The sequence below is a fragment of the Scyliorhinus torazame genome, chromosome 21 (genome assembly GCF_047496885.1).
Source record: "Scyliorhinus torazame isolate Kashiwa2021f chromosome 21, sScyTor2.1, whole genome shotgun sequence".
NCBI classification, from domain to species: domain Eukaryota; kingdom Metazoa; phylum Chordata; class Chondrichthyes; order Carcharhiniformes; family Scyliorhinidae; genus Scyliorhinus; species Scyliorhinus torazame.
In genome coordinates this window covers 119,915,857-120,155,435 of record NC_092727.1, presented here as the reverse complement: position 1 = coordinate 120,155,435, position 239,579 = coordinate 119,915,857, and the positions used below count along the sequence as shown (strand labels likewise).

General features: G+C 47.6%; 2 protein-coding genes across 4 annotated transcripts; both read right to left on the bottom strand.

Moving 5' to 3' along the window:
- Nucleotides 1-26,558: 26,558 nt before the first annotated feature.
- Nucleotides 26,559-140,766, bottom strand: LOC140398583 (oxysterol-binding protein-related protein 7-like). Of its 2 annotated transcripts, none has more exons than XM_072487405.1 (23): nucleotides 140,282-140,766; nucleotides 105,820-106,050; nucleotides 102,814-102,936; nucleotides 100,276-100,329; nucleotides 100,051-100,164; nucleotides 97,187-97,357; nucleotides 95,374-95,497; nucleotides 92,683-92,786; nucleotides 84,169-84,252; nucleotides 74,824-74,974; nucleotides 69,917-70,053; nucleotides 65,009-65,116; nucleotides 60,370-60,495; nucleotides 56,129-56,225; nucleotides 50,078-50,331; nucleotides 49,552-49,689; nucleotides 45,901-45,964; nucleotides 44,333-44,411; nucleotides 43,297-43,441; nucleotides 41,818-41,962; nucleotides 38,112-38,238; nucleotides 35,579-35,701; nucleotides 26,559-33,982 (listed from the first exon to the last, which is right to left on the bottom strand). In XM_072487405.1, the coding sequence occupies exons 2-23, from the start codon at nucleotides 105,916-105,918 to the stop codon at nucleotides 33,874-33,876; spliced, it is 2,676 nt and encodes an 891-aa protein (XP_072343506.1). In that variant the 5' UTR covers nucleotides 105,919-106,050; nucleotides 140,282-140,766; the 3' UTR covers nucleotides 26,559-33,873. The 2 variants fall into 2 exon arrangements, with proteins under 2 accessions (XP_072343506.1, XP_072343507.1); XM_072487406.1 differs by having other exon boundaries at nucleotides 50,078-50,328.
- A 9,194-nt stretch (nucleotides 140,767-149,960) lies between these two features.
- mrpl10 (mitochondrial ribosomal protein L10) lies at nucleotides 149,961-170,288 on the bottom strand. 2 transcript variants are annotated; one of them, XM_072487403.1, is made up of 5 exons: nucleotides 170,213-170,288; nucleotides 167,048-167,217; nucleotides 163,925-164,089; nucleotides 153,287-153,431; nucleotides 149,961-152,219 (listed from the first exon to the last, which is right to left on the bottom strand). In XM_072487403.1, the coding sequence occupies exons 1-5, from the start codon at nucleotides 170,247-170,249 to the stop codon at nucleotides 151,957-151,959; spliced, it is 780 nt and encodes a 259-aa protein (XP_072343504.1). In that variant the 5' UTR covers nucleotides 170,250-170,288; the 3' UTR covers nucleotides 149,961-151,956. The 2 variants fall into 2 exon arrangements, with proteins under 2 accessions (XP_072343504.1, XP_072343505.1); XM_072487404.1 differs by lacking the exon at nucleotides 170,213-170,288 and adding an exon at nucleotides 169,464-169,592.
- Between the last annotated feature and the right edge of the window lie 69,291 nt (nucleotides 170,289-239,579).

Below are 239,579 nucleotides of genomic sequence, written 5' to 3'. Positions count from 1 at the left end.
ACAGGTTTATTTGGAATCACTAGTTTTTGGAGAGCAGCTCCTTCATCAGGCGAGTGGAGGTCACGAGAGTAACGACATTTTACATCAATTGCTCTTGATCCACGTTCTTCTCTGTCAAAGTTTAACCTACCACTCTAGTTCCCCTCCAACATAGTCCAAAGGATACTCTTCCCTTCTGACAAGAGTTTATGCAGGCACTTCCCCTCATCCTCACCTTCAATACCAAGGCTTCCTTTTTTAAAAATATAAATTTAGAGTACCCAATTCATTTTTTCCAATTAAGGGGCAATTTAGCGTGGCCAATTCACCTCCCCTGCACATCTTTGGGTTGTGGGGGCGAAACCCACGCAGACACGGGGAGAATGTGCAAACTCCACACGGACAGTGACCCAGAGCCGGAATCGAACCTGTGACCTTGGCGCCGTGAGGCTGCAGGGCTAACCCACTGTGCCGCCCTTATACTAAGGCTTCCTGTCCACTCATTCTAATTTCTCCCCCGTCCTCTCAAAGTTCTACCCCCAAGTTTTGTCTTTTTACATTCACAATCCTTCTCTTCATTGCTGTCGATTCCCTTCCATGACATTCCTTTCTCCGATGTGGAGATGCCGGCGGTGGATTGGGGTGGGCACAGTAAGAAGTCTTGCAACACCAAGTCCAACAGGTTTGCTCAAAATCAGTTCTGTTTCGAATCACTAGCTTTCGGAGCATAGCTCCTTCTATACTTAACATGATGAAGGAGCTGCGCTCTGAAAGCTAGTGATTCCAAACAAACTTGTTGGACTTTAACTTGGTGCTGTAAGATTCATTTCTCCATCCTACCTCCTCCTCTCCCCGTCTTGCTTAATGCTGACACTTCTTCCCTCACCATGCATTTTGCTGACTTCCCTCTCCTTGCTGTGCAGTCTGCCCCCATTAGGTCTCGACTTGTATTTTCTCCCCTTCTCACTACCCTAATGCACCAGCCAAGCCCTCTTTGCAATGGCCCACAATACCCCCTTTTAACGACAAGACTTCATGTTAACAGTACATGGAGGTGGCTATGGGAGCCAGCAACATTAGTATTGCAGAATAGGCCTGTCTAGTGTACTGGCAGCTAGGCTCAGGAGGAAAGAGGAATTGTGCTGGAAGGTGGGAACCCCAGTTGCACCACTCTATGGGGTTGGGCATGAGGCAAAAATATTAAGGATATCATCAAAAGACACACTGATAAATAAATGGGTAAAACAAACCATGTTGACAAATAGGTCAATAAAAAACTTTGTTTATTCTGAATATTGGAAACTTCAGTTATCGAGGGACAAAAAGGCAGACAAAATTGTTTCCAACAAATAGTGGTATGATTAGAGTTGAGGTTAGCCAACTCAATACAGACTAAACCTCGAGTCTTACTGGTCTGCCAAGTTTTACATTTTTATTCCACATAATCTGATTACGAGGCACACAGCATGTCATTTAAAAAGCTACTTCTATGATTGAACAAACATGAAAGCCAAACACATGAAATGCGACGTCCAGTGCCACTGTGTCCTTTTAGTTTTAATTTGCTTCATCTTTAGTGCCACCTTATTTTGCCCCAACAGTTTTTTCAGCAGCATGTATCCTACAATACCTAATTTGTGGGGCAGCACAGTGGCGCATGGTTAGCACTGCTGCCTCGCAGCGTCGAGGTCCCAGGTTCGATCCTGGCTCTGGGTTACTGTCTGTGTGGAGTTTGCACATTCTCCCAGTGTTTGCGTGGGTTTCGCCCCCACAACCCAAAGATGTGCAGGGTAGGTGGATTGGACACGCTAAATGCCCCTTAATTGGAAAAAATTAATTGGGTACTCTAAATTTATAATTAAAAAAAGGTTAGAATTTGGATGCGTGTATTAATACTGAAACTTCACGTTAGAAGCAGTTCAGAGGTTTACTACACTAATCCCAGGAATGGTCTTACAAGGAAAGGTTTTGGAGGTTAGATTTGTATCCACTTGAGTTTTGAAGAGTACAATTTGGGTAGCACAGTGGTTAGCACAGTTGCGTCACAGCACCAGGGTCCCAGGTTCGATTCCCGGCTTGGGTCACTGTCTGCGGAGTCTGCACGTTTTCTCCGTGTATGCGTGGGTTTCGTCCGGGTGCTCCGGTTTCCTCCCACAGTCCAAATATGTGCAGATGAGGTGGATTGGCCATGATGAATTGCCCTTAAGTATCCAAAAAAGGTTAGATGGGGTTACGGAGATAGAGGGGAAGCGTGGGCTTGGATAGGGTGCTCTTTCCAAGAGCTGGTGCAGACTCGATGGGCCGAATGGCCTCCTTCTGCATTGTAAATTCTACGATTCTATGATTGATCGAAACCTTTAAGGTCCTGAGGGGTATTGATAGGATGGATGTGGAGAGGCAGTTTCCTCTCAGAGAACCTGGATCTATGGGTCACTTTTTACTAGTCAGGGATTGCTCATTTAAGACTGAGATAAGAAGGAAATGTTTCTGTCAGAGGATCCATAGAATCCCTAAAGTGTAGAAGGAGGCCATTCAGCCCATCAAGTCTATCGCCACCCCCCCCCCCCCCCCCCCCACCAAGAGCATTCTACTCAGACCCAGCCCACTCCCCGTGCATTGACCATAGTCAATCCACCTAACCCATACATCTTTGGAATGTCAGAGGACCTGGAAGAAACCCACGCAGACACAGGGAGAATGTGCAAACTCCACACAGTCGCTCAGGGCTGAAATCAAACTTGGGTCCCTGGCACTGTGAGGCAGTAATGCTAACCACTGTGCCACCTGATGTAAGCCTCTGGAACACTCCCTCAAAAGAGTGGAAACAGTATTTTGAAATTTGTAAGGCAGAGCTAGATAGATTCTTGATTGACAAGGGAGTGAAGGGTTGTCTGAGGTAGGCAGGAATGTGGGATTGAAGTTAGAAGCAGATCAGCCATGGTCTTATTGAATGGCGAAGCAGGCTAGAGGGGCCTATTCCTGCTCCTAATTCGTAAGTTCACGGGTAAAATTTGAACAGAAGCTTTTCTTTAAAAAAATAAATAATTTAGAGTACCCAATTCATTTTTTCCAAATAAGGGGCAATTTAGCGTGGCCAATCCACCTACCCTGCACATCTTTGGGTTGTGGGGGCGAAACCCACGCAAACACGGGGAGAATGTGCAAACTCCACACGGACAGTGACCCAGAGCCGGGATCGAACCTGGGACCTCAGCGCCGTGAGGCAGCTGTGCTAACCACTGCACCACCGTGCTGCCCTCTTTGGAAGCTAATATTGAAGGGTTATCCTCCAGCCTATCAAGACAGTGCACTGCAAATCCTAACCGCTCAACAACTTGTATTTGCACAGCACTGCTACTGAAACGACATCCCAAGGTGCTTCGCAAAAGTGATATAAAGCAGAGGGGATATTAGTACAGGCGGTCACAAACTTGGTCAAAGTGGAAAATTTTGTGGAACATCAAGGAGGAAAGAGGTGGACAGGTTGGGGAAGGTGAGGGCCAAAGCAGCTGATAGCACGTCCACCAAAGGTGAGAGTGATGAAAATCAGGAATGCACAAGAGGGTGGAATGAGAGTACAGATATCTCAGAGGGTTGTAGGGCAGCAGCAGGTGACAGAGATAGGGAGGGGGCGAGTCAATGGAGGGATTTGAAAACAAGATCGGTGAAAACAGGGGTGATGGGTGAATCGGACTTGTTGCGAGTAAGAACACAGGCGGCAGGATTTTGGATGATAATGGGTTCAAGGCGGGGAGAATGCTAGACCAGTTGGGAGTGCACTGGAATGCCAAGGTTTCTAACAGCCTGGTTCAACCTCAGGAAATATCAGGGAGAGGGATGAAATGAAAATCGCTTATTGTCACAAGTAGGCTTCAAATGAAGTGAAACGCCCCTAGTCGCCACATTCCAGCGCCTGTTCGGGGAGGCTGGTACGGAAATTGAACTGTGCTGCTGGCCTGCTTTCAAAGCCAGTGATTTAGCCCAGTGCTAAACCAGCCCCTGGTTTAGTACCTTGATTCAGTAACTAGGCAATGGAGTTTGTAATGGAGACTGAAGTTACTGGCTTTGGTTCTCCCAATATCAGAGATAATTTGGGTTCTTCTAGTAATGGACACCAGACAAGTCATCTAATAATTTAGCTTCAGCTGAGTAATTGAGAGAGCTGGTGGTAAATTAGCGTTGGGTGTCATCAAATCCTTGGCGTGGACCAAAGGCACCAGTGCAGGAAGAGAAGCCATTGTGGGCTACGGTTAGATAAACATGGAACCAGGTGAATGCAGTCCCGCCCAGTCGAACAACAGTGGGGAGGTGTTGGGAGAGATGGGGCGGTAAAGGCTGCAGACTGGTCGGGAAGGGATAGTTTGCCTTCGTTACAGTCACATAAGATGTCATTCATGACTCGATAATAACCGTTTCGGTGCTGTGGCAGGGGCTGAATGCTGATTGGAGGGATTCAAATATGGAGTTCCAAGGATGGTGGGTGTGGATTTAGGAGTTGACTGCGTTTTCGGTGATTTTGGAAAGGAAAGTGAGGACGGAGATGGAGGCTGTAGTTTGAAAAGATGGTGGTGGGCCCAGATTGTTTTGTTTGGAGAAAGTTGATGGTGGCAGATTAGAAGGAGAGAGGGGCAGAATGTGAGGCAAGATTAACATCAATACAAGGAAGGAAAGTTGGGCAGTCAGCAGCTTCGCGAAATAGAGTCAACAGAGCAGCTGGTGGGAGTCAATGACAAGCTGAGCTCGGAGGGGGCAATATTAGGGAAGCCAGGTAATGAGTCCAGGGCTTAGGGCAGGAATTGCTTCAGAGAAAGCTTAGGCTGGTGGACTACGGAAAGGGAGGGAAACAGCAGAGGCAGATGATCAGACGGTCTGAATATTAGCGGCAAAGAAATGCATGAGTTACTGACACATATTGTTGGAAGTGGAGGAGTCAGGGAAAGGTGGAGGGGGTTCAATTAATGAGATGGTTTTCAAAATTTGCAGCAGAGAAAAGAAGCTAGAGGTTAACTTTGCATTCCAGATGATGCAGGAATAGGGAGCGGGACTTAACAGTGATTTTAATGTTCAAGATAGAACTGGCAGTGAATGGCTACATTATTTCCTTACATTCACCCATGGGATGTGAACATCACAGGCAGGGCCAGCATTTATTGAGCATCCATATTTGCCCTTGAGAAGGAGATAGCTGGGGTCCATGTGGTGTAGATACTCACTATGCTGTCTGGGAGGGAATTCCAGATTTTGACCCAACCACAGTGACAGAACGCTTTTGTAGTTTCAAGTGGGGATGATGTGGGCTGGGCGGCCAGTGAGCAGGTGGGTAGCGTTCCTGTGCATTCTCCATTGAGGGTAAAGATGGCCGTGTTCATCAGCTTATTGGGAGCTTGGAAAGGGCAGAAATAGCCATGGGTTGGAATGAATAAAACAGAGACAACGTATTGGATAGAGGGCAGAGATACAAATTGGAACATTCATCAGACAATTTTGATTCTGCCCAGGAGAGCACGACAGGAGGCAAAAGAGCTGTTCCAGATATGGGAGGAAAAAGCTGCGCTTCAAATAAAGAAAATTTCTTTGGGAATATGCAGCCCTGCCCGCTGCTCAGATCATCCTGTCCCACCAAACGTCAGTGGACCTTTAGCTGGGCCGATGAATCGCCCGGGGCAGGTCCTTCCATGACATGGCTGCCCAAAGCATTGCAACCAATGAAATACTTGACATGTCCGGCGGCATTTTGCGTGGACCCCCACCGTGTGTTTCGTGGAGGCGGAGGTGGCTTGCCATTGGCCGATTGTGGGATCTTCCGGTCCTGCCGTTGTTAACAGGGTTTCCCGTTGAATGTACGCCCTGCTACCGGGAAACCCAGGACAAGGGTGCACCATCGGCAGGACTGGAAAATCCTGCCAATGTCAAACCTGGCAGCCAATTGAACGTAATACAATTGAGAACTATTCTCGAGCGAGGGGTGCTTGATGGCCGCACAGACACTATGAGCCGAGGGGACTCTTTCTGTGCTGCAAAACTGTATGACTCTAAGAGGTAGCTTTAGCAATACAATTGCAGAAAGATCAGCGAAGGGCTAATAGTGATAGGTGAAGAATGAAGCTATTAACAGTTGTCACAGAACTGTAGATCCTCCAGCTGACCACAGTTTCAAATCAGTTTAGACCAGCTCTTGCTGTGCGTCGGGGTTTATGTCGTACTTCAAATAGTTTGTTTCCAGCTTTCAAACCAAGCAAAATCTTGGCATACTATGTCCCTCTGCGTGACTGATTTCTCCACTGCGAGTTCCTGTTGTAAATCAACAAATTCTCAATGGATATCCAAATGTTGAGATCGGTTCAATCTCAATCAATACAATACCTTTATTTATTCAGAATTTAGAAAGCAGAAACTATCTTTAAAAAGTCAACTTCACATTATTTCAAAAACGGCTAACATGAAGCACATTGTTCCGCAAAGAATGGCATGTACTTGGTGCTTATTGTTATGGGTGAAATGCAACCTTGCATTGAGCCAGGTGGCTTTTGTATGGATGAATATTCTACTCAACACAACGGTGGTGGAGACAGATTAAGTTGTGCCTTTGAAAGAAAATTGGATCGTCTTCTGAAGAAAAAGAACGTGCAGGGCAATGAGTAAAAGGCAGGGGTGGTAGCACCAAGAACGTTGCTCTGGCACAAACACAATGGGCAACCTTTTTAGGAATCTGAAAAGTAATTGGAAACACTGGAATTCCCTCCATTTCTTCACCTCTCTCTCTTCTCCCCTTTGCCGTCCCTCAATATCTATACTATACTTCTTTGACCGTTGGCTACCTATCAAGAACAAAGGACAAAGAAAAGTACAGCACAGGAACAGGCCCTTCGGCCCTCCAAGCCCGTGCCGACCATACTGCCCGTCTAAACTAAAATCTTTTACACTTCCTGGGTCCGTATCCCTCTATTCCCATCCTATTCGTGTATTTGTCAAGATGCCTCTTAAATGTCACTATCGTCCCTGCTTCCACCATCTCCTCCGGCAGAGTTCCAGGCACCCACTACCCTGTGTGTAAAAAACTTACCTCATACATCTCCTCTAAACCTTGCCCCTCGCACCTTAAACTTATGCCCCCTAGTAATTGACCCCTCTACCCTGGGGAAAAGCCTCTGACTATCCACTCTGTCTATGCCCCTCTAATTTTGTAGACCTCTATCAGGTCGCCCCTCAACCTCCGTCGTTCCAGTGAGAACAAACCGTGTTTATTCAACCGCTCCTTTTATCTAATGCCCTCCATACCAGGCAACATCCTGGTAAATCTCTTCTGCACCCTCTCTAAAGACTCCACATCCTTTTGGTAGTGTGGCGACCAGAATTGAACACTATACTCCAAGTGTGGCCTAACTAAAGTTCTATACAGCTGCAACATGACTTGCCAATTCTTATACTCAATGCCCCGGACAATGAATGCAAGCATGCCGTATGCCTTCTTGACTACCTTCTCCACCTGTGTTACCCCTTTCAGTGACCCGTGGACCTGTACACCTAGATCTCTCTGACTTTCAATACTCTTGAGGGTTCTACCATTCACTGTATATGCCCTACCTACATTAGACCTTCCAAAATGTATTACCTCACATTTGTCCGGATTAAACTCCATCTGCCATCTCTCGGTCCAAGTCTCCAAACAATCCAAATCCTGCTGTATCCTCTGACAGTCCTCATCGTTATCCGCAATTCTGCCAAGACTATCTGCCATGTCTTTACATAGCTATATCAAAATCTGGCTGATCATTACTCTGTTAAAGGCACAATATAAAGTCAAGCTTTTGCTGTTGTGTTACTGCGATCTCATTAAAAGAGGCTCATCGAGGGCGGCATGTAATGCAGTGGTTAGCACTGGGACCGCAGCGCTGAGGACTCGGGTTTGAATCCCGGCCCTGGGTCACTGTCTGTGTGGAGTTTGCATGTTCTCTCCATGTTTGCGTGGGTTTCACCCCCACAACCCAAAGATGTGCTAGTTAGGTGGATTGACCGCGCTAAATTGCCCCATAATTGGAAAAGAAAAATAATTGGGTACTCTAAATTTATATTTTAAAAAAAGTGGCTCATCGCTCATGGGGAGAAGGAAGGCCGATATCGTGGCCTTAACCTCTCTGATTGCATGGTGGCGAATTTTACTAGAGTGGCGGTCGGCATCGCCACCAGGGGTGGCGGCTTGGTTGAGTGACCTGTACGACTTCCTGCAGTTGGAGAAGATAAAGTACCAGTTAAGGGGCTCAACCGAGGGGTTTGAGAAAAGATGGGGGATGTTTGTGACCTTATTTGAGGGGCTGTTCATCGCCAGGGGGTGGGGGGGAGAGAGAGAGAGAGAGAGAGAGAGATCAGGTCCAGGTACTGGCTAGCTCATGCAACTATCGCTGTTTAATTAAACAATAGGTTGGTTAACGATATTAAAGAGAGGGGGGAAAAAAACACAATAAGCATAAATCCTCAAATACAAACCCTCAAATTGCTTTGCGTAAAGTTGCAGCACCATCTACTGTTAAAATATTTAACTGGACCATCCTACAGCCAAGATATGAATGTAGTTAGCAAAATAAGCTGTGATGACGACATAAGGAGCCTGCAATGGGACATGAACAAATAGATTAAGCGAGTGGAAAAATTATTTGGCAGATGTGGGCAGCACGGTGGCCTAGTGGTTAGCACAGCTGACTCACGGCGCTGAGGTCCCAGGTTCGATCCCGGCTCTGGGTCACTGTCCGTGTGGAGTATGCAGTCTCCCCGTGTTTGCGTGGGTTTCACCCCCACAACCCAAAAAATGTGCAGAGTAGGTGGATTGACCATGCTAAATTGCCCCTTAATTGGAAAAAATGAATTGTGCAATCTAAATTTAAAAAAAATATATTTGGCAGATGGAGAATAACATGGGAAAATGTGAACTCAGTGAAGAAGAATAGAAAAGCAATATATTATTTTTTTTAAATAGATTGCAGAACACTCAAGGTACAGAGGAATCTGGGTGTCCTGGTACATGAATCAAAAAAGTTGGTAGACAGTCACAGTAAGTGATGAGGAAGACAAATGGAATGGTTCCAATAATTGCAAGGGAATGGAATATTTTATCTTTTTAAAATTTAGAGTACCTAATTTTTTTCTTTCCCAATTAAGGGGCAATTTAGCTTGGCCAATTCAGCTACCCTACACATCTTTTTGGGTTGTGGGGGAGAGACCCATGCAGACACGGCGAGAATGTGCGAACTTCACACGGACAGTGACCCGGGGCCGGGATCGAACCCGGGTCCTTGGCGGCGTGAGGCAGCAGCGCTAACCACTGCGCCACCTTGGCGCCGAGGGCCCAGGTTCGATCCCGGCTCTGGGTCACTGTCCGTGTGGAGTTTGCACATTCTCCCCGTTTTTGCCTGGGTTTCGCCCCCACAACCCAAAGATGTGCAGGGTAGGTGAATTGGCCACTCTAAATGCCAGAAGCAGTTTAGAGAAGGTTCACCCAGTGGTTATCCGATGAGGAAAGATTGGACAGGCTTGGCCTGTACACATTGGAGTTTAGACGGCCGAGAGGTGATCTGATGTAAACAAAGATTCTGAGAGAACTTAACAGGATAGATACTGAAGGGACGTTTCTCCAATGTGGAGAGACTGGAACGACAAGATGCAATTTAAAGAAAAATGGGTCATCCATTCGGGATGGAGATGAGAAGAAATCTTTTTCCTCACAGAGTTGTGAATATTTGGAACTCCTTCCTCAAGAGAGCTGTGGATGTAGTCAATAATTAGTTTTAAGGCAGAGGGATAGATTCTTGACTAACAAGGGACTCAAAGGTTATTGGGGGTAGGAAGAATGTGATGCTGAGGTCACCACGTGGCGGAGCAAGCTCAATGGGCCGAATGGCTGACTCCAGCTTCTAATTTGTATGTACTTCAGAAAGATATACAAAGGAAACTATTCCACAGAGGATGATGGAGCTGCTTCCAATTGATCAAGACAAATCAATAACTCAAAAAAAAACCCAAGTTCACCACTCCCCCCTCCAACCCAAAGTGTTCCCTTAGTTTAGGAAATCATGAAGGGTCATTCACTTTTTCTGGGCACAACCTAAAAGTTATGCCACAGCCCTCTGGAACTCTCTTTGATTTCCCCCAGTGTTCCAGCTTTCCTCAGAGGTAAGAATCTGTTGGGGGTTGGGGGGGTCCTTTAAAAAAAAAATAAAAAAAATTTTATTGGGGTTTTCACAAAATATCAACAACAGAATAAAAAAGGAACCCAATAGAATTAAATACAGAACCAAGTAAAACAACCCCCGTGCCCCCTCCCCCCATACATAAATAATAAATTAACACCCCGAATTAACACAAAGCAAACGTAGCAAATATATACCCCCTCAGATCTCCCAGGGTAATTAAACAGAAATAAAATAGACCCCCCCCTGGGGTTGCTGCTGCTGACCATTGTCTACCGTTCTGCCAGGAAGCCCAAGAACGGCTGCCACGGCGTAAAGAACCCTTGTACCGATCCCCTTAAGGCGAATTTCACCCTCTCCAATTTAATAAACCCCGCCACATCATTGATCCAGGATTCCACGCTTGGGGGCCTCGCATCCTTCCACTGAAGAAGAATCCTTCGCCGGGCTACCAGGGACGCAAAGGCCAGAATACCGGCCTCTTTCGCCTCTTGCACTCTTGGCTCCCCTGCAACCCCAAATATTGCGAGCCCCCAGCCCAGCTTGACCCTGGATCCTACCACCCCCGACACCGTGCTCGCTACGCCCTTCCAAAATTGCTCCAGCGCTGGGCATGCCCTGAACATTTGGGTGTGATTTGCTGGGCTCCCTGAGCACCTAACACACCTGTCCTCGCACCCAAAGAACAGGCTCATCCTTGTCCCAGTCATGTGTGCCCTGTGCAGCACCTTAAACTGTATGAGGCTGAGCCTCGCGCACGATGAGGAAGAGTTCACCCTCCCTAGGGCATCTGCCCACGCCCCCTCTTCGATCTCCTCTCCCAACTCCTCCTCCCACTTACCTTTCAACTCCACCACCGAGGCCTCCTCCTCCTGCATCACCTGGTAAGTTTCCGAGATCTTCCCCACTCCCACCGCCCCCCCCCCCCCCCCCAACCCCGAGAGCACCTGTCCTGTACTGTGCGTGGTGGCAGCCGTGGGAATTCCACCACCTGCCGTCTGGCAAACGCTCTTACCTGTAAATATCTAAAGGTGTTCCCCGGGGGGAGCCCATACTTCTCCTCCAGTTCACCCATGCTCGCGAACTTCCCATCCACAAACAGGTCCCCCAACCTTCTTATCCCTGCCCTGTGCCACCCCAAAAACCCTCTGTCTATTCTCCCTGGGACAAACTGGTGGTTCCCCCGCATTGGGGTCCACACGGAGGCCCCAACTTCCCCCGTGCCGCCTCCACTGCCCCCAGATTTTGAGGGTAGCCGCCACTACTGGGCTCATGGTATACCTCCTTGGAGGGAGCGGCAGCAGCGCCGTTGCCAGCGTCTCCAGACTCGTACCCTCACAAGACGCCGTCTCCAGCCTCTTCCATGCAGCCCCGTCCCTTCATCACCCACTTGCGCACCATCGCCGCATTGGTGGCCAAGTAGTACCCACAGAGGTTGGGCAGTGCCAGCCCCCCCCCATCCCTACTCCACTCCAGGAACACCCTTCTCACCCTCGGAGTCCCTCGCGCCACACAAACCCGTTATGCTCCTGTTGACCCACCTAAAGAAGGCCTTCGGGATAAACATGGGGAGGCACTGGAACAGGAACAAAAACCTTGGGAGCACCGTCATCTTAACTGACTGCACCCTACCCGCCAGGGACAGCGGCAACACGTCCCACCTCTTGAACTCCTCCTCTATTTGCTCCACCAGCATCGTGAAATTAAGTCTATGTAGGGCCCGCCAGCTCCTGGCCACCTGGACCCCGAAATACCTGAAACTCCTCTCCGCCCTTTTTAGTGGGAGCTCGCCAATCCCCCTCTCCTGGTCCCCTGGGTGAACCACGAACAACTCGCTCTTCCCCATGTTGAGCTTGTACCCTGAGAAATCCCCGAACTCCCTGACGATCCTCATTACTTCCGGCATTCCCCCCACCGGGTCCGCCACATATAGCAGCAAGTCGTCCGCATAGAGCGACACCCAATGCTCCTCCCCACCCCACACCATCCCCCTCCAGTTCCTCGACTCCCTCAGTGCCATAGCCAGGGGTTCAATCGCCAGTGCGGGGGGACACCCCTGCCTCGTCCCTCAATGCAACCAAAAGTACTCAGACCTCCTCTTGTTTGTGGCCACACTCGCCATCGGGACCTCGTACAGCAGCCTAACCCACCTGACAAACCCCTCCCCAAACCCGAACCTCTTCAGCACCTCCCACAGGTACCCCCACTCTACCCTATTGAAGGCTTTCTCAGCGTCCATCGCCACCACTATCTCCGCCTCCCCCTCCCTCGCCAGCATCATAACAACGTTCAGGAGCCTCCGCACATTCGCGTTCAACTGTCTCTCCTTCACGAACCCAGTCTGGTCTTTGTGGATCACCTGCGGCACACAATCCTCAATTCCCGTGGCTAAGACCTTCGCCAGCACATTGGCATCTACATTTAACAACAAAATCGGCCTGTAAGATCCACACTGCAGGGGATCCTTGTCTCACTTCAGGTTCAAGGAGATCAGTGCCCGGGACATCGGCAGGGGCAAAGCCCCCCCCTCCCTTGCCTCACGAGCAACGGGCCCAACAGGCCCACATACTTCTTGTAGAATTCGACCGGGAAACCGTCCGGCCCCGGTGCCTGCATGCTCCCTATCCCTTTGGCCAGCTCCTCCAGCCCAATCGGGGCCCCCAATCCCGCCACCAGTCCCTCCTCCACCTTCGGAAACCTCAATTGGTCCAGAAAGCGGCCCATCCCTCCCTCCTCCAGTGGGGGCTCAGACCGATACAATTCCTCATAAAAGTCCCTGAAGGCCCTATTGATGTCAACCCCACTCCGCACCACACTCCCTCCCCTATCCTTAACTCCCCCGATCTCCCTAGCTGCGTCCCGCTTCCGAAGCTGATGCGCCAGCATCCGACTTGCCTTTTGCCCATACTCATAAATCGTCCCCTGGGCCTTCCTCCACTGCACCTCCGCCTTCCTGGTGGTCAACATGTCGAATTCAGCCTGGAGGCTACGCCTCTTCCTCAACAGTCCCTCCTCCGGCACCTCCTGTCTACCCTCACCATCTCCCCCACCAGCCTCTCCCTCTCCCTCTGCTCTCTCCTCTCCTTGTGGGCCCTAATGGAGGTCAGCTCTCCCCTAACCACCGCCTTCAGCGCCTCCCATACCATCCCCACTCGGACCTCCCCGTTATCGTTGACCTCCAGGTATCTCTCGATGCTTCCTCGGACACAATCACTCACCTCCTCGTCCGCCAAAATCCCCACCTCCAAGCGCCACAACGGGAGCTGGTCCCTCTCCTCCCCCAGCTCTAGGTCTACCCAATGCAGGGCGTGATCTGAAATGGCTATCGCCGAGTACTCGGTATCCTCTACTCTCGCTATCAGCGCCCTACTCATAATAAAAAAGTCGATCCGGGAATAAGCCTTATGAACATGCGAGAAGAATGAAAATTCCCTAGCCCCCGGCCTTGCAAATCTCCAAGGGTCCACTCCTCCCATCTGGTCCATAAACCCCCTCAGCACGTTAGCCGCCACCGGCTTCCTGCCCATCCTAGACCTGGAGCGATCTAGTGACGGATCCAACACCGTGTTAAAGTCCCCCCCCTATTATCAGGCCCCCCACTTCCAAGTCCGGGATCCGACCTAACATGCGCCGCATAAAACCCGCATCGTCCCAGTTCGGGGTGTGCACGTTGACCAGCACCACTCTCTCCCCTTGCAGCTTACCACTTACCATTACATACCTGCCGCCGTTGTCTGTCACAATGCTCGATACCTCGAACGACACCCTCTTTCCCACCAAGATCGCCCCCCCCCCCCCCCCGATTTTTGGCATCCAGCCCCGAATGAAACACCTGACCCACCCACCCCTTCCTCAATCTTACCTGGTCTACCACCTTCAGGTGTGTCTCCTGGAGCATGACCACATCTGCCTTCAGCCCCTTCAGGTGCGCAAACACCCGGGCCCACTTGACCGGCCCGTTCAGTCCCCTTACATTCCAGGTTATCAGCCGGATCAGGGGGCTACCCGCCCCCCTCCCCCGCCGACTAGCCATAACCCCTCCTTGGCCAGCCACGCCCCCAGCCCGTTCCCCACGGCGGCAGACCCCCGTCCCAACCCCCTCTACTCGCTCCAGCTCCCCCTTGACCATAGCAGCAGCAAACCCCCCCCCCCAGCTAGGATCCCTCCTCGCTGCTTTCCTCCCCCCCATTGCACTCCCGCGAGTCAGCTGACTCCTGCTGACCCTGGCTACTCCCGCCTCTCCCTCGACTCCTCCCATTGTGGGACATATCCTCCTCCTCCATTACTGATCCACAGGCTCTCCGCCTCCCCCTTCCATCCCAAGCGCGGGAAACAACCCTCGCTTCCCCGCCCCGCCCCCACCCCCTCCAGCCTGCAGCACGGGGAAAAAGCCCACGCTTTCCATCTGCCCGGCCCCGCCACCTCTGTCGCCGCTCCTTTTACAGGCCCAGTCCCCTCACTCCCGACTCGGGCCTCCCCCTCCTCGCGGGGCCCCATCCCCCCTACCGGCCATCCACCCATACTCCATTTACTTACCCCCCTCCAAGAGCCCACCCGACAGACCCAACCAAAACAGTGCCCAACCCACCCTAACCGAACCAAAAAGAAAAAAGAGCAAAGAACCCCCCCTCAAAGTGTAACACCCCAACAGCAATCCCCGACCACCCATCCCGACCCTCAGTTTGTGTCCAGCTTCTCGGCCTGGACAAAGGCCCACGCCTCCTCCGGGGACTCAAAATAATGGTGCCGGTCCTTGTAGGTGACCCACAGTCACGCCGGCTGCAACATGCCAAACTTCACCCCCTTCCTGTGCAGCACCGCCTTCGTCCGATTGTACCCGGCCCTCTTCTTCACCACCTCCGCACTCCAGTCCTGGTATATTCGAACCTCCGCGTTCTCCCACCTGCTGCTCCTCTCTTTCTTGGCCCACCTGAGCACACTCCCAATCAGCGAACCGATGAAATCGCCCGCGGAGGCTCGTTAGCCTTGGGCCTCCTCACCAGCACTCTATGGGCCCCTTCCAGCTCCAGGGGCCCCTGGAAGGACCCCGCTCCCATCAGCGAGTTTAACATGGTGACCACATAGGCCCCCACGTCCGACCCCTCCAGCTCCTCCGAGAGGCCCAGAATCCGCAAATTCTTCCGCCTCGACCAATTCTCCATCTCCTCGAACTGTTCCTGTCATTTCTTGTGGAGCGCCTCGAGGCCTAAGATCTCGTCCTCGTTGTCGGAGATCTTTTGTCGGACCTCGCAGATTGCCACCCCCTGGGCCGTCTCGGCCTCCAGCAGCTTGTCAATAGAAGCCTTCATCGGCTCCAGCAGGTCCGCTTTAATCTCTAGATAAAACCCGCATCGTCCCAGTTCGGGGTGTGCACGTTGACCAGCACCACTCTCTCCCCTTGCAGCTTACCACTTACCATTACATACCTGCCGCCGTTGTCTGTCACAATGCTCGATACCTCGAACGACACCCTCTTTCCCACCAAGATCTAGAGTGAGCTAGATAACCTCCTGTTGCTCCTGCGCCCACTGCATCCACGCTGCCTGGTCCCCACCCGCCGCTATTTTGCTCTTCTTCCCTCGCACCTTCTTTGGGTTCACCACCACTTTTTTTTAGTCGCCCCGCTCCTACTCCAAGCCATACATTGTCGGGGAACTATTGCAATCGCCTTCCCACACCGCGAAATGTTGCAAAAATGCCGTTGAGGGCCCGGAAAAGAGCCCCCAAAGTCCGTTTTTAGCAGGAGCTGCCGAATGTGCGACTTAGCTCCACACAGCCGCAACCGGAAGTCTTGGGGGGTCCTTTCATTAGCGTATTGGCTACACAACCCTCCACCTTTTCCTTACAGACCTCACGATTGTGGTGCCTCAGCTCTTTTTCAGGTTGCCGGTTGACTTCCCACAGCTTTCCAAGCTCACTGCCTTTTGACACAGGCCTCGGTCAGGAGCACGTAGATTTCTTCCACCAGCTGCAAGCTAGGGCAAATCTTCTAGCTGCTCTTCCATCACAAAATCCAAATTTTTAAATATTTTTTAAAAAAATATGTTTTATTGAAATTCTTTTCCCAAACAACAATTTTTCCCCTCTTACAAAGCAAACGCAACAATAATACAGAAATTTTTAACAATACACAAGTAACAAAACCCCTTTATCTTTGACCTAAACTAAACCTCCCCCCCCCTCCCCCTGGGTTGCTGCTGCTGGTCATCTGTCTTCCCTCTAACGTTCCCCTAGGTAGTCGAGAAATGGCTGCCACCGCCTGGTGAACCCTTGAGCCGATCCTCTCAGGGCAAACTTTATCTGCTCCAGTTTAATGAACCCCGCCATATCATTTACCCAGGCCTCCAGTCCGGGGGGATTCACCTCCTTCCACGAGTAGGATCCTGCGCCGGGCTACTAGGGACGCAAAGGCCACAACGTCGGCCTCTTTCGCCTCCTGCACTCCCGGCTCTTCCGCAACTCCAAATAGAGCTAACCCCCAGCCTGGTTTGACCCGGGCCTTCACCACCCGCGAAATCACTCCCGTCACTCCCTTGCAATACCCTTCCAGTGCCGGGCACGCCCAAAACATATGTGCGTGGTTTGCCGGGCTCCCGCCACATCTCCCACATTTGTCCTCCACTCCAAAGAACCTGCTCAATCTTGCTCCCGTTATGTGTGCTCTATGTAGCACCTTAAATTGAATCAGGCTAAGCCTGGCGCATGTGGAAGAGGAATTTACCCTGCTTAGGGCATCAGCCCACATACCCTCCTCGATCTCCTCCCCGATCTCCTCCCCTAGTTCTTCTTCCCACTTTCCTTTTAGTTCGCCCACCGACTCCTCCCCCTCTTCCCTCATCTCTCGGTAAATCTCTGACACCTTGCCCTCTCCGACCCACACCCCTGAAAGCACCCTGTCCTGTATCCCGTGTCGGGAGCAACGGAAATTCCCTCACCTGTTGTCCAGTAAACGCCCTCACCTGCATATATCTCAAGAAATTTCCCCGGGGCAACTTATACTTTTCCTCCAATGCTCCCAAGCTCGAAAAAGTCCCATCTATAAATAAATCTCCCACCCTCCTAATTCCCAACCGGTGCCAGCTCTGAAATCCTCCATCCATTCTTCCTGGGGCGAACCTATGGTTGTTCCTGATTGGGGACCCCACCACGGCTCCCCGCACCCCTCTCTGTCGCCTCCACTGTCCCCAGATATTCAATGTTGCCGCCACCACCGGGTTCGTGGTAAACTTTTTAGGTGAGATCGGTAGCGGCGCCGTCACCAGCGCCTCTAAACTCGTCCCTTTACAGGACTTTCTCTCCAGTCTTTCCCACGCCGCTCCCTCACCCTCCATCATCCATTTACGTATCATTGCCACATTGGCGGCCCAATAGTAATCGCCCAAGTTCGGTAGTGCCAATCCTCCTCTGTCCCTACTACGCTGAAGGAACCCACTCCTTACTCTCGGAACTTTCCCTGCCCACACGAAGCTCGTGATGCTCCTCTCTATTTTATTAAAAAAGGTCTTGGTGATTAGTATAGGGAGACATTGAAATACAAATAAGAACCTCGGGAGGACCATCATCTTAATTGCTTGCACCCTGCCCGCCAGCGATAGAGGCTGCATGTCCCACCTCTTGAAGTCCTCCTCCATTTGTTCTACCAACCGTGTCAGATTAAGTCTGTGCAAGGTTCCCCAGCTCCTAGCGATCTGAATCCCCAGGTATCGGAAGTTTCTTTCCACTTTCCTTAGAGGCAAGTCTACTATCTCTCTACTCTGGTCCCCTGGATGTATCACAAATAATTCACTCTTCCCCATGTTTAGCCTATACTCCGAGAAATCCCCGAACCCCCTCAAAATTCGCATAACCTCTTTTCATCCCCCCCGCTGGGTCCGACACGTATAATAGGTCATCCGCGTATAACGAGACTCGGTGTTCTTCTCCCCCTCTAATCACCCCTCTCCATTTCCTGGAGTCTCTCAACGCCATGGCCAGAGGTTCAATTGCCAACGCGAACAACAATGGAGACAGCGGGCATCCTTGTCTTGTTCCCCTATATAGTCGGAAATACTCCGATCTATGTCGACCTGTAACTACGCTTGCCGTTGGAGCCCCATAAAGAAGTCTAACCCCGCTAATAAACCCGTTCCCAAACCTAAACCTCCTTAACACTTCCCATAAATACTCCCACTCCACCCTATCAAATGCCTTCTCTGCGTCCATTGCCGCCACTATCTCTGCCTCCCCCTCCACTGGGGGCATCATTATCACCCCTAATAGTCGTCGCACGTTAACATTCAGTTGTCTCCCTTTTACGAACCCTGTCTGGTCTTCGTGCACCACCCCCGGGACACAGTCCTCTATCCTCGATGCCAGTACCTTTGCCAACAATTTGGCGTCCACGTTCAATAATGAAATGGGTCTATAGGACCCGCACTGCAACGGATCTTTATCCCTCTTCAAAATTAGCGATATCGTCGCCTCCGACATCGTCGGGGGTAGAGTCCCCCCTTTCCTGGCCTCATTGAACGTCCTCACCATCAACGGGGCCAACAAGTCCACATATTTTCTGTAATACTCCACCGGGAACCCGTCTGGTCCTGGGGCCTTCCCTGCTTGCATGCTTCCCAGTCCCTTAATAACCTCGTCCACCCCAATCGGTGCCCCCAGGCCTACCACCCCCCGCTCCTCCACTTTCGGGAACCTCAATTGGTCCAGGAACTGCCGCATCCCCTCCTCTCCCTCTGGAGGTTGAGACCTATACAGTTCCTCATAGAAGGTCTTGAACACCTCATTTATCTTTCCTGCCCTTCGCACCGTGTCTCCCCTTTCGTCTCTAATTCCTCCTATCTCCCTCGCTGCTGCCCTCTTTCGCAATTGATGAGCCAACAGGCGACTAGCCTTTTCCCCATATTCATACCTCCTCCCCTGTGCCTTCCTCCACAGTACCTCCGCCTTTCTGGTGGTCAGAAGGTCAAATTCCGTCTGGAGTCGACTCCTCTCCCTGTACAATTCCTCCTCCGGGGTCTCTGCAAATTCCCTATCCACCCTTAAAATCTCCCCCAGTAATCTTTCCCTTTCCTTGGCCTCTGTTTTCCTTTTGTGGGCCCCAATGGAGATCAGCTCTCCTCTGACCACCGCTTTTAGTGCTTCCCATACCACTCCCACAGGGACCTCGCCGTCGTCATTGACCTTCAGGTATCTCTCAATACACCCCCTCACTCTTGCACACACTCCCTCATCCGCCATCAGTCCCACATCTAATCGCCAGAGTGTTCTCTGCTCCCTTTCCTCTCCTAATTCCAGGTCCACCCAATGTGGGGCATAATCCGAAACCGCTATGGCTGAGTACTCAGCTTCTTCCACCCTAGAGATCAACGACCTTCCCAAAACAAAAAAATCTATCCGGGAGTACACTTTATGGACATGGGAGAAGAAGGAAAACTCCCTAGCCCTAGGTCTAAGAAATTGCCATGGATCCACTCCCCCCATTTGGTCCATAAACCCCTTAAGTACCTTGGCCGCTGCCGGCCTTCTTCCGGTCCTTGAGCTGGATCTATCTAGCCCCGGGTCCAGCACCGTATTAAAGTCCCCTCCTAAAATCAAGTTTCCTACCTCCAGGTCCGGTATACGCCCCAGCATCCGTCTCATAAATCCCGCATCGTCCCAGTTTGGGGCATACACATTAACCAACACGACCTCCATTCCCTCCAGCCTGCCACTCACCATTACATATCTACCTCCGCTATCTGCTACGATGTTCTTTGCTTCAAATGCTACCCGTTTCCCCACGAAAATGGCCACCCCTCTATTCTTTGCGTCCAGTCCTGAGTGGAACACCTGTCCCACCCATCCTTTCCTTAGCCTAACTTGGTCCGCCACCTTTAGGTGCGTCTCTTGGAGCATAACCACGTCTGCCCTTAGTCCTTTCAAATGCGCGAGCACTCGGGCCCTTTTTATCGGTCCGTTCAGGCCTCTCACGTTCCACGTGATCAGCTTCACTAGGGGGCTACCTGCCCTCCTCCAGTGTCGACTAGCCATTACCTTCTCTAGGCCAGTCCCATATCCCGCCTCCGTGCTCCCGCTCGCTCCCCCAGCGTCGCACACCATCCCCGCCCACCCACTCTTTAGCCATTTCCTTTTGGATTTCCGCAGCAGCAACCCAGTTGTCTCCCCCCCCCCTCCCCGCTAGATCCCTTTCTAGCATGATTGCTCCCCCCATATTACTTCCGTAAGTCAGCTGACTTCAACTGACCCCGGCTACTCCTGCTCACTCCTCGACCCCCCCGTGTGGGGAACTCCCATCCGCCTTGCGCCTGTCTTCCCGCCTTATTCTTTCTGGCGCGGGAACATCCCTTTACCTGACCCGCCTCTTATGGCGCAGCTCCCTTTCCCCTCCCCCTCCCCATTCTCCAACTATGTCCCGTCTTTCCCCCCTCACCGGCGCCCACATTTCCCCAATGTCTCCCCCCTTCCCAATTTACTTCTCAATTAACTTCAACCATAACATTAACAATAACATTTCCTGCAGCATCAGTCCCTCAGTTCCGATCCAATTTCTCTTCTTTGATGAAGGTCTATGCTTCCTCCGCCGTCTCGAAATAATGGTGTCTCTCCTGATACGTGACCCATAGTCTTGCCGGCTGCAGCATCCCGAACTTCATCTTCCTTTTATGCAACACCTCTTTGGCTCGGTTGAAGCTCGCCCTCCTTCTCGCCACCTCCGCACTCCAATCCTGGTATACCCGTACCACTGCATTCTCCCATCTGCTACTCCGCACCTTTTTAGCCCATCTCAGGACCTCTTCTCTATCCTTAAGGCGGTAAAATCGCACGATTATCGCCCTGGGTGGTTCTCCCGCTTTTGGTCTTCTCGCCGGAATCCGATTTGCCCACTCCACCTCCAAGGGGCCCGTAGGGGCCTCAGCACCCATCAGTGAGCTCAGCATCGTACTTGCATACGCTCCACAGTCCACTCCTTCCACACCCTCAGGGAGACCCAGTATCCGAAGGTTCTTCCTTCGCGCTCCATTTTCTAGGGCTTCGATCCTTTCAGTACACTTTTTATGAAGTGCCTCGTGCGTCTGTGTCTTAACTGCCAGGCCCAGGATCTCGTCCTCAACATCTGTCACCTTCTGCTCCACCACGCGGAGCTCTGTCTCCTGGGTCTTTAATGTCTCCTTGAGCCCCTCAATTGCCTGTAGCAACGGGGTCAGCACCTCCCTCTTCAGCAGCTCCACGCACCGTCTCACAATTTCATCCTGCTCAGGCCCCCATGTCGCCTGCGCTTTCTCCGCCGCCATCTTGTACTTCTCTCTTTCTGACCCTTTGGTCGACGATTCCTCGCGCTGCAGCCGCCGCCGGTTTTTTCCTCCTTCGTTTGGGGGGGGGGAACTCCCTTGTCACACACCCCACACCGGGTTGCGTCGTCGAAAAATTCCCCGTTGGGGCTCTTAAAAGAGCCCGAAGGTCCGTCGGAGCTGGAGCCGCCGAAGTGTGCAGCTAGCTAGGCATCACCGCAACCGGAAGTCCCTTCAGTGGCCTTGATGAGGTCTTTTCACAGTTGTTCCCTCTGCTGCTAGAATTCACCTTTGATACAGGCCCTCAGGTCAGCTTGCAGCTTTAAGCTTGCCCTTCCCCCGCCTGAATGCTGGAAGAGGCCCTGTTTATCCTGCAGTTGCAGCCAAATGTTTTACTGTTTCTGCCGTGTCTGGCAACCCAGAGACATACCCTTCCTGGGGGACACTGTCGGGGGAATGTTGCAGCCTTCTTCCCACACCGGGAAATGTCAAACAAATGCCGTGGGGGCCCTGTAAAAGAGCCCAAAAGTCCGTTCCAAGCAGGAGCTGCCGAACATGCGACCTAGCTCTGCATAGCCGCACCCGGAAGTCCACAAAATCCAAATTGAGACACAGCCCTATCTGCAGCCCATGTCGTGAATGATGAAGTTGGTATTTCCTCTGCTTGAATTGCAAACCTTTCTATAAAGTCAATCTGGTAGGCTGCAGCCTCCACCAAAGCAAAGCTACAACTTCCACTGTCTGTTTCCAAACTGAACTGCTTGTGCCCGTCAGCAAATTCACACAGATAAATCAAACAAAACAACTGTAGGGCAGCACAGTGGTTAGCATGGTGGCTTCACAGCTCCAGGGTCCCAGGTTCGATTCCCGGCTGGGTCACTGTCTGTGTGGAGTCTGCACATCCTCCCCGTGTCTGCGTGGGTTTCCTCCAGGTGCTCCGGTTTCCTCCCACAGTCCAAAGATGTGCAGGTTAGGTGGATTGGCCGTGATAAATTGCCCCTTAGTGTCCAAAAAAAAAAAAGGTGGGGTCACTGGGTTTAGTTGGAAGCGTGGGCTTAAATGGGGTGCTCTTTCCAAGGGCCGGTGCAGACTCGATGGGCCGAATGGCCTCCTCCTGCACTGTAAATTCTATGATTATATGATTCTATGATCCCTCGTCCTGTCTCCATGGCGATGTGGCATGCTTTGGAATGTTTCAGTCAGAAATTCAGACAAATTCACGACGCCCTCTGCTGCTCTTGCTCATGTATTTGCTTTCTTTGGCCCCTTGTTCCGCACGGCAACCAATCACGGTTTGCCGCTGGACCATTTGTCAATGTTCTCTGTTGATTATTCTTTTGTCTACTATGTACGTACATCCCCTCGGCCGCAGAAAAATACTTTTCACTGTACTTCGGTACATGTGACAATAAATCAAATCAAATGGGGCTGGATTCTCCGATTCTGAGGCTATGTCCCCATGCCGGCGTGGGAACGGTGGTGTTTTCCGACAGAAAATGTCATAAAACATGCCACCGATCTTTCGTTTGGCCAGGGGCTAGCGTGCCGATGCGGCCCGGAGCATGCGGGCCTGCAGAACATGGCGCCGGCCACCCACGGACCATGCCGGCAAAATAGTCCCCCCCCCCCGGCCGGCTTGCGTGCCCTGCAGCCCCCCCTCCCCCCCCAGTCCCTAATAAAGTCCCCCCTTGCCCGCGGATCGGCCCTCCCCCGACTGTGGCGGCGCTGGACTGAGACCGCAGCCGCCACGCTGAGTTCCCGACGGATGAGACCACACGTGACCGATGCCGTCGGGAACTCAACCGGTCGGGGGTGGAGCATTGGGGGGCAGGCCTCAGGCAATGTCTTGAGGCGGTCTATAGGTCACGCGGCATACTCGGGAGGAGCATCACGAAAGGGGCACCAGCCCCGATTTGGTCGGGAGCTGTGGATGTCCGGCCAGATCACCGAACAGGCTTCCAGCATCAGCGACTGGAGAATCCAGCCCATTATTATTTTCCCTTCAACATAATTCTTTGATTCTATAACCCATATGAATAATTTATATTTCAAATGACATTTAATGTTTTTCTTTCCTAAAATTGCTAGCTTCTATTCATGGAGATAATGATAGACACTCTTGACACTGTCTAGGCGTCTAGAGATGGATTGTTCACCGTTTACACTTCTTCTGACTGTAAATCTAGCTTAGCTTTTAACTAATTAAATACAAGCTTTATCAGTTTCTCAATCAGAGGAGCCATTTAAAAAAAATGTTTTTTATTATAAATTTAGAGTACCCAAATTGTTTTTTCCAATTAAGGGGCAATTTAATGTTGTTAATCCACCTACCCTGCACATCTGTTGTGAGTGTGAGACCCACGCAGACACGGCAAGATCGTGTAAACTCCACACGGACAGTGACCCAAGGCCGGGATTGAACCAGAGTCCTCAGTGCCATGAGGCAGCAGTGCTAACCACTGCGCTACCGGGCTGACCAATGACACATTTTTTAAAGTTAATCTTTAATTCTGGAAACTAAAAGTTAGGTTCTAAAACATATTCATTTTGACCTAGATAAACACAACACAAAGTTTTTTTTTGTAATTAAAAAAAAATTCTCCTTTTTCACGTTTTCTCCCACATTTACACCCATCAACAATAAACAATAATCAGCAAGATGTGTCAATCCCCATAATAACAACGATCCCATCCGCCCACCAACTCCCAAACCTCAACCCACATGTTTACATAAACAAATGACAAAAAGGAATCAGGGATTACCCGTAGTCACCCTTAATCTACACGGCTCTCCCCCCCCAACCAGCCTCTAAGAGAGTGCCGTACATGATACCCCAAAGTTGGTCGTCCCCCCCACCCCCCAAGTCTCCAGCTCCTCCCGTCCAATGCCTCTTGTAAAACTCCTCCTCCCAACCTCGGTTCCCTCCCCCCAACATTCCACCCCGGCTAGACCACTGTTCTGTCAGGCTCCGATGGCCGCAGCCCCTCCCCCCACCTCACTCCCGTTCACTGGCTGGCTTAAACCGGCCAGCGTGGAGGCCCCCGCCCGGGTCCCTTTCCCCCTTGCCCGGCTCGAGGAAAGCCCAAAGATCCCCTTTTAGCACACAAACCCCGCATATCCACCTACACCCCACAGAGCCCTCCTTTCGAGTGAAAGTCCCGTCCCTTCCCTTGTCCAAATATTGGCTCCTTTAGCCTCTACACCCGCGCGGTGATACAAAAAAAAGAAGAAAATACAGTCATGAGGTTACATCGGCACATGACCATTCCTCAACTTCTCAGTTCTGCCACAGTCCTTCTGCCTTCGCAAACTCCTCCGCTGCTTCCGCTGTTCCAAAATAAAAGTCCTTGAGCTTGTAAGTCACCCTCAGCTTCGCTGGATATACAATGCCGCACTGCACCTTGCCAATGTAGTGCCCTCTTCACCCGGTTGAAGGCAGCCCGCCTCCTCGCCAGCTCCACCGCAAAGTCCTGGTATACACGTATACCAGCTCCAGCCCACTGCACCACCCGCTTCTGCTTGGCCCAGCTCAGGACCTTCTCCTTCACACTGTACCTACGGAAGCACAGAGTCACTGCCCTTGGCGGCTCACTCGCCTTTGGTACAGGCCTCCACGACCGATGAGCCCGATCCAGTTCATATCGGGAGGGGTCCTCCCCCTCCCCCAGTAGTTTTGCCAGCATCGCGGCAAAATACTCAGTCGGCTTCGGTCCTTCAACTCCTTCGGGCAGTCCCACGACCCACAAATTCTGCCGCCTGGATCTGTTTTCCAGATCTTCCATTTTTCCTCGCAGATCCTTGTTCGTGTCCATCACCTTCCGCATCTCCTTCCCCATCGAGGCAAGTTGATCACCGTGCTGCAATACCGTCTCCTCCACTTCCTTCAGCGCCTCCCCTTGCTCTCGCACCTCCGCCACTGCGCTCGCCACCGCCGTCTTCACCGGGGAAACCGCCTCCTCCACCAGCACATTCAAAACCTCCCTCATCTCCTTCCTCATTGTCTCCATACATTTCCCAATCTGCGCCAACTGCTTTTGGAATTCCGCAGCCATCACCTTAGTTAGTTCTTCAGCCGCAAGCACTGCGGCCTCCCCTGGTGCTCCAGCCTCCATTTTCTTTGTTGACCCCGCGGTGACCTTTCCCCTCTCCAACGGACTTTCAGCCACTTTTTTCCCGGCCGTTTTTTGGTGATTTTCGACATCCTTCTTCTCCTTGCGCTATCTCCCGACTTTTACTGCCGTCGCTGGCCCTAGGACCGGGCGTTACTCCCCGAAAATGCCGTTCCCGAACGGGAGCCCTCCAACACGCGGCTGCCTCCCGCCCGCCGTCACCGGAAGTCCCTAAATGCAACACAAAGTTGCACGAGTTTACCAGCCTAACAGTCCAGGGAACTTTTATGTAAAGAATATGCAGAGAAAGGGTCAAGTAATTAGCCGAGAAAGAAGTTTTTGAAGATTCAGAAGGAATGGTTCCAATATCCCCTGTTTTTCTCCAGGGGCACTTCTAGCATGAAGAGCGACCTCAACTTTATAAGCAAAGTGCTCGCTATTGTGCTTCGCAATACAAAACAGCATAGATGCAGCACTACAAGCCAGCACATTTACCAAACTACTTCAGTCACTGGGGCGGATGGCGTCTTGCACAGACATGGATAGATTTTCTTTGTTAAGCAGGTTTGCTAAGGGTTAGGGAACAAAAGTTAAGATACAGATCCGCCATGATCTAACTGCATGGCAGACAAGCTCATGCGGCTCAATAGACCCCGCCTGTTCTGCAAATTGTTTATCAAAGATGAATGTAGTCTAGGTGTACAGTTTAAGTTGGAAAGCTGAATAGCCAAATACGGCTCAAAAAACATGTAAGGACACAATAAAAATCAGCTGTGATGATCAGCTTCCTTAATAATACTCACCTTCTGGACCGACTCATCAAGATTCATAGAATGGTCACAGGAGGCCATTCAGCCTGCCGTGTCTGTACAAAATGGTTACTTCAGCAAGGGATAGAAGCACCCACACATATTCCCCCTACCTCTCTAGGTACAGCCTGGTTTCCTCACAATTGGAGGGAGGTGTGCAGAGGGGTGAGGACCAAAAAAAACACTCAAGGACTCATGAATTTGATACAGAATCATGTGTTTAATAAACGTTGTTTTTGAAGGTGCCAAGTACAAGATTTCAATAATTTATTAAACATCTTGTCAGATTGTGCTCAATTGGATATTTTCTTTTCTTTCAATACAATTTAGGCATTAGCAAAACTCCTGATTACGCAAGGCTCATTTGAATATTGCTTTAATCACCATTTCCCCAAATTATACAAAGAGTTTCCAAAATTCATAATTTAGGCAGAATGATGTTTTTTTTTCTCCAGAAGCTCCAGGTCTGTTGTAATATTTCAAAGTGAGCCTTACTCGTTGTTTCCATGCCTGGATCAGTCCAGTTACCCCACCCCTTAAATCTCAGCATTGTGCACCAGTGAATGTAACAAGAGTGCCAATCCCAAGGTATAATGGTGATTCAACACTTAACGAAGACTAAACTTTCATTTAAGTGGAAGCACTGACAACATAAATTCATACGTTGTTGCAGCAAATAAGTGCCGGACGAATGCGTTTTGGAGACAGCACTGGCGATGGAGTGGAAGGACATTGGAGTCAATGTTTGCGAACGAGTTTTCTTTCTCAGTGCTGGGAGGGAGCAGACAAGAGGCAATCAAGCACATGCCCCCTAAGGATAGGATCCAGATGAGCTCCTCAGTCATGTTTACTGATCCCTGCTTGGAAAGCACGTGTATGTTGGTATATGGTGGGGGAACCTGGTCATCGTGTTCCTCGCATCCCAATATGTGTACGGTTAGATGGATGCTCTGAATATTTGGTTTTACCGCAGGGAATGTAGTGGCTAACTCAGCAGAATTGGCTCTCTCGGTATTAAATTAACTGGCGTACAATTTAGGATTGTAGAATCAATGGGTTTGAAGTGTTGTGATCTTTTCATATTTAATGTTTTCTTGTATATTTAAAAAACCCACAGAAAGTGCTGAAAAGCACTGCTTCTGCGGAGACAAAACCCAATCTGAATACGAGGAGCCCCAATAAAAGAGACCCATTCTCCAATCCACTTTCTTTTAGAATGAGGTCTCCCAAGAGGAACAATCATGCCTAATTGTTTTTTTTTTTATTAAGGGGTGATTTAGCGTGGTCAATCCACCTAACCCTGCACATCTTTGGGTTTTGGGGGTGAGACCCACGCAGACATGGGGAAGAAGGTGCAAACTCCACACGGACAGTGACCCGGGGGCGGGGTCGAACCTGGGTCCTTGGCGGCGTGAGGCAGCAGTGCTAACCACTGTGCCACCTTGCCGCTCTAATCACACTTAATTCACTCCTCCTTGTGACAATGATCATTGAATCCAGTAGCAGGGTAACATTGGTAAATCTCACTCCCAGGGGGAGTAGAGGATAAAGAGATGCTTTGGCCCCATTAACCCCAAGTCATGGTGTGACACATGATCCTTTTATTAAAAGTACTGTATGAGTATGCCTAACATGGATGACTATTCAATGACATGATATCCATGTTCCAAGTCCCGCTAGGACCATAGATGGGTCATCAGTGAAATGTAATTGATTTTCCTTGAAAAATGTAGATCGCAATGTTAGAGAGGCAACCTGGAGGTTTACCTGGTTGCCATTGAGGGGTGTGGCAATGGTCAGTGGGTATGGTTCGGAAGATCTCTGGAAGTTTTGTGCGTAACTATTCATTTGCCTCCAACAATAGTGCAAACTGCGGAGGCTAAACTGGGCAAATGGCACCTAGTGTATCGGAGTGATGAACCAAAGGATTATTTATCATGCATTTTTGAAAGTCACGGACTCTGGCATGGAGCCGAAAGAAAAGGTTCCTAATAACGGGAGTGAGCAAGGCACAGAAACAAGTCACTGAAAAACTTCCACACAGAGACATTATCCTCTCAAGAATGGCATTGAAATGTGTCCAAAATCAAATCTGTTTTTCACATGATTATTCACCACTAAAGAACCGGCTAAGTGTATACTTACCCTCCCTCCTCTATAGCACACACGCTCCGGGTGGAGAGGCAGAACTTTTTTATAAATATAAATTTAGAGTACCCAAATACTTTTTTTCCAATAAAGGGGCAATTTAGCGTGGCCAATCCACCTAACCTGCACATTTTTATGTTGTGGGGGTGAAACCCCCGCAGACACGGGGAGAATGTGCAAACTCCACACGGACAGTGACCCGGGGCCGGGATCGAACCGGGGTCCTCGGCGCTGTAGGCAGCAGTGCTAACCACTGCGCCACCTTGCTGCCCTGGGTGGAGAGGTATAATGGCAGTGACGGTAGGACAGGGGCAGATTACTAACCAGGTTAGTGGAGAAGGGCACCTAGAGTAGGGCCACTTGCAATAAAAGTAGACCTAGAAAGCAGTATTTTTGAAAAAGTATCAGCTTTGACTAGGATATTAAAGGAGCCTAAAGTTTAACTTTACAATATATTGTTCCTTCTTTGGTAATGTGTAGCAGCTTTCAGTCCTGTGGTCAGCAGCCATCAGTCAAAAGCAATAACATGGTCAGAAGCCCTAGTCCCAGCTGAGCTACTGCTGACATCAGTAATGGGATTGGCATTGCTTTGCGAGTCTCAAGCAGTAATGGAGCAAGCGAGCCAAAGTAGTTCAACAAGAATCACCTTTAATTCACTCAAGACTTGTCAAACTATTAAAGAACCACAGTGGTTGTGGCCTTGGTCAGTCATTGTGAGGAGAGGAGATTGGAGGGGTGGTGGGGGGTGTTGGATGGAGTGCAAAGACCACTGCCAATTTGGTACCACCAGTTTTGCACTGTTTTCGCCCAAAAGATTGACACCATGAAACTTGTTTGTCGTGAGAAAGCAAACCTGGATCAATGCTTGCACGTTTGTAGGGGAAGAGCACGTTTAAAAGAGAGGGTTAGGTCATATTTCCTGACAGAGAGAGTGGTCCCCAGTTGGATGATTCATCCAAGTGGGAGAACGATTCAGTTCAGGTAGCTGATACACTTGGCATTCTTGGGAAGGTTAAATCAAATGGATTCCCTGCATTCAAACCTGGTGAATGATGGCCATTCCCAGGCTGAAAGATAATCCTGAATGGGCCAAAATTCCTGAAAGCTGGCAGAAATTCAGAAAAGAAAATTAAACGTTTGCTATTTAGCCAACGTTAAGGGTTTTCCATAAAGCCACATTCATTTAGGGCCTGCAAAATGTATGTTGCTTTTGGGTCTGATATCTCGGGTCATATGCCAGACAGATTTGATTTTGGTGCTTTTAACAAGTCTTGCCCTGGTTTACAAAAATGTTTGCGTCTCATAAAAATTACAGAAGTGCGGTGATCAGAAAATGGATTCCAAGAATTATGTTGCGAATGATTAGTGAACAGACAAATCATCGTACCTCAGTAGATAATGAACGGACGATCACGTTTTCTGATAGGGTTGTCTACTGCCTGCCCGCAGACAACAACATCCCACTTTATGGGTATAAATACCAGATTTATACTGCATTAATATGGCCAGACAGTAATTAGGCCAACAAATGATAAATGTATTAGATGAAATTTTCCACACTCCCAATAACAGTCTCAAAAATACATCCAAGGTGGTCAGACTGGACACTAAAGTACCTACGATATGGACAGACCACCTGTATAAGAGTAAGAACCTTGTAACCATAACCAGAGTGCAATTCAGTGTCAGCCAACATTCATTTAATTTTTTCTTTTCTGCTTTCTTCTCCACCGCTCCTCGCCTACAGAAAGGTCTCTCCCGATTTTTTTTTTCCCATTTTCAGCTCCCGACTAGATAGAAATGCTGCAAATATGCAGCAAAATATTTCTTTATTCATCTTTACATTGCACAGGGTCGACCAGCGAGTGGCAAGTACTGATGAAACGATGAAGAAAAGATGGCTTTCTCTTTACAATTTGGAATGGGATACCCAGGATTATTGCATCGGTCACATTTAAACAGAGATCTTACCAACATATCATTGACAAATCGCCCCCACTCCATGTTTTATCCATTCAGAGATAGGATTAGGCATGCCTGTCAACCCATTCATGTGGACACTCTTCACATGCAAGCCTTAGGCACTGAACATCAGTATGATGAGCTGCCACACGGTGCCATCAGAACGGAATGAGCAAAATGGCCCTGATGCAACAGGCAGGCTGCATGGTCTCTGGGAGGAAACACTGGAGAGGAATCCAGGGCAGGATACCTGGCTAATCCCTTCCCCTACTCAAGTCCCAGGAACACAGAGGATAACTGCAGCCCCTGCCAATTGCCTTGGCTGACGGTCAGCTTTTCTTTTTTGCAATGAACAATCCAACATTAATTTAAGAATGATTAAAACAGATTCAAGCACGCTAACCAAGGGCTTGAAAAAAAAATTAAACTTAAAGAATCAAATGGGTTTAAGGCCAGAGAAAAGCAAAATGCTAACTGTTAAAAAAACAAATTTCTTACTGCTCTACAAATGATTATAGGTATGATCACTAGCTTTCAACAGTTAAACAGGATATTAATATCTTGAAAAGATTTAATATTTAATTGCAAATGAGCACACTTGACATTTCAGTCATGGTGTGTAACACCAAGAGTGTGTTTATGAACAGCCAATTTAACCGAGTGTTTAACAACCACTTGTGCCACTCTCTTGCTATGACCGCCTGGGTCTGTATGGTTAAGAAAAACTCAACAAGGAGTTTTGGCAACCTAGTCAGCAGACGAGCACCAACCTGACCTCGCCTGATGTCCACATATAATCAGGAACGGTGACAGCACGTGGGATCTTTCTTTGCCTAAATCGACGCAACGTCAGCAATGGCCTCAAGGGTGCCGCCAATGTTTAGATTCTGTGCAAGCTGGTGACCTGTTGACAGTGTCTCTCTGCTGGTTCACAGCCTTCTCCGACATCAGGACCAGAAAACTATAGACGTGCACGTTGATCTTGAATAGCTGCGCAGAAGCATATTTGTATCTGGATGGTTATTACCACTGGTGCACCGAACCCCCGTATTTAACGAGAGGGGGTGGAGGAATTCCTGATCATTGGCAGAGTCATGGCAGAATGTTGCAAAACACCACATAAGGTAGCAACAACTTAGCAAGTGCCAGCATATTATCTACACTATTATCTACCCATTTACAGACCTCTAGAAGCACTGCTGTAACGTATGGCAGAGCAGACCCGATGGGCCGAATGGCCTAATTCCACTCCTATATCTTGTGGTCTATAACCTGAATGTACATGTGCTGCTGGACAGAGGAGACATGCTGGCACAGGAGAGAACCACCATTTCTTAAGGGTTACACTCCCTTTCTCAGGAGAGAAAAGCATGATTAATGCTGAAACTCTCAGGCAACATCAGTTGTGGATTTGTTGTTACTTTTCGTTGCAAGGCTGCAGGCCGCTGTGAGTTCCACTCACCTGGACAACTCAGCAATGATATTTTTCAAGATTGCTATTCTGCAAACACGTTGCTGCCATGTAGGTAGGGCAGAGAGCAGGGGCCTGGTACAAACAAGGAGGGGATGAAATTGGTGCCAAATATGAGTGAGAAAAGCCAGACGTCAATGCAGGAATAAGATGGAATAGCACTGTGCACACCCCCAGACACACTTCATTTTAATTATGCTCCTTTTCCCCTCACTCTTGGTCTGACTCTATGCTGCAGAGTGGCTCCACAGTGCTGTCAGGATATTGTGGGCCATCACCAACATGAAGTTGATTTTGTAACTTTTCTACATTCTTTTCTGGTGCATCCGGAGGAATTCTCCCCTGGTGATCCGAAGCTATTGTGTGCTAAACATTCCTGAGGTTAGCACAGAGATCCCATCCTCCGGGCGGTAATTTAAGCCTTGGTCTCTTGAAGTCGATGTGCCACCTAATGTCGTGCACTGTTGCTCAATCTCTACACAATGGTGGTGCTCCCTGGGGCCAGTAAGGATTTACTGCACACCAGAACTCCTGCTTCCAGAACCCTCTTAAAAAGAACCCTCCTGTGTGATTTCACTCTCTTGCTCACTATCCACCTGTCAAACATTGTCCTGCAATGAGATGCTTCGTGATGTCCACAAAGAATAACGCACAAATCTAAATTGTTGGCGTCATAGTTTTTTTTTTTAAAAGAAAGAGTTCAGTGTCTTTTTAAAAGTCCCTTCTCGGTGCTTATCTGCCTTTGAAGAAAATTTCAAGCTAAGTTTTCTGTGCAAGTATTTCAAACGATTGAAAATAATCCTTTGGGGGGGGGGGGGGGGGGGGGGGGGGGGGGGGGGGAAGAGAAAAGCACAAATAATCATCCCTTTAATAAGTGCCATTTAATGATGGAAAACCTGTGCCCTACCCAGTATTTCTGCAGCTATTCTAATTTTCATTGCTCCCTGGGATTCTGTAGATATGTACAAACTGCAGTGCAAGATGCAACCCTCGCTTTGTGCCTTGTGAAGCCTGGACAGTTTGCACAGCGACAAGGTCTCTCCAGTTTTCATTCTTGCAAACAAACGACTTCATCAGAAAACAAAAAGTGATATTTTAAAATCAGTGTTACGGACACTTATAAAGTGCTGGATGCTCACTTAGTGAACCGTGCAACGCCCCACTTCAATCTTGCACAAATCACCAGTCTACTGCGGTGAGGGACGGAAGTGGCTGCACAGCTGCACTATCAGTTCCACAGAGTGGGGAGGATATATTAGGGATTCGTCGCTGCTGTGTAACGTGAAAAGATGCTCCTATGTATCAGACCAAACTTTAACACAATTTTTTAAAAAAAGGTCGCCGGGTGGGAACTGATGCCAACGATCTTACGAAAGGCGCCAGGCAACCCGTCAGATCTTTGCAAGCAGTGAAGTAAATTATAAAATGGAAACTTCTCTTCCAGAGCCGGCAATAAATATACATTAAAAAGGAAAGTTTCGAATTTTTCTTATAAACTAAAACTGGTTATAGAACAAAGAGTTTAGCAACACAACAAGTTATTTTACGTGGGGCACAGAGTGTGGAGCTTTCAAAGAGAAAGATGTCAGTGTAGTACAGACAAGGACAGGTGCGCACACGTCACAACTAAGATGGGCGTTAATGTGTAGCACGTGCAACAACCTTGGTGTATTTCTAAATAATGCACTTTGAGATAACTAGAGACACCCCTATTCTCTTGACCATTTGATTTGCTTTAGAGTGAGGAGAGAATCTTTTTATGCACCGGACACACAGTTTTTTTGCCTCAGTCAGTCGTGTGCTGGTCAGTTGTGCTCCCTTATATAAAACTTAAGGCACCTACTGAGAGGTATTTCAGAGGAGCAGCGTCTGTGGGTTGGGGAGAAGTAAGGGGAGCTGCGAAGGCCTTCGACGCACAGCCTGTAACTGTGTTCTCACCAAAGCACCGGGTTGTCCACCTTTGAGTATCCAGGATCTCTCCTCAGCTCCCAGTAAGTTCCGTTGCTCATCCAGGATTCCTTCCCACTGCCATCAATGGTTTTCCTGGAAAGAAGACATAGCACAGCTTCTGAACAATAGCCTTGCCATCCAACAGCAGCGTGCAAGCTCGCTGCTGAGTCAGTAGGTCATGGGGTCAAGTCCCGTTTTAAAGACGTGAGCGTAACAATCTCGGCTGGGATGCCCAATATAGTACTGAGGGGGTACTGCATTGTTGGAGGAGTCATCTTTTTGGAGAAGGCGTTAAACCGAAGCCCTCTCATTTACTCTCTCGGTTGTAGACAAAGGATGTGTGGATACAGGGGTGAGGCCAGAGTGGAGAAGCTGGTGTGAAGTGGACCAGGGCAGAGTGAAGAATTCCATTTGGACATTCATTTAAATGCTTAACATTCATTGAAAACCAAGGGTGACGCCCAAGGGGAAAAGTTAACATTGTAAAAACCTGACTTTTGTCATTTAGTTCAAACGTTCAGGCTTTTAGACACTTTCCTGCTCACGATTCATACTTTTCTGAATAAAACAAAAATCAAGTTTGAGTTGAGGGAAAGGATTCTACAATTCATGGGCTTTGTTTATTATGCACTTTCAAGAATTGGATGACACCGAACATCAGGGGGGGGGGTGGATTGTGAAGGTTGTTGGTGACTATGGATGGATGGATGGATGGTGGATTCCTGAATCCTTTTCTTTGATGTTTGTATTTAAAATGTTGAGGGTTGTTTGGGGGAAAGAGGGGAATGGTTGGCCAAGGGATTGACATTGTATTTGTTACCGTTGATTGTTTGATGGTGGGTGTAAAATTTGGATGAAAAAGGAGTGTAAAAATATATTTTTTTAAATAAAACATAAACGAATAAATTAAACACAAATGAGGGGAATCCCCTATTGATACATGCCCAAAGACAACTAATACCCATCATCATAAGACCACAAGGCAAAGGAGCAGAAGTAGGCCATTCGGCCCATCACGTCTGCTCTGCCATTCAATTCGATCATGACTGATCTGATGTGATGACTCCACTTTCCCACCTTATTCCCACAATCCTGAATTCCCTAACAGATTAAAAATCCGTCTATCTCAGCCACTTTCTCTTTACCATAACAATGCAGATCATAGAATTTACAGTGCAGAAGGAGGCCATTCGGCCCATCGAGTCTGCACCAGCTCTTGGATAGAGCACACCTCCACCCTATCCCCATAACCCAGGAACCCCACCCAACACCAAGGGCAATTTAGCATGGCCAATCCACCTAACCTGCACATCTTTGGACTGTGGAAGGAAACCGGAGCACCCGGAGGAAACCCACGCACACACGGGGAGAACATGCAGACTCCACACAGACAGTGACCCAGAGCCGGGATCGAACCTGGGGCCTCAGCGCTGAGGGGCAACAGGGCTAACCCACTGCTCCACCGTGCTGCCCCGAATTGACATGACATTGACAAACCTCCACAATGTGGTTGATAAGACATTGGCAATTGACTCCCCGCCTCATTCCCAGTTTCATATTCCGCCCAACCCAGTGCTGGCGGCACAAGGTTTCTGCAGCATTGGAGGTTTGCTTGTGGAGTTGCGTACCGACTGCATGTGAAACGGGAGAAGGTGCCGCCGCTGATCTTCGTTATAACCAGTTACTTACGTAAAGAAGCGCGACAAATAGACCATGTTGTTTTCCTCCATGATCCTCCTTCTGTCTCTCTGGAGCTGCTCAACCCTTTGTTTATGAACTTCTGCTGCCTCAGTATTTCCCTCCTCTAGGTACCTGTGTGGAAATCAAAATATTAAACTGAAAACGCATTCCTGCGCTAATCAATTTGACAGCTCAGAACTTGGAAATTGCCGAAAAGAGAGACATCTTCAACTCATCAGCTCATATGAAAGATCACAGGTTTCAAATGATCAATGAGAGTGAACTTGCCCTTTTGGTCCTGAGGAAGAAATTGTTGCGATTGTCTAAAATTTGGTATTCTTGCATTTGTCGTGACGAAAAACTTCAGCAACACTTCTCTCTTTTCAGCAACACACATGCGGTACCCCGAGCGCACAGTGCTTTAAAGTAACCGGTGGAAAAAAAGAGAGCGCTCAGGGTGATGCGGAAAATAATATTCTTTCCGGTGATGTGGAATGCATTGCCTGAAAGGGTGGGGGAAGGTGATTCAACTGTAACTCTCAAGTAGAAAAATATTGCAGAGCTATGAGCAAAGTAGAACACCTGCAAAGAACGGCACAGGCAAGGTGGACTAAATAGCCTCCCCCTGTGCTGTATCATTCTCCGATTCCATGGGAAATCTGCAACACCACAGCCAACCACCTCGCCCAGTCCAAATTCATGTCTGTGGCAAAGGTGCACAAGACTAGTCTTTCAAAAGCTCAAACCAGTGTAAGAATATAGAGAACCCCCCTCCCAGCCTATTGTCAAAAGACCGTACTGTCTGTGTGGAGTCTGCACGTTCTCCCCGTGTCTGCGTGGGTTTCCTCCGGGCGCTCCGGTTTCCTCCCACAAGTCCCGAAAGACGTGCTTGTTAGGTGAATTGGACATTCTGAATTCTCCCTCTGTGTACCCGAACAGGTGCCGGATGTGGCGACTAGGGGCTTTTCACAGTAAGTTCATTGCAGTGTTAATGTAACCCTGCTTGTGACAATAATAAAGATCAATTATTTATTATCAATGAAATGACTGACAAAAGAATATGACAAAGTGAATCCAAGGTCCACATGTTCATTCTAAAGACCTGGGCTGAATTCTTCACCGCCGGGATGCTCCGTTTTGCCGGCAGCCGGGGGCTGTCCCATAATGGGAAACCTCATTGACGAGCCGGTGAAACGGAGAATCCCAATGGCGTGCTGAACCAGAAATCTGGCGTGGCGGGATAGAAAAACCCACCCCCAATGTCTTGGGTGTTATGGTCTAAATCTTTCAAGGAGGTGTTACTACTGTTTATTTAGAGTGCACAGGTAAATGGATGGAAACCATCACTCAACGTGTGCCAAGTTGGCTTTAGGCCAACACAAGTCCAGCGCTGTCATCGACAAGAGAATTTGCTGTGAAATTGAAAACGTCCAATGTTTATACTGGGCAATGCGTGGTGCAATGGAATTAAAATTTGCTCTTTTGCTTTTTTCACAACCAGGCCTTCCTGCCAGTCACGCTCCGCTACACTGCGTCACTGTTTAAAAGTGAGGAGCGACACGGTGGTAAGAACTGCTGCCTCACGGCACCGAGGACCCGGGTTCGATCCCGGCTCTGGGTCACTCTCCGCGTGGAGTTTGCACATTCTCCGTGTTTGCGTGGGTTTCGCCCCCACAACCCAAAAATGTGCAGAGTAGGTGGATAGGCCACGCTAAATTGCCCCTTAATTGGAAAAAACAATAATTGGGTAATTTGAATTTATATTTTAAAAAAAGGTGTGTAAGTTGGTGGATTGGCCATGTTAAATTTCCCCTTCATTGGAAAAAAAGAATTGGCTACACTAAATTTATAAAGAAATAAAATAAGGGGCTGCCCATTGAAAACAGAGATGAGGCAAAATATTTTTCTCTCAGGAGAGTCAGGAGTCTCTGGAACTCTCTTCCTGAAAATGCGGTGGAAGCAGTCTTTGAATATTTTGAAGGCAGAGGTGAAGAGATTCTTGGTAAGCAAGGGGGTGATAGGTCATTGGGGTGGTAAGCGGGATGCAGGATTGAGGTTACTATCAGCTTAGTCATGACCTGATCAAATGGCGGAGCAGGATCGAGGGGCTGAATGGCCTTCTCCCGCTCCTTGTTCGCATGGAGTCGGAATCTAGTGATGCAAATTATTTCACACAACGGCTCGGTATACAGAGTTAGAGTCCGATCACTGCTCGCTAGATCCACAGGTGGCTCAGAGTTCATTCAACAGTGCCCAGAAATCATGCTGTGTAATGTTTACGTGTGAAACTACGGAGGCATGAATGCTCCTGTTTTATAGACGTTATATTCTCAACTAAAAGAACGGGGAACATACAAACCGGTCAGGTATCCGTGCAAATGCCAGAAATATTCTTGGAGTCATAACACAACTCCGCTGACTACCTTGGGAGCAACTAAAATTGCAATGGAATTGAATTTTATATGATGACTTTAGGAGTAACTGCAACAGCCCCAGTACGGATGGTAGCTTTCTTCCAAACAACTCGGCTACTTCAGCCTACCTCTGGTCAGGCCGGAGGCGCGTGTCAGTCAAGGGTAAGACACGCTTAAGATCAGGAGTCAATTCATTAAGTTCTCGTGCGAATGTGGTGAAACCGTAATAATTTTCATGATCTTTGGGTACAGGATCTGAAAGGCAGAAAAAAATGGTACGTTGTTACAAATGGTATGGTGCGCGTCATTACAAAGGTTATGGTACACGGTACGTGTCATTAGAAACGGTACGTGTCATTACAAAGAGTACTATGCGTGCCATTATAAATTATGTCTGCCATTGTAAATGTAACTGGACTGATTAGTAAGGTTGCAGACGACTCAAAGGTTGGTGGAACTGCGGATAGCGATGAGGACCGTCAGAGGATACAGCAGGATTTAGATCGTTTGGAGACTTGGGCGGAGAGATGGCAGATGGAGTTTAATCCGGACAAATGTGAGGTAATGCATTTTGGAAGGTCTAATGCAGGTAGGGAATATACAGTGAATGGTAGAACCCTCAAGAGTATTGAAAGTCAGAGAGATCTAGGTGCACAGGTCCACAGGTCACTGAAAGGGGCAACACAGGTGGAGAAGGTAGTCAAGAAGGCATACGGCATGCTTGCCTTCATTGGCCGGGGCATTGAGTATAAGAATTGGCAAGTCATGTTGCAGCTGTACAGAACCTTAGTTAGGCCACACTTGGAGTAGTGTTCAATTCTGGTCGCCACACTACCAGAAGGATGTGGAGGCTTTAGAGAGGGTGCAGAAGAGATTTACCAGGATGTTGCTTGGTATGGAGGGCATTAGCTATGAGGAGCAGTTGAATAAACTTGGTTTGTTCTCACTGGAACGACGGAGGTTGAAGGGCTACCTGATAGAGGTCTACAAAATTATGAGGAGCATTGACTGAGTGGATAGTCAGAGGCTTTTCCCCAGGGTAGAGGGGTCAATTACTAGGGGGCATAGGTTTAAGGTACGAGGGGCAAGGTTTAGAGGGGTTGTACGAGGCAAGCTTTTTACACAGAGGGTAGTGGGTGCCTGGAACCCGCTGCCGGAGGAGGTGGTGGAAGCAGGGACGATAGTGACATTTAAGGGGCATCTTAACAAATACATGAATAGGATGGGAATAGAGGGATACGGACCCAGGAAGTGTAGAAGATTTTAGTTTAGACGGGCAGCATGGTTGGCACGGGCTTGGAGGGACGAATGGCCCGTTCCTGTGCTGTACTTTTCTTTGTTCTTTGTATTACAAACGCTACGACATGTGTCATTACAGATGGTACATGTCATTACAAAGAATACTAAGCAGGCCATTATAAATAGTGCCTGCCATTACAAATGCTATGGCACATGTCATTACAAAGAGTACTATGCATACCATTATAAATGGTGCATGCCATTACAAAAGCTATGGCACGTGTCATTACAAGTGGCACTATGGCACGTGTAAGCTGAAGATGTGGCAGTCAACGGTTGGAGCGATCAACATCGATGATGCTCAAGAGGCCCGAGTTGGAGGGTCACAGCAATCTTGGAAGGGTTACGGTGCTGGACATAGAACATAGAATTTACTGTGCAGAAGGAGGCCATTCGGCCCATCAAGTCTGCACCGTCCTTTGGAAAGAGCACCCCACTTAAACCCCACACCTCCACCCTCTCCCCCGAACCCCAACTAATCTTTTTGGACACCCAAGGGCAATTTACCATGGCCAATCCACCTAACCCGCACATCTTTGGACTGTGGGAGGAAACCAGAGCACCCGGAGGAAACCCACGCACACACGGGGAGAACGTGCAGACTCCGCACAGACAGTGACCCAAGCCGGGAATCGAACCTGGGACCCTGGCGCGGTGAGGCCACCGTGCTAACCACTGTGCTACCCGGAGGTGGCTACGGAGACAGAGGGGCGAGGCCATGGGGGGATTCAGAAACAAGGATGAGAATTTTAAAATTGAGGAGTTGCTGGATTGGTAACCAATGTAGGTCAGCAAAACAGAGGGATGTTGGGTGAATGAGTTGGTGGGAGTTTTTTTTTTTTACATTCACTACACGATATTTATTGTCACGCAGGCACATATTCATTATATAAAAGGGAGGATGTCATAATATACACCAGTATATCATGGTGCAGGCACACACACACACACACTGATGGACATGCAGTGGGACCAATCAGCATACACAACACCGCAGCCAATCACCAGTGAGAGCACATGCACTATAAAGACAGGGGACAGGAGAGTTCCCGCTCATTCTAGTAGCAGCCAGCTCGGAGCACAAGAGCTCACAGCCTGCAACACAGACATTCACCATGTGCTGAGTGCATCACCTGGTTAGGACTAGGCAAGGATCAACAGTTAAAGCTGGTATTGCATTTACCCACAGTTCAAGTATGTTAATATAGTTAATATTATAATAAAATAGAGTTGCACCACTTCCAGTGTTGGTGACCTGTTTGTGATCCAGAACACCCAACACATCAGTATATACAATACAACAGTGGTGACTACCACACAGGGCGATCCAGGGGCTGGCGTCGGTTGTTAGGCCTGGTTGGGAGCTCCGAGGTCTGGGTCAGTGCCAAATCGAGGTCGGGGCTTCACTTCCGGTTTGGGCCCGATCCACTTCCAGGTCGTGGAGGTCAGGTCGGGTCGGGTCAGGTCAGGTCAAAAGGTCTCCACGGGCCTCGGAGGATGTACAAGCCTGCCTGCTGCAGATGCATCTGTCATGACAGTATTGGTGCAGTCCCTGTGGTAACCAAGTTCCTTCTTCACATCGAGAACCTCTTCCATTGTGTTGTGTGGCTTTACCACTGTGCTAAATGAGATAGATTTCAAACAGGCCTAGCAGCTCAATACTAGGCATTCGTGAGGGGCTGTGAGCCATCAGAAGCAGAAGTCCCATCAGAAGCAGAAGTCGAGTTGGTGGGAGTTAGGATACAGGTGGCAGGACCGGACATACTTTTGGATAGTGTCGCCTGGGGCCAGCATGCAGTCGTGAAATTAGACAGAGGACCAAGATCCTGAGGCCTGTTGTGGGGTTTCCAGGTTTAGAGTCTCAGTGAGGGCTACTGAAATATTATCAGAACTTAACCGATTTCCTTTACCTCCGTGGTATGCCAAGGCTCCAGCTACCTTAAGCACAGGTCAGATTTCATATCCGAGCCCCTCTGGCTCCACAATGCAGAGTGTTTTACTGATCCATCAGCCTGGGTGCAGTGGTAGCTCTCTCGCCTCAGAGTCAGAAGGATGTGGGGTTCAAGCCCGGCGCCCTGAACACCAACTCCAGCTTGACATCCCGAGGCAGGGCGGTCGGACGTGCTGACTTTCAGCCGACTTCCTGTTGCCCTCTCAGGACGCAAAGGGTCCCGTGACACAAAGTAGAGCTGGGATTTCTCGATTTAGAATGGCCAATATTTCCTCCCCCCCCCCCCCCCTTAGCTAACACCGAAAACAGATTATCTGGACGTTATCGAGTTGCTGTTTGTGGGAGCTTGCTGTGCATAAATTAGCTGCTGCATTTCCTACATTACAGCAGTGACTGCTCCTGAAAACTATTCCACTGGCTGTTGAAGAGCTTCGAAATCTTGAGTTTGCGTAAGGCGCTATACAAATGCAATACTTTCCTCTCATCAGGAATCTCCCTCTCTAGGAACATTGTCAAGAATGAATGTTGTACACATTGCTGAAAACGGAAGTGCCCACAATGGGAGAGAGTGTAAATATCCTTACTTGGTTTCCAAATGCACTTAGCAGATTGTGGCCCGCCACAGAAAATCCCCTCATGCCATTTGCCGAACAGTTGACGGATGACCCTTCCACTCTGATCCATCACGGAGCCGTGCACCTCATTTACATTCGAACTCCAGTATTTCGTCTGAAAAATAGAGAAAGCACCATTGGCAACACCCGGAGTGAGATTCAAACTTTATTTAGCTTTTACACATGGAGATTTGTTAAATATAAACACCTGGACTCGCACAAATCCTGAAAGGGCCATTCGTTGCGTCTCATTCGGCCAGTCACAAACTCCACCACGCACACTCCCCCGTCACCCTGTTTTCCCCCTCATTTGTACCGTCCAAGCCCTGATTCAAAAGGCGACATAAATCACTTGCACCCGGACGGTCTGTTCCACACACTCGGTGCAAAGCAGCTCAATTTAAACTGCGCACCTTACCTCTCCAGAGCTCATGCCTTCACCCTCTGGTCACAGAGCTTGAGGTGAGCAGGAGGATGGCAGAGGCAGTGGACAAGAGTTAAAACAAGGTAGAGCAATGTCTGAATGTCACAGTTCTCTGGTTTAAGGCTGGGAGCTAGAAATACATTCTGACAGCAGGTACTACAACCAGTCATCCAACCCAACCCAATACGGGCATCTTTTCTTCCTTGTCCTTTGGCTATATTAACCGCAAGTGGTCATAGAACATCAGTGGCCATTTGGTCCACCCTGCTGGTGCTGGACTGAGAAAAGCACAATCTAATTAGTCCCACTCCCCTACTTTTTCCCCATGGTGCTGCAAATTTTTCCCCTTCAAGTATTCACCCAATTCCCCTTTGAAAATCATTCTTGAATCTGCTTTCACCATATGCTCAGGTGGTCCCGATCGTAACTCCCGGTGTGAATTAACAAAGAAACATCTCACCTCTGGTTCTTTTTCCTCTGCCCTTCTGCTATTGGAAATAGGGGTTGTTTAGCACAGGGCTAAATCGCTGTCTTTGAAAGCAGAACAAGGCAGGCCAGCAGCACGGTTCAATTCCCGTACCAGCCTCCCCGAACAGGTGCCGGAATGTGGTGACTAGGGGCTTTTCACAGCAACTTCATTTGAAGCCTACTTGTGACAATAAGATATTTTCATTCATTTCATTTTCAGTTTCTCCCAATTTACTCTTCCAAGGGTTTGAACACCTTTATTAAGTCTTCTCCTTAACCTTCTCTTCCCATGGAGAACAGTCCCAGCTTCTCTACATAGCTGAAGTCCCACACCCCTAGTACTATCCTAGTAAATCCTCCAAGGTCTTGACATCCTTCCTGAAGTGCGCTGCCCAGAATTGGATACGACACTCCGTCTCTTTAGCGGATGCCTCCCAGCCTTCAGGGACAGACAAAAGGAAAGGAATTGCATGGGTACACCTTTTAGACATATTGCCGACAGTTCCAACTGGACTGCCCAGCGCCAGATGGGCAAGAACCCTCATGAGCAAACTCGCCTTGCAAAATGTCAGCCTGCAGTGACAGCTACTGCTCTTCAGGTTTGTTATCGTCACTTCCCCGTAATGTTCTATCCAACGCTGTCCACTCAGGATGTTGTGGATGCAGGACGTGATCTTATTCCACTGATAATGTTCGCCAAACCTGGGAATGTCACAGAAAACACGCTTGAAACAAATCGCCACAAATGTGTTGCATATATTTGAACCCTGCTCTCTCACGACCCATGAATAAATGCGTAAGTCACAGAATGATACAACACAGGAGGTCATTTAATCCATTGTATCCATGCTAGCTTTTGCTACAGCCATCCAACGAAGCCCACTTGCCCTGTAATGTTTTCCAGAATAAGCGTTTAACCAAATCCCTAATAGATACTACTATAGAATCTACTTCGACCACCCATTTAGGGACTGCATTCCAGATCATAATCACTCACCGCGTATAAAAACATTTGCTCATTTAGCCTTTGATCATTTTGCCAATCACCTTCAACCTGTGTCTTCTGTTGAATGACCCTGCTGCCACTAAAGTAGTTCCTCCTTATTTACCCCATCAAAACTCAACAATTTTGACACTATCCAGGACAAAGCAACCCGCTTGATTGGCACCCCTTCCACACACATTCACGCCCATCACCGCCACACACAGTGGCAGAAGCGGGTACCATCCACAAGATGCACTGCAGGAACTAATCAAGGTAGCACCGTCCAAACTCACAACCTCTACTGTCTAGAAGGACAAGGACAACAGATAGATGGGAATACCACCACCTGCAAGATCCCCTCCAGGTCACTCACCATTCAGACTTTGAATTATTACTCCATTCCTTCATTGCCGCTGGGTCACAATCCTGGAATTCCCTCCCATCAGCACTGGGGGTGTACCTACACCACTGGGACTGCAGCGGTTCAAGCCGACAGCTCACCACCACCTTCTCAAGGGCAATTAGGGATGGGCAATACATGCTAGCCTGGTCAGCGACACTCCTATCTCACAAATGTATTCAAAACAAATTCTAAATCAGGTACTTACTTTGGTAAACTCACATTCACCATTCCAACAGGCACAATCTCAAGGGACTTCCCCCAAAATTTGTTCTTCCATCTTACATCTGGAAGCAGAAAGAAGAAAGTATTGTGTTTTAAGTCATCATCGCTTTCAGATACAACCCATGGCTTTTCAAATGATGGAATTATTTTAAGAAATTGTGAGCAACAATAGACAGCCACTGGAACGAAGGAACATACAATACTATTGCAACCCATTTAGCCAGTCCCAATCACGAGCGGACTTGTGGTATGAAGCTTTAGTTTTCGGAGCAGGTGAGATGCAGCCTATTCAGTACCGAAATGAATAAAGCTGCCCACCACCTGTTAACTATTCGGGCAGGGAGCGGAGATGCCGGGAGCGGAGATGCAGGGAGCGGAGATGCAGGGAGCGGAGATGCCGGGAGCGGAGATGCCGGGAGCGGAGATGCCGGGAGCGGAGATGCCGGGAGCGGAGATGCCGGGAGCGGAGATGCCGGGAGCGGAGATGCCGGGCTCGTATTGTGCATTGAATTCGACTGACATTCATCAACCCTCAATTGCCAGAATCTATGTATAGTTATTTTTATTTACGTAATATTTTATTTTATGTCAAGTTATTCATATATAAAACTGACATCTTTATACAATTTTATATATTTTTATATATTGAGAAAGCTGGATGAAGCGTTAAGGCTCTTTTGAGGCCATAAAGGCACACGATGATTGAATTATATTGTGTCTGGGGCACTCAATTGCCCATGGTTATTATGGTGGCACTAAATTATTCATTGTTTCATATTTGTTCTGTTCCAGAGCACTTGATGTAACGGCTTCTGTTTATCTAGCGACAGACAGGCAAATCTGTGTCACATCTAAAAAGGCATTTTAAAAGATGCACCAGACTCCCCAGAGTTAAAAGCAGGTCCAGGTCGCTGAAGTGCTTTGCCTGATGCCAAGCTTGGTTGCTGAAAGCCTGCAGCTTGTAGGACAAAGGGAAGAGAACAGGAAGACTATATGGCCTAGGAGCAGAAGAAGGCCTTTCGGCCCATCGAGTCTGCTCCGCCATTCAATGAGAACATGACTGATCTGATACGATACTCCTCAACTCCACTTTCCCACCGAATCCCCATAACCCTCCATTCTCTTACTGATTGAAAATCTGGCTATCTCAGGAAGTAAGAAGCTCCACAGCTTTGAGAATACGAAAAAGAGTGAGCTGAGAGTAGGAGGCTCCCGAGAATATTATTGCCATAATGTGCTTTATTGCACCATAGCAACTGGCCCTGATCAATATTTACATTTAAGTAAAGCTACACATAACTCCACCTGCAATACTCTGATCAGCACTCACATTTTGTACCATGTGGTTTTAGCAGACAGCAAGACCATTTAATGCTGACCCCCACAGCTGTCCCTCCAGTTACATGGAAGGATGCGTGATTGATCATAAATAGTGACCCGGGTAACCACCATGACAGTTTTAGATTCAATTTCCACGATAATGGTTTCAAACTGCTCATTAAGCTGCTCTTTCCCCCCTCCCCTCCCCAAACCACTGCCAAAGAGACTAACCTTGCCAGAAGAGGAAGTTTTCTGATTCAGCATGACAGACAGAGACAGGAGGGTGGTGGCTGACCTGCAATAAACAAAATTAATTAGGAGGGACAGCATTATCTGGTCGCAAATTGGTGATCACAGCATTCCATTCCCTGCAGCCGCCTCCTTTTCCTCCCTTCTTTTTTTAAAAATAATAATCTTTCAATGTCACAAGTAGGCTTACAATAACACTGCAATGAAGTTACTGTGAAAAGCCCCTAGTCGCCGCACTCCGGCGCCTGTTCGTGTACACAGAGGGAGAATTCAGAATTCTCAGCCGGTATGGGAACAGAACCCGCGCTGCTGGCCTTGTTCTGCATCACAAACCAGCTGTCTAGCCCACTCAGCTAAACCAGCCCCTCTGCCTGGTGAGCGACAGATCCAGAGATGCTGGTACCTCATCGGACAGTCTGTGCCTCAGCATAGCTAGCTCGACGGCACCCAGTTCTGTTCTGGTCCAGGATTAGCTTCACGCTTGCATTAAACAGTCACCAGGGGGCGACCAAGGGCTGGACATTCCTCCTCAACACCAACTGTACTCACAACTCCAGCCGATAGCAGCCAAGGGCAGGTGACATGAAATATTGGGTAGGTTTTCCTCTCCCCAGCTGCTGCCTGACCAGCTGGGTGTTTTAACACATTTGTTAAGATGTCTCAAAGCTCTTTGGACATAACGAGTAACTTTTCAAATGCCGTGACTGTTGCCATAAGCAAGCACAATAACCAGGGAGGAATACAGGCCAGACCATCCTGCTCTTTCTCATTTATAAACAAAGCAGATGGGAGCGGGGACTATCAGCTCCACTGAAAGGCTGCACCTCCATGTCGCGCTCCCTCAGTACTGCACAGGAGAGATCCAGGTCATGGGTCTAATCCGCTCACCTGCAGATGATCGAGTTAAACTGACACTGGAGCAGAGAAAGATTAGGCCAACAACTGTAAATATTCAGTCAAGGGCAGCATGGTGGCGCAATGGGTTAGCCCTGCTGCCTCATGGCGCCGAGGTCTTAGGTTCGATCCCGGCTCTGTGTCACTGTCAGTGTGGAGTTTTCACATTCTCCCCGTGTTTGCGTGGGTTTCACCTCCACAACCCAAAGATGTGCAGGGTAGGTGGATTGGCCGCGCTAAATTGCCCCTTAATTGGAAAAAATGAAATGGGTACACCAAATTTATGTAAAACTGCTGGGGACTGGAGAGCTTTGTAGGAACTACAAGGAAAGGCTCAGGTGATAGTGCAGGCTATAGCACCACCAGGTGGTGAACCAGGAGCACAGTTAAAGTTGCAGAGCTAAATTCAGGTTATGAACTATTATTGCTGGCCCAATAAAAAGACTTGCATTGCGCACGTTTTGCAATCTCAGGCCATCTTTACAGGCAATGAAGGACTTCTGAAGGGCAGTCGCCGCTTTTAATGCAGAAAAACAGCCAATTTGCACCCAGCAATGTGATAACGATCAGATACTAATGTGTTTATCTGACAAAGCAGTTCTTGACCATCACAAGGGAAATTAGATAACCATCCCACACTACCACTGATTCCCATTCCTGAAGAATGTCAAGTAGAATATCTCACTGCTCCTGATTGGAACTCATGCCGCTCCCACCCACCCCACACACACTCCTAACAGCAGTGTGGGTGTACCTACACCACACGGACCTCAGCGGATCGAGACAGCAGCTCTTGAGGGCAATTAGGATTACCAATAAACGTTGGCTTTGCCAGTGATGCCCATATCGAGCGAATGAATACATGATTTACAGAATCATAGAATTTATAATGTAGAAGCAGGCCATTCTGCCCATTGAGTCTGCACCGGCTCTTTGAAAGAGCATCTTACCCAAGCCCACACCTCCACCCTATCCCCGTAACCCCACCCTTTTGGACACTAAGGGCAATTTATCATGGCCAATCCACCTAACCTGCACATCTTTGGACTGTGGGACGAAACCGGATCACCCGGAGGAAACCCACGCAGACACAGGGTGAACATGCAGATGGCGACCCAAGCCGGGAATCAAATCTGGGGCCCTGGAGCTGTGAAACAACTGTGCTAACCACTGTGCTACCGTGCTGCCCACACGGCAGATATATATTACAGATACACATTTTAAAACTAGAAATTCATTTCCATCACAGTTCAGGAAATATTTGCATGTTCAGAGGGGGTTCAATGAGGAAGTGGATATCAAAATTCTTGTCGCGAAATTCACTGATGCTCATCAAGGCTTCCCGAACTCACTTTGCATTGTCAATATCCAACACAGAAATGGAAGTTATAGCCACAGACCAAATACCAGTGACATTAACACTGAGCCAAAGTACACACATCCCTTCACTGCACATTGATAACAACATTATCATTTTCAACATGAGGCTGCACCAATTTGTTTCAAACAAATGGACAGAGAGGCTGCACCCATTGAAAACTAGGTTTAATTTGCAAAGAATAAAATTACTTAAAGAAAGCTACATTTGACTGGAATCCAGAGTAAAACTATGTCTTGAAACAATATATCAAATATCCTATTGCCTGTACACATTCCCTTTCAGTGCAACTTGAATTTCTGCTGTTTCGACACCTTTCATATCAATATCGCCCACATCACAAATTCACAGGCTCACATGTCTATTGTTTGTTTCAGATATGAAAATTGTCAACTTGTAATGAAAGTCTCTGAATTTTCCACAAACATGTTCAGGATCCAACTCTGACAGATGGCAACAGTCGGTTCAAAGGAGGTGGGCCTGGTCTCCTGGCGTGGGGCTGCTCATGTTATTTGGGCATAACAACAGCAGCCGTAGTGGAACACGGCAGAGATTATTGTGTGAAACGGAGCCAGGCAGGACCCAGCGGGTCTCTGCTCTGCCAGTGCTCAGTGAGTTCATCCCGGGGGGGGGTGTGCCGGCCACTGGGTAGGGAACGATGTGGCTGTTACTCCGCCCGAGTGAAAGAAGGAACAAAGAGGGGCGGGAAAGAATCAAAGGAGAATCCCCGCTCTTTCCGAGTTGCAAACTCCTTCTGCTGAGAACCAAAAATTTGGATGCAATAATTTGCAAACAGTGATGGCGTCTTCCAAAGTCAAGTAGCTCAAAACGGCTCACAGTCTGGCTTGCACTCCACCCATCACCTAAAACATTCCCTTTCTCCACCACTGGTGCACAGTGGCAGCAGCGTGTACCATTTACAAGATGCACCGCAGGAACTCACCAAGACTCTTCCAACAGCACCTTGCAAACCCATGGCCTTTACCACCTAGAAGAACAAGGGCGGCAGATGCATGGGATAACCACCAGTTGGAAGTTCCCCTCCAAGCCAGACACCACCCTGGCTTGGAAATATATCGCCGTCCCTTCACTGTTGCTGGGTCAAAAGCCTGGAACTCCCTCCCTAACAGCACCGTGGGCCTTCCTACACCACGTGGACTGCAGCAGTTCGCCAGCTCACCACCACCTTCTCAGGACAATTGGGGTGGGAAATAAATGCCTACCTATGCACCAAGAGCAAACAGAAAATACGCACAAAAAATGTGGCCCCTTGGCTGGGGTACCTTCAATTTGTAAACTGGAGCTGTACCTTCAGGAGAGGGGGAGGAAAGTGAGAATACGCCAGTGAAGATAATAAATACCTGTTCTCCAATAAACTGAAAACCCTTATCTTCTCTTATACATTCATACGTTTCGCCAAGGACGGGGTTGAATGGCTTGCTCCTCGCTCTGTAATAAGCGGAAGCATATCCCGACACCGCAAAGGCAGCAATGTAAATCTGCAGGAAAATAAGGAAAGCGGTAACTGTGATTGAGCCAGTGCAGAGAGAGAAACAGAGCAAGCTGGGACAGACATCATTCAGTATTACCACAGAATCCCGCTCATTCGGATCGGTCCCTCACCAAGGGCAGAGTTTTACAGTGTCCCCCCCTTAGTGGGTTTGCAGGTAGGACGCCCCAGGTGACCTTGCCAATTACATGCAAACCTGGCAATAGTTGTTGGCCTTGTCAGCGATGCTCACATCCCACAGATGAACAAAGACATAAAGACACAAATAAAATAAAATTCATATCGGTGGTGAAAGGAAGGAACCAGATTCTCTCGTTTGAAGAGGTGGCAGCACCCACCTAGCTGTTTGATAGCACGGAGCAGATTAGTGAGTTTACCATGCGCTCAAACGGATCGGAGGTCCTGCTTGCCGTGTCCAAAAGTTGACTGAATTCCAGCTCCTCACAGAGTCGCTGCAGCGTGTTCAGCGGTTCGTTCAGCTGAACCGGCATGGAGACCTTAGACAGGTCTTTTCCAATGTTGTTCTTCAGGACGTTCCACAGGCTGACGTTGCTCAGGTTTGGGCCTGCAGCTGGGAGACATGTCCGGCGTTGAATCCCATCAACGGAACTGCAGCTCGGAGGTTCTGCTGCTTTACAATTTAGAGGAGAAAAAAGAAATGGGAGGTTTTAATCTGGTCTCGGGTTCTCTAACTCAGATATCATTAACACACAATAAGAAGTCTTACAACACCAGATTGAAGTCCCAACAGGTTTGTTTCGAATCGCTAGCTTTCAGAGCACAGCTCCTTTATCAGGTATACTCACCTGATGAAGGAGTTGCGCTCCGAAAGCTAGTGAGTTGAAAAAAGCCTGTTGGACTTTAACCTGGTGTTGTAAGACTTCTTATTGTGCCCACCCCAGTCCAACACCGGCATCTCCACATCGTGATTAACGCACAAAACACAGAAGCCCTTGTTGTCGGAGGATTTCCCCTCCCCCAAAATCAGTCCACAGCCTCCCTCTCCGCACATCTGTAACCCCCCCCCCCCCCAGTCCTGCATCTCTTCAAGATCTCAGCATTCCTCCAGCTCGGGCCTCTTGCGTATCACTGAGTTCCTTCATTCCGGCGCATGCATGTGCCTGCAGCTGCCTAGGCCGCAATCTCTGGAATTCCCTACCCAAGTCTCTCCCTTCTCCTTCAAGATACTCCATAAAACCTCCCCTTCTGACAAAGCGACTCGTCCCTCTGTCCTCGCACCTCCATATGGTCCGATGTCAAATCTGATTTGATGGTTACTCGAATGAGGCACTTTTGGAACGTCAAGGGCGCTATATAAATGTCACCTGTTGCTGGCGAAAGCTCTCTCTGCTAAGTTTACAGCCGCAGTTTTCTTAAAGAAGGAGAAATATAATCAACCAGGCTCGGGTAGATTGGCTTTTCTCTTAGCTAATAATCACTGGTTGCTTACCTAGTTCCGAACTGCTGAAAATCTATATGATCTGCATTAATCATCATAAGCGCTTATTGTCACAAGTAAGCTTCAATGAAGTTACTGTGAAGGGCCCCTAGTCGCCACATTCCGGTGCCTGTTCGGGGAGGCCGGTACGGGAATTGAACCCGCGATGCTGGCCTTGTTCTGCATTACAAGCCAGCTGTTTAGCCCACTGTGCTAAAGCAGGTAACGCTTTGGCATGCACCATTCCAACACCCACTCAATCTGTGGGCGACCACCCCAGTTTCTCTGCAGATCGTTCAATTGATGAAACAGAATTAACTCCAAAGAAGTGACAAACTTCAAAGAAGTGTGGAAGAAGCCACACTTCCAAAGTCGATTTCATGAATTTGCATTCCTGGCCCAGAGTTTCACACAACGAAACAGTAAACCAGTTAACTCAGAGATTTTAATGTGCTGACAAAATATAATTTAGAGGAAAATGGCCCCTAGTGGCAAATGCAGCAATAGGTTGCATTGATATAGCGCCGTTAACATAGTTACAGGAAGAGCAGCACGGTGGCCTAGTGGTTAGCACAGATTCCTCACGGCGCCGAGGTGCCAGGTTCGATCCCAGCCCTGGGTCACTGTCCGTGTGGAGTTTGCACATTCTCCCTGTGTCTGCGTGAGTTTCGCCCCCACAACCCAAAGATGTGCTGGCTAGGTGGATTGGCCACACTAAATTGCCCCTTAATTGGAAAAAATAATCGGGTAATCTAAATTTATTTTAAAAAACATAGTTGCAGGAGTGCAGTCAGAAACCTTTTAAACTTCAAACCAAAGGAGGTTAAAACTTGGTCAATGCAATTGGCTTTAGGGAGAGCGATAGATGAGGCGCGAGGGTGTTTAGGAAGGAAATTCCAAAGCTTAGAGCCCTAACAGTGAGGCGAGGGAAGTGAGGTTTGCACCAGGGGCCCGATTTGGAGAGGTGTAGAGTTACTGGTGGGTTGCAGAGCAGTGGAGAGTCTGGTTCGGTTTGAGATAGTGGCCCAAGGACAGGGATGAAATCAATGTTGAAAGAACAGTTTGCGGTTTACAGCAGAGGGCTGAGGGAGATGGCGGTGAGGCGGGCGAAAAATTTGATTACACTGAAGGGAACTGAAGTTTTAGTTTGTGCAAAGAATTAGATCAGCAATCTCCAAGATACACGAGGGTTCAAAATCTCAACCGGACCACTAGGGGGAGATGTCGAACAAAGCAGAGATTCATCCCAGAGGTGATCTGATCGTGAGACCTCCTTCAACCAGAGACCGCATACTACTATTCTGTCGAGGGTTCTCCACCCTCCACCCAACCACCAGAGAGAGAGAGGGAGAACCAAATTAAAGGAATGAGAAAAGAGGTCACTTTCATGCAATATTCAAGGGTCTGCATACTGAGCTTCATTCTTGGAGTTTATCCAAGTATTTTCGGCAAGGGACGTCAGTCCTAAGAAAATGGAATACTTCACATTTTCTCCACTTTTGTATTATTGAACTGTCAGGTTAGCTACCGTAATTAACCTTGGATGTTTCGTCAGATTGCAAGAGGTTGCGTGCATCAACGCGAGGGACTATAGCACGGTGGAATGAGATGGCTTCACAATACAGCTAACCAGGCTCTCAATCGCCTCCTCTTCCCCCTCCCCCAGGGCCAGCATGGGACCTACATCTGCTGCACGGATCCCTTGCACGAAATGAGTTAGAACGGTCTCGCTATGTTTTTTGAATTAGGTTGGATCCACAGCATAAGACTGGTTTGTGTTGTGCAGTTAAACTGATCATCTCACTTGGCAAAAACAGAATTCAGGAAGTCCATTCCCAGGACTGCACCCCTCCCTCCTACATTCTTCAGATGTTTGAAGCCTAGCCAGACTAATACCATCTTATCTTTTATTCCTCCCAATCTTAGCAATATGCCCTTCACCCGACCCCTTGGTTCCTCATTTTGTTTTTGCGACTTACAAGAAACATCTTGCTAAAGGCAGCAGAGCTCAACTCACTGCGCCACCCATTTCCTTCAGCTTGTGGTTTATTTTGTCACCTCAAAAATCCCAGTGTTTACGCCCAGTGAGCTCTCTCTCTCTCTCTCGATATTTTCTTTAGAGCAGAGGAGGGTCACGGGGAGAGGTGATAAAGGCATCGAAAGTTAAGAGTAGACGGGGAGAAACTGCTTTAATGGCAAGTGGGCAGTAACCAAAGGACACAGATTTAAGATGAGTGGCAGCCTTCTGTCCTGTACGGTGATGGTATGTGCCGTGTTGGTCAACTCTAGGTTAAGCATCACCTGGTTTGGCTCAGGAGCCACACTTCGGCGTGGCAGACTCTGTCCCAATTGGCTGCTGAGGATAACAGTGGGCTGGGAAGATACACGATTCCCTGGCCCCCGTTTTCTCTGGGCCGTCTTCTCGGCCAACTGAGCTTTCCCAAACAGTCAGCCTCCAGAGGCCAAGGCCCTCAGCCGCTGTCTCCCAGTTGCCACCGTCAATGTCTGCCATCTCCATATCTTGCTTGCAGATGTCTTTGTAGCGGAGGTATGCAAGCCAATACCCAGTGCACAATGCACCAACCAGAAGGCCTTTGGATGGATGCCAGTATTGGCACCCACCAGGACCTCTAAACTGGTGACCTTGTTCTGCCAAGAGATGCATCTGAGACAGTGAAGGTGGAACATGTTCAGCCTTTCCGCGGGTCTAAAATATGTTGTCCAGGTCTCACCACTGTAGAGGAGTACGCTGAGGATGCAAGCTTGGTGCACTCACAGGTGATGTTTTTGGTCAGGTTCCGGTTGCTCCACACTCTCTTACTCAACTTTGACATAACAGTTGCACCTTTGGTGAACCGGTATTGGTTTCAGCACCAAGTGACAGATTGTTGATAATTGTGGAGCTGAGCTATGTGAGGCTAGGACCCACCTTCAGTGCCACGTCGTCAATTCTGACAGATGGCGGTGTGGAAACATTCTGGACCATGATCGCTCCTCAGTCTTTTGGCCAAGATCAAGCCCAAGATCAGGTGTACTGCCTGTTCCTATCAGCTTGGATCTAATATCTTCTCTTCTGGAGACCAATTTGAATTGCTTTTTGGAGCAAGTAATGAGATGGATTAAGGGCTTGCCCTGCCCACTCTGCACATTTGCTTTGTAACTTCAAGAAAGGAATAAAATAAAATCATCCTGGACCACGACGTTTGTCTTTCTATTGCTGATGATCAAACCAAACTCTACAAGCCTGAGAGATTCTGTCCATTTGCCGCTGAAGGTGTCCCTCAGTATGGAATGCTAGTGCAGCATCATCGTCACACAGCAACGTTCTGATGAGGACTTGGCACACTTTTGTCTTGGATCTCAGTCAAGCAGCGTTGAAATGAAATGAAATGAAAATTGCTTATTGTCACAAGTAGGCTTCAAATGAAGTTACCGTGAAAAGCCCCTAGTCGCCACATTCCGGCACCTGTTCGGGGAGGCTGGTACGGGAACAGATTCCTGTGAGTTTCGTTATGAGTAGACACGCACTGTAGACCTGAGGTGGATCTCAGTCAAGCAACGTTGAACAGATTCCTGTAAGTTTCGGTCTGAGTAGACACGCTCTGTAGACCTGAAGCATATGACAGCAGCAAAGAGAAGAATATGCCAAAGAATGTGGGTGCCAGAACACAACCCGTTTGACTCCATTGTGAATCTCAAAGGTTTCTGATTTTGGCCCCATCACAGGTGATCTTACCCATCATGGAAAGAGGATATCAAATTGAGCAGCTGAGGAGGGTGGAACATTTTCTCCAACAGCGTAAATAGACTGTCTTTACTCACATGGTTGAATGTCTTGATGAGAATGATGCAGGCAGTATATAGCGGTGTCCTTTGTATACGGTATTTCTCTTCCAGTTGCCAGACTGCGAAGGTCATGTCAACTGTAGATCTTCCAACTAAAAACCATGCTGGCTTTCGGGATAGATGCGTCCAGTCAGGATCTACAGTCTGACCAGGGCGACACGGGTAAATACTTTCCGCAGAGTGCTCAGCAGTGGGATGCCTCAATAGGTCTCGCAGTCACTGTGGGTTGCCCTTGTCTTTGTACAGCATCAAACTAGGCCAGGGGAGTAGTAGGGAAGGACAGGAATGGGAAGGACAGATGATGCAGACACCGGGGTGCGAGGTTAAACAGATCGGCGGGAAGACACAGTAGAAGAATCGGAATAAAAAGATCTTTGAAAATCAATGACACCGAGCCGAGGAGATACAATGGCAGTCAATCGGCGAGCAAGAACTTTGTGCAGAGGAATGGGACAGAGAGAGAAAAAGAGAACAAAAAAAAAATTAAATCTAAGAGGGAAAAAGTCTGTTCTCTAGGAAGGTGGAGAGCTCTAAATGAGTTGAAGTGTGTGTAGGCGAGACTTGTAAGGACTGAGATTGAATGTTTTGGAGGAACAATCATAGAATTTACAGTGCAGAAGGAGGCCATTCAGCCCATCGTGTCTGCACCGGCCCCTACAAAGAGCACCCTACCCAAGCCCACGTATCTACCCTATCCCCGTAACCCCCACGTAACATTTTGTGGACACTAAGGGCAATTTATCATGGCCAATCCACCTAACCCGCACATCTTTGGACTGTGGGAGGAAACCGGAGCACCCGGAGGAGACCCACGCAGACACGGGGAGGATGTGCAGACTCCGCACAGACAGTGACCCAAGCCGGGAATCAAACCTGGGACCCTGGAGCTGTGAAGCAACTGTGCTACCCACAATGCTACCGTGCTGCCCCCAAAGACTTTGTGAAGGCCAAGCTAGAGTCAGAATCCAGGAAGGAGGATAGGATGGGGCTCTAGGACATAGCATTTCTGGCACAAGTTGAACGTAACATGCTGCGCTGGATGGAGATCTCAGGATATAATTGCTGCACTAACTTGCAGCTACTTTGCACAGATTTCAAAATGTGCAGATGGTCCCTCATATTATTGATTTTAACACGAACGAACCTGTCAGTTCCTGAATGGATACATCCACAGTGTCTAGATTCTCCTCAGAGTTACTGTTGGTAATTTCGCTGGTGGTGGAGTCGTCATCATCCGACATCTGTGACAAAGGAAAGTGCTTTAAGATTTACAACAGGTTTAAAAATGAATGCCGATGATGTATTTTGCTGAATGAGTTCTAACCATGAAAACAGACAGGGATGTTCCAAACTCAAACATGATGGGCTGAATGGACACTTCCTGTGTTGTGAGCTTCAATGAGTAGTGTCACGTGAGAGTACCTTTAAGAAATGGGTGTTTATAAATGGGTGTGTATATAAATATCTGTAGGGAGAGTACCTTTAAGAAATGGGTGTTTATTACTGCAGTGATGTCAGAGAGTGGGTGGAGCTGGGCTGTCTGTCAGCTTTTTACTTTCGCTTTAGGCTTTTTGCTGCAGGGTGGGTTTGGTTTCATTTTAGTTTTGGAGAAGCTGCAATCACAGCAGGATGTCTGTGAATCTCTGCAAGCTTATGGATGTTCATTTGCTGATTTCAACGTGGTAACTGTTCTTAGTAGTGAAGTTAAGCCTGATGTCTTTCTGTAAAAAGGTGCTTTTAAGTCTTAAGGATGTTAAAAGGAAAGCTTAAAGGATTACTTAGTGTTGTATTCTTTGGGGGTTGTATTTGAATTAATATTTGCTAAGATGTTCACTGTATGTTTTAAAAAGGTTAACTTGAGTTCATAGAATAAACATTGTTTTGCTTTAAAAAATACTTTTCCCTTTCTGCTGTACCACACCTGTAGAGTGGGCCGTGTGCTCCCCATACCACAATCTAGTAAAAGTTGTGGGTCAGGTAAACTCCATGATGCACTTTGGGGTTCTCTAAACCCTGGCCCACAACAGTAGACACACTGCCTCAACGAGTGATTCCTGGTTTTGTTTGCTATTTAAAAAGGTCATGCTTATACCAATTAACTGTCAGAGCCAGGTATCTAGTTTCTGAGCTAACTTAGTGGTAAATATATTTAGAAAAGTGATACTAGGTCATATGGACTCGGGGCTAATTGTTTGGGCCGATTAGCCAGCCATAATTTGGCTGTGTTTGGAGCGTTCCGATTAGCCTTCGGTGATCCTGGGCTGGGGAAAGTTATGGTTAAAGAAGTCAGCCATGATTCCTAGTCTCCTGTTGAGTGGGGGGCTGCACAGGGTGAATTCGACTGCTCGTGTGCAAAGATGTGTTTGATCCAGTTTAAAGCGGATTTTGCTGGAATCGCCGTCGACAATGCCGCCGGGGATGACGGGCTGGCTGGGGGACCTTTTCGACTTCCTCCTGTTGGAGAAGATAAAGTTTGTATTGAGGGGATCTGCGGAGGCCTTTGAGACACGGTGATGACTGTTCACGACCATGTTTGAGGAATTGTTTGTCATGGGGGGGGGGGTTCTGTACGAACTGTAAGCCGTGAGATGTGGAGAATGTTCTCTGACTTATTTATGTTTTTGTGCTTTGAAATATATTTGGAATAAAATACATTTTTAAAAATGGTTCTTCGTCTCCATTGCAGTTCAGTAACTCGCATGGAAAGTGTTCGCTGTGCGAGGGACGGATACGAATTAGCAAGGATGAGCGCAATGGTCAAACAGAATGTTGCCATTCACGCACCAAGTCTGGCCAGTTGGGAAGCAAGGTATCCATGAATCCATATCCCAACAACGGTCGGATACTTCCAGAAGAGTTCCCGCCAACCCCAGGGAATAATTTTCCAGTGTAGTTTTATGTTGTGTCGCCTATAAATGGAAATATTGTGGGGAAACAAAAAAAAAAAAACATAGTCCAATTGGCCAGTGTGGCAATCCCATTCATTATTCCTCACACATCAATTTTTAAATTAAAAAATGAATCAATTTAGTATACCCAATTAATTTTTCTCCAATTAAGGGGCAATTTAGCGTGTTCAATCCACCTACCCTGCACATCTTTGGGTTGTGGGGTCGAAACCCACGCAGACACGCGGAGAATGTGCAAACTCCACACGGACAGTGACCCAGAGCCGGGATCGAACCTGGGACCTCGGCGCCGTGAGGCAGCAGTGCTACCACTGCGTCACCGTGCTGCCCACACATCAATTTATGACCATTCAACACCATGTGCTTCCCACAGGCTCAATAAGAATCAGTGGAATACTTCCAAGGAAATACACAGGGCTGGGAGCTCTCTGGTCCCTCTGTCAGTCTCTGGAGACATACCCGTAACATAACAATAGCGTGTGAACGTAAGACACAAACTTTATTCTTCTTGATCCATCTCTCACAGGCACATGAGCTCCATGTGCAATTTTAAAGTCTGTTGTTTTTATCCATTGCCAGAGCCTACTCAAAAGTCTTCAGAGATTTATACTGACATCATACCGTAAACGATATTCAAACACTGATGTTACTTTGGGTCTCAAAGTATCTTTTTCTAAGAGACATCTATATTCTATTTTGAAGACAGTGACATGAGGTAACTTGGGCATACGAGTCCAAAATGCAGCACCAGGAATGCTCTCAAGACAAGTATTATCCCAAGACAAATGTGAGAATTGCTCCCCGTGTATTTTAGAAAAATTATTTCATGGGATGTGACGGGATAGGGACTTCCTGCCCATCCCGAATTGCCCTCAAGGAGGTGGTGGTGAGGCACCTTCTTGAACCGCTGCAATCCATGTGGTGTAGGTACATGTTGGGGAGGGAGTTCCAGGATTTTGACCAGTAACAGTGAAGTAACGGCCATATAGTCCCAAGTCAGGATGATGAGTGACTTGATATGCAAGGAAAGATCCAAAACCTCTTTAACTGAATTTCTCCAACAATTTCCACACCACCAATACGGACTCCATAAACAATTTCCTCTGCTGGTTTGGCCAGACGTTCACCTTTTGCAACGGGTATTAGGTTGCTCAATGATGAGGCGGAAACACACTTGAGCCGGGCCCTGTAGACACGCAAGCTTTCCAACAACCAGCAGAGAGCAGCAATGAATCTGGCAATTATCCCTTTCCGAACCTAAGGTTGTTGCAGCAACAATGACGTGCTTATCCTTGGGTCATCATTCTCCTCCGTCCAGTCTGCATCAGGTCCCTGGTCGCTTGCGACTACAATTCTCCATCCCACTCTCGATCTGGTCCCTCAGCCCCAGACACTGTCTGAATGAAGCTGAATGCAAGTTCGAGGAACAGCGTTTAATCTTTCGATTATACATTTTACACCCTCTCAGCCTGAACTCTTTATTGTAATATACATTTCGAGTACCCAATTCTTTTTTTCCAATTAAGGGGCAATTTAGCATGGCCAATTCACGTACCCTGCACATTTTGGGCTGTGGGTGAGACTCACGCAGACACGGGGAGAATGTGCAAACTCCACACGGACAGTGACGCAGGACCGGGATCGAACCTGTGCTAACCACTGTGCCACCCTGTGCCACTCAACTCTTTCGGCAACTTTTAAGGTTATAACCACTGACCCATTTTCTAGATCAGCAGGTGCTGGCATTGATTCTGCCATAACCACCTAGGCAGCTTGAATATTCCTCACCAAATGCTTGTGGCTGAGTGTGCATCGGATTTTGGAAATTTTTGGGATTTCGCAATATAATGTGATAATGTGCACGTGTGACGCGTTGGGACCTGTGCATTGCCCGGGATCCTTCCCAGAGCCTTCTCACTCGCAACGTCACATCAGCGCTCGAAGTAGTGCAGACTTTGGAATTTTTTTGTTTTCAGAATTTCGGATGAGTGAGTATTTAGTAAGTAAGTACGTATTTACTTACCTGCACCTCCCTCTGCATCCATCGTTTGTTTCTTTACTTGTCCCATCGCCAACCCCTTTAGTTTGCACCATCTCTTTAGTCATTTAATGACTCTTACCCTGCACTCCATCGCAGACCTTCTTCTTGTTCTTTCCTCTTTCCCCTCCTTACTTGCTTAAAAACTGTTAAAACCATCTAACTCCTTCCGGCTCTGATCTAATAAGTCTATTTAGACGTAGGGCAGCTTTTTGTTCGAAAGATGCTTTCTGGTCTGTATTTTCCGGTTTTACTGCGCTCATCGCTGCTTTGGTTGACATGAGCACGGCCCATGAGTCAATTCCAAAGCGGACTTGGGATGGATGGCTTATGGCTACATCTGTGGAGAAAGCCTCTGCGCAGCCAAAGAATTAGGCCCAAATCTGTTAATTCCTGACATTCATGGAGATTGCGGAAACAAGGACCGGACTCATTTACCTCATTGTCAGAAGAACACGCCGACAGCAACACATCTTCAGCATCGAAGAACTCGACATGTGACTCAGACAGTGACGCGTTGCTGTCTAAGGACAGCTGGTGAGCCAGCGACCGGTGACAAGCCACCTGAAGGCAAGTTTGAAAAATAAAATGTCAGGTCAACAGATCCTAGTATTTAATTCTATCTTGCAAACATTTTTTGTAAAGGACCATTGCTTTATCCACCACCCCTCTATAAATCATAAGAGTACCGTATTCAGCACTGGTCACCATTTTGTATTTTTTAAAAAGTTACAGGGCCACTGGAAGTGGGTGCAGAGAAGATTTAGACGGATGATACCAAAAATGTGAGGGTACACATTTCTTTTTTTATAAATTTAGAGTACCCAATTATTTCTTTTTCAAATTAAGGGGCAATTTAGAGTGGCCAATCCACCCAATCTGCACATCTTTGGGGTGTGGGGGTCAAACCCACGCAGGCACGGGGAGAATGTGCAAAACCCACACGGACAGTGACCCATGGCCGGGATTCGAAGCCGGGTCCTCAGCTCCACAGTCCCAGTGCTAACCACTGCGCCGCATGCCGCCCCATGTGTGGGTATACATAATCAGAAAAGGATTAACAGGGTAGACCCCTTTTCATAGAATAGAATCCCCCTCCAATGCAGAAAGGAGGCCATTCTGCCCATCGAGTCTGCACCGACCCTCCAAAGAAGCACCCTTCCTGAGCCCACTTCCCGCCCTATCCTCGTAACCTCACCTAACCTTTTTGGGGGCAATTTAGCATGGCCAATCCACTTAACCTGCAAATCTTTGGACTGTGGGAGGAATTCGGAGCACCCAGAGGAAATTCATGCAGACACGGGCAGAACGTGCAAACTCCACAGTCACCAGAGGCCGGAATCGAACCCGGGCCCCTGCCGCCCTTTTCTCTTGAAAGAAGGAGGCTGAGGGGTGACTAATTTAAAAAGATGAAAGTGTTCGATAGAGTGGATACAGTGAGAACATAGAACACAGCAGCATAATTAGAGGCCATCAACATAAGGTGGTCACCAGGAAATTCAATATGGAGTTGGGAAGAAACGTTTTCACCCAAAGTGCGGAGATAATGTGGAACTTGATGCCACAGGTAGTGGTTGAGGTGAATGGTATAGATGCATTTAATGGGAAGCTAGATAAGGGAATATGAGGGAGTGGGGAATAGAGGGTTCTGTGGTAGATTTGGATGAGAAAATATGGATGGAGACTCAAGTGGATCATAAACAGCAGCATAGATGGTTCGGTCGAATCGTCTGTTTCTGTGTCTGTGCCGTCTAGCCGGTTATCATAAGTTTTGCTATTGCAAATATTCCAGAACTGAGCCGCAAACATATTTAACAATCACACCAATTCTGCTGCGCCAAAGGAGCAACTCAATATTTATTGTTGCTCGAACAGCATGTTCTGGTTAAGCTCCGATTTCAGTGGTCAGGCGGCACAGAAGAAACCTTTCGTGCTTGTGCTGGATCTGCGAAAGTGCTCAATTAGTTCCACTTCCCTGGCTCTTGCCCCACAGGCCGGCAAATCTTTCCTTTTCAAAAATGTATCCAATTCCCCTGTGAAAATTACTAGGGGGAAAAAAAGGGTGGGCAGGAAGAGGAGGAGAAATGAAATGAAAATCGCTTATTGTCACAAGTAGGCTTCAAATGAAGTTACTGTGAAAAGCCCCTAGTTGCCACATTCCGGCGCCTGTTCAGGGAGGCTGGTGCGGGAATTGAACTGTGCTGCCGGCCTGCTATCAAAGTCAGCGATTTAGCCCTGTGCTAAACCAGCCCCTAGATGTTTTTACCTCCAGCGTGTTACAATGATCTGGGATACGCTGCCTGATAATGTGGCAGTCGCAGATCCAATAGTAACTTTCAGAAGGGAGTTGGATATATGGAGAAATCTGGAAGACAACGGGCAGGCAGGTGGGAAGAATGCGTTACTGTTTCAGAGCTAGCACGGGCAGAACATGGGCTGAATGATCCAATGATTCTAAACTCAGCTCCCACAGAGAGAGATTCATCATGGAATTCCCTTTCTTTGTGCAACGCATAGGCACCCTTTATTTACAGGTTCCAAGCTCATTGAAGCTGAAACCAAGACACAGCTTTTCTTTATTGAGGGAGTTGATTAGGTAGTTCAGTCTCATGGCTTTCCTCCCACTCAACCCAGTGTCCCAGCTATCCCCTATTTATCCTGCTCAAGGGCAATTAATACCCATCAATTGTTTCTCTTAACCTTAACACCGTAATGGTACGAGAGGGAGATATTAGGAAATTGGGTCCCGAAAATGGGATCAAAGATGTAGCAGGCAATTTAGGGGTTAAACAGACGGAGCTAGCAGAGAGTCAGTAGGGTATGCCCACACCTGGCCTGAGTCATATTGTCTAATTCTGACTTAAACTCTTTAGTGGGAATACACAGGATGCCCCTGTTCAGCCAGGGTGATTCACTTGAGATCCATTGTCCTTCGGGACACCCTTATTTGGCCAGCCATTAGCCCATTACAGAGTCTGATGGCCTCTTTAGTCTGTAAATGGAAGGTCAGTTGCATATCAATAGCTTTCTTTTCTATAAACAGGAGTGGGAAACCTTTGTTTGATGGGCTGGTGGCGCTCAGAGAGAGATAAAATCCAAACTGAACAGATGGGCAGAAGGATTGGAAAAGACACTAAAATAGGTCATGGAAAGCTGTCCCAGAGAAAAGCTTTTGAAAAGGGTTCTGAAGGAACTTCACTATGAGCAGAAAATTGCTTCGTAAATGCAAGTATCACCATTGCCGGTTTCTGTTAGTGGAATGAGAGCTCTATGTTCATTTGAACATTAATTGAAACCCGCGAGTTAGGGTTAAGAAACGACATGCAATCTGTTATTGGTAGGGTTGAAGTTTAAAAGTTTCAATATTGTTTTTCTTCTGCTTTTATAAAGTTTGTTTATAAAATAACCAAGCCCCATTTCTTATGTCATCCCTCATGGAACAAATCGATCTCTCCGCACTGCCGTATAACTTCAAAACATTATGGTTCTGGTCTAGTATCTTAGCCACAGTCGTGAGCTGACCAGACGTCTGTAACAGTAATTAACATAACACTGGCACCTTTCATCAGACTACCCTCTATGCTCAGCAAATATGCTGAAGTATTATTTTATGGCTATACGACTCAATTCAAAATGTATCAAAACAGTAGAACCTGGGCAAGCATTTCCAACACAACAGGGCACCTAAGAAGTCTTACTGACCTTTAGTCAGTTCAGTAAACAATGCAAACACAGTTCAATCATAGGCACCAGATAAAAGGCTACACAGTAACTTTCAAAGGCAGCCGCAGCTGAATAACATTCTTCGATAAACATGTGCCGGATTTGAAAGCAAATTCCCCAGATTTCTTTTTTTTCTTATTTTAAAAAAATTTAGAGTACCCAATTCATTTTTTCCAATTAAGGGGCAATTTAACATGGCCAATCCACCTACCCAGCACATCTTTGGGTTGTGGGGGCGAAACCCACGCAAACACGGGGAGAATGTGCAAACTCCACACGGACAGTGATCCAGAGCCGGGATCGAACCTGGGACCTCGGCGCCGTGAGGCAGCAGGGCTAACCCACTGCACCACCGTACTGCCGTGCAAATTTCCCAGATGACGGTCAGCCAACATTGTTCATCGTTTTATAACTCGACAGACTGCTTCAGAATCTCCACAACAATTCGGCGGTTAAATAATTTGTCCAATTATCTATACTAGGTGGCATCAACACAGTTGTAGATGGGAGAATCAGGCGTGTCAGAGAATCACCATTCGGGAAGTATGGAGCGATAACTCAGTTGGCGGTTTAAAGGCGGTTTAAAGGCATCTTTGTATTAAACATGGGACCCCAGGAGATCAGCACTCTTTAGAGAAATCTTTGATTTCAGGGGCTGTTTAGCACAGGGCTAAATCGCTGGCTTTGAAAGCAGACCAAGGCAGGCCAGCAGCACGGTTCAATTCCCGTAACAGCCTCCCCGAACAGGCGCCGGAATGTGGCGACTAGGCGCTTTTCACAGTAACTTCATTTGAAGCCTACTTGTGACAATAAGCGATTTTCATTTCATTTCATTTTCATCTCTGCAGCATCTTCTTGTTCCTATGCAAACAACACCACCCACTACCTTCTTATAAGCTAATAAAAAAAGGCCAACGAGTAGCTTGCAAAGATGATTTGAAATGCCACTGAGCCTACAAATTGCCAGTTTTATATAAAGTATGAAGAATTCAAAACAGCCATTTGGCCCAATAGTTACTGTTGATGTATATACTCCACACAAGCCTCCTCGCACGCCTCTCCATCTAGCCCCATCAATCTATTATTCTGTTCCTTTCTCCCTCAGGTACTTATCTAGCATTGCTTTGAATGTTAGAGGAGCACATGCGAAAGAAAGGAATAGAAAGATAGACTGATGGGGCTGGATGAAAACGGTACGGTTCTGGGAGGTGCACATTTGGTCTCTTTGGACAGGCACTCAAGTTAAAGGTACTTTAAACTATCCATCTCTATTGATTTACAGGTAATCCGCCAGTTCAGGTCAAAAATGAAACACGAAACAATTACAGGTCTCAGTATAAGAATTCTAAATTACCTCTTCAGCTTTGACAGGAGACAGTGGATCAGTCACCACGTCGGTAAAACTGGACAGGCACTGGATTCTGTGCAGGCGATTCCGGAGATCAGCATTCTGAGACATGACCTAGGGACACTCCATAGGTTAACTTGGTTGATTGGCCACAAGGGAGTTTAGCTTAAAGATAGGGTTCACAATAGAGTCAGAATTATCCAAACTGTACGAATCGGGATGCTGTTGGTGTTGGAAGGGTTTCAACCCGGTCAGGCTTAGACAACACAAGTTTCTGAAGATGAAAACAGAATATTCTGGAAATACGCAGCAGGCCGAGCAACGTTTGCGGAGAGCAAAATCAGTTCCTGTTTCACGTCAATGAAAGGTCTTCGATTTGCAGCGTTAAATCTATTTCTCTCTCCACAGACCTTGCGAGACCTGCATTTTGTTCTTATTTCAGATTTCCAACATTCAGAAAATTTTGTTTTTGCCGAAGTGCCTGGTGATACCACATCCCAGACAAATCACCAAACTCATCTCCTCTTCTTAAGGCAGTTGCTTTTTTATACCTCACAACAAATGTTACCCCAGACAGCGAACACCCAACAATCTACCTTCTTTTTAACAATATTTAGAGTACCCAATTGTTTTTTTCCCCCCCAATTAAGGGGCAATTTAGCGTGGCCAATTCACCTAACCTGCACATCTTTGGGTTGTGGGGTGAAACCCACGCAAACACAAGGAGAATGTGCAAACTCCACACGGATCGAAGCCAGGTCCTCTACGCCGTGAGGCAGCAGTGCTAACCCCGCCAATCGTCCATCTGACCATTGTTTGGCACGCAGGTTACGGTGGGGGAAGGTGGTGCTGCTTTCAGGAAATTATCACAACCAAACCTGACAACATGTTCCACAAACTTCTACACAAACACATTTTCCAGCATAGCTTAGAAGAGGGCAAAGAGCAAGAAGCTGGCTCACATGACGCTGCCACCCCAGTAAGTTCGCAGGTCAACTGTCAACACGTCTAATGCTACCTCAATAGTGATCAGCAAGCTCAGCACAGATCTAACTTGGGACACGTGTATCAATTCTTCAATGAACATGGCTATGCTCACCAAGTCATTAATAAAATGTTTAGATGACCAAAAGGAGTTGACAGGATAGATTATCATAGAATTTACAGTGCAGAAGGAGGCCATTTGGCCCATCGAGTCTGTACCAGCTCTTGGAAAGAGCACCCTACCTTGGGTCAACACCTCCACCCTATCCCCATAACCCAGTAACCTCACCCAACACTAAGGGCAATTTTGGACACTAAGGGCAATTTATTATGGCCAATCCACCTAACCTGCACATCTTTGGACTGTGACAGGAAACTGGAGCACCCGGAGGAAACCCACGCACACACGGGGAGGATGTGCAGACTCCGCACAGACAGTGACCCAAGCCGGAATCGAACCTGGGTCCCTGGAATTGTGAAGAAATTGTGCTATCCACAATGCCACTGTGCTGCCCCTGGAAAGAGAGATGGAAAGAAAAATCTTTATTCTGGTGGGAGAGGCCAGAACAATATAACGTTAAAATTAGCGCTATAGGATAATAGGGCGTAGGAACAGATGTGGGCCATTTGGCCCATCGATCTGCTCCATTATTCAATGAGATCATGACTGATCAACAAAGAACAAAGAACAAAGAAATGTACAGCACAGGAACAGGCCCTTCGGCCCTCCAAGCCCGTGCCGACCATACTGCCCGACTAAACTACAATCTTCTACACTTCCTGGGTCCGTATCCTTCTATTCCCATCCTATTCATATATTTGTCAAGATGCCCCTTAAATGTCCCTATCGTCCCTGCCTCCACTACCTCCTCCGGTAGTGAGTTCCAGGCACCCACTACCCTCTGCGTAAAAAACTTGCCTCGTACATCTACTCTAAACTTTGCCCCTCTCACCTTAAACCTATGCCCCCTAGTAATTTACCCCTCTACCCTGGGGAAAAGCCTCTGACTATCCACTCTGTCTATGCCCCTCATAATTTTGTATACCTCTATCAGGTCGCCCCTCAACCTCCTTCGTTCCAGTGAGAACAAACCGAGTTTATTCAATCGCTCCTCATAGCTTATGCCCTCCATACCAGGCAACATTCTGGTAAATCTCTTCTGCACCCTCTCTAAAGCCTCCACATCCTTCTGGTAGTGTGGCGACCAGAATTGAACACTATACTCCAAGTGTGGCCTAACTAAGGTTCTATACAGCTGCAACATGACTTGCCAATTCTTATACTCAATGCCCCGGCCAATGAAGGCAAGCATGCCGTATGCCTTCTTGACTACCTTCTCCACCTGTGTAGCCCCTTTCAGTGATCTGTGGACCTGTACTCCTAGATCTCTTTGACTTTCAATACTCTTGAGGGTTCTACCATTCACTGTATATTCCCTACCTGCATTAGCCCTTCCAAAATGCATTACCTCACATTTGTCCAGGTTAAACTCCATCTGCCATCTCTCCGCCCAAGTCTCCAGACAATCTAAATCCTGCTGTATCCTCAGACAGTCCTCATCGCTATCCGCAATTCCACCAACCTTTGTGTCGTCTGCAAACTTACTAATCAGACCAGTTACATTTTCCTCCAAATCATTTATATATACTACAAAGAGCAAAGGTCCCAGCACTGATCCCTGTGGAACACCACTGGTCACAGCCCTCCAATTAGAAAAGCATCCCTCCATTGCTACCCTCTGCCTTCTATGGCCTAGCCAGTTCTGTATCCACCTTGCCAGTTCACCCCTGATCCCGTGTGACTTCACCTTTTGTACTAGTCTACCATGAGGGACCTTGTCAAAGGCCTTACTGAAGTCCATATAGACAACATCTACTGCCCTACCTGCATCAATCATCTTAGTGACCTCCTCGAAAAACTCTATCAAGTTAGTGAGACACGACCTCCCCTTCACAAAACCGTGCTGCCTCTCACTAATACGTCCATTTGCTTCTCTCATTATCGAAACTCCAATGAGTACAGGCCCAACCTCCTCAACCTCTCCTCATAAGAAAATCCCTCTCTACCTGGGATCAACCTAGTGAACCTTCTCTGGACTGGATTGTCAGTATATTTCTCCTTAGATAAGGGGACAAAACGATTCACAGTATTCCAGATGTGATCTTATTAGTTCCTTGTATAATTTTAGGAAGACTTCTCTATTTTTAGACTATCATTCCCTTTGAAACAGTTTTCCTTTTTTAAAAAAAGGGCAATTTAGCGTGGCCAATCCACCTACCCTGCACATCTTTTGGGGTTGTGGGGGTGTGACCCACGCAGACATGGGCAGAACGGACAGTGACCCGGGGCCGGGATCAAACCCCGGGATCAAACCCCGGGCAGCACGGTAGCATTGTGGATAGCACAATTGCTTCACAGCTCCAGGATCCCAGGTTCAATTCCGGCTTGGGTCACTGTCTGTGCGGAGTCTGCACATCCTCCCAGTGTCTGCGTGGGTTTCCTCCCACAGTCCAAAGATGTGCAGGTTAGGTGGATTGGCCATGATAAATTGCCCTTAGTGTCCAAAATTGCCCTTAGTGTTGGGTGGGGTTACTGGGTTATGGGGATAGGGTGGAGGTGTTGACCTTGGGTAGGGTGCTCTTTCCAAGAGCCAGTGCAGACTCGATGGGCCGAATGTCCTCCTTCTGCACTGTAAATTCTGATACAGCAGGATTTAGATTGTTTGTGACTTGGGCGGAGAGATGGCAGATGGAGTTTAATCCGGACAAATGTGCGGTAATGCATTTTGGAAGGTCTAATGCAGGTAGGAAATATACAGTGAATGGTAGAACCCTCAAGAGTATTGAAAGTCAAAGAGATCTAGGAGTACAGGTCCACAGGTCACTGAAAGGGGCAACACAGGTGGAGAAGGTAGTCAAGAAGGCATACGGCATGCTTGCCTTCATTGGCCGGGGCACTGAGTATAAGAATTGGCAAGTCATGTTGCAGCTATATAGAACCTTAGTTAGGCCACACTTGGAGTATAGTGTTCAATTCTGGTCGCCACACTACCAGAAGGATGTGGAGGCTTTAGAGAGGGTGCAGAAGAGATTTACCAGAATGTTGCCTGGTATGGAGGGCATTAGCTATGAGAAGTGGTTGAATAAACTCGGTTTGTTCTCACTGGAACGACGGAGTTTGAGGGGCGACCTGATAACGGTGGGCGCCTGGAACTCGCTACCGGAGGAGGTGGTGGAAGCAGGGACGATAGTGACATTTAAGGGGCATCTTGACAAATACATGAATAGGATGGGAATAGAGGGATACGGACCCAGGAAGCGTAGAAGATTGTAGTTTAGTCGGGCAGCATGGTCGGCACGGGCTTGGAGGGCCAAAGGGCCTGTTCCTGTGCTGTACATTTCTTTGTTCTTTGTTCCCGGCGGCGTGAGGCAGCAGTACTAACCACTGTGTCATCCTCATTCCCTTTGAAATAAAGGTCAACATTCCATTTGTTAGACCTGGAAGCACTTCTTCACATAAGGGGGTGACGGATATGAGGAACACTCTTCTTCCCCACACCCCACGGAATTGAACCTGGGTCCCTGGTGCTTTGAGGCAGCAGTCCTAACCATTGTGCCGTCATGCCGCAAATCAAGGGCATCACGGGTTAGGGAACCAAGATGAGTGGAAGGAGTTAAGATGCAGATAAGTTATCTAACTTAATGGGTGGAACAGGCATAAGTTTACTCCTGTTCCTAAGCAGTTAAGTAGTGCGATCTATTCTTTTCCAAATGTAACAATTAATAGATGACAAATTATTTAGGCTAATGAAAGAATCCAATAAGAAATGGCAAAAGAAAGATGTTTATACAAGAGACAAGTGTGTATCTCAGGGTGCTGATACAGTGCAACAGGAAGCCAAGTAAAGGACAGACTAAAGATATTCTCACCTCAGATAAGGTGTTCTTTAGGTTAGTGATCTGAATGGCTGGTGCTGCAGGATCCAGTTCTTTCTCCAGCCACAACTGCTTCAGTTTCTCCCTCTCGATCGCGAGGGTGTTGAAGAGGGACTTCAGGCTCGAGTGAACTGAAACAAAAGGAGAAGAAAAGAAAAGTGAAGCAATTCACCTTTTAAGCTGAGCACACCCATTTCACTTATTGCTCTTCTCCAAACCCACCCACCGTCATGCTGATCAGGCACGTTGCCAGGTCCAGAAATGAATGGTAACAGGAGAGTAGGGATGGGCCATTTTTCTGTTGCTTTAAGTGGTTGATCAGATTTCATGAAACGCTCTTCACTCCTCCCACAGCTCTTTGTGTATGTGTGAAACAGAGTGTGTGTGTGTGTGTTTGTGTGGGGGTGGGGGAGGATGAGGAGGAGGAGGAGGAGGAGGAGGAGGAGGAGAAGGAGGCTCAAGGTCGGTCCAGCTCCTTCTTGCTGTTGTGAAACTCAATACAGGCCTTAGAAAATGTGCAAGTTGGCAACTTAGCAGTTTTACCAGTCTACAGCCAATTCGATTCGCTCCACACAATATCAAACAGCTGAAGGCACTGGATACTGCAAAGGAAATGGGCCCTGATAACATTCTGGAAATAGTACTGAAGGCTTGAGCTCCATAACTTGCCCCTAGCCAAGCTGCTCCAGTGCAGAGACAACACTGGTATCTGTGGGAAATTGCCCAGGTTATGTCCTTCACATAAAAAGCAGGACAAACCCAGCCTATTATTGCCCCATCAGTCTACTCGATCAGCAGCAAAGTGATGGTAGGGAGTCGTCAACAGCACTATCAAGCAGCACCTCCTTAGCAATAACCTGCTCGCTGACACTTAGTTTGGGTTCCACCAGCTCTTGCCCTCATTACAGCCTTGGTTCAAACATGGACAAAAGAGCTGCGCTCCAGAGGTCAGGCTATGTGACATCAAGGCACCATTTGACTGTGTATGGCATCGAGGAGCACCAGCAAACAAAATGGGAATCGGGGGGGGGGAACTCTCCGCTGGTTGGAGTCATACCGAACACAAAGGAAAATGGTTGTGGTGGTTGGAGGTCAATCATCTCAACTCCAGGACATCACTGCGGGAGTTCCGCAGGGTAGTGTCCTGGGCCCAACCATCTTCAGCTGCTTCATCAAAGACCTTCCTCCCATCATAGAAGTGCAGATGATCGCTGATGGCTGCACAACGTCCAGCATCATTGGTGGCTCCTTCAAATGCAGCAAGGCCTGGACAATATCCAGGCTTGGACTGACAAGTGGCAAGTTACATTCACGTCACACAAGTGCCGGCCAATGACCATCACTCTTTGACAATCAATGGCATTACTATCGCTGAATCTTCCTCTATGGACATCCTGGGGATTACCATTGATTAGAAACAGAACTGGACTAGCCATATAAATACTGTGGTCCAAGAGCAAGCCAGGGGTTAAGAATCCTGTGGCGATTAACTCACCCCTTGACTCCCCAAAGCCTGTCCACCATCTACAAGGCACAAGCCAGAAGTGATGGAGCACTCTTCACTTGCCTGGATGAATGCAGCTCCAAAAACACTCAAGAAGTATGACAGCATCCAGGACAAATCAGCGTACTAGATTAGCACCCAATCCACAAATATTCATTCCCTTCACCACTGATACACAATGACAGCTGTGTGTACCATCTACAAGATGCACTGCAGCAGCTCACCAAGGTTCCTTAGACAGCACCTTGCAAACCCATGAGGGCAGCAGGCACATGGGACCACCACCAGCTGGGAAATCCCCAGTCACACACCATCCTGACGTGGCGGCCTTCCTTCAATGTCAATGGGTCAAATTACTGGAACTCCCTCCCAAACAGCACTGTGGGTGTATCTACACCCCATGGACTGCAGCGGTTCAACAAGGCAGCTCACCACCACCTTCTCAAGAGCAATTAGGGGTGGCCAATAAACGCTCGTCTAGCCAGCAACATCCACAGCCCATGAATGAATTTTTAAAAGAATTATTTCGCTTATAACGAAGATCAGCGGCGGCACCTTCTCCCGTTTCACATGCAGTCGGTTCGCAACTCCACAAGCAAACCTCCAAAGCTGCAGAAATCTTGGGCGGAATATGAAACTGGGAATGAGGCGGGGAGTCAATTGCCAATGTCATACCAACCACATTGTCGAGGTTTGTCAATGTCATGTCAATTAACTGGCAGCATGGTAGCACAGTGGTTAGCACAATTGCTTCACAGCTCCAGGGTCCCAGATTAGATTCCCGGCTTGGGTCACTGTCAGTGCGGAGTCTGCACATCCTCCCAGTGTGTGCGTGGGTTTCCTCCAGGTGCTCCGGTTTCCCCCCTCAGTCCAAAGATGTGCAGGTTAGGTGGATTGGCCATGCTAAATTGCCCTTGGTGTCCAAAATTGTCCTTAGTGTTGGGTGGGGTTACTGGGTTATGGGGATAGGGTGGAGGTGTGGGTTTGGGTAGGGTGCTCTTTCCAAGAGCTGGTGCAGACTCGATGGGCCGAATGGTCTCCTTCTGCACTGTAAAATTCTATGATCTACTTTGAGGACATAGCCACCTTTCATTGTAGGTTCCTTCATTCACCCCCCCTTCCCTCCCCCCAACACACAGACAGTTGGCTAAGATAAGGAACTCAAAGTAACGAATTACAGGGGTTATCTCAAGCATTATTGCTGTATATGACCTAGTGAGGAGAGCAGGCACTGCATTGCACTGCCAGTTCCATCGAGGATGGAACCCGCACTTCTTATAAGAATTACACCTCATGGGAATGGGCAGAGTTTAATACATTTTGAAATAACCCAGTCCCAATAGAGTAACACAGAATTAGAATTGTTGGAATAGGAAAGGAAAATGACGAGATAGTGCATCTCAGTTGGGCTTGTCTTACAGTTTTGGGTTTGAATCTTTGGAATGGTTCCCAGTTTAACTAATCACAGAATTTACAGTGCAGAAGGAGGCCATTCGGCCCATCGAGTCTGCACCGACCCTTGGAAAGAGCACCCCACCCAAGCCCATGCCTCCACCCCATCCCTGTAACCCAGTACCCCCACCTAATCTTTTTTGGACACTAACGGCAATTTACCGCGGCCAATCCAGCTAACCTAATGTCACAGTCTACAAGGTGATATTAATTTCCTGTGGATGCTTGTGATCAGTATGTTAAATACAAGGTTTTTAAAATTTTTTAAAGACAGGATGGCCAACGATGTGGGACAATATTCAGAAACGCTTTCACAGGGCAGAGCTGCTTTAATCGGCAACTGCCTTGCGACAGCAGCAGGGTGAATTTTATGGAGTAATTAAGGCCGCCCCTCAGTTTGAGAGTGGGTCTCATGCCCCACAGGGACAGGAAGTCCCAGACCCTCGAGAGATGCTGGCCAATCTGATTGGCTGACAGCTCTTTAGCCCCAGAAGTAATGGCCATTGGGGACTATGCTAGTCTGGGCAGGGAGAAAGAACAGGGATACTGGACTTGAAAGTAAATGGGGGCATTTTGGTTGGACAGGGTTTGCGGACCCTAGCAAGAGGGGTGTAGTGGGAAGGGGGCGGGGAGACACAAAGGTGGGGTTCTATCTTGGGGGTGTGATAGTCCCTCGAGCCTGCTTTGTCATTATGTTAAGAGGGGTGGGTGGCCCCCCCATGGACAGAGGCCCCCCCACTCTAAAAAAGGTAACACCCCTTCCTCTCCACCTTTATCCTATTTTGAAACCTACCGGTATGGTCGCCTTCCTTCCACCTTCCCCAGCCGCATATACTATAGCAACAGAGGTGGAATAAGGTGGATTGGTAGTTCTGACATAGTCATTTTTAACCAGGAGGTGCCTGATACTAAAGCCGAGTCAGAATTATGATATCAGGCAGCAAGGCTGGTGGGCAGGAAGTGTGTCTGATACAAGATTGCATGTCATAGATAATATATTGAAGACTTCAACCACAGCACAACTGCCAATTGGCGTCAAGTGTCAACAGTCCTGTGGCTACTCCATTCCCCACTCATTGCATTTAGCATCTGTGAAGGGCTCTTCTTTGCAAACTTATTCAGGCCCCGGAGCCTGTTCTACCATTCAATCATGTCCAACCTGTATCTCACCTCCATTTTTAATTAATTCATGGGATGTGGCCGTCGTTGGCAATGTCATCATTTTATTGCCCATTCCTAACTGCCCTTGATCTGAGTGGCTTGGTAGACCATTTCAGAGAGCAGTTAAAAGTCAACCACATTGTTATAGGCCCCGAGTCACACGAAAGCCAGACCAGGTAAAGACGGCAGATTTCCTTCGCTAGGAGCCATTAGTGAACCAGATGGGGTTTTATGACATTCGGCAATGTTCATCATTCGACTCTTAATTCCAAATATGCTATTGAATTCAAATTTCACTATCTGCCATGACAGGATTTGAACCTAGATTCCCAGGTCATTACCCTGGGTCTCTGGCTTACTAGTCCAGTGACAATACCATTACATCGCCTCCCCATTTACTCTTTTGTTCCAGACCCCTCTTAGCAAAGAAATATCAATGTCAGTCCTGAAAATTTCAATTGACTTTCGGGGATAGAGTTTGAGATTTCCACTACTCTGTGTGAATTTCCTGATTTCTGAATGGTCTATTGCTAAGATAAACCCTAATTTTCTGGTATCCCACACCAAAGGAAATAGTTTCTCCATGCCTATCTTATCAAAACCATCAAATCGTTTTAAATATGGTAATTTGATTATGCCTCAACTCTTTAATTTGAAGGGGACATGAGCCAATTTTATTTCCACCTGGCTTCACAATTTATCCCTTGAAATCTTGGTAACGCACTGGTGAACCTGTGCCATACTCTTCTCGAGGCTAAACCCGTACAAGCACCCTCATCGTTACCTTTCTGCGATGCAGAACAGAAGTCCTGCTGCAGCTGAAAGTAATCTTCTTTTATGGTAAGGGGGACGGAGACACTTTTCCAATCCAGGCTGTCTGGCAAGCTGGGTGTGGATACATGTAACTTCGCAGAACGTATGACATCGGAGGCAGCCTGGCGTGGAAAAAGTAAATTCTTAATACAATAAAAAAATTAATTCATAATATAATACAGTATATATGGTTTCCAATTGCCACTCAGAAAACTTATGAAAACAAAGTTAATTTTAATGGAATTAAATTTGTATTCGTAAACATTAGAAAGGAATCATTTTAAGTGTGTTTAGTTTAATGTTTCTGCGCCTGAAAGGGTAAAAGATAGAGTTAGATTCATGCTGGACAAAGATTTTTTGTATGTGACAGGGTTGGATAAGTTCCAACTGTGCTTCTATTGTGCTTAGAGAAGGATACAGCATGAATAATAAATAACATGCATAAGCATGAGGGCTTAGCAACAGAGGCATTGTAAGGTACAGAAGTTTTTAGGTTTTAGTTTAGCTAATTTGTGGACAGCTGGAGATAGGTAGAGAGAGAGAAAGCAGCTCTTGCAGCTCTGCTAGCAGTGGGTTTAGACGCTAAAGAGGGAACATCTTGCTCAGCTTTGCTAGACGAAAAGCCATACATGGAGTAACGGTTAAAGAAACAAGTGCAGAGATTTGAACAGCAGCTAGTTAAGGCAACTAGAGAAATGCAGAGACATTTCCAAGAAGTCTGTAATTAAAAGGTACTAAAATAGAGCACTCTTCAGTAAAGACAGACAGAACTGAGAAGAAGGCTGAGACATCAGAAAGATATCTGAAGCGATTTTCAGGTTTGAGATTTTACTACAGCCTGTGGAATGGGAGATGAAATAACTATGGAAATCGGTGACTGGATGTCGGTGTTTCTGTAAAAGCAGTTAATAAAAAAGGAACCTAAAAGGGAGTGGTGTAAAGTCCTAAACTGGATTCAATGCTAAAAGTGGAGTGGGAGCTTTGTTTAAATATGTGATTTGGAAAACCTGGTCTGGATTTTGGAATGTAAGCCTCTAAGGGAAAGCATACTTATGGAAGAAAATTTTAAAGCGTGTTTTTGCGAGTGGAATTTGGAAACCCTCATGTGACAATCACCTCGGGAATTCTGAGGAGATATCCACAAACATTCACTTAGGGTTCAGAATGCAGAGTGTATTTCCCCACAGTTGTCTTGTGTGCTTAAAAGGGACTTTGTGCTAATGGGACCATTGTAGCTTAAGATGTAGTTTGTGGGCAGCACGGTGGCGCAGTGGTTAGCATTGCTGCCTCACAGCACCGAGGTCCCAGGTTCGATCCCGGCTCTGGGTCACTGTCCGTGTGGAGTTTGCCCATTCTCCCCGTGTTTGCGTGGGTTTCGCCCTCACAACCCAAAAGATGTGCAGGCTAGGTGGATTGGCCACGCTAAATTGCCCCTTAATTGGACAAAATTAATTGGGCACTCTAAAATTGTAATAAAAAAAACAAATGTTTTGTAATCCGTACTAATCATAAAATCTGTGTGTAATTGTGAAGCTAAGAGAGGGAATAAAGGTGTATCATAATCCAATTTTTTCAATATTTAATAAATGTTTGTTTCTGGTTATTAAAAACTAATTAGCGCTCTTATGACTCTGTTCCTCCATGTTTCATTAAAAAAATGAAAGTTATGGTCTTTTGAACCAAGGTTCCAATCTGGGATCTTCGCGTCCAGTTATAACATCAACTGGGATCATACCAAAACATCGATCAAGTATGTACTTTCGAATGCAATAGTGCAGAAGCTGGATACAAAGAACCGGCATCCACATTAGTCCTCCCACAATTAGTTATTGAGTCTGGTTCTCGCAACATAAAATATTTCGCTGTATAACCTGCAGGCACAGCTTTTATGCCTCTCACTCTATTATTGAGTAATGAAAATTATTGGCAGATTTGTACAAATGTTAAGAATTGGGGAAAATTAAAATTTTAAAAATGACATTTGAGTTAAAAGAAAATAAAACAGCGAGATGCCTGAAGAGATGTTGAGATACGATCAGCCTACCAGTGAGAGGGCGGCATGGTGGTGCAGTGGTTAGCACTGCTGCCTACGGTGCCGAGGACCCGGGTTCGATCCCGGCCCCGGGTCACTGTCTGTGTGGAGTTTGCACATTCCCCCCGTGTTTGCGTGGGCCTCACCCCCACAACCCAAAGATGTGCAGGGCAGGTGGATTGGCCACGCTAAATTGCCCCTTAATTGGAAAAAATGAATTGGGTACTCTAAATTTATTTTATAAAAGCATATCACTGAGAAAAGCAAATGTTTACCTAGGAAAACACTGGGGGTATCGGAAAAAGTAACTTTGAAGTGGCGGGATAAGAAAATTGACACGTACATGCCAAAAGCTGACTCTACAATGAGTTCCTTTTAGAACCTATTCACTGTTGCAGAATAGGTCAACTCAGTGGCAGGTTTTGAATGCAGCAAGATTCTAACACCAGTCACCAGATAATTTTCTCAAATGGTGCAGATTAAGCCATGGTGCTGCTTAGGAAACCAGAAAAAACATCCTCAAAATACTGCCATACCTTTTATGTCCACCTACCCTGGCAGACTGATCGTCAGTTTAGTATCCCATTGGAAAGACAGCACCACCAACAATGTCAGACTCGCTCTGTTAGACTGCATGCACGTGTTAGTCTAGATTATGTGAAGTTCTGGCGTGGGGTTGAACCTGCAACCTTGTGACTCAGAACAGTGTTAGCATTGTACCACATGGTCGACATTATGGCTGAATTCCTCTGTAAAATTGTTCAATGGGTTGTCACTCTGGGGAACTGCACATTACAGCAATGAGCACAAAGAGCCCATTATGTGAGATCATACTGAGATGACCATTCCTTTTCTCAAGTTCTAACATGCAGACTGAAATCAAACCGAGAGCCATTGTCTCAACACAACAATGGGTCTGCACAAAATTTGTTCATTTGTTTTTGAATGAAGGACATTCTGAAAAAACGCATTTAAAATAAGTAGATTAGTTCTAGAAATAGCTGAGGAATCTCATAAGAACATGTCGCATGAGAGTTCTTAATATCACACAGGGCGAATTCAATCCTGCGACATCTTGGAAACAATGCAATGTCATGAACTTGATTTATTCAAAACACAGCAGGACATGACTCAGAACATTTGAAATAGATGAGTCAAGTTGAACTTGCAATGATTTGATACCAAACAAAGAACAATGCAACTTCTCTTCAGCTCTTGCAACTTCCCATTTCAAACTTCACTTCTGTTGTGAACTGCTTATTTTTGAACTTGTAGACTGCATGCAAATGGACATCAGTGGCCAACAAAGTAAACAAGTGTTCCCCCCCCACCACCCAATTTTCTTCCCTCTTCACAAGGCACAGCTTCAAACGGAATATCTCCAGAGACTTGAGCTTAACATCCAAGCTGACACACCAGTGTAGTACTACGGATGCACTGCACAGTCAAGAGGTGCTGTTCTTCGTATGAGAAGTTTAGGTTCAGCTTTGCTGTCACCCATGGAGCTTTGTGCTGGCATATAGTGTTCATTAGGGCGCGATCTTCCCAAAAGAGGACAAAGTCACTGAGCAAACAAAGAACAAAGAAAAGTACAGCACAGGAACAGGCCCTTCGGCCCTCAAAGCCTGCGCCGACCATGCTGTCTGTCTGAACTAAAATCTTCTACACTACCCTCTATTCCCATCCTATTCATGTATTTGTCAAAATGCCCCTTAAACGTCACTATCGTCCCTGCTTCCACCACCTCCTCTGGCAGCGAGTTCCAGGCACCCACTACCCTCTGTGTAAAAACTTTGCCTCGTACATCTCCTCCAAACTTGACCCTCGCACCTTAAACCTATGCCCCTTAGTAATTGACCCCTCTACCCTGGGAAAAAGTCTCTGACTATCCACCCTGTCTATGCCCCTCATAATTTTGTAAACTTCTATCAGGTCGCCCTTCAACCTCCAAGCGCATTTTGCAACATGTTTCCAGGCACCCGCAGTGCCGAGAAACACATGGCTATTCAATGAGACTCGCTTTGAATAAGGGGCCTAAACAAGGAATGCGCAGCCATGGCTGTACATAGCCCCATTTTTTACTATGATGAAATCCGCTCACTGGATTGTATGGTGTCCCGATCTCCGAGGCCCACAAAAAAAATCCCCAAACTCCCCCCAGCCCGAACGAAACATGGGAGGGTACCCCAGCCCCGCACAACACCTACACCAGCCCGATCGCGCACAGAAAATGCCAGCTTGGCACATTGGCAGTGCCAGGCTGGCACCACGTTGGCACTGCCAAGGTGCCTAGGTGGCACCAGCAATAGCAGGAAACCACCCTGCCCAAGGGGAATGGGGTTGGGTGCCTCCGATCCCCTTAGAGGCACCCACGAGTGCCGTTCCGTCTGGTCCCCATTTGTTTTGGGTTTTTTTTCAAAAAATATACTTTATTCATAAAATCTATCATAAATATTACAGAACATTTCGAATTGTCTTGACTGTACATTTCCATCAGAGTTACACATTCCCTTGACTTTCTTCCATTCAATTTTGATAACCTTACACACATCACTCTTTACGTTACAATTCCTTCTTAAACATTTACATTGTCATGTTTCTTTTATACATTGGAGTGTTGATGACCCAGACCAAGGGGGGTTTACACTGTTACTCGCCCCTCAGTGCACATTTGCTGGTAAGACCTTACACAGTGGTCTTTCCACATTGCGCCTTGGCGGCAGCAGCCCCAAGCTTGAGTGCGTCCCTCAGCACGTAGTCCTGGACCTTGGAATGTGCCAGTTTGCAACACTCGGTCGAGGACAGCTCTTTGCACTGGAAGATCAGCAAGTTTCGGGCAGACCAAAGAGCGTCTTTCACCGAGTTGATGACCTTCCAGCAGCAGTTGATGTTCGTCTCGGTGTGTCCCCCTGGAAACAGTCCGTAGAGCAGAGTCCTGCGTCACAGAGCTGCTCGGGATGAACCTTGACAAATACCACTGCATCTCTCTCCAGACCTTCTTTGCAAAGGCACATTCCACAAGGAGGTGGGTGACCGTCTCATTTCCCCCACAGCCACTCAGAGGGCAGCGTGCAACGGTGCAGAGCCTTCGGGTGTACATGAAGAATCTGACGGGGATGGCCCTTCTCACCACCAGCCAAGCTAGGTCTTGGTGCTTGTTTGTAAGTTCTAGTGATGAGACGTTCTGCCAGATGACTCTGACAGTCTGCTCAGGGAACCGTCCAACGTCCTCCACAGTCTGCTTTTCCCTGAGGGCCTCGAGGACATACGTGCTGACCACTGCTTCATTGCCTTGTGGTCAAAGGTGTTTTTCTTCAAAAACGTTTCCACGAGGGACAGGTGGTACGGCACGGTCCAACTACTTGGAGCCTTCCGCGGCAATGAGGCCAGGCCCATCCTTCGTAACACGGGGGACAGGTAGAACCTCAGTATGTAGTGACACTTGGTGTTTGCATACCGGGGGTCCACACACTGCTTGATGCAGCTGCACACAAAGGTGGCCATCAGGATGAGGGAGGCGTTGGGTACGTTTTTCCCTCCCTTATCCAGAGGTTTGTACATGGTGTCCCTCTGGACATGGTCCATCTTGGATCTCCAGAGGAATTTGAAGATGGCCCGGGTGACTGCTACGGCGTAGGGTCGGGTAATGGGCCAGACCCGCGCTATGTGCAGTAACACCGAGTGCCTCACACCTGATGACCAGGGTTTTGCCCGCAATGGAGAGGGAGCGTTGCACCCACCCGCCCAGTTTCTGCCCTACCTTGGCGATGCGCTGCTCCCAGTTTTTGGTGCACGCCCCATCCGCTCCAAACCATATCCCAAGCATCTTCAGGTAATCTGACCTGACAGTGAAGGGGACAAAGGACCGGTCGGCCCAGTTCCCAAAGAACATGGCCTCGCTCTTGCCACGGTTTACCTTGGCTCCAGAGGCCAGTTCAAACTGGTCACAGGTGGTCAAGAGCCTGCGCACAGACGCGGGATCCGAGCAGAAGACGGCAACGTCGTCCATGTACAGGGAGGCCTTGACTTGCACGCCTCCGCTGCCTGGGATCGTCACTCCTCTTATACCCGGATCCTTCCTGATGGACTCGGCAAAAAGTTCTATGCAGCACACAAACAGGGCCGAGGAGAGAGGGCAGCCCTGCCTGACTCCAGATTTGATCTGCAACTTTTCTGATTCCCACCCATTGATTGAGACTGCGCTGTAGATGTTTGTGTAGAGCAGTTTAATCCAATTGCGAATTCCCTCCCCAAACCCCATTTGAGAGCACATCCATCATATAGGTGTGCGATATTCTGTCAAAAGCCTTCTCCTGGTCAAGGCTGATGAGGCAGGTGTCCACCTTCCTGTCCTGGCACGTAGGCGATCGTATCCCTGAGTAGCACGAGGCCATCAATGATCTTCCTGCTGGGTACAGCACAGGTCTGGTCAGGGTGGATCACCGAATCCAGAGAAGACCTGACCCGATTGGCGATGAGCTTGGCTAGAATTTTAAAATCCACATTCAAGAGTGAAATGGGTCGCCAGTTTCGAATTTCTTCCCTTTCCCCCTTCTGCTTGTAGATGAGGGTGATGATGCCTTTCCTCATGGATTCTGGCATGCTGCCGTCCAGAAGCATACTCTTGTACACTTCCAGCAGGTCTGAGCCCAACCAGTCACACAGAGCCGAATACAACTCAGCCGGTAAGCTGTCGCTTCCGGGAGTTTTACTCGTCTCAAAGGACCTGACGGCCTTTGTCAGCTCTTCCAGAGTTAGCGGTTTGTCCAGGTTTTCCCGCTCGCTGTCGCCTAAGACCTCCGTGATAGACGACAGGAAGGTCTGAGAAAGTGTTGTCTGTTGGCTTCAGATCATACAGTCCGGCATAAAAGGATTGGCTGATTCTCAGGATGTCAGACTGCAATGACTTTACAGAGCCGTCTTCTTCCTTCAGGCTGCTGATCACAGCGTGAGCACTTTTCATCCTGCTCCACGGAGCGGACTCTGGAACGGAAGATAACCTTGGAGGCCTCCGAGGTGTAGAGCGAGGCTTGCTGGGGACCAGTACCAAACGGCGCTCGCCCGAGGTCCCCAAGGAGAAGGGATTGAATCCCAAAGCCTCAGGTACCTTGGGAATCAGCACATTAGAGTAAGGCTTACTGCCTCGCTCTAATACGCAGATTTGCCAAAAACTGATCCTGCCCATTGTGGGCGGGATTCCCCTTGCAACGTTTTGCAAGATTGCGTTGAATCTCGTGAGTCGTTGCAAGGCGGATAGATCCCGGGAGCGGGGTCTCCGGCGCAGCTTGGCTGGAAGATCTCAAGGGATATGGCAACCAGACGAGAGAATGGAGTTGATATGCCCATGATCATATTGCAAGGCGGAGCAGGCACGAGGGACCATTTGGTCTAACCCTCCTCCTATTTCTAATGTCATCACTAAAAACGAAACAGATTACTAGCCATTTTCACATTGTTATTTGACCTGCTGTAATTACCTGTGCACAAAATGGTCACTGCACCCCTCACATTGCAACAGCTACTGCACTTCAAAAGTACTTGGAACATCCCGAGGTTGTGAAAGATGCTACATGTATTTTTATAATTCTATCTCCAAATTTTTCATTCTTAGAATCGTAGAACATTTTTAGCACAAGCAAGAGGCTTTTCCGGCCATCATACCCATACGAATGTGGGATCTCAACTGGAGTTGTCTACTCTATGGGCGGGATTCTCCATCCCGCCAGCCCCATTGTCCGACATGCGCGCCCCCGCCGGCTGTGGATCCGACATTCCGGCAGCCGGCCCATGGGGTTTCCCATTGCGATCAGCCCACACCGTCGGGAAACCCGCGTGCGTGGGTGCGCTGCCGGCGAAGTGGAGGATCCCGCTGATGGAGAATTCCACTGTATATCTTTTTAAATTCTCCCATTCAACCATAGAAGGAAAATTGTCCTCACACGAGTCCTCCTATGCATCTTGAATACGCCTGAAAAGAGAAATGTTGTCGAAGCTTCCCACTTTTCCCTCATTGGGATAAATTTAAGAAGATCACAATTCAAACAATCTCAACAATTTATACGACAGGAGAAAAGGATATTGATTGGTTTGCCAGTCGATTCAAATTGGCCAAGACACCTAGTATTAGATGCAAATCCGTGATTGGGCAGCACTTGCGAAACAACCCTGAGTGCGCCAATAGCTACACTAACAACCAATTTAAGATAATCAGTCAAGCTTGAAATGTGGTTCATTCACACGTGCTAGAAGCGACATACGAAGAGAGTTGCTCTCTTGGGCTTCTAACGTATACTGGGACCCGCTCCATATAGACAAAAGCAATACGTTCAAGCCTTACTCTTTCTTTGAATTACCAGGGAGCTTGGGCAGCCTATAGTTCTCTATTGTTTTTCAATGGCAACACCTTAGCCAGAGCCAACTTGTAAACCAATCAGAAGCCTCTTTCTTCCTGTAGTGAAAATTGTGATCATTTGTAATTTTTTTGCATTCTTGTGTTTGTCCTGATGAGTACAAGATAAATAGCTTCAGCAACATGTCTCTCTTTTCAGCAATAACTCAAGTTCTGCACTACCAAGTGATTGTAACTATACGTCTACCAAGTTGGAGTTTTCTGTACTCTACAGTCCTAGGATCCTATCCCAAGGCTAGATCGAATGCCCTATTGATTACCACCAGCTAAGATAGCACAAACCTGGAACACTCCTAAATGTCTATTACAATGGGCAGTTCATTCACACCTAAGTTACTAAGGAAAATGCAGGAAAGGGAATGTTGCCAGACAAAAGACCATCTTGCTCTACTTTCAACACAAATGTGAAGGTCGAGCATAAATTGGGTCCTTCTACACTACCGTACAAAATTTTACATTAAGACTTCGGTGAAAGTGAGAGTAGGGCGGCACAGCAGCACAGTGGTCAGCACTGTTGCTTCACAGCGCCAGGGTCCCAGGTTCGTTTCCCGACTCGGGTCTGTGCGGAGTCTGCACGTTCTCCCCGTGTCTGCGTGGGTTTCCTGCGGGTGCTCCGGTTTCCTCCCTCAAGTCCCGAAAGACGTGCTGCTAGGTGAATTGGACATTCTGAATTCTCCCTCAGTGTACCCAAACAGGCGCCGGAGTGTGGCGACTAGGGGATTTTCACAGTAACTTCATTGCAGTGTTAATGTAAGCCTACTTGTGACAATCATAAAGATTAAAAATAAAAGAACATTGGAATTATAAATTCTATAAGACCTTCAGGGGCACTTCAATCAAAGTAGAATCCATATTTCAGGCAAGTGACCCATTACCTTGGTCTCATCCTTTGCGAAGCTTTGGGTGCACCATATTTTAGAGGAGCGTTTTTCCTTTTTTGGTTTGTCAGCAAGGAAACCCTGGGGGCAATTCAAAAAGCAAAAATATAAAAAGATAAATGTAAAAGATTGACATAACCACAGCTGTGTTTTAAATTCGAAACATACTCAGCTTGGGAACTCCAGTTTTGGGAACGGTGATAGTTTGCGACACAAATTGTTTATTTCAAATGATCACACAATGCTAGACCAATGTTCTTCAACTTTAAAAAAAAAACGTACTAGTAAAACCACATACACATCCTGTCACAGACAGAATTCTCAAAATATATTTGGGGGGGGGGGGGGGGGGAGGGGGGGAGAGAAGGAGAGACAGAGGAGAGAGAGAGCGCGAGAGAATTTCTGTGGATACCAGCCAGCGGCAGGAATCCCAATGACCCGGCAAATCAGGTGCCAGGCAAACAAAACGGGTTTCATGCCAGTTGCGAATCCCGTGGCAAGTTGCCCTGCCAACCTGGACAAAGTTCCTGACAGCCCCGATGAGGTTTCAACCCAGAGCCGGCAGGGATATGCAGTGTGGTCATTGTCCCTACTTTGAATGTCATTTACGTGCAACACGCCCGTTTCACCCGCCTCCTGAGATGCTCCAGTGCCCCTCGGTTAATAGTCCTGCTGGCATGAATTGGGGCAAGTCCTGAGAAACCAGGATCTAGCCGGCTTGCACTTCGAGGGGTGGCAAAGGGGTCTGTGTACCGTCCTGACAATTGCCTCTAGGGTGCCCTGGGGGGCGGCTTCATGATAGGTGGGGGGGCCAGGGGATTTGCGCAGAGCTGGAGGGGCTCAGGTCGGGGGCTGTTTGGCTGGTCTTCCCACCTGCAGCTTTTAAACCCTTTAAACAGTCTGCCACTATCTCAAAATTAAAATTCAACAGGGCAGGTGGTCTGCAAGGCTCAGATCCGGAGGGTTAGAGATCAAGCTTCCCAGTGTTGTGGAAACACCGCCCCTATTACATCATTTCCTTCAGAGGTTGCTGCAACTCCCTTCTGCTGATGAAGCAAAGGGGGTTCCTCTGTCACTATGTACCCCAAGTACATCCCCATTGACTTTACTATGAACTCCCAACCTCGACATTCATCTCCACTTGTTCTACACATTGCAAAAGGTGCAGCCATGATGAACTAATGGCATCCTTCTGTGCTGCCTAATTCTTTAAACCCGTTCGATACAACTCGTGTTTTCCTACACATAAATGGATACTTTCCTTAACTATTAAAAACTGCAAAATTGACGATTTGGAAGAATCTCACATTTTTCTCTTAGAACTGCATTCAAACTCTCCCCTTACTAACAAAATATTCCCCTTTCTCTCTCTTAGAGATAGAGAACCAAGCAAATACATTCCTCAGAATCAAAGGTGCTCCCCCTTGATGATAAATTAATTATAATTGGAGCACAGGATTACAAACAAGCTGCCTGTTTTTAATTTCAACGCAATCAATCCCAATTTTCTCATACAATTACCCATTTAAAATCCCACGTTCCTGGTTTAACTAATTTATAGACAGAACGAACCTGAAGCCAACAGTGAGGCAAGTCGCTGCATCTTCAGATTTAGCGTCAACTGCCTCGTCGTGAGCTCTATCCGTATTTCATGTGACCCTGATTTCCTCAGGCTAGTTTTGTAATGTTGTCACACGATTTCCTCTCAAACGTTGCTTCTCCTTTGCTTGGGTTCCTTTCTATCAACTTTATTTTTTTTTAAATGATATCCTTCTCTTCCCCCATTCCCAATGCCACCGACTCTTGCCGAGGCGCTGATTCACAGTGTGACCATTCCTTTCACCCGGGTTTCAGTAGACTCTCAGGCTGTGGCAGCCATCACAGTTCCAACCAGTCCTGCTCTCGTCCAACGTCTGGACATATACACCTCCCAGAGGGCGATTAGAAGAGGAATCTCGTGGCAACCTTCCTCCCTTGCTTGAAGGCACCAAGGTGAAATTCAACACACTTTTCTAAGATCGTATGAAATGGGAGTAGGAGAGCAGACTTACGGGAGTGTCGTGGGGGGAGCAAAATGGCTAGATGAGGATCTAGCGAGGGGGGGAGGAGGGGGTGGAAATGGGTTGCTGCTGCATTGGACAAAGGGGAGCTGAAAGTAGGAGAGGTAGTCGGGGCGGGAGTCCGCCGCCTGGAGGGTGCGGGAGGCGCGGGCACGTGGCTGTCCTAGAAAAGGAGATGGCTAGTCGGCCGGGGGGGGGGGGGGGAAGAGAGAGAGAGAGTAGCCCCTCGATCCGGCTGATAACTTGGAATGTGAGGGGCCTGAACGGGCCGGTCAAGAGGGCCCGGGTGTTCGTGCACTTAAAGGGACTGAAGGCAGACGTGGTTATGCTCCAGGAGACACATCTGAAGGTGGCAGATCAGGTTAGGCTGAGAAAGGGATGGGATGGGCAGGTCTTTCATTCAGGGCTGGATGCGAAGAACAGAGGGGTTGCAATACTGGTGGGGAAGCGGGTGTCGTTCGAGGCACTGAATATTGTAGTGGATAATGGAGGTCGATCTGTGATGGTGAGTGGTAGGTTGCAGGCGGTGCGGGTGGTACTGGTGAACGTATATGCCCCGAATTGGGATGATGCCGGATTTATGAAACGCATGCTGGGTCGGATTCCGGATCTGGAGGTAGGAAGCTTGATAATGGGGTGGGGGGGGGACTTCAACACGGTGCTGAACCCAGCACTGGACCGTTCTAGGTCCAGGACAGGTAAGAGGCCGGCTGCGGCCAAGGTGCTCAGGGGGTTTATGGATCAGATTGGGGGAGTGGATCCATTGAGGTTTGCCAGGCCACAGGCCAGGGAATTTTCCTTCTTTTCCCACATCCATAGAGCCTACTCCCGGATAGACTTTTTCATTTTGAGTAGGGCGCTAATCCCAAAAGTGGAGGGAATGGAATATTCGGCCATAGCCATCTCGGAGCACGCCCCGCATTGGGTGGAGCTGGAGTTGGGGGAGGAGAGGGACCAGTGCCCACTGTGGCGCCTCGATGTGGGACTGTTGGCGGAAGAGGGGATGTGCGGGCGGGTGCGGGGGTGTATTAAAAGATACTTGGAGGCCAACGACAATGGGGAGGTGCAGGTGGGGGTAGTCTGGGAGGTGTTGAAGGCGGTGGTCAGGGGAGAACTAATCTCCATTAGGGCCCATAGGGAGAAGAGAGAGGGGAGGGAGAGGGAGAGGCTGGTGGGGGAGATTTTAAGGGTGGACAGGAGGTATGCAGAAGCCCACGAGGAGGGGCTACTTAGGGAGCGACGGAATCCCCAGGCGGAATTCGACCTGTTGACCACGGGGAAAGCAGAGGCACAGTGGAGGAAAGCGCAGGGGGCGGCGTATGAGTATGGGGAGAAGGCGAGTCGGATGCTGGCACATCAGCTTCGTAAGAGGGAGGCAGCGAGGCAGATTGATGAATTCAAGGATAGTAGGGGGAATACGGTGCGGAGTGCGGTGAGAATAAACGAGGTATTTAGGGACTTCTATGGGGATCTGTACAGGTCTGAGCCCCCAGCGGGGGAGGAGGGGATGCAACGATTCCTGGATCAGCTGAGGTTCCCGAGGGTGGAGGAGGAGGAGGTGGCTGGCTTGGGGGCACCGAGTGGGTTGGAGGAGCTGGTTAAAGGATTGGGGAGCATGCAGGCGGGGAAGGCCCCGGGGCCAGATGGGTTCCCGGTTGAATTTTACAGGAAATACGTGGACCTACTGGGCCCGTTGCTAGTGAGGACTTTCAATAAGACGAGGGAGGGGGGGACCTTGCCCCCGACAATGTCCAGGGCGCTGATTTCTTTGATCTTGAAGCGGGATAAGGATCCATTGCAATGTGGGTCGTATAGACCGATCTCGCTCCTCAATGTTGATGCTAAGTTGCTGGCGATGGTGCTGGCTACGAGAATTGAGGACTGTGTCCCGGGGGTGATTCATGAGGACCAGACGGGATTTGTGAAGGGTAGGCAGCTAAATACAAATGTGCGGAGGCTCCTCAATGTGATTATGATGCCCTCGGTGGAGGGGGAAGCGGAGGTAGTGGCAGCAATGGACACGGAGAAGGCCTTTGATCGGGTGGAGTGGGAGTATCTTTGGGAAGTGTTGCGGAGGTTTGGGTTCGGGGAGGGGTTCATCAGTTGGGTCAGGCTGCTATATAAAGCCCCGGTGGCGAGTGTGGCTACGAACCGGCGGAGGTCAGAGTACTTTCGGCTGTACCGGGGGACGAGGCAGGGGTGTCCCCTATCCCCCTTGCTGTTTGCACTGGCAATTGAGCGTCTGGCCATGGCACTGAGGGAATCCAGGAAATGGAGGAACACCGGGTGTTGTTGTATGCCGATGACCTGTTGTTGTAAGTTGCGGATCCAGTGGAGGGGATGGTGGAGGTCATGCGGATCCTTAGGGAGTTTGGGGACTTTTCGGGGTATAAACTCAACGTAGGGAAGAGTGAGCTCTTTGTGGTGCATTCAGGGGACCAGGGAAGGGGGATAGACGAGCTACCGCTGAAGAGGGATGAAAGGAGCTTTCGGTACCTAGGGATCCAGGTAGCAAGGAGCTGGGGGCCCTGCACAAGCTCAATTTGACACGGTTGGTGGAGCAGATGGAGGAGGACTTTAAAAGATGGGATATGCTGCCACTCTCACTAGCGGGTAGGGTGCAGTCGGTCAAAATGACGGTACTCCCGAGGTTCCTCTTTGTGTTCCAGTGCCTTCCCATTTTGATCCCCAAGGCCTTTTTCAAACGGGTAAGCAGAAGCATCATGGGATTTGTGTGGGCAAATAAGACCCCGAGGGTGAAGAGTGTGTTTCTGGAGCGTAGCAGGGACAGGGGGGGCTGGCGCTGCTGAATTTGTGTGGCTATTATTGGGCTGCCAATGTGGCGATGATCCGTAAGTGGGTAATGGAGGGAGAGGGGGAGGCATGGAAGAGGCTAGAGATGGCGTCCTGTGTGGGCACGAGCCTGAGGGAGCTGGTGACGGCACCGTTACCGCTCTCGCCGATAAGGTACACCACGAGTCCAATGGTGGCGGCGACGCTGAAGATCTGGGGGCAGTGGAGGCGACACAGGGGCGAGGTGGGAGCCTCGGTTTGGTCACCGATTCGGGAGAATCATCGGTTCGTCCCGGGAAGGATGGATGGGGGGGTTTTGGAGCTGGCATCGGGCAGGGATTAGAAGAATGGGAGACCTGTTCATCGATGGGACGTTTGCGAGCCTAGGGGCGCTGGAGGAGAAGTTTGCGCTACCCCCGGGAAACGCTTTCAGGTACATGCAAGTGAGGGCGTTTGTAAGGCGGCAGGTGAGGGAATTCCCGCTGCTTCCGGCACGTGGGATTCAGGACAGGGCGATTTCGGGTGTATGGGTTGGAAAAGGCAAGGGTTCGATGATTTACCAGGAGCTGAAGGAAGAGGAGGCGGCCTCGGTGGAGGAGTTAAAGGGCAAGTGGGAGAAGGAGCTTGGGGAGGAGATAGATGAGGGTCTGTGGGCTGATGCCCTGAGTAGGGTTAATTCTTCCTCCACTTGCGCCAGGCTCAGCCTAATACAATTCAAAGTTACTCACAGAGCGAATATGACAGGGGCGAGGTTGAGTAGGTTCTTTGGGGTGGAGGACAGATGTGGGAGGTGCTCGGGGAGCCCGGCAAATCACGTACACATGTTCTGGTCGTGCCCCGCGCTGGATGGGTTTTGGAGGGGTGTTGTGAGGACTATGTCCAAGGCGGTGAACGCCTGGGTCAAGCCGAGCTGGGGGTTGGCATTATTTGGGGTAACGGACGAGCCGGGAGTGCAGGAGGCGAAAGAGGCCGGTATTGTGGCCTTTGCGTCCCTGGTAGCCCGGAGGAGGATTTTGCTACTATGGAAAGAGGCGAAGCCCCCTAGTGTGGAAGCTTGGATCAATGACTTGGCAGGGTTCATCAAGCTGGAGAGGATAAAGTTTGCCTTGCGAGGGTCTGTGCAAGGGTTCTCCAGGTGGTGGCAACCATTCCTAGACTATCTCGCAGAGCGTTAGGAGGAGGTCAGCAGCAGCCCAGGGGCTGGGGGGGGTTTCTTTGGGGGTGGCGTTTGGGTGAAGGTGGGGGCTTTTCCCTATTTTGTGCTTTTAAATGTTATATGGGGGGGTTATTGTATATGGGGGAAATCCAATGTATAATTTCTGATTGTTGCGTTTTTGCTTCTTTTTTCTTGTTGGGGGGGTTTTGTTGAAAATTTGAATATATATATATATATTTTTTTAATGAAATAGGAGTAGGAGTGAGCTATCCGGCTCCTCGAACCGGCTCTCCCATTCATAAAGATCTTGATTGACTCCTGCAATTGTTGAATCAGCGACATCAGTGTAGCACCTTATCTTTACAGCCTAGTGCAAGACAGAGCACTTAAAGAAAATCTGTATTATTGTCACAACTTGGCTTACAGTAACACTGCAATGAAGTTACTGTGAAAATCCTCGTCGCCACACTCCCGTGCCTGTTTGGGTACACAGAGGGAGAATTCAGAATGCCCAATTCACCTAACAGCAAGTCTTTCGGGACTTGTGGGAGGAAACCGGAGCACCCGGAGGAAACCGACGCAGACACAGGGAGAACTTGCAGACTCCGCACAGACAGTAACCCAAGCTGGGAATCAAACCCGGGACCTTGGCACTGTGAAGCAACAGCGCTAACCAGAGTGCTACCGGCCGCCCATATAAGAGTTGAATCAGAGAGGAGTCCTGAGCAAGTTAATTTGATATCACGTCTTTAAGCCTCTAACTGCTCGGGCATTTTTCCTGTCTGAAAACACCAAAAGTACAGAAATCGGAGAAATTATTTTCACAAAATCTTTCATGGTATGTGGGTGTCGCTGGCAAGCCAACATTTATTGCCCATTCCTAATTGCCCCTCGAGAAGGTGGTGGTCAGCTGCTGCAGTCCCTGGGGTGTAACTGCACCCATAGTGTTGTTGGGAAGGGAGCGGCAGGATTTTTAAATCATTATCATAGAATTGACAGTGCAGAAGGAGGCCATTCGGCCCATCGAGTCTGCACCGGCTCTTGCAAAGAGCACCCCACCCAAGGTCAACACCTACACCCTATCCCCATAATCCAGTAACCCCACCCAACACTAAGGGCAATTTTGGACACGAAGGGCAATTTATCATGGCCAATCCACCCAGCCTGCACATCTTTGGACTGTGGGAGGAAACCGGAGCACCCGGAGGAAACCCACGCACACACGGGGAGGATGTGCAGACTCCGCACAGACGGTGACCCAAGCCGGAATCGAACCTGGGACCCTGGAGCTGTGAAGCAATTGTGCTATCCACAATGCTACCGTGCTGCCCGGTTTGGACCCAGCGACAGTGAAGAACTGTGATATATTTCCAAGTCAGGATGGTGTGGGGCTGGGAAGGAAACATGCAGGTGGTGGTCTTCCGGGCATCTGCTGCCCTTGTCCTTCTCGGCGGTAGAGGTCGCGGGCTTGGAAGGCGCTGTTGAAGGAGCCTTGGTGAGTTGCTGCTGTGCATCTTGTAGATGGCACACGCTGCTGACGCTGTTCATCAGTGGTGTGGGGGGGGGGGGGGGGGGGGGAGTGGATGTTGGGAGTTGGTGGATGGGGGGGCCAATCAAGTGGGCCGCTTTGTCCTGGATGATGTTGACCACCTCGAGTGTTGTTGGCTTGCATTTTTTCTATAATTACTGTACGTGAACACCAACACCCTTGTGCATTGTTGCTCAGTTATCAGACATCGTCTGGTATTTAACTTCCATTTCTCTGCTTTACTTTTTAAATCCCATTCTTTTTAAAAAATAAATTTAGAGTACCCAATTCTTTTTTTTTCACAATCTTTGGGATGTGGGGATAAGACCCACACAAACACAGGGAGAATGTGCAAAGTCCACACGGACAGTGACCCGGGCCTGGGATCGAACCCAGGTCCTCGGCGCCGTGAGGCAGCAACAGTGCTAATCATTGCACCACCGTGCTGCCCTTTAAATCCCATTCTAATCTTTCATAAACGTCCAACCTTTGGCTCCTTCCTAATCCCACCCATTTGGCACTCTCATGCCTTACTCCTAAGAGTCAAACCCACCTCTCCCTTGTCGTCTCCAAATCCACTGATTGGCAAACTATCCAAAGGGAGGAGGAGCAGGAGGGCGAAGAGACACACACTGTACAGGAACTACGTGCCTACGTTTTGCACCAAGTTTAGCCTGTTCTGGTTCTATGATTCAAGGGAATCCCTGGCTGGTGACCAACCCAAAATGAGGTTAGTGCATTCAGGAAGGCACATCAAAAGACTTTGTCGGGAACACCCAGAGGCAAAAGTTGTGACGTTGGAGGGAGAGCACAAGCCTCCAAGAAACTCATCTACCCGACCCTTCAAGCATCACCTACACCGCACGTGGCAGAGCCTCAGAACCCATCGAACTGGAGTGGAGGCAAGACATCCTCAATCCCGGCAGCTTTCCTAAGTGGAACGTTAGGTTTGCACAACATGGTTTGTCTCATACCTGAACATCGCCAATGACAGGCGCTGAGTGAACCCTGTCCACTACCTCCAGCTTCTGCAGGAGTTTATTGAGCTCTCCCAGGTTCGACTGACACTGACTGAGATCTAAAAGACAGCAGAATACACAAGATTCACAAATAAGTTAAATAAGCCGCAAATTAACAATTTTAACCAAAACTATGTCGAAGCCCAAAGGGGTGAAAGTTTTTTTTCTGGTAGAACAGTGTACCCTCTTAGAGATCAAAATCTGCATTGCAGTTGACAATTTTCCCCCCATTACTTTTCCTTCCGCCTCCATTTTTCGTCTCGCCTCCCGTGAAGAGTCAGAATGACGATGGTCAAGTATGTTTTTATGATTGCTGGCTTCCCATTTCCAAGTGATTTCATCCTAGTTTTCAAATCCCTCCATAGCCTCACACCCCCCTATCACTGTAATCTCTTCCAGCCCAAGAACCCGGTGAGATATCTGCGTGTGTCTAATTCAGATCTCTCGAGCAACACCGATTTTAATTGCTCCACCACTGGCGACTGAATGAAAAAGTGAAAATCGCTTATTGTCACAAGTAGGCTTCAAATGAAGCTACTGTGAAAAGCCCCTAGTCGCCACATTCCGGCGCCTGTTCAGGGAGTCTGGTACAGGAATTGAACCGTGCTGCTGGCCTGCCTTGGCCTGCTTTCAAAGCCAACGATTTAGCCCGGTGCTAAACCAGCCCCTGTGCTAAACCAGCCTTCAGCTTCCAAGGCCCTAAGCTCTGCAAGTGCATCAAAGCAACCGCATTCCGGGTCCTCAACCTGGGTTCACCTTCCAGTAAAGAGTTAGTGGACAGACATCAGGAGGAGGATTCTGTGCCAAGTTCTTCCTCTTCCACAGATGGAGAGGTTAGCTGGGCCACCATTTCCAATGTTATCCAGTGCAGCAGCTAGGGTGGCACAGTTGTAGCCACCTAAAATGGCTGATTCCCTATTAATTTGGCCAAAACCCGATTTAAAATGGCTAACCGAAAAGGCTGATGGGAAAAGCAGCCAACAGGACACAAACGGACAGCTGCAGGCAGAATATCATATTCGGCTCTGGGGAAGTCGGCCCAGATCGATACTCAGGACTATTAGCAGCCCATCAACCCAGACATCTGCAGTTAAATCGGCTATCCCCGGGAACAATTGCAACATATTAGCAATTGAATACTGGGCCAGACCTGTCGGCGCCTGCAGTGGCCGAAACAACGACAGGTGAGCGACCACCCCCCGATCGGGGAATCGCCTCACAATTGGACGTATCGAACCCAGTGATTGGGAATAAGTCCAATCACTTGGGACTCAGGGTCAAGGGCCGCCCCGAGAGGCGGGAAGCCCCTGGGCCCTATAAAGTGAGGGGCCAAGTTCAGATCTCTCTCTCTCTCCCTTCTTCGCCTGCTCGAGACCTTCGCAAGAACATCAACCAGCAACTGTAAGCTTGAATCAGCGATCGCTATCCGATAAAGACTCCTAGCCATCGACGTGTATCAGCCTTTTGAATCCCGCGGGCCAGATCCGATTCGATAAGCCATTCGTTTTCCTGATCTGGTGGGCTCTTCCTAAAGTTAAGTATTGACAGGTTTCTACATAGATAGTAGGATTATTGTATAAACATTACTTGTTGTATATAATAAATGACCGTTGATTTCAATCTTACTAAGCGGTGTGCTGACTTATTAATCATAATTCGAGCTTGAACCACGTTGCGGTATCAGAAAGATACCAGGCGACTCATGAGCAAAGCTGACGTAATCAGAACTAAATAAACTAAGGCTAATAAGAGGAACACGGTGGAGCAGTGGTTAGCACTGCTGCTTCATGGCGTCGAGGACCCAGGTTCAATCACGGCCCCGGGTCACTGTCCGTGTGGAGTTTCCCCACTCTCCTCCTGTCTGCGTGGGTCTCACCCCCACAACCCAAAGGTGTGCAGGGTAGGTGGATTGGACACACTAAATTACCCCTTAATTGAATAATAAAGGAATTGGCTACTCTAAATTTATTTACAAAAAAAATAAAATCCAATGCAGCAGAAACTGAAGCTGGGACTAACTCACCTGTCATAATGTGGTCACTTAGCGCTCAGGGCCCTGTGAAACCGGGCAGCACGGTAGCATTGTGGTTAGCACAATTGCTTCACAGCTCCAGGCTCCCAGGTTCGATTCCGGCTTGGGTCACTGTCTGTGCGGAGTCTGCACATCCTCCCAGTGTGTGCGTGGGTTTCCTCCGGGTGCTCCGGTTTCCTCCCACAGTCCAAAGATGTGCAGGTTAGGTGGATTGGCCATGATAAATTGCCCTTAGTGTCCAAAATTGCCCTTAGTGTTGGGTGGGGTTACTGGGTTATGGGGATAGGGTGGAGGTGTGGACCTTGGGTAGAGTGCTCTTTCCAAGAGCCGGTGCAGACTCGATGGGCCGAATGGCCTCCTTCTGCACTGTAAATTCTATGAAAATCTATAAATTCTATGATAATTCTATGATAAAACCCCGAGAGTCATATAACAAACAGCTTTATGCTGTAATCTAGAGTACCGAGCGATGAGGAGCATTCTCTCTGGACGAATGAACGGATTGTTTCCCGCTTTGGTAATCTAGGTAATCGATTTTGTGAAAAAGGCACAGATTTTATGCGCCTATGAATCTGATGCAAATTAAAGTGTAAATAGTCAACAAGGAGAGTTACCTTTAGCACACTGGTCCCATTCCTCTGATGGCTGCATCCACGGCGCCGTCACTGCCTGTCCACCCGCAGGAAGGTGACCATTTCCTTTAAAGATGTCTCCACTGAAAGCGTCACTCTTCTGTGGCTAAACAATTAGATAGCAGTCAGAGATTGGGCTTGATTCAACCAGATGGGAGCAAAGTCCCATCGCGAGCGCGTTTAGCCGTGTGTTTCCCGGCGCTCGCAGTGCCGGAAAACACATGGCTATACAACGCGGCTTGCGTTGCACAAGGGGCCTCAACGGGGAACGCACGGCCGAGGACGCAAATAGCCCCATTTTGTACAGTGGGGAGCTCGGTTCGCCAAACTCCCCATTGTAGTCAGAGAACGGGACGCCAATTTTAAAGCTGTAAAAACAGGCAAAGCTCTCCGCAATATTAAGATCAGAGGGTTAGATAGGGTGGACAGTGAGAGCCTTCACCCGCGGATGGAAATGGCTAGCACAAGGGGACATAGCCTTAAACTGAGGGGTAATAGATATAGGACAGAGGTCAGAGGTAGGTTCTTTACGCAAAGAGTAGAGAGGCCGTGGAATGCCCTACCTGCTACAGTAGTGATCTCGCCAACATTGAGGGCATTTAAAAGTTTATTGGATAAACATATGGATGATAATGGTATAGTGTAGGTTAGATGGCTTTTGTTTCGGTGCAACATCGTGGGCCGAAGGGCCTGTACTGCGCTGTATTGTTCTATGTTCTATGTTCTATTAAGTGGGAGACAGAAAGAATTCTGAACAGGTGGCTGGGAAGTAAAGATTTAATTGAAGATGTGGGTTTTCAATGGCATGGAGAACACAGCAAAACAAATGGATTTATGAAGTGTGTTTCAGAATATAACATCTGCAGTTCCCTCTGTCAGCAGTGAACTGGTGGGAAAAGGGGGCTGCACAGCTGAAGGAGTAGGAGGCATAAGGCTGGCAAACCTTTCAGAGGGTCAGTAGGTGGGGAGGCCATAGAGCGATTTGTAAAATGAATGAAGAATCAATGCGTTGAGAACCTAAAATGAAAGTCTGGCCTTGGACAATTCGGTCTTGTACAGGATAGGGTACAGGTGGAGGAGTGCTGCACAGGGAGCCAGTGAGGGAACACTGAAGGAATCGAAACTGAAGATGCGGCTGGGAGTTTGTGCAGCGATGGACAAATTGAAACTGGGCAAGTCTAGAACTAGGAATTACAGTCTGCGGGGAAGGAGTCAGTCATTTAGGACTGAGCTGGGGAGGCTTTTCCCTCATTCCAAGGAATCTTCACTCCACACAGAGAGCTGTGGGTGCTCAGTCGATGAGTATGTTTAAAACAGAGGTTGATACTTTTTTTGTTTACACACTACAGAGATCAGGCAGGACAATGAAGTTAATGGAGAAAGTCAGTCATCATATCGAATTACAGGGCTCGAGCGGGTGAATGGTCTACTCTTGCTCCCGTCTCTTATGAAACCAGCAGTTTGCAAATCAATTTGCAGTTATATGTATAGGATGAGGGGCTCGAAGCACGGATTAGAATAAACAGACTGGGCACCATTGAGTGGATGGGAAGGGAGCAGAAGCGAGTGGAGCTCCCTGGCCTCAAGGACTACCATCATCCCCCCCACCCCCCACCAATCCCCAAACCAACGCAACACACCCAGCCTTGCGATGTCTTTGGTCAGAGCAGAGAAGACGCCACAGTGCGGTTTCCCCCATTAGACCACGATCAAGCTCTCGGAATCAGACCACAATGAGAACTGAAGGTGAACGCGCCCAAGGTAATGGACGTGCATCTGCAACACCGTGACATACCTTGCTGCACAGAGGTAAAATGGTACTGGCCGAGAGGAATTCTGCCGTGGGAGAGATGGAAAAGTTATATCCGTTTGCTCCGTATGGAACTTTAACAGGATCACCTTTCTGGAATAGTCGATGATAGCAGAGCTTGGACACCCAGGTGCTGAAAACGTCCTGAGATTTCACCTGCAACACAACGAACATTACATCTAGTAATTCCCAGCATTAAAATAAAGAGTCGTCACACACACCCACTGACGGTTCGCCTGTGCTGAGGAGCCAGTAACACAAGAGCTAAAAGTCCAATTGTTTCAACCTTTGCATGGTGGAGCCTTTGTTGTTTGATAGGCCCAAGAACACCGTCACCGTGACTGGCCTAATACATAGTGTCACGGGTAGACAAACAGCAGCTATACTGAGCACTGTAACTGTACCAATAAGTCTTACGCACTCACACATCACAGATTGAGGCCATTCAGCCCATGGTGCTTGTGCCAGCTCTTTGGGAGAGCAATCCAATTAACCCACTCCCTTGCCCTTTCCCCATAGTCTGCAAATATTCCCCCTTCAAGTATTCAACCAGTTCTCTTTTTGAAAATTACTTTGGAATCTGCTTTCCTTTCGGCAATTTATTCCAGATCGTGCCCCAATTGCAGTGGATGAAGGCAATCTGGAAGGCTGAAGTTGATGTGTCGCACGACTAACCACTCGAAGCACTTCGTAATAATAGATGTCAGGGCCATCGGTCGGTAGTCAGAGGCACGTTGTGCGCCTTGTCTGATTTTCCGAAATGTAGCTGGGGGATGGAGCGGTAGGCACCATTGACGTTTGTGTAGCAGTGGTCAGGGATATTCGGGCCGCTATTGGAACAGGAAATGTGTTGGTGGAATTTTAGCAAGACACTCTGAGGTTGGCCTGGTTGAAGTCTCCGACAACGATGAACAAGGACTCCGGGATCCAGGTTGTATTTAGTGGTGTATAATTCATCAAGCGCCTGCTCCTCTTGAGCTTGGGTGCAATGTAGACCGCTGTGATGATGGCAGGAAGTGAACTTTCTCGGAAGGTAGTATGGGCGGCACTTTACAGCCAGGTATTCCAGGTCCAGGGAGCAGTAGTTTGCCAGGATTGCTATGTCTGAGCATAATTGATGAGGAGGGAAAGCCCTCCAACCCTTTGCTTTGCCCGATGGCGCCGTGCCGTCCATCCGGTGTATTGAGAAGCCATAGGTTGTTTGGCACAGACCAGTGAAGCAGGGGTAAGCCATGTCTCTGTGAAACAGAGCAGACAGCAGCCTCCCGCTTCCCTTGGAGAGGCAAGTTTTTGATTGCTTGGACGCTTGCTGGGAGTATGTTGGGGGGAGGAGACTTGAAACCGCGTTGTTTCAGTCTCACCTGCAGAGCGAGGCCTTTCCCTTGTTTCCTAGGTCAATGAGTGGTGCCGGGATCTGGCGAGAGAAGCCTGTCCTTGTGGAAGTTAAGTGATTTTGTCTGGAGGGGTACTGGGCTCTGGTTGAGATTTCAGGGTTGCCGGGCGTGGCATGTTCACGATCCGGTCGGGTCCCGCATGTTCATCTTCCTTTCGGTGTGTTCGGATCCTCGTATGGGGTCTTCTCTGCTTTGGGGATGATTATGTTTCATTTGGATCACTTGGTCTTTCTGGGTTGGGTTGGGCCAGCCATCGTGGCCGGGTCCAGTGTCAGTGGTCGGGTCGAGTGCTCCTGGGATCGGGCCTCCAACAAGGCCTGGTCGGGCCCCAACGTTGATTTTCTTCCTTTCCTTCAGGTGAGTCGGGGCGATGGGTGGGCCTCTCCTCGTCGAGCGCTCCAGATGCCAGGATGAGTTTCAGGCGGGGTCAGACTTCTTCTGCTTCCAGACACACAACGGGCTTGCACAGTTTAGACAGCTGGCTTCCAAGACCAAATTCAAAAGTAGCACCTCTACCTACTGCCCCAGCTCAGCTCAGGGAGAAAAGCGCAGAACTGGGATCAATGCTCGGCCCACACACCTCAAATCCACATTGTGCTGAACAGCTGTCAGCTGAATGGTATTGTTACTACTGGTGGCAATCTTACTGGGCCAATAATCCAGAGGCCTGGACTAATGCACAGACACAAGCTCATACCCCACCACGGCCGCTGGGGCAATTCAACTTCTATTCACTAAGAAACTCGAGAATAAAACGCTCATGTCATGAAACTACCAGATTATCATTAAAACCCATTCTGTTCACTCGTGTCCACCAGTGAGGGAAATCCGTCATCCTTACCCAGCCTGGCCTATATGCGACCCCCAGATCCATGACATAGAACATACAGTGCAGAAGGAGGCCATTCGGCCCATCGAGTCTGCACCGACCCACTTAAGCCCTCACTTCCATCCCATCCCCGTAACCCAATAACTCCTTCTAACGTTTTTGGTCACTAAGGCCAATTTATCATAGCCGATCCACCTAACCTGCACGTCTTTGGACTGTGGGAGGAAACCGGAGCACCCGGAGGAAACCCACGCAGACACGGGGAGAACGTGCAGACTCCGCACAGACAGTGACCCAGCGGGGAATCGAACCTGGGACGCTGGCGCTGTGAAGCCACAGTGCTATCCACTTGTGCTACCGTGCTGACAATGTGTTTGACTCTTAAATATCTTCTATAATATCCTAGGAAGCCACTCAGTTGGTTTAGACCATGGGTGTACTGATACCGCATAGACTGCAGCAGTTTGCCATCACTTTGCCAAAGGTAATTAGACTTGGGCAATGAATGCCAGCCTCACCAGCAACACTCATATCGCAAAGACAATTATTTAGAAAAACAAGTTTCCAACTACAACAACTTCACGTATTGCAGAGCCCGAGTAGGTTAAAAAAAAACATTATTTTACCTTCAGGTGATAAAGGTTCTCCTCGGCGTCTAAATCAATGCGTTTGGATTTCTTATTGATGGACATAACGGAAAGGCCAATGTTGATGGAGCCATGGAGCTTCCCTCTGAGAATCTGTGATGTTCACAAGAGTTAGGGTTACCACGGGTTCGGGCTACCACACAGCAGCCCAGTTCTTATTCATTTGAAAAAATCTGTCTGCATAAGCCAGACAAAGGAACTTACATCTTGCTGAGTCTTGGCATACTTGAGAATCCCCTTTTCCAAGATAAAATATCTCTGAAATGATAAGAAAAGGACATTTTTCTAATTTTTCCATTTGTAAATAAAGCTTCCCTTCATACTTTACCTTCCTTGACTTAAAGTGGCAACTCCTGCCGGGATATAGCCCCACAGGTAATTACAGCCACCCAGGTACCTCACCTATGTGCGCATACGCTCTATGTGAAGGTGGACAGTGAATGATGAATTGTTTAACAGTGGAACATGTCACAGCCAAGACAAGACACTGGGTCTACTCATGCCAGTCACAGCTTCCAGCTGGACTCATAACGAATTGTTAGGAATGGGAACCTTAGCTAATTACACCTCCAACACCCGCCTCTCCCCATTGCGATACACTGCGAATGCACCCCCAGTCCCTTTTGATGCAGAATTAGAGGGGCTATTTGTAGCAACTCTGACTCCTGGTTTGTCGAGACAGTAAACTATTCCAGAAGTTAAATATGGACCTTTGCTGGTCGGTGTTACTCAGTACTACATTGGTCATTGTGTCCTTCTTCCTGACCATCACAAGGGATGGAGGTTGAACAAAATCCTACTCCAGTCGAGTCCACAATCTCTCAATGATGATTTCTTTCTTCAGTGGCCAAGATATTTTAATCTTTATTAGCGTCACTGCAATGAAGTTACTGTGAAAATCCCCATGTCGCCACATTCCGGCACCTGTTCGGGTACACGGAGGGAGAATTCGGAATGTCCAATTCACCTAACCTGCACATCTTTGGACTGTGGGAGGAAACCGGAGTACCCGGAGGAAACCCACGCACACACGGGGAGAACGTACAGACTCCGCACAGACAGTGACCCAAGCCGGGTATTGAACCTGGGACCCTGGCGCTGTGAAGCAACAGTGCTAACCACTGTGCTACCGTAGCACCCTGGGGTTCTCTAACCTGAAGTTCCCTTAGGTTGAGAAACGTTTGTAGTTAACATCTAACAAATGAAATAAATCAAATCGTCCCAGGAACCAATCTGTAACAGCACAATTAAAATGTGTTAAAATAACAGTGGACAGAAGAATACAGAGGAAAGGGGAGCTCAGTTGCTCTAACTCCCATTTGGAAGGTTTAAAGTCAAACCCCTTACTCACCGATGTTCAATTTTAACCATCTCCCCATGAGTTTGACTAGTTCTCATCTACAATACTGAACAGCCAAGCTTCGCTATAGCAGACTGAGCTAACAAAAAAGCCAGGACCTGGAAAAATAAAACGCCATTGCAACCAGCATTGCTTTACAAGGTAAAAGTAAGGTAAAGTCGCCACAGTCCCAGACAAACAGAGGCTGCTTTTCTCTTTGAGGGGTAAGGCTGACTGGTGGTGATTTAACCTGAAGGTCTCCACGCCTCAGGTGAGGGGCAAGGTTCATGAATAACTTTAGCCGGTACGGGGAATGAGCACACGCTGCTGGCCTCGCTTTGCATCATGAACCAGCTGTCCAGCTAAGTGAGCTAAACCAGCCCCCTATTGCTTTACCATCAACAGTATCAATGGAGAATCCTCCATCTTGGGCTACACTACTACTGTTAGGGCTTGCATCAAACGTAGCACCTTTAACAGAATAAAATGCTTCAAGGTGCTTCCCAGGGGCATCAACAACATTTGACACCAAACCACATGGGGAAATATTGGAGTAACTGACCAAACATTTGGACAAAGAGGCGGCTTTTAAAAGGAACATCTTTAAAAAAAAAAAATGAGGAAAGAGAAGGTGGGGAGGAATTCCAGAGTTTGGGACCCCAGCAGCTGATGACGATGTTACCAATGGTGGAGCAATTAAAGTCAGCCATGTTCCAAGAGGCCAGAAAGAAACCATTGCGGGTATCTCTGAGAACTGTGGGCTGGAGGAGATTAATGGTTAAGGAAGGATAAAGCCAGGAAGGGAATTGATAAGAAGGATGTGAGTTTTAAAATGAAATGGAAGTCAACGCAGGTCAGCAAGCTCGGGGTCATGGGTGACTAGGGCTCATTGCGAGTAAGGACATGAACAGCAGAGATTACCAAGCGGCGGCACAGTGGTTAGCACTGCTGCCCTACAGCGGCAGGGACCCGCGTTTGATTTCAACCCTGATTGGCTGTGGAGTTCTCCCAATGGCTGTGTGGGTTTCCTCCGGGTGCTCCGGTTTCCTCCCACAATTCAAAAAATGGGCAGGTTAGGTGGATTGACCATGATAAATTGCCCCTTGGTGTCCAAGGCGGGGTTATGGGGAGTGGGCCTAGTTAGGGTGCTCTTTCAGAGGGTCGGTGCAGACTCCAATGGCCTCCTTGTGCACTGTAGGGAATCTATTTGAAGATTTATGGCGGATAAAAAAATAGAAGGTCAGCCAGAAATCCTACTCTCGCAGACAAAGTAGGAACGTTAAATAGGTGACTCAAAGAGTGGGGAAATTTCATTGGGGAAATTTTAAAATAAGGATTAAGGAGGTAGAGGAGGACGGGGAGCTTAGCAGCACATCGTTTGGAAGAAACAATAGGACCGTAACCTTGTGCCAGCCTTTCAAAGGCCATTTCCTCTTCTTCAACAGGTATCCTTCCTGCCTCTCGAGATCCAGTGAAGCACGCCTGTTCTCCAATGGCTCCTCCATCACCTCCCAGTTCTCGGAGTTCTGAAACGCAAGAGACAACACTTGAGAAACATAGCAGTCTGTGCACTTAGCTTTTGTTACATTTTCCTAACTTGGCCGAAAGCCTTGGCTGCTTCATTTCCTCCTATTTTGGGATGAGACAAAATCAATCAAGATACGGCCCTTTGCTGGGCTATAGTTCAGACCAACAAAATATCCTTCGAGAACATTTCAATGTCATAGGAATTTGAGTAAGAGTATCTGCTGTATAAACAACACCCTGCATAGCAAACATTACAAAGCAGATGTCCTTTCCTGATGTCTCAGCAGGGACCGCGAAGATGCCCCCACTAGCCAAACAGCTTTTTAAAAAACAATTTGTTCATGGGCGTGGGCGTCGCTGGCTGGGCCAGCAATTTTGCCCATCCCTAATTACCCTCGAGGGAGCAGTTAAGAGTCAATCACATTGCTGTGGGTCTGGAGTTACATGTAGGCCAGACCAGGTAAGGACGACAGGTTTCCTTTCCTAAAGGACATTAGTGAACCAGACAGGTTTTTATGGCAATCGGCAATGGTTTCATGGACTTTTAATTGCAGATTTGTTTTTTACATATAAGTTTAGAGTACCCAATTAATTTTTTCCAATCAAGGGGCAATTTAGCGTGGCCAATCCACCTACCCTGCACATCCTTTGGGTTGTGGGCCCACGCAAACACAAGGAGAATGTGCAAACTCCACACGGACAGTGACCCAGAGCCGGGATTGAAACTGGGACCTCAGCGCCGTGAGGCGGCAGTGCTAATCCATTGCACCACCGTGCTGCCCCCTAATTCCAGATTTTTATTGTTACCTATCCAATCCTGCCGTGGCGGGATTCGAACCCGCGTCCCCAAAGCATTACCCTGGGTTTCTGGTTTACTAGTCCAGAGACAATACCACTACGCTACCGCCTACTAACATTCTTCAGCAATGCTGTGGTTTTTTTTTTTTTTAAGTGACATCATTACCACTCCCTTTGCCTTTTGTTCCATGACATCTTTAGTATTTAATCTTCTCTGCCCTCTAACCTACCCCTGACCTGCTCTTTTGCTCCACCTGCCTCTCCCCCACCTTTTTAGCAGCATAAACCCATCCCATTCCTACCTCTCTTCAGCCCCAATGGAGAGTCACATTCAGATTGGAAAGGTATCTCTGCGGCTGGGTTTTTCCAGCACTTTCTGCTTTTATTTCCAAATCTCCAGTACTTTGCTTTTACTTTACCAGCACTCTTTGCCTCGGCCTACACGCTGGGACAAAAGGGCTACATATCCAAAGTTTGGCATCACCCCAAGTGCAAAGTCTCCCATTCTGAAAGGAACTGATCGTTAACTGTCTTGCATCTGAAAAGACAGATGACAGCCTGTTCTTCTCTAACACTGGGGATGAAAAGAAAGATCTGCTCCATAAATAGAGGAACATTGAAGCCACTGTGAATTGACTTAGTTCTGCATTTGAGGGAGAGATGGGGGGGGACTATTGGGTGGCACCCATCATTTACTCATTGAGCAACGAATCCCTGTTTCATCCAGGAACAAGCAAAGCGCTCAGTTGCAATGACACTTCCAGTACATGATGGTAATGTGCGGCACTAAAAGGTGAGCACGTCCATCAGCATCACCAAACTTTATGCATCTGCCACTCCAGAATCCAACAATGCCAATGACAACTCTTCTATTAAATTGTTCCAGTCTGATGGAAACCTACTTTTCTTTAGAATATAAAAGTTTAAGGGAAGAAATGACTTAGTGACATTATACTATTAAAAATCATATTAGCCATGACAGCAGAGAATGTTCAGAGCATGGGGAAAGATCTGATAAGGAAGTCAGTATTCAAACTGACTACCCACGTTGCAGAATAGACTCATTGTTATCATTACTGGGCAAACATTCCACCTGTAGAAAACATGGTGGGAAACAGGTGGTTCGATCACACCATATTATGGAAACATAGAGAAGTTTTCCATTGCCATATTATCTCTTAAAACTTGACAGACAGACATTTTGGTCAATTAGATGAATTATAATTACTTTAACCCAATCACAGTCAGAAAGGGGACAGCACCTCAAAAGATTATGATTTCCTTATGAGACCGAGAGAGAACCTTTTTTGCGCTCTCCAAAATCAGCTCTCATCTCTCTCTCTCTCTCTCTATCTGAATTCATCTTTAACCTAACCTTTGAAACCTATTTTTAAACTTTGCTTTGCAAGCAACTTGCATTTTCTTTAATTTCAATTTTGTATTGTGCATTTTGATCTGAAGAAATTACCACGAGCTGAATTGTATTTTGAATTCAACTCAACCATCTGTATTTGCGTTGGACAAACAACTTTCTAGATTCTGTACTCGCATAAAATTTGACTTGATCAGTAGACTTTAAAACTGACATAAATAAAGCTATACTTGACTTCACCCAAGAAGCTCAGTCTCGGGTTCTGTAAGATTAACATATAGTGCGGCGACACATAAATATATTAACAAAAGTACAGATCCATCACAATCCTCCATCCATTCTGTTGTCATGGATAACAGGAGGGAAGAGAGAGTTAGTGTAATTACTTTCAGCATTGCTGCAAAACATGCCATACTTTTTCATGAGGGCAAAAGAATCAATAATAGCCAAAAGAAAATGGAGAAACATAGTCTGACTGTCAGAAACATTGGTTAGCATGTTGGGTAGCAAGTCTTGGCTAGAAATGAATTTGGACAAAAGTTCTCTGCCCATCACATTAACCTGCCTTCTCGCTTTTCAGATTTTGGAACTCAGGCATTTTCAATTTTTCTTCCCAGTTCTTTTCTTCCGTGGTATTTCTCGTTGAAGTCAAAAAGTATGGCCATGTTAAGAAAAGAAGAAAAAGCAGGGAAGGGATGTGAGGACCTCCTACCTGGCGCGTATTGGTGGGTTTTGATGATGCATTGCTGCTGCTTCTGGTCAGAGTGGATGTCCTTTGGGGAGCAGGGAGCCCCCTCTCATCACCATTCATGGTTGCCTCACATCCAAATAGCACAACGCCCAGTATTCTAGTACTCACGGACTGAGGAGATTTCTAGAGGTTGAACCAGGTCCGATCTCCTGGGGAGATCATGTTGACACATCTGGACGCAGGCAAACATTCCTGAAGAGCATAACAAAATTAAAAAATTTAGTCAGCCCTTATTCGAAGATCAGCCAAGTCAGCAAAAGATAACAAACACCATTCTACTGGTATAAAGTGCTCAACTTGAATGGTTAACCTGCGTAGAATTTACACAGGGCAAAAAATATATTCAACACTCTTTATGCGCTGCACAATTTATCATATTCCCTTTACTGCATTTCACCCTAGCAGTACATTCTTCTATTGCTTTCCCCTCTCTGGATAAAAGGTTTCTCCCAAATTCACCACTGAATGTATTAGCAACAATCTTACATTTATGGCCCCTTGTTCTGATCTCCTGAATAGTGCAAACACCCTCTCCACATCTATCCGACCCTCCGTTAGGCTACCCGTGCTACAGAGAAGAGCCGCAGTCTGTTAATTCAACCTAGTTATCTCGTGGTCGGAGGCTAAGCAAATTAACAGCATTTCCAAGAGACTATATAGGACGAATGTAGTAGTGCTGTTGTAACTAGGCTGATCTTGTCAAACACAATAGCCCATCTACGTATTGCCTCAATGCAACCCCCGTCCCCCTCCCAGACCAGGCCATTTGTTTTTGTTCTTAAAGTTGCTACATCTTGTTGCAGTCTCCCACAGCTACACTTTATTACCCAACACATTTCTCCCTCTCTTTAGTTCTGAGGAAGAGCCAAACAGACACGAAAAGTTAATTCTGTTTCATTCCCTACTGATGCTGCCAGACCTGCTGCGTTTCTTCCAGCATCCTGTGTTCTTGTGTTGGATTCAAAACATGTTAACACCTAAAAAGGGTTCGGATAATTCAGTGGGGTAGACATCAGCCTTCATTTTCAAGGCCAGATTCCAAGGCGGCCCATACAGACAGGCTCTTGCCACTGGCTTGAAATGGTGTTGGACGCCTCTAAAACAGTTGCGGGGGACAAACAGCACAACATTACACAGTTCACTGACAAGCTCACAGATGGCTGCTGTGAGAAATGTCACAGTGCTGCAGCGCTAAGTGCTCAGAGAGTACTTCAGGTTAGTGCCACGTAGGAGGAGCTTTACTCGACACCATACTGCTCCTGACATGTGCTCAATTAAGAAAAGGATCTAATATCTTTTGTCTTAGGCTAGGAGCCTTGGCTCAATGGTAGTACTCTTGCCTCCAAGTCAGAAAAATTTGGAATGAAATGCCACTCCAGGGACTGGAGCACATAATGCAGATTGACTGGAAGTGGCACTGCTGCGTCTGACATAACATCTTTTGGAGGAAGCATTAAGTGGAGGCCCCTTCTGGCCTCGCAGGGGAACGCAATACCCAAAGTTTCATTTCAGAGAGCAGGGAGCTCTTCCCTGGCATTCTGGACAATATATTTCCCTCAACCAACATCACTTAAAACAAATGATTTGGTTATTACCCAACATTACAGGTGGGATTCAACAGTGTGCAAATTTACTGCTCATTTTCAAATGCTGAGTAACCCTTCCCGAGGAAAAATATAAATACAAGTCCGGCTTTCTCGTTGGAGGACTAGGCCAGAGTTACCGCACTGTCAGATATTCTGCCAACCCTCCCACACACACAGCCGCTGGTTAAGACATCAGACAGCATACAGCTGCCAAGGAACAACTGCTACAGAACAATGTCCTTGCAAGGAACAAGCACCTTTAGGGGCTGGTGGAGTGAGTAAATTCCCCTGGTGTTGGGAGCAGCGAAAACAGGAAAATCAGGGAGCCTTCCAAAAATGCACGTCCTGCTCCCTGGTGTTGTGTTATGCTGCTTCGTGTGGCATAAGCTGCTTCCTTGATGTACGCTTTGACAAAGGAAGCTCCAGACTATGAAATGAGTTCAACGTGTTTATTGAACTATTAACACAGTTCTTAAATGAGTTCGACTCCCTGCTAATCTAACTGTAGTAACTCAATCTATCTTCTCCAGCCTGCTCTAAGCCACGTGCTGGGTGTGATGCTGCTGATCAACCCCGATGTACTCACTCGATGTCTGTCCGTGGAAAGAGGCAGAGCATGTGTGCCCTGTCCTTTTATATGGGTTGTGAAGTGCCTCCTTGTGGTAATGCCACCTCTGGGTGTCCTGATTACCCATTGGTTGTGTCCTGTTGTAATGACCCATTGGCTGTATGTTTGCATGTCATGACATCTGTGCTCCCTCTAGTGGTTACTTAGTTGTAGTGCATTTATATTAACCCCTTGTGTATATACAGTGATGCATATCACCACACCTGGCAGACTCTGTTGTACACTACATGGTCAAGAAAGCCAAACTTCCATAAATCTGACTCATAAAAGTTGGACCCGATCATTTATAGTGTTAAACACACTTAAATCCATTTATTTTTATTGCAAGTGGATCATTTAACCTTTGTGTAATGTATCATATGGCTAGACAGCAGGTTTATATCTCAAGGAAACATTCCTACACAGGAAGTCATTTAGGGTTAGGAAGAGGGCAGCACGGTGGCACAGTAGGTAGCACTGCAGCCTCATGGCGCCAAGGTCCCAGGTTCGATCCCGGCTCTGGGTCACTGTCCGTGTGGAGTTTGCACATTCTCCCAGTGTTTGCGTGGGTTTCGCCCCCACAACCCAAAGATGTGCAGGGTAGGTGGATTGGCCACACTAAATTGCCCCTTAATTGGAAAAAATGAATTGGATACTCTAAATTTAAAAAATGATAACAAAATGTTTTAAAATTAGATTAGGAAGTACTTATCAAGCCAGCAATGACCAGACCAATTATAGATCCATAGAATCCCTACAGTGCAGAAGGAGTCTGCAACGACCCTCCGAAAGATCACCCCATCTTGTCCATTCCCCTGCCCTATCCCCATTACCCCACCTAACCTGCACATCTTTGGGCTGTGGAAGGAAACCAGGGTGCCCAGAGGAAACCCACACTGACACGGAGAGACCGTGCAGACTCCACACAGTCACCCAAGGCCGGGATCGAATCCGGGTCCCTGGTGCTGTGAAGCAGCAGCGCTAGGCGTGTGAAGCAGCAGCGCTAACCGCTGTGCCGCCCACTCAAATCTATCCCAAGAGCTCAGCCAATTTCATAAAACACAGGACAAATGTCTGATAGATTGATAACTGCTATCTACTGAGACTAGGCCACTCTCCAGTACTGCATTCCTAACCTGAGACTAGGCCACTCTCCAGTACTGCATTCCTAACCTGAGACTAGGCCACTCTCCAGTACTGCATTCCTAACCTGAGACTAGGCCACTCTCCAGTACTGCATTCCTAACCTGAGACTAGGCCACTCTCCAGTACTGCATTCCTAACCTGAGACTAGGCCACTCTCCAGTACTGCATTCCTAACCTGAGACTAGGCCTCTCTCCAGTACTGCATTCCTAACCTGAGACTAGGCCACTCTCCAGTACTGCATTCCTAACCTGAGACTAGGCCACTCTCCAGTACTGCATTCCTTTTCCATCACCTTGATGCCAAGGCTGGTTGACAACTCTTCATGAACAAATTCTATTGCACAATACAACACATTTACTGAATTCAATGGAAATTCCAAGCTGGTTATGAAATAACTCACATGAAATAAAACCTTTGTTTCGCCCTGTGATCAGGACAGAGGGCGAGGGAGGCACTTTGCAGAACCAGTTATTAGGAATCCTAAGAGCAGCCGAGGGCTATTTCCTTTCTAATGCTTCCTCCTGGTGTTGACAATTCAGACGATTTGGAAATGGCGGCCTCGGAAGCCATCAGCACCCCAGCACATCAAACCATCTATAGTGCTGCAATCCCGTACCTCACCACAGTACACAGTCTTTGTACAACTCCCACCCTCTAATACCTTGAAAGTTCACTTTGAAATTATGTTTCAAGGGCTTGATCTCAATACTTTGAAGCTCTCGCCAAATTAGCAATCGAGCCAAACTGTTCAGAATGACCCCTCGTGAGATTGTTTTCTTTCTGATAGCCACAGCAGAGAACAGTTTGTTCCCAATGTGCACCAGAGCGTGGTATTCCTGCATTGCGGAAAATCATGAAGAACAGTTTTAATCTTCCTGGTTTGCACTTCGCTAACCATCAGCTGAAATGATAAACCACTACCCAAGTAACTCAAGTGGTCTCACACATGCCAATACAGCATCAGTACTGGGTGACCTTCCTATTCCCAATAGATCTCTTGATTTGCAATGATATCCCTTCAGAGGGGAAAAAACCCAACCCATCAGTCCATGCAAACTCACTCACAATAATGTGTGGAGAGAGAGAGAGAGTGAGTAGTGAGAGTGAGTAGTGAGAGTGAGTGAGTAGTGTGAGTGAGTGAGTAGTGTGAGTGAGTGAGTAGTGTGAGTGAAGAGTGGTGTGAGTGAAGAGTGGTGTGAGTGAAGAGTGGTGTGAGTGAAGAGTGGGTGAGTGAAGAGTGGGTGAGTGAAGAGTGGGTGAGTGAAGAGTGGGTGAGTGAAGAGTGAGTGAGTGAAGAGTGAGTGAGTGAAGAGTGTGAGTGAGTGAAGAGTGTGAGTGAGTGAAGAGTGAGTGAGTGAAGAGTGAGTGAGTGAAGAGTGAGTGAGTGAAGAGTGAGTGAGTGAAGAGTGAGTGAGTGAAGAGTGAGTGAGTGAAGAGTGAGTGAGTGAAGAGTGAGTGAGTGAAGAGTGAGTGAGTGAAGAGTGAGTGAGTGAAGAGTGAGTGAGTGAAGAGTGAGTGAGTGAAGAGTGAGTGAGTGAAGAGTGAGTGAGTGAAGAGTGAGTGAGTGAAGAGTGAGTGAGTGAAGAGTGAGTGAGTGAAGAGTGAGTGAGTGAAGAGTGAGTGAGTGAAGAGTGAGTGAGTGAAGAGTGAGTGAGTGAAGAGTGAGGTCTCACTGGAGCATGAAGTTTCAAATTGTTCTTGCACCAGTGTGCGGAGTATGGTACAGTGTCAAACAGACAGTAAAAAGGGCTCAAGGTGTCCCTTGAAACCATCTCCCCTACCCTTCAATACTGGTTAACCTTTCAGCTAATTGGGGGCAGCATGGTGGCGCAGTGGGTTAGCCCTGCTGCCTCACGGCGCTGAGATCCCAGGTTCGATCCCGGCTCTGGGTCACTGTCCGTGTGGAGTTTTGCACGTTCTCCCAGTGTTTGTGTGGGCTTCGCCCTCACAACCCAAAGATGTGCAGGTTAGGTGGATTGGCCACGCTAAATTGCCCGCTTAATTGGGAAAAAATGAATTGGGTACACTAAATTTATTAAATAAAACTTTCAGCTAATTTGTACAATTCAGTACAATCGCTCTCCCCATACTCTCTAAATATTTAATTAAGCCAGCAGCTGCAGCACAATGCAGCACCTGTTGTATTTCAGCCCCTCGTGTGCACAGTACAGATCTGCATTGGTGGCTGAATAAACCAATTGCTGCTGAAGTGAATGATAAGCAGCCACAAGTTATATCAGCAACTTAGCCGAAATGTAAAATCTACTTTTTGTCAACAAGTTGTTACCTTCTCCCCTCTTCAGGAACCACAGGCACCGTCAGTATTATGACTCAATGGCTACTTTTCATGTGGTATAATCTGGGTGAGGAACACCACCAGCTTTTCAACCACTGTGGCCATCACCCCAAAAGCTTATCCCACCTTCACCAATGCTCAGCTCAGCATTGGTGCATTCATCACTGGAAATTATGGGATATTAATCCATTAAAATTTTTTTACAGTACCCAATTATTTGCTTCCAATTAAGGGGCAATTTAGCGTGGCCAATCCACCTACTCTGCACATCTTTGGGTTGTGAGGGTGAGACCCACGCAGACACGGGGAGAATGTGCAAACTCCACACGGACAGTGACCGGGGCTGGGATCGAACCCGGATCCTCAGCGCCGTGAGGCAGCAGCGCTAACCACTGCGCCACCATGCAGCCCGGGATGCTAATCCACATCAGGCAGCTGACACCAATGTCAGTCAATCTCAGAACAGTTATTGTGGCAGAAAAGTTAGAGGGGCCCGAGGGGTGGGGTGAGGGAAAAGAGAAAAGAAGATTTCTCCTATGCTGAGTGAAGCTTAAAGCGAGTCCAAGTCAAGTGACATTCATCGTGAGCGCACACGTACATACAAGAGACAAATTACAGCATTTCAATAATTTCTCACAGGTTTCTTCATTTTAATTGTATAGAACCCGTATGTTGTCAGGAACATAAAAGATTACTGTCGACAAAAATAAAGGTTTTCCATGTCATTATTGCCTGCAATACATAGCTAGATGTGTATATTTTTCAGAAAGCCACAGCGTAGGTTTGTTGGGTGTGACACAAGAATGTTACAGTAACTTACACCAACAGTTTAAGATATCAATTGAAGAGGTTTATAGGTGTGGCAGCAGCGCCTTTGTACTTTTTAAAAACAATAATCTTTATTGTCACAAGTAGGCTTACATTAACACTGCAGTGGAGCTACTGTGAAAAGTTGTCCATTAGAAGTACTGTTTGTAAATACTGAAGGCTGGCTGCAGTTTAACCCAATCAAGACAGAGGAGACAGGTTTGCCACTCACGTTAAGAGCGTTGGCCCAGCTGCTGCTGAAACCTCATCCATTCATTTTTCATCTCCAGACTCAACTATTCCAATGCTTTCCAGGCGTGCCTCCTGTCTATCCTCATTCAGAGAAGGTTTCCAAAAACAGTCTTGGCCCATCTCACACATCGACCCACTCATCTGCCTCCTCCCCCGCTCCCCTCCGCTACGCACACCCCTCTCAACATCTCTGTCCAGTTCTTGTCAGATTACGTCTCCATGAAGTGCCATCGGACAGTTTTTTACATTAAAGACACTATTTGGATGCACAATGCTGTCACTGGAGAGTAAATTTAGGACCGATGGTAGGGAAGTCTTCAAGTAAAGGGTGATCACTTTGAGGAACAGATCTCCACATGCAGGGAACCAAAGGCAAATATCCACAGAAGTACAGTAAGGAGCAGGAACTCGGACAGAATTCTCTAGCTCCCGAGCAACATTACTGTTATGTTTCAGACAAGCTAATTCAGCACAGGCCAAGAACTGGAGTTGGGATCTTCTTGCGTTGTACGGTTTATTACGCATTGGCAGAGAGGCCCATTTATACGTTATTACCTATATTTCTGTAGAATTATTCATCTATTGACATACATCAAAAGATGCAATCAGCTTCTAAGTGTCATATCCAACTCGCCTCTGATGTTTCTCTCCTATCTACTAAAGTGGTTGATATACTCTGCCACGAATCCAAATGATGCGCAGGTTAGATGGATTGACCATGATCAATGCAAGGGGTTACGGGGATAGGGTGGGGGTGTGGGCCTAGGCAGAGTGCTTTTTCAGAGAGTCTGTGTAGACTCGATGGGCCAAATGGCCTCCTTATGCACTGTAGGGATTCTAAGCGCCTAAGCAGCACATCCTCAGCAAAAGTGAGAGCTTGGGCTGTTTAAAGAGTTTATTGGACTCACTGGAACAATAGACTCCATAAACTGGTGTACATTACTTTAATGTTGCAAATAATAGAATTGAAAGGCCTGTGCTCACAAGGTTGTGACACAAGCAAGGTCTGAGTTCATAAGAAGTTCACAATGCTGTTCTGCCCATCTATGCTCTCTCAAAGTAGGTAACATACAGCAAGGTTTATTTCACAACTGCCCTCTGGCACCACGCTTCTGTGAGCATTACTCATGTTTGAGCCTCAACAATAAGTGCAGTAAACTATTCAACCACTGGAAGCAAGGGGTTTGTTATTATATTTACCGCAATACAATCTGTGAAAAATGCAGCACTAATTTATATGTCTGCCCCAAGTAAAGGGCTAAAAAGAAAATGCAGTGCAATGCACCAACATCAGCTCACTGTATGTTAACCACACTTGAAATACCTTCCCCATTGACCAGTACTGGTGATCAAGGTGTTCTAAAACCCTCACAAAAGGTACAATAAGCCCACTGTAGATTGCAAATCATTCTAGCAACCCTATTACCTTTCTGAAAATTGAAGATTAAAGATAGAGAAGCCTGCCAGATACATTAAGGACTACACATCTTGGCTGCCATTCTGAAAATGGATTTTTAGGACTTGCCCTGGACTCTCAAATTTGCATGGTATCCTCGTGCATTCCACTGCTTCTGGCCTGGGAGGAAGGAGGATGTAAAACATCTCAGCTCATTAGGATAGATATAGGAAAGATGTTCCCCAGGGTCGGAGAGATCAAATTTAGGAGCCATAAACAGGAGATAGTAATGTACAAATCCAACAGGGAATTCAGGAGAAACATTTTTAACCGAGAAGTTAGAATGTGAAATGCGCTTCCACAGCAGTAGTTGAGGTAAAAAGAAAGATGCGTTTAGTTCTGAAATTATTTTTTCTTACATGTGGTGCGGGCATTGTTGAGAAAGTTCACGTTTGTTGCTTATTCCTAAGTGCACTTGAACCAAATTGTTCAGGAGGGCAGTTAAGAATCAAACACATAATAATAATCTTTATTGTCACAAGTAGGCTTACATTAACACTGCAATGAAGTTACTGTGAAAAGCCCCTAGTCGCCACACTCCGGTGCCTGATTGTGAATTCTCCCTCAGTGTACCCATTGTCCAATTCACCTAACAGCACGTCTTTCAGGTCTTGTGGGAGGAAACCGGAGGAAACCCACGCAGACACGGGGAGAACGTGCAGACTCCACACAGACAGTGACCCAAGCCGGGAATCAAACCTGGGACCCTGGCGCTGTGAAGCAACAGTGCTACCCACTGTGCTACCCTGCCGCCCATTACTGTGGGTCTGGAGTCACACGTGGTCAGACCAAGCAAGGACAGGAGATTTCCTTTTCTAAATGACATTCGTGAACCAGATGGGTTCTGGCGAGACGACAATCATTGGCAGTTTCATGGTCACCATTACCGAGACGAGCTTTCAGTTGCAGGTTTATTTCATTGAACATGTGGTGGGTCCTCTGCATTTCTAGCCCAGTGACGTAACCGCTACACCACTATCTCCCCCTGGTGTTCAAATTCTATCTACTGATGCTATTGTAACTATATCAATGGTTTAACCAACTCATTCTTACATGATGTGGTAGTTTGGGCTACTTAAAGAGTTATTTGTATAATTTGCTCAGAGCATGGGAATCCTGGCCAGGATTTATTGTCCATCTTGAATTACCTGTTACTGAGTGACTGGCTGGGCAGTTAAAAGGTCAATGACAATAGTTATAATTCTGAAGTCACCTGGATTTCATTCAGGAAAAGACAGTAAACCTGATGGATTGTTTACAACAATCTGGCAGTTGCTTGCTCGCCATTAACGACAGTAGCATTATATTCCAGATTTATTTAATTAACTAAATTTAATCTCTCCACCTTCTGTAGTCGGATTTAAACTCATGGATTAGACCAGGCCTTAACCACCATTATACTCATGAAGTGCTTAGCACTGATGCTTCACGGCGCCGAGGACCCGGGTTTGATCCCGAACCCGGGTCACTGTCCGTGTGGAGTTTGCACATTCTCGCCGTGTCTGCGTGGGTCTCACCCCCACAACCCAAAGATGTGCAGGGTAGGTGGATTGGCCACGCTAAATTGCCCCTTAACTGGAAACATTAAAAAAAATATTATTCACATCAAAATTACAAAGCACTCAAGTTGCAACGTTGTACCCGGTTCTAGAAATACCAAAAAAGAGATGGTTAAGTAGGCAAGGGAGAAAGGAATTGGAGTATCTTGATGGGGCAGAAGTTTCTACAGAACATAGAACATAGAAAATACAGCACAGAACAGGCCCTTCGGCCCACGATGTTGTGCAGGTGTTTAAACAGGAAAAGAAAGTAAAGTGAATCTTGGTTGGAGTAAAAATGGGGTGTTAATAATAGATAACAAGGCGACGGCAGATGAAATAAACAAATGTTTTGCTTCTGACTTCACTATAGAAAATACACATGCCAGTAATAGCATTAAATCAGGAGCTGGGGGTGGGGAGGAGGAGGAACTGGAAATTACAATCACTAAGGAAGCAGCACTGGGCAAACTGATGGGAGCTGTATGCTGACAACTCTTCGGGTCCTGATGGACATCATCCCCGGGTCTTGGAGGCAGCTAATGAGATAGTGTGTTAATTTTCCAAAATTCCAAATTCCAAAGGTTCCATCAGACTGCAAAGTAGCAAATCTAACCCATCTATTCAGGAAGGGAGGGAGGCAGAAAACCGGAAACTAGAGGCCAGTTAGCTTGAGATCTGTCGTGTGGAAGGTGTTAGAATCGATCATTAAAGAGGTTACAGCTCGGCTCTCAGACAAGCTCAAGGCAAGAGTCAGCATGGTTTTATGAAAGAGAAATCATGTTTAACCAAGAAGAGGTATTTTTAAGGTGTAACATGTGCTGTGGATAGAGGGGCTGTGGTAGATGTACTGTACTGGGTTTGCAGAAATGCCACGTTAAAGGCAAAACATCAAACAAAAGAGCTCATGGTGCAGGGGGCAACATATTACCTAGACTGAAGATTCGCTGCCTGGCAGGAAACAGAGCATTCCTAAATGGGTCTTTGTCTGACTGGCAGAATCTGATGAGTGGAGTCTCGCAGGGATCTGTGCTGGGGCCTCAACTTCTCACAATTTACATCAATGACTTGGAGGAAGGGAGCAAAGGCACGGTAGCTAAATTTGCAAACACAATGGTCGATGGGAAAGTATGTTGTGGAGACAGCAAATGGATTTTGCAGATGGATATAGATAGGTTGAGTGTGCAAAAACTTTGGCAGATGGCGTTTTTATAGACTTTACAGTGCCAAAGGAGGCCATTCGGTCCATCAAGTCTGCACCGGCCCTTGGAAAGAGCACCCCACACCTCCACCCTATCCCTGTAACCCCACCTAACCTTTTTGAACACGAAGGGCAATTTAGCATGGCCAATCCACCTAACCTGCACATCTTTGGACTGCGGGAGGAAACCGGAGCACCCGGAGGAAACCCACGCAGACACGGGGAGAACGTGCAGACTCCGCACAGACAGTGACCCGAGCCGGGAACCAATCCTGGGTACCTGGCGCTGTGAAGCAGCCGTGCTGACCACTGTGCTATCGTGCAGTTTTTTTAAAAATGAGGGCATCGCTGCCTGGGCCAGCAATTATTACTCGTACCTCAGAGAAGGCAGGTAATGGGGATGAGAAAATATCAGCCATGATTGAATGGCGGAGCAGACTCGATGGACCAAGTGGCCTAATTCCGCTCCTATGTCTTATGGTCCCTAATTGCCCTTGATTAGCTTGCTGGACCATTTCAGAGCACATTCCAGAGTCAATTACATAGCTGTGGATCTGGAGTCACATGTCAGGCCGGCAGATTCCTTCCCTAACGGTCATCAGTGAACCAGATGGGTTTTTACGACAATCGACCATGGTTTCAGGGTCATCTTTTTGTTTCCAAATGTGTTTTTTGTGAATTCAAATCTCACCATCTGCAATGATGGGATTTAAATCCAGGGCCTTCATTACCTTGGGTATTATCATAGAATTTACAGTGCAGAAGGAGACCATTCGGCCCATCGTGTCTGCACCAGCTCTTGGAAAGAGCAGCCTGACCAAACCCACACCCCCACCCTATCCCCATAACCCAGTAACCCCACCCAACGCTAAGGGCAATTTTGGACACTATGGCAATTTAGCATGGCCAATCCACCTAACCTGCACATCTTTGGACTGTGGAAGGAAACCGGAGCACCCGGAGGAAACCCACGCAGGCACGGGCAGGATGTGCAGACTCCGCACAGACAGTGACCCAAGCCGGAATCGAACCTGGGACCCTGGAGCTGTGAAGCAATTGTGCTATCCACAATGCTACCAATACTTACTCGTCCAGTGATAATGTCACGGTGCGACCACCTCCCCTGTAATATGGGAAAACATGAATCATAGACATCACAGTGCAGAAAGGGGCCATTCAGCCCATCAAATCTGCACCTGCCCTTGGAAAGAGCACCCTACTTAAGCCCCCGCCTCCACCCTACCCCCACCTAACCTTTGGACACTAAGGGGCAATTTAGCATGGCCAATCCACCTAACCTGCACATCTTTGGATAGTCGGAGGAAACCGCGGGGTAACCCACACAGACACGGGGAGAACACGCAAACTCCACACAGGCAGTTACCCGAGGCCGGAATTGAACTTGGGACCCTGGAGCTGTGAGGCAGCACTGTGCAATGTGCCGCCCCAAGTTATTCACTTTGGCAGGAAGAATTTTAAAAAACCAGATTATTACTGAAATAGAGAACGGCTGCAGCATGCAAAGGTGCAGAGGGCCAGTAGGTGTTCTCCTGCACGAGTCACAAAAGTTAGTTTTCAGGTGCAGCATGTAATCAAGAAGGGTAATGGAATGCGATCCTTTATTACGAGAGGAATTGAACATAAAAGTAAGAACGTTATGCTTCAGTAATACAGGGCATTGGTGAGACAGCATCTCGAATACTGTGTGCAGTTTTGGTCTCCTTATTTATAGAAGGACGTCAATGGAGTTTTATAACATTGGCATTTGGAACAAGCGGAGGTTAGGTTGTAAATACTGGGTTTGTTTTCACTGGAGCCTAGACGAGTGAGGGGTGACTTGATTGAAGTATACAAGAGCCTGAATGGCATTCACAAGGTAAATGCAGGATGCTACCGAACTAGGGGGCATGGTTTCAAAATTAGGGGTCGCACACAGACCTATTTCCTCTCAAAGCGCTGAGCGACTTTGCAACTCCCTGCCTCCCAGGTGATGGAGGAAGCGGGGCGGGGGTGGTCACTGAATATTTTTAAGGCGGCAGATAGATTCCTGTTGGGCGAGGGACTCGAAGCTTTTCAGGGGTGCTGGATGGGAATGTGCAGCTCAATGCAAACAGATCAGCCATAATCTAACTGAATGGCGGAGCAGGTTCAAGGGGCCGAATGGCCTACTTCTGCCACTATTTTGTCTGTTTGCATGTTCTTTGTAATGTTGATGGGACAGAATGAAGTACGGTGAGAGGGGAGTTTGTGTGGAATGTAAACACCGGTGTCGGTCTGGTTCTGAGCGATGCATTCATACATAACGTTTAAGAAATGGAATGCTCTGCTGTCGGATGCTAGAAAGTATCAAACTGATACCCGACAGTAACAAAGTCAGCTAAAAACAAAACGCTGGTGCAATATTACAGAGCGTCACTGGAAGCTGTGGAATGAATGAATAAATTAATCATTGAAGAGCGATCATGACTGCCCACTGAAAGACATTTGGAACCCAATCTTGCTGCGGGGTTTATAGATAGGGTTGATGCACGTTCTCCATTTCCTCATGTCCTGACGGAGATGGCGGAGCCCCCTTTTCCTCTTTCATCCCAAGCAGTTTATTTGGCTCACCGGAATATTCCTCTTGTACATTATTCTCTGCAGAGTACCTACTGTCTATTTAACTAAAACAGGCATGTTACAGGCTTCACATTACCCTGGCATTAACGGTTATTCTAGGTTTCCCCACCCCACCCACCATGCTCTCGCTGGGCTATATTCCCTCAGAGAGCATCACCCCTCCAACAGCATGTTCACAGCATGCTCTTTGCACAGGCTTGGGACAATGGCAGGTAGGAAAAGACTAGCTGGCTCGTATCAATCTAGATGGCATTAATTGGCTATTCAATTGTTAAAGCCATCACAGCAGAGCTTAAATTGCCTGCATTCGATCTTTACAAAAGTACATGTTGCCACAGTGATCAGGGGCAGGAAGCGGTTATTTGCCCTGGTTCATTGAGGCCAATTGTAGAACCCAACTGATCCCCCCCCCCCCCCCCCCACAAAACAAACCAATCAGTGAACAAAGCACAGACCAGGGATCGAACATGAAGCCTTCAGGTCCATATAGCTTTGCACGGTCTACGGTACTAAAAACAAGGGTAGCGCTGAGTCCAGAGGTGCCGGTTTATGGACCGTCGGAAGACCCGGGAGTCCAGGGGGAGAGAGAGGCCAACGTTTTGGCCTTTGCCACCTTGGTAGCCTGGAGACGGATCTTACTAGCGTGGAGGGACTCGAAGCCCCCGAAATCAGGTGTGTGGGTTAGCAGCATGGCCGGGTTTCTCAGGCTTATTAAGTTCGCCCTGAGAGGATCAATGTTAGGGCTCGTTCGGAGGTGGCAGCCGTTTTGCAAATTCTTCGGGGAAAACTAAACTGTCAGCAGATTCGATAAGGGGGGTGGGGGGTTAGGTTATTTTTGACTAGCTTGGGTAGGATCAGTGGTTGATGGAGGGGTGTGTTACGCACAGACATCGGATTACATTTGCATTTGTATCTTTTGTTGTTTATAAAATCATAAATGTTTTAATAAAATGTATGTTAATTTTTTTTTTTTTTAAATAGCTTTGCACTTCAAATACTGTGTCTTTAAGAACCAAGCCATTAAGGGGCAAGCCAAGGATTGACTTTTAATCTTGGGAATGCACATGCAGAACAAATACATATTACTCATTGACAATCTGCGATATTAGTCACTTTCAAAATATCTTGTAGGATTCACTGGATAGGGGCTACAGTGAAGTTCAGCGAAACAGCTGACAAGCCTTCTTAACATTGCACAAGAACTCAAGGTGCTTTGTAAAAGGATTGATCATGTACTGAGCACAATGGAGGAGCTTGGTGAACTGATAATAATAATCTTTATTGTCACAAGTAGGCTTACATTAACACTGCAATGAAGTTACTGTGAAAAGCCCCTAGTCGCCACATTCCGGCGCCTGTTCGGGTACACGAACGGAGATTCAGAATATCCAATTCACCTAACAGTGAGTCTTTCAAGACTGGAGAGGAAACCAGAGCACCCGGTGGAAACCCACGCAGACGTAGGGACAGGGAGAACGTGCAGACCCCACACAGACAGTGACCCAAGCCGGAAATCGAACCTGGGACTCTGGAGCTGTGAAGCAACAGTGCTACCCACTGTGCTACCGTGCCATCCTCAATGATGGATTCAATGAGAAAGTAAGACAGGTTCAGGACGATGGTTCCGAAGAGAGTGGAGTTGCAACAGGTAAATACTCGAAAAAATTGGGAAGGGGGAGCTAGCGCAGAGCTCTTGCCAATCAGCCAAGGATGCTGTGGAAAGATAGGAATCCACCCAGCTACTAGAAATCAAAATGTAAGCACGGTGGCGCTGCGATTAGCACTGCTGCCTCACGGCGTCGTGGTTTTGGATTCGATCCCGGCCCTGGGTCACTGTCCGTGTGGGGTTCGCACATTCTCCCCGGGTCTGTGTGGGTCCCACCCCCACACCCCAAAAGATGTGCAGGACAGGTGGATTGGCCACACGAAATTGCCCCTAAATTGGAAAAAATATCGTCCAATGATAATCGCAATGAAAGCATTTTAGCAAGTAAAGCCGCCATTGTCCCAGATGACCATAGGCTACCTTCCCTTCGCGGGGGAGAACTGACTGGTGGTGATTTAACCTGAGGATCACCGCACCTCAGGCGAGGGGCAAGGTTGAGAAGGCGGGGCCTTCATGAATAACCACAGCCGGTACGGGAACCGAACCCACGCGGTTGGCCTCGCTCTGCGTCACAAACCAGCTGTCCAACCAACTGAGCTAAACCGGCCCCCATTTAAAAAACTCAAAATCATCCTTGGCCTCAGCGCAGAGTTTAACAAGTTCATTGTGTCATTTTGGTAGTGGCATCAATCGGACAGATCTCCACTGGATCAGATTTGACACTTTGGTTTTCAGAATCATCCTTCTGAAACAATTAATTAATCTTCCTTTCCATCCACTGAATTAGTAATTCCATATTGTTTGAACAATGTGACGACGCCCACGCTATGTGTATTAATGGTATCTCATGATTTGATGATGAAACCACACAAGCATCAAACGGATAGAATGCTTCACAGGTTAATTGCTCCACCTCTTCCTTTCAGTGTGTATATGATCCTTGAATGGTTGCTTGAAGCACACATCCATTACAGATGTCAGAACCACTGACGTAATGTGGGTGTTATTTCTTTGCCAGCTTGATCTCTTTGGTTGCGTGTGATTTGAACATGTCCCACACTAATAAAGGCTAGTACCACTGTGAATCTGGTCTTCTCGTGTCCTGAGGTTTTCACCCAAAACCTTTTTCAAACTTTTCCACTTCACAGTTCAGTTGCTGGGCACACTGGAATTCGTGGGTGTTTGATCCATGTTGCTGATGTGACAGAACGTGTAGTGTGTTTTTTTCCATGAACAATTCCTGGAAACTGCGACATTAAGGTCTTTTGGTAGTGTCGGAGAGATCTTGGTCTTCTGCAGCAACTAGACATTTTGTCCTATAAAGAGGCCACACCAACCAGCTGCTGCTCTGAAACCTTTGCTGGGCATTTGATTTGGTGCACTTTACATGCATGAGTACGCGTTGCATTTCTGGTGATGAAGGAAACATTCTGACGATTATCGAGGACCCATTCTGATGCAGGCTTCTCAAGATCAGGCTAGTGGCTGGTCTCTGTTCGTCTATTGCATTTAGTCTCCTTCAGGACAAATCCCCTTTTTCCCCCCCATTCTTGCACATGTTTTCCAATAACACCGAATTCCCTCACCGCAGCACAGTTATTTGGCAAGTCAGCAAATGTTATAACTATTAACTTGAAACCAGCTTCATACTTCAGTGGTTTTGTTGGACAACCAACTCCTTTCTCGTCATCGGGCAGAACCCCCACATGGTGCACAACGTGGGGGTCTGAAAATCCTGAGCATCTTCGCAACACGGGTAGACACAGTAGCACAGTGGTTAGCACTGTTGCTTCACAGCACCGAGGTCCCAGGTTCGATTCCCGACTTGGGTCACGGTCTGTGCGGAGTCTGCACGTTCTCCCCATGTCTGCGTGGGTTTCCTCCGGGTGCTCCGGTTTCCTCCCACAAGCCCCCAAAGACGTGCTGTTGGGCGAATTGGACATTCTGAATTCTCACAGTGTGCCCGAACAGGCGCCGGAATGTGGCGACTAGAGGCTTTTCACAATAACTTCATTGCAGTGTTAATGTGAGCCTACTTGTGACAATAAAGATTATTGTACTGCCCGTTTCGATCCCTTTCGTCCAGTTAGAATGTAACTGAAACATGCCCTTCCCATCGACACAAGGCACAAAAAGCATGCAGATTTGCTAACCCTCTCAAATGAACACGTTGCTGATTCACTGCTTGACTATGTTAGGCCTGTATCCTGGGAGACTTCAGGATGAGGGAAGTAAATGACAGGGTGCAAAAGAGAGGAGAGCGTGACAGAGCACAAGAGGGAGAAAGCAAGGCATAAGGTGGTGGGATAGAGTGCGTGAACAAGGCATTAAACCACGGCCAACCTTGTAAGCAAAGTCTCTGATTAGAAACACAAGTATTGGAATGCAATCACAAGTTCTGGAATTTCAAGCATCCCATCACAAAACATATCAAGCAGGAACTCTGAGTCAGGAAGCAAAGAATTGATTGACAAAAAGTGCTACTGAAGGTTTACTTTTAACTTCAATTTCTCTGGTTCAATCCCAACCCAGGGCTCTGCATTAAATAAAATACACCACCATGCTTTAAGAGCGAATTTTATTGTATGACTACTACAGAATATGGGCAGGTTGACGAACGGAACTGCAACAGAAGAGCATCACCGGTATATCACAGATTGCAGCACTTTGCACAGAGCAGTCACCAACAGACAGTGCGCGAGACTAAGTACCGGTGAAATCTAAATCCCCACCAGTCACGGAGCTCAGATAATGCAAGCACTTAATCAGCTCTTGCTCACCCTCCAAAAGTATTAGCATAACGACTAAGGTTACACTCACTATTGCCCTTTTCCTCACACTCTTTTCTATAAATTTTAAATGAGACAACATATTTCAGATATCTCCACAATCCCTTCACAGCCTTACTTCTATTTCCTGTAACCTCTTCCAGTACAGTGAGCCCTGTCATCCCGACCCGTCTGGCTGCTGCTTGCGAACTGTGCTCCGGCCGACCCCCGCTGTCAGCGCACACTCGCTGACCCGGCTAATCGGCATACTGGCCCGAGACCTCACCAGCCCCACTCTCTGGATAAGTTTCCATAAACCTTGTCCCTTCCTCAAGGCCTTCCAACAGAACCGCCTTCTTGACTGGAGAGGTTTTTAAAGTCTCCTTCTAATTGTTCCAGATTTGGTATCGGTTTCTCGTACACGTTTCTGAAGTGCCTCGGGATCGCTTTGGAAGTAGCGTCCCGCATGAGCAACGGAGCACACGCACAAAAATGTGAGCCGTGTGGGGGGAATATGAGATCATGTGATGCGAGTGGGGGTGGTTGTGTTTTCATGAGCTCGGACTCTACTCCCCTTTTAATTGTCCAGCTGCACATCCCATAATGACTTGTTTTCGGGGTATACGTCTTGTGCTATGCCCCTGGAGGATCCTGGCTGGGGTTTGGCGATGAGGTGCCGAGGGAAGAGTCATAAAAATCTTTGTTTGATTGCGGCGGCCGGAGTAGGGGGGATTGGGTGGAGCCCAGCAGTGGCGGTGTGCTGATGACCGGGCCCTATACCTCGCCGGTGCAGTCGACCTCGAGGTGATGGTTGCCACCGCAAATGGTGGTGTGCGCGATGATCTTGTCTCAGTGGTGCGGGTAAACGGTGCTCACTTTGATGAACTGCGAAATATCCTCAAGAGAAAAGTGGAAGCGGAGAAAAAAATCCTGATATTTGGTTGAGACGTCTCCCCAGTGAGGAGACCCTAACCATTGGTCTTCAACCGTCTTGTCCTCTCTGCTGGGTCGTGGAGTGTTGGAGGTGGCTGGATATGCCAGGTCATCCCCTCCTGCCGGGGCCTAGTTTTCCTCCTGCCTGGACGTCGGGTCGATGCATGGCGGTGAAGGCGCTTTGGATGGATCCTGAATTTTGCTAGACGATCCAGTCATGGCTTTGGCCTTCCCAAGTTCCATTGATGGTGTAGTTATCAATAATTCTAAACTTTATTCCCTTGTGACTATGCCATTGAGTTGATGATATTATCTCTTCTCCTGATGAGGGGGTATGATATATGAGCACGGAGGCAATAGAACAGAGAACATACATAGAACATTACAGCGCAGTACAGGCCCTTCGGCCCTCGATGTTGCGCTGACCTGTGAAACCACTCTAAAGCCCATCTACACTATTCCCTTATCGTCCATATGTCTATCCAATGACCATTTGAATGCCTTTAGTGTTGGCGAGTCCACTATTGTTGCAGGCAGGGCATTCCATGCCCTTACTACTCTCTGAGTAAAGAACCTACCTCTGACATCTGTCTTATATCTATCTCCCCTCAATTTAAAGCTATGTCCCCTCGTGCTAGCCATCACCATCCGAGGAAAAAGGCTCTCACTGTCCACCCTAACCAATCCTCTGATTATCTTGTATGCCTCAATTAAGTCACCTCTTAACCTTCTTCTCTCTAATGAAAACAGCCTCAAGTCCCTCAGCCTTTCCTCATAAGATCTTCCCTCCATACCAGGCAACATTCTGGTAAATCTCCGCTGCACCCTTTCCAATGCTTCCACATCCTTCCTATAATGCGACGACCAGAATTGCACGCAATACTCCAAATGCGGCCTCACCAGAGTGTTGTACAGCTGCAACATGACCTCATGGCTCCGAAACTCAATCCCTCTACCAATAAAAGATAACACACCGTACGCCTTCTTAACAACCCTCTCAACTTGGGTGGCAACTTTCAGGGATCTATGTACATGGACACCGAGATCTCTCTGCTCATCCACACTGCCAAGAATATTACCATTAGCCCAGTACTCAGTCTTCCTGTTATTCCTTCCAAAATGAATCACCTCTCACTTTTCTGCAATAAACTCCATTTGCCAACTCTCAACCCAGCACTGCAGCTTTCATCATAGAATTTACAGTGCAGAAGGAGGCCATTCGGCCCATCGAGTCTGCACCGGCTCTTGTAAAGAGCACCCTACCCAAGGTCAACACCTCCACCCTATCCCCATAACCCAGTAACCCCACCCAACACTAAGGGCAATTTTGGACACTAAGGGAAATTTATCATGGCCAATCCATCTAACCTACACATCTTTGGACAGTGGGAGGAAACCGGAGCACCCGGAGGAAACCCACGCACACACGGGGAGGATGTGCAGACTCCGCACAGACAGTGACCCAAGCCGGAATCGAACCTGGGACCCTGGAGCTGTGAAGCAATTGTGCTATCCACAATGCTACCGTGCTGCCCGAGCTTATCTATGTCCCTCTGACATAGAGATTTCCCTCTTCAGTGGACAGAACATTGTGAGCGGCTGTGCTCAAACTGGTAACACACACACTTTTTGCCTGACTGAACTCTTAATACCAGGATCTAACGAAAGTGAACTGGGTCAAGATATCAGTGTGCAGTTCTAATACAATCTGACGTGATGAGAGAGAGAGAGAGAGAGAGAGAGAGAGAGAGAGAGAGAGAGAGAGAGAGAGAGAGAGAGAGAGAGAGAGAGAGAGAGAGAGAGAGAGAGAGAGAGAGAGAGAGAGGTGACCACAAATCTCATTCACACATCTGTGCTCACTGACCTATTTTAGCTTCCAGTCTGGCAATGACTTGATTCCAAAGTTCTCACCTTTGTTTGCAAACCCTTCCATAACTTCATCCCTCCTCAGCTCAGTAACCTCCCCTCAACCACAAAATGCTCCCAAGATCTCCACCTTTCCCCAATTTTAACCTCTTGCACATCCCCCGATTTTCATCGTGCCGCCACTGCCTTCAGTCGCCTAGGCCTGGAGTGCTAAAGTTCCATCCCTTAACCCCGCTCTCCTCCTTTAAGACACTCCTTAAAACCTAATACACGTCAACCTCTTTAACAAACATTTGACTCTACGTCCTCCTTATTTGGCTGGATTTCAAATTTTGTTCGATTTCACTCCCATGAAGCACCTGGGGACATTTTATTACATAAAGTACTCTATTTAGATGCATGTTGTTGCATTGAGCTCCTGTCGTTATGGGGAGCTTTCAGTGCAAGACTAGGTCTGCATTCTGATCACTGCCAGTTACGTGCTCCAGCAACTAGTTCACTCCCGCTCTGTCCCAATGTCTGACAGCAGATGGTGCAAAGGATGTTACAGGTTTTGCAGCACTGGGCTTTGAGGGAATTACTGCAACAGATGTTCTGTGCTGTGCACAAGTGCACAAAAATCAATTAACAAACAAGGGACAAAGGGTGTTCAGTTATATTCACAACCATCACGACCACCCCCCTCCAAATCACTGCCAAATCCTTGTCTTCATGGAAAAGATACTAATGAAGTACAGATCACTCAAGAATCCATGAGAACATTATCAAGTTTTATAGCTGATGTGTTCTTTGGTATGAAGGCAAGGAGCTGGGAGAAAACAAGGCTCTAAACTGATCTTAGATGCAGGCAAACTTCAGCTCCTTCTCAGAATATATGACATTGATCATAGAATCATAGAATTTACAGTGCAGGAGGCCGCCATTCGGCCCATCGAGTCTGCACCGGCTCTTGGAAAGAGCACCCTACCCAAGGTCCACACCTCCACCCTATCCCCATAACCCAGTAACCCCACCCAATACTAAGGGCAATTTTGGACACTAAGGGCAATTTAGCATGGCCAATCCACCTAACCTGCACATCTTTGGACTGTGGGAGGAAACCGGAGCACCCGGAGGACACCCACGCACACACGGGGAGAACGTGCAGACTCCGCACAGACAGTGACCCAAGCCAGGAATCGAACCTGGGACCCTGGAGCTGTAAAGCAATTGTGCTAACCACCATGCTACCATGCTGCCTTGATGATCACGCCATGGAGATGTAGGGGGAAATTGAGTGGGTGGGAAGACTTGCATTTACATAGTGCCTTTCCTGACCTCGTGCATCCCAAAGGACTCTAGGCTGAGAGGCTTTTCCGTGTCGAGTGACACATGAGGCAGATACAGCACGTGTCTGTGTCTATTTCCATAGCCTGGATTTTCTTGGTAGAAATCGTTCGTTGGCTTGTCGCCAGAGGCTACAACTTGAGGGGTGTCACTGCACAGTAAGCATGGCTGACCAGGAGACTATTCCACTCTTATTGCCCACCATAGGCCTATTGGAAGGATTATGAACATGGCCATGCTACAAACATACCTTCCGTGGCCACTAAGTCCTGGAATGGGACGTGAACACAAAGTTTCAGGCTGAGAGGTGGGGTCGCTAAACCACTGCACCACAAGGCTTCTCATACTCGAAGCGTTTTACAGCCAATGAAATGCTTCCGAAGCGTTACCACTGTCATAACGTGGAAAACACAGCCACCATATTACGCACAGCAAGCTCCCACATCAATATGATAACAGTCAGTCAGACAATCCGTTTTCAGCATTGATTAGATGGGGCGGCACGTTGGCGCAGTGGTTAGCACTGCTGCCTACGGCGCTGAGGACCCAGGTTCGGTCCCGGGTCACTGTCCGCGTGTCTGCCTGGGTCTCACCTCCACAACCCAAAGATGTGCAGAGTAGGTGGATTGGCCATGCTAAGTTGCCCCTTAATTGGAAACAAATAATTGGGTACTCTAAATTTATTTTTAAAAAGATGTCCTGGGCACCTGGGAGAACCTTAGTGGAGATGGTGCCTTAGTTTAACGTCTCACCTAAAAGATGGCACCACCGACAGTGTGGCACCTCCTCAGTACTATGCTGGGGAGTGTCAACCTAGATTACGTGGGCGAGATTGCTTCATTTGGCCCCAATTCCCATTCCTTATTTTAAAATAAATTTACAGTACCCAATTATTATTTTTTTCCAATTAAGGGGCAATTCAGTAGGGGCCGTTTAGCACAGGGCTAAATTGCTGGCTTTGAAAGCAGACCAAGGAGGGCCAGCAGCACGGTTCGATTCCCTAACAGCCTCCCCGAACAGGCGCCGGAATGTGGAGACTAGGGGCTTTTCACAGTAACTTCATTTGAAGCCTACTTGTGACAATAAGCGCTTTCCATTTCATTTCATTTAGCATGGCCAATCCACCTAACCTGCACATCTTTGGTTTGTGGGGGTGAGACCCACGCAGACACGGGGAGAATGTGCAAACTCCACACAGACAGTAACCCAGGGCCGGGATTTGAATCCGGGTCCTCAGCACCACAGTCCCAGTGCAAACCACTGCGCCACCTTGCTGCCCTCCCAATTCCCATTCCTGATCATTTTTTTGCAAGTGGATATTTACTATAAACTCTGCCACAGAATGTAGGCTACACAACAAATCCCTGGAGTATAACCAACCACAATCACCTTTTATTGGGAAATAATTATAGACTATCTAGGACACTGACCCACAGTCCGACTTGAGACAGGCACAGAACTGATGTGAAACAAAAAAATGGCACAAAGAATTTTTGATAGTGATGGGGTCAAAGAAGGTGGTTTAGCCATCAAAATGCTTCCAAAAGATGTTTAAAAAAATATAGCCTTTTATTCGATTCAAGCAAATTAAGTGGTGCGTTCAGAAGCCTTCCAAGATCCAGAACAAGGTTATTTGGAGCAAATGTTTCCTTAATGTCACATTTGAGAGAGAGTTTGAGCATGCTACTTATTTCCATTTCACAAAAAAGCCCGGTGAAGTGGCACAGCCACTTAAAACAATAAAACAACCTTCCAGCAACACACTCACATATCCTTTTCAAGTAATTAACTCCTTCATAAGACAACGCTTCACAGATTCTGCTAAGCCTGCAGTAACCATGGCACATTCTTGACAGTAGCGGCAGTTAGCATGATACGGACTGGGAACCGTGGTTAAACAGCGCAGTTCCTCCAACAGTCAACAGTGCAGCACCCCCCCGCACTGCACAGAGCGGCAGCTTAGACTATGTGCTCACGTTTCTGGAGTGGCAATTAAACCCGCATACTTCTGAAAGCATCACCCATTAAACCAAGACCTTAATTTAACTTTGTGAAACCATAAGTTTCATTTTAGGATTGGTCGTGGTTGCTCCACACTGGAAACAGTTCTCTCTCATGGTTCAGTGTACGGGGCAGTATCAGCACAAACCCTTAGCACAGGGAATCAAAACAAAACACATCACCGAGCAGACAGCTCCTGAGGAATATTCACAGTACAAGAGAATCAGGTCTCACATGATCCTGATTAAAGTGCTCCACCTGCCTCACATCTCGATCAGTCCAGGAGCACCAGAGTCTCGGTCATGCCACACACACACACCTCAGTTTACAAAAGCACTGAGTAAATAAAGTTCTGAATGCCACATCAGCCTACGATCCAGTGAGTGACTGCCCGTGTAAAAGCCTCGGAGCACAGATAATTGTGCAATAGGCAATTAAGAGACGGTGTGCGGTTTACACATCCTGCATGGAGAATTGGGGGAGGTGGGGGGAGTGGGGTTTTAATAGTATAATGTGCTTCTGGATTCAAATGAGAGTACAGATGTCAGGATATTTTCATAGAAATCAAAGATCACGACCCCATGTCTCAGCTGAGACGTGGGAGCTGAGACATGGGGTGATGATCTTTGATTTCTATGAAAATATCCTGACATCTGTACTCTCATTTGAATCCAGAAGCACATTATACTATTAAAACCCCACTCCCCCAATTCTCCATGCAGGATGGAGCAGGCGAGAAAAAAGGCGCACAATCTGCTGCCAAGACTCGTTCGAGTCCTTCGTGATATCCCTCCCACATAAAGGGACAGTTCCTGACCCCAGATGCGAAGGCTTGTATCGATCGATGAGTCTATTGGGATTGTCTCTCTCTCTCCCCAGCCCCCACAATCATTTATATTATTCATGCAAGAGCCTGGGCAGCGATTCTACAATGCAGGCTTCATAATTACCACTCCACATTCCACAAGGAGTCAACAAATAAAATTCAGGGACAGGGGTGCAATTTGGCACATTCCCACACCCCCAGGGGCAATTGCAAGATCCTTTCTACCATCTCATCCACAAGAGATGGAGGGAAGATAGAATTGGAATCGCTCTCTCTCCTTGCAGTCTTAGGAAGTGAGGTTATGATAAAAAGGCTGCTCTCTCAAACCATCAAATCTCAGTTTCTCCAAACCCTCATCAATAATCACTATTTATACTCCAAATACGGCACTACAATAAAACAGATCTGGCATTAAATAGTTCTCCTGGATTAGATTCAAACCTGGCTTCAATATCAGAGTTCAATATCTAGCTCCATATCAACCATATAAACGCATAGTGACAAGAATATGTTGCATTTCCACTTAAACTCAGAATCTACATGGGAAGCTAGGTTCTATGTAAATATGCTTAATAATAATAATAATAATAATAATAATAATAATAATAATAATAATAATAATCGCTTATTGTCACAAGTAGGCTTCAGTTAAGTTACTGTGAAAAGCCCCTCGTCGCCACATTCTGGTGCCTGTTTGGGGAGGCTGGTACGGGAATTGAACTCGCGCTGCTGCATTACAAGCCAGCTGTTTAGCCCACTGTGCTAAACCAGCCCCAATAAAGGAGGTAGACAGAAAACTACAGGCCATTAGCCTGCCATCAGTTGTCAGGGAAAATGCTACAATCTATTATTAAATAAGTCTCAACAATGCACTTAGAAAGTCATGGAATGATCAGGCAGAGTCAACATGGGTTCACAAAAGGAAAATCATGTTTTGACAAATTTATTAGAGCATGTAACTAGTACAGCAGGTTAAAGGAGAGCCAGTACCTGCAAGGTACTAGACAGGGTAGATTCAGAAAGAATGTTCCCGATGGTGGGGGAGTCCAGAAACCAGGGGTCATAGTTTGAAGACAAGGGGTAAGTAAGCCTTTTAGGACTGAGGTGAGGAGAAACGTCTTCACCCAGACAGTGGTGAATCTGTGGAATTCGCTACCACAGAAAGTAGTTGAGGCCAAAATGTTGTGTAACTTCAGGAAGGAATTAGATATAGCTCCTGGGGCTAAAGGGATCAAGTGATACGGGGGGGGGGTTCAGGGTATTGAACTTGATGATCAGCCATGATCATGATGAATGGCGGAGCAGGCTCGAAGGGCCGAATGGACTCCTCCTGCTTCTATTTTCTATGTTTCTACTAGGATTGTTTTAAAAAAGCACTCGATAAGGCGCCACACAAAAAGGTTAATATGCAAGATGTGGGCTGATGGGGTTGGAGGTAATAGGGATAGAGAATCATAGAATTTACAGTGAAGGAGGCCATTCGGCCCATTGAGTCTGCACCAGCCCTTGGAAAAAGCACCCTACCCAAGGTCACACCTCCACCCTATCCCCGTAACTCCACTTAACCTTTTTGGACACCAAGGGCAATTTAGCATAGCCAATCCACCTAACCCGCACATCTTTGGACTGGGTAATGGATAGGAGGCAGAGGGGAGAGACAAATGGGGCATTTTCAAGTTGGCAGGCTGCAACTACTGGAGTGCCGCAAGGATCAGTGCTGGGGGCCTCCGCTATTTACAAACTTGTGGCACTTTCTGCCTTTTCCCACAACCTTGTCCAGTATTCCGATTCAAATAATCATCTAATGCCCTCTTGAATGTGATGCATCAAGGGTAATGTATCCAAGTTTTCTGACAATACAAAGCTAAGTGGGAATGTGAACTGTGAGATGGCACAAAGACACTGCAAAGAGACACACTGAGTGGGCAACAGGTGGCAGGGGGAGTACAACGTGGGCACGTGGCAGATTATTCACTTTGGTAAGAATAGAAAAGCAGATTTTTTTTCTTTTAAGAATAGATATGGAACTTCAAATGATGTTCATGGAGTGAATTGGGTTGTACTCATACAGGCAACTCGTTAGCCTGCAGGCCCAGAGCAATTAGGGCAGCAAATGGTATGCTGGCTTTTATTTGCAAATTCGATTGGAGTACAAGAATGAGCAAATCTTGCTCCCATTACGTTAGGCATTGATGAAGCCACACCTGAAGCAGGGTCTGGAATTTTATTCTCCTTATCCAAACGTTTACTTGAATTGGAGGAAGTACAGCACAGGATCCTGGGGTGAGAGGGTTGCCCGCTGATGAGAAGTGGAGTAAATTGGATCAAATTCTCTGGAATTCATTCGAACTGAGAGGTGGTCCCGTTGAACACACAAGATTCTGACGGGTCTTGACAGGGTGGACTCAGAGATGGTGTTCCCCTGGCTGGGAAAATCAAGAACAGAGTCGCAGGATAAGGAGCTGATGGTTTGGGACTGAGGTGAGGGGAAAACCTTTCCCTCGGGGAGGGTTGTGAACCTTTGGAATTCTCTACCCTAGAGCAGGCAGTCAAACTCGGGGGCGCCGTCCGTCGCGGCGCTCCCGATCGCGCAAATCCACGCGCAACAGCCACTGCAGCCGGCTTTTAACTACGCCGGCTGCAAGCGGCCTTCAAAACGGCCACGAACATATTAAAAAAATTTGGCCGCACTGCAAAAGCGTGCCAGATCATCGATGCGCATGCGCAAAACTATGCACATTCACACCGATGATCAGGCATGCATGCGCAGTGTGGCCGCATTTTTTTTAAAAATACGGCCGCAGCCTTTTGTTTTCAAGGTCGGGGCCAAAGGGACCATTGAGGCAAAGGGACCCGAAACCATATCCTCCATTTTTGTCAGCAACAAACAAGGTAAGAGAAAATGGTGGGTCGCGAAGGTCGGCCGGCGTGGGTCGCGAAGGTCGGCCAGCGTGGGTCGCGAAGGTCGGCCAGCGTGGGTCGCGAAGGTCGGCCAGCGTGGGTCGCGAAGGTCGGCCAGCGTGGGTCGCGAAGGTCGGCCAGCGTGGGTCGCGAAGGTCGGCCAGCGTGGGTCGCGAAGGTCGGCCAGCGTGGGTCGCGAAGGTCGGCCAGCGTGGGTCGCGAAGGTCGGCCAGCGTGGGTCGCGAAGGTCGGCCAGCGTGGGTCGCGAAGGTCGGCCAGCGTGGGTCGCGAAGGTCGGCCAGCGTGGGTCGCGAAGGTCGGCCAGCGTGGGTCGCGAAGGTCGGCCAGCGTGGGTCGCGAAGGTCGGCCAGCGTGGGTCGCGAAGGTCGGCCAGCGTGGGTCGCGAAGGTCGGCCAGCGTGGGTCGCGAAGGTCGGCCAGCGTGGGTCGCGAAGGTCGGCCAGCGTGGGTCGCGAAGGTCGGCCAGCGTGGGTCGCGAAGGTCGGCCAGCGTGGGTCGCGAAGGTCGGCCAGCGTGGGTCGCGAAGGTCGGCCAGCGTGGGTCGCGAAGGTCGGCCAGCGTGGGTCGCGAAGGTCGGCCAGCGTGGGTCGCGAAGGTCGGCCAGCGTGGGTCGCGAAGGTCGGCCAGCGTGGGTCGCGAAGGTCGGCCAGCGTGGGTCGCGAAGGTCGGCCAGCGTGGGTCGCGAAGGTCGGCCAGCGTGGGTCGCGAAGGTCGGCCAGCGTGGGTCGCGAAGGTCGGCCAGCGTGGGTCGCGAAGGTCGGCCAGCGTGGGTCGCGAAGGTCGGCCGGCGTGGGTCGCGAAGGTCGGCCGGCGTGGGTCGCGAAGGTCGGCCAGCGTGGGTCGCGAAGGTTGGCAAAAATGGGTCCCCGGAAAAAAAGTTTGAAAAACACTGATCTAGAGGGTTTGTGCATGGCCCATTGTTGAGTTTCTCGGGGGCCGATATAGACCCTTTTGATGTAAGGGTATCAAGGAATGTGGGGAGCAGGCGTGAGAATTGAGGCAGTTGTCCAGCAATAATTGTGCTACACGGCTGAGCCGACACGAGGTGCAGTATAATCCTCCTCTTTCTTACATTGTTACTACATGGTAGGCAATGAGCCCACACATCACACACATCTAATCCAGCCCTAATATTTAGTCATTAGACCTAATACCCACTTAAGTATTTGTCAAAGTCTCCCTCCTCAAGACCCCCGGTCTCAACTTGTAGGCATTTCTAAAGTCACTGATGTTGTAAACTCATTAGGGCATGCTTTCATTGTAATTGCACTGCACATATTTAGCTCCCTCCCCACCCCCAAAAAGAATGCACACGTGACCTGTCTGAACATTTGACCTGAACAAAGGCAAATTCAGCAAGGCCTTTAAAGCAATTCACAAAGAAAACATAGAAAGTGCCACCCAGGAATGTTAATAACTGCAACTGAAATCGGAGTGGGTGAGGACGGGAGAGGTTATCGCATAGCCAGGCTAGGTGCGGGAGAAAATGTTTTTTTTGAATCATAGAATCTACAGTGCAGAAGGGGGCCATTCAGCCCATCGAGTCTGCACCAGCCCTTGGAAAGAGCACCCTATTTAAGATCACACCACCACCCTATCCCCATAACCCAGCAACCCTTTTTGGACACTAAGGGCAATTTAACACGGCCGATCCACCTAAGCTGCACATCTTTAGACTGTGGGAGGAAACCGGAGCACCCGGAGGAAACCCACGCACACACGGGGAGAACGTGCAGACTCTGCACAGACAGTGACCCAAGCCGGGAATCGAACCTGGGACCCTGGAGCTGTGAAGCAACAGTGCTAACCACTGTGCTACCGTTTTGAGCTACTCTTTCATCTTTCAACTGCACGCTATGACAGAACCTGTCGGTGGAGGGAAAGCGCAGAGAACTTGCCACTTACTGATCTTTCTTTCAAATGGTTTGATCAATCTGTGAATGCGGATTACATAATTTGAAGAATTAGTTTTGTGGATTTAGGAGTTCTATTGTTTGAAACGGAACAAGCAGGAGGATTAACATTTTTAGCTCCAGGTGACTTATCAAATTACATGAAAAGTGCTGCCAAGAACAGCTCTTTCCAGTCGAAAAGGCCAAGTCATATCGTTGGGCTTTTTAAATTAAACAAAGTTAATGTTTGATGGTAAAAGCAAATTACTGCAGATGCTGGAATCTGAAACAACAACAGAAAATGCTGGCAATCTCAGCAGATTTTTTTAAAAAAATTTAGAGTACCCAATTATTGTTTTCCAATTAAGGGGTAATTTAGCACGGCCAATCCCCCTACCCTGCACATCTTGCGAGACCCGCGCAGACACGGGGAGAACATGCAAGCACCTCATGGACTGTGACCCGGGGCTGGGATCGAACACTGAGGCAGCAGTGCCAACCACTGCACGAAAACGTGCCACCGCCAATCTGAACAGGTCTGACAGCATCCGTGGAGAGAAAACAGAGCTAAGGTTTCGAGTTTAGATCCAGACTGGAAACGTTCGCCCCATTCTCGCTCCACAGTGCTGTCAGATCTGCTGAGATTGTCCAGCATTTCCTGTGTTCACATTTTGTGGTCTGTGTACACCTGTGTCAGGGAAGGTTCATCTTAAAACACAAACACTTCTCTTAACAGTTTATGTTTTACATATGAATATATACATTCAGAGGAGGAGTAGACCACTCGGCCCCTCGAGCCTGCTCCCCATGCAATAAAATCATGGCTGATCTGATTGTAAACTCAACCCCACACACCTGCTAATCCACAATAACCTTTCACCCACTTGTTAATCGATATCGTTAATCGTTAAAGAGAAAAGATTTCCCTTCATCTCAGTCTTAAAGGAGCGACCCCTTATCTTTAAAAAGTGACCCCTAATTAGAGATCCTCCGACAAGAGGAAATTCTCTCCACGTCCACTCTGTCAATACCCCTCAGGATCATAAAGGTTTCGACCATGTCACCTCTTACCCTTGTAAACTCCCTAGAGGATACAAACCAAGCCTCTCCAACCTTTCCTCATAAGACAGCCCGCCTATTCCCGATATTAGTCCAGTTAACAAATGAAAGTGCTGCCTAGATCACCTCTTTCCAGTCAAAAGATCAAGTTATATCGCTATGCTTTTTAAATGAAACTCAGGAGATATTAAATTCTGGTCTGTGTGGACCGGTGTCAGGGAAGGCTGATTTTAAACACAAACGCTTCCCTTCATGGTTTATGTTTTAAGAGGGTTTGTAATGAGCAGACTGCCCCTCCCATGGAGGTTAACCACATTCGCACGTCATTGCTTCACAGGTCTCACCACTCTGCTTCAGAACCGCTTAGATAGTTTCCTTGAGGAAATGCTAAAGACACAAGTAACTGTCACAAGGCACACTGCACCTGAAGATTCTATATCACAATCAGCTGGTAATTACTCCATCATGTTGTTCCCATTCAGCCCCTGCCTAACACCACTGAGGGTGCGGTATCATGACTAGGACTACACGGATTCAAGTAGGCAAGGAACCACCACCAGAACACAACTAGTAATGGGCAAATAAACTGCGGCCTTACCAGTGTCTTCCCAGACCTGGTAAAAGTTTCTTTTAACCCACAGTTTGCCCAGCACAATACAACCAACAAGTGATGGTTCTTCACTGTTTTGAAAAAGGCCCCAGTTCCATTAGAAGCTGGGAACAAGGCTAGAATTCGACACATTGCACCAGTAGGGGCACCAGTAGGGCATGAAGAGTTATTCAATTGTAAAACGTGGATTTGCAATTGCTCCAAAGTCAGTTTCCCAGCTTCAAATATTGGCTGCAAACTCCACACACACCACCCGGTGCCTGGGGAAGGGTCCATACACAGCAGCGATGCAAAAACACCACTGCCAACCTGTTTGGAGCAGGCTAGCAAGTCAGCCGGACTGTTGCCGCAACGCAACAATGGCACATGGCATCCATTTCTGAAACAGTGCAAAAGCTCGACCACATCAGGCGGGTCTGATTTTCAAAACATTGTGGGACATCCGAACTCAGGTGACCATTTAACCCTTCCTTAAAACTTTTGAAATCACCAATAATCATCTGGCTTGGAACCATTGAAGCTTTGATTCAACTAAAGCACCCAACCACCAGAATACATGAACCCTCCCCTGTCAAGGTCAACTTCAGCTGCACCCTGGAGGGCTACAGTCAAAGAACTCCATGTTGCCCACATTAGCCATGATAAATTGCCCTTAGTGACCAAAAAGGTCAGGAGGGGTTATTGGGTTACGGGGATAGGGTGGAAGTGAGGGCTCAAGTGGGTCGGTGCGGACTCGATGGGCCGAATGACCTCCTTCTGCACTGTATGTTCTATGTACAGACAAATTGGGGACAGTCATGACAGGAAATAACAAGTGGGGTTAAAAAAGACGCAAGCTCACGTGAAAGTCCTGATAAACTAGCCAAGTATCAAACACATGACAGCCAAGCAAGTTCCATTCCTTATCCGATGTCCACGGTGCCCCAGTGCACTTCACGAGATGACGATCACGAGGTGGGAACTTGACCATTATTCATTCCCATGGTGTTCCAGTACAATGCAGCACTACTATCGCTGACCCCAATTCAGATCAACCAACACAGCACACATCAGGCATTGAAAATCTGGGCCCAGTCTGTAAAGTGTACATTGTCCAAAAGCCAGTAACTTTGCCTCTTGAGCCCCCAGGGTAATCTTAAATCACTCGCCACCTGTAACCCAACAAGAAGGCAGTGAACACACTGCACCCATGTTGATCTTGACATATGGAGCGGGAGGAGAAGAGGAGGCCAAGGGAGAGAGAAAGCAGACAAGAGGAGGAGGAACAGATAAAGCAGGAGATGGAAGAAGCATCCATTCATTTTCATTCAGCCTCCTGTAACACAGCCTGAAATGTAAACTCAACCATGCATGCAAGGGAATTGTGGGCACAAGAATACATCCCAGTCCTTGACCCACTTTCCTTGGTTCTTAACAGATCATCCTGCATAAAGCTCATAATGACAAGGTCTCACAATTACAAACAGCGTAGACACAATATTGCTAATGTTACAACCTCCCCCAGCTCCCAGGCACCGCGCTCCCAACCCCAGGCGCAGCGCTCCCAACCCCAGGCGCAGCGCCCAGCAACCCCAGGCGCAGCGCCCAGCAACCCCAGGCGCAGCGCCCAGCAACCCCAGGCGCAGCGCCCAGCAACCCCAGGCGCAGCGCCCAGCAACCCCAGGCGCAGCGCCCCACAACCCCAGGCGCAGCGCCCCACAACCCCTGGCGCAGCGCCCCACAACCCCAGGCGCAGCGCCCCACAACCCCAGGCGCAGCGCCCCACAACCCCAGGCGCAGCGCCCCACAACCCCAGGCGCAGCGCCCCACAACCCCAGGCGCAGCGCCCCACAACCCCAGGCGCAGCGCCCCACAACCCCAGGCGCAGCGCCCCACAACCCCAGGCGCAGCGCCCCACAACCCCAGGCGCAGCGCCCCACAACCCCAGGCGCAGCGCTCCACAACCCCAGGCGCAGCGCCCCACAACCCCAGGCGCAGCGCCCCACAACCCCAGGCGCAGCGCCCCACAACCCCAGGCGCAGCGCCCCACAACCCCAGGCGCAGCGCCCCACAACCCCAGGCGCAGCGCCCCACAACCCCAGGCGCAGCGCCCCACAACCCCAGGCGCAGCGCCCCACAACCCCAGGCGCAGCGCCCCACAACCCCAGGCGCAGCGCCCCACAACCCCAGGCGCAGCGCCCCACAACCCCAGGCGCAGCGCTCCACAACCCCAGGCGCAGCGCTCCACAACCCCAGGCGCAGCGCTCCACAACCCCAGGCGCAGCGCTCCACAACCCCAGGCGCAGCGCTCCACAACCCCAGGCGCAGCGCCCAGCAACCCCAGGCGCAGCGCCCAACAACCCCAGGCGCAGCGCCCAACAACCCCAGGCGCAGCGCCCAACAACCCCAGGCGCAGCGCTCAACAACCCCTGGCGCAGCGCCCCACAACCCCAGGCGCAGCGCCCCACAACCCCAGGCGCAGCGCCCCACAACCCCAGGCGCAGCGCCCCACAACCCCAGGCGCAGCGCTCCACAACCCCAGGCGCAGCGCTCCACAACCCCAGGCGCAGCGCTCCACAACCCCAGGCGCAGCGCTCCACAACCCCAGGCGCAGCGCTCCACAACCCCAGGCGCAGCGCTCCACAACCCCAGGCGCAGCGCTCCACAACCCCAGGCGCAGCGCTCAACAACCCCAGGCGCAGCGCTCAACAACCCCAGGCGCAGCGCTCAACAACCCCAGGCGCAGCGCTCAACAACCCCAGGCGCAGCGCTCAACAACCCCAGGCGCAGCGCTCAACAACCCCAGGCGCAGCGCTCCACAACCCCAGGCGCAGCGCTCCACAACCCCAGGCGCAGCGCTCCACAACCCCAGGCGCAGCGCTCCACAACCCCAGGCGCAGCGCTCCACAACCCCAGGCGCAGCGCTCCACAACCCCAGGCGCAGCGCTCCATAACCCCAGGCGCAGCGCTCCACAACCCCAGGCGCAGCGCTCAACAACCCCAGGCGCAGCGCTCAACAACCCCAGGCGCAGCGCTCAACAACCCCAGGCGCAGCGCCCAACAACCCCAGGCGCAGCGCTCCACAACCCCAGGCGCAGCACCCCACAACCCCAGGCGCAGCACTCACAATTCCATATCTGACAGTCAGTGTGTAAAATGAGCCACTTGTCTCAGGTGCCAGTATTGCTGAGCTCTCTCTGTTCAGGCTGTTGCTGATTGTTCTCTGACCTTGCTCTCGGTGGCTCTGGGATGTGAGACGCGCGGAGTCAGGTGTGTGCCAGCTTCAGCTTGATCAAATCCTCTGCACAAACAGAGGCAGGCTCCCGCTCCCCATTCGCAGCAGCTGCCCCAGGGGCAATGCCGCCGACCCAGCCTCTCCTCAGCAAAGGCAGCAGCAGAATGGAAACCTCCCCCAGCACAATGTGGAAGCCTGGCCACCTGCAAGCCGGTCAAAGCTGCCAACTCCTCTCCCCAGGGACGGCGGGTTCCAAATTCCGGAGCAGCTCCAGCTCCAACGTGGGACGCTTCTCTCCTTCCTTTTGGCCCAATCCTACCGCCGGCAGGTTCCTGCTTCTTGTCTCTTCCGTGTCCGCCCGCTGCCTCCACCCCCCCCTCCCCAGGGTTATCCTGCCCGACCTCACCTCGCCCTGTCAATCAGAGCATCATTCCCGCCCAGGGACACGTCAGCCAATTGGGTGATGGCTTCAATGTGCCAGCCAATTGGGTGATGGTTACAATGTGACAGCCAATTGGGTGAAGGCTTCAATGTGGCAGCCAATTAGGTGATGGTTACAATGTGACAACCAATTGGGTGATGGCTACAATGTGGCAGCCAATTGGGTGATGGTTACAACGTGACAGCCAATTGGGTTATGGTTACAATGTGGCAGCCAATTGGGTGATGGCTACAATGTGGCAGCCAATTGGGTGATGGTTACAACGTGACAGCCAATTGGGTGGTGGTTACAATGTGACAGCCAATTGGGTGATGGTTATAATGTGGCAGCCAATTGGGTGATGGTTACAATGTGACAGCCAATTGGGTGGTGGTTACAATGTGGCAGCCAATTGGGTGATGGTTACAATGTGACAGCCAATTGGGTGATGGTTATAATGTGGCAGCCAATTGGGTGATGGTTACAATGTGACAGCCAATTGGGTGGTGGTTACAATGTGGCAGCCAATTGGGTGATGGTTACAATGTTAAACCAATCGGGAAGGGGTCCGTAAAGATGGCAGCCAATAGTAAAATGAAACATCCCAATGCATCCAATGGGCGCAGGCCAATAGAAGGTGGCGACATTGGCTGCAGTCAATAGCAAATAGAAATCACTTTGATTACATCCTCGCTTCAAAGTGACAGATCAAAACAGCCGACAAGTGCACGCACTGATCAAAGGCTACATTCATGTCGGCCTAATAAATAATCAAGTGCATTTACTAGTTTGCAGCCAAATGAAGTACACCCACTCCCTTCATTGTGCAACAGTGAATGTCAAACCCTCAGATTCGTAGAATAGTTACATCTCAGAAGGAGACCATTCAGTTCATTGAGCCTATGCCAACTCTCGGTAGGAGGAATTTAGCTTGTTCCACGTCCCTGAAACATTTTTATTCAGGTGTCATTCATAAGACATAGGAGCAGAATTAGGCTACTCGGCCCATCGAGTCTGTTCCGCCATTCGATCATGGCTGATATGTTTCTCATCCCCATTCTCCTGCCTTCTCCCCATAACCCCTGATCCCCCTATTAATCAAGAACCTATCTATCTCTGTCTTAAAGACACTCAGTGATTTGGCCTCCACAGCCTTCTGCAGCAGAGTTCCACAGATTCACCACCCTCTCCCTGAAGAAATTCCTCTTCATCTCAGTTTCAAAGGATTGTCCCTACAGTCTGAGACTGTGCCCGGGGGTACTAGTTTTTCCTTCTGGTGGAAACATCCTCTCCACATCCACTCTAACCAGTCCTCTCGGTATGCTGTAAATTTCAATAGATGCCCTCTCATCCTTCTAAATTCCAATGAGTACAGACCAAGTGTCCTCAACCAATCCTCATATGGCAGGCTCTTAATTCCAGGGGTCATTCTTGTGAACCTCCTCTGGACCCTTTCCAAGGCCAGCACATCCTTCCTTAGGTATGGGGCCCAATACTGCTCACAGTACTCCAAATGGAGTCTGACCAGAGCACTATACAGCCTCAGAAATACTTCCCTGCTCTTGTATTCTAGCCCTCTTGACATGAATGCTAACATTGCATTTGGCTTCCTACCCTTAAGAGAATCTTGAACTAGTCCCTTTGTACTTCTGATTTCTTGAGCTTTTTCCAATTTAGAAAATAGTTTATGCCTCCATTCTTCCTACCAAAGTGCATAACCTCACACTTTTCCACATTGTATTCCATCTGCCACTTCTTTGCCAACTCTCCTAGTCTGTCCAAGTCCTTCTGCAACCCCCTGCTTCCTCAATACTACCTGTCCCTCTGCATATTTTTGTATCATCTGCAAATGTAGCAATAGTGCCCTCAGTTCCTTCTTCCAGATCATTAATGTATATTGTGAAAAGCTGTGGGCCCAATACCGACCTCTGAGGCACAACACATCACTGCCATCCTGAAAAAGACCCCGTTATGCCCACTCTCTGTCTTCTACCAGTAAGCTAATCCACTAATCATGCCAGGATCTTACCCTTAACACCATGAACTCTTAGCCTGTTTAACAGCATTCAATACACACCTTGTCAAAGGCCCTCTGGAAATCTAAATAGATCACGTCAAACATGTTCTACTTTGTCGAACTTCCTCGTTACCTCCTCAAAGAATTCTAACAGATTTGTCAGACATGACCTCCCCTTGACAAAGCCATGCTGACGCAGCCCTATTTTGTCATGCACTTCCAAGTACTCCACAATCTCATCTTTTTCTTCAAATAAAGAGTACCCAATTATTATTTTTTTTCCAATTAAGGGGCAATTTAGCATGGCCAATCCACCTAACCTGCACATCTTTGGGTTGTGGGGGTGAAACCCACGCAGACATGGGGAGAATGTGCAAACTTCACACGGAACGTGACCCAGGACCGGGATTCGAATCCGGGGTCTCAGCGCCGCAGTCCCAGTGCTATCCACTGTGCCATCCTCACAATCTCATCTTTAATAATGGACTGTAAAATCTTACCAATGACCAAAGTCAGGGTAACCGGCCTATGATTTCCCGTCTTCTGCCTCCTTCACTACTGAAACAGGGGTTTACATTAGCCATTTCCCAGTCATCTGAGATTCTTCCTGCCTCCAAGATATTCCTGAAAGATCACCACCAATGTTTCCACAATCTCCGCGGCTATCTCCTGTAGACCCTGGGGTGTAGTCCATCTGGTCCAGGTGATTTATCCACCTTCAGACTTTTCAGTTTGCCCAGAACCTTCAACCTTCTCTTTAGTGATGGCCACTACACTCACCTCTGCCCCCTGATTCTACTGAAGTTCAATTCCTTCCACCGCCAGCTTGTGCAGTGCATTCCTGATCATAACCAGCTGTGGCATAGAAAGGGTTCTCTCTCTTACCTTTATGCCGCTATCAACACCTTCAACAGTCCTCAACACTGCCATTAACACTCCCCTTGCCTTGTGTTCTAAACATCTTTGCACAATCTCTCCCACACCTATCACTGACCTTCTATTTTGCGCCATGCCTTCTTAAACAGTATAAAATTGATCAAATTTTTGTCCCGCTTTGGCTCTGATGAAGTTGTACGGACCTGAAACGCGAACTCTGATTCTCTCTCCACATATGTTGCCAGACTGCTGGGCTTTTCCAGTATTTTCTGTTTTGATTTCAGATTTTCAGTATTCAAATATTTTGCCTTTATCCTTGTGTCATTTTGTTTCAATAATCACTTTAAAAGATTCTTGACTTTTCACCTATCGAGAACAGTTTATCACCATCTGTACTCATGATTTTCTTTTAAATTTAGAGCACCCAATTCTTTTTTTTCCGATTAAGGACCAATTTAGCATGGACAAACTACCTGTGCTGCACATGGGCAGCAAGGTAGCACAGTGGTTAGCACAGTTGCTTCACAGCTCCAGGGTCCCAGGTTCGATTCCTGGCTTGGGTCACTGTCTGTGCGGAGTCTGCACATCCTCCCCGTGTGTGCGTGGGTTTCGTCCGGGTGCTCCGGTTTCCTCCCACAGTCCAAAGATGTGCAGAGGCAGGTGGATTGGCTATGTCAAATTGCTCTTAGTGTCCAAAAAGGTTAGCTGGGATTAAGAGATAGGGTGGAGGTGCGGGATTAGGTGGGGTGCTCTTTCCAAGGGCCGGTGCAGACTCGTTGGGCCGAATGGCCTCCTTCTGTACTGTAGATTCTATGATTCTAATGGAAGTACTCAGCAAATCTGACAGCATCTGTGGATGAAGGAACAGTGGTAACATTTCAGGCGGGTGATCTTTCCTCAGAACTGGGAAGCTAATTGTTTCTCTTCAGTCCGTCTCTCTCTGGTGTGGGGCTTGCACCCATGAGCTTCACTCAGAACCAAAATATGTTACCACTTTTAAAAAGAAATATCTACCACAAGGACTGCAGCTGTTCAAGAAGACAGCTCACCACAACCTTCTCAAGGACAATCAGGGAATGAGAAATAGCCAGTGACACTCACATCCCATAAATTCTTTTCAAAAAGTTACTGATTTATATTTCTAAAGCCTCCCAACAACTACACTTCCCAGACCAAAATACCAAGTGACTTTTTTTATGTTTTAAAATAAATTTAGAATACCCAATTCATTTTTTCCAATTAAGGGGCAATTTATCGTGGCCAATCCACCTACCCTGCACATCTTTGGGTTGTGGGGGTGAGACCCACGCAGACATGGGGTGAATGCGGGCAGCACGGTGGCGCAGTGGTTAACATTGCTGCCTCACGGCACCGAGATCCCAGGTTCGATCCCGGCTCTGGGTCACTGTCCATGTGGAGTTTGCACATTCTCCTCGTGTTTGTGTGGGTTTCGTCCCCACATCCCAAAGATGTTCAGGCTTGGCGGATTGGCCACGCTAAATTGCCCCTTAATGGGAAAAAATGAATTGGGTACACTAAATTTATTTTTAAAAAGACATGGGGTGAATGTGCAACCTCCACATGGACAGTGGCCCAGGGCCAGGATCGAACCTGGGAGCTCGGTGCCGTGAGGCAGCAGTGCTAACCACTGTGCTACCGTGCTGCCCTAAAATACCATGTGACTTAACTGTTGACATCACCCAAAAACAAATATAGACAGCAGTTTTGTTGCCCTTTTACACAAACTATGAGACATACATTTGATGCAAAAGTGTGCTTCATGGTTAAGAGTATACAAGGCAGCAAACCATTCCTGCCGTGTTCAATTCTCATATTTTCTCACAGACCAGATTCAGAATCATGAGACACATCTTCTTACAGCTCAATCAGTGCAAAAATGAATTATCAATTAAATCATCCAACTTACTGATTTGTTAATTATGTTATTATCTCAAAAGCTAGAAGATGATCCACCATTTGGGAACATTATCCATTATACAAAGTGCTAATTAAAAATTAGCCGCAGAATTTCATAGAATCATGGAATCCCTACAGTGCAGAAGGAAGCCATTCGGTCCATCGTGTCTGTACCAACCTTCTGAAAGAGCACTCTACCCAAGCCCTCTCCCCCACCCTTTCCCCCTAACTTAATCTACACTAAGGGGCAATTTAGCACGGCCAATCCACCCAATCTGCACATCTTTACACTGTGGAGGGCAGCACAGTGGCGCAGTGGTTAGCATTGCTGCTTCACGGCGCCGAGGTCCCAGGTTCGATCTCAGCTCTGGGTCACTGTCCGTGCCGAGTTTGCACATTCTCCCCGTGTTTGCGTGGGTTTCGCCCCCACAACCCAAAGATGTGCAGGGTAGGTGGATTGGCCACGCTAAATTGCCCCTTAATTGGAAAAAATGAATTGGGCACTCTAAATTTATAGAGAAAAAAAAAATCTTTACACTGTGGGAGGAAACCGGAGCACTCGGAGGAAACCCTGACATTGGGAGAACGTGCAAACTCCACACCGTCGCCCAAGCCCAGAATCGTACCCGGGTCCCTGGTGCTGTGAGGCAGAAGTGCTAACCACTGTGCCACCTAGTCTGACAGCCAACCTATTACATCAACAATTAATTTTAAAAAAATAATTTAGGACCCTACTCTTGGACCCGACACCAAATTCCAAATAATCTTTATTGCGTTTGACTTGAGTCAATTTAATGCACTCAATGTCTGAAGCATTAGTCATACAAGGAAGTTAACAATACATCCAGATTTTGCTTTGGGCAGGGAACGAACCCATCATCAATTGTTTTGTTCCCATTTCTCTACAAATTGTGAAGGAAAGCTTAAGATCTTCGCAGTCATGAGGCTTTGGTCACAACTACGCTGTCAAATAAATCGTTCTTCCTTTTCCGAACTGATCTGTTGATTATTATCTTGCTTGATTAGGGGAGACTATTGATCCCTTATTTAGCTTTCCTTTCTGACAAGAAAAAGACCCATTCTTGCGGACAAAGTTTTTTGAAACTATGTGTCATCCATATTCTGGATAATTCTGAAAATGAGGAACTTGACAAGTCTATTATTTATAACTACTGTACAAGTTTACAAACTATTCAGAAGCAAAAACCTTAATCATGACGTTAAACCACATCCTAGTCCCAAGTGTATATGTAGCAGATTGGGTACCCTACATGATGTAAAGTAACATTTGCTGATACTTCTAGCCCCAGAGTGATGTGGTGAATAGTGTCAAATACTGAACCATGAAAATATCTGGAAAACCCAATGAATTGGAATGTTTTCTGTTGGTTATATATTTTTAAGAATTATTGGAACATGTAAGGTGCTTAAACATAGGGACAGTTTGGTTGTGTTAATGGAACGAGTGCTTTGTTTTTATTTTAATGAGCCTAGCAACACTGAGAATAGACGTTTACCTAAGGCAAAATGGTAACAATGGGGAACAGAACATAAAAAGTTTGAACAAGGTGTTAGAGACGACAAGGTGTGAACTCTGTACTTACATTCTAAAAGGTAGACTCTTAAGAGGTTAATTCAGATAAGGGAAGATCAAAAGGAAAAACTATTCCATAAGCATTCAACCTACACAAGGATAGCTAGCTGTTTGAGACCCCAGTCAGCAGCAGGAATAGCTGTTTTAACTCCAAGCAAGAGCAGGAAGTTGGCCTTGGAAAGCCAGCCATTTTGTTTTACCTCAGAAGCAACCCTGTATATACCTGCCTGGTGTGGTAACTGTTATTGGATTTTTTTTTATAGTTTAAAAACTTAAGATATTGCAGAGGTTTGGCTCTTAAGTTAGTGAAATAAAGGTATTTGGAACTGGGTAAAGTTAATGATACTGCATATAGCCATTGTTTTAGTTAAGTGTACGTCTAGTTGACTTTATTGCTTCACAAACATTTATTTTATTTAAAACTATCGTAAAATATCTGCGACATCACTCTCTGGATTTCAAATCTTTTCTCACATTATAACAAATTGCAAAATACAGTTGAGGGCATTTGTTTCACATTTCCCATCTGGGATTTGGAATAACCTGGCTTTAATCATTAGCCATGTTCTTAATGGAAACAAATAAAAACAACAAACTTTAAAGTATCATCAAAATTAGGATATAACGGCAAAATAGAGAGAGTTTATTTAGTTTCCAGTCCAGGTTGCAGCTGTTGATGAATACTCTGGGTCTGAAAGTTGAAAGAAATTCTCAGTTGTGACTTGCCTGCTCACGAGTACAAAATTCACTAAAATTTACCAAATGATTGAGTGCTGTATATAGATTTATTTATTGTCACGTGTACCGAGAACCAGTGAAAAGCATTGTTCTGCATACAGTCCAGTCAGATCGTTCCATACGTAATAAACATAGGACAGATGATAAATATACAATGTAAGTACATAAACATCGGGTGAAGCATACGGGGTGTAGTGTTACACAGTAGAGATGATGCGTGGAGAGATCAGTTCAGTCCATAAGAGGGTCATTCAGGAGTCTGGTAACAGCGGGAAAGAAGCTGCTTTTGAATCTGTTCGCGTGTGTTCTCAGATTTTTGTACCTTCTGCCCATTGGTAGAGAGAATAACCCGGGTGGGAGGGGTCTTTGGTTATGCTGTCCTTTTTCCCAAGGCAGCGGAAGGTGTAGACAGTCACAGGATGGGAGTCAGATTGCAGCAATCCAAAACGTACACACTAGGAAGCTGAAAAAAATGATTTTCCTCCCCCAAAATGTAGACAAGCGACCTGAGAAAAGGAAAATCAGACCTGACAAGGCCTTAACCATTTTCTAACATAATTGGCGGGATTCTCCCCTACCCGGCTGGGCGGGGGCCCCCCCCGCTGGACGGAGTGGCGTGAACCACTCTGGCGTCGGGCCGCCCCAAAGGTGCGGAATCCTCTGCACCTTCAGGGGCTAGGCTCGCCCTGGAGTGGTTTGCGTCCCGCCAGTCGCCAGGAAAGGGGCTTGGCGCCACGCCAACCAGCGCCGAAGTGCCTCCGCGAGATGGCGCATGCTCGGGAGTGCCAGCGCGTGATGGCATCATCCACACGCATACGCAGAGGGCTTCGTTTCCGCACCGGGAATGGCAGACTGGTACAGCCTCCGGTGCGGAAGGAGAGTGCCCCCACGGCATAGGCCCACCCGCGGATTGGTGGGCCCCGATCGCGGGCCAGGCCACCGTGGGGGCACCTCCCGGGGCCAGAGCCCCCCGCGTCCCGTCCCCCCCACAAGAACCCCGGAGCCCGCGCGCGCCGCCAGGTCCCGCCGGTAAGGGACATATTCCAATTTACGCCGGCGGGATTGGCAAAAGACGGGCGGGACTTCGGCCCATTGCGGGCTGGAGAATTCGAGCAGCCCTGGCGTCCATTGGGTCGTGCCGGACCCCGCCATTCTCCGAGGTGGGCGGCACAACTCACGCCGCGCCGATTTTGGGGGGGGGCCGGAGAATTAGGACTGCGGGGGCGGGATTCACACCGACCCCCAGCAATTCTGACCTGGCGGGTGGTCGGAGAATCCCGCCCCATGTTCATGACTCTGTTGGATCTCCCACATGGCAAGATCTGTATAATGGTTACCATGATCAGCTTTAGCAATTCCTTCAACAGCACCTTCCAAACCTGCAACCTCTACCATCCAGAAGAGCAAGGGCAGCAGATACCTGGGAATACCACAAACTGCAAGTTCCCCTCCCAGTCACTCACTAACCTGACTTGGAACAATAATCGCTGTTCCTTCAGTCGCCGAGTCTAATTCCTGAAACCCCCTCCCTCCCTAACAGCACTGTGGGTGTTTCTGTAACACATGGACAGCAGCAGTTCAAGGCGGCTTCTCAAGGCCGATTAGGATTGGGTAATAAGTGCTGGCCTAGCCAGTGACGCCTGCATCCTATTTAAAATTGACTTATAATAATGCCATTAAAATTTTTTTTTTTTTTTTTTTAAAGAGTACCCAATTCATTTTTTCCAATTAAAGGGCAATTTACCGTGACCAATCCGCCTACCCGGCACATTTTTGCGTTGTGGGTGTGAATCCCACGCAAACACGGGGAGAATGTGCAAACTCCACACGGACAGTGACCCAGAGTCGGGATCGTACCTGGGACCTCGGTGCTGTGAGGCAGCAGTGCTAACCACTATGCCACCGTGCTGCTATATTGATTACTGGAGAATAAATGGGACCTTCTTCTTCATCATTCCCTTCCAAAAAAAATAGCAAGTAACACTAAGATCAGCTCATACAGGCTAAAGGTATTTGATCAGATTTATTGACAGGTCAAATAATTATACATAAACAGGTCAGCATAGCAAAATTCACATCTAATAAAACAATAATTCAAATAGAATCAGTAAAGAATAATATATTCTTCAAAGAATATTTTTCTACAGCATCTGATGAACAAGTTTTTTTTTTGATGAATCACATTGTAGATCTCAAGCTTCCATATTTCACGAACTGCAATTTGTGGCGTCCACATGTATAGAAGCCAGATCTCGGGCTACGTCTAAATCTTAGCAAGCACGGCTATTCTGTGGGGAAATCAAGCCAGTTGCATTCCCTCGCCCTATCCTGGTCGCTCTGTAAATTTATTTCAAGTGCTTATCAAAAATGTCCCTTTTGAAATCATTGATCATCTCCACTTCCACCACCCTCACAGGCAATGGTTATTATAACGTGCGAGAATTGTTTCCCTCTCACATCCCCCCGCTTCCTGCCCAGTGTTTCTTGCACTAAACTTTAAACTTGTGTCCCTCAGATAATGGTTTCCCTGGCACCAATGTCCCAATACTTTGCCCAAGTGGCCATTTGTCCTGTGTACGCCAAGGCAGAGAGTCAGCAGGGTCATGAATTGCTACTGTTACATGATATCCACACATAGGCACTTAACAGCCATGACTTCACCACCAGCAGGGACAGTATATCATATTTCCCCCTTCTAGCCCAGGGAGGAGGGAGTGCAGAAATTAAAATCAATTATAACATCTCTGCTGATATCATTAAACTCATCATGGAGCAGGAATCAAACTCCGTCCTACTTTTTGACTGGTAGAACCGAAATGCACACAGGAGTCCGCTGTATCAACGTGCAGTATAGAACTGATTTTGTCTTACAGCACTGCTGCTGGTCCATGTGGTATTTTAAACCTCCTGTGTATTGCCTGAGAGTTCACTTCCAAAATTCTGAAAGAGTCAAAAAAAACCAGACCTATCATGGGTTGCAGGGGTGGTCAGCAACACATTTTTTCTTTAAATTTAGAGTACCCAATTCTTTTTTTCCCAATTAAAGGGCAATTTAGCATGGCCAATTCACCTACCCTGCACATATTTGGGTTGTGGGGGTGTGACCCACGCAGACACGGGGAGAATGTGCGAACTCCGCACGGACAGTGACCCAGGGCCGGGATCGAACCTGGTCCTCGGCGCCGTGAGGCAGCAGTGCTAACCACTGCACCACCGTGCCACCCATGGCAACACATTTAACAGTGTTAGAAGACTGTTATTTTCTCCAGTTTATTCTAAAGGGGCGATACAAAATTCAACAGTATCGTTTCACAATACAAGTGGTAAAACAAGCTGGGCCAGTACATCCACTCTAACATCTCGTCCATTACCAACAGGATCAGAAATAAGGTAGAAGTAAAAAAAATGCTGGAAAAGACACAGGAATTTTATCAGAGAGAGAGAGAAACATTCTATTATAAAATTCAAAGTGATAACTTTCTCTTTCCGGTTCTGGCACTGGACTGTGCATTTCCCACTATTTCCGATTCGAGTACCCGGTATTCCACATTCCCTTTTCACCCCACAGCCGAGGAAATTAAAACTGGCAGCCAGTCAATCAAAGTTCACTGCGGAGCCAAGCTCCACAATCAGTTCTCATTGACTTGGGATGGGATCACTGAAATGAACATATGCAGGTGGGAGCTATAACTTGTATTTAGTTTTAACCCATTTGTATTATCATTTCCCAAGACCCAAACATTGACTTTTGTTCATCCATTTTGGGAACTGTATTAATCTGTATCCATGAAAGAGGTCAATTGCATTAATAAAGGCACAGATGATAAATGAAATACATTTGGAAAAAGGGAGAGGTGTGCTGAAAAACTGTTACTTTCCAATAATTGAACAATCTTTCATGTCTCTAAGCATGAACAAGCACTCTGTTTTATTTCCTCTTCCATCCTTTTAACCCGATAAACAGAGAAAAATGTACTTTGTCACTCAAATAATGCCCAAATGTCCTAAGATCCTTGACTCCCCAGTGTTTCCTTCTGCTCTACACTCCCTGTCTCTTTTAGTCCAGTGGCAGCTCCGCTCTGCTGTTTCACATACTGCTCCAATAGGGCAGCGAGGTGCATGGGTCCAGACTGCAGAAGCTGGCACGTCTGAGCTGTCATGAGAGTCAGGCCACCCACAATCTCCCCGTGGATGATCTGCATTCCCGGGAGTCTGGAGTACTTAACCACTCCCTGTTGGCTGAAGAGTACACCTTCGATACAGGCACCTGCATAGGAAGAGATGGCACAATCAACAGGGACAAATTTAGCACCTTCTATGCACTGGCAGCTGTATAATAAATACATAGATGCAGTTGCTAACAGAAAATGGTCGGTACAAGCAGCGCCTCAAAGGAGGGCGAGGTAGAGGAATGGAATTCCAGAGCTTTGGTGCTGGACAACTCAAGGTACAGCCAATGATGGAGCGATTAAAGTTGGGGTGCCCAAGACGTCGGAACGGGAGCAGCTGTAGTGCTCGGACTTTCCAGAGAGTGAGGGAAAAGCCGTGGAGGGATTTGAAGACAAGGAAGAGAATTTCGAAATTGCCCAGCAAGGATTCAATGAAGTTCAGTGAGCACAATGGGTGATGGGTGAACAGAGCGTGGTACTAAAACCCCAGTGGTAGGGAGTTTTGAGAATCTCAGATCCAAAGCATGCTACACTGACCACACATCATGTCTCAAATTACTCATGCGCTGTATACAAAAATGTTATTTGCAGTATGAAATCGATGTAGTTTACTTCTGAATGGATCAATACTAGCCACTTACATCTTCTCTCTTGGGAGTCTATTCCATAGAAGGGCCGCTCGGTCATTGAAATTTTATTTTCACAAACCAATTTCAAGATAAAGCAAGCCAGCAATAAAATCAGAATAAATGTTTAAATGCATTTCATGCCTTGACACCTTTTACTATGTGTGACTACATGACCAGAGGGTAACGGCATGAGTAACAAGTGGCAGTCAATGTAAAAGAACATGAAAACAAGAGCTGAAATCCTCTGCAATTAAACAGGTTTTGGTGGAATCCACTGGTCTAGATAGTAATCTGTGTTCCACAACTTTTCACATTTTAGCAAATGTAAGCTTAATATTTATGCATGATGTTCTCGACTACAATGTCATCTTCAGTCCAGTGACGAAAAACAAGTGTTAGACCAAAGCTCATGGCTCCATAAGAGGCAATGCGCAAGCTAATGAAATGTGTGAAATTAAGTTTTAAGAATCAGACGCAGTGGGAAATTACAAATAACAATGGTTCCAATTTGAACCTAGCTCTGCCACTGCTCTTACCGAGTAAACTGATCTGGGTTGTACTGCGCACTGTCTTCATGAGCTCTTTGGCTTTGGGTTCCTTACTCACAATAATGATATTGTGACCAATAAACAAGGGCAGCAGGTTCTTGTACTTGGTGTCTGCTAGGAACGAACGCAGGATCTGAGACAGAGAAATAATGCCACATACATGATTTAAACAGGCAATATCTACAAACAGCAATATGATGCATGGCCAGTTTTACTGTTGCCAGTGTCAGCCGTGGCTCAGTGTTGACATACTTACCTCTAAATCACAAGGTTATGGGTTGAAATCCCACTCCAGTGGCATTTGCACGACTTGGTCTCAACTCCGTGAGCAATGCCTCTGCAGATCAACTGGAAGGCTTTTAATCGTTAAACTTAAGAGTTCTTTTTATTCACTGTCAGGACATGGGCAAGTACTATCCACCTTTAATTGCCCTTGGACTGAGTGGACTGTTGGGCCATTTCAGAGCACAGATCAGAGTCAAATGCATTGCTGTGGGTCTGCAGTCAGGTGTTATTGTCTATTGTGAGGGGAGGTGATTAGAAAAGTAGGGAGAAATGTTTCAATTGTACGGGGCACTGGTGAGACCAGGGTATTGTGTACACTAGGCTGGTTTAGCTCACTGGGCTAAATCTCTGAATTTTAAAGCAGACCAAGGCAGGCCAGCAACACGGTTCAATTCCCATACCAGCCTCCCCGAACAGGCACCCGAATGTGGCAGCTAGGGGCTTTTCACAATAACTTCATTGAAGCATACTCGTGACGATAAGCGATTTTCATTTCATTTCCTTATTTAAGGAAACATATAAATGTGTTAGAAGCAATTTAGAGAAGGTTTATTAAACTAATACCAGGAATGGGTGGGTTGGCTTGTGAGGAAAGGTCAGAGTCACAGAGATCTACAGCACAGAAAAGGCCCATCGGCCCATTGAGCCTTGGCCAGTCAAAAACAACCACCTCAGTATTCCAATTCCATTTTCAGCACTTGGCCCATAATGTTGTATGCCTTGGCATTGCAAGTGCACATCTTTTTTAAAAATAAATTTAGAGTACCCAACCCATTTTTTTTTCCAATTGGGGGCAATTTAGCATGGCCAATCCACCTACCCTGCTCATCTTTGGGTTGTGGGGGCGAAACCCACGCAATCATGGGGAGAATGTGCAAACTCTCCACACGGACAGTGACCCAGAGCCGGGATCGAACCTGGGACCTCGGCGCCGTGAGACAGCAGTGCTATCCACTGCGCCACCGTGCTGCCCATGCAAGTGCACTTCTAAATACCTATTAACCATAATGAGGGTATTTTGCTTTCACCACCTTTTCAGGCAATGAATTCCAGACTTCCACCAACCTCTGGGTGAAAAAGTTTTCCCTCACGTCCCCTCCTGCCCCTTAGCTTAAATCTATGCCCCCTGGTCAGTCCCTGTTCCCTCCACCAAGGGGAAACGTTTCTTCCTGTCTACTCTATGCCCCCTCATGATTTTATACATCCCACCCCCCTCAGTCTCCTCTGCTCCAAGGCTTTTATTCACTGGAGTTAAGAGTAAGAGGTGACTTGATTGAAACCTGTAAGATTCTGAGGGGTATTGACAGGGTGGATGCGGAGAGGATATTTCCTCTTGAGGGAGAATCTCGAACTAACGGCCACTGTTTAAAAATAAGGGTTCATTCATTTAAGACAGAGATTAGGAGAATTTTGTTCTCTCAGAGAGTTGTGAGTCTTGCAATTCTCTTCCTCAAAAAGTGGTGGAGTCTATGAATAATATTTTACGACAGAGGTCAGTAGCTTCTTGAATAACAAGATGTGGAAGGTTATCGGGGGTGAGACAGGAACGTGGATTAACCCTGAAAAGTGTGAGGTTGTCCATTTTGGAAGGACAAATATGAATGTGGAATACAGGGTTAACGGTAGGGTTCTTGGCAATGTGGAGGAGCAGAGAGATCTTGGGGTCTATGTTCATAGATCTTTGAAAGTTGCCGCTCAAGTGGATAGAGCTGTGAAGAAGGCCCATGGTGTGCTCGCGTTCATTAGCAGAGGGATTGAATTTAAGAGCCGTGAGGTGATGATGCAGCTGTACAAAACCTTGGTGAGGCCACATTTGGAGTACTGTGTACAGTTCTGGTCGCCTCAGTTTAGGAAGGATGTGGAAGCTTTGGAAAAGGTGCAAAGGAGATTTACCAGGATGTTGCCTGGAATGGAGAGTAGGTCTTACGAGGGAAGGTTGAGGGTGCTAGGCCTTTTCTCATTAGAACGGAGAAGGATGAGGGGAGACTTGATAGAGGTTTATAAGATGATCAAGGGAATAGATAAGAGTAGACAGTCAGAGACTTTCCCCCCCGGGTAGAACAAACCATTACAAGGGGACATAAATTTAAGGTGAATGGTGGAAGATATAGGGAGGATGTCAGAGGTAGGTTCTTTGCCCAGAGAGTAGTGGGGGCATGGAATGCACTGCCTGTGGAAGTAGTTGAGTCGGAAACATTAGGGACCTACAAGCAGCTATTGGATAGGTACATGGATTACGGTAGAATGATGGGGTGTAGATTAATTTGTTCTTAATCTAGGACAAAAGTTCGGCACAACATTGTGGGCCGAAGGGCCTGTTCTGTGCTGTATTTTCTATGATCTTAATGAATGGCGGGGCGGGACTTCCGGGTGCGGCGATGACCAGCTGAGTCGCACGTTTCGGCAGCTCCCGGTGAAACGGACTTTTGGGCTCTTGATAGGAGCCCCAACGGCAATTTTAACGGCTAAAAACACCGTGCGGTAAACCAGGAGGGTGTTCCCCTTGGACACGGATGGAAAAAGGAGAGGAAAGTGGCCGGATTGCAGCGGATCCTTTGGAACAACGGCAAGGAAGGCAAGCAAAAACCAAGATGGCGTCGGAAGGTGGCAGTTTCATATGGGGCCCTGAACAACAAGAGTTCTTGAAATGCTGCGTGGAGGAGATAAAAAAGGAAATGAAGAAAGAGTTGTTGGCCCCGATACTACAGGCGATCGAAGGGCTGAAGGAGGAACAAAAGACCCAGGAGCAGGAGCTTCGGGTCGTGAAGGCGAAAGCAGCCGAGAATGAGAACGATATACAGGGCCTGGTGGTGAAGTCGGAGATACAGGAGGCACACCAGAAACGATGTGTGGAGAGGTTGGAGGCACTGGAAAACAACGCAAGGAGGAACAACCTGAGGATTCTTGGCCTTCCTGAAGGTGTGGAGGGGGCGGACGTCGGGGCATATGTGAGCACGATGCTGCATTCGTTAATGGGAGCGGAGGCCCCGACGGGTCCGTTGGAGGTGGAGGGAGCATACCGAGTGATGGCGCGAGGACCGAGAGCAGGAGAAACTCCCAGAGCCATAGTGGTGAGATTCCTCCGTTTTAAGGATAGAGAAATGGTCCTTAGATGGGCGAAGAAAACTCGGTGCAGTAAATGGGAGAACGCGGTGATCCGCGTTTATCAAGACTGGAGTGCGGAGGTGGCGAGAAGGAGGGCGAGCTTTAATCGGGCCAAGGCGGTACTTCACAAAAGGAAGATAAAATTTGGAATGCTGCAACCGGCAAGACTGTGGGTCACATATCAAGGGAGGCACCACTACTTTGAGACGGCGGATGAAGCGTGGACTTTTATTGTAGAAGAAAAACTGGAATGAGTGGATTATGAAAAAGAACGTTTGGACAAAGTGGTGGGGCGAATGGGGGGGGCGAAGAGGGGTTTTATGTTCTAATCCTGCGGTATGGTAACTTTTCTTTCTCCCACAGGTGGTGATGGGGGGAGGTGGGGAGGGAGAGGAGATGGGGCGTTGGCCATGGGAGGCAGGGCCGAGGGAGAGGCGCGGGCTTGGTTCCCGCGCTATGATAATTATGGCGGGAATAGAGAAGCAGGAAGGAGGGGGCGTCGCACGGTGCGAGCCGTGGTCACGGGGGGGAAGCCGAGGTCAGCCAGAGTTTGCTGACTTCTGGGAGCAACATGGGGGGAGTAATTACGCTAGCGGGGGGTCTAGCGGGGGGGGGTGGGAGGGGGGAATTACTGGGTTGCTGCTGCTGGGGAAAGGGGGGAGTGGGTACGGGAGAGGATGGGCGGGGGGGCACCGCCTGGGGGAGATACAGCTGCGTGGGAACTGGGTGAGAAGCTGGAAAAAGATGATGGCTAACCGGCAAGGGGGGGGGGGGGGGGGTGGGAAGCCCCCCAACTCGGCTGATCACGTGGAACGTGAGAGGGCTCTACGGGCCGATAAAGAGGGCACGAGTACTCGCACACCTTAAGAAACTTAAAGCAGATGTGGTTATGTTACAGGAAACGCACCTGAAACTGATAGACCAGGTTAGGCTGCGTAAAGGATGGGTGGGGCAGGTGTTCCATTCGGGGCTGGATGCGAAAAACAGGGGGGTGGCTATATTAGTGGGGAAGCGGGTAATGTTCGAGGCAAAGACTATAGTGGTGGATAACGGGGGCAGATACGTGATGGTGAGTGGCAAATTACAGGGAGAGATGGTGGTTTTGGTAAACGTGTATGCCCCGAACTGGGATGATGCCAACTTTATGAGGCGAATGCTAGGACGCATCCCGGACCTAGAGACGGGAAAGCTGATAATGGGGGGAGACTTTAACACGGTGTTGGAACCAAGGCTGGATAGGTCGAAGTCGAGGACTGGTAGGAGGCCGGCAGCAGCCAAGGTGCTTAAGGATTTTATGGAGCAGATGGGAGGTGTGGACCCGTGGAGATTCAGTAGACCTAGGAGTAAGGAGTTCTCGTTTTTCTCCTATGTCCATAAAGTCTATTTGCGCATAGACTTTTTTGTGTTGGGTAGGGCATTGATCCCGAAGGTGAGGGGAACGGAATATACGGCTATAGCCATTTCGGATCATGCCCCACACTGGGTAGACTTGGAGATAGGGGAGGAAACAGGAGGGCGCCCACCCTGGAGAATGGACATGGGACTAATGGCGGATGAGGGGGTGTGCCTAAGGGTGAGGGGATGTATTGAAAAGTACTTGGAACTCAATGACAATGGGGAGGTTCAGGTGGGAGTGGTCTGGGAGGCGTTGAAGGCGGTGGTTAGGGGGGAGCTGATATCAATAAGGGCACATAAAGGGAAGCAGGGGAGTAAGGAACGGGAGCGGTTGCTGCAAGAACTTTTGAGGGTGGACAGACAATATGCGGAAGCACCGGAGGAGGGACTGTACAGGGAAAGGCAAAGGCTGCATGTGGAATTTGACTTGCTGACTACAGGCACTGCAGAGGCACAATGGAGGAAGGCGCAGGGTGTACAGTATGAATATGGGGAGAAGGCGAGCAGATTGCTGGCACACCAATTGAGGAAAAGGGGAGCAGCGAGGGAAATAGGGGGAGTGAGGGATGAGGAAGGAGAGATGGAGCGGGGGGGCGGAGAGAGTGAATGAAGTGTTCAAGACATTTTATAAAAAATTGTATGAAGCTCAACCCCCGGATGGGAGGGAGAGAATGATGGATTTTTTGGATCGGCTGGAAATTCCCAAGGTGGAAGAGCAGGAAAGGGTGGGACTGGGAGCACAGATCACGGTAGAAGAAGTGGTGAAAGGAATTAGGAACATGCAGACGGGAAAGGCCCCGGGACCGGACGGATTCCCAGTTGAATTTTACAGAAAGTATTTGGACTTGCTCGCCCCGGTACTGACGAGGACCTTTAACGAGGCAAAGGAAAGGGGACAACTGCCCCCGACTATGTCTGAAGCAACAATATCGCTTCTCTTAAAGAAGGAAAAGGATCCGCTACAATGCGGGTCCTACAGACCAATTTCCCTCCTAAATGTGGATGCCAAGGTCCTGGCCAAGGTAATGGCAATGAGAATAGAGGAATGTGTCCCGGGGGTGGTTCACGAGGACCAAACTGGGTTTGTGAAGGGGAGACAGCTGAACACGAATATACGGAGGCTGTTAGGGGTAATGATGATGGCCCCACCAGAGGGTGAAACGGAGATAGTAGTGGCGATGGATGCCGAGAAAGCATTTGATAGAGTGGAATGGGATTATCTGTGGGAGGTGTTGAGGAGATTTGGTTTTGGAGAGGGGTATGTTAGATGGGTGCAGCTGTTGTATAGGGCCCCAGTGGCGAGTGTGGTCACGAATGGACGGGGATCGGCATATTTTCGGCTCCATAGAGGGACAAGGCAGGGATGTCCTCTGTCCCCATTACTGTTTGCACTGGCGATTGAGCCCCTGGCGATAGCGCTGAGAGGTTCCAAGAGATGGAGGGGAATACTTAGGGGAGGAGAAGAACACCGGGTATCTTTATATGCGGATGATCTGCTACTATATGTGGCGGATCCGGCGGAGGGGATGCCAGAAATAATGCGGATACTTGGGGAGTTTGGGGATTTTTCAGGGTATAAATTGAACATGGGGAAGAGTGAGCTGTTTGTGGTGCATCCAGGGGAGCAGAGTAGAGAAATAGAAGACCTACCGTTGAGGAAGGTAACAAGAGACTTTCGTTACCTGGGGATCCAGATAGCTAAGAATTGGGGCACATTGCACAGGCTAAATTTGACGCGGTTGGTGGAACAGATGGAGGAAGATTTCAAGAGATGGGATATGGTAGCACTGTCAATGGCAGGGAGGGTGCAGGCGGTTAAGATGGTGGTCCTCCCGAGATTCCTCTTTGTGTTTCAGTGCCTCCCGGTGGTGATCACGAAGGCTTTTTTTAAAAGGATAGAAAAGAGCATCATGGGTTTTGTTTGGGCCGGGAAGACTCCGAGAGTGAGGAAGGGATTCTTACAGCGTAGTAGGGATAGGGGGGGCTGGCATTACCGAGCCTAAGTGAGTATTATTGGGCCGCTAATATTTCAATGGTGAGTAAGTGGATGGGAGAGGAGGAGGGAGCGGCGTGGAAGAGATTAGAGAGGGCGTCCTGTAGGGGGACCAGCCTGCAGGCTATGGTGACAGCCCCATTGCCGTTCTCACCGAGGAACTACACCACGAGCCCGGTGGTGGTAGCTACACTGAAGATTTGGGGACAGTGGAGACGACATAGGGGAAAGACCGGAGCATTGGGGGGGGTCCCCGATAAGAAACAACCATAGGTTTGCCCCGGGGGGAATGGATGGGGGATATGGAATGTGGCAAAGAGCAGGAATAACGCAACTGAAAGATCTATTTGTGGACGGGAAGTTCGCAAGTCTGGGAGCGCTGACCGAGAAATATGGGTTGCCCCAAGGGAATGCATTCAGGTACATGCAATTGAGGGCTTTTGCGAGGCAACAGGTGAGGGAATTCCCGCAGCTCCCGACACAAGAGGTGCAGGACAGAGTCATCTCAAAGAAATGGGTGGGGGATGGTAAGGTGTCGGATATATATAGGGAAATGAGGGACGAAGGGGAGACTATGGTGGACGAACTAAAAGGGAAATGGGAAGAAGAGCTAGGGGAGGAGATCGAGGAGGGGCTGTGGGCAGATGCCCTAAACAGGGTAAACTCGTCGTCCTCGTGCGCCAGGCTAAGCCTGATTCAGTTTAAGGTATTACACAGGGCACATATGACTGGAACACGGCTCAGTAAATTTTTTGGGGTGGAGGATAGGTGTGCGAGGTGCTCGAGAAGCCCAGCGAATCATACCCATATGTTTTGGTCATGCCCGGCACTACAGGGGTTTTGGGTGGGGGTGACAAAGGCGCTTTCAAAAGTAGTAGGAGTCCGGGTCGAACCAAGCTGGGGGTTGGCTATATTAGGGGTTGCACAAGAGCCGGGAGTGCAGGAGGCGAGAGAGGCCGATGTTTTGGCCTTTGCGTTCCTAGTAGCCCGGCGCAGGATATTGCTAATGTGGAAAGAAGCCAAGCCCCCGGGGGTGGAGACCTGGATAAATGATCTGGCGGGGTTCATAAAGCTAGAGCGGATTAAGTTCGTCCTAAGGGGGTCGGCTCAAGGGTTCACCAGGCGGTGGCAACCGTTCGTCGAATATCTTGCGGAAAGATAGATGGGGGAAAAAAGAAGGCAGCAGCAGCAGCCCAGGACTTGGGGATGGGGGGGGGGGGGGGGGTATAGCCTGTGACAAGGCAGTTGCCAATTAGGGCTAGTTTTCATTTTTGTTATTTAATATTTATTTATTTGTTGTTTTTTGTTTATATAAAAAAGGTCATTATTATCTGTATTGTTATAATGTTGTGTAAAGGATGCACAATGTACTGTGTTGGTTGACCAAAAATTTTCAATAAAATATTTATTAAAAAAAAAAAAATGAATGGCGGGGCAAGCTCGAGGGGCCGAGTGGCCTACTCCTGTTCCTTATTCGTACGTGCCAGAACAGGCAAGGACGGCAGATCTCCTTCCCCAAGGGCCATTAGTAAAGCAGATGGGTTTTTACAATAATCAATTTTAGTTTCATGGTCACTATTACTGAGACTAACTTTATATTCCAGATTTATTCATCACATTTAAATTCCACCAGCTGCCATGGTGGGATTTAAACTCATGTCCCCAGAGTATTAGCCTGGGCCTATGGATAATACTTGGGATTGGTTGGAACTCTGTACACTCCAGTAGATTGATGTGAAATAGGAGTGGTTTGATCCATTGCAACATTATATTAAAAGTGAATGAGAATGCTCCAACCATTTGGAACTATAGCAATTAGCAATTTTTAAATTCTTTCACGGGATGGGTATTCTTGGCACGGCCAACATTTGTTGTCCAAGTCTAATTAACCTTGAACTGAAGGGTTTGCTCGGCCATTTTCAGAGGGCAATTAAATGTCAACCACATTGCTGTGGTTCTCGAGTCACATACAGGCCAGGCCAGGATGGCAGATTTCCTTCCTTTAGGGCAGGATCTTTCAAAGTGTGGGTCGGAGCGGGTGTCAGAACCTTGTTTCCTGTCACAGGATCAAGCCGCTCTCCTGCTCAGGCCTCAAGAGGTAAAGTTTAAGTTGAATTATTTTGTTTTGCAAATACCTCCCTAGCTTTCCTCATGGACAAGCAGGTATTTTAATCGCTGTGTTTTTATGCAGCCCACAGCCTGATTTGAAAAGTAATTGTGACAGGATTTTGGTTTTGAATCTAGCCACAAGTCCACCCTCTCTTTCTGTCAAAAGTGATCCCATGGCACTGTGCTGAAGACACACAAGCAGTGGGGTTATCACCCCGTGCACTGGCTGATATTTATTCGAGAATTGCAGCTTGGACAGGATATTTTAATTATTCTCAGCATGAAATTAAAATGAAATGAAAATCGCTTATTGTCACGAGTAGGCTTCAATGAAGTTACTGTGAAAAGCCCCTCGTCGCCACATTCCGGCGCCTGTTCGGGGAGGCTGGTACGGGAATTGAACCGTGCTGCTGGCCTGCCTGGGTCTGCTTTAAAAGCCTGAGATTTAGCCCAGTGTGCTAAACCACTGGGAGCTGAGTTGTGAGTAGTTCAGGACCAGAGATTGTCAGGAGTGAGAGAATAATGGCCTCAACAAAAGGATGACACCTCGTTTCCGTTCCTTCAGATTTTGTTTTTCTTTCTGAAGAGAGGGGCGGAGGAATTGACTTTAACAGACAAACATGTACAGACGGTGAGAATGGGAAAACCTGTTCAGTCCCGGATTAAGAAGATTAGAATGTAGAAACAGAAATAAATAAACTATTCTTCCTCATGTCTGCTCTGTTGTTTAATGAGATCATGGCTGGTCTGCATTTTAACTCCATCTCCTCACCTTCATTTTATAATCATTAAGGCAATTACTAAACAAAAGCAATCAGTTTCAGTTTGGAAATTTCCTGTTAACCCCCCAGCTTTATCAGTTGTTTGTGGGAGGGAGTTCAATATTTCCATTGTCTCGCTAGAATGGCCGAGGGACAAGCAGAGGGACAAGGGTAAGAGAAACATGGTCAGTAATTTTTAAAAAAATAATTTAGAGTACCCAATTCTTTTTTCCAATTAAGGGGAAATTTAGTGTGGCTAATTCATCTACACTGCACATCTTTTTGGGTTGTGGGGGTGAGACCCATGCAGACACGGGGCGAACGTGCAAACACGGACAGTAATTAAAGAAAGAACAGTAAAATACAAAAACAGTAGACCGGGTAATCAAGGGCGAGAAGCAAATAGGGCCACAGGAAAAATTAGGATGATTAAAAATGGCAAAAAGGCAAGGCTTTGTATCTTAATGCATGCGGCATTTGGAAGGAGACCAGTCTCGAAGGTCCGCCAGTTGGCAATAGTGGGTCCCACGAAAAATAGTTTGAAAAACACTGCTTTGGGGGAGGTGAACGAGATGGGGCTTTAGACAAACCATTGCTGATTTTATTTATTTTCGTTTTGGTTTGTTGTCTACCCCCATCTTTCCAAGGGTACAGTGCCACACACATTGGCTGCTTTCCCCTTTAGATCATCCAACTGTTATTCGCGACACTAGCTGAGATTGCATCTGTATGTGGCATTAGAACCAAGTCTTCAGCCAGCTACACGCATGAGCCCAGTTAGGGTCAGACATGGAGAATATCTACTTTGGCAAAATAATGGGGAGCCGATGCTCGAGGAAGCTACAAGAGGAGTTGACACCTTCTGGGGAAGAGGGAGAACATGGGGGCAGGAGGGGTCAGTTCTGGCTCACCAAGGCACTGTAATTCTATGAATGGCGCTAGTTAGAATGATACATAGGATACAAAGTTTTAAAAAACCTGGTTAGGGAAGAATTTCATGCGAATATCGTGCTTCAGTAATCGATGCCGAAGACGACGCAGCTCCTCGGAGGTGATGGAGTTGTTCTGGAAAACGGTAATCATTTTATTCTCTCGGAAAGTAATTTCCACTTCGCGCCGTAGCAGCTTTTCTAAACCAGACGGCTAAAGGAGAGATTTATACAAACGTTATACACGGCATCACATTGACTAAGGAAAACAGCAAAATGCGGCTACACGCACAAGAGTGGGCATTGTGCACAGCTAGAAACTATGCAGTTACTCACCATGCTGCTCTCTTGAAACTGCCAAGGCCCCCCGAGTACTCACAGGACTAACAGGCCAAACTGTTACCTCCCGAAGTAACACCACAGCCAAGTCCAAACCTTTCCTCCAACGAAATCTGCGGTGGTGCCCCTTCCATCCGGGTTACCTGGTAGGGGGATCTGTAATGAGAACCGTGGCTGACCTTTCCTCTCACTAGTCCAAGGGCACTGGGGCCAGTAACCATACTCCTACCACCTGTCCCAGCAGAGAGTAACTAACTCAGCTTACACACAATAATTATTTTGGCGTGTTAGTGGCCACCGAGGAGTCCAATACGAGAGGCTTAAAGAAACTTATTAGTTCATTACAAAGTAAACTATATACACAGTACACTCCAGGTCCCAAACGGGACTGCACAAGCTCGGCTCCCATCTGGGCCGGCTTTTGTGTCAGAGTTCATTACTCCACTGATAGGCCCTGTCCCTCAGCGGGGCAGCTAGTATTCGGAGAGGCTCACGGGGAGGCTAATTGTCCATCTACGTAGGTGTCATGGGGGTTATAACAGGAGTCCTTCTGGCCCCTATGACTGAACTCCACACTGCATACATAAATTAGGATTTTATTAAATTAGGATTTCATCAGGTTTTCATTTGCTATACACAATGTGGGCTGTAAGCTGCAAACTGCTAACAGGCTTTATTACTTGAGATCACTACATTTAGGTGGCTCACAAGGGGCCTCTGTTGGTGTAGATCAAGTATTGCAACTGCATAAACAAAACATCCTACAATATTCTTTTTCTGTCCAGTTCTAAAGCAATACATTCCCAAATAAATCTCTTTGGATAGCAGAATTTATTTTTTCCAGGTCTCGTGGAAAAGATTAACAGCAAAGGAATTCAGATTTCCCAAGTTCAAAGTCTTAAGCACTTTCTCTCATCCTTGTTTTCAAACCCGTCCGTGTCCTCACTCCACCCATATCTCTAGAATCCCTTCCAGCCCCACAACCCTCCAAAAATATCTGCACTCCTCTAATTCTGACGTCTTGGGTGGGGGGGTCCCTGAATTTAACCGCTGCAGCATTGGTGCCTGTGCCTTCAGCTGCCAGAGCGTTAGGCTTGGCATCTCTCTTCCGAAACCCCGCCGCCTCTCTTTTCTCCTTTACGCCAACTGCTTAAAATCTGCTTCTTTGACCAAGTTTTTGGTCATCTGCTGAATGTCTCTTTGAATGGACTGATGTCAAATTTAGTTTTTAATGGTCCCGTAAAGCACCTTGGGATGTGCTATATAAATACAAATTGTTGTTTCCTGGAAGATGCCACATGCAACTTATTCCAGTCAGACATGGGTTCTCTCATTAGTCTTTGCACTGACACTTCTGTTTCTGTTGCTTTAAATTCATTAGCTATACCTCCAGCCCCTGCCCATCGTGAGCACTTTTCACGTCCTCAGGATATTCCATGGGTTCCTTTATGCCCGCCCGAGAGAGAGTCCTGAATTCTCAGTCGAGATTGTGCGCTCAGATCTGGAATGGGTGTGAGCCCAAGACCCTGTGGCTCAGAGGGTCAATGTGGCCACAGAGCTTAGGCTGACTCTATTAGTCCTTCTTCCATCTCCCTAACAGCACTGCGGGTGTTCCTGCGCCACGTGAACTGCAACAGTTCAAGGTGACTCACCACCAACTTCACCTACACCATTTAGGATGGGCAATAAATGGTGGTCTTGCCAGCGACACTCACGTTCCACGAACAAATGACCATGCTTAACGCACACCACTATTTTTAGAAGAAATAGACACCTCATAGAAGAAATTGTGCAACGGAACTGAATAGTATGATTAAGCTTGTTAGTACATGGACCCCACAAAGTTGCTAAGTCTATGGAATGGTGATCTATGAGATCCAGTTGGTCAGTGCTGAATCTTAGCTTGCAGTACAAAAGATGAACATCTGGAAGATTTCACTTAATTATAGTCTGTAGGGAGTTTCACAATTTTCAATGTCTGGAAGTTACTTTTGTAATTAGCAATCGTACTGAAAACAGCAAGTGTAGACAGCATAACCATGATTATTAATGAGCTAATAGTCTTTCCTTAAATCACATTTTCTTAAAACATATAAACTAATTTTAAAAATATATCGCTATGAATCAAAGCTTCATAAAGAAACAAGCAACTACCCTTGTCTTTTCTATTTTATGTTTTGCCACTGAGTTACATAACTATTTGTACCCAGAATCTGTAAGCAATAGTACAGGAGATCTATCAATAACAGTAATCATAGAATCCCCAGAAGGAGGCCATTTGGCCCATCAAGTATGCACCGACCCACTGAAAGAGCACTCTACATATGTACCCCCCCCCACCCCCCCCCCCCCCCCCAATCCACCCCGCCCTACCCCCATAACCCCACCTTGCCTGCACATCCCTGGACACACACTAAGGAGCAACTTAGCATGGCCAATTCACCTAACCTGCGCATCTTTGGACGGTGGGAGGAAACTGAAGCACCCGGAGGAAACCCACAGACACGGGGAGAAAGTGCAAACTCCACACAGACAGTTACCCGAGGTCGGAATTGAACCCGGGACCCTGGAGCTGAGAAGCAGCAGTGCTAACCACTGTGCCACCGTGCCGCCCTTACTGCTCGCTAAGAATGCCCCGTTTGCTCTTTGTCAAGAAACAAGTAAACTTATGTGCAAATCCGCACAGCCCTTGGTAGATTCCTGCCAAAACTCTCCAGGCAAATATATAAATCTTCATCCCAAAGAAATAATGTATTTCCTGATTCAGGCTCCACACAGTGGAGAAAAGAAATGTCAATTAAAACCCAAAGCAATGCTCAATAAATGTCGTCACCTCTTGGACCTCCCCTTTCCGAGGTTTGATGCACCTTTCTGGAATGGCAGGCTTTGGAGGAATGTATTGTGTGACAGCCAATAGCTTCTGTCGCAGGAAGTGCATGGGTTTGCGGTGACGAGTCACAGCCTTGGATCCATGACGCACAATCTGCTGGGGTGGAAACCATCCTTCACAAAATAGAAACGCTTGGTTTAGTGAACATGTCAGGCTCTGACTAAGGTAAGCATTTGCAATCCCAAAAGGTTTTCTTCCAGCCCCTCGCTGCTCACTAAGATGCCAATCTCACCTCATCTAATCATGTGATTTGTCCTAAACTGAGAACGAGAAATCTCTCATGGGGAAAGGGGGAAACTTAAAGAAGAAGTCACTTCTTGGACCCTCTTGTTAATTCTATTTCGGAACAGCATTTTCACAGGTCGAAGACTAAACAAGCGAGCATGTTCTTGGCCACAAAACAATATGGAACAGTATGGAGAAACCAGCAAAGAGAGAAGATAATTTCCAGAAACATTTCTTTTTTAAAAATTTAGAGTACCCAATTATTTTCTTTCCAATTAAGGGGAAATTTAGCATGGCCAGTCTACCTAACCTGCACATCTTTGGATTGTGGAGGTGAAACCCACGCAGACACGGGGAGAATGTGCAAACTCCACACGGGCAGTGACCCAGGGCTGGGATTCGAACCCAGGACCTCAGCATCGCAGTTCAAGTGCTAACCACTGCGCCACATGCCACCCTTCAAAAACATTTTTAAGGATTAGGTGTTGAACAGACATAATGGTCAAAATCTTTTGAAAGAGTCTGAATTATGGCAATGGTAGCACATTAGTTATGTTATTGGATGAGTAATCCAGAGGCCCAGATGAATAACTCAAATTCAAAATCCTATATCCCTAAATATCTCTGGATAATAAAGATCTATAAATTACAGATTTAAAATGAACATTCCCAACATCAATTGACATCTGTGAAAGAATAACTGTAAAACTTTCTTTCCTTCTATGCGTGCAAAACTGAGGATTATTCTTATGATTATTTAGGTCACAAAGTCCGAGAAACCCCACTGAACTAATGCAACAATATTCTGTACATAAAGAAAATGATTTGCATTTACATAGTGTCATTCATAACCACAGGATGTCGCAACAACACTTTATTGCTAACAAAGCACTTTTAAAGTGTCCTCACTGTTTTAATGTAGGAAACACAGTAACCAATCTGCACACAACAAACTCTTACAAACAGCAATGCTATAACGGCCAGATAATCCACTTTTCAGGATGTTGATTGAAGGATAAGTATTGGCCAGAAAATCAGGGATAACTCTCCGCTTTTCTTCAACATAGTGGCAGCTAAGAGGGCAGAAGGACTTTGGCTTCACATCTCATTTGAAAGACAGATCAAGTGCAAATTGATTTGTGGGTGCTAACGAAACTAAGGGATTTGAGGATAGTGCAGGTAGGTGAAGTTGAGGTAGCAGATCACTTCCTATGAATGCTGGAACAAGTATTTCCTATGCTCCTAAATGACAACTGGGAAATGCCTGGAAATCATTACGTGGCATGAGGGATAACACTGGAGGGTCATCCAGGTTGACGGAATGAACTAGGTTTGCCTGAATGGCCTTCTTCATCCATGCTTACCTTACCCATTGATGTCAACCATTGGTGAGTTGTTAGCACTCTCGCCTCAAGAGTCTGAAAGCCGTGGGTTCTAGTCGCACTCCAGAGACCTGAGCACTGAAATCTATGCTGACAGTGTGCCGTACAATTGGGAGGTGGGGGTCATCGGAGTCTGCTGTCTCAGGTGAGCGTAAAAGATCTCGCAGCATTATTTTGAAGAGCAGTGCAGCTACCTCCAGGGGCCTGGCCAATACTAATCCCTCAATCGACATCACACAAAAAGACGATGATATTGGACTCAAAACTTTAACTCTGTTCCTCTCCCCACAGATGCTGCTAGGCCTGTTGGATTTCCCCAGCACTTGCTGTTTTTATTTCAGATCTCCAGCATCCACATTATTTTGCTTTTATTTAGTTCCCTCTAAAATTGCCCAGCGAGCCACTCAGTCGGCAGACCTGCTGAGTTTTCTTTTTAAAAATAACAAAGAAACAACATGATAGAAACTTTAAGGAATGATCATATTGATAAAGATTTGAAGCACCTCTAATGGTTGTGATCTTTGTTTGTCATGAAAATGAATGAACTGTACAAACTAGTAGATCCCGGGTTTGATTTCAGCAGTTGGCTGCAGATGGAAAATAACCTTTATGCCCTTGGAAGCGGTCAACCACTTCTGCATTTTAAAGTTCGTAAATGGGACTCTGGTGTTTCCTTATGGAAGGTTAAGCAGGTTAGACTATAGGGGCAAGAGCAGGATGGATGGGGGTGTGGACATGGGTAGAGTGCTCACCTTGAAGCGTCAGTGCAGACTTGATTGGTCGAATGGCCTCCTTCTGCACTGTAGGGATTCTATACGTTCAACATTGCTGTTTGTGGGGGAGCTTGCTGCGCACAAATTGGCTGCTGCCGGCGTTTCCTACATTACAACAGTAACCACGCTTTAAAAGTAATTCATTGGCTGTCGAGGGGTTTGAGGGTTGTGAGTAAAGGCACTATAGAAATGCAACCTCATTGCTTTTTCCACAAGAGCAGATGGGGGATTTGGCAGGGAGACACGGCACAGGCGGCAATTGAGAGATTGACCTCTTTGACCATGGACTTGAAAACCACAGTGTCACTAAAAATGCATGTTTTATTTTCATTGATTGGCACAGTGGTCGGCACCGCTGCCTCTCAGCACCAGGGACCAGGTTTCGATTCTGGCCTCGGGTGACTGTGTGGAGTTTGCGCTTTCTCCCCGTGTCTGTGGGATTCCTCCCACTGTCCAACAACGTACAGGTTGGGTGGATTGGCCGTGATCAATGCGGGGTTACGGGCAGTGGGCCTCGGTCGGGTGCTCTTTCAGAGGGATAGTCCAGACTCGATGGCCCGATGGCCGCCCCCTGTGGGGGTTCTATAGTGAGATACTTCTGAAAGGGGGTCTTTGGTCTGGGTGCGGCGGCAGGACCGCTCTATTATAGAGGCTGCACATTGAAGCTGCCTCCTCTCCTCTCACATTCTGCCCATTCCCGTTCTCCCTGTTGTTTATTCCACTCTCACCTCTGCAGCGCAGCAGCCGCCCGCACAGCGCCGCCATCTTCGTCGGCACCCCGCAACAAACCGCTTCCCCATTGGTCCCGGCCAATCCCGCCCGCCCCCCAATCGGCGAGCAGCACGCAACCGACCAATCGGCAAAGGTCGACCAATCAGCCTGAACGGCGCGGCAGCCAATCACGAGCGGGTCACAGCGCCCTCCGCAGGGCTAGAGGTCCGCGCTGCACCCAGGAGCGCGGCCTGCCTGTTGCCAACCCTCTAGGGCTGCCCTGGAGTCTCCAGCAATTGAGGGATTCACCTCCTGGCCAATGCTCTGGGAAATCACTGTCTATAAAACCTCGTTTTATTTTCATCGGACATGTTTGATTATTTAATAGATTTTTAAAAAACAGATAGGAAAAAAAGGCTGATTGGGCAGAGCATTTCCAGGCAGTAGGTTGAAACCTCCAGAAATTAATTCACCCAGAGTTGGCAACCTTACAAGGAGGTGGGTGGGGGGTATCATCTTGCCTCATTGGCTTTGTCTATATATGCTGTGTTTGTGTAATCTACCTCTTCACTCACCTGATGAAGGAGCTATGCACCAAAAGCTCGGGATTCGAAATAAACTTGTTGGACTTTAACCTGGTGTAAGACTTCTTAGTGAACAAATAACTAACCACTGTGGGCGGAGCTTGGGTTTGGGAAGAGGACAGGATAGATTCGGCCATAACTCCTCCCCCACTAAGAAACAGCCCTGCCAGAACATCAGTCTTCTCGGTTTAGTTAAGTTCCAGTGAAATTTGATTCCAGGAAGGAGTGAAAATTGTTAGGATGGAATTGGACAAAGGAAAAAATAATAAGTTTCAAAGGTAGGGAAATATGCGTTATGTCTGACCGCAAAACCCCAAAAGCTGAAAGGGACACAGTTTTTAAATTGTTAGCTTGACTGAATGGTAGTGATTGAGAGAAAGGTGTGGTAAACACGGGGTTAACGTGGTGCGGAGAACACGATAGTTCACACAGTGTTGTAAGAAGGCATATGACCTAGATTGAGGGCAGTGATGGGAAATCTAGGCTAGTGAATGGGCCACAAGATGCTTGTTCACTACCCATGACCCCATGGATAAGATTAAATATATTTCATACACGCCGAATATTAGATAAAGAGTAATAGAAAATGCTTAATTAATTATATATTGGTAGAACTACCATCAACTTCAAATGGTAAAAACATAAGAATTATTTACACTTTGGACACAGAGGGAGCTCACGGTTCTCACAGTCAGTCTTGGGAGCAATCAGCACACACCTCACTTCACTCGCCCTCGGGTATCACTTCAGCGGTAGGGAAAAAAACAATTTGTACAGAAATCAGCGGAATGTGGCAACCTTGCACATAGGCAAGAGTCAACAAAATGTCTTAGAATCTCTACAGTGCAGAAGGAGCCCATTGGGCCCATCAAGTCTGCAATGACCCTTGGAAAGAGCACCCTACCTAGGCCCAGACCTGACCCGAGCCCCATAACACAGTAACCCCACCTAACCTTCTGGACACTAAGGAGCAATTTAGCATGGTCAATCCACCTAACCTGCACACTGTGTAGTTGTATCTAGTTAGTAGTTAATAAAGGATTGCTGTTAACATACAGAAGGCTATGGAGATTTATTTAGCAGAAGTGTTCCGTAGGGCTTATTTCTATCATTGCTGTTTGTAGGAGTTGGCAGTGTGAAAATTGGCTGCTCAGTTGTAATTTCAGGCTGTGGACTTGAGTACGTAACTAAGATGGTACTTCAGTGCAGTACTGAGGGAGATCGGCAAAAGACTTTGTCTTTTGGTTGAGATGTTGACCTAAGACCCCGCTTATCTGTTCAGGACGGCACGGAAGATTCCTTGAAAAAGAGCAAAGGAGCTTTCCTGGTGTTGTGGTCAACATTCACCTCTTAATCAGCTGCACACAAACACACAAACAGAACCACTGTCCATTTATCTCCTGACTCGTCGCGAAACCTTTCTGTGTAGCTGGAAGATGGCTTCAGTCCTGCTGCTGGAGGAAATGTTGCCGCACCATAGAATTGCTATCGCAGAGAAGAAGGCCACCTGGCCTATCATGTTCGTGCTGGCTCTGCGAAGGAGCAATGCACGTTCCGCCACTCCCCTGCCCTCACCCCACATCCCTGAACATCCCACGTTTTCAGATATTTAAAAGATTTGGAAAAATATAGAAAACCCTATGACACAGAAAGAGGTAATTCTGTCCACCATGTCTGTGCCAACTGAAAAACAAGCCGCCTAGCATAATCCCATTTCCAGCACTTGGTCCATTTGGCCAGGGCTTAACATTGGAAAGTGTGACAAGAACCTGGGCAATTTTTTTTTTTTTTTCATTTACGGGATGTGGGCATTGCTGGCTCAGCCAACATTTATTGCCCATGAGAAGGTGGTGAGCTGCCTTCGTGAACCGCTGCAGTCCCTGAGGTGTAGGTACAGCCACAGTGCCGTTAGGGAGGGCGTTCCAGGATTTTGACTCAGTGAAAACAAAGGAACATGGATATATTTCCAAGTCAGGACGGTGACTGACTTGGAGAGGAACCCCCAGGTGGTGGTGTTCCCAAGTGTCTGCTGCTCTTGTCCATCTAGATGGTAGCGATTTGGGTGCGGTGCCAAAGGGTATCCCATTTACTCCAGTCTCCAGACGAGAGTAACAAAATGGGCAGAGGAAATTGACAAGGAAAGGTAATGACTTTCAGGTGAAATTTGGAGGGGGGCACCAAATACCCTGCTATTACAGAAGTGGGCAGTTCAAGAAGAGATCCATCCAAATGACCATTCTTTTATGTAAACAGAGGAAGGGAGTGGCAATGAGATATTCGACTGTGTAAAGCATCATCGCTGAAGCTGTCCTCACCTGTTGTCCACACACGCATGCTTTCCAGCAGGTGTCACTGTGCAGAGATCTTGGCAATGGGACTCCTTGCAGATTGTTCCACTCCCGAAATCAGGAACACCGAGGTCGGTGGTTGTTGCTCCATCACTGCCCTTGGCCGAGATTGGCTGACTCAGCACGGACCTGAGACCTTTGTGGCTGAATGGCTCAGTTCCACACCCGGCAAGGAAGGCACTTAAGCTCAGAGCTACTGAGAGATCGGCCATTTATTGGCTGTCAAGTGGAGGAGAAATGGGACTGGTGAACATTTTCCCCCATTCCGTGTCTTGCTTCAGTTGGCCAGTAGGTGGTGGTATTAACTGAAAAATGCTGCAGTCAGCCACCTGCATCCACTCTATTCGAGTGGGAGAAAACATTGAGAGCAGAAAAAGCCAGTGAGCCCGTCAAACCCACTTCGTCCACAAACCATGAACACAAGATAATTACATATGAGGGAATCCATCCAACTCATCCACCCAGAATTGCCCAGAAGCTCAGCACAGACATAATGGACTAAATGACCTGCATCATTATTCTTTGAAAAAGAGTACAGCACGGTGGCACAATGGTTAGCACTGCGGCCTCACAGCGCCAGAGACCCGGGTTCGATTCCTGGCTTTGGGTCACTGTCTGTACGGAGTTTGTACGTTCTCCTCGTGTCTGCGTGGGTTTCCTCCAGGTGCTCCGGTTTCCTCCCACAGTCCAGAGATGTGCAGGTTGCATGGGTTGGCCATGGTAAATTGCCCCTTAGTGTCCAAAGATGTTCATATTGGGTGGGGTAATGGCGATTGGGAGTGGGAGTGGGCCTAGGTAGGACGCTCTTTCAGGGGGCCAGTGCAGACTTGATGGACCAAATGGCCTCCTTCTTTCTTTTTCTTTTTTAAAATTAATTTAGAGTACCCAATTCATATTTCCAATTAAGGGGCAATTTAGCGTGGTCAATTCACCTACCCTGCACATCTTTGGGTTGTGGGGGTGAAACCCACGCAAACACGGGGAGAATGTGCAAACTCCACACGGACAGTGACCCAGAGCCGGGATCGAACCTGGGACCTTGGCGCCGTGAGGCAGCAGGGCTAACCCACTGCACCACCGTGCTGCCCTAAATGGCCTCCTTCTGCACAGTAGGGATTCTATGGATCATTCCACAAAAGCCCACTTAAAACAACACCCACTCAACTATAAAGCGATACCAAGATTTGTGCTTCTATAACCTTCAAACAGGTTCCATCCCAGTTATTGGGCAGTGTATGTTGAGGATCTTCTGATATTAATTTCAAATATGCCAATTGCTATTTTAAACCATTGACTCTGAAAAGTTCAATGTAGTTCTTCAGATTTTTCTGTTTTCCCCATGCTCGTTATAACTTTGCTGCCTCTATCAGGTCACGTCTCAGATATTGCTTTTCGAGGGTGGAAAGCCCATGTTTCTCCAGTATTTTCGCCTCTCTGAGACCTCCGCAGCTGTAGCGACTCCTCTCCGCACTGCCCTGTTATCGCTCGATGTCTTCCTGTGTCAGGAGGTGTGTCCTGATCAGAGAACTGTACAAACTCATCATGACTTGCTCGCGCTTGTACTGTACGGCCCTGGCTACAGAGTTTCTTTGTTTTATTGATCGCAGCTTCACATTGGTTGCACATTCGAAGCTTCCTAGATCTTTAACAAGTCAATCCCTTTGCTACGATGAAGGGTCACACCCTTTTTTCATGTGCAATGATATGTATATAGGCACGCCAGTGAAGGGTTAATTATTACATCTCAGTGTAATTCAAACACTAGAGGGCACTATCAATTCTCAGTATAAATATCAGACCTCAGGGAATGCTGGGCAGTTAGCAAAGGAGAAAGCCTGAGTACAGCACAAGGAGTAGAATAGATAAGAGAGAGTTAACATGAGGATATCATTAGTGACTACTAGATTATTGATTATTGCTCGACAGATTCAATATTACTTTATTATTAGTTACAGCTCAGTAGTGTGTGCGAACTTCATTTAATTAATCGTTATCCAATAAATTAGTTTTGATTCAATCTAAAGATTGGTGGTTCCTTTGTCATCAACTCATCAGACCATTCTGGTTCAAAAGGCAAAGAATAACAAAGGCAAAGACATATTACCACCAAAGGTAATATAACACCATGTAGACTGACCTGCTGTGGACATCCAGTATTCTCCCTCTTTGTTTAAAATTAGTTCTCTCACTACAGATTCAAATTGAATCTGGTATTTTTTACACCTTAAGAAGATCTAAAATATCTCCGGTGTTGTGTAATTCATTTTTAATGTCTCTCTCATCGCCAGCTCTAAGAGCATTGTGGATAGCACAATTGCTTCAGAGCTCCAGGGTCCCAGGTTCGATTCCGGCTTGGGTCACTGTCTGTGTGGAGTCTGCACATCCTCCCCGTGTGTGCATGGGTTTCCTCCGGGTGCTCCGGTTTCCTCCCACAGTCCAAAGATGCGCAGGTTAGGTGGATTGACCATGCTAAATTGTCTTTAGTGTCCAAAATTGCCCATAGTGTTGGGTGGGGTTACTGGGTTATGGGGATAGGGTGGAGGTGTTGACATTGGGTCGGGTGCTCTTTCCAAGAGCCGGTGCAGACTCAATGGGCCGAATGGCCTCCTTCTGCACTGTAAATTCTATGAATCTATAAAACCATGAAACCTGGAATTTTAGGGGACTTTGGGGGATAGTGTGGGTTACACTCCGCTAATAAATACCTTGGACATTTTCCAAGGCAATTCAGAATCCTTGTCAGCAATGCTCATATCCCAAGAATGAAAAGAAAAGTGTATCACGAGGTTGGACAATAGCACAATGGTGGTGGCGTGCTACAGTTCACTCAGAGAGCCCAGCTCGCTGTGTCAACCTGCTCCTCTTCCATGCATGTTGTGGTCTGGAGCTATGGATAGTGAGGATAGAGGCCATTGGGCGAAAACATGTGAGAGTCTGTTCACCTCATCAAGAGGTTGTGAAACACACCCAGACCCCAGACCTGGGAGGAGGCTGTAGCAGCTGAGATGTGTTGTTCTGCCTCCATGGGCCCCTGGATCACCCCATTCAGTGGCTAATCGCGTTCAGACATTTCGCGGAGGTTAGGATGAGCATTGCTCTGTCCTCACTGCAATTCATCATTCTCCTGCAGCATCCAGTCAGTTGCTTTAGCGTCCTGCCTGTGAATGGAGTGAGAATGTCAATGACCTCCCACAGGCCTCACAGTAGTGAGAAGGAGTGAGATCCCATGTTGGGAGGGGGTCTTCACCCCCTCGTCCTACTTGTCACCAAACCGAGAGTCAATGAAGGTGTCCCTCGCCTTGTGATCCATGTGGCGTCTGGCCATCGCTCGAGGCCCTTCCTCCTCCTCCCCCTCCGCGGTTTGCAGGTTGCCTCCTTCCTCAACATCCTCCTCACCTGAGGAGATGTGGCACTGCTCCTTCTCCTCCTGATCCAGCCACTCTCTCAGCTGCAGTGCCAGGCTACGCAGTGCACAGCAGACCATTATGATGCAGGACACCCTTTGGGGGCTGTATTGGAGATGCCCCCTGGCTGGTCCAGGAACTGGAACTGCGCCTCGAGCAGTCAAACTGCCTGCTTGACCAGTGCATGAGTTAACACATGAGACTCGTTGTAGCGAGTTTCAGCTGGCATTTGCGGCCCCCTGACTGGCATCATTAGCCACCTCCTGAGGGGGTACCCTTTGTCCCCATTTCCCCAGCCGCTGCTCTCCCTCAAAAACGTCCGGGATCTGCAAGTGCCCCAGGATGTAACTGTTATGGATGCTCCCCAGACGCCCACCTGTATGATGCACATCGCGTGGTCAGAGATGATCTGGACATTGAGGAAATGGTATCCCTTGCGGTTCAAAAATAGCGTCAGATGCCCCCATGGGAAACGCACAAGGGTGCAGTCGATGACATGCTACATCTGGGACATGCCTGCTATTCGGCAAAACCCATGACCCTGACGTCCTGCCTTGCCTGGTCACGGTCCAAGTTGATGTACATGTGGGCCCTCAAGAATAGCACATCTGTGACCTCCCTTATTAACTTATGCGTGGCAGACTGCAGGATGGCGCATAGGTCACCCATGCAACCCTGAAACAGTTTTTAAAAATATATATTTTTATTGGCATTTCGCATTTAAAGACAGAACTTTGCAGACAAAAAAGATACAGGAACAACAATAGTATTAATCAACACAATAGAAACAACAACACTGCTGCCTGAGTGTGGGGGTTCATTATCACTGCAGTCATCCTTCGCCCTGTGTGAGGGTCTTCAGGCCTCCTGAGGCTGGAAAACACATCTTGCCAGAGACCCTTACTCAGCCTATGCAGCCTGGCATCAAATGGGACCCTACCCATGAACCCCTCCCAGTATTGACCCTATGGATTCACCTGCACCCGCCTGCAAACCCGCCGCCAGACCCCTTTAAACCCAGAGGCTCACAGCCATGAAGGGCTAGCAGGACCTGTGACAACCCCACCCTCCCAGGATGTCAGTACTGATTCCCACTGCATTTTCCGTCCACGCCGCCGTTCTCGCTGACGGCTAACAGGGGATCAGAATTCCAGGAAGGGTGGCGGACGTTAAGGGGGCAAGGGTTTGCCGTACCGTTTTTAGTTGTTTGGATAAAATAAATTTAATTAATGATGAAGTTTTACAATATTACAGCGAACAGTGGAACAAATTGAAGAATTGGTGCAGCGATGTTGGAGGTTTATGGTCAGCCTGAACGTTTTCTAATTGATGTTCCTGCAGAGGCCACAAGGTGGCAGGATCTCTACTGTGAATCTACTTCCTGCTGAATGCATCTTGTAGATTTTTCACGCATATCATCCAATATTTATTTATGCATTATGGGATTTCCTTTATACACTGGACTAGCATCTATTAGCTACTTTTATTATTAAAAAAAAAAATTTGAGAGTACCCAATTCTTCTTTTTCCAATTAAAAGGCAATTTAGCATGGCCAATCCACCTACCCTGCACATCTTTTTGGATTGTGGGGGCGAAACCCACGCAAACACGGGGAGAAATTGCAAACTCCTCACGGACAGTGACCCAGAGCCGGGATCGAACCTGGGACCTCAGTGCTGTGAGGCAGCAGTGCTAACCACTGCGCCACCGTGCCCCCCCCGCCCCTTAGCTAGTTTTATGATGTATTCAGCATTAGTCGTGAGCTATGTACATTAGGGTTAGTTAGGGTGAGAAGTCAGAACGGTGGCGGTTAGTAGATGGAAGAACACCAATTCTATCATTTGTTTCCACTGAAAAATGTTTTCAAATCCCATTCAACCTCTGACTGGGCTGCAACCCAAAACCTCTAGAAGCAAAATTAAAATTAAGAAACAGAATGATACTTGAGGCAGTGCGTCAGAGGATCTTGGGAGAGTTTACACACCACTAGGGAGAGGTAAACACAGAGGTTTAGTGATTGCGAGTTTCACTATGAGAAGCCAGGACCCATTTAGCCCTGGAAAAGGAGATCTTGACACCTGTCAGGGACCCCGTGCAGAAAGTCAATCGTAGGTACATCTCTCTCTGGGCTTTACGTGAGCAGACCCTCCTGTAAGAGAGGCTCCACTACTTAGGATCAGTCTGGAGGCGTGGTGCACTGAAGGAGTCAGCTGGCTTCCGATTCACTGTCGTCCACTGCCCACTCATTAATCAATTAATTAATGGGGCCAGGATCGAACCCGGTGATGGGACCATCAATTCACGCGAGACAGAGAGCTGAAGTGAACAGTGGCTTTAATCGACTAGAACAGTGCCTGCCTGGGACTGCTCTGCTAGTGAGGGCCTACAGGGCAGCTGCTCTTTATACCTCCCCTCAAGGGGGCGGAGCCAGGGGCGGAGCCCACAAGGGCACCAACATGATATATTCTGTGTAATATCGTACAATGGTCCATAGGTGAAGCCCACATGGGCAACAGCGTGATACAGTGTAATACAGTGGTGAATGGTTAGTACAATACGTTCACCACACCCGGGTCCTCAGCACCGTGAGGTTCTGCAAAGTGGGCAAACTGTGAAGGAAGATGTAGAAGTGGCACGCCAATAACAACTTATATTTATACACCGCCTTTAAGGTAAAGAAGCATCCCAAGACGCCAATTCACATGAGTTTTAAAATAAAGGACATCAACGAGCCATTAACGGAGGTTTTCGGCTAGATGACCAAAAGCTTGGATCAAAAAGGAAGGTTTTAAGAAGTGTCTTAAAGGAAGAAAGCGAGATAGAGAGGAGGAGAGGGAGGGAATTCCAGAGCTGAGGACCTAGGCAACTGTCGTCGTGGCAACCCATGGAGGAGTAATTATAATTGGGAATGTACAAGAGGCTAGAATTGGAGGGACACTGATATCTCAGAGGGTTACGGAGGTAGAGGAGATCCTTAGGCAGTCCCTCAGTGTCGAGGATGTCCAGCTTCCAACTCTAAAGATGAGTTCTCAGATGACTAAAGTGTCCAATGTGTGACCTCTGTCACGGGGGGTGGAGGCAGGCGGTGGGTGGAGGAGCTGGTGGGTGGGGTGCCGTGTTGCCACGTGTTCCTTTCGCTGTCGGTGCTTGGCTTCAGATTGCTCTCAGCTATGAAACTCAAAGTCTTCAGCTCCTTCCCAGAATCCTACACTTCAGGCGGATCTTGGGCCAGGTTTTCCCAGGTGCCGAAAGGGATGTTGCACTTTCTCGAGGAGACTTTGGGGGTGTCCTCGATGTGTTTCCTCTGCCCTCTTGGGGCTCACTTGCCGTGTTGAAGTTCTGAGTGAAGCGCTTATTTCAGGAGGTGATGGTGTTGTGGTATTGTCACTGGACTAGTAAACCAGAGCCCAGAGCAATGCTCTGGGGACAGAGGTTCAAATCCCGCCACTGCAGATGGTGAAACTTGAATTAAATAATAATCTGGAATTAAAAGTCGAATGATGACCATGAAGCCATTGTCGTAAAACCCCAACTGGTTCACTAATGCCCTTTAGGGAAGGAAATCTGCCAGTCTTACCTGGTCTGGCCTACATGTGCCTTCAGACCCACAGCAATGTGGTTGACTCTCAACTGACCCCTCAAGGGCAATTAGGGATGGGCAATAAATACTGGCACAGCCTGTGTCGCCCACTTCCCGTGAACAAATACAAAAAACATAGTGTAGAAGGAGGCCATTCGGCCCATCGAGTCTGCACCGACCCACTTAAGCCCTCACTTCCACCCTATCCCCGTAACCCAATAACCCCTCCTAACCTTTTTTTTAGTCACTAAGGGCAATTTATCATGGCCAATCCACCTAACCTGCATGTCTTTGGACTGTGGGAGGAAACCCGAGCACCCGGGGGAAACCCACACACACACACGGGGAGAACGTGCAGACTCCGCACAGTGACCCAGCGGGGAATCGAACATGAGACCCTGGCGCTGTGAAGCCACAGTGCTATCCACTTGTGCTACCGTGCTGCCCAGTTGAGAATGCAGAGCTGATCGAGCATGGTCAATGCTTTGATGCCGGTGATGTTGCCCTGAGCGAGAACACACACGTTGGTGTGTCTATCCTGCCAAGGATTTTGCAGAATCTTACAGAGGCTGCGCTGATGATACTTCTCCAGGGCTTTCAGGCACTTGTTCATGGTCCACATCGCTGAGCCATAGAGGAGGGTAGATATCGCGACTGCTCTGTAGACCATGAGCATGGTGTCAGGTCAATGTTCCTGATCTTCAAGTGGCTGATCGCTGTGCTGTCACACTAAAGGTTGTGTTGAACCTCATCGTCAATGTCTGCCCTTGTTAACAGTAGGCTCCCAATGTGCGCAAAAGGGTCCACGTTCTCCACAGCCCTTATGGATTTTGATAACTTGTGCGTGCAGAGTGTGTGCGGACACCAACCGAAGTTCAATGACAGAAGTCGGGACAACCTTGGAAATGGCCTGCAGAGGTTGGGCAGTTTTTGTTTTCTTTTTATAAATTTAGATTACCCAGTTGATTTTTTCCAATTACGGGGCAATTTAGCGTGGCCAATCCACCTAACATGCACATCTTTGGGTTGTGCGGGCGAAACCCACGGAGACACGGGGAGAATGTGCAAACTCCACACGGACAGTGACCCAGAGCCGGGATCGAACCTGAGACCTCGGCGCCGTGAGGCAGCAGTGCTAACCCACTGCGCCACCGTGCCGCCTATAGGTTGGGCAGTTTTGAACAGATTCTCGTTCATTATGTTCTCCGGAGGAGATTACAATGAGAGGGAGGAGCGAGGCCATGGGAAGATTTGAAAACAAGAGCAAGAAATTTTAAATCAAGATGTTGCTCGACAGGAAGCCAATGGAAGTCAGCGAGCACAGGGGGTGACAAGGGAACAGGGTTCACTGTGAGTTACGTGGGCAGCAGAGTTTTGAATTACCTCAGGTTTACGTCAAGAACAGCAGGACTCCATGAATGCAAGGGCCAGCAATCCTGCCTGATGCCAGAGGTGAACCCCAGCAGCTTCTGAAGGAACACTTTGGCTGAATTATGCCTTCTCATTTCACATCCAGTCCTTCCAATGTACAGATGAAACCCTCAACTTCACACCCGCCTGAATATTCTACCCCAGCCTTTGATGGTGGCAGCCTTCTGCCTCGTAGGGCGGTGGTTTGTGCCTTGGTGGTCCACTCAATCTCTGCTAATGCTGGCTGCAGAGGAAGACAGCGGGCTGAAGAGGTGCCCGATTCACTAGCCTCTGTTTTTTCTCCGTCCTCCTCTTGGCTGAGCTGAGATTTCCGTGTCTGCTCACCTCCTCCACTGCTCTTTCACACAGCCGGTCTCTCAGTCTCGAGAGGTCACAGCCCCCAGTCACTGCCTTTCATTTGTCACTGTCAATGCCCGCCATCTTTGCACCTCGCTTGCATGTGTCCTTGTAACAGAGGTATGGACACTCTGGAGGTTGTGGCCCAGTGGCCAGTTCCCCATACAGCGGGTCTTTGCGTATATAGCTGCCATCTGTCAGATGAATGTGGCTGAGCCTCCCCGCAGTGAGTGTATGTTGATGGAATTAGCACACTCCAGGGCCGCTGAGTTGTCGTGACAAGCGATGGTGTGGATATGCATGAGACAGTGAATGGAAACCATCCAGTCTTTCTCCTGCCTGGCGTATGTTGTCCAGGTCTCACCCATGGTAGAGGAATTCACTGAGGATCAGGCTTGGTAAGCTGTTTTCAGTCAGGTTGCTGTTGTTCTGCAGTCTTTTACCCAGCTGAGTTTACCCATCCCTTGGCACAGTCAACCAAACAAATTTAGTGTGTGAACCGTGTAAGGGTTAGGAAGATGTGCATGTCAGGGAAGTGTAGATTGGATGTTGCTTGAAAGAGGTGTGGAGAGACAAGGGGGATAACGGAGGACAATGGAAGATGCTGTTAGCCGTCTTAGTTGCTGTGATATGAAGAGTCTAAAGTTCTTGTTCCTTTATTTCACTTCCACAGCCTCTGCACAAAACTCTTAACAACACACCACCTGACAGAGGCCACCTGAAGCCTCTTTACATACCAGTGTCAATTAATGGATACTTAACATAAATGAGACAACTAATTGCAATGTCTCTTAACCCATTACTTAACAGATGCAGAATATGCAAGTGGCAGTAGAAGGCAGTTCAGTGAACATTTCTGTTACGTTTGGAGAGAATGAGAAACAGCTCGGCAGGGATGAGTCATGAGTGTGAGGTCGATTAGTGAAGCAGGGTTGAGTCTACTAAGAGAGGTGTGAGTAGGTGCCTTACTTTAACACCTCTAGTGATGCCATTGTATCTTTTTGGGCATTGCTGCCAGGTTCTTGGTTTAATGTTACGAGCATTCACCTGTTCAGGCAACTCCCACCAATGTTCATGAATCTTAGAATCCCTACAGTGCAGGAGGAGGCCATTTGGCCCATTGAGTCTGCACCGACCCTCCGAAAGAGCACCCTTCCTAGGTCCAGTCCCCTGCCCACCTCACCCTATCCCCATAACACATAGCCTAACCTGTACATCCCTGGACACTAAGGGGCAAATTAACATGGCCAGTCAACCTAACCTGCACATCGTTGGACTGTGGGAGGAAACCGGAGTACCCAGAGGAAACCCTCGCAGACACGGGGAGAACGTGCAGAATGCACACAGACGGTCACCCAAAGGTCAGAATCAAACCGGAGTCCCTGGCACTGTGAAGCAACAGCGCCACTGTGCCTCCAGGCTACTTGCCTTGATACCTTGTTTCAATGGTTAGCACAGCCTCTCCTCCTTCCTGCTGACTGGATGAACAGATGGACGCCATTCCGACCGTTGTAGTGGCTATTTCAAAGAGCTATCGAGTTAGTCCCACTCCCCCCCCCCCCCCCCCCCCCATCTCTTTTCCCAAATCCCTGCAGCTCTGTCACCTTCATTGTATGGTGGGGGGGGGGCAGTGTGGGGGGCAGCGAATGCCTGCCCAGCATATATGTACTGGTTCCTGGCTTGTCCACATCATCTAGCTGTTGCCATGGTCTCCACCACCGCCCCCCCCCTCTCCCCCACCCCCGCCTCCCTCCCACGCAGTTGCGCCTGGGCATTCCTTCCTCAGGAAAACCACAATTGCATCGCATCTGGAAAGACCGTCAGTCACCCAGTGACTAAGACGGTTTATATCAGCTTCTACATCCCATCTTACCACAAGGCGTGCACACACAAGGGAAACAGAAATTCCCCACATTTGTAGTTTTTCCTGTTTTTGTTATTGCGGGAGAGAAAAACGTCTGTGGCGTGACTTTCGTTTTCACCGCAACGTTCCCCAATACTACTTGAGAAAAAAAAGCTTGAAGCTAATGTTTATTTTCAAATGAGATTCTTGTTTTTATAAATTTAGAGTGCCCCATTATGTTTTTTCCAATTAAGGGGCAATTTAGTGTGGCCAGTCCACCTACCCTGCACATCTTTGGGTTGTGGGGGACTGAGACCACGCAGACACGGGGAGAATGTGCAAACTCCACACAGACAGTGTCCCGGGGCCGCACCACCGGGCTGCCCTCTGAGATGCCCTATTTAAAAAAAGGTTTTGTTTTTTAATGTTCCTCCCCTAATGGTTGAATCCTTATGTTCTTGTGTTTGAATCAACATAACCCCAAAAACCAATCCAACCACCTCCCAAATGCATCCAGATCTGTTTGGTTGGGACAGCAGCGAATCAATGAACCCTTCATTACCTGTTCCCTTGGGAACTAGCCTACCTAGATGTATGCCCACACCTCCTGGGCATAGGGACCCGTATTGTGCAATACTAGAAATCTTTCTTTTGTTTCTTCTGAAATGCAATTATTATTTGATTAGAACGCACTTGCATACTGTGGTAGCCTGTGTAGAGGTATTACGGTACCTGGTAAACCTGGAACACCATTGGTAGATATTGTATGTTTCCTATTGGTCAAGCTGTATGGAAGCTCCGCCCTGTAAGGCAGGGTGTAAGAGCCGTGTCGCCCCAGCAGCCTTCATTCTGTACCTGAGCTGCTGGGGGAAACATCTAGCTTATTAAAGCCTTCAGTTGGACTACAACCTCGCGTTAGTGGTCATCGATCGTGCATCACATACTATACATTCGCAATGTGGAAAAGTAAAGTTGGGAGGGATACGACTTCGCAAATTGATTCTGAAGAGGGCAGTGGCGCTATCGCGCATCAGCTGCTGAGCTGATATCCAGTGAAGCTTCAATGTGCATCTTATTCAGACGGTAGGCCAAATGACCTTTTGTGAGCCAACCACCCGCTGGAAGTGAGCTAGAAATTAGAGATCTTGATTTACAAATGTTATAAGTCTGATTCTGCCTCAGAGGTGAGGTAATGTTCTCACTCTGGGTGATTATCCACTGTAGCTCCGCTGGCCGCCTGCCTACCCTGCGACAGAACGAAGCTTACAGCGCAGGAGGGGGCCATTGTGCTAGCTCTTTCAAAGGGGTATCCAGTTAGTCCCATTTCCTCTGCCCTTTCATCACAAGCCCTGAAATGTTGACACTTCAGGTTTTTCCACCAATTTAGGTGCCCCCATGCCAGAGACCTGAGCAGAAAATCTAGTCTGATGCTTCCAGTGAAGTACTGAGGATATGCTGCACTGTTGGAGGTGCCATCCTTCAGGATAATGTATTGAATAGAAGCCCCAGCGGCCCTCTCAGGTGTAACAGGTCCCTAGTGGATTTATTTTATGTCCATCTGTATTGCTATTATTTCCTCGTTCAACATATGGAAGATGAGAGTAGACACTGAGAATCAATGGTCATGAGCCAGATGTTTACTCGAAGAAAGAAATCATCTTGTATAGAATGGAAGAACGTGAATCTCTACAGTGCAGGAGGAGGCCATTTGGCCCATCGAATCTACACCATCCCTCTGAAAGACCTGTCTATTTAGGCCCACTCCCGCGACCTATCCCCATACCCCCACTTAACTAGTAGGTGGGATCAGTGACATGACCGCTACACCACCATCTTCTACCAAGGGATGGTCTGGAGTCACATGTAGGCCAGACCAGGTAAGGATGGCAGATTTCCTTCTCTAAAGGACATTAGTGAACCAGATGGGATCTCATGATGATTGATAAGACTAGCTTTCAGATTTTACTAATTGATTGAATTTATTGATTGAATTTAAATTCCATCAGCTGCCATGGTGGGATTTGAACCCATTAACCTGGGCCTCTGGATTAATAGTGGAGGGAAATTACCACCACGCCATCGTCTCCCCATAATACATGATCTATATGGCAACGGCTGTGGAGTTCTGTGTCTTTCTTCTTCAAATGTCCAGTCGCCTCTTCTAGTAATACCTCAGCTGTTCCACTGTGACACCACCAGAAATTAGTGTGGCCATTTGTCCAGCTTTTATACTGACCAATCCAGTTTTCCTGGGCCTGTTTCCTATCCGGTTCCGTATTTGAACCAGCGACCTCTTTCCTCCGTGTTTTATTTTGCAGCCAATCCACAGTCCCTCCTCCTCCTCCTGCCCCCAAACAAACAAACTTTAGGTACAATTTACTTCATGATTAATTCTCATTTACCCCTGATGATCTGTCCTAATAATATGCTGGGAATATGCAAACTTATTTTGTGCATCATAACTCAATTTTCTTCTGCAGCACAATTTGCATGGTCCACTTTCCTCTTGTGTGCGAATTCAATCGCACAGAAATCTCCATCACAAAACATTTGACCCTAGCCATGATCTCGATTTGCAGACTAATCTAATATGTTCCTATTCGACTATCCGGTATATTTTCCAATTCCTTTCTCCAAGCCTCCCCCACCCCCCCCCCACACCCCCCCCCACACCCCCCCCCACACCCCCACCACCCCCCCCCCACCACCCCCCCCACCACCCCCCCCCCCCACCCCCCCCCACCACCCCCCCCCCACACCCCCCCCCAACCACCCCCCCCCCCCCCCCCCCCCACCCCCCCCCCCCCCCCCCCACCACCCCCCCCCCACCACCCCCCCCCCCCCCCCCCCCCCCCCCCCCCCCCCCCCCCCCACCCCCCCCCACCCCCCCCCCCCCCCCCCCCCCCCCCCCCCCCACCACCCCCCCCCCCCCCCCCCACCACCCCCCCACCCCCCCCCCCACCCCCCCCCCACCCCCCCACCCCCCCCCCCACCCCCCCCCCCACCCCCCCATCTGTACAAAGGATGCATCCGGCTCCTGTCCAGTATTCCGCAGTGTGTGCTTTGTGTTTCTTGGATTTGCTGGGGAAACCAATATTCATCAAAATATTTTTTTTTCCTCCAAGGAAGGGGAGACTGTTAGAAATGGGTTAACAGACCTAACCAGTGGACAGCATGGTAGCACAGTGGTTATCACAGTTGCTTCACAGCTCCAGAGTCCCAGGTTCGATATATGGCTTGGGTCGCTATCTGTGTGGAGTCTACACGTTCTCCCAATGTCTGCGTGGGTTTCCTCCGGGTGCTCCGGTTTCCTCCCACAGTCCAAAGATGTGCAGGTTAGGTGGATTGGCCATGATAAATTGCCCTTAGTGTCCAAAAAAGGTTGGGTGGGGTTACAGGGCTATGGGGATAGGCTGGAGGTGCAGGCTTAATTGGGGTGCTCTTTCCAAGGGCCGGTGCAGACTCGATGGGCCGAATGGCCTCCTTCTGCACTGTAAATTCAATGATTCTATGATTCTTCCGAGTCCAAATGTTCCAATTCCACTTCGGAAAACAGTTTCAGCCAAGTTGTTGTCTGCTTACTCACTCCTTTGTTGATTTAGAATTTGAGTGATGTTTCCTTCTTGTTTCCCCCCTGGAAAAGTTTTATCTTGCAACCCTTTCCTTTGGCCCAGCAACCATCCTCTGCTATCCCTGTTATAGCTTCTGGATTGCTGTAGAGTAAAGGAGACAGGAGTTCTGCTTCTCCACAAAACACCTTTATTTCTTTGATCGAACTTCACAGACAAATCTCCACCACCAAATAGTGCCACCTGTAACCCCTTTATATATCAGCGACTTCTATTGGATAATTGACATCAAATTAGTAGTTACTTGGAAGGTCTGTTAACCCCTTCCTAACAAGCAGGACCGTCAGTGGTCACCCTGCCAGGACTTGGCAACTGGGCTATGGCAGGAACTGTCTTTGCTCTAGGTTCTTCGAGAGCCTACTATGGTCGGAATGATCCCAACCAGTCACATCATGGATAGTAAATTCTATCGAGCTTAACAGAAAATTCCAATCTTTCTAAAGAATTTTAAATTTGCAAATGGAAAGGTCAATTGCTTATGTCATCAGACACCCTTTTGCTCTTAAACAATATTCTTCTCACTCCACCCACGCACATTTAAGACATTGCTTTCTTTCCCTTTTCATTTGACTAAATCACAAAAGAAGAAGCCATAGGGTTTGGTGTCGAGACTGTGATTTTCTACCACATCATCGTAAATCCCCAGAGCAATTCAAAAGATATTGATTTTATCATTTTTAAGTGAATTAATCAGTAATCGTGTGATTAGGATCTACCAAATTAAATCATGTTTCCAAAGTTGCTATTTCAAAACCTGTGCAGCGATCCTTGCGTATGTGTACTGGTTCATCTTGGATGCCAAAATAGCCTGAAGCACTCAAACAATATTCAGGGAAAAGGGAGCTTGCCTGATGCCCTGGCTAACATTTGTCCTTTCCCCAATACCACAATTCGTTCCCCTACTTTGCTGTCCGTGTGGGATTGCTGTACATTTTTAATGATGCGGAAATAGTGAAATGTTGTGAGACGCTTGTCAAGAATTATTGGATAAATGGAGTTGAAATGCAAATCAGCCATGAGGCAGAACAGACTTGAGCTGAACGGCGCTTTCTGACCTTCTGACCTCAACGATTCAAGATCACAAACTCTGCCTCCATTTTTAATGGACAGCAGCTGTTGGTGATAATTCTACTTTTCCCATTTACACTTCCTCTAAACCCATTTTTTCTTTGTTTACCTGTCCCATTACCATCGCTCCCTGTTCCCTCTCCTCTCAGAGATAAACAATCCAAGCTGGGCTATGATCCCACTTCAGCGTTCCCCCAGGACCAGGTCCAAGTGACTAGTCTTCACTTGTGAGTCCAGAGCATCAATAACCCATTTGACCAGGAAAGGAGTGAAAAGCTGAGGCTGTTCCTATCCTCACCAAACACCACACACACAAATACATACACACACGAACACACATACACAGAAACACACACAGAGAAACACACACACATGAAACACACACACACGCAGAGAAATACACACCCAAGAAACACACACTGAAATACACACACACATCACACATAAATACACAGAGAAACACACACACAGAGAAACACACACACAGGAACACACAGAAACACACTCACACACAGAGAAACACACACACACAGAAGTACACACACACAGAAACACACACACAGAGAAACTCACACACATAGAAACACACACATTGTGGTGGTATGTAGTTGGGGTATTAACATCCACTCACTATCTGCAGCCTTGCGACCCTCAAGGTCGATCCGCCTTCCCTGTTCGCGAACCTCACCCCGGATTGCAAACCAGTCGCCACTAGGAGCAGACGGTACAGCGCCCAGGACTGATCTTTTATCCGGTCAGAAGTCCAGCGGCTGCTGAAGGAAGGCATAATCCAGGCCAGCAATAGTCCCTGGAGAGCTCAGGTGGTAGTTGTAAAGACCGGGGAGATGCAGAGGATAGTCGTAGACTATAGTCAAACCATCAATAGGTACACGCAGCTGGATGCGTACCCTCTTCCCCGCATATCCGACATGGTCAATCGGGTTGCACTGTACAAGGTCTTTTCCACGGTGGACCTTAAGTCCGCCGCCTATCACCAGCTCCCCATCCGCCCGAGCGACCGCAAATACACTGCTTTTGAAGCAGATGGGCGGCTCTATCATTTTTTAAGGGTTCCATTCGGCGTCACTAACAGGGTCTCGGTCTTCCAGCGGGAGGTGGACCGAATGGTTGACCGGTACGGTTTGCGGGCCACGTTCCCGTACCTCAACAACGTCACCATCTGCGGCCACGACCAGCAGGACCACGACGCCAACCTCCGCAAATTTCTCCAGACCGCGAACGTCCTGAATCTCACATACAACAGGGAGAAATGCGTGTTTAGCACCGACCGTCTAGCCATCCTCGGCTACGTGGTGCGAAATGGAGTTATAGGCCTAGACCCCGAACGAATGCTCCCCCTCATGGAGTTCCCCCTCCCCCACTGCTCCAAGGCCCTGAAACGTTGCCTGGGCTTTTTCTCTTATTACGCCCATTGGGTCCCAACTACGCGGACAAGGCCCGTCCGCTAATCCAGTCCACGGTTTTTCCCCTGTCGACAGAGGCCCGCCAGGCCTTCAGCCGCACCAAAGCGGATATCGCAAAGGCCACAATGCACGCGATCGACGAGTCCCTCCCCTTCCAAGTCGAGAGCGACGTGTCCGACGTAGCTCTGGCGGCCACCCTCAACCAAGCGGGCAGACCCGTGGCCTTTTTTTCACGCACCCTCCACGCTTCAGAAATCCGCCACTCCTCAGTGGAAAAGGATGCCCAAGCCATAGTGGAAGCTGTGCGGCATTGGAGGCATTACCTGGCTGGTAGGAGATTCACTCTCCTCACTGACCAACGGTCGATTGCCTTCATGTTTGATGATGCACAGCAGGACAAGATCAAGAACAACAAGATCTTGCGGTGGAGGATCGAACTCTCCACCTATAACTATGAGATCTTGTATCGTCCCGGAAAGCTGAACGAGCATTCTGATGCCCTATCCCGTGGCACATGTGCCAACGCACAAGTGGACCGTCTCCGAACCCTCTACGAGGACCTTGGCCACCCGGGGGTCACTCGGTTCTATCACTTCGTAAAGACCCGCAACCTGCCCTACTCCATCGAGGAGGTCAGGACCGCCACCAGGAATCTGCGCGGAGTGCAAGCCGCATTTCTACCGGCTAGATAAAGCGCACCTGATAAAGGCTTTCCGCCCCTTTGAGCGCCTCAGTCTGGACTTCAAAGGCCACCTCCCCTCCACCGATCGCAACACGTACTTCCTGAACGTGATTGGCGAATACTCCCGGTTCCCTTTCGTATTCCCCTGTCCCGACATGACCGTGGCCACGGTCATTAGAGCCCTTGGCACCATCTTTACACTGTTCGGTTTCCCCGCCTACATACATAGCGATAGGGGGTCCTCCTTCATGAGCGACGATCTGCGTCAATTCCTGCTCAGCAAGGGCATCGCCTCGAGCAGGATGACCAGTTACAACTCCCGGGGGAACGGTCAGGTAGAGAGGGAGAATGGAACGGTCTGGAAGACCGTTCTACTGGCCCTACGGTCCAGAAGTCTCCCAGTTTCCCGCTGGCAGGAAGTCCTCCCGGACCCCTCCACTCCATCCGGTCGCTGCTGTGTACAACAACAAATCAAACACCTCACGAACGCCTCCTTGTCTTCCCTAGGAAGTCCTCCTCTGGAACGTCACTTCCGACCTGGCTGGCAGCCCCGGGACCCATCCTGCTCCGAAAGCATGTGCGGACGCACAAATCGGACCCGTTGGTCGAGAGCGTACCCCGACGGCCGACAGGACACGGTCTCCCTGCGGGACCAGGCACCCACCGGAGCTCCACACTCCCCCCCAACACCAGTCACCCCCTCTGTAGCTCCACACACGCCCTAAACACCAATCACCCCCTCCCTCCCACCAGCGCACCCCACAGCCGCCCCCTTCCCGGGTGGATCGGTCCTTTCCCCGGCCCCGAATAGGGGTATTGGAGCAGGAATAGGCACTGCGACGCTTCAAGAGATGACGGGGCCTGAACCAGCGCCTGCATCACCACCGGAGCTAAGACGATCGGCGAGGACGACCAGGGCACCCATTCGACTCATCAAATCAGTACAATAAAGCAAGAAATGCCTCTGTAAATAATTTTTTTTTGGTTGCCCAGCCAAAGCGGCATTGTAAGTAGTACTAGTAGTTGATATCGGAGCATAGCCGCAATGTTAGCGGCATCCTAGGTACCGACTCTGTAAACCCCTACTACCATACGCCCCACTACCCCGTCGGGTTCCTTTTTAACAAGGGGTGAATGTGGTGGTATGTATTAGGGGTATTAAGGTACCCTGTGATGCCAAGAGGCTATTGGTGGATAGACGCTGGGTCCTGATTGGATCAGCCTCCAGCTGGCTCCACCCAGTAAGGCGGAGTATAAGAGCCCGGGTTCTCCCAGCAGCCGCATTCTGTAACTGTGCTGCTGGGGAACAAGTCTGCGTAATAAAGCCATCGTTCGACTCCTTCTCATCTCGTCTCGGGAGTGATTGTTTGTGCTACACACATATAAACAGAAACACACACACACAGAAACACACGCACACATACAAACTGACAGAAACACACACACACACACACACACACACAGAAACACATGCACACAGAAACACGCGCACACACCCAGGAACACACATAAAAAACAAACACACACAAGCATACAGAAACATGCACACACAGAAACACATACAAACAGAAATACACACACAAACAGAAACACACACACAAACAGAAACACACACACACACAGAGAAACACACACATATACAGAGAAGCACACTGAAACACAAACAGAAACACATGCACACACAGAAACACACACAGACACGCACACAGAAACACACACAGACATGCTGAAACACACACAGAAACACATGGAGAAACACAGGTGTACACACACAGAAACACATACACACACAGAGAAACACATGCACACACACACAGAAACACACACACACAGAAACTCACACACACAGAAACACACGCACACAGAAACACGCACACACACAGAAACACACATAAAAAACAAACACACAGAAACATACACACACAGAAACATACACAAACAGAAACACACACACACAGAAACACACACACACAGAAACACACATACAGAAACACACACACAAAACACAGACATATGCAGAGAAACACACACACAGAAACATAGAGAGAAAAACATGCAGACAGAAACACATACATGCATACAGAAAGAGATAAACACACACAGAAACACATGCACAAAAACACACACACAAGAAACACACACACAGAGAGAAACACACACAAACACAGAGAAACACAGACATATGCAGAGAAATACACAGACAGAAACAAAGAGAGAAACACACACAGACACACACACAGAAACACACAAAGAAAGACAAACACACAGAAACACAGACAGAAATACACAGACAGAAACAAAGAGAGAAACACACACAGACACACACACAGAAACGCACAAAGAAAGACAAACACACAGAAACACACACACAGAAACACAGAGAGAAACACACAGACAGAAACACATACACACAGAGACACACACACAGAGAAACATATCTGTACACACACATACACACAGAAACACATACACATACACACAGACACACATGGAAACACACAACCACACAGAAACACACACAGAAAAAATCCACACACACTGCAACACGCACAGACACACACAGAGAAACACACACATACACAGAAACAAGCACACAAGCACACACCTACACAGAAACACACATACACAGAAATACATACACACACATAAACACACACACATAAACACATACACAGAGAAACACACAGAGAAACAAACATACACAGAAACACACGCACACAGAAACACGCACACACAGAAACGCACACACAGAAACACACACAGAGGAACACACAAGAACACATACACAGAAATGTACAAACACAGAAACACACACACACAGAAACGCACACACAGAAACACACACTGACAGAAACACACGCAAACAGAAACACACACACAGAAACACACAAGCACACACACAAACAGACATACAGAAATGCACACACAGAAATACACATGCACAGATGGAAACACAGAAACAACACACGCACACACACACTATCTGTCCCTCCCTATCCAGGAGCACACATTTGAGGTCATGGACGGAACCAGGAACCGTCTGAGCCAAAGGCACACAGCCATCATAGCAGCTATATCATCTCTCACTATCTGGGTTAATATGTGTCATTCCTGCCGATCACGAAAGTTACTCAAAATATTTCACTGGTGTTAACAGCTCTGCATTTGGGGAATCACATCTCAGCCACATCCTCCTGTTAGTTTAACAAGTTGGCAATAAAATAATTTAAAATAGCTTTTAAAGCCAGCCGTCATTATTTCTGAAAATACAAAGCTAAAACTCACAAAGGACAAGTTATCTTGCACAACACTCTGGAACTTTAGATAATTGCATCTCAAGTGGATTTAAGACACATCTACCAAAAAAGACCACAAAACTCCCTCAGTAATTTGTATGGAGTTGTTGGGAACTGCATCAGTCCCTTATCAACAGGAGGAAGAAAATAATAAGGGTAATAAGGGAGGGTAATAAATGCTACCAAGACACAATAATTTTTTTAAATTGTGTTCTCAGTGGGTTTTTTTTGGATCCCATCCCATCCGCGAATTTCATCACCAGACCAAATGTCTCCAGTGTTCCATGTACTAACATGTGAAAAAAAATCAATTGCAGCCACCATTTATGAATTCTAGCCCTGTCAGGCTACCTCCATCTATCGGATTAAATGTCCCGATTGAGTGCAAATAAACCTCTCAGATTAAATTTGGTTGCTATACTGGAAGTTTATTACCAAGGGAACTAATTCACTGGGCATGATTCTACCCGCCTGTTGCACCTCGTGTTCCCCCTGGCGAATAGCAGGACAACCCCTATACTGCCACAGTGATGGTATTGTTCTCATCCCTACTCTCAAATCCAGACTTGGTCTCTTTCCTCCAAATCCTCTGGCAAATCCTTCCTGTTTTTCCCCTAACAGCGTTTCTGGTACCGCTTCCAAAGTCTCTGATTTACCTCCCGCTTTGTCTTCATTTTTATGCTCTCTAATGAGTATCTCCTCATTCTTGGTGACTTCAAACTAGACTTAAACTCCCCCAGATCCCCCTTCTTCAATTCCTCTTTCCGCTCACAATTTCCTTCACTTAACGCTCTGGCCACATCCAATATAATGGCCATCCTCTCAATCTTATCACCTCTCAGTTCTCCTCCATACCAAAGATCCTTTTTTAAATTTAGAGTACCCAATTCTTTTTTTTAACCAATTAAGGGGCAATTTAGCGTGGCCAATCCACCTACCCTGCACATCTTTGGGTTGTGGGGGTGAGACCCACGCAAACACGGGGAGAATGTTCAAACTCCACACGGGCAGTGACCCAGGGCTGGAATTGAACCCGGGTCCTCGGCACTGTGAGGCAGCGGTGCTAAGCACTACCAACCATGCCACCTATTTCTAGGGGGCTGGTTTAGCACACTGGGCTAAATCACTGGCTTTTAAAGCAGACCAAGGCAGGCCAGCAGCACGGTTCAATTCCCATACCCGCCTCCCCGAACAGGCACCGGAATGTGGCGACTAGGGGCTTTTCACAGTAACTTTATTTGAAGCCTACTTGTGACAATAAGCGATTTCATTCATTCATTTCCAAAGCTCTTGATCACCAAAAAGGATATCACTAATTGTTTTCGTGCCTATTTTCCCTATATCCTTCTGACCACCCACAACGCAAGATCAGCTCATGGAAAAGAAACTCGTCTGCTCCCTCGCTAACTTACTCTTGAACTTTCTCAATTCCCTTCCTTTGGCCGTTTATCCATCATGAAGAAGGGGCTGTTTAGCACAGGGCTAAATCGCTGGCTTTGAAAGCAGACCTAGGCAGGCCAGCAGCACGGTTCAATTCCCGTAACAGTCTCCCCGAACAGGCGCCGGAATGTGGTGACTAGGGGCTTTTCACAGTAACTTCATTTAAAGCCTACTTGTGACAATAAGCAATTTTCATTTCATTTTCATCATTCATTTCATTTGATTTGCTTAATTGCTTCTAACTTTGAAACCAGGTAAATCATGCACTACCTCTCATCTTGCCTTTCCTGGGTATTGTCTCGATCTAAGAGCTGGAAACTGTTGTATACATGGGGTATATCTGGTCTTTTAACTCACTGTAAGATTTGCTAAACATTACTATGCCTTTATCACCGCATTGAAAATCTCCAGGATCAGGCTAGAGGAATCTCAATCCAGTGCTGGCCCTCTACTTCCTCCTCCTCAGATCTCTGTTCCTCACTGCTTGTTCCTTCACATCCTACAACAGATACAAAGACCTCATGGGTTTTTTTGACTGTAAAATTGAGACTGTTTGTCCAGCTCTCTCTGCTTCTTCTTCTCCTTTTCTTCTCTCTCAATCAATCCAGCTCCAACCCCGATACTCTGCAGTTTCACATTCACTTCCTACATGCTTTCTTTAACTTAGTCTTCACTGAGACTTAGAACAAAGAACATAGAACGATACAGCGCAGTACAGGCCCTTCGGCCCACGATGTTGCACCGAAACAAAAGCCATCTAACCTACATTATGCCATTATCATCCATATGTTTATCCAATAAACTTTTAAATGCCCTCAATGTTGGCGAGTTCACTACTGTTGCAGGTAGGGCATTCCACGGCCTCACTACTCTTTGCGTAAAAAACCTACCTCTGACCTCTGTCCTATATCTATTACCCCTCAGTTTAAAGCTATGTCCCCTCGTGCCAGCCATTTCCATCCGCGGGAGAAGGCTCTCACTGTCCACCCTATCTAACCCCCTGATCATTTTGTATGCCTCTATTAAGTCTCCTCTTAACCTTCTTCTCTCCAACGAAAACAACCTCAAGTCCATCAGCCTTTCCTCATAAGATTTTCCCTCCATACCAGGCAACATCCTGGTAAATCTCCTCTGCACCCGCTTCAAAGCCTCCACGTCCTTCCTATAATGTGGTGACCAGAACTGTACGCAATACTCCAAATGCGGCCGTACCAGAGTTTTGTACAGCTGCAACATGACCTCCTGACTCCGGAACTCAATCCCTCTACCAATAAAGGCCAACACTCCATAGGCCTTCTTCACAACCCTATCAACCTGGGTGGCAACTTTCAGGGATCTATGTACATGGACACCTAGATCCCTCTGCTCATCCACACTTCCAAGAACTTTACCATTAGCCAAATATTCCGCATTCCTGTTATTCCTTCCAAAGTGAATCACCTCACACTTCTCTACATTAAACTCCATTTGCCACCTCTCAGCCCAGCTCTGCAGCTTATCTATATCCCTCTGTAACCTGCTACATCCTTCCACACTGTCAACAACACCATCGACTTTAGTATCGTCTGCAAATTTACTCACCCACCCTTCTGCGCCCTCCTCTAGGTCATTGATAAAAATGACAAACAGCAACAGCCCCAGAACAGATCCTTGTGGTACGCCACTTGTAACTGAACTCCATTCTGAACATTTCCCATCAACCACCACCCTCTGTCTTCTTTCAGCTAGCCAATTTCTGATCCACATCTCTAAATCTCCCTCAATCCCCAGCCTCCGTATTTTCTGCAATAGCCTACCGTGGGGAACCTTATCAAACGCTTTACTGAAATCCATATACACCACATCAACTGCTCTACCCTCGTCTACCTGTTCAGTCATCTTCTCAAAGAACTCGATAAGGTTTGTGAGGCATGACCTACCCTTCACAAAGCCATGCTGACTATCCCTGATCATATTATTCCTATCTAGATGATTGTAAATCTTGTCTCTTATAATCCCCTCCAAGACTTTACCCACTACAGACGTGAGGCTCACCGGTCTATAGTTGCCGGGGTTGTCTCTGCTCCCCCTTTTGAACAAAGGGACCACATTTGCTATCCTCCAGTCCTCTGGCACTATTCCTGTCGCCAATGATGACATAAAAATCAAAGCCAAAGGTCCAGCAATCTCTTCCCTGGCTTCCCAGAGAATCCTAGGATAAATCCCATCAGGCCCCGGGGACTTATCTATTTTCAGCCTGTCCAGAATTGCCAACACCTCTTCCCTACATACCTCAATGCCATCTATTCTAATAGCCTGGGTCTCAGCATTCTCCTCCACAACATCTTTTTCCTGAATGAATACTGACGAAAAATATTCATTTAGTATCTCTCCTATCTCTTCAGACTCCACGCACAACTTCCCATCCCTGTCCTTGACTGGTCCTACTCTATCCCTAGTCATTCGCTTATTCCTGACATACCTATAGAAAGCTTTTGGGTTTTCCTTGATCCTACCTGCCAAATACTTCTCATGTCCCCTCCTTGCTCGTCTTAGCTCTCTCTTTAGATCCTTCCTCGCTACCTTGTAACTATCCATCGCCCCAACTGAAACTTCACACCTCATCTTCACATCCTTATCCTGTTCAGCTTCTCACTGTTCAGCACCTTCTCCCGACACCTGTTGTTTTTTCCCCCCTCAGACATCTTATTTCTCCCTTTTAAAATGATCGCCACCTCACCTTCAAACGTCCACCTTCAGCTCATTCATGTTGTCCAATCATTGCCCCAGCTCTCTTCCCTTGCCAACATCTTACATGTGTTCTCCCTCAGAGTTCCACACCTATCGATACTGAATCCTTCCAATTTGGATCCTGTGCTTCTCACAGCATCAGGATAGCTTTAGTTGATAACTTCCTCGGTGACTATAATGCATAATGCTTGTCCAGTCTACTCAAAGCCCTCCATGGCATTTGACATGGTCATGAGGACAAACCTTTTAACGCAGTGAATGGCTACGATCTGGAATGTACTGTCTGAGAGTATGGCGGAGATAGATTCAACAGTGAATTTGAAAAGGGAATTGGATAATCTCCTGGTGGGATAGATAAGCAGGGATATGGAGAAAGGGCAGAAGAGTGAGATTAGCTAAATTTACTTTCAGAGAACCATCACAGGTTTGATGGACTATATCTATTTTATTATTCTATGATTTCTCCTCCATCACTTCATGCTGTTCAGTCTCGGTAACTTCTTTCCTTCATTCTTTCCCGTGACATGTGCATTGCTGGCAAGGCCAACATTTGTTCCCCATGTCTAATTGCCCTTCGACTGAGTGGCTTGCTAGACCACTTCAGAGGGCAGCTAAGAGCCAACCACATTGTCTTTCAGATTGCTCGTATCCAAAATGGATTGTCTGTACACCCTCATGGTGTATTAGTATTGCTGAAAAAAGAGATATGCTGTCAAAGTTTTTCATTGTGCACTCATCAGGTCAGATTCGCAAGAATACCAGTTTTTTCAGAGTCCCCCGAGGATTTTTCTTTAACTCCTTCTCCTCTTCAACTAAGTGCTGCCCAAATGCTGCCCACCAGTGAAACAATCTACACGGAGAGGTTCAATTTCTAACTGATGCTCATCATGCATCACTGTATCACATGATCTCCTCTGGAAACAAAACATGCAAGGCAGAAAGGGGTCATTCAGCCCATCACATCGGTGATGACTCTCTGAAGGACCCATCTACCTTTTCTACTCCATTGCAATTATTTCTTTGCTCAAAAGATTAGCCACTTCCTTTTTAAAAGACTCTACTTTGACTGCTATTTCTGCTACAACATTTCACGCCTTATCAACCATCTGCAGGAACAAAAGATAGACGCACATTTCTGCGGCTGCTGGAATCTGAGATTAAAACAGAAAATACTGGACAACCTCAGCAGGTCTGACAGTATTTGCAGAGAGAAAACGGAGACAAAGGGAATGTAAATTGGGGTGACCAATGCTAAGAAGAGTGCTGATAGTGGCCGATGGTGTGTCATTATCAGCACCCTTCCTAGCCTTGATTGCCACCATTTACATTCCCTTTTTCTTTCAATCCACGACATCTTTGAAATCTCCACCTATCGCTGGCCCTCTATCGAGCCCCACTGCTCCATGCGCCCCCCCCCCGCCCCCCAGCAAACCCCCCCCCCCCACAACACCCCACACAGTATAAATCTGGCCCTATCTCAAGTTCTCTCTAGCTTTGACAAAGAGTCATCCAGACTCAAAACGTTAGCTCCCTTCTCTCTCCCGGATGCTGTCGGACCTGCTGAGATTGTCCAGTATTTTTTGCTTGTGCACCCGGAAGAACAAATTCTCTTACTTTTTCTCTTGGTGATAATTTTAACACACATTTCTAAACCTGAGTTAAAGAGTTCATTTCACTATCTCCATCAACCCTTGGTCGCAAGATTTCCTTTCTTCACCTCTGCCTTTAAACCATTATTTCACTTATGTTCATCGAAGCAAATCGTTTTCTGCCCCCTCAACTATTCTAATTTGTTTCATTTTCTCACTCAATTTCCCATTGTAGTTTTCATTTATTTTGTGTTATTATCATCACACCCTAAGCAAAGGTTTGCATTTATATGACGCTTTTCATATAAATTGAGACAAGAAATCTCAAAGTGCATTTCAGCTAATGAAGTACTTTTTTGGGGAATTGTAGTCACAGTTGTCGTGTGGAAAACACACCAGCCTATTAGGCACAGCACGATCCCACAATTAGCACTGTGATAATCAGCAGATGCATTTCTCTTGTGATGATGTTTGAGAGATTAAGTATTGGCCCGGACACTAGGATCAACTCCTCTGCTCTTCTTCTTCTGGTCTCATGAGATCCATTACGCCCACCTGAGGGGGCAGATTGGGCCTCGGTTTAGCATCTCATCCATCAGAGGACATCTCTGACTGTGCAGGTTCCCTCAGTACTACACTGAACTGCCAGCCTTGATTCTTGTGCTGACATCTCTTGGCACAGCAGTTAGCACTGCTGCCTCACAGCACCAGGGATCCGGGTTTAATTTTGGCCTTGGGTGACTGTGTATGTGGAGTTCTCCCTGTGTCTGCGTGGGTTTCCTCCGGGTGCTCTGGTTTCCTTCCACAGTCCAAAGATGTGCAGTTTAGGTGAATTGGCCAGGCAAAGTTTGCCCCTTAGTGTCCAAAGATGTGTAGGATAGGTGGGGATATGGGGAGTGGGTGGGGGTAGTGGTCGGATGGGCCAAATGGCCTCCTGCATTGCAGAGATCCAAGAGCCCTTCAGGCTGTGGCACAGAATGGGTGAGATCAATTCTACATGTGCCTGATACAGTCAGTGGCATTTGAAATTCCCTATTGTTGGCATACCGTTCTATTTTCCAATTACTCAACCTTACCATTTTAAAAATCTACTTGAAACCAGCCTTTCCTTCCCTTATAATGGTTTAACAGTCCCCTCTTTGTAATTTCCATGTATTGAATCTATCTTCCCCGTTTTCTGGAGTTCCCAGTCAATTTTTCTATTTGTATCATTTCCTTAAAATTGGATGCCCCACTCAGTGATTGAGAAATAGCTGACTAGTCATTCGGGGTGAATCTCAGTATTATATAAATGCACCATATCTCTTTATCAGCACTGGGACTAGCCTCCTACACTTCCACAAGTTAATCTGCCCTCAGAAGGCCAGCTACCTGACAAGTGCAGATCTTCTCAAAATGAATTCTATTATGGGTAAGCATGTGTCGGGGTATTAATAATCGCTTTAATTTGTTTATTTTCTCCTTGTAAGAAAACTTTTTAAAGTAGTTACAGCGCCTGCTTCCTCATTGGCCTGACCTGTGATGACGTTGGTCGGCAATAGAGGACACATGTCTGGGTAAATGATGTAGAATCGAAGGGAAAGGGAAGAGGGGATTGCGGAAGGAGAAAAGTGGAGCGGGGAGATGGAATAGAGAAAGATTTAAAAAATCAGCCAAGAGCAAAAGTCTAACCCCAGCCCGTGTCTTCCCTTGCAGCCTTCTGGATGATGTGCAGTGTGCTGAAAGCAGGCAGACTCTGCCAAGCTGCTCCACTTTCACCCTTGGAGATTTCAGGTGACCAGACCCCGCCGGAGTTCCGCGACGGACTGGAAAGAAACAGGAACTTTGTGTTTCAGATCTGGAATACCATCCAAACTCTGCTGGAAATGGACGTGAGTAAATTTCAGCCAGATTTTCCAACCGTGCTGCTGTCAATTTCAAACCTCCCCTCCTGCAAAGTATCAAAAGTGCCCACTGTCACTGAACGAATGTAGCAAAGATCTTGGAACTGGGTCTGTCAAGAGAAAAGCAGAAGGACACATTTACGAAATGTTCCATGTTTCAACTTTTCTCTTTTAAAAAAAAAAGAAATTGAGCGATTTGTTCCGGATTTTGTAAACTTTGAGCGACTGGAATGTGGCAGATATCCTGATGAGGAGCTGCCAGGACTCATTTCACTCCTCCCAGTTAAACCAGACAGTACTCAGTAACAAGGCGCGGGGATGTTAATCTCTAATGATATGGCATTCAGTCAAAACTGCATCAAAAAGGCTCGGTTCTTTCCCGAAGTCACATCAGCGCAGACTTACTTTCCCGGTTTAAAAAAAAAAGACTTTTCGATTACTTTTAACTGTTAACTGGTAAAACGTGTGGATGGCTGAAAGATCCCTGGTCTGTTAGTTGGGAGAATCAGTTTGAAAGGGGCTCACTCCGCTGGAGTTAGTTCGGTCGCCAAGGTTAATGTGACGTTGGTTGGAGGAGATCAAGTTAGTTTTGAGTTAAATGGATCTAAACTGGGACCTGTTGTAAAGTTGATCTAAACCTGGATTCATTGTAAGGTTGACCTAAATTGGGATCTATTGTAAGGTGGATCAAAACTGCGTTCAATTGTAAAGCTGTACTAAGCTAGGATCCAGGGTAAAACTGCTCTTCACTGAGATATTATAAAGTTGATCTAAGCTGGGATCTATTGCAAAGTTGATATAAATTGGGATCCATTATAACGCTGATCCAAACTGGGATCCATTGTAAAGTCAATCTAAACTGGGATCCATTTGTACAGTCGATCTAAATTGTGATCCATTGTAAAACTGTTGGCAACTGGAATCTATTGCAAATGTTGATCTAAACTGGGATCTATTGGGATTGTGTTAGGGAAGTGGTCAAGCATTGATTGATTAAGGACGGAACTGGGGTTCTGCCCCCGACCCCCCCCCCCCCCCTTGGTTACCTCGCAGTAGCTAATAGGAAATTAAATTGCCATTTAAGGGAAGCATCAGAGGTTCTCCTCTGTTAAAATGATCACGAATGACCCCAACAATGATGAAACACTGACCCCCCCCCCAAAAAAAAACTTGATTTGGGTCTTTCTGCTTGTTTCCGTTGTGGGAATACCCGCTCAAAAGTTGGCACCACTCATTCAAACGTGCTTGCTTGGAAAATGTTTGAAGTTTCTATCCAATCAACGTTCCGGCCCCGGCCCACTCAAACTGCCATTCACTTGGGCGGGACCGGAAAATCCTGGCCATCGCAGTGTCTAGGGACTGAGTCCATTGTGTTGGATCACAGACATTGTTGCAAGAGAACAGACTTAATGCCACTTGAACTTCATTGAGCCCAGCATAACCTAAAATTATCGTGGATGATTAGGGGGATAGTGTAGTCCAGTGTCAGTGTCGAGGTCCCATTCACATTGTAAAACATTTACCAGGCTTTCCAAAGCATGTCTTTAAACACTGCAGCTCGCTGCATATCTGCCTCTCTGGATTCAATACGGTCATTGTAGCAACAGCGATGTTGTCAGGAACATCCTTCCGGCAATCCCTCATGTAGGGGTATGGTTCCTGAGTGCTTTCGTACCCACCAGTGCACCCTTCATCTTTATGACCATTGTACAGCATCAGCTTCTTGAAGCACCACAGTCCAGCTCCTTTTGGCATTGGTCAGTTGGGCTGCTGGTTCGCAGTTAGAAGCAAATGGCTTGGGGCGCTTTCCCTCCTCCTGTGGCCCAAGAAACTGGCGGCAATCACAGCGTGATTGGCCCAGAGAACCATCAAAGCACAGTATTGTTTCTTCCCAAGTTGCACCTAATGAGATGTCAGCTTGATGTGATAAACTCGGTAGTAGCAGTAACTATACTCCCCATTCCATTACTCTGTGCGGAGATCCAGATCGCAAACCAGGCATTCGCAGAACCCAGCGTGAATGAGCTTAATGTGTGAAAAGGTGGAATGACTGCAGTGCCAAAAATTTTGATAAATTGGATTAATCAAAGCTTTATAGGGAGTGATTCCTACTCCAGTCAGCCTCAGTGAAAGAAGATGGGGATGATTCCTACTTCAATCCACTCCAATCCACTCCAGTGAATGAAGGTGGGAGCTCTGGTCTCTGAATACTTGATTAATAAGGGGATCAGGGGTTATGGGGAGGAGGCAGGAGAATGGGCATGAGGAACATATTAGCCATGATTGAATGGCGGAGCAGACTCGATGGGCTGAGTGGCCTAATTCTGCTCCTATGTCTTAGGGTCTTAATACTGGGTTGCAATGTACTCCTGTTTGGTGGGGGACTGAGTGGCAACCCACTTTCCCCTCCCCCAGTTGCACCCAGCTAGTTTTCCCAGTGGTGAATTGAGTCAGGTTAACAACCTGTCCACATAAAAAGGGACTGCATTACAGGAAGATTCGGAAGCAGAGATTTACTGGACATAAAACCAATGAAGTAATGGGTTTGCCCATTCGGAAGGGCAGTAGTAGATTATGTAATTGACTTGCCTTTTATGCCCTGTCACAGAGATTGGAGAATCCATACCTGTTCGAGGATCAACTGGGCTTGCTGGCAGAATCCCAACACCTAATGTCAGTTCAAATGACCAGGTGTACCCAAACTGACTTCCAGTTGGTGAGTAGCAGCGGAACATTATACTTGTGGGTTTGGACGGATCAAGGTGTTAAACATCAATAAATTGGTTGGGTACATTTAATCAGATTTGTGTTCAACTGCTTGAACTCACTCAAATGTAAACAGTTCAGCGTATACGTATTGGCGCAATGTGATATTTGGAAGGTGTAAACTTGCAATAAGCTAAATTCCAACACATGATGAACAATGTTAAAAGAAACCCATCAGTGTTTGTAAATGTAGATGCATGTATTGTATCAAGTAAAACAAATGCACACAGTTCATGTAGTTAAGGATCAGCAAAAGATCAAGCACTTTTGAATATGACTGAGTGGCTTTCAGAGTCAGTCACGTTGCTGTGGGTCTGGAACCATGTGTAGGGCAGATCAGGTGAGCACAGTAGACTCATTTCCCTGAATGTAGGAACAGAGGTAGACCTTTTAGCCCCTGAGGCCTATTCCACCATTTCATGGGATCATGGCTAATTCCATGTACCTACCTCTGTTCCATATCTCTCAATACCTTTGGTTAACAAACATCTATGAAGGTCAGTTTCACATTTAACAATTGATCTGCCATCGACTATCACCCTTCGTATAATAATAATAATAGCTTATTATCACAAGTAGACTTCAATGAAGTTACTGTGAAAAGCCCCTAGTCGCCACATTCCGGCGCCTGTTCGGGGAGGCCGGTACGGGAATTGAACCCGTGCTGCTGGCATTGTTCTGCATTGCAAGCCAGCTATTTAGCCCTGTGCTAAACCAGCATGTGGAAATGTTTCCTAATTTCACTCCTGAAAGTTCTGGCTCTTGATTTGGATAAGGCCCCCCCCTACTCGTCTTAGACTGCCCAACCAGCACAAATAGTGTCTCTCCTATCCACCTTATCTGTCCCCTTTAATATCTCAAAGCTTCATATTAATAGCCCCTAACATCTTATGTTTCGGGGAATAGAACACTGGTTTGTATAATCTCTTCTCATCCAAGTGTCATTCTGGAAAATCTTGCACATTCCAAGGCCAGTGGTGCACAGAATTGCCCACATACTCCAGGTGTGTCAAACCGGGATTTGTGTGGCTCAAACATGACTTTTATCCCCTGGAATTCTAAAGATATTGGTGAACCAGATAGGCTTTTAACAATAATCCGCTAGTTTCATGGCTTTCACTACTGAGGCTAGATTTTACTCCAGATTTATTTAAGTACACTTAATTAAATATAATGTGGGGGAAGAGGGTGGTGTACTGTTAATATCACTAGACTGGTAATCCAGAGGCCCGAGCTAATGCTCTCGGAACAGAGGTTCAAATCCCAGTACAGTAGCTGGTGGAATTTAAATTCAATTAATGATATTATTAATTAATATTAATCTGTAAACTGCCAACAAGAAGATGTGAGACTGGGTTTTTGTGAAGTTGGTTATAGAGGTAAAGAAGCATAGTCAGGGAGCCTGTACTCTGAAGTGGGGATACAAGAGTCAAAAAATAATTCCATGCCAACATGGTGACAGTATTCTAACCATTGCTCCAGGAAACGTGCCTGCTTAATTTGACAGCCGTGCTGCAACAGTACCACAGTTACTTAACATCGCACATTGAGAGGAACCATTTGGGGGAAAAGCTGCAGAAAATGCAAGACCTGTGCCTGGATCTGAACAATCTCAGACTGAACATTGAAGAACTGGTGAGTATATATATTTTTGCTTCTTTTTATTTCCATCCATTGGGTCAAACTTATTCGCACATTCAACACCCTAATCTTCTTCCCGCTGTTGCATCGCCCATAGTTCATGCCAGAAACCTCACATTTTGAAGCATGTAATAACATGTTGCGACACTCACTTCGTGTCACAAACAGCAAGAGCAAAGCTTATGTGGTTTGCTGGCATTATCAAAAGCTGGGGATGCGTTACCACCTACATACATATTATTGCGTGTACTAATTGACCTCATTTGTATAAAAATACTCGGAAGCTTCTTGCAGTGTTCAACAGGAAACTGACCAACAACACCCGTGATTCCTAATCAGGTGATTCAAACTGGTAACATTTTGCCTGTCACATGACTTAGAACTGTGTTGGTGTACCCTTGTGACTATTACAATATACTAGATGTCATAAGAAAAACATAAATAAAAACAATGTTGGAAATGATCGCCACCCAAAATTAAATTAGTCACCGATTGAAGGGTGGCATAAATGATCATAGGGACAGGAGTAGGCCATTCAACCCCTCGAACCATTCAGTGAGATCTTGGCTGATTTTAATCTGAGTTCTATTCCTAAAGTTGATCAATGTTTTCCTGCGTTGAATATATTTCAGGCTGCGATAGACAAATCTTTGTTCTCTCAGGAATCCAAAGGATATGGGGAGCGGTGGGTTGGGGGTGTGCCAGGGGCTGGGGAAGAAGTAGAGTTGGGAGGTGAAGTAGAAGTGCGATCATCAGCCATGATGGCATAGAATGGCGCAGCCGGTTCATGAGGTCACATTGTCTATTCCTGCTCCTATTTCTTGCGTCCTCACTTGCCAAATTTTATTTTGTTCATTTCAGTTCAAGGGATAAAAAATTGGCCTGAACACTGGGATAAAACTTCCCCTGCGCATCTTCAAAATGGTATCATGGGATTTTCTACCTCAGGGGCAGATGGGGCCTTGGCTTAACGTCCCATCTGAAATATTTCACCTCTGACAGTGCGGCAGGACCTTGTGCTGCACTGACGTATCCACCTAGATTCTGGTGCTCAACACTCTGGGATGTGCTTGGGACCACAACCTTTGGAGAAGTGAGATAGTGCCACAAACTGAGCCATTACTGACATATTAGGAGTTGTCCCCAGTGTCCTGATAAATATTTATACTTAAAATCAATGCCACAAAAATCAGATTGTCTGGTCACCATCAGATTGCTGTTCTCGTGTAATGAAAATTGACTGCCGCATTTCCTCAAACCATGGGTTTATTTGAAATAATGTATTTTAAATGGGTAAAATACGGAGGTTGCTGGAAATTCTCAGCAGGTCAGGCAGCATCTGTCGAGGGAGAGCCAGCCTTTACGTTTCGAGTCAAATACGGCTGCTCTGAAGATTGCTGGTGTTATTTTATTTTACTTTCTAAATTTATTTTTAAATTAGAAAAAAAAAAGAATTTGAGTACCCAATTATTTTTGTCCAATTAAGGGGCAATTTAGCGTGGCCAATCCACCGAACCTGCACATCTTTGGGTTCTGGGGGTGAAACCCACGCAGACACGGGGAGATTGTGCAAACTCCACACGGGGTTTAGCACAGTGGGCTAAATAGCTGTCTTGCGATGCAGAACAATGCCAGCAGCACGGGTTCAATTCCCGTACCGGCCTCCCCGAACAGGCGCCGGAATGTGGCTTTTCACAGTAACTTAATTGAAGCCTACTTGTGACAATAAGCGATTATTAATATTATTATTACAGTGACCCGGGGCTGGAATTGAACCCGGGTCCTCGGCGCCGTAGGCAGCAGTGCTAACCACTGTGCCGCCCCTCCTGATATTTTAAATTCTTGTTTTTTTAAAAATCGGAAATATCTTTATTGATAGTCTAAAATTACGCCCAAAGTCAACATGCAGACATGTTTTGAGTTTTGAATGCCAGAGTCTGAATAACACCGTGATTCTGTAAGACACGATAAACATTGACCTGAATTATTTCTATGTAACAGATGCATTTGTTAGATGTCACCCCAGCACCAGCTAGAATTGAACTGCAAGAGCTGAACTTTGGAAATGACTTTCTGGAACAAGTGGCTGTTCGCCGTTTACTGAAAAAAATGAAAAAATTAATGGAAAATACTTCCCGCGTTTTTAATTTTGTTTTAGCTAGAATGTAATATGTTTAAGTAATGATGTCAAATGACCACACTGTGTAAACCCATTGCTAATGTGTGACAAGAAAACATGCATATTTACTTTGAAACTAATTATGTCAGAAAGGGACTTTCTCTTAGCATTTCGTAAGAAAATATTTGTAAGTTTATTTATAATTTATAAGTACAGGTAAACATTTTATTTGCTCTAATTTTAAATTATACAATGAGAAAACAATGCAATAAATATTTATGTGGTAGGAAATCTCTCAGGGACAACTTGAGGTGTGTGCCTTAAAAAGAAATGCAGGACTAGGAATGGGAAATTGAATGGTCAGACGTTTTGAAAAAACAGCAGCTATCTATCTGAGAAAGATAGATTTTTGTTAAGCAAAGATATTCAGGAATATGGGCCAAAGGCAGGTACATAGAGTTAGGCCATAGACCAGCCATGATCTCGCTGAATGGCGGGTCATGCCCAAGGGGCACATGGCCTACTCCTGTTCCTCTAATGGTAAAGTAAGGGAGGTGTAGAGCTTGGAGGAGTGGAATAGCAGCGCTCGTTTGCTAGCTAAGATTAAAGATGGACGATTACAGAAGAAAGTATCAAAAGTCAGAGTTACCCTCAAAAGTCAACAGTGAGGCTCTTCTGACCATTTTGATTTCCCTCCGTAAGTGTCAACTTAAAAATTTGAGTGCTTAAGTCTTGGAGTGGGGCCTGAACCTGCCACTTTCTGACTCCGAGGTATTGAGCCTCACTGTCCAGTTTTCAGACTTGAATATCCATCCAAATACCCTCCAATTCTCCCCTCTGCAAAGGAAACTTGGATGGCTTCGGACATGAGTGGAAGTCTGACTCAACAGGCAAAAATGGAAAGAGAAAAAAAAAAATTGCCTTTGACTCTCTGCCGAGCTGTATAACATTTGATTTTGCTCAAGGAGCCTTGAGGAGTCAGAAGGGAAGACAAATGGACCTGGACTTCCTCCTTGTTGCAGGAAGGAACATCCACCCGTTCCTTTGACTCTGCTGTGACCCTGACCGAACTTCCTGGGTCAGGGCTGATCACCAAGAGGAATCCCACTGCTGCCAAGACGGGAAATTCTGGCAGTTCTGTCGCAGCTCGATAGGCAGAGAGGGGACGGGGAGGGGATTTGGGAGGAACCAGGGCTTCGACTGAGCTCAAGCCCTATTGGGTTAGTCTTTGTGGCTTGCATTGGAAGCAAATGAGCTCACCATTCGTCACTGCCTCCAATTCTGAGTGGGAGAGCATTGGAAAATCAGGTCCATAGCCTCCGGCCATTTTAACACTTCATAATTTAGATGAGATGACGACTGTTTAACCGAGTAAGGCATCACATTATGCTGACCCAGTGCAGCATCAATCCTTAGATTAATAAGGAAGTTGGAGATCTGGGGTATTCAAATTGTTGAAAAGGACAACATTTATTAGCTCGTAAGTGTACACACCTCAAGATATTTATTTCTATTAACTTATATTGGATGATAATTATTTTATTGCTATTTATTTGATATATTTTGTAACATGGGTCAATGCTGTTTTTAAACTTTGCATATTTTCGAAGTAAATTTCTATATTTTTCACAAACTTGTGTTATTTCTGGTTATTTCTTTGGTATTATTGACATTATTCAGCAATAAGTGAAACACTCAAGGGGGACTGGGAACCACTATTAGGTGCTCAGTAAAATGAGGAATAAATAAGGTGACTTTTTTCCTCTCAACGCCCATGGTGTTATGTTTTTACGGGTTTTGCTTTTACTTCACAGCATGTACAAAGGATAATCAGGTTGCCGCACCATAGGTCACTTAGACAGTTGTCAGAGTTGATTTACATAGGGGTTGCTTGCTCACAGTCTAAGATGGAAGAGAGGGAAAATCTCCAAAGTGTCTCTGTATAGATTGTGTCTCCACACACTATACAGAGAGGCATTGGTTTTAATACATAACACTTTAAATGAGTCATATTGGTACATGTCTGAGTTCCAAAGTTAAACCATGCAGCACTAACATATCTACAGGAAAATAACTTGTGCACAGTGTGGGGAAATGAAAATAGCAATGAAAGGGAATTGAGGGCAAGAGGAAATTGAGGGCACCATTTTGCATTTGGGTAGCACGGTAGCATTGTGGTTAGCACAGTTGCTTCACAGTTCCAGGGTCCCAGGTTAGATTCCTGGCTTGAGACACTGTCTGTGCGGAGTCTGCACGTTCTCCCCGGGTGTGCGTGGGTTTCCTCCGGGTGCTCCGGTTTCCTCCCACAGTCCAAAGATGTGCAGGTTAGGTGGATTGGCCATGCTAAATTGCCCTTGGTGTTCAAAAAAGGTTGGGTGGGGTTACTGGGTTACAGGGAGGGTGGAGGTGTGGGTTTGGGTAGGGTGCTCTTTCCAAGAGCTGGTGCAGACTCGATGGGCCGAATGGCCTCCTTCTGCACTGTAAATTCTCTGATTTACAGTGATTTCAAGACTTGTATGATGTATTTCGGAATTAAGATTTGCATTTATATAGCACCTTTTATGATTTATGGTTGCCCTCTGAAATGGCCTATCAAGTCACTCATTTGAAAGGCAATTAGGCTTAATGTCTCACCTGAACGGCGGCATCTCAGACTGTGTGGCACACCCTCAGTAACACAGAAGAATGCATTAAGGTGCCTCGCAAAACCTGGGTTGGATTGGAGGGGTGAAGAGTTGGGGGAGTTGGTCAAAGATACAATCAAGGAGGAAGATGGGAATGTGGTGAAGATTTGGGAAGAAATCGGAGAATGTGGGCTGCAATGATTTCAGGCTGTGTCACCAGTGTGGGAACTGAAGGAGAAGTCACACAGTTGAGCAGTCAGAAATGCAGAGGATGTGGGAGGTTGCAGAGAGCTGTAAAAGATTGGGAAAATATGGTGCAGTGAGGCGACAAGGATTCCGAAACAAATTCCCTGAGGGTGTGATTAATATGTGAATGAGAAGGTTAGGTGCAGTTGGTGGAATTCTGGATCAGTTGGGAGTCTGTAGATCGAGTCAGGAAGACATAGCAGGAAGCCAGGCTTAAAAAGCCACGAAAGAGGATTTCAGCAACAGCGGGAAGGGAGGTCTGAATGTGCTGCTTATACACAATCTTTGCTTTTAAATATGCAGCTTAATGGGACATTTAATTCAGCCCAAGTGAGTAATTGAGCAGGGGATGGGATTAAGAACTAAGGGCCAAAGTGCCAGGTGAAATCCAAAGTGGACAACTTCAGTCTTGCGAATGTTGATCTCAGGAAGTTCTGTCTCATATGATACATGCCATGCTTAATCAAAATAAATGGGATTTAGGCAGCCCTTGTCGGGCTGTGGCCTGCTAATTTTGACAGGGATGCATAGATATATAGAAGATAGGAGCAGGAGGAGGTCTTTTGGCCCTTCGAGCCTGCTCCACCATTCATCACGATCATGGCTGATCATCCAACTCAATAGCCTCATCCTGCTTTCTCCCCATAGTCTTTGATCCCATTCTCCCCAAGTGCTATATCTAGCTGCCTCTTGAATATATTCAATTAGTTAGCATCAACTATTTCCCGTGGTAATGAATTCCACAGGCTCACCACTCTTTGGGTGAAGAAATGTCTCCTCATCTCTGTCTGAAATGGTTTATACTGAATCCTCAGGCTGTGACCCCTGGTTCTGGACATACCCATTATTGGTAACATCTTCCCTGCACCTACCTTGTCTCGTCCTGTTAGAATTTTATATGTCTCTATGAGATCCCCCCTCATTCTTCTGAACTCCAGCGAGAACAATCCCAACCTAGTCAATCTCTCCTCATATGACAGTCCCGCCATCCCTGGAATCAGTCTGGTAAACCTTCGCAGCTCTCCCTCAAGAACATCCTTCCTCAGAGAAGGGGACCAAAACTGCCCACAATACTCCAGGTGTGGCCTCACCAAGGCCCTGTATAATTGCACCAAGACATCCCTGCTCCTGTACTCGAAACCTCAGAATCAACATAAAAGTGTGGGGCAGTTAAAGTTCTGATTTTGTCTTCATACTGTAGCGCACTGGCTAAGGTATCTGCATCAACTTCAAAGTGTAGCAATTAAAAATAAAAATTTGGCATTTAATTATTGTTTTGGAACAGCTGCTCAATCTGCAAAATTCAGTTTTATATCTAGGCATTCTAAGAGGTGTTGTGGGTAGTGTCCTTACTTCGAGAAGAGGAAGCTCCAGGTTTTGTCCCACTCCAGGCCTTGGCGGTCAAGGAATGTGCGTTCATAACACAGCCTAACAGATTGATTTGTAAACCTGTAAAACCTTCCAATACTGTAAATCCTTCCTGTACTGCAGTGGCAGATGGCAAGAGTAGGAGGGTCTCCTGTTCATCCAGGAGGTGGCCTAGTGGTAATGACCTGGAGATCCCGCTTGGAATCCCACCATGGCATATGGTGATATTTGAATGCAATAAAAGATTAAATTAAAAGTCGAATGCTGACCAAGCCATTGTGGTTAAAAACCCATCTGGTTCCCTAATGTCCTTTAGGGAAGGAAATCTGCTGTCCTTACTGGGTCTGGCCAACATGTGACTCCAGATCCCACCAATATGGTTGATTCTTGAGTGTGTTCTGAAATGGCCCAGCAAGCCACTCGGTTCAAGGGCACGTGGACAATGAATGTAATAATAATTTTTTAGAAAGTACCACTGGGTGTGGGAAGGTAAAAGAAGAGAGGAAGTATTCTATAAATATAGGCCAGAATTTTCCGGCCATTCGCTGGTGGGGGGATTCTCTGGTCCCACAGGCAGCGCATTCCCGTCTGGGGAATTCCCGGCGGCAAGAGGTGGTTTCAATGGGAATTGCCATTGTTGCTGGCAGCACAGTATTGTGTCAACAGCGAACGGCGCGCCAACCCCCACCGCTAAGAAACAGACGTCTGGCGGAGGGGCTAGTGAACCCCGCCCATAATTCATGAGTTACGATGATCAAGCCGAGCTCTGGCATACATTCCCTTTTTTAGAAAAAGAATCGCTTCAAAACGCAGTTGGCATTCAAAAAGACCACGGGCAAAATTCTCCGTTTGGGATTCGATGTTCTCCTGCCGGAGCTGAATTGTGCCTGATTTGCGCTCCCCAATGATTCCCAATCCTTTGCCATGCAAATTTATGGCGAGGATTGCGAGGGATTCCCAAGGGAATCCCGCTATCGGGCCGTCATTTTGAGCAGGTGGGGGGTCGGAGAATCACGCCCCTGATCTCTGGCGATCGGCCGGAGAATCCCTGTTCACGGCCAAATCGGGGGCGGCGCCGCTTTTGCGATGCTCCTCCCCCTCCAAAGCGGGGTACTCGGAGTGCGTGCCACACGCCGTACCGACGGCCTCAGGACACTGCCTGAGGCCCGCATCCCCGATGCTCCGACCCTGACTGGTCGGGTCCCCGATGGTGTCGCACGCGTGTGGTCTCATCCGTCGGGACCTCGCCGTGGAGACTGCGGACTCAGTCCAGCACCGCCACAGTCAGGGGAGGGCCGATCTGTGGGCAGGGGGAACTTTGCCAGGGGCTGGGGGCACTGTTTGGGGGGTGGTCAGGGGCACGTGAGCCGGCCAAAGTGGGGGGCACTATTTTGCAGGCTAGGTCCGCGAGCGGTCGGTGCCTTGTTGCACGGCGCGGCCACAGTCCCGGCAATTCAGTGGCCCATATCAGCAGCTAGAGTCGGGTGCTCGACGCTGCCTTGATTATAGCCCCCAGCCAAACAGAGGATCGCTGGCCGTTTTACGCCGTTTTCTCTGTCGTGGGGACATAGCCTCAAAATTGGAGAATCCAGCCCATTGTGTTCGTCCTGCTAGTGCGGGGCGTGACCTCAATCCCGCCGCCAGCAGGGGGAGGGTGCGGAGAATTGAAAATGGATCGGCGCCCGGCCCCGTTTTCTTCATTAACACGGGATTCCCCGCCTCACCGGGAACTCCAATACCGACAGCGAGGGGCGGAGATTTTCGCCCCATGCCTTCCAGTACCAGAACAATTCAAATTCTGTTGAGCAATTAAACACACTGAGGAATGTGATTAAAATGTGATCCCAGTAGGAAGTTTTGTCAGTGTGATTTTTACAGGGGGTTTTGGAAATGAGTCACTGAAAATAAAATAATTGTAAACCCAAGTGGCCGTGTGTCCATGCTGAGCAGTATTTGATCGAGCAGTACACTGTTCTCATTACAATGGCGTTATGATCACATAGTCCAATGATGCATTTGATACTTCATTGCATCATGTGTTTAAAACAAATCAAAACACTTCTAAAAAAAATGGTCTTTCCCCCAAATAAGAACTAAATATAGTTCCAGAGACTGCTTTTACTTTCTATATTTCACAGGGCTGCTGTGGCAGTTCTGCTTTGTTCCTCCTAGACTCCAAATATGCTATTCTTCCATAAAAGTCTCTTGAAATCAAAATTCTTCAATGATTTCTTACTCTAAGCTCATTCTTTCTCAACTTCAAAAAGGTGGCACTCCCCTCATCCAACGAGAATCTACAGACTTTATAACCCTAAGGCTAACATCACCAAATACTCCTGTATTCAAAGTCCTATGCTTTTCGGTGTTGCTGATATCCTGCGCTATTAGCACTGACTCTTCAAGAGTGAAAAAGGTGTCTGAAAGGCCTCAAGCCCCGGTCATGACAAGCACTCGCCTAGCCACTGTCAGATCAATTGCATCGGTCAGCTAGCAGGTAAGATTCGCATTAGAGAGGGTGAAGCGGAGATTCACCTGTATCCAGGCTGGGCTGGAGTGTTTCAGCTATGAAGAGCGGGCCGGATAGGCTGGGGTCATTTTCCTTGGAGCAGAGAAGGCTGGAGGTTGGGATGGAGGAGAGGGGGGCGGGGGGGGGGGGGGGGGGGGGAGACACGTCATCGAGGTGTACACAATTATGAGGGATGTAGATAGGAAGAAACATTTCCCCTTAATTGAGGGGGCAAAGATTTAAGGTGAAGGGCCGGAGATTTAGAGGGGTTTTGAGGAAAATCTTTTTTACCCAGAGGGTGGTGGGAATCAGGCTGAAATGTGGTAGGGGGGCGGGGGGGGGGGGGGCCCTCACAACATTTAAGAAGCATTTAGATAAGCACTTAAAATGCTATTGCATACAAGGCTACAGGCCAAGTGCTGGAAAAAGGCATTAGAGTAGATAGGTGCTTCATGGACAGCACAGGCACGAAGGCTGAAGGGTCTCTTTCTGTGCTGTAAAACTTTATGACTCTATTATTCAGTTGGGACAACACCCCCTGAACAACAAATGACAGCAGTTTCCCAAAATAATCGCAGAAATGGCTGATAGCGGTGATGCGCTATCAATTACGACGAGACGAGAGTAGAATGTAATCGAGGCTTTATTACGCAGAGATGTGTGGCCTCCTGCAGCAGCTGGCGAAATGGCTGCTGTTCGGAGTGCACACACATTTATACTCCGCCTACTGGGTGGCGCCAGCAGGCAGGGATCTACCCCCGTACCTGTAGTACAGGGGCCTTACTGTAATACCCATACATACAATATAATACAACAGTGGTGACTACCACAAGCGTTTTCATGTTGAAGAGTACATTGCTGCACATTTGATAAACTGTAATAATGATGATCTATACTGCAGAGTGAAGGGGAACCGTCAGCGAGGCAGTGAAAGAATAGATTCTGGAATGTACTGCCTGAGAATGTGGTGGAGGCAGATTCATTTGTGGCTTTCACAAGGGCATCAGATAAGCACTTGCAGAGAAAAGAATTGCAAGGCTGCGGGGAAGGGCAGGGGAATGGGACTGACTGCGTTGCTCCTGCACAGACCCAATGGGCAGAAGTGCCTCCTTCCGTCCTGTAACCATTCTGTGATTGGATTCCAGATTTATTTCTCCACACTGTTTACTGTGGTCCTGACATCAACATTCTGATACACAATGGCATGTTATAAGTTGTGATTGACTCAAACAGCGTGCCTTCTCTAAAAGTCCGGTGGAATTTTATTTCTTGGTCATTATCCTCGTTCATGTGGGTTTCATTTCCTCATTTTGAGGGGATTGTGTTCATGAAAAATGTTTGGTGAATCTCTGCTTCACTGCTAATGGCTGGAGGTGCTCCCTCGGACCTTCCCTCTGAGCCTTCTAAATTCAATTGAACTTTGGTGATTCAATTTCTCTGATGATGAGTTCAAGAGATTTCATGTAATTGGCTTCACTAAAATTTGCTTTTTGTTTGGTTCATCACTTAGAATCACGGAAATTTACATTTGCAGGAGACCATTTGGTCCACTGTGGCTGTGCTGGCCAATGAAAGCTTCATTCCACGTTCCTACACTTCGTGCGTAGCTTTGTCGGGCATGGAACTTCAGGTGCATCCCCAAGCACTTCGCAAAAGTTATGAGGATTCCTTCAGCCAATGAGTTTCAAATCCTCACCACCCTATGGGTGAAGACATATGGGAACTGCAATGCCACATGGAAGTTCCCCCACCAGCCACCCACCATCCTGCCCTGGAAGTATATCGCCGTTCCTTCTCTGACACGGGCTCAGAGTCCTGGAACTCCCTCCCTAACAGCACTGTGGGTGTACCTACACCACATAGACTACAGCGGTTTAAGAAGGCAGCTCACCACCACCTTCTCAAGAGTAATTCGGGATGGGCAGTGTATGAAGACTTAGCCAGCGATATCCACATCTCATGAAATAATTTTTTTAAACATCCCCTCGAATCTCCTCTAAATCTTGTACCCCTTATCCTAAATCTATGGATCCCTCAATCAAGGGAAATAGGTTATTCCAATCCACTCTTTTTATTTACTTCAATTTGGTCTCCCCTCAGTGTTCTCTCTGTTCTATAAAGATTCAACCCTAACTCAACCCTAGCTTATCCAATCTGTCTTCAAAACTAAAATTCAGGCAATGTCTTGCAAAGTATCTTTTTTTTTATTCGTTCAGGAGACATGGGCATTGTAGGCTGGGCAGGCATTTATTGCCCATCCCTAATTCCCCTTGAGGGGGCAGTTAAGAGTCGACCACATTGCTGTGGATCTGGAGTCACATGTAGGCCAGACCAGGTTTCCTTCCCGAAAGAACATTAGTGAATCAGATGGGTTTTTAAGACAATCGACAGTCGTTTCATAGTCAAAGAACAATACAGCACAGGAACAGGCCCTTCGGCCCTCCAAGCATTTACCGGTCATGATACAAACTTTGCCAAAACCCTCAGCACTTCCTTGTGCCGTATCCCTCTATACCCATCCTATCCAAGATTGGATAAGCTAGGGATGAACCAAACAAAAAGCAAATTTTAGTTTGTCAAGATGCCTTTTGAACGCCATTAATGTATCTGCTTCCACAACCTCCCCTGGCAACCTGTTCCAGGCACTCACCACCCTCTGTGTAAACAAAAACCTGCCTCGCACAACTCCTCTAAACTTTGCCCCACGGACCTTAAACCTATGCCCCCTGATGACTGACTCCTCCATCCTGGGAAAGAGTGCCTGCCCATCCACTCTATCCATGCCCCTCATAACCTTGTAGACCTTTATCAGATCACACCTCAACCTCTGTTTTTCTAATGAAAACAGTCCCAGTCTATTCAACCTCTACACATAGCTAACACCCTCCAGACCAGGCAACATCCTAGTAAACCTCCTCTGCACCCTGTCCAAAGCCTCCACATCCTTCTGGTAGTGTGGCGACCAGAATTGTGCGCAATATTCCAATTGCGGCCTTATCAAGGTTCTATACAACTGTAGCATGACTTGCCAGTTTTTACACTCGATGCTCCATCCAATAAAGGCAAGCATTCCGTATGGTTTCTTGACTACCTTGTCCACTTGTGTTGCCACCTTCAAAGATCTGTGGACCTGCACGCCCAGATCTCTCTGACTTTCTATATTCCTAAGTGTTTTACCATTTACGGTATCTTTCCCCTCTATGCTGGACCCTCCAAAATGCATTACCTCACATTTGTCCGGATTAAACTCCATTTGCCATTTCTCTGCCCAAGTCTCGAACCTATCTATTTCCTGCTGTATCTTCTGACAATCCTCAACACTATCTGCCACTCCACCAACCTTGGTGTCATCCGCGAACTTACTACATTTTCCTCCAAATCGTTTATGTACACCACGGATAACAGAGACCCAAGCACAGATCCCTGTGGAACACCACTAGTCACAACCTTCCATTCAGAAAAACACGCTTCTACTGCTACCCTATGCCTTCTGTGTCTGAGCCAGTTCTGTATCCATCTTACTATCTCACCTCTGATCCTGTGTGACTTAGCCTTTTGTACCAGTCTGCCATGAGGCACCTTGTCAACGGCTTTACTGAAGTCCATGTAAACAACATCAACCTCCCTCCCCTCATCAATCATCTTTGTCACCTCCTCAAAAAACTCAGATCAAGTTAGTGAGGCACGATCGCCCCTTCACAAAACCATGCTGTCTATCGCTTATGAGTCCATTTGTTTCCAAATAGGTATAAATCCTGTCCCTGAGAATTCTCTCCAATAATTTACCTCTTACTGACGTAAGGCTCACCGGCCTATCATTTCCAGGATTATCCCTGATACGTTTCTTAAACAGCGGTACCACGTTAGCCATTCTCCAGTTCTCTGGGATCTCACCTGTAGCCAATGAGGATACAAAGATGTCAGTCAAGGCCCCAGCAATTTCCTCTCTTGCTTTCCTCAGTATTCTGGGATAAATCCCATCTGGCCCAGGAGACGTATCTACCTTAATATCTTTTAGAAGACCCAATACCTCCTCCTTTTCGATGTTATCATGATCCAGACTGTCCACACACCTTACCCAAGAATCAAAGTCCCTTTCTTTTAGTACTTTTAGTATTCATTTAGTATCTCGCCCATTTCCTCTGGCTCAACACATAGATTCCCCCCATTGTCCTTAAGTGGTGCAATCCTTTCCCTGGCCACCCTCTTACTTTTTACATATAAATAAAAAGCTTTGGGATCCACCTTAATACTACTTGCCAAGGACTTTTCATGACCCCTCCTAGCCCTCCTAATTTCCCACTTCAGTACCTGCCTACTTTCTTTCAATTCCTCAAGGGTTTCGAATGTTCCCACCCTTCTAGACCGTACAAAAGTCTCCTTTTTCTTTTTGACGAAGTTCACAATATCCCTCGTTATCCAAGGCTCCCTACACTTCCCGTACTTATCCTTCATTTTCTCAGGAACATTTCTGAATCCTAATCAACTGTCGCTAAAAGACTCCCACATGTCCGATGTTGATTTCTTATCAACAGACGCACCCAATCCAAATTCTTCAATTCCTATCTAATGTTATCGTAATTTGCCTTTCCCCAGTTTAGCACCTTAATGCGAGGGTTACCTTCATCCCTGTCCAAAAGTACCCTAAAACGTACGGAATTGTGGTCACTACTCCCAGAATGTTCCCCTACTGAAACCACAACCACCTGCATAGGCTCATTCCCCAATGCCAGATCCATTACTGCCCCTTCCCTAGTTGGACTATCTACATATTGCATCAAGAAGGCTTCCTGGATACACCTTACAAACTCTGCCCCACCCAAGGTGGATTGGCCATGCTAAATTGCCCTTAGTGTCCAAAATTGCCCTTCGTGTTGGGTGGGGTTACTGGGTATGGGCTTGGGTAGGGTGCTCTTTCCAAGAGCCGGTGCAGACTCGATGGGCCGAATGGCCTCCTTCTGCACTGTAAATTCTATGACTCTATGAGTGTCTGTGACACTAAGTGAGTCCCAGTCAATATAGGGGAAATTAAAATCCCCTACCACAACAACCCTGTTACTTTTGCACCTATCCAAAATCTCTCTACCTATCTGCTCCTCATTTGACAGTTGCCATTGGACTTTTAATTCCAGACTTTTATTGAATTCAAATTTCACCATCTGCAAGGTGACGGTAGGATTTGAACCTGGAGCCCCAGCGCCTTATTCTGGGTCTCCGGTTTTACTAGTCCAGTGATGATACCACTATGCCACCGCCTCCCCGCATTTCTTTAGTGTGATCACTAGAGCAATACCCCAACCTATATCCAGTGTTTAGTTCAAGCATAACCTCCCAGTCTCGATTGATAAAAGCATGTCTCTCATTTGCCTTTTCAACCACCTAATTTACCTCTCAAGCCATCTTCAGGAATCTGTGAACTCCAAGGACCCGCTACAACTTGACTCCAGGGTCGCCAACTGTGATTAAATGTATTTCTGGAGGTTTCAAAAACCCGATAATTTTTAATGCCTGACTATGTTTCTCAAGGAATGCACACAGCAGTGTCCTGGAGATTGGTCTTCAATTCCTGAAGACTCCAGGTCAATTGTGGAGTGTTGGCAACCCTACTCCACACTTCTCAACATCCTACCATTTATTTGTATTCCTTTGCCTTGTTAGCCTTTCCCAAATGCATTATCTCACACCTCCCAGACTTTACTCCATTTGCCACTTTTCCACCCGCCAGACGAGTCCATTGATATCGGTGAGATCAACAGCAATGTGGTTGATTGGAAATGGCCCAGCAAGCCACTCAGTTGAAGGGTAATTGGGAGAGGTGAGCAATAAATTCTGGCCCAGCCAATGATGCCCACATCCCTTAAACTAATTAATAAAAAAAGTTTCAACTACTTTGGAAGCTGGTCTCCACCCTTTGGAGCTTAGAATGAGAGGTGATCGCATTAAAACATGCAGGATTCTGAAGGGGCTTGACAGGGTAGACACTGGGAGGTTGTTTCCTCTGATGGAATATCTAGAACACAGGGGCACAGTGTCAGGGTAAGGGGCCAATCATTTAGGGCGCAGCTGGGAGAAATTTCTTTACTCAGAGAGTTGCGCCCTTTGGAATTCTTTACTCCAGAGGATTGTGGATGCCCCATTGTTGAATAAAGTTAAGATGGGGGCCGGTTGGCTCAGTTGATTGCACGGCTAGTTCGCGATGTGGAGCGACGCCAATAGCGTGGGTTCAATTCCTGTACTTGCTGAGGTTCTCCATGAAGGTGAAGTGGAGCTGGGTCCACAAAAGATCAGCCATGATCTCATTGAATGGTGGAGCAGGCTCGAGGGGCCAGATGGCCTGCTCCTGCTCCTAGTTCTTATGTAAAGCCCCAACTGCTCTATTTTACCCCTTGCCTGAGGTGTGGTGACCCTCAGGTTAAATCACTACTATTCAGCTCAGTCTTTAAAAAAAGGGGAGGGTTGCCTATGGTCCCCAGGGACTATGGCGACTTTCATTTCATGCTTAAGGCTGTGATAGTCTCTCAAGGGAATCAAGGGATATGATGACCAGGCGGGAAAGTGGAACTGAGGCAGAAGATCAGCCATGATTGTACTGAATGGCAGAGCAATGGCGATATGGTCCACTCCTGTTCTTATTTCTTATACTCTGCTTTTTTTTGAAAGCAGTTTGAATGGCAATGAGGCTATATTTATATAGGGGTGTGTTTACAATGCTATTTCTGCCCTTTTGTTAAATCTCATGAGGCACTTGAATTTCTACAGCCATTGTGAAAATCCCATGATATTTCAAAGGACTCATGTTGGCACAGTGGTTAGCACTGCTGCCTTACAGCGCCAGGGACCCGGGTTCGATTCCGACCTCTGGTGACTGTCCGTGTGGGGTTTGCGCGTTCTCCCCGTGTCTGCGTGGCTTTCCTCCGGGTGCTCCGGTTTCCTCCCACAGTCCAAAGATGTGCAGGTTAGGTGGTTTGGCCATGATCAATTGAAAATGAAAATCGCTTATTGTCATAAGTAGGCTTCAAATAAAGTTACTGTGAAAAGCCCCTCGTTGCCACATTCCGGCGCCTGTTCGGGGAGGCTGTTACAGGAATTGAACTGTGCTGCTGGCCTGCCTTGGTCTGCTTTCAAAGCCAGCGATTTAGCCCTGTGCTAAACAGCCTCTGCCCTTAGGATGTGATTGCATGAATTGGGCTTAGGTCGATGGTCTTTCAGAGGGTCGGTGCAGACTCGATGGGCCAAATGGCCTCCTTCGGCACTGTAGGGATTCTATGATGGCTGACAATTTCAGAGAAGACAAAACGTTTGTACAACAGGTTCAACGTGAAATCATGCACCTTAATTAACCTTCAGCTGACAAATTGGATAGTGAATCGATATATTGATTTCTTACAGTGCCATGAAAATTAATTTGTTTTAATATTGCCTTGTGGCGATTTAGATAATTAGGTTGAATTGATATATAATTGGGACATTATACTTTAGAATTGAACAAACGTTAACTCTTTATTAAAAGGCAGAAATGGGCTAAAGCTCTTACCCAGATAGCTTTGCACATAGAGGGACAGCTTTGAACATAATTAAAGAAACATGTACATTGCTTAAAGCTTTTAAAATCCACTGGAATTTGTTTTTTTGTAAAATATATTTAATAAAGTTTTTAACACAATTTCCCCCCTTACAAACAATAACCCCCCCCCCCCCCGCCGTAACAACAAAAAAAAAGAAAGGAGAAATCACGCGGAGCAAGATATATACATGGCAAAATTATATATTTACATAGCTTTGTACACTGGCTCTCTCCCGTACGTGCCAGTTTCCCCGACTCTTCATGTTATCTCTTGCTCATCCACCCCCCAGGCAGCTCCCCCTCCCCCCCCCCCAGCTTGCTGCTGCTGCTGACCAACCTTCCTCTAATGCTCCGCGAGATAGTCTAGGAACGGTTGCCACTGCCTGTAGAACCCCTGCGCAGACCCTCTCAAGGCGAACTTAATCCTCTCCAACGTTATGAACCCAGCCATATCGTTTATCCAGGCCTCCACGCTGGGGGGCTCCGCCTCCTTCCACATTAGCAAGATCCTTCGCCGGGCTACTAGGGACGCAAAGGCCAGGATACCGGCCTCTTTCGCCTCCTGCACTCCCGGCTCGTCCACTACTCTGAATATTGCTAGCCCCCAGCTTGGCTTGACCTGGACTTTCACCACCTGAGATATTGCTCCCGCCACTCCTCGCCAGAACCCCTCCAGTGCCGGGCATGACCAAAACATATGGACATGGTTCGCCGGGCTCCCTGAGCACGTTCCACATCTGTCCTCTACCCCAAAGAACCTACTCAACCTCACCCCCGTCAAGTGAGCTCTGTGAACCACGTTAAATTGTATCAGGCTGAGCCTGGCACACAAGGAGGAGGAATTAACCTTACCCAGGGCATCAGCCCACAGACCTTCCTCGATCTCCTCCCCCAGTTCCTCCTCCCATTTACCCTTCAACTCTTCTACCAGCGCTTCCCCCTCTTCTTTCATCTCCTGGTGTGTTGCCGACACCTTGCCCTCCCCGACCCATGCGCCCGAGATCACCCTGTCTTGAATTTCTTGTGCCGGGAGCAACGGGAATTCCCTCACCTGTCGCCTCACAAAAGCCCTCACCTGCATATATCTAAAGGCATTTCCCGGGGGTAACTCAAACTTCTCCTCCAGTGCCCCTAGGCTCACAAATTCCGTCAATGAACAGGTCCCCCATTCTTCTGATCCCCGCCCGATGCCAGCTCTGGAACCCCCCGTCCATCTTCCCCGGGGCAAACCGATGGTTACCCCTGATCGGGGGCCACACCGATGCTCCCATTGCACCCCTGTGCCGTCTCCACTGGCCCCAGTGGTCCTTAGCGTTGCCGCCACCACCGGGCCACTGGAATTTGTTAAAAGCTTTTCGGACACAGGTACCAAATACGCACTATCCCAAGAAAAGACAGAGCAATTCTGTCTATTTCACAATTCTTTATTTAAAACAAATTTAGAGTACCTAATTAATTTTTTCCAATTAAGGGGCAATTTAGCGTGTTCAATCCACCTACCCTGCACATCTTTGGGTTGTGGGGGCAAAATCCACGCAAATACGGGGAGAATGTGCAAACTCCACACGGACAGTGACCCAGAGCTGGGATCGAACCTGGGACCTCGTCGCCGTGAGACTGCAGCGCTACCACTGCGCCACCATGCTGCCAGTATTTCACAATTCTAAACGACTTGGGCGGCACGGTGGCGCAGTGGTTAGCACTGCTGCCTCACAGCGCTGAGGACCCAGGTTCGATCCTGGCCCCGGGTCACTGTCCCTGTGGAGTTTGTACATTCTCCCCGTGTCTGCGTGGGTCTCACCCCCACAACCCAAAGATGAGCAGGGTAGGTGGATTGACCACATTAAATTGTCCCTTAATTGGAAAAAAAAAGAATCGAGTACTTTAAATTTAAAAAAAGCAATTCTAAACTACTTTTTCTTACGCAAAGGAAAGTTACAAGAGTAGTAACATTCATTAATCATAATTCAGTTTTCAACCTGGCATCATTGATCTGTTAAGAAATAATTCATAAAATCTGATCCAAAGTATCACAAAGGCCTCGCTGATGCTTATTAATAAGAATTGAACCTTATCAGACACCCTTACAAAGGAAAGATGCTGTGGAAATGTAGCATTGGAATGACCTCATTGATCAAAATTTTAAAATATCATCATTCCGTGTTTAAGTTTAAAAATCATGGAAGTTAAAAAGGACCTCCAGAGGTGGGATGCACTCCCCGCTTTCTCTGGCGGGAAGGGGGCAGACGATTAAGGTGAACATACTGCCCAGGTTCCTCTTCCTGTTTAAATCTATACTGATCTTCAACCCCAAGGCCTTTTTCCAAAAAATAGACAAAATGATTATGTGTGGTGGGGGGAAAAAATCCAAGAATCCCGAAGACAACACTACAAAGGAGAATGAGCAGCACTGTAGCACAGTGGTTAGCACTGTGGCTTCACAGCCCCAGGGTCCCAGGTCCGATTCCCCGCTGGGCCACTGTCTGTGCGGAGTCTGCACGTTCTCCCCGTGTCTGCGTGGGTTTCCTCCGGGTGCTCCGATTTCCTCCCACAATCCAAAGACGTGCCGGTTAGGTGGATTGGCCATGATAAATTGCCCTGAGTGACCAAAAAGGTTAGGAGGGGTTATTGGGTGACGGGGATAGGGTGGAAGTGAGGGCTCAAGTGGGTCGGTGCAGTCTCGATGGGCCGATTGGCCTCCTTCTGCATTGTATGTTCTATGTTCATGGGAGGTCTGAACTTGCAATACTACCACTGGGTAGCCACGGCCGAGAGAGAGAGGGAATGGGTAAAGAAACCAAACACGGAATGAGCGAGGATTGAGGAGACCGCCTGCATGGGGACAACCCTCCGGGCTCTCACCACGGCAGCGCTCTCATCCCCGCCAACAAAACACTCAACCAGCCCAGTGGTAGTGGCAACACTGAGAACCTGGAACCAGATGAGACAGCACTCCGATTTAACCAAGGTATCCACCATGGCCCCCACCTGTGGCAACCACAGGTTTCCACCAACCATGCTAGACGCCACCTTTAAGAGGTGGAGACAGGGCGTGGGGATGCTAGTGGTTAGGGACTTCTACACAGGGGACAGACTTGCGACCTGAGAAGAACTGACGGAGAGGCTGGAACTACCAAACGGACAAGAACTCCGACATTTACAAATTAAAACCTTTCTCCGCAAGGAGATGATGAGGTACCCTAGGGGCCCGAGAGACACACTGTTGGAGGAGCTGCTGGATGCAGACAGTCTGGAAAAAGAGAACTGTGGGGACATATATGGACAACTTCTAGAAAGGACATGCGCTCCACTGGACAGAACAAGGGCGAAATGGGAGGAAGAATTAGAGACGGAAATAATGTGGGGACTCTGGAGCGAAGCACTGAGCAAGGCCAACGCCACCTTCTCCTGCGCAAGACTAAGCCTCATGCAGTTAAAAGTGGAGCACAGAGCACACCTGACAAGAACCCAAATGAGCAGGTTCTTCCTGGAGGTGGAGGACAATTGTGAGGGGTGCCAGGGAGGCCCGGCCAACTATGCCCACATGTTCAGGGCCTGCCCCAGACTTGTCGGGTTTTGGACAGCCTTCTTCAAGGTGATGTCCAAGGTTGTGAGGGTGAGAGTGGAGCCGTGCCCGAGAGTGGCAGTGTTTGGGTTCTGGGACCAGCCAGAACCTCATGTGGGGAAGAGGGCCGACGCCCATGCATTTGTTTCCCTAATCACCCGCCAGAGAATCCTGCTGGGCTGGCGATCAGCAGCACCACCCACAGCTGCGGACTGACTGGCAGACCTATTGGAATTTCTCCATCTGGAGAGGGTCAGAAGAGGGCTTCCACAAAGCACGGGGGCCATTCATCAGCCTGTTCCAGGACCTGTTCGAAGCCAACAACGGATAGAATGGGGGGAGGAGGCAGGGGGACGCCCGGGAACCACCAGGGCGACAGTGAAGGGAAGGACTGAGGATAGGACCCGGAGACAGCAGAAAAGGGGAGGGGAGAGGGTAAAATGGGGTGGGTGCCAAAAAGGAACAACATGTAAATTATAACCGTTTCATCCATTTCTTGTACAGTGTAAAAATGTCATTAAAATATTGATTAAGAGTAGAAGATGTGTGTGAACGTTGCGGGGGGTGGGGGGCTAATCATGTTCATATGATTTGGTCCTGTTCAAAGCTAGAGGATTACTGGAAGGAGGTTTTTAGGATAATGTCTAAAGTGGTGCACGTGAAGCTGGACCCGGGCCCCCGGGTGGCCATATTCGGGGTGTCGGACCAGCCAGGGTTGGAAACGGGTGCGGAGGCAGATGTTGTAGCCTTCGCCTCGTTGATCGCCCAAAGGCGGATCCTGTTAGGATGGAGTGCAACCTCTCCACCCTGTGCCCTGGCGTGGCGGGGGGACCTGTTGGAATTCTTGACTCTTGAGAAGGTTATGTTTGAACTGAGGGGAAGGACGGAGGGTTCTACAATTCATGGGCACTATTCATTATGCACTTTCAAGAACTGGATAACATCGAACATTAGTTGGGGGTGGGTGGGTGGGGGGGGGGGGGGAGGGGGACTGTATGTGTTAATGGTGGCTATGGGTGATTTCTGATTCCTTTTTGTCATTTGTTTATGTGAACATGCGGGCTAATGTTTTGGGTTTGGTGGGAGGATGGGATCGTTGTTATTGATATGGAGATTGACATATTTGTTACTGATTATTGCTTATTGTTGGTGGGTGTAAATTTTGGAGAAAATGTGAAAAAGGAGGAGAATAAAGAAATATTTTTTTAAAAGAAATATTGATTAAAAAAAGTTTAAAAATCATTTTATGGAAATACAGAAACAAGCAAAACTGTTTGAAGGATTACTCTTCAAACACATTACACACATTATTGACCAGATAAATGCTCACAATGCTTACATAATAAGGCAATCCTCAACAATTGAATACTCAATTGATGGTCTTGATAGAGTGAATGATAGAACCTTAAAAGGATGATCAAAGAGGGAGATGTTTAAACAACGCAGCAACACCCTCGGTTGCGGAGGATGATGTAATTTGATTCAAGAGGATAAACCGGTGAGAAAGTCCCCAGGGTCCAAAAAAGTGACTCATTGAACAGCGGTGGGGAACTGAACCTCCCTGAAAAACCCGCCACAAATGAACTTGACATTTTTGGGGAGAACTGCACCCGTTGTCTTTGCTGAAAATCTCGGTTCTGCGATGCAGCTCGTTCTACGAGTTTCAGGATACTTTTATAGAGGCAATGGAGACACACAAAGAGCCTCTTGTACTCGAGAGAGCACTTTCCCTCATGGGGGCCTGCCTCCATGCTGTTGAGATCCTGCTACATGGCCTGTTGCCCATCCTGAAAGATTCGGGAGAAGGAGAAGGAGTGGTGTATACTCCTGGGCCCGGCCCCTAGCGAGAGGTGTTAGAAGAGTTGCTGAGTAAGTTTGAAAATTGGCTGCCATGTTGCGGTAATCTTATAAGTAAGGTTTATTGGGTTCTCTTGTTTGCAACAACACCCCCAATTAGCCACTTTAAATGCTGACAGTTTATTAACCATTAAAAAAGGTATCAAGTCAGAAAGATAAAAAACAAAGGATCAACAGCAATTAGCAGGAATTAACAGTTAGTTAGAGGAGAACGTTTAACAATTAAACAGACTTTTCACCACCCTTCTCAGACCAGGTCGTTACTCCATAAAACATAGATAACAGCTCTCAGCACCTCTCCATAAACATCTCTTCCTCTCCACCCCTCTCCTTCTCTGCCTCTCCTAAACATCTCTCTCACCCCCTCGCTACCCACATCTTTCTCTTCACATCTATCTTCGTATCTCTCTCTATCTTTCTCTGTCTCTCTGCGTCTACCTGTCCTTACCCAAAATGGTTTCTCGGGACACTTTTTTTTTAATACCTAAAACATTGAAAGCCCACCTTAGCACCTTAGCCAATTGTAGGAAAAATAGCCAATTGGTCCAGAACCTGTCATTGACAAAATAAGAATGAGCCCATTGATTTTTAGTTAATTACACATATTGCCTGAATTTTAGGACGATACTTCTTTTCAAACTATATCCCTTATCTTGAGAAGGCTTGGGACTCGACTAATAATTGGTCAACAAAGCTGTCTGACGTCTGGATTTGAGGTCCCTTCGACAAGGGTTTATTCAGTACTCCTTCTAGTCAAGGTTAACAATCATGTTATCTCTTTATTCTGTGGTTTGAGAAACACACATTAATCCTTTCTCTCACAGCAGTTTAAAAGTCTGTATTAATAATCCAGCGTTAATTTCGGGAGGCCGTGGCATAGTCGTACTGTCACTGGATTACCCAGAGTAATGTTCTGAGGACCCTCCTAAACTAAGGGGGAGTAAAGGTGTATTGTATCTTATTCCAATTTTTTCATAGTAAGCAGTCTTACAAGACCAGGTTAAAGTCACCTATCTATTCTATACCCATTTTCCAGCACTTGGCCCAGCGCCTGTGTGCTGTGGCGTTTCAAGTGCTCATCTAATTGCTTCTTAAATGTTCAGTAAGAAGTCTGACAACAACAGGTTTGTTTCAAATCACTAGCTTTCGGAGCGCTGCTCCTTCCTCAGGTGAATGAAGAGGTGGGTTCCAGAAACATATATATAGACAAAGTCAAAGATGCAAGACAATGCTTTGAATGCGAGCATTTGCAGGTAATTAAGTCTTTACAGGTCCAGACGGAGCAACTGGAGAGGGGGATAATAACCTGTTAAAGATGTGTGAATTGTCTCAAACCAGGACAGTTGGTAGGATTTCGCAAGCCCAGGCTTGATAGTTTATAGCTCATGTTTAATAAATGTTGTTTGCTTGTTGTTAAAACTAATTAGCAGTCTTGTGACTCTGTTTCTCCACATTTTATGAAAAAGATAAATGTTACAGTCTTTTGAGCCCGGGTGTTCCATTCTGGGATATTCCCGTCCAGTTAGAACATCAACTGGGATCGTAACGCTATCAGTTCTGGCTTTGTAATATGGACTGTGACAGACAGAATTACGTTCTGTCTCTGAAAGTAATTTTTATCCAAGCTAATCGTAAAATTAGCTTCATAATCTCGGTATTTCTTTTAAGACCATCAAGGAGGGTTTAATTGCAACGTTGCAGCAAGAGCATTGTAGACAGAGGGCTGTGACCACAAAATTCTCCAGGTGCCAAACCTCGATTCTCACCTGGGGCAGGTCACACATGGAGATGCAGATCACCATCACCCAGTGTGGGGGAGGTGGGGGAATCCCAAGCGAACATGGTTTCCTGTTCCTTTGGAACTTACGACGCAGGGAAAATTAAATGCTAGCATCAGGTGGGTTACTGGTCCTGCAATGTGATAATTTTGCTTATTGCAAGAAGAAGAGCAGGAGTCATCTTCAATAATGTTTCATCATGATGCTTGTAAATCTGCCTCTGCCCCGAAAGTAACTCTCACCATCAGATAACTGTTTTGAGGCCAGTCATTCGGTGCATATTATTCATCTGTTCAGAAACACCTTGTAGTTCCTTTCCTTGGGTCTGACATTGATCCCTTTTTGTGAGCTGGCACTCAGACAGAATAATATTTGATGACAAGGTGAATTAGATGAGAAGGGATCCGGGACAAAGCACCTGAAATCACCTAACTCTGGGTCAACTCCTGGAGCCCTGCTGTTGTACACTTATGAGCTCTGAGTTATATAAAAGAACTATAGGGACACAGAATCACTGAATTTTTACTGCACCAAAGGAGGCCACCCTGCCCATTGTGTCTGCACAGCTTTCCAAATGAGCAATTCACTGAGTGCCATTTCCTTGCCTTCTCACCATAAGACCATCAGATATAGGAGCAGAATTAAGCCATCTAGCCCATCGAGTCTGTTCCGCCATTCGATCATGGCTGATATGTTTCTCATCCCCATTCTCTTGCCTTTTCCCCATAACCCCTGATCCCCTTATTAATCAAGAACCTATCTATCTCTGTCTTAAAGACACTCAGTAACTTGGCCTCCACAGCCTTCTGCGGCAAAGTGTTCCACAGATTCACCACCCTCTGCCTGAAGAAATTCCTCCTCGTTTCTGTTTTAAAGGATCGTCCTTTCAATCTGAGGCTGTGCCCACAGGTTCTAGTTTCTCCTATCAGTGGAAACATCCTCTCCACATCCACTCTATCTAGTCCTCTCAGTATTCTGTAAGTTTCAATGAGATCCCTCCTCACCCTTCTAAACTCCACCGAGTACATACCCAGAGTCCTCGACCGCTCTTCTTATGACAAGTCCTTCATTCCAGGGATCATTCTTGTGAACGTTCTCTGGACCCTCTCCAACATCCTTCCTTAGACACGGTCTCCCCGTGACCCTGCGCATTCTTCTTTTTCAGATCACAGTCTAATTCCCTTTTGAATTGCCACAATTGAACCTGCCTCCACCACACTCTCGGCAACGCATTCCAGAACTTAACCACTCACTACATGAAGAAGATTTTCCTCACGTCGCTTTTGATTCTTTTGCCATTTGTATTCAATCTGTGCCTCTGGTTTTCGAGCAGAAAAAGCTTCTCTCTGTCCACTTTGTCCAGCCCCATCATGGTTTTGAAATCTTCTATCAAGTCACCTGTCAGCTCCCTCTTCTCCAAGGAAGCAGTCCCAACTTCTCCAATCTGTCTTCATAACTGAAGTATCTCATCCCTGAAACATCCTCACCAATCTTTTCCGCACTCTCTTTCTTACTGTGTGGCATCCGGAATTGGATACAATACTCCAGCAAGGCTGAACTCGTGTTCAACATAACTTCCTTGATCTTGTACTTTAAGCCCCTATCAATAAAGACTAGGGGCGCGATTTTCCCACCGCGCTGATCCCGTTGTGCCGGCTGCATCACGGGAGTGGCCCAAAACGGGTTCTGTGCCAATGGGAATCACCCCACCAAACCGGCCTAAAATGATACTTATGTATCCTCCCTTTTGGCACCTTGTCAAAGGCCTTCTGAAAATCCAAATAGATCACGTCCACTGGTTCTTTTTTGTCTAACTTCCTCGTTACCTCCTCAAATAATTCTAACAGATTTGTCAGGCATGACCTCCAATTGACGAATCCGTACTGACTCAGTCCTATTTTCCATGCACTTCCAAGTACGCCGCAATTTCATCCTGAATAATAGATTCTAAAATCTTACGAACAACTGAAGTCAGACTAACCGGCCTATAATATCCTGTCTTCTGCCTTCCTCCCTTCTTAAAACAGCGGTGTTACATTAGCCATTTTCCAATCCTATGGGACCCTCCCTGCCTCCAGCGATTCCTGAATTATCAGCAGCAATGCCTCCAGAATCTCCTCAGCTATCTCCTTCAGAATTCTGGGGTATAGTCCATCCAGTCTGGATGATTTATCCACCTTGAGACCTTTCAGTTCCCCAGTACTTTCTCCTAAGTGATGGCCACTTCACTCACCCCTGCCCTCTGACTATCTTGAAGATCTGGTCTGGCACTGATGTCTTCCACTGTGAAGACTGATGCAAGGTACCTCTTAGTTCCTCTGCAATTTCTTTGTGCCTATTACTACTTCTCCAGCCTCATTTTCCAGTGATCCAATGACCATTCTTGTCTACCTTTTATATATATATAAAAAAACTCTTGCAATCTTCTTTTATATTACTAGCTTGCTTACATTCATATTTCATCTTCTCCCCCTTTATTGCTTTTTTAGTTGTCCTCTGTTTGCTTTTAAAGGCTTTCCAATCCTCTGACTTCCCACTAATCCTCGCCACTTTTGTATGCTTTTCCCTTTGCTTTTATGTGGTCCTTGACTTCCCTTGTCAGCCATGGTTGCCTTATCCTTGGGATGAATTTCTGTTGTGCCTCCTGAAAAACCCCAAAACTCCTGCCATTGCTGTTCCACTGTCTTCCCTGCTAGGCTCCTCTTCTAGTCAACTCTGACCAGCTCCTCCCTCATGTCTTTGTAGTTACCTTTATTCAATTGTAAAACCATTGCTTCTAATTACAGCTTCTCCCTCTCAAACTGCAGGGTAAATTCTATCATATTGTGGTCACTGTCCCCGAAGGGTTCCTTCATCTTAAGTTCCCTAATCAAATTTGCCTCATTACACATCACCAAATCCAAAATTGCCTGTTCCCTCATGGGCTCTACCATATGCTGCTCCAAAGAAATCACGTAAACATTCCACAAATTATTTTTCTTGGGATCCGCTACTAATCCGATTTTCCCAGTCCACCTGCATATTGAAGTCCCCCATGGTCGTTGTAATATTGCCTTTCTTATATGCCTTCTCAATCTCCTGATTTATTTTCTGCCCCACATCCTGACTACTGCTAGGGGGCCTGTACATAACTCCCATCAGGGTCCTTTTTCCTTTGTGATTCCTTAACTCTACCCACACAGATTCTACGCCTTCCGACCCTATATTGCTTCTTGCTATTGGTTTAATTTCATTTCTTACTAACAATGCAACGCCACCCCCTTTGCCCATCTGCCTGTCCTTTCAATAGGACACATATCCTTGGATATTTAGATCCCAGCCCTGATCCCCTTGCAGCCACGTTTCTGTGATGCCCACAACAACGTACCGGCCAATTTCAATGTGCATAACAAGCTCATTTACCCTGTTTCTGGACTGCACACATTTAGGTACAACACCCTCAGTCCTGCACCAGCAGCCCCCCTTCTCAAGTTGTCCACTTTTTTTGCTGTGTCTGAAGTTAGATTCCTGCCGCTCTCTATACTCTCTGCTCTATCACATGTTCTGGAAACTTTACTAACCTCTCCTGAGCCCTTGGCCCCTTTAACTCATATAAAGTCCTCATCATTAACCTGCACTCTCACCTTCTCCTTTAACGTTGATTTTCAAATTTTCCATACAACTGAACCGCACCACCACCACCACCACCACCATCACCACCACCACCACCACCACCACCACCACCATCACCACCATCACCACCACCACCACCATCACCACCACCACCACCACCACCACCACCACCACCATCACCACCACCACCACCACCACCACCACCATACTGCCTTCTACTCAATTTTGAAAGTCTTTGAATTACCTTCTTGTTACCATGGCCTGGATAACATCTTTTTTCCTGGTAAAGACAGATGCTAAATACTCACTTAATACCCCAGCTATGTGCCCTGCCTCCGTGCATAAATCCCTCTTTTGATACTTAATCTGTCCTATTCCTTTTTACCACATTTTTACGAATAATATCCCGACAGAAGATTTTGGGATTCCTTTTTATGTGCGCTGCCAGTCTCTTTTCGCACACTCTCTCAGGTTCTCTTATTTGCTTTCCACTTCCCCTCTTAATGTCTATATTCAATGTAGTTCTCCATTGTACAATCCACCTGGCTTCTGTCATAAGCCCCTTTTCCTTCTTCATCTTAATTTCTATCTCTTTTGACACATACCTTTTTAAAAAATATATATTGTACACTGGCCCTCACCTGTACGTGCCAGTTTCCCCAACCCTTCATGTTATCTCTTGCTCATCCACCCTCCCAGGCAGTCCCCCTTCCCCCCCCTCCCCCCCTCCCAGGACGTCCCCCCCCCCCCCCTCCAACACCCCCCCCCCCCAACACCCCCCCAAGGTTGCTGCTGCTGCTGACCGACCTTCCTCTAACGCTCCGCGAGATAGTCTAGGAACGGTTGCCACCGCCTGTAGAACCCCTGCGCAGACCCTCTCAAGGCGAACTTAATCCTCTCCAACTTTATGAACCCAGCCATATCATTTATCCAGGCCTCCAGGCTGGGGGGCTTCGCCTCCTTCCACATTAGCAAGATCCTTCGCCGGGCTACTAGGGACGCAAAGGCCAGAATGCCGGCCTCTTTCGCCTCCTGCACTCCCGGTTCGTCCACTACTCCAAATATTGCTAGCCCCCAGCTTGGCTTGACCCGGACTTTCACCACCTGAGATATTGCTCCCGCCACTCCTCTCCAGAACCCTTCCAGTGCCGGGCATGACCAAAACATATGGACATGGTTCGCCGGGCTCCCTGAGCACCTTCCACATCTGTCCTCTACCCCAAAGAACCTACTCAACCTCACCCCCGTCAAGTGCGCTCTGTGGACCACCTTAAATTGTATCAGGCTGAGCCTGGCACATGAGGAGGAGGAATTAACCCTACCTAGGGCATTAGCCCACAGACCTTCCTCGATCTCCTCCCCCAGCTCCTCCTCCCATTTACCCTTCAACTCTTCTACCAGCACTTCCCCCTCTTCTTTCAACTCCTGGTGTATTTCCGACACCTTTTGACACATATCTTAAATGTTGAATGCTTAACAGCTGTTGGTGAGGGCAAGACATTTCTGATCATTTTTAGTTGAACAGATTAGCATTGAGAGGGAGGAGGTGTGAGCAGTTCTAGTGGACTTAAAAGTGGATAAATCCCCAGGCACAGATGAGATTTATCCAAGGCTGCTGTGTGAGACAAGGGAGGACTACAACGCTAATTTTCAAATCCCCTCTGGCCACAAGAGAGGTGCCAGAGGACAGGTAATGTTGTACCATTATTCAGGAAGGTAAGTAGGGAGAAAACAGGTAATTATAGGCCAGTCAAATGTCAGCAGCAGGGAAATTATTGGAAAAAATCTTGAGGAACAGAATTAATCTCCACTTGGAGATGTAAGGATTAATCTAGGATAATCACTATGGTTTTGTCAAAGGGAGATCATGTCTAAAAAATTTGATAAATTTTTTTCGAGGAGGTGACTAGGTGTGTTAATGAGGGAAGTGCAGTTGATACAGTCGACATGGACATCAGTAAGGCTTTGACAAGGCCCCACACAGGAGATTGATCAAGAAGATAAGAGCATGTGGGCTCCAGGGCAATTTGGCAAATTGGATCCAAAACTGGTTTAGTGGCAGGAGGCAGAGAGTGATGGTCGAAGGCTGTTTTGTGACTGGAAACCTGTGTCGAGTGGTGTTCCTCAGGGATCAGTGCTGAGCCCCTTGCTGTTCGTAGTGTGCATTAATGATCTCGGCAGGAATGTGGGAGGGTATGATCAGTAAGTTTCTAGATGACACGGAAATTGGAGGTGTGGTAAACAGTGAGGAGAAAAGCCTTAGATTACAGGATGATATAGAAGGGCTGGTCAGACGGGAGAACAGTGGCAAATAGAATTTAACCCTGAAAAGTGTGAGGCAATGCATTTTCGGAGGACTAACAAGGCAAGGGAATACATAATAAATGATAGGATCCTAGGGACTTTGGACTGCACATCCACAGGTCCCTGAAGGCAGCAGGAAATGAAATGAAATGAAAATCGCTTATTGTCACAAGTAGGCTTCAAATGAAGTTACTGTGAAAAGCCCCTAGTCGCCACATTCCGGCACCTGTTCGGGGAGGATGGTACGGGAATTGACAGGTAGATAAGATGGTTAAGAAGGCATCTGGGATTCTTGCTTTTATTAGCCGAGGCATAGAATATAAGAGCAGAGAGTGTAGGGTGGTGCTGTTAGGCCACAGCTAGAGTACAGTGTGCATTTCTGGTACCAGCGCTATAGGAAAGATGTGGGATGGCATTCCCCAATCCGCCAGCTGTGTGAGTCTCGGCGATGCCCCGCTCGTGGCAGCTGGATTCTCTCTTCCTGCCGCTAGTCAATGGAAATTCCCATTGAAGCCAACCCATGCCGCTGGGAAATCCACGGGCGGGAATGTGCTGCCAGCGGGAAAAGATAATCCCAACAACCGGAAAATTCTGGCCGTGATTGTACTGGAGAGCGTGCAGAGGAGATTCACCAGGATGTTGCCTGCGTTGGGTTCAGATATGAAGAGAGGCTGGGGCTGTTTTCTTTAGAGCAGAGAAGGCGGAGGGGTGGTCTGATTGAGGTGTACAAAATGATGCTGGATATAGATAGGTAGAAACGTTCCCCCTTAGTTGAGGAGTCAAGAACCAGGAGGCATGGATTTAAGGTAAGGAGCGGGGGATTCAGAGAGGATTTGAGGAGAAACCTTTTCCCCCAGAGGGTGGTGGGAATCTGGGACTCGCTGCCGGAAAGGGTGGCAGAGGCGGGAACCCTCACATTTAAGAATGATGTGGAGATGCCGGCGTTGGACTGGGTGAGCACAGTAAGAAGTCTTAAAACGACTTCCGCTTGTGACCGTGGAGTGATTGGTCACAAAAAGGGCTGTTCCTGTACAAAGTCACAGAAAAGGGCGGAATTTTGGTGAAAAGGCGTAGGTGAATGCTAGAGGAGTAGTTTACCATGGTTATGGCAAGTCTTCTTATCACCGGACCCGGCGGAAAACAGTGAGAGGTTTGGCTGGAAAGTTGAAACAGTCTTGTGCTTCACAGACAGTCTCTTCCAGCATGCAGGCAGGGGAGGGGCAAGCTGCAAGGCCCCAGGTACAGGAACTGATGACTTTTATCAAGGAGGAATTCCATAAACAGAAGAAAGAAATGCATGAGGATCATGCAAAGGCCATTGCAGAAGCTGTGGCACCCCTGAAGAGTACTTTGGAGCAGATGGAGAGGTGTTTGGAGGTGCAGGGGTCACACAGATTCGGGAGATTGAAGGAGTGATCTCGGACCACAGCGATCGTGTGGTGGCTCTGGAGGCGGAGGTGGGGCTCCTAGGAGACCTTTGTAAAATGCTGAGGGCAAAGGTGGAGGAGCAGGAGAATGCTTCGAGAAGGCAGAACCTGCGAATAGTGGGCCTGCCTGAAGGAGTGGAAGGTGTGAGTGCCACGAGGTACGTCTCGAGGATGCTGGCGGGATTGGTGGCAGTAGGGGTGCTAGATAAGGCACCTGAAGTGGACCGAGCGCATAGGTCTCTGAGGCAAAAGCCTCGAGCTGAGGAGCCGCCGCGGGTGGTGATCGTGAGAATCCATAAATTTGTGGAGAAAGAGAAAATTCTACGGTGGGCCAGGGGGAACCGTAGCTGCGACTGGGAGAGAAATAACATCCGGATTTGTCGGGACATCGGAGCCGAGTTGGCAAAACGGCGGGCAGGTTTCAACAAGGCCAAGGCAGTGCTGTACCGGCAGCAGATCAGGTTTGGGGTGCTCTACCCGGCAAAATTATGGGTGACGCTCGGAGGCCGGAAGTATTATTGCCAGACCCCAGAAGCGGCCAAAGACTTCATTAAGGAGCATAAACTGGGGGAGAACTGAGTGGACAATGCTTGGGAACCGCGGTGCTGGCACTATGTAATGGTCAGGAGCATTTTTGAAGTGGGTGCAGGGATCGGGGGATTTTTGCCCTTTTTTGTGAGGGGGGGGGGTTCTGTTCAATGTTGAGATTGTAAGGAGTTGTAGGTGTGAAAAGTTTATGTGGGGATGGATGTTCCCATCCCCCCTCCTGTTTTATGGGACTGTTTGTGTTTAACATCTGTTTGTTTGCTTTTGGAGAAGGCTACCTGGAGTTCAGGAGAAGTCCTTGTTTGGGTGGGGGAGGGTAAGGTCAGCAACATGCCTTCTTTTTTGAGCTGAGGAGTGGGGGGGGGGGGGGGGGGGGGCGGGGGGGAGCGGGAGGGGGAGGTCATTAGGATGTTGCTTTGGGCAGGGACAGCCGCTAGCAGGTTATGCTGGTGAACGGAAGTGAGGTGGTGGGGGAGAAGGCCAAGAAGGGTGGCCGGTGGGAGGGGGAAAGGGAAAGTGGGGGGGGGAAGAAGGGGAAGGGGAAAAGCGGGGGGGGTTTCTGCGATGCGGCAGGGGGTGAGAGGTGATATGGTCCAGTCAAGGGCGAAGAAAGGGGCCATCTGGGATGGGCTAGGTACAGAGTGGAATTAAAGGGGCAGTAGTTAAGTGGGGAAGATGACGGACGGTAGAGGGCATTGGAGGCGCAAGCCTCCGGTAAGGTTGGTAACGTGGAACGTCCGGGGACTGAATGGGCCGGTTAAAAGGTTGTGGCTGTTCGCGCACCTCAGGAGCTTGAAAGCGGGGGTTGTCTTTTTGCAGGAGACACACCTCCGTGTGAAGGACCAAGTTAGATTAGGGAAGGGGTGGGTCGGACAGGTTTTTCACTCGGGGTTTAATTAAAATCGAGGGGTGTAGTGATTTTAATGAGCAAAAAAATGGGATTTGTGAGTGCGAAGGAGGTGAGGGATCCACGTGGGAGGTATGTGATTGTGAGTGGGGTATTGGAAGGGGCACTGATAGAACATAGAACATTACAGCGCAGTACAGGCCCTTCGGCCCTCGATGTTGCGCCAACCTGTGAAACTACTCTAAGCCCGTCTACACTATTCCCTTATTGTCCATATATCTATCCAATAACCATTTGAATGCCCTTAGTGTTGGCGAGTCCACTATAGTTGCAGTCAGGGCATTCCATGCCCTTACTACTCTCTGAGTAAAGAACCTACCTCTGACATCTGTCTTATATCTATCTCCCCTCAATTTAAAGGTATGTTCCCTCGTGCTAGACATTACCATCCGAGGAAAAAGTCTCTCACTGTCCACCCTATCCAATCCTCTGATCATCTTCTCTGCCTCAATTAAGTCACCTCTTAACCTTCTTCTCTCTAACAAAAACAGCCTCAAGTCCCTCAGCCTTTCCTCATAAGATCTTCCCTCCATACCAGGCAACATTCTGGTAAATCTCCTCTGCACCCTTTCCAATGCTTCCACATCCTTCCTATAATGCGACGACCAGAATTGCACACAATACTCCAAATGCGGCCGCACCAGAGTTTTGTACAGCTGCAACATGACCTCATGGCTCCGAAACTCAATCCCATTACCAATAAAAGCTAACACATCGTACGCCTTCTTAACAACCCTCTCAACCTGGGTGGCAACTTTCAGGGATCTATGTACATGGACACCGAGATCTCTCTGCTCATCCACACTGCCAAGAATCTTACCATTAGCCCAGTGCTCTGTCTGCCTGTTATTCCTTCCAAAATGAATCACCTCCCACTTTTCTGCATTAAACTCCATTTGCCACCTCTCAGCCCAGCGCTGCAGCTTATCTATGTCCCTCTGTAACTTGTAACATCCTTCCGCACTGTCCACAACTCCACCGGCTTTAGTGTCATCTGCAAATTTACTCACCCATCCTTCTACGCCCTCCTCCAGGTCATTTATAAAAATGACAAACAGCAGTGGCCCCAAAACAGATCCTTGTGATACACCACTAGTAACTGGACTCCAGTCTGAACATTTCCCATCAACCACCACCCTTTGTCTTCTTCCAGCTAGCCAATTTCTGATCCAAACTGCTAAATCACCCTGAATCCCATGCCTCCGTATTTTCTGTAGTAGCCTACCGTGGGGAACCTTATCAAACGCTTTACTGAAATCCATATACACCACATCAACTGCTTTACC

Excerpts from the sequence above, each read along its gene's own strand:
- LOC140398583 (XM_072487405.1), bottom strand. The coding sequence starts at position 105,918 with ATGAATGGTGATGAGAGGGGGCTCCCTGCTCCCCAAAGGACATCCACT. Across the intron at positions 97,358-100,050 it reads AGAACCTTTATCACCTGAAG|GTGAAATCTCAGGACGTTTT; the intron begins GTAAAATAATGT and ends GTTGTGTTGCAG. Across the intron at positions 92,787-95,373 it reads ATGGGACCAGTGTGCTAAAG|ATCTCAGTCAGTGTCAGTCG; the intron begins GTAACTCTCCTT and ends GCTGTCTTTTAG.
- mrpl10 (XM_072487403.1), bottom strand. The coding sequence starts at position 170,249 with ATGGCGGCGCTGTGCGGGCGGCTGCTGCGCTGCAGAG. Across the intron at positions 164,090-167,047 it reads GGAAAGGGGAGGTCCAAGAG|CCGTCTGGTTTAGAAAAGCT; the intron begins GTGACGACATTT and ends TCTCTCCTTTAG. Across the intron at positions 152,220-153,286 it reads AACCCAGATCAGTTTACTCG|GTGCCTGTATCGAAGGTGTA; the intron begins GTAAGAGCAGTG and ends CTTCCTATGCAG.